General features: G+C 39.8%; 3 protein-coding genes across 4 annotated transcripts; 1 reads left to right on the forward strand and 2 right to left on the reverse strand.

The window, feature by feature from the left end:
* Positions 1-5,187: 5,187 nt before the first annotated feature.
* On the forward strand, positions 5,188-227,285 carry GPM6A (glycoprotein M6A). 2 transcript variants are annotated; one of them, XM_031440358.2, is made up of 7 exons: positions 5,188-5,328; positions 196,536-196,728; positions 206,428-206,584; positions 216,282-216,435; positions 220,053-220,129; positions 220,651-220,716; positions 225,162-227,285. In XM_031440358.2, the coding sequence occupies exons 1-7, from the start codon at positions 5,325-5,327 to the stop codon at positions 225,312-225,314; spliced, it is 804 nt and encodes a 267-aa protein (XP_031296218.1). In that variant the 5' UTR covers positions 5,188-5,324; the 3' UTR covers positions 225,315-227,285. The 2 variants fall into 2 exon arrangements, with proteins under 2 accessions (XP_031296218.1, XP_010972836.1); XM_010974534.3 differs by lacking the exon at positions 5,188-5,328 and adding an exon at positions 109,634-110,285.
* Positions 227,286-253,992: 26,707 nt separating this feature from the next.
* On the reverse strand, positions 253,993-260,912 carry LOC116149214 (beta-defensin 109). Its single transcript, XM_064477363.1, has 2 exons — positions 260,790-260,912; positions 253,993-254,242 (listed from the first exon to the last, which is right to left on the reverse strand). Exons 1-2 carry the CDS (start codon positions 260,878-260,880, stop codon positions 254,037-254,039), a joined length of 297 nt encoding a protein of 98 aa, XP_064333433.1. The 5' UTR covers positions 260,881-260,912; the 3' UTR covers positions 253,993-254,036.
* An 11,805-nt stretch (positions 260,913-272,717) lies between these two features.
* Positions 272,718-276,428, reverse strand: LOC116149257 (beta-defensin 130B-like). The gene is made up of 2 exons (XM_031440422.1): positions 276,371-276,428; positions 272,718-272,899 (listed from the first exon to the last, which is right to left on the reverse strand). The coding sequence occupies exons 1-2, from the start codon at positions 276,426-276,428 to the stop codon at positions 272,718-272,720; spliced, it is 240 nt and encodes a 79-aa protein (XP_031296282.1).
* Between the last annotated feature and the right edge of the window lie 11,930 nt (positions 276,429-288,358).

The following is a 288,358-nucleotide window of genomic DNA, read 5'->3' on the forward strand; positions in this document are numbered from 1 at the left end:
TAGGTGTTTCCAGTTTCTACCAATACATTTTTCTTTAGCTACCGTATTTATTTCATAAGCATACTTTTATGCATGAAGTGGTGGTTGACAACTTACAGGACACCAGCCACAAAACAGCAGCAGCGGCATGAGCGGAATGTTGGAGATGCTGCCTCAATAATCAAGCATTTGTTTTGAAAAATGTATAAGGCTTTTGTTTTCATTAACTTTTGCTAATGCTCTTACATCTTTTCCAATTAGAGATCAGGCTTCTAGAATAGATGTATGAGTAGTGGAGGATCAGAAATTTTTCATTTTAAAAGCAATTGTGGAAACGTCCAAGAGAAATGAATATCGTCAATAAAAATCGTAAGAATTCCATTAACTCAGGGGTGATTTTATTAACACTGTTCAAAGAAGACTACAGACCCCTCTGTAGTCAACATTTATGGCAAATCCAGCAAAAGCACCAATCTGCTTTCACATCTGTATGAGAGTGTCTTTGTAGAAGCCAGGGTTGGAAAATTCTCTTCCCCAGTTGGACGTGTAAGTTCTGAAATTATATGCTTCTTAAGAGGAGCCAGTGTTCTTGAGGAAGACAGAAAGGATTGCCTACAAATCTACTGGCATGTATTTTTGATTGCTGAACACATCTGAAGCTAGTCTTTAACTCAGTTAATTCAATACAAAGCTACTGGTAGAATTATGTTAAAGTCCAAAAATTCGTGTATTTGAGGATGTTTATGATAATCTTGCCAATTGGCAGATATTAATACTAACTCATGAAAGTCCACTTACTAGTTAAGAGAACAGTGAATAAATATTCACTTTCACCATCACAGAAACTTAAATGTGAATGGTTTCTAGCAGAACAACACTTGCATATGCAACTTCAGTGTGGTCTAGTTTAAATTTATAATCATGTTCAGCCCTTAGTCATGAAAACATATTGAATAATAATAAGCATTAAAGTATGAGTCTTAAGCCACAAAATGGGAGAAAATAGTTGCCAAGGTGTATCTGATAAAGAACTGTTATCCATAATATACAATGAACCCTTAAAACTCAACAATAGGAAAACAAACAGCCCGATTTAAAAAATGGGCCAAAGATCTGAACAGACACCTTGCCAAAGAAGATATATAGATGGCACATAAGTATTTGGAAAGATCCTCAACATTACATATCATTAGAGGACTGAAAATTAAAATGAGATACTGTTACAAAACTGTGAGGACAATGAAAAGACAAAACACGGCAATACCAATGCTGGTGAGGATATGGGAAAATGAACTCCCATCTGTTGTTGGTGAATGTGCAAAATGGTATGGCCACTTTGGAAGACAGTTTGGCAGGTTCTTACATAACCAAACATATGCTTACTATTTGATCTAGCAGTCAAACTCCTTGATATTTACCCAGAAAAGTTGAAAACTTATGTGTCATAAAAGTCTGCACAGGGATGTTGATAACAGCTTTATTCACAATTGCCGCAACTTGGAAGCAACCAATATGTCCTTCAGAAGATGGGTGGATAAATAAACACTGGTACATCCTGATGTGTCAAGGTAGGTTTATTGACTGTAACAAGTGTACACTCTGATGGGAGATGTTGGTAGTGGAGAAGGTTGCAAGTGTGTGGGGACAGGGAGTGGAAATGTCTGTAGTTTCCAGTTTTACTCTGAACCTAAAACTGCTGTAGAAAATAAAGTCCATTAAGTGCTGAGAAAGGAAGGAAAAAAGGAAGGAAGGAAGAAAGAGAAGGAAGGAAAGAAGGAAAGGAAGGAAGGAAGGCGGGAAGGGAGGGAGGAAGGAAGGAAGGGAGGAAGAAAGAGGAAAAGAAAGGAAAGGAAGGAAGGAAAGAAGAAAAGAAAGAAAGAGAGAGGGAGGAGGGAGGAAGAAAGGAAGGAAGGACTTGCTTTCTTGACCCACAGCTGCAACCTTTCCCTCTAAAGATACTGAAATGGAGAAAGCGAGGTATCTGGCTCCTGGAAGGAAGGAATCTACTCCAAAGAAACTGCACAAAATTGTAAACAAGAAATGAAAATATGATGAAAGCTATCTTCCCCTCAGCTTTATAGATGTTAATAAGGTACTTTACTGTTTCTTATGCTGTGGAACATTTTCATACAATTATCATGATGCCAGCTAAGTTGTGACATCATTTTGAGGCCAGTCATTCAGGGTTTAAAGAAAAAGGGAAATGAATATTTTAAGGGTACACATTATGAGCTTTTTAAAAGCCACAAATTATGGCTTTTCAATCTGGCAATGAAAAGTCTACTGAAGGATCCTGCAGGTTTTAATTTCTAGTAAGGTAGATATTGATTGCTATAACCCACATAAACAAAAATCTCTTTGCACCTTCCCTCCAGTCTTTTAAAAAGAGTAATGGGTTCTTGAGACCAAAAAGTGAGAAAACCACTGTGGGTTACCCCTCATCCTGGTAGGTCCATGCTATGACTCCGTAAGAAGCCACTCATGGAATTCCAAGTCCCCTCCAAGTCTCTGGCGCCACCTGCGTTTTCATCCCTCTAGCTCAGGAAGCTGTTTTTTGGTGACCTAAGGGATTTGACCAAAACTACCTTTTTTTTCTCTTTGGATTTTTGTTTATTTTGCTTGTTACTCTCCACCCTCCCTTACTATTTTTTTCTTCTCCTTTTTTATGCTTTACTGATTTTTCTTTTTACTTATTTTCTCATTTAATATTTTTTATAATTTTATATTTTTTCTTTTTCTCAACTTTTCTGTTTATTTCATTCTTCTGATTTTTCTTTTAAGTTTTCTCGTTTTTAAATTCTTTTTGTCTTTTTCTCATTTAAAAATTATTTTATTTTTCTCACTTTTTAAAAATTCTTTATTCTTTTTGCTCAGTTTTCTTTCCTCTTTATTCATATTTTCTCATTTTTTCTTTTAAAATTTAGTTTATAGTATTTATATTTGTTTAATTTTTGCCTCTTATTGTGTTTTGATCCCTTTATAATGACCAGTTAATTAGGTGAACTTAGTCAGAGTTCAACAATAGGATATATATGTATTATATATAGTCTGTTATATATTATATATAATATATCCTATATATTATATTTTTGTTAGTGTTGTATAATAATACAATTACATATTTATTATATGTCATATATAATTAAGTATTATAGCAATGTAGTATATATTATATATAGTCATTTACATATGATATACATACATATGTACAGTAAGGAATTGGCTCACACAATTACGGCACCTGAGAAGCCCCATGACCTGCCACCTGCGGGCTGGAGACCAGGAAAGCCAGTGGTGTGATCAGTCCCTCTAAGCAAACTCCTGAGAAGCAGGGGAACTGGAGGTGTACATCCCAGTCTCAGGGCAGAAGACGACGTGAGAGGTCCCAGCTCAACAGCAAGACGAGAAAAGAGGCAGAGAAGATTCCTGCTTCCTCCACTTTCTGTTCTGTTCAGGCCGTCAGTGGACTGGATGCTGCCCACCCGAGCAGGAAGCCACCCTGCTGTCCTGAGCCCGCTGATTCAAATGCTGATCTTATCCAGAAGGACTCTCACAGACACACCCAGAAACAGTGTTTAATCTGGACCCCTCGGCCAGTTAAGTTGACACACAAAATTAACCATCACATGGACTTTGGACCTGGTTTTCTTTTGAGGTGATTTGGACCAGGCTTCTCACCAGCTTTTCCCAATTTTAAACTGACCTTTTAAAAAGCGGAGCTGTCAGCCCAGCGTGCTGCGGGGCCTCCCAGCCACCTCAGGGGAGACCCATGACAGTGCTACCGTCTCCTCAAGACTGTGGGCAAGGGTAACCACCAGGCTGGCTGCACATTCTGACTGGGAAAGCAGTGGCTGTGAAGATCATTAACGAGGTTCTAATTTTTAGAATTATACTATCTGGAATAGCGCCTCAGGAAATAAGTCGTAAGTCGTCTGTGGTGATCCAAAAGCTGTGATTATGAATTAGTCTCCAAACATTCATCCTTTCTCTCTCATGGACCCACATATAAGTTATTCTTTGCTGCAGTCACAGTTCATGTGAGTCAGTTTCCAGAATGATGATGCATTTCTGAATGGCATGTTGAACACTTTTAACTTTTATCGACTACATGCTTTTCCCCGCCCACAAGAACAGCCTTTTATTTCCATTTAACTGAAATGCAATTTACAACATCCCTTCCAGGAGTGAGCCTCTTCCATTGCAAGAGAAATAGCTGCACAAATGTTTCTGCGCCATTTTAGTGATATGCTCAGCATTTCTTCGTGTATTTCTGCCAAATGTGCTCTTAATTATTTTTTATATCATGTCTTCTCCATTAGATAGCGATGTTTCTCAAAGTTAGTAACGATGTCCACTTTATTTGATTCTTCTACTGGTTCATGGAATAGATTTCTGCACTTTAGGGTGTGTTCTGCGTGAAAAAGAAGCTTCAGACACTTTGGGGACCGCCTTACTGAAATAACTTCTCCAGGATGAATCCTGAAAGAACTAGGCCAATAACCCAAAGAATTATATAATTTTTTTTTTAGCTTGAAGGGACCTTAGGGATCATTTTTTCCAGATCTTCCATTTTACAAATTAGGAAACTGAGTCCTGGTGTATTAGTGGGAGAACCAGGATCACAACCTGTTCCTTCCAACTGGCAAGTCTAGTGCTTTCTCAGCAGTATCTACTGCTTCTTGGATTGTCATTTATTTTCCAGGTGACTTCTGCATATTATGGGTGTATGGGTGTGTGTGTGTGTGTGTGTTAGGACTTTATAGCCTTGCCAGTTTACAGAAACAAATATATTTAACATAGAAGAAAGAAGAGAGACGTAAATTCAAGGGAGAATTTTCTCTCCTTGTTTTGATTAATAGCGTTGTTAAGGGAAAAATTAGTACACTGAAGACCAGAGATTTTAAGGAATGTAAAAATGATGCTATCAAACCTGTCTCTGCTGGAATAATCTTTCCTGGTCTCCACGTTAAGGACTATCATCTTGGCCACCGGCTCGCTCGTGGGGCACAGAGGCGGTGCGGGTGTGCAGTGTGTAAGGAACGTACTCCAGGGGGAGGCTTGTGCACGTGGCTCGCGTGGCGGTGAAAGGGGCGGGGAGGGCCCGGGGAGGGCGCGGCGTGGAACCGCGGCCGGGCAGGGAGCCCGGAGCCGCGGGAGGCAGGTGGGAAGAGGGAGGGGTCTGCGCTCCCGCCGAGGTTCCCGGAACCCCGAGAGCTGCCGGGCCGGGAGGGGCGAGGCGGTCACTGCGCGGCGCCAGGAGCGGGAGAGGCGCCCGGAGAACTTGGCCCCGCGCTGCGCCCACCGCTCGCGCTCCTGAGCGGACGCAGGGAAGGGGACGCGGCGACATGGGTGAGTGCGCGGCGCGCGGTCGCGGCGGGCTCGGCCTCGGGAGCGGGGGTTGCGGGAGGAAAGTGGGTGTGGGTCTGCCTCGAAGTGTGCATCCCTCCCCGCCTCCGCCCTGGGCCTCCGGACTTGTCCTGGGAGCGAGGCGGCGCGGATGGGTGGCACCTGAAGGGGGGCTGGGGGAAGGTCTCAGCCCAGGAGTCCCGCGCCTGGGCGGCACGCGGGGAGTGAAGGGGTTCCGGGGACGTGGCCGTCCCCCCGTGTTCCACGTTTCAGCGTGCCGCTCGGGGAGCAAGTTGGGATGGGTTCGAGAAGTGGGAACTTCGTTCGACTTCCATTCGTACAGGTTTGCGTGCAGGAAGGCGCCGGGGCAGGGCGAGACTGGGGACACTTTCTAGTCCCTGTCCGAACGAAGTGCCGCAGTTGCACAAAAGGTCTGAAGTTGAGGCTGGGGCCGACTCTCTCCACAGCGGAGCTGGGCAAACGGCGAGGCAGAAGGGGCGTCCAAGCCGGCCCAGGTGGCCGGGCGCCGGAGTGCGCGCCGCTCAGCTGCGCTCAAGTTTCTAGACGGAGTCCCCGGCTCCGGAGTTGAGCTGCGGCAGCGGGGAAGGGCCTCAGGACTGTGACTGCTGGGGTGGGGGGTGGGGGGCCGGAGGACCGGGTGTGAAACAGGCAATCCCGGCGGAGCCCGAGGAGGTGGCGTCCCGTGAGAAGAGTTGGGACAAGGGCGCGGGAGGGGCCGGAGAGAAGGAATTGCGCATCCTGCAGACGTGGTTTTTGGTTTGTCCCGGGCGTCCCGAGAGTACCCGGCAAGGCTGCTTTTCACGGTTGCTGATTAGCGATCCCCGGGCAGTCCGGGCTTGCTATTCAACGCCAGTGTTCTCGTTTCTTCTCGTCCAAGTCCATTTCGCCCCTCCCCCCCCCGGCCTCTCCCTTGTCCTTTGTTGTGAGGGATTTCTTCCAGAGTGAAGGAGGCCTTTGGGATTGACGTGCTCGGGTGGAAATTCCTAAGTTCCCACAGGCTCAAGGGTTAGGGGATGCTTTGACTGCTAATCGGCGGAGTTTATAGACACAGGCCAACTTGGAAGAAAGGAAAAAAAGAGAAAGCCGAGGACATTTTTGCCTATGAATGTTAATTGTGGTCAAGACATTCATAGTCTCTTCTTGCATGACTCTGGATGAGTTTTAGAAAGACCCATTTTTAGGACCTTTGAATAAAATAGTGTTGCAAATGATCTCCAGAATGAACTGTCTTGAAAAGTTTTCTGAAACCGAAGTATTTTCAAGTTATAAAGGAAAGATCAAACATTTCCCCAAGAATAGCAGAATGATTTTCAGGCCTTCTTTCTTTCCCTCTTTCCCTCTTTCTTTCTTTCTTTCTTTCTTTCTTTCTTTCTTTCTTTCTTTCTTTCTTTCTTTCTTTCTTTCTTTCTTTCTTTTTGTAGTACAAGGGCATATAAACTCTTGTTAGAATAGCACATAGAGGGAAAAAGCTCTCATAAATGGAAAACCAAAATAATTGACTTATGTAATCTATCCACTTTACTAAAAGCATTAAGATGCTGTTTGGATCCAATATAAAACCTCTAAAAAGAGTGACATTGTTTACCTTGAAAACTTAAGCTTTAGTGGACTATCTCTCAAAGGGTAAGGTACTCAAAATCTTGAAGTTAATTATTCCTCTATCTTGCATTTCCAAAGTGTGACGAAAACAGTTGGTCTTGGATTTTACTTCATTGCCCTTAAGTTACACATGATCCCCGGTTGCAGGAAAGTGTTCTCCTGAGGAAGTGGAGTTAACATCTGCTGATCCTGAGAGTGGCCTCCACCTCTTCAGAGTCCCCAGTTCCACCTGTAAAGTGACAGATCCCTAAAATTTGTCTCTTCCTTGTTCTGCCAGGAATGGACTACATTTTCCTGTTGTATGTGAGGTCACTGAAAACTCAAGTAGGTGCCAGATGGCTGGTAGGAGAGAGTGGGTAGAGGAAGCCAGTGAGAAGCCAGAGGTCAGGGAAGTAGAGGAGAGAATAAATAGCAGTGGAGAGTGAAGGCACGGAGGCAGGACTCGGGACAGTGGCCCAGACACACAGTCCAGAAATAGGAAGCGCCAAGGACCGGTGGGGGCCGATGAGAGAAAAAAGGAAGGAAATCTGTCCAGCAACAAGAGAGAAAACACTTGGTCGCTTAAGGCCATCTTTCTCCTCTTCTTTTAACTTACTTGTGAAAAACACAGAAGAACTTCATTACTTAGAACTTCTTTTATTTGGTGGTAGTAGGGGGTGAGGGTTTAGCACTGGAGTCCAAATTGCTAGGATAAAGGGGAAAACAGTGTAGCAGAATGCCTGACTATGCCAGCAAGCTGAATCCATCTTTCCCTGGTGTCATGACAACTGAAATTTATCATTTAGAGAAGGGAAGATGGTGCTGCGGGTGAATATAGAAAGCAATTTTTGCCTGACTCAGAAGAAGAAATACATACTCTAGCACCATGGAAGAATGGGAGTAATTGGTTAGTCAAATATTCTGAATAATTGATAGCCACGTCTTAATACAGAAGGCTAACCCTCAAAAAAAGCTATTTCCATAGTAGGCAAATTGCGATTTTGGCATCTTTTGCCTCCTCCTTTTATTAACTTCCTCAGTGATGCCTGCAGCTTATCTAGGTATGCAGCAAGGTTTTCCCTCTGCCCCCAGGTTTTGCTTTCCAGAAAGGATCTGATGAAATATTTCATACTCAAAAATGCAGGATTAACTCCTTACTAAGAATAGTTATATTTTAACTGCAAGGTTGATTTAAACCTGAAAGGTTTCTAATTGCAGAATTTCATGCTCCAGTATGAGATAAGTCAGGAATATTTTAAGTGCTCCTCTAACTACATCACTTTCTGTTCTTTATTTTATTTAAAAAAAATGATTTTTAGTTCCAGAGATGATATTATGGAAAGTTTCATGGAGGGAGTGGTATTGAACTTGGTGGTATTTGGAGGGATGTGGAGGATCTGGGAAGAATAATGGGCCCCGTCTTAAAGCAGTAAGGCAGTGAATTTGGGGGAGCAGAAAGCCATGGAGCTGGGTTGACAGGATTGGACATGATTTTGGAGAGCCTTGAGAAGCAACCAGAGGAATTTAGAGTTTACTTAATAGGAAATAGGGAGTCATGAAATGTTTCTGAGCAGGGAAGAGTTGTAATGAAATTAGTGTTTAAGGAAGATAAATTGGGCAGTGTTGTTTAAGATAAAGGATAATTTGGAGAGGGTAGAAGCAGCTGTCACAGTAATCCTGAAGTGGTATGGTCCACATCTAGTTTAGTCGTAGTAGAATAGTGGCAATGGTGGAAGTGGAGAGAAAAAGATGGATGAATGATGTTTCTAAGGAAAAGTCTAAAAAATTAGGAAACTGAGCAATAAACAAGAGAATGAGATATTTTCTGGAGAATTGAAACCTTGAGGACTGGGGAACTAGTAGGTCCCTTGATAGAATATTTAAAGGATAAAACGGTTTATTTTCTGGATGCTTTGGACAGAAGATTAATTTCACTTGTGAAATGCTAATTACAAGGTGATGGCTAGACATCTAAACACAAACTTAGTAGGTTGGAAATATATAGTAAATAGAGCCCAAGAACAAGAAGGAAAATAAAGATGAGAGGGTACCAACCTGTGGTGAGAGGTAAAGCCGTATAATGAATTATCTGTTTGATGGCAAGAGTATAAGGTGGGCTGGTTGAGGGAAAGGGGAAAAAAAGATAAACACTGTGTGCAGGAAAAGAACCATCAACCACATAACATGCATAAATGCCCTAAAATTAGAACAGTGGAATGTGACATCTTTAACATTCAGTGTTAGATCTGGGAGTCCATACATTTTGACAAGAAGAAAATCAGGCAGAAATATTTTGCTCTCATTCAATTTCAGTAAAAAGGGACCTGGTTAAGGATCTGTAAAATTATTTGCAAATTTAGGCAAAGAATATTGAGACATGGCGTTGTCTGGGACTCACACTGTTTTCAGGAAATACAAGCCTCCCAGAGGCAGTTATGAACAAGGTACGAAGGGCTGGGATTTGAAGCAGGAGAAACAAATGATGATCATGCATATCTTGGGGATCCTATTAACTCTTTTGTTTGATGAGAAGGTGGAACATAATTCTATACATTTTATGTAGCTCAGATCTTGAACTACATGTATAGAAGATACACTTGAGCTATTTCCATTAAGCAAATCAGGAACATTTTAAGGATGTTAGACTATTAGGTAAAACTTTGAAGTTTGGCCTCAAGTATGTTACATTCCTAAGAAAATTATAATAGTCTGATAGTTTACAAGTGAAAATTTGATATGTTTTCTGAAACACATATGATGGAGGGTTGAAACTAGTGAGAACTATGAAGTCTCGGCAGTCACACGGAAGTTTCACGGCAGAACACTTGAGTGCAGAAATTCATGCCTGGGTGGAAATGTATGAGTAGAATGCTGGGGTAAGCTCTACTCAGAACAACTTCAAATAACATCAGCTAATACTTCTTATATATTTTATTTATTTTAAATTTGAAGTTTCTTAGGCTATTGTAGATTACTATTGATTTTACTTAAATTTGAGTTTGTGCCATAAATTGGAATGTAGGTCAATTAGCATAAATCCTTCGTTCAATATCTTCTTGTTACAATAAACTAAATGTTTTGTAGTGAACTGTTAAGACACTTGCTTTACTTTCCAAGAAGGTGTTAACTGTACAGAAAACATAATTTGAATTGGCATGGTGTCAACTAAAAATACATGTAGTCTTAACCATACTTTTTTTTTGAAAGATATGTTTCTAAATTAAATATGTAAGATTCAATTTATTAAAACTTGCAAGGTAAATCTCATTTTATTATTTTTAACAGGAAAGGGTCAGAGCTGTCATTTATGATTACAGAAATATAGGTCTTTCTCCTAGACAGTTGAAAAACAAATACAAATTAGGGTAAATGAGATGGGTTTAAAGTCAAGGACAGAATTAGTTTCAGCCTAGAAACTTAGAGGCCTTAAAAAAGAATCAGCTTCTGACTGTGTCAACCTGACTGATTTGAGGTCATTCTATTTTCAACCATTTGACAAGAGCTGAGGAAATGAGGATAGATAATGTGAAGCCACCTTCTCCACACTCAGTGCTCCTGACATAGCAGACAAACAAAACCACGTCCCAACCAGCGGTGAAGCTGTATCACCAGCACACCCGGGGTCCTGCACACCGCGTGCAGAAGGCACTGTGACACGGAGCTAACACAGATTCTCCTCTGCAGTTTGTTCAGACAACCTATCAAAGTAGTCACTTACTACTTTCCCTACCACGTGTGAGATCAGCCCAAAGAACATAATGATAGCAAAATAAATATCTCTTGCCATCTCTATAAGACTTCTTGTTCTAGAACCTTTGATTTTATGGTCTAAATAGAATAACTTAGAGAATATGTTAAAAACTAATTTCAGGCTCCCACTGCCAAGACTCAGGGCCAGAGGTTTGGGCTGGAGCCGCGGACCTGCAGCTGGAACGGGCAGTTCAGCCAGTGCTGAGGATGAAGTCTGGGACCCGCTTGGAGAAACAGCTCTGGCATGCCCTCTGTCCTCCATCAGGCGAGCTGGGCTGGCCCTTGTGGCTCTCATTCCTCTACTTGTATCTTGTTGAGACTTAAACCGATTAAGTCTCTGTGTAGTTGCTGTCTCACCTTATGATGGGGTGAGTTTACTGAAACTCCTCCCCTGAAAATTACTAATGATTTCCAGTCTCATTGTTCGAAGTATTATTTCTGTGTGTGTAACTCGGGAACCTGTATCTCTCTCCTTGACTGTCTGCTGTCTCCAGCCAGCCACCCTCCAGTGCTTCATCTTCAGTTTGTGCAAAACTGAAATCCTCCTTCCAGGATCGTACTGGTCCCCGCAGCCCTTTCCTTGCCCTCTTCCTCCTCTTTCTTTTTCTTGATGACTCAGTTACACTTGGCCTGGTTGCACTGCTGTCACAGCACCTCTTAACGTCCACACTGTCTTCTGTGGCATTGCAGCTGCTTCCCACCAGCTCCTCACCCCACTCCAGCCCCGACGCCAAGGTCTTTCCACTGCAGGTTACTTCCCTCTTCAGTCTCCCCTCAAATCATGCCCATATGACGCTCAAAACACCCCATCCAGCACAGGTCTTACGTCTCCAACGTCATTTCCTGCTACCGTCTCTCATGCATTTAATCGCTTAACTGAAAGAAACTACAAACTGATTTCATCTACTCAGCCTTCGCCTTTTCTTCCCTCCAGCTGTTTGACCATGCCTGTTTTTCCTCTGTGGCATGCCCCTTCTGTCTCTCCATGGAAATGCAAAACTACTGAACCTTCATTAGCTCAGCTCAAATATAGCTCCCGTAGGAAAAGTTTCCCTGACCTGCCCAGCTTCGTGTTTTCCAAAGCATGGGATATATACTAGCAAAATGCAAAGTGTTTTTATTTTTTGTATTTAACAAATACTTCTATAGTATTTAATATGTGCCATGAATTATTTTAAATGCTTTATAAGTACTTAGTTATTTAATCTCATAACAGTGCTGTAAGTATTATTATTATCATCTTCATTTTTACACAGAGAGGTTTAAATAATTTGCTAAACAGGTGAACGGGGATTTAAACTCAGGCAGCCTGGCTCCGGGGGTCCATGTTTTACCACCTTTCCATTTTAGGTGGTTCAAGGACATGGCATCAGGTAAAACTGACTGCTACGGTGATAAAGTTTATTCTCATCTCAGCTTTCTCTCAGTTCTTTTGATTAAGTCAAAAAGAAATCCTAATTTGTTGTTAGAAGATACATTTTCACAGCAATTACCTGAACAGATCCCCCTTTACATAACGTGATAAATGCATCCTGGTCTAGGTAAACTGACAGGTAAAGTGATACTCAAGTCAAAAAAAGGTAAAATAAGTAAAAATTACCAATGATACTCCAGATATTTCCCCTTTATAATAAAGAAAGGGCAAGTCCTAGACTTTGAGTCTTTGGTAATCATTGCTTTTAAGATACGAAGCACTGATTTTCTATTTATGATAAGAGATTTAAAGTTTTATTCAAAATACATTTCAGTAAAAATGTAAATTGTGTTTCAAAGTATGAAGTAAGTAAGAGTAACGATGGTCACCCAGTATGGAGCAAACCACACACCCGGGGGCAATTTAGTTCTGTGCAAGTGGGTGAAACGTTAGTGTCTCAATAAATTCTTACCCTAATTTATTCACGAATCAGCCATGGAACTTGGGCACTTTTGTCACTTAACCGTTTGGGCCTCAATGCATACTTGGTAGGAATAAAACCAACAATATTTATCTTACAGGGATGTTTGTAGGAAAAAAGGAGGGTGTTTGAAAACAGCCCTTTGCGTGCAGTAAGCGCTGACCGAAGTGCTCTGTGTCGCACGTGGCGGGGAGAGCGTGCTGAGAACCGCGCGGTGCGCGCGCGCCCGGGGCCTGGGAAGCTCCGCACCGCGTGCCGGTCTGCCTTTCCTCCTTGCGCCCGGCGCCCTGCCTCTGCGTCTGCTGTGCTGCTGAGCTGCGGATGTGTGTTTCCTCCCCCGGGTATCTGAGGTCTTGTCCGGATTCTGAAGGCAGCACCTTCCAGATAATCGGCAAACCCCCCCAGCAGACCGTTACCATCAAGCTTTTTGGCTAACCCCGTTTCCCTCATTAACTTAGTAGAAAGTTACAAAAATACAAAATTTGACTCCTGTTGCTGAAACGTATGTCTAGAATGAGGCGTGGCAGGAGACGGGAAAGGAGTCAGGAGCCTGGAATGAGCGTGTGTTTCCAGGACGGGGTCAGGGATGTGGCGCAGGAGGGAATCAGCACTGGGCCCAAGACCCTGATGAGATGGGAAATGTGGAGGCAAGAAGGACCTAGAAGAATCCTCGGAAACAGACGCCGCAGAGTTAGTGCGACTTCAGCAGTCTCCCAGGAGGACAGCCTTTCGAGACACGGATGACCGGCAGTGTTCAGTGCAACAGGAGGAGGAAGAGGGGTGACATTTCTTTTGCATTAATGGCATTTTTGTTGATCTAAGCCCATTGAAATTAGAGTGTTTTTCATAAAGGGGTGAAGACACAAGCAGATTTCAAGGACTGAAAACAGGAAAGAGGACAGAGAGAAGTAGGGACAAGAGGAAGGAGAGAGAAAGGAAGAAAGAATTTGGAGGGACCCAAGGTCAAGGAAGGTTTTTATCAGGTGGGAAAGAGCACGAACTGCTTCATACTTTAAGAAAAGGCGAATGACCTTGGGGAGAGGCATAAACTGCACACACCATGGAATGACAGGGTCCCTGAGAATGCAGTACAAAATGACAATTAACAAGAACTATTTGTATTACTTAAACAGAGTTTTTAAGGTTAAAAAATATATATATATATATATAGAGAGAGAAAGGCATTTGAGGATTTTTGATGGCATTTGAGGATTTTTTTTTAACATGGACGATGCTTCTTGACTGTTTAAATTGTTACAATACGTCCAGCAAAGATGCCATAGTTTGTCTGTTCTGACATATTGTTTTGATTTTTCTCATGTTTCATTTTTAGATGATAGTTATACCTTTAATACTAAGAATATATAGATAAATATATGATCTATATTCAAACAGTTAAATGAAGCAACAGAGATGAAGCGTAATATGGTTGAATATTCCCCTGGACCAGAAACCGAGAGGGAGTGGTTCTTCTCCGAGCAACACTGCTATAGATCCGCCTTCCCTTTTCCCTCAGGTGTAAAGGGAGGACTTGGATTAAGTGGCCTATAAGGTTCCAGTAAGCCAAAAATGCCCCCCTAAGCTGGTAAACAAACACGCGAAAAAGTAAGCACAACATATTGATGAGGATGGTGTCCTGGCAGGGTCTCTCAAAATGGCAAGCAGCTCTGTCCTTCCAAGTCATTTCTCTGTGGTTTCAACGCACACTTTGTAACAAGGAAGACTCTTGAGGCTTCAGGCAGAAGATTTTGGTATTTTTCTTTCTTCCTGGCCTTAGATGTATATTTTTTATACTTATCAAGTGAGGATTAAAGAAATGACTGAAACAAAACATACAGCATTTCCAGGCATTATCTAAGGCTTCAGTAGCTTACATTGCTCACTTAGAATTCATCACGTATCATTATTAATATCTCACTAATGAGTGAGGGAACTGGTTGACATATTTTGTATTCCTTCTGCTGCTAGGATCCTAAACTTTTGAGGCTATATGTGTGTGGGGGAGTGGGGGCCAGTTTCTTATTTCTGCATTTTCTTTGATTTGTTTAATTTTTATATGTGTGAGTACACAGTGGTATCCTGTGAGGTTTTTGTAATTAAAAAGGAATCATTTTGCAAGTCTTAGAAATAGATTTTTAACCATCAACAATGTTCTCTGCTGGTGAAAAATACCACCATGGTTAATTCCTAGTCTATGAGTCCCAGACAAACATTTGTTAAAAAGAAATATCTTAGGGCATAAAGAAGGAGATGGCATTTGAGAATATAAAATAAAATACAAAACATAAAAATAAAATCTAACTCATGGCTGGCTTATCCCTTCTGGGTGTAATGTTTGGTGTTGGCTATTTCTTTTATTTGAGACAAAAAAAAATATGTAAAAGAAGTGCTGAAATGGAATTGTCGTTTCCAAAAATGCTGAAGACCAAGTACACGGTAAATATATTTACTTTAGCAGGTGTTTGCTATTAGACGTAAGTCAGCTATTGACTTCAATCTAGATTTGAGGCACAGATAAGGAACATTAGATACTAAAGGAGTTTTCTGCCATATCCTGTTTCAGTTTTTCTACTAAATAGTAGACAAAGGGCAATCTCATGATGCAGTGTTAAGTACACAAGACACATGCAACCACATTGTCCATTACCGTCACTGTTGTACACACTCTTTCCTTCCTGAAGGAAGATTTACAAAGAATAATACAGCTTTGTTTGTTGATTGTATATGAGAAAGGAAATTCAGGGTAGCAAGTCTCTAGAGAAGAAAAGTCCAGAGCAACTCTTAATGTACATGCACAATTTGTTAAGTAATTGGCTCCTTAGGTATAAATGAAGTAGCGATGACTAAAAAAGTTAGTGTGATTAATTAGTTTCATTCATTTCACAGCAATTACCTTAGTAAACGTCCCTTTACATAACATGATAAATACATCAATTTAAATAAATTGAGAGATAAAGTCATACTCCACTCAAAGGAAGTTAAAACAATTTTAAATACCAGTGGTAGCTCACATACCTCATTGCAGCATATTAAAATCATCGTTGTGGTGGAATCATTGTACCCAGGGCCACCAACACTTCCACAGCAAAAGAATACTCTGTATTGTATACTAGAAATTATTAGAGAGTAGATCTTAAGCATTCTCACCATTAAAAAGTAACTGTGAGGTGATGGATGTGTTAATTGACATACTATGGTAATCATTTACAATGTATACATAGATCATCCCGTTGTATACTCTAAATATTTGCAATTTTATTTGTCAGTTTTACCTCATAAAAGCAGAAAAAATTGAAGAAAGTGAAAAACTAAATGAAAAAAGAGTACTCCTCCCCCCCAAACAGCTTCTTATATTTACTTTAATATTGATTTGACCAAACAAGAATTTCTTAAGGGTCAGCCACATTGCCGACCCTTCCACACCTAATGACAGCGAAGGACACAGGGTAACTGTAATTTCTGCTCCAGAGGGGTTTGGGTGTTACTCTGGAGGTACACAACACATGCAGGAAACTATCTGAGCATTTGATACAATTAGATAGTGGAGATCAGACTAGTGTAATGCCCCTGAAACCACTGGCCCAGAGCAGAAGAGCGCAATGCCGGCTACAGTCAGCAGGGGCAGTTCTCTGACTGAGGAGCCTTGGAGGGAACCTGGACTTCCCGGCAGAGAGCAGGTGGCAGGAAGGGCAGGCGCAGAGCCGAGGGCGGGGGAGCGCGCTCTGGGCCCCGCCGGAGTCGGCTTCCTTCTAGATGGAGGCTGCAGATTTTTCCACTCCTGTGACCGCTGGGGTGGGGTGGGGGTTCCACCCCGATAGAAGCTGCCTCTTTGATGTCCAGGCTATTTGTCTGCTTAACTTTCTCTTTGACCTCTGCAGTGGACTGACTGCCTGCCCTCTCCCGTTCATTTACACAATACTCCGTCAACTCTTTTGTTTTCTTACTATATTCCCCCAGATCTTACAAACGTTTTTGGCTCACGCGGGCAGCCCTTTCAACATTAGTCATTTCCACCTCTGCTTCCTTCCCTCAACCTTGGCTCCCATAACTCACCCCTGGATTGTGTCACTGTGGGATTTGCTGACTGTGTAAATGAAAACCACCCCTGCTCACACCACCAGTAACATCGCACAACACCAGAGGGCACGATTCATATCACACTGCGCATGCCCCAAGGGGTTCCTACCGGGTGGAACCTGGGGGAGGGTGCCTGGTGGTGAGCAGAGGAGGGTCCACTAGTCACAGCATCTCACCCTTCTGTTCCCTCACTCCTCCTCATTGTCCTCCCAGAGCCCTGGGAGCCTCATCGTTTTGGCTTTCCTTCTGCTCCGGCTGGTCATTACGTCCCTCTGTTCAGTCATGGCCCAGGGCTCCAGCCACTCTTTTGCAAATATTCTTAGCTCCTTTGATCTTTTCTCCAAGAGGGTCTGGATTATTGCTGCAGAGCGGGGAGGAGGGCTTCATGTAAGAACTGAGAAGGTGGTCCTAGTGCGTGATCATGCAATTGTAGCATTTCAGACCCGGAGTGATAGGGAAATTAGCAGATTTTGTCACAAATGTAGCAGAAAGGAAGGAAATACGAGAGATAATGAGAAGAAAAGCTATCTTTTTGTTTCTTAGACTAACAGCCAGAAGTTAATATTCTGTTGAGAGAGAGGAAGGAATTATCAAGAATGAGCACAAACAAACTGAAAATATTCGCAGTTCAGGCAACTGCCAATTAATTCAACTTCATAGATCAAATCCCACATTATTAAATAGGAGGGTGATCTGGTATGACTTCTACCAGCCCAGGGATTTGGGATTGCTGTGTTAATCTTCTTATCCAGAGGGGTGTTCTGTTACTTCCTGCTACCCACGTGGTCCTCCTTGGAAACTGTGCAAGATGACAACCTTTCCGGATGAAACAGTATTTTACTAAGATTATGCAATTGGCTTCATTCCCTATCTGAGTAGAACCTTCAAACAAGCTCTTAAGGTCTAATTTCTGTGATACAATCAGATATAATCAGAAATTTGTGTATGCTGTGACATATTCAGAAATTTATAAAATTTGACTTAAAGATGTAAGGACATCCGCTTATAAGTGAAATAATTTAATTCAACATACTTAATGACAAATTCTGACTTAATGGACAATTACACTATTCAAACTAAGGTAAAAAATGAAAAATTTGAAACTTTAGGTATCAGAGAATTTGATATAGTTAAGCGTTGATAATGATGGAATACCAACAACTTTTTATCCCTAATTATTTATGTATTTGTTTCCTTTTCCATATTTTTAATCCTTAATATGCATGATTTGAGATGAAGGGCAAAGAAGAAAGATCTTTTTTCTTAACACATCTCATTTCACGTTCTTACCTGTCAGTGTCCCTAACGCTGGGACACTCTTCTATTTCCTTTCTTTTTTTGCCACTCTATTTTTTCCCTTTTCTTGCTTTTTCTTAGCTCTTGAAGTTCAAAATGATGAATATTTGAAGAAGGCTATTACCCTTGGGGTTGAAAGACTCATTCAGTTCTCTTTCATCTTCTATGTAAAGGACTGACCCAAAGCAACGTAATTCAGGTAAAACACTATATAATGAAAGTAAAGAGTTCTGCACAGGTGAGTTTTAAAAAACTAAGTGGATATCTGTAATGACGTCTCTTCATTTTCCACCGAAGCTTTCTTAAATTAATACGTGGTGCTCCGCACCGCTGAGTTTCTAGATGCAGGCGTTACAGGGAGTATCTCTCTACCCCGATCGCTGAAGAGCACTGGTGGGCGTGACTGACCTTCCGGTTCCTGCCAGGGCTGCAGAACCGAGGTACAAGGAGCTGGCTGCTCTCAAGTTCAGCCAGTCCTGCTGTTTTCTTGGTCACTGGCTTTCTTCTTCTGTCCCAGTGGCTGTGGCTCTCTGTTTATTTATTGGCTGTTTAGTATGAGAAAGCATCTAGTCTTTGATCATTGACAACAAATTAGAGCAATGAGCATGCTCATCACGGTCCATCGGGTATAATCTTAGGCTGTTAGGCTCTTGGCTGGTTTGCTGCACTTTACTGTCCTGAAAGTTTGAGAAATCTGACTGCTTTGTTGGTTGTTGTTTTTCTATTCTTATTAACACTTGCCAAACCTTTTGTCGTGCATCTTTAGAACCATGACAGCTTCTAGGTCAAATTTCAGTTTTGATCCCTGCATCTTTAGAAGAAAAGCTGAGAACTGAAATAGCCATTTCCTCTCAGTGATTGCAATGGGTGCTGATTAAGCTGCATGCTGGTGGTTGGAGTCATAGCAACAAGTCCTACTTGCTATCTTTCAAGAATCTCAATTAAGTTTCTTTGGTCTTTGAATATCTAACTACAGAAAAAGTTTAATTTCCTAGGGAAAATGAATATGTCCTTTTCTTGGAGAAAAACATCATAGAGTTAATTAAGCATACTTTTCTAAGGTTTATTTCTGAACTAAGCTAGAAATTATTTGTACTCCTTTTTTTTTCTTCCAGTTTTCATAATTAGGCTTTCGATGGGCTTAATCTTTTAATTTTAAAATGATTAATTGCCAAGTTGTTGTGTACCATTGCTTGGGTTACTGAGATAAACATACCCAGCAGTAACAAGGAGAAGTTTGTTGAAGTTGCTACAACGTCAACAAATACTCAAGTTTTATTTTTAACAAAGACTCAGGACAGTTTGCAGTCAACATTGTTATTTTGAGAGGGGCTATAATTGTTTTATTTTTCTAGAGAAAGGTAGATTTGGGGAGGTAATTAAGTTTTTGATACTGAATTCTACTACTATGTAAAACAATTTTTTCTTCCTTTTTTTGCAAGTCATAAATATTTGTAATTTCTCCCTATATGAAGATTTTTTTGGAGGCATAGAACTATAAAGCTTAGACTTCTCCCAGATGGCTTAATGGTGGGAAAAGTTTATATTATTTTACTTTTTAAATCAACTTGAATAGAATTTTATATTCTCCAATCCATTACTTTCTAGGAGAATCTGAACAAATCAACCTTCCCTGGCAAATTCATGGCACTTTCCTTCCATTTTTTGATTTAGAAAGTCAGTTCTCAAATCCTAGATTCACTGGTTTGGAAAGGTGATCTAAACTCCCTAAGCTTTCCTAAATTTCCTAAGTTACGGTATTCTATTTGTTATTTATAAGCCCAATAACAATACTGTGTACTGCCTGGAGTTCTTGAGAAGTGTCAGTGATGGAGTACATTAAACTAGTGTAACAATGTGTCAGACCAAGAGATGGTGCTCAATATATACACGCATACACACACAACACATACACACATGCACACACATGACTATGAAAGTAAGTTTGTCTTACCAAGTCTTTTCTTTTTAAAGATTTATTTATCTATTTTTTATTGAAGTACAGTCAATTACAATGTATCAACTTCTGGTGTACAGCACAATGTCCCAATCTTGCATATACATACATCTATTCGTTTTCACATTTTTTTCCATTTAAGTGTCTTACCAAGTCTTTAGTCTCAATTTTTTAAAGTCTATCATACAGGAAACTGTAGATTTGTGAGTATAAGACAAACTCCAGTCAAATCAGTACTAATTTTTCAAACCCAATGCACAGTGTAGCCGTGTTTTTTTTTTTTTTTTAGGAATAAACTAATGATTGATTTTGTGAATAGAAGATATTATTAGGTATAAACTAGAATTAAGAGCAAGACACCGCTCAAAGGATTTTTAAGGATGTCTTAAAAATCAGAACTTGTAAAGTCTATCTTCATAAACTATTCATGAAACAACTTTTAAATGTGTTATTTGCTAGACAGCATACTTCATGCTGGATATTGCCAGTACAAAGATGAATAAAATATGATACTTGATATAGTGATAAAACAGTTGGAGTTACAAGATATAACAGATGCTGCAGTGGAAGTTTGTATGGTGTGTCTGAGAAGAGAGTAGTTAAATTTCTCCTAAAACATCAGTGATGAATTCCTAGAGACCATCTAGGACTGAGCCATAAACTTGAAAATAGTTTGCCTGACACATGGATCAGGGTAAAGGCATTTTAGCCAGAGGAGTAGTATGAATAAAGCATTGAAGTGACAGAAGCATGAGCTGTTCAACAGATTGTAAGCAGATCAGCTGACTGGAGTGTACAGGTGGAGTGTGCCTTGATCAAGAGGACTGAAGAGGTAAACAGGAGGCAGACTGGGAGGTCTCCATCAACATCCTAAACAGCTGACCTTTGTTGTAGTAAACCTGATGGATTTGTAGTAGGTTGGTAAGACACTTAGATTTTTATTTCATTAAGATTATTCTAGCAGCACTGGAGAAAAAAAATATAATAAGTAGGAGATTAGAAAAAAACAAGAAAGAGTAAGAAAGATAATTTCTCAGAATAGACGTCAAAATATCAAATAAAATACTAAAAGATCTAGTCTAAAAGTGTCTTAAACATAATTATATTCAAGTAACATTTATTGGAATGGAAGGATGGTTAAAGATCCAAAATTTAAGTTTTAATGTTCAAAGTGGAAAAATCATATGATCATTAGTGGATCTGTATTTAATACAATTCAATATTAATTACAAATAATTGCCAATTATGGTAAAAACTGTAAGCAAATTAGGAGCAAAATAGAACATTTATAAACAGATCCAGGCTACCCTACAGAAAGCTACAAGCATCATTATATTTAATTGTGAGACACTAAAAGCATTCCCAATACAGTCAGTAATAGGACAAAGATGCTTATTCTGAAGATTACTATTCAGCACCACCGTAGATGTCCTAACCAACGCAATCGGAAAAGAAAAATTAATTAAAGAGGATGGATTAGAAAGAACGACGAATTTGTTGTTACTCAAGATGATGCATCTGTCTCTGTGGTAACCTGAAAAGACGCTACAAAACAATTAGAGATAATGAGAGATCAGCAGTGGCACTTGGCATAAGGTCACCATATATAATCAGGAGTGTTACTGTATGTCAATAATAACAAAAGAAGGTTAATTAAAATCCAATTAACAATAGCAACACTTCTAAAAGAATCCTATCAATAAACATACCCCCCAAATATGAGATTTTAATGGCAAAAAGTAAATATGAATATATAACAGGATGTATTTGGTTAGTAACTGTGAAGTGGCATTATCGTAAATATTCCAATTCCCTTTTAAATTAATTTATATATTCAGTGTAATTCCAGTTAACAGTCCCAAATAATTTTTCATGGAACTGAGAAACTGATTCTAAAACTCTGTATGGAAAAGTGATGTTCTGCAAATTGTTCACAAAATTCTGAAAAAGAAAAAGGAGATGGGACTACGCCTAACAAATATCTAGATTTATTTCTTAAACTACAAGAATGATAACTGTGGTTTGAGCACTAAATAAACACAAAGGAGAGTGGAACTCAATAAAGCAGATTCATGTTTCTCTGTGTACTTGATATATGATAAGAGAAATTACTAGTCATTGTAGGATTATTCAATGAGCAGTGTTGGGATAACTGGTTTGTATAAAGAAAGTGAAGAAATCATTTTAATGCCTCACACGTTCTGTAATACTTCACTCTGTACATGAAAATAAATTCTATAAGGCTCTAATAAAGGGATCTAGTAATGATCTAGGTGTGGAAAACCATCTTAAAGTCGTAAAGTTCATGGAATTGAAATAGAGGAATGAATATAACAAAACAGAAACAGACTCATAGATACCGTATTCTAAAGTCTAACCTTGATGAATTCTTCTGGTCTCAGATGTGATTTCTGTTGGTCACTAATTATTCAAGCTTTTCTAAAATCTATTTCTTTGATTTGCCTATCAATCACTTATGCACAGAATAAAATATTATTTTAATATTTAAACCTGATTTCGGTGAGTATGCTAGCATATTAGACTGTCAGTTTGCAGAATATTAAGATGATAATTCTAGCGAACCAGATAGTGTCCAGGAGCTTAATTATGTAACTGCCTACACTGCTTATATCCAACCATATTAGGGAATGCAGGATTTCATATTTGTTTTAATTTTCTATATTTATTCACTTCTGGGATTTTGTTTTGTTTAACTCAGGGCAGTTCTTCTCATCAGTCCTGCAGTTTGTATAACGTGGTGGTGGTCTTGAGTGACAGCTCCTCTGGGGCAGTCTGCATTACTCGTAGGGTCACATGATGATCAGAAGCAGTGGATTCTCCATGAAAGCATGGTCCCTGACTCACAGCGGGGGTCCGTCAGTGGAGCTCACTACCGGGTGCCATTCATCTATGCCTGTTACAGACTCAAGCCTCTGTGATAGTCAGCCCTCTTTGTTGTAAATCTTCACTTAATGAGTGCTCGTGGTGCACACCATTGGTTCTGAGTCACAACGTCACACTGTGAAGTTTGGTTTATTTAATTGCCTACAGTGAGCAAAAGCACAGTTTTAACTTAAGAAACTAGTTTGAGAGACAACATATTTTAAACCACAGACAATGAGTTAAAAACTGTGAAGTAAACAAACAAAAAAACTGGGGAAAAACATCAGTGCAAAGTATGTTAAGATGACTTATTAAAATTGGGTAAGACAAGGCTGAATTAGAAGTCTGTCTAACTCACTGAATTTTCAAATATGAATAGCATGTTTTTAATTCCTAGCACACACGAGGGATTCAAAGCAACTGTTACCATGGTTTTGGGAAAGAAAAATCTTCTATTTCTACCTCAGTGAATGGATCAGAATGATTTAAAATTACCTCGGCACCCTTTATATAGGAATTAATTTGGTGTGATTTTAGGATAGTTTGTTTTCCAGATAGATAACTAATAAAGCACTTTTCAAACCTAAGACTGTGATTCTAAGTACATTACTCTATCTTTGATTAAATCTTTTTTGTTGCATAAAAGTAAACGTTAACCTAGGATGGAATAATAAATTAACCAAATTAAAATGATGAATGTTTTAATATACAATATAAGTGTTTAAATGTTTCTAAAGAGTTGGCTAGAAACTGGTGAGAAATGAAACTCTGGAGGTATTAATGCAATGCTGAGGATCTGGGATTGTGCCGCTGTTGTTTGTCCATTAATTTCCTCACTAAATAGACATTGAGTGAATGCCCACTGTGTGCCTGCGGTGAGCCCGCACTCCGCTCGGTGCTGGGAATGTAATGATGATGGAATCTAGGTGGTTGGTGATACCACAGATATTCATAAACTCATGAGGGAGAAACACAAGTAGATAATCGCAACTCCGGCCTCGGTATTTGACAAGATCCAGTGAAAAATAACTCTTATTACTCACCCGAGTTTGGATTGAAGACAAATGCTCTGGCAGATGGAGCTCAGGGTGTTAGCTCTTTTTACTACTGACAGAGATCTTGGGGAACAGGACTTTAGCTAGTCTCTCCACAGGGGCTTTGTAGGACCTAAGCTCTGAGCTGGACAGACTCACCCAGATGCCGGCAGCGTGTACCCACGGCCACCTATCAGAGCTTGCCCCTCCCCTGACCCGCGGCCCGGAGGAGCAGAGGATGCAGGTCAGAGCTGGAGGATTGTAGACGTGGAGACTTTGGGGATCATGGACCTCAGGGAACTCAGCATAGTTCAGAGGGTGTGCAAAGGTCGAGTGTTAGGAGAGACATGTGGAGGGAGAGGTGGGCTCCGTGTGGTAGAGGGGCTTGTGGTCGTGTTGGGCAGCTCCAGCTCTATCCTAGGAGCCACACGGACTGAGGGTTTTAAGCGCATGGCTGACATGGTCACATGATTTTTTAAAATGTCATCTAGAAAGCATTGTTCATGTGGATCTGAAAAGGACAAAACAGACTAAAAGTTCTACTCACCAGGCTCTTTTCATACGACAATGTTGAGGCCATGCAACACAAACAGGGATGATAAGGATTTGAGGGGATAAGTTAGAAGACATTTGTTATTTCATCTTTCTAGCCTCTTTTTAGCCATTTCACTGCTCATTAGCACCTCCACCAAAAGGGAGGACTGAGGAGCTGAGTCAGACCTTTCTAATGTTCTTTCAGAACTGTTCTGAGGAATAAGTAGTAATTTTTTTTTAATTGCAATTAATAGTCACAGTGCGGTTTGGGGTTAACTGACAATTTTGTTTATTCATCCTGTCCTGAGATCTCATTAGCATGTATGATTGAGCCGGAAATGATTTTAATTATTTACTTGACCCTTTTAATTACCTCATTTTTCCTGTGATAGTTTGTAAGCTTTTTGCATATTTTCAATTTGATCACATCAAAGGAGTCGCAGCTTCAGTAAGATGGGCCCTACTGAAAACCCCACCACCACAAGCAGCAAAGCCACGCTCTGAAGTCCTGTGGAGCTCATTTTGGGATTAGATGAGAGGTGAAATCTTTCTTGGGTCATGCTTTTTTTCTTTTTAAAGATAAAACTTTTCCTCGGTGGATAAACTTTGTTGAAATTGGATTGCTTTTGGTTTGAAGACCTAGAGTGAGCATGAAGGCTCAGTGGTCCCAATATTATCCTTCATCTAACTTCAGGAGCTACGGTATCTACAGAGTTCAGTCCTCTCAGTTTTGCCGTGTCGTTTCTTTAACCATCTGGTTCCATGTTTCACCATCTTTTTTGAGATGGGTGTTCACTGTTTTGCACACACTTTGTCTTCACTGACACAGCGTTGTGGTGGTATCAGGAATGGTCACAGGTGCCAGTGACTTGATGTGACTGTCCACTCATTCCGCTGTCACTTAACGCTCACTCCTGCTGTGCCCAGTAGTGTTTGCTGCCCTGTGCACCCAAGGCTAATAATCTCTGGTGATTATACGTGTAACTGCTCATGAGACATATTAACAGAGGTGTCTGCCATCACAGCACAGACAAGGGACCGGCTCCCTTCCCCTTCTTTATCAAAGAAGAGAACTTTGGATAAGGGTTTGAAGAATGGCAAGGAGTGTGTCAAAGCACAAACCATTGAGAATAAGCCAAGTAGAAGTTACTAACATACGTAAGAAAAAGCTCGGAGACAAAGATAATGGAAGTGTCCTAGGTTTTTATTTTCCACTGTGTTATCAAGGAGCTTTCTATCTAAATTTTAGATTTTAGAGTATGTGTATATGTGTATATGTATATATGTGTATATATGTACATATGTGTATATATGTGTGTATGTATATATGTGTATGTGTGTATATGTATATATGTGTATGTGTGTATATGTATGTGTGTATGTGTGTATGTGTGTATATGTGTATGTGTGTATGTGTGTATATGCATATATGTGTATATGTGTATATGTAGAGCCTGCAGCTATGAGAGCTGTACATTATCTTTGGAGAGCCCAGCCCCAAGCTGCATATTTCACGGTGTAGAACTTGAGGCCCAGAAAAGCGAAGACACTGAGCCAAGGCAGAGCAGGGTCTTCCCACTGTCATCAGGCTGCTCGGGCATCCCCATGAAGGCAGGCAAAGCCTCTCTGCTGTTACCTTTGATGCCTTGTTTTCTGTTTCTTATTTGTGAATCCTTAGGAAGGGTTTGGAAGTTTTAAGCCAGACTCTTGTGAGAACCGGGGCGTTATCGGGGTTGGTGTGAGCCACAGTTTTGCGTGGGGTGTCCAGCAGCCACTGTTCACTCTACGGCATATTTGCCACCGAAGGTGATTTTGAGCGGAGGCTGAGCTCTTGAGTGTCCAGGGAAGTGTTAATAGACACCTGAAAATGCTTTTAGTCCCACAGCTCAAGATAAGAGCTCTCTGGAAGATTGATGATCCGTTCTACTATTTTTTTCTAGTGTGGACAAAAATATGTTATGAAGGAAAGAAAATTACAGTGTGAGAGAGGTTTTGAGTCTGTGATTCAGGTCCCTGTAAGACTTGTAATAAATAAAGGAAGGCTGTGAAGAAACATTTGCACTCATCTTTCAGATCCGCAAAGGGAACAGCAGAGGACTCTGTTCTACCCAAGAGGTTTACATCTTCCCAGCCGCCAGCTCGACAGTTGTAGGGCACAGGGATTGTTCTGAGTATCTGCAATGCAGCTGCCGTATTTCTTAGAATATATAAACATATACCAATTCTACTTCCTTGAATTATAGAAGGTTTTGGGGAGCTTTTTTTTTTTCTTTCATTTGCCTTTATTTGCCCAGGCAGTATAGGTTACAAATTTATCTTCAACAGATCCCATGTCATTTTAAAAAAAGATGTCAACTAACAGTTTTCAATAACAAAGATTTCAAAGAAGATTTTAAAGGGTTATTGGTAAAGTAAAACAGTTTGCAAGTGAAAAATGTTCATACTTTAAAACTTCATGTTCAGGATTTTTTGCTGTTGTTGTTTCTATGAGTCTTGCTAGAAATAATTACTGGCATGAATTTAACAATCATCGAAGATTTTGCATTTTAATGCAAATAAAATGATTTTGAGCAAAATGTCTATATGTTTTGTTAGTAGTAGAAGATACACTGGAATATTATATTGTTTTTAAAAATATTTCCAGCACAAGAAAATTTAAAACAAAGTTTCTGGTGCTTAGTAGCTACATCTGATACAAACCTAAAAGCATTTTGCTTTTTTAAAATTAATTTTAGAGCTAAGCTAGGGCTCTTTGAACTGATGAAAAGTAAAGTTTATGCAGAGAATCATAATGTGAAAGCAAAGGAGAATGAATAATAGCGGCCTGGGAGAATTTAGGTCAATTACAGTGCACGTGACTCTCTTCTGACTGGAAATATTTTCCAAGTAGGGAACAAAGTACTCAGCTGCACACCCCAGCAGTGTGGCCGCACTTGCCCAGGAAATAACTGTTGCCACCGCCTGGAGTCCAAAAAACCCATAACTGACTTCCCTGAGATGTAATTTTTATCTCTATTTGTTTCTCCTTCTGAAACCCCAAAGCTACACATTATGTAAACTGTTGCCCAACCGAATTGCTGATTTCAACACCGTCACTATCTCACTTTCAGTTTTTCTGGAAAAATACATCAAATACTCTGTTTCAAAAACTTTTTAAAGGAAAGACAGCATCAATCAGAGACTTCAAGATCGTGTTCTTCCAGCACCATCTCTTCTGTTTTCTTGCCCATCTTCTGCCCTTTTTTGTTTGGTTCTCTTGTTAGTTGCAGCCTGTCTGCTTTCTCTCCCAAGAGAAGGATGTCACAGAGCTGGACAGAAGCATAAAGGGGGAGGAGACAGATCTGGGGAGAGGAGTTATGGGATGTCTTTAAGGACGTTTGGTCCTTGTTTTTATCTGGAAGAGATGATTTGTTTAAAAACTGTATTTACATGCTACTCAGGCATATAAGCACCTACTCTATTTCCCTGTTTGATTCCAGTTTTGAAAATAAATGTGACTCAGAGAATAGGCTCATCGAGGTTTTGATGAGTAGTAACCTAAAGGCCAGTACAGGCTCCTCTCAGGAGCCCATGTTTTCAGTGCAGATAAAGGCAAAGCTTTTCTCAGTGCTGCCCTGAAGGACGGCTTTCGTGGGAGTTGGTGGCAGGGGTGGGTCAGTCTTGATCCAAGTTGCTAAGACAGTAGGGCTGTAGAAAATCTAAGCACATCCTGTATTATAAAATTGGGCTGCAGGGGAGTGTCCGGAGGTGACCGATGCTGCAGGCAAACAGGCTTTTACTAGCAACTGGGCTCTTTCTGGGTTCTGTGTCCTTGCTTTTCCTAACGAAGGCGGTATTGTATTTGCAACTCTTGCTGGATTCCCCCAGGGCTGTGCTGGTCAGGCAGGAGGTGACTGCCGGTGCTGCCGGCTGACTCCTTTGTCCTGCAGCCCATGCTCCTCAGCTGGAAAGCAGCGGGCTGTGAGCATCGCAGGTGCCGACCCTGGAGAGCATGGGGAACTACCATTCAGAAGGCGCCTTCTTCCAACGGTTTACTGATTTGAATGAAGGGGTGACAAAGGACGTAGAATCTTGTTTTTCTTACACTTGCTGTTCCTGCCTTTTAATGTGACCTTTTATTTTCAGCACAAGGGGGTTGTTTGGCTTTGAAGATAAGGCCCTCTTGGATTCCTTTCTCCTTTTTCCTTTTTCGCTTGTGATGGTATTAAGCTCCGTAACCCTGCATATGACCCTTAAATCTAATTTGAATAAGGAAAGAAGTGAGCTTGGAACGAATTTGGTTTTTTCTTTCAAAGAGGGGAAGAACCATGGCCAATTCCCTTTGTGTATATTCCTTATGGCTCCATGTTTAATAAACATTTCTCCATGCATACATGGGTGAAAACACACACACACGCACACACACACACAGACATGCACAGACACACACACATACTCACACACACACAAACCAACCAAGGACTGTATTAAAGAGGTTGTTGTTACTGTTTACTAGTATTTTTTTCTTCATCTTCCTTGATTTCTTTGTTTATTTTTCTTTTCTATTGAGAATCTCTTTATTGTATCTTCAAAACCTGCAGTGCTTTTCGCAGCCAAGCGGCCCATGTGTTTACTGCACCTAGAATGTGACCTTCTGCCTTCAGTTTCCTTCTCTGTTAAAAAGCTCGAGTCCGCCGTGTTTTTGTAAAAGCCCCCAAAGCAGATTTCCGGTGAAAACAAACCCGTTTGTCAAGAGGTGGCGAAGTGCTCGGGCAGAATTATTTCCAGAGAATTTGCCAAATATTTTTTGGTAGGAAAAGTTTTCTTTGATGAAAATGAAAAAAATAAAGGAAGAACACAGTGGAATATTTCAGTATCATTATGTTTTAAAGAACAATAATATCTGAAAGCTACTGCTGAACTGGCCTTGAAAGTAAAAATAATTAGCTTTATCTTTTATACTCAATGATTACTCATCTTCAAAAAAAATCATTGTGGGCTGTTCTGTGGCATTTATTTAAAAATTAATAGGCATTTTCTGAAGCTGACATTGTAACTAACTGTACATCAATTTAAAACTTTAATAGGCATTATTTTTAGAGCAGTTTTAGGATTACAGAAGAACTGAGCAGAAAGTACAGAGTTCCTGTTTATTTCCTCATCCCTCCATGCACACACAGTTTCTGGTAATGGTAATGTTTTGCATCAGTGTAGCACATTTGTTACAATTGATCAGCCAATAATGACACATTATTATCAGCTAAAGTCCATAGTTTAGAGTTCATTCTTTGTGTTGTGCACTATATGGGTTTGGTCAAATGTATAAAGACACGAATCTACCATAACAGTATCATACAGAGTAACTTCACACGGTAAAAATCCCCTGTGCCCCACCAATATGTCTCTCCCTCTGTCACTCCAGTCCCTGACAACCACTGATCTTTTTACTGCATACATGTACGTACACTTTTGCCTTTTCCAGAATGTCATATAATTGAAATCATTCGGCATGAAGCTTTTTCAGATGGGCTTCTTTAACTTAGTAATACACATTCAAGATAAAAACTTCTCCTTGTCTCTTCATGGCTTGAAAACTTGTTGCTTTTAATTGCTGTGTAATATTCCATTGTTTGGATATACCACAATTTGTTTATCTATTCACCTTTCGAAGGACATTTTGGTTGTTCTAACTTTCTTGCAACTATGAATGAAGCTGCCATAAATATTTGTGTGCAGGTTTTTGTGTGGGTACAAGTTTTCAGCTCCTTTGGGTAAATACCAAGGAGTGTGATTGCTGGGTCGTGTGTAAGAGTACAACCATCCCTCGGTATCCTCGGACCTTTGGGTTCCCAAATCCTCGGATGCTCAAGTACCTCACATAAATGGCATAGTATTTACATCCTCCCTTATACGTTAAATCCCCTGTAGATTATGCATAATACCTAGTACAATGTAAATGCCATGTAAGTAGCTCATACCTCTAGCCTGAGAAAAGAGCAAGATTCAAAATTTGAAGTATAGTTTCTGCTGAACGCATAACACTTTCACACCATTGTAAAGCGGAAAAATCGTAAAGTCTAACCATCTTAGGTCACAGACCGTCCACAGTTACTTTTATCCATAATTTTTAATAGAAAAGCAACTAGTCTTACAATTAAACATCATTTTTTCAAAAGTCAAACAACTTTGCAGTTAAAGTAACATGAATTTTGTGCTTTCTAAGTTAGCAGTGTTCTGGGATGTGTCATGACACCACAGACTTTGAGGGGATCTTTAAAATCATTTAGTTTTTTTTAATATAATACAGATCAGAACTATAAAAGTTAAGTGTCTCGTCTAGGGTCAAAAAGCTAGTATGTGGCATGACTTCTTTCATGGACTTTTTAATATGATTTTCAATCTTGATCCTAAGAGAGATTTAGATCACCTTGTTTGTAATTACTAGGTTGGGGGACTGTGGTAGATTTATACTGACACCCCTGAGACCCTGAAAGGTTTCAGAGCAGTATCGGACTCGTCACAAGATGACTCAGTTCTATGCCTAGAATTCTATTCTACTTTTTAAATGTTTATATTTTATCATATTCAGGTTATTTGAAAACTTACCCCAAGTTTGGCAACGTGGTTTAAAAAAAAAAAAAAAGAAGTTTAGTTAGAACACATTGGTGCCAAGGAGTGTGATCTAATAGGAACTTATTTAAGAAAATCAATCAGAATATTTTTGAATTCCAAAGTAGACTGTTGGGCAGTGATTTTGTGGCATTCAGTAGGGGTGCTACCTCTTGGTGCCTCAGGTTTCTCCTCTCTAAAATAGGATGTGGATAATAGTTTCTATCTCATAGTGTTATTATAAGAATCAAAATAAATGTACACATTGCTTAGAACAACGTCTGGCAGTAGTTTTCTAACTAGTGTTACTTATAATTAAAGAAGACAGAGAACCAGACTCTCAGGATTGGCGTTTTGGGTCCTCTTTCACTTAAAACTCGTTCTAAAACCATCCCAAGTGGATGATTGGCCATTTCTATGTTATCTCAAAAATAGTTCCTGTCATTCACTAATGTTGTGTGGATATGGGGTGGGGGGGGACAGTGAGGCAGGACCATGTCCCCTGAATTTTGATAATTGACTCTGCTATCAAAGCTGAGTCTTAAAATGCATCGCACGTAACGACGCATCACTAGGGACTGAGTTAGCCTGACCCCCGAGCCCCCGGCTCACCCAACATGCTGGTGTTCATCTCCGCTGTTACCGCGTTTTTAGATAATTTTAAGTAAACCAGTGTAATTACAGCAGTGACTGAATTGTGTGTGTGACTTGTGTGTGTGTGTGTGTGTGTGTGTGTGTGTGTGTTGAGGATCATCCCTAGGTGCACGGGAGGTTATTAAAGGGCAATCATGCAAAGGCGGTGTGCAGTACATCAGATCCTGAAGGGCGATGCTGGCTGTCCTGTGAGCTCTCGCCATGTAAGAAGCATTAAGCTCGGTGCTATGAAGATGGGGCCATTACTGTTTATGAAGTGTGAATATAGAGTCCCCCTAGGATGTTCAGTCTCCATCTATCCAGAAATTTTGAAAGTAGTGAATTTCACATTTATTTTTATGTGTCATTTCAACATCCTGCAAAGTGTCTGTGTTCTCCGTCCCGATTTCCTGAATGGATTTTGTAGAATGATTTGGTTGTTCCTCCGTCAGCCGTTCCCACCTTGCTCTGCAGCTGTCCGCTCTGTGGACAGTAGGTTAAGTGGATGCATTTTGGGGGACTGAATTCCAAGCAGATTCAGTCTGTTTTCAGACACCAGTGACACTTCATTTCTCTCTCGTGCGGGCCTGTGACAGTGGGCCTCCCTGTGAACACAAGAAATTCTGGGCATTTGTAAATGATGCAGAAAATGGATCAAAATAGCTCTTTGTCCAAAGTGAAGGCCAGAGTGAGGGTCAGCGGTGACTGCAGGGGGAAACCAAGGAGGGTTCCTTTAGTGGCAACCACACTTCCTTTCAGAAAACCTAGCACTCTGGCAAAGCAGACAACATGGATACAGACACATAAGACTGCAGCTCACTTTCAGATATGATCGAGATTCAGGCTTTTAATGGATGGCTAATATATACTCAGTGGGACCAGAGCCAAAGTTCTCCAGAGATCTCCAGAGATCAGTGAAAACTTGTCTTTCTGGTCAGGAAAAAAAAAAAAAAAGGAAAAAGAAAAAGACCAACATCTTTATTGAGAGTACAGTTTCGGCCATTTTTCACACGCTGCCCTCTCACTTAGCAAATGAATTTGGAAACAGGGTCTGGAAGCCGCTTTGTAGTTCTCAGTGGCAGTGGCTTTGCGAATACATTTCAGGTACAACTGCAGTTCCTACACCCGAAACCCCAAACTACAGAGTAGAACAGGAAACTTGCCTCCGAATGAACAATGGTTTCCTAAACTCTGTGGCATTCATTTCTCTAAGTGGCTTCATTCAAAAGGTACTTTGGAGGTGAGTGATGCCATTCAAGTGTTTTGTTTGGCCCAACTAATTTTTTGCAGGAAATAGAAGGACACGCCAGGATCTAGCATGCAGAGTCAGGGAAGGGCCAGGGTCACAGTTTACATTGGTGTACTCAGGGTTTGTGTACTTTGTGTCTTTGGAGTGCAGATCAACCCAGGGCAAATTGTTTTGGCTTTGCAGAAAATTACTACACAGATGTATTCCACTGCTTTCAATTTTATGAATCTGGAAAATTTATCTAACACCATGTAACCATTTTATTATTTTTTTGTTCTCCCCTCTTCCTAAAGGGAACACTATTTGGAGTTGATTTCAGTTTTCATGCAGTGTCAGGGAAAAGGCACTCTGACACATAGAATTTGCTCTGGCTTAGCCATCACCACTGTCAGTATGAGCTGCCTCCTGTACTTCTGGTTGCCCCAAGACCTCACTCCAAAAGGGATTCTCTACTTTTATTCAAGCTCTCTTTGATATTCTGTTCAAAATATCGTTCTGCTCGAGACTGTGTAGTAGAAACTCTATGAAGATTTCTCTTCCCCTTGGTGAAGTTTATTCTATGTTGTGATATTCATAACATTTTGTTTAAATGCAAATAATCACAGAACAGACCTGCTAAACTGAACTCTGCTTCGATCTGGAACTTCAGGTAGGATTTGGCCTCATATTGTACTGTCCTCCTGAAGGCCTTTGAACTTCTGGAATAAGTTCTCCACTGCTTCACGAAAGCACGTGATAACAGGCAGCTGGCTGCCTGGTGGATCCGGGTGACAGTCCTCACTGTGTTTTGGAGACTGTAGGTGTGCTTACCGCGTCCCATGCTAAGTCTGGCATGTGAATTTGGGCTTGTTGGACAAATTCAGAGAAGTGGCCCGAGCTTTATTCCATGTTGCTCTTTTATGTGTTCTTCCAAAATATCATCAGATACATCCAGAAGTTGCCAGGGAACTGTTTTCAGCATAGGTTTGCATTTATTTTATTTCCTGGCCATTTAAAGGCACAACAAATAAAAGTGCTTTTGATATTCGTACCACCATCCATAGAAATCAGGAAAGAGAAGAACAGGTGAAGTTCTTCTTGGCTGCTGCCCTCCTTTAGAAGTCCGGCCCCAGGATCGCCACGCGCCCTTTCCTCTCCCTTCTCAGGGCCCCTTGTACGTGTGGTGTGCACTGACTCAGGACCACCTACCCCCGTCCCAAGTGTGTGCCTTCATCATCACCTCGGGTCTCACCTATGATTTCTCTAGCCTGGAAGTGTAATATTTACAAGTTCATCTATAGAGTGGTTTATAGTTTAAAAGCATGTTCATGTATATTTAGTGATAATACTTCATTGGGGGGATATTAACAATCAGAGATGTTTATTTGCCCAAGGACACAATCACACATTTGTCTAAATGGCACATTAGGGTCACGATCTGGGTCGGGGTCACCAGGTCAGGATGCATGGTCCAGCTGTTGACAGACCACTGACTCGTTCTGCATGAGGGACCTTCATCTCCACTCCGCTTCAGCAGCCTGTCCCCTCGAGCATCCAGCTGGCAGCGCCCAGGGCTGCTCCCCTTCTGAAACAGTAACTCCTGTGACTTCACTCTCTGACACGTCGCCCTCTCTCACTTCCCATCCTCATCTTCTCTCCGGTTCTGCTGGCACAGCCTTAGTTCGTACTTTTATTTCTCACCTTGATTGTAAAGATATCTTACTTTAGGCTTTCCCTCCCCCACCTCCAGGCTTCTCTTCCTTCGACCTACCTTCTACTCATGGCTTTTCTAGAAATACAAAAACTAACCAACCCTCTCCCAAGGTTAAAACCCTTCAGTGAATCTTCACTGACTTTATTTATTTATATTTATTTTTATTATTATGTTTTGATTTTTTTTATTCACATTATTTTATTGTACCACTTATCCAGTCTGACAATAATGCCAAACTTAATTTACTACCTAGGGCAAGGGTAACGAAGAGGAATTTTATGAAGTCCAGTTAATTTTAGTTCTGAGATCTCAAGTGCTTAAAATTTTGGAATTCTTCGGACAAAAAAAAAAATTCTACCAACAACCAAAATACCCAAAAGGTGAGATTAAAAAAACAACTGATTAACCATTAAAAATTATCCAACTCTTTAACAGATTACGATTGGTTGGAATTTTACTTAGTCTGTAGACCAAGGCAACTTTTCTTAAGCAAGACGCTTCTACTTTGATCTCTTAAAAAACAAACAAACAAACAAACAAACAACAGTGGTCTAAAAGCATTCCAGAGCTATCTCTTGGGTCAGAACATTTGTTTATTTATTTTTACTGACATAGAGTTGATTTCCAATGTTGTGTTAGCCTCTGGTGTCCAGCATAGTGATTCAGTTATATATGTACACACACACACACACACACACACACACACACACACACACACACACACACACACACATTCTTTTCCGTTGACTTTAAAACCCCCAGTGAGCTACAGAGGCCCTTCACAATTCTTCCCTCGTGTTCCCTCCTCTCCTTGGACATCCTACGCACAACGCGCACACACACACGCATCTTCACATGACTCTTGGGGTTGTTGAGTCCTGCCGAACGCTGCAAAAGATAGCGGAAGATACCTCTGTCTGCCTTGCCTCGTTCTACCACGAACAGTTCCTGGGGGTCCATGCGTAGTTGGCGTAAAACTTAACTCTGACCGTCATGCCTGATCCAAAGTAAATGACCGCAGAGTAGCTTTGTCATCACGATTATCAGCATTAGGCCAGCCTCCCGCTAACCCCTGCCCTGATTTGGCTTGGTTTTCTTGTCCAGCCTTCTCGTTCCATCTTATCACACAATTTCAGTTTGTTGTTCTTTCATTCAGGTTTTCAACCAGGCTATAGGTTGTTTACGGGCAGGAGCTCAAGTATTTCTTCTAAGCACCTTCACATCTTGTAGAATGTCAGGTACGTAAGTATAAAGTAGGGGCTGATCTATGGATAAGTTCAATTAAAATTAAGACAACTTAGTGAAGTTCCTTGAGAGAAGGTGTCCTGTCGTACGCCTTTGATACCTGCCTCAGCACTTAGCTTATTTGCAAAGCACAGAATCTTTGCTCAGTGATGGTGTAGGTAGGGCTACAGGGTGGAGAAGAGCTAATGGAAACACACGGAGAGACCGGAGGCTCTCGTGACGGGCAAAATGCTTCTGCTCAGTGTGTTCCGTCTTCATTTGTCAGCCTCTCTAAAGCCCGATGGTTCAGGTCTGGGCACTTCAAAGCTGCGTGCTCTGCAGGAGCTTTTTTTTTGAAAGCCTTTCCGGTGGAGAATTTTTTTTTTCTCCAGTTCCCTTGTTCCTATGTTTATATGAACAATTGTTAGATATGTTTTGATAGGCTTTATTTTAGTCTGGACCACTGAGTCATTTCTGTATGTTTTCCCCACTGCAGTATTGTGAAGTAATCCTGACAGTATGCATACATGATTTGTTTTATTCTCAATTTCATATTTATAATAGGGAATAAAAAATACCATCATATTGTTACTTTTACCAAATGGTCCTCATTCCACACTGCCACCTCCATTTAAAATGCATTTTGCTTTCATAAGAAATATGATTGGGATTAAAATTGCATTACATTGCCTAGGAATATGATATTCAGTTGAAATGAATACTTAAAAATTTAAAAACTAGAGTCAGAGGATGAATTGATCAACCTTCCAGCCAAGCTGAATCAGTTGAACACCCCTGTGTTCAGATGAGCTGGGGAGTAGCTTCCCATCTCATAGAATCTGTGCCTGTGAAAATTTTAAAAATTTATTTGAAAAAGAAGTAATTTAGGATCTGATAGTTAAATTATACAGCCTAATTATTTATTTTAAAGTTATATGAAAGTTTATTATTTATATAATTATATAAAAAGTGTTAGCACTTTACAGAGATATATAAATTCCTAAATATAAACAAAGAAATGGAAAGATGAGGTCAAAAAATGGTGAAGGGAATCAGGGCAAAGAGAATTTAATTCAGAAAAGTGAAGTGAGGCTGAGCCCCAGTCGGCTTACTCCTCAGGCTGGCCCTGCTCTCAGAAAACAGGAACGGTGAAGGAAGAGCAGAAGTGATGAATCTTGTCTCTCAAAAGAGGTGAGCACCTGCCTCCTCACCGCGGGTGCGTTAGTCCTCAGCAGAAGAGATGATGTGTGTCTCTCTCAAGAGACGACCACCTGGCTCCTCACCTCGGAGGCACTGGGCCTTAGCCTCCTAGGTTCCACTTGACTCTTTAGGTGAGAAAATAACAGGTACTTCTGGGTATTTACCTGAAGAAAACAAAAACACTGATTTGAGAAGATACATGCACCTCCATGTTCATTGCAGCGTTATTTACAATAGCCCAGATGTGGAAGCAACCTCAGTGTCCATCAAGACGAATGGACAAAAATGTGGTAACTATATATTTATATATATATATATACACTCTGGAATACTATTTCCAGAAATTGTGCCATTTGTGACAACATGGACAGACTTAGAGGGTATTTTGCTAAGTGAAAAAAGTCAAACAGAGAAAGACAAAAACTGTATGGTTTCACTGACGTGTGGAATCTGAAAAACACAGCAAACAAAATGAAAACAGACTCATAGATATAAAGGAAAAGATTAGTGGTTGTCAGAGAGGAAGGGGCAGGGGGTTGGGCGAAGTAAGTGAAGGGTGTAACAGGTACAAGTTTCTGGTTATACATGAGTAAGTGACGGGGAGGGGACGTACAGCAGAAGGAATATGCTCAATAATATGAGAATAACTTTGTGTGGGAACAGACTGATTTACCATGGTGGTGATTTTGGAATGTGTACAAATATTGAATCACCATGTTGTGCACTGAAACTAATATAATATTGTATGTCAACCGTATTTCAGTTAAAATCTGTACATGTAAGTGTAGATAGCCCCGGGTGACCAGAGCCTGCCTTATCAGCGAAGCTGCGGACGACACTGCCTCTCTGGGAGGAGCCCCGCTGCACACGAGGCTGGGAGGAAGAGCCGGGGAATGTCACTGTGCACTCGTCTGTCACCCAGCTTCCATTGCTGCCGTGTTTGTCATGACTGTGAAGAAAAGATGATTTTCCACCACTGGGTTCACATTACTAGTTCCCTTTTAACCGTCACCGTGGAAGTTTACACTTTAGACCTGCCACGTGTCCAGCAAGCTTCAGAGCTGTGTAGTGCATCGCAATAAGGAAAGCCGCAATTCTGTATCAACTGGCAGTGAAGGCGATTGAGGGAAGTAGCAACTAAATTTCTGCCATGCTCCTGCTTTGCAGGCGCTTGGCTGCTTCTCCTGTGGTTTGAAAGTTCTTCCCAGCAGTTTGTGCCTCATATCTTAAAGTGGATATAAATTTAGGTTTCTGAAAATGCTGCTCCCTGAGCCGTTTTCACATCTAGTGCACAGTTATCACTCTCTCAGAATACTTCTCTGTGGAAAACTGTCAGGCCGCGGGCAGAGGTTCCAACGCCGTGTATTTATAGGATTCTCAGCTGCAAAACTTGCAGAATCCTGGGATCCTCTTGGTGCAGGATACAACTTCCCTGCCCTTGACGTCCTTCTCTCAGTGGTAGAATTTAGGACTGTGGGTATTCAGAATGTGTGCCTGGCCCGTGATCGGAGCACCACCCTGCCAGCGTTTAGCTTTGTGCTGAGGGGATTTCTGCTTTCTTCGGGCACTGCTCTACCGCAGGACTGGACTCAGTGGAAAAGACGGATCATCGTCCACATTATCGCATGATTTCATGGGCTCTGGGAAGACACTTGGCGTTAACACTTTTCACAAAAGAGACACTCAAGGATATTTGTGGAAGAGGTGCATGAATCAATGGCCCTTGTAATTATATTTAACTTATAAAGTGATTAAAATGATGTGAATAAAAAATTGAATAACTATAAACATTTATTAAATCTCACTGAAGTTCTATTAGACCCATAGGTGATATAACTTTATTTATTCTTTTCTAATGAAATAGTTAGATGTCTGTGTTTGGGTGGGTGATAGCTCTCTTAAAATATCACAGTACTGTAGAAAGCGAATGGATTAACTTTGTCAAAGTGTATTGAATCTTTTCCTGTCTGGCATTTATTGTAAAATGGATTCCTTTTCTTAATGGTGAACTCTGCTTTTAAGATTTTCTGAGGGAGTTCTGACATTTTTTTTTCTTCATGAAATCATTTGTCATTCAGTGGTGCTTATATATGGTCAGTGACTAATAACTTTATCTCTTTTCACGCATGGATTTTAAAAATTCATTGAAAGTATGAAATGTGAGCTCACAAAGCTACAAGAACTTTTTCTATTTGATTTCATGGATTGTCAACCAGAAAACTTAATGCGGAAAATTAGATAATTTTTAAACAGGCTGTTTGCAAAACCATCTATTCAAGGAATGTGCTAAATGTGCAGAATGGACAGATATGGTGAAAGCTACCAGTTGAACTTTATCTTCTTCGTGCACCGAAAATCAGACTGGGGAAGGACCCTGGAAGGATTGGCCAGGGAAGACGCCCTTGTTTCTTTGCTGGTTCCAAGGAATCTTTACCAAGGTCAGCTCTTGATAAGAAGAAACAGGGAGTACTAGGTACGACTCAGTCTAAGAGCACTTGATTATTTAGCTTAGATTAAACAAGCAAAGAAAAAGCTTAACTTTTTTTTTACCCAAAATAAATAAAGATAAGATAATTTTAAGATCAGATATGAAAGTTATATTACTTGAATTTTTAAAAATTTCCCCCTTATTAAAAAAGTAATTCATTTTTCATTGTAAGCAAATTGAGATATAGAAAAGCACTAAAAAAAAAAATCAGTATCACTTGTAACCACATCACTCATTGACAAATCCCGTTAATATTTCTGGGTATTTCTTTAGAAAATATTTTATAAATGGGGGATTATATGAAACTTCGGGTTAGTTGTTCATTTTAGGAGCTGTTTCTTTTTAAAAACATTTTTTTAATTGAAGTATAGTCAGTTACAACGTTTCAGTTTCTGGTGTACAGCACAACATCCCAGTCATGCATACACATACACATATTCGTTTTCATGGTCTTAGGAGCTGCTTCTTGATTCCTTAGTTGTATGGAGAAGTTTAACAAGGGAGAAGGGGTGGCCCGATTCTTTGCCCCACCCCCACCCCCACATACCACCAAATGCAGCCTTCTTGGTAGAACAGGAAAAGCGTCTGGTCTTTCTCAGGAAATTATCACTTGTTTGCAAGGATCTGTAGTTAATTTCAGCAATTGCCCTTTACCGACTGTAATAGCAATTGATTGGTGGTAATTATTAGCATTAGTAGTAGTAGTGGTATCAGTGTGTTTAAGTTACTGGATGGGGCTTAGGCCCATAGCATAACTTTGTAGCAGATGCTTCAAGATTCCTGCAGAAGGAAATAGTGGAGTCATGATTCTAATTCTCCTCTCTTCCAGTTAATTGTATCTGCTTTCCTCTGAGGTTAACCCATGTGATTTATTTCTATATTAGAGTTATAACAAGGCTTTATATAAGGTTTACTGGAATAATCATAATTTCCTTAAATTTTCTGAAGTCAGACAATATAGAGAAGGTGGAACAGGATGAGGTGTGTTAGTCAGTTTGGGCTGCCGTAACAAAATACCCTAAACTGGGTGGCTTAAAGAACAGGCATTTGTTTCTCGCAGTTCTGCAGGCTGGAGGTCTGAGGTCAGGATGCCAACATGCAGATTTCTTGGTACGGACCCTTCTTGTGATTCCCAGGTGGCCGTCTTCTCTTTGTATCCTCACAGAGCAAAGAGAAACAAATCATCTCTCCTATACCTCTTCTTATAAGGGCACTAATCCGTTTACCAGGGCTCCACCCTCAGGACCAAATCCTCTTCCAAAGGTCCTTCCTTCCAACACCGTCACATTGGGAGGTAGGATTTCTACATAGGAATTTTTTTGTGGCGGACACCATGATATTGAAGAAAGAATTGCAAAGTCCTCTTCTTCTTCACAGGGCTCATTAAGCTGCAAGTAATAGCCTTAGGCAGCCTTGCAGTTAATTACTCTGAAATGGGATGTTGTTGGAAAGTCAGCAGTTTGCACTGTTGCAGAGAAAAATGCAGAACTTCATTCATTCACTCATTTTTTATTTGTATGTTAATTCATCCATACATTCAGTGATTATTTAAGTGTCTGCTATGCTTCCAGTATCTTGCTAAACATCTAGAATATGGTGTGGCAGGGAGAGTAGAGCTCAGTGGTAGAGCAGGTGCTTAGCATGCACGAGGTCCTGGGTTCAATCCCCAGTACCTCCATTAAAATAAACAAATAAGCCCAATTATTCCCCCCCCCCTCCAAAATCTTGAATATGATGAGAAAACAGACTACAAAATTTTGTTTTCCTAAAAAAAAGTGGTGGGGAGAAACTATAATGTACTTGAAAAAAATACTTAGACCTCAATTCTAATGTTGATTGTGCAGTTAAGATCTTGGATGCCTCTGGTTAAATCATTTGCATTTTTAAATGTTAGCTGAGTGGTCACAATGCCTGCTTTCTTAACCATTCATTTGGAGAAGTAAACGAGGTAATGAACATAAAGCCTTTGCAGAAAATATAGCATAGATGTTAATTATTATCAGAACTCATTTGAAAATACATATGAGATTTTTGAGATGCTTTTATAATCTTTCATCTTGGAGGCATCATATTTTTGAGTTCTTCAGGTTCAGGAAACAAATGAAGGTAACATTTTGTAAATGAGTTTCTTCAGTGGAAGTCTTCCCTCTAGTGGTTGCTGTGGAAATCACACGAGGACTTCCTAGTGCTGCCAAGTCCAAATGGAAAAGAAAACAATGGAACTGAAAAGAATTGGAAAACAAAACAGAACGAAACTCTGAATTATTGAGAAGATGTTAGCTATTTTTAAAAGACTATCCAGTTGGATTTGCTACACTGCATGACATTCAGTGTTTGAAAGGGAGGACGAAAATTCTTCGCTCCTTTGCTGGTGTCTAATTGATTTGAATGGTTAAGACATCACAGGTTTGGAAGAAGCCGTAAGGAAGGCAGCGTTCTCTGCCTCATCACATGCACCAAGCACTTTCAAACAGGTTCTGATGGGACTTTGCCCGGTTTCCTGATCTGCTTCCTGGACAGCAGTGATCTCCAACCTCGACTTCCTCACAGGAAGTTGAACAGAATGTTCTGGGTGAGTAAGCCTATTTGGTCTTTCTTACGAGCATCTTTTAAGAAATCATTCCAAAAGGAAAAAAAAGTTAATTTGTTGGGAAGATTGATGCATTAAAAAAATCTACAGCCTAAAAAATCCATGATCTACCGGGTCCCCCACTGTCTCGCTGCTGCCCGCCCCGGCAGCCTTGCGTCCCCGTCCTGACTTGGCCCCCAGAGCTCTGTCTGGGCTCCCGCCTCCTGTCTCTCACACACACTGCACGTCTGGACTTGCCGTTCCCTAATCTTGGGACGCTCATCATTTCATCACTGGCTCCTACAGCCTGAAACTTCAGCCACTCAAGAAGGTCTTCCCTGACCTACACAGCAGAGCAGGCTTTTGACAGTCAATCTCTGTCACACCCCCCAGTTACTCACTCCAGAGCTCTCCCCGCAGTCTGAATGGCCGTGCAATCTATTTATACACCAATTCCCTGTCCTTATCCGTCCCACATGGAAGCCACACGCGGCAGGAGGTTTGACCGTCTTATTAACAGCTGTGTCCCAGAACCGAGAACGGTGCCCCACACGCGGCAGAAGCTCACGATGGGCTGACGCAGTGAATAAGTGGCTGGGGGATGGTATTAACATTAAGACCTTGGTGTCAGCTGCTTAAAGGTGTTTCTGCAACATTAAGTAGACTTTGGTGCCCTGTCTTAGTTTAGCCTCATTTTCCCGTCTTTGAGATGATTTAACTTCCTAATTCACTTCCCATCAGAATAAGGTTTGTGGAAGGTTCGCAACTCTTTATACCGAAGCTCGATTCCATAATCATGAAATCTGAACATGTGGGGAGACTGTTCAGTGAATTCTTGTTGTGCCAAACAAGAACACAGTGTTTTTATTTTTATGCCTTTAAAAAATTAAATCCAGTTTGATTCTAACAGCGTATTAGTGATCTGTTCTTTCTTATATCTGTACAATAAGCAGTTATTTCTTAAATGAAAGTTGTTTTGCTGAAATTCACGTTACTCCATCTTGCTCTGTCTGCTGGAAAGAGGTCATTGCTGTTCACGCTCACATCCTTGGCTTCCTCAGCATCTTTTCTAGCCTCAATAAATGATTGAAAAAAAACACCTCTTCTCAAATGGCTTATTTTTTATACCTGTCATAAGTTTTGACTGATGTTCTCTTTTGAAACTGCCTTAAATATTCCTCGTAAACCTTCCTGGTTTGAGACTAAACAATGTACACTGAAGGCCAAGGGTTCCAAGTCTGGGAGACCAGGGCGTCTGTATCCCTGTCTGTCTCCCAGCCGACTGCCCTGGGGGAGCCTCTGGGACCCGGTGGTTGCCTCACCTCACGTGAGCCCTGCACATGCAACCAAGAAACAGGTAGTTTTGCCATAACTCTGTGACAAAAAGGCTAAGACGCCAGACTATGAACTTCTGACTTGAATTTCCCGCTCTGTCACTGTCCCCCTGCAGCCCTACGTACACGAGGGTGATGAGCAGGGGTTGTGATAGCGCACCCTGGTGATACTTGTGTGTGCGGGTGTGTGTTTACGGAATGATGTGTTTTACTCTACTGTCAGTGAAGGATAGGAATTAGAATAAAGGTAGTATGCATTTTATAGGTAGCTCTGCTTGTTACAAAGGCTCTAAAAATAAACAGATGAAAAGCAGCTTATTCAGCCTCCCTCTTTTTGCACTTATGCTTTCCTGCTTTTGTTGCCATAGTTACTGGTTTAATCACGATGCACAGAACCATTTCTAATTGCAGTATATGCCAGCCCCAAAATGAATCCTTTGCATATCTTAGGCCACAAACAGCTTGTATGTAGCTTGGTTTTTTTTTTTTTTTTGCACTTTATTACCACATATTCTGAAAAAGACATTTGTACGTCATTTTAAATCCGTTATTTTCTGCTATTTGTTAAGATGAAAATAAGTCTCTCAAGTGGATTGGTGTTAAAATAAGTGACTCAAGAGGTTTTTAAGGGGTGAAAGTTTATTACAAATGAGACATCATTAGGATTATCCCTAACATGTTAATTAATAGCAATTAATATATATTTAGCATTCTTTTCCCATCAGAAAATATTACTAAAAGGATGTTCATCGCTTAGAGACCAAAATTATTAGATTGCTGTGACTAAGCCTTGAGCTGGATACCACTATTTGAACATTCATATTTTCTAAAAAATGGGCAATTTACATCAAAGTTCCCATTTTTGAATTTTTAAGGGGCTTTGGAGATTATGTAATATAAACCATTATTTCTTTATGCGTGTCAGACTTTTGCGTACCAAGGACACCAGGTGATTTCTTCCAACATCATGTAGTGAGATGGAAGACTACACAGGCTTAAAGCTAGCTTCTTAGCTCCTCCTCCAGTAACCCTAATTGTATCTGGTTGGAGCAGGTACCAAAAAATGGCATAGGCATTTCTGTTCATTTTCATCATTATTTTGGTCTGAGTAGCGGTTTTAAAATATCAGCAAATTATTGTCAACAGTAGGGATTTTAGAATGTAATTACTCTTACGTACACTTTTATTGTTACTGTAAAAAATGCTATTATTATTATGATTGTTAATTAAAATGTATTACCCTTCTTTCTGCCTTAGTAAAATGTTTGATAAACCAAAAGGGCATTATTATTTTTTGTTTTGTTTTGTTTTTTTAACATGTTTTTATTGAGTTATAGTCATTTTACAATGTTGTGTCAAATTCCAGTGTAGAGCACAATGTTTCAGTTATACATGAACATACATATATTCATTGTCACTTTTTTTTTCACTGTGAGCTACCACAGGATCTTGTATACATTTCCCTGTGCTATGCAGTATAATCTTGTTTATCTATTCTACATTTTGAAATCCCAGTATGTCCCTTCCCACCCCCCACCACCTTGGCAACCACAAGTTTGTATTCTATGTCTATGAGTCTGTTTCTATTTTGTATTTATGGGGTTTTTTGTGGTTTTTTTTTTTTTTTTAGATTCCACATGTGAGCGATCTCATATAGTATTTTTCTTTCTCTTTCTGGCTTACTTCACTTAGAATGACATTCTCCAGGAACATCCATGTTGCTACAAATGGCATTCTGTTGTCGGCTTTTATGGCTGAATAGTATTCCATTGTATAAATATACCACTTCTTCTTTTTCCAGTCATCTGTTGATGGACATTTAGGCTGTTTCCATGTCTTGGCTATTGTAAATAGTGCTCCTATGAACACTGGGGTGCAGGTGTCATCCTGAAGTAGGGTTCCTTCTGGATATATGCCCAGGAGCGGGATTCCTGGGTCATATGGTAAGTCTACTCCTAGTCTTTTGAGGAATCTCCATACTGTTTTCCACAGTGGCTGCACCAAACTGCATTCCCACCAGCAGTGTAGGAGGGTTCCCTTTACTCCACAGCCTCTCCAGCATTTGTCATTTGTGGACTTTTGAATGATGGCCATTCTGACTGGTGTGAGGTGATACCTCATCGTAGCTTTGATTTGCATTTCTCTGATAATTAGTGATATTGAGCACTTTTTCATGTGCCTATTGATCATTTGTATGTCTTCCTTGGAGAATTGCTTGTTTAGGTCTTTTGCCCATTTTTGAATTAGGTTGTTTGTTTCTTTCTTATTAAGTCATATGAGCTGCTTATATATTCTGGAGGTCAAGCCTTTGTTGGTTTCATTTGCAAAAATTTTGTCCCATTCCGTAGGTTGTCGTTTTGTTTTACTTACGGTTTCCTTTGCTGTGCAGAAGCTTGTAAGTTTAATTAGGTCCCATTTGTTTATTCTTGCTTTTATTTCTCGAAAGGGCATTATTTTTTCTCACAGAATTACAACATATCTTTTCCCCGTACCTACAGGTAAATGTTTTCTATTAAATCATACAAAGTAATTTTTAAACAGGCTGTTGTGATTATGCTCCCAAGCATACTTGAATCATATCTACGTGGGTTGATTTATACATTTTCCAACGCAATCAATGCGTGGTGCTTTCATGGCTCCTCTGGTTCTAGGACCTCTTGTGTATTTTGTGAATGCCAGTCCACCAGGCATGTTCAGTTTCACTGATAAAACTGGTCACAGTCACACAAAGGGTATTTCTATTGTAAAGTAATAAACGCGTGGGGACATCACCATTGATCTGACCTTGCTTGGCCATCTTCTGCTGCTGTTCCTACCCTAACTGGCATGGAGGGGTCTTCATGGCATCTGTGCGTTTTCCTGGAAATAACACACGTAGCCTGGAACAAGTCTCTATGGCTCCACTCGTGCTTATGGGAAAACCTGTGACTGCCCAGCTTTGCCTATTTCTCTGCCCATTAAGGTTGAAGCAGAGAAACGTAACCCAAAAACATGAAAACCTCCCTGCTGCAAATGCTAGGTTCTTTTTCTTGTTGCTTCCGTTTAAATCATCATACTGTAGTTCTAGGTCAAGATATGTATTTCACTCACTTGTAGTTTATTACAGAATAAATTTTAACTTTCAGTTGAATTTTTTCTGACTTTTTCCATCTGGCAGAATTCTATTACAGTTAATGAACTCATATAATGAGTATGTTGTGTTATTAACTGAAATAGCTTTAAAATTAGTGCACTATTTAACTGCCATTTAAACGGGTGAGGAATGGCCTCCCTTTAATTGGGGAAGACACATTTATTGGCTTTTTATTTGGTATTTTTAACTTGCCTGGCAGCAAATGTAAATCAGCTGGGTAGGCATAATTCTATTAAATGTAGCTGCACTGATTTAAGAGAGACAAAGCCTCTTAATTTGGATAACAGGTTTTCCATTAGGAAGATCATTCACAAATCTAAATACTCTAGAAATGAAATTATGGACATGATGAAGATGACTACATGAGCTTGTCTTTTTTTTTTTTTTTTTAAGGATTATTTGCTGTCCCTTTGGACAGCAGAGCTGAGTGCCATTAGTTGTTTTTGCTGGAACCATATTGAGTCTTTTCTGAATTTCTTCTGAATCCTAACTGTAATCCATCGATGTGACAGACGTAACTTAGACGTTTCTGCCTGTACTTTCAACTGGCAACCGTAAACAGAGTAGAGCACAATGTTTCAGTTATACATGAACATGTATATATTCATTGTCACATTTTACGTTTAACTTTGTAAGAAGCAACCAAGCTGTTTTCCACGTGTGGACCACTTTACCTTTCCATCAGCTGTGCATGAGACTTAGTGTGGCCCCACGTCCTCTCTGATACCAGGTATTTCAACCTTTCCATTTTAATCATTTAGAAGGCGCATAATAGTTATAGTTTTAGTTGGAATTTCTCTGAAAATTGAAGATGTTGAGAATCTTTTCATGAGCTTATTGATCACTTATATATGTTACTATTTGAAGTGTCCTGTCCTTTGCCCATTTTTAATGGAGTTTGTTGGTTTGCTTGCAATTAGTATTTGCATGGACTATCTTTTCTGATCTTTCACTGTTAACCCTATTTCTTTATATTTATGCTGTATGTCTTATAGAGAACATACAGTTGAGCAATACTATTTGCAGTCTGACAATCCACATTTTATTTGCAGTGTTTAGACCATGAATATTCTTGTGATTGACAGTATAAATGGGTTTAGGGCCTTCTTGTTATTTATTTTCTCTATGTTTCATCTATTCTTTGTTCATTATTTAATTTTTCCTGACTTCTTTTGAGTTAGTTGAGTATTTTTCCTATTCTATTTTTTATTAGCTATATTTCATTTTCAAGTTTTAGGAGTTGCTCCAGGGTTCATAATACACACTTTAACTTACTATGGTCTAACTTCGTATTATATATAATATATATATATATCTTCATATATAATGTAATGACCTTAAAACAGTACCATTTCCACCTCCCTTTCTTGGTATTATTGTTGTCATACATTTTACTTCTGTGTATATTATAAATCCAGAATACTTTACTATTACTTTTGTTTTAAATAATTATCATATCAAGAAGTGATATGAGAAAATGCTTTTAAGATACGCTTACATATTTACTATTTCTCATACTCTTTAGTCCTTTATGTAGACTTCGTATCATTGTCTTTTTGCTGAGGAATTCCCTTTAGTTAGCATTTTATTGTAGCAATCCTACTAGAGATAAATTCTCTAAGATTTTGTTTGAAAAAGTCTTTATTTTACCTTTACTCTTAAAGTATATGCTTCCCTGAACATAGAGTTTGGGGTTGACAACTTTTTCCCCAACACACTGGAAAGTATGTTCCCTTGTCTTTTGGATTGCATAGAATCTGATGAGAATCTGGGATCTCATCTTTGTTCTTTTACAGGAAGTGTTTCTTTTCTCTCTCTCTCTCTGGTCATTTTTAATATTTTCTTTTTATCATCTGTTTTCAACAATTTGATTGTATGCCTTGGTATAGTTTTCTTTGTGTTTGTATATCTTGAGGCTTGTTTTTGGGGATCAGTGGATTTAGAAATTTTATTAAATTTGGGCAAATTTTAGCCATTATTTCTTCAAAATGTTTTTACTGTCTCACGACTCTTTTTCCTTCTCAGACTCCAGTTACACGTGCTTTAAACTGTCACAGAAGTCACTGAGATTCTGATCTTTTTCTTTTTTTAAGTCTCTCTGTACTTTAGTTTTCATGGTTTCTATAGCTATGTTTTCAGTTCTTCATTTCTTCATAATAGACTGGGCTATTAGGCCCATTGTTAAAGATATAATGCTGTTTAGTCCTAGAAGTTCCATTTGTCCCTTTTAAATCCTTCAGCATATTAATAATTGGTGTCATAAATTTTAATTTGCTAACTCCATTGTCTCTGGCACTTATGACTTACACATCTGTTCTCTTTACTGATTTGCCTTCTGGTTTTCATTTTTAGGAATAACTTACTGAATGTCAGAAATTGTGAGTGTTTGCATTTTGTGTTTTTCACTAAGCGTATCAACGTCTGTTTTGGCAGGAAGCTAAGTTACTTGCAGATCAGGCTTCTGGGTTTCTGGGTTTTAAAATTTGTTAAGGCCTATTTGCAGTTGTTTTTATTTTAGGGCTAGTTAAGCCCGTGCCAAGACATGACCTTCCAAGGTGTCTACTGATTGCCTTGAGTCTCAGTGAGGACTGTCTGCTATGGCTGGTTGAAACTCAAGAACTCTCTGCTCTTTGTTCACCGTTTGTCTTGCTGGCTATTATTCTATGTAGAATAGAGATTTAGAGCAAGATCCCTTTAGCTGATTTTCTGGGCTCCAGTCCTGCCACTTGTCATGGGCTTTTGGCCAAAGTATGTAACCCCTCTATCTTAGCCTATTTGGGCTGCTATAGCAAAATGTCACCAACATGGTAGTTTATAAGCAGCAGAAATTTATTTCCCACAGTTCTGGGGTCTGGAAGTCTGAATCAAGGTGCCAGCATGGCTGTGTTCTGGTGAAGGCCACCTTCTGAGTTGTAGATCGCTGCCTTCTCACTGTGTCCTTGCATGGTGGAAGGGTGTGGGCAGCTCTGTGAGTCTCTTTCATAAGGGCATTAATCCCATTCAGGAGGGCTTCACCTTCATGACCTCATCACCTAGCAAGGGCCTTACTTCCTAATACCATCACCTCGAGGGGTAGGATTTCAGCATATAAATTTGGGGGACACACAACCATTCTGACCACAGCACTCTCTGTGCTTAAGTGTCCTCATCTGTAAAAGTCACTGTGGTACCTACATCACAGGGTTGTTGTGGGGATTAAATGCAGTAAGACATGGGAAGTACTTAGAGTACACATGGCACATTGTGAGTACTCAGTTAGCTAATAGTTTGAAAACTATTATCAAAACTTTAATGCTCTATTATTGCATGTGTGTGTGTGTGTGTGTGTGTGTGTGTGTGTGTGTGCCTATATAGTGACTAATGTATGTATATATTATACATATTGGTTATTGAAACCTCATGCATGGAATCTGGGTTGGGAGTAGAAGGAGGTTATAAACTGCTAGTTTAGCTAATAAATAAAAATTGAATTTCAGATACATAACAAATAATTGTTTAGTATAAGTGTGTCTCAAATATTGCATGGGACTTACTTATAACAGAGAATAACTTGCTGTTTACCAACAATTAAAATTTACCTGGGCATCTTGTATTTTATCCAGCATCCCTCACTGTTATCCGTGAACAGAGGAAGGACACAAGCAGTCTTAACCCTCACATCAACCTAAACTCAGGCTTCAACAGTGGTTACATTAGATGACCTTTATTCAGTATTTCTCTCTGCTTCAATTTCCTCCTCTGTAAAATGGGGACAGCATTAGTGGTTACCACACAGGATGGCGTGTGGATTGAGAAAGGAGGAGCAGGCACCTCGAAGTGTCTCAACTCGCCCAGCAAGTACTCACATGAGGTTGCTGGCTGTCACGCTGATTGTTACACCCAGGCCCTGTGATTGCTACCCTTCCTGTTTGTTGTCAGCGTTGTTTTTGATGGTTTTAGATCAGATATGATTTTCTGTTTCAAGAATCTGACTGACAGGTTAGCTAGGAAGAGCTAAACACTGGATGGATAATTAATTTGTAAAATTCTGTGCCGTGTGTGGTTGAAGTTATTTATCAGAGTATCAGCGGTTTAACAACATGCCGTACCAAAATTGCGTAATATTAACTGAGAAGAAAAAGGTCTATGTTTGGGAAGCAGTTGTAGTGCCTTCACTGTTTGGTACGTGGGAGGAATGGAATGTCCATTTTATCTGCAGGAGAAGTGCCAAGATTCTTGATAGAAGTTTTCAAATTACTTGAATAGCTTTTATTTTTAAGAAATCAAAGAGATTAAAATGAAGTTCAGCATTAGAGACTCAAAAGAACTGCACCAAGCAAAAAGAAACAAATATATATATTCTTTTAAAATTTAATTCAGAGTTGAGTATAATTGTCTAAATTTAGCTTGTATAGTGCGTAACGTAAGCTGTGTGATGCCCAGAATGCTCCTTAGGGAGATGGCTTCATGTTGAACCTTTCTTCAAAAATAACAGAAGAAACATTTATAAAGTCTGTGTGTGAGTTTGTGTTTTAACTCCAGGCTTGTGTTACGCTTTTTTGCTGTTGATGCCGTGGGCTCGTTGAAAAAGAAGGCTGTTTGCGTGAAGATAATCTTCACCATGAACTAAACTGCTCTGCTATTTTTGTTTTGAAACTGCTGATGCTGTTTTCAATCAGAGGCCCCCCCAAAAGGGCACAGTTTTTATAGGGTGCTTTTATTAATGAGAGAAGATTGTCTCAGTGGAGAGTGACTGAGTGTTGTCTCTGTGTTCATGACGGGGACACCGTTCATCTCTGGAGAGCATATAGCACGTCCAATAACATAAAACAACAGCTCTTGGGGGTTGTTTGTGTTGAAATCACAAAGAGGAAGGAAGTGGTGATTAAATGACTTTTAGGTTTGCCTTTATCCATAGGGAAGATGTCGGTTCCTTGGGAACAGGGGTGAGATAGAACTAACTCTTCATTTCTAAATACTGTTTGGCTCCAGTCGCCCCGAGACAGGCCCAAGGCCATGACACGTCCCGGAGAGCGGCTCCTCCCTGCCTCAGCTCGTGTCTCCTTCATCCTCCCCACTTGGCGTGTCCACCTCTGGAGCCATGGGTCGTGTTCTGCTTTATGATTTAATGGTCTAAGTATTTTTAGATGTTGCTCTCCCAGTTTTCTTTATATTTACATCTGTTGCATTAACTGATATGGTGGTTTACATGTGTCCAAGGCTCCAGACACATTTTTTGAAAATTGGTGAGTCATGATAGCTGAAAGGGAAAAAAGAACTGTGTTTACTCCCTGAATAATTCTGTGCTCTGGATGTGTGGGCTCACCTCCCACACCAAGTAATTCTGGCACTAACCACCTGGCGTTAATACCATCTCCCACATTCGCCCAAGACTGCCTGCCCCATTATACATACCCCATCAATAAATATGTTTGGGGACAATTTTACAAATGCAGAAGAGTATTTACTTTATTGTATTTCAATGACTGAGCCTATCTCTCTTTATTTAACCTGAAGTCCTACCAGTGGGGTCATGCTTTTCAGAAGATTGCTTTAGAACAGCCCCTCTGCTTCTAAGGACTCCTGGCTTCTTGAAGCATGAGCTAACGAGGTTTCATTAGGAGATTTAGCTTTCAAAATATTTTGACCGAGATAGGTGATCTGAGGAATATAAAAATGTTCTTTTTTGTTTATGAAATTGTTCTAAATGCAGAAAAAAAAATCACTGGTGTTCCAAAATTGAAGCCCACTGTTGTGTTTCATGTCACAGAGCTGTCATCTTTCATTTCTGTGGGCATTTCTGGGAAGTCTGTTGCTTTGAAATTTTGGTTTATTTCTTTTACTTAATCACAGCTCTGAAACTATTGAGAGCGCATGTATGTTTATTTATTCCACATAAGCCTTCAACTTCCAGCATGAGGTGGCTCCACCCACGACTTCCTTCTGCATCGGTCACCTGTTAAAGTAACTGCTCCCAGGAAACCGATGTTGTAGAGATGAAAGGTATTGCCAGACAACTCCATCCACCCACATTAAACACGGACATAGTTAACTAATAATAATTACAGTTTCCCTTAGAGCTTCTATCTCAGGGTCTTTGCAGGCTCTGGGATTGTCATGGAGCTGGACCAACGTCTCGCCAGAGCATCTGAAAGAGGCTTTTAGCAGAAAGATTTGGGGGGAGTGAAAATGCACTACAGGGGGCTGATGTCGGGTCCCCAAGGAGAACATTGTTGAGTGGCATCGCATGTTACTAGACATTCCCTGAATACTGCTGTCAACCCAGGAGGGAAACTGACACTAACTGAGTGTCAATTACGTGCTGGGAGTTTCACACGTGTGGTCGCATGCACTCTTCACGTTAACCCTGGAAGATACGTATCAGTAGCTCTGTTGGACGGTTTACATATTTTTATTCCATCTTATATGAGTCCTATACACATTAGGTAGTGGAGTGGGATCTGGACTCAGCTTTCTTGGTCTTCAAGGTCTGTGTTCAGTTACTACACGACCTGGGTCCTCTGCTGTTCACCCCAGAAACAGGGTTCCTGCTTATTCCACTTCTGGTGCCTGGATGACTGCTGGCGAGAAACCAAGTACTGGAGAAAGGCAGCCAACCCGGGCAGACTTCCTGTATGAGCTGTCTCAGGCCTGCGGGATTCGGGTTGTCATGTCTACTGACTGTTTTGGGAAATACGGTGTATACTCCAAAACGTAATTGCAAAATCCCACTCTAAAAGACAAAACAAAATAAAAGATAAGAAACCTAGTGGAGCAAGCAAGATGATAGGTCATGATCAGATCTGATATGTTCTGTAGAGTAAAATCTGTCCCATTCTACTCTTCCATTAAACAACTGGGTTTCCAAAAGGTGTTAAACTCATTGCAACCCCAAATTGGGCCACATTGAACTTTTCTTGGGGGTTCCTTAATGCTTTAGTTATTTCATGTTTTTCACAGGTTATGGAATATTTAATCTTCTTTGTAGCCTTAATTTTTTTTTTCACTGGGAACAATGGTCCTTGACTTTTTGGTGGAATAAGACATAGACTTCCTTGGAGAATCTGATTGAAATATCAAAATTGTCTAGTCCACATATGAACAAAATTTTGTTTTCAATCTTTGGCAGTTTACAGGTTTTGGAAGGTGTCTGTGAACTCATGGAATGAAGATTAAAGTCTACTCCATTGCCTGACTAGTTAACCACATGAATTTATAATCTACTCGAGCATTTCTTTTTTTCTTTCTTTCTTTCTTTCTTTCTTTCTTTCTTTCTTTCTTTCTTTCTTTCTTTCTTTCTTTCTTTCTTTCTTTCTTTCTTTCTTTCTTTCTTTCTTTTAAGAAAAGGAATTAGTCATGGTTGTGTATTGTTAAGTGTTCTTTTTAAAGGATGGTTTTAATTTAACTATGTTTATGATATAAACTTAGCACAAAGTCTGAATGGAATCTGTGCCTGCATATCTTAGGTGATTTGCAGTTTGTGTTTAATCTTAAAATTTTTTTCTAATGCATAGTTTTGCTATCTCATTGCATTTGCAGGGTAATTTATCTTTTCCAACCCTTGCTTTAGCAATGCCGCAGAATCACTTTTACATAAACCAACTAGTACATCTCAACTAGGAAAGAGACACTCATCTCAGAATTACCAATAATTTCCCATTTATCCGTGCCTTACATTACCATCTTCTCCCAGGATACTCAAGTGGCCCTTAAGAAGAACCTTCTTAGGGATATTTATGGAGAGTGATGATTTTTGATGTAGTAGCCATGAAATATTTTTAGGCATTTCATGATAAACTATCAAAGCTGGTTTGCTGTCGAATTGTGCCGTGCAGCTGAATATATTTTAATTAAGCATGAATAACCATGAGGAACTGCAGAAGGGAAGGCTGACTGAAAAGAAAAGCCAATTGTTCAAGCATAAAAGGTACATACTATTGGTCCATCCTGCCTCTGTTTTATTCAGGTAACATGTTTTGAACCTCATCGTTTACAACAGCTCAACCCAGGACCCTCATTCCAAATAGCAGAAATCTTTCCAAGAAACTCCTTTTCTCAACTTTTCATACTTTGTTCCTTGTCTTTGAAACAAATGCCTTTTGCAAAACTTTTCCGCTCTGCATTTTAGCGATAACTGGTGACAACAAACCTGTCCCAAGGTTATGACCCCTCCTGGCGAATCCTTACTACCTTTGCTGTTTTGGCTAACTGTGGGACAGGGCTCAACCACCCTTCCCTACGCCTTCGCCTGGACACGTGAAGGAATTCCGGAGAGCTCTCCATTATAGGGAACCTCCCAGGTAACAGCAAGGTTCTAGGCTGAACTGGATCTCTGCTCAGCCACTCTTAACAGCTCATCGTCCCTAACTAACTAGTCAGTAACCATAGCCAGTACAACACAGGCTGAGGAATGTGCTGATTCAAAGTGGGAGTTCTCGGAATTTGAGAGTAAAGGAGAGAATGTGTGTTTGGTAGTAATGAACAGTCACGGCCTCATCTATAGACTATATCTTGTTACCAAAAATGAAAACTTTGGGCTAATTCTTCTTTATTTACCCTTGTGTACTGTTCAGTAGAAGCCTGCCCAAAAGTCTCAGGCAAACTTCACCGATGCTTTTAGTTAAGGATGAGTTTTGTTGATGATTGAAAAATAAAAAGACCTGCTGTTTCTAAGTTAGAAACATTTTGGTGAAAGTGTCGACTGTTCTTTAAGCTTATTCTGACCCATCAATCACTATTTTGCCTGAGGATCTTACGCTAACACGAAGGTGAGATCCTGGGTTTAAGGAAGTGGAGTGAGGATCACGCAGACATCATAAGTAACTTTTATGATACACATAATTTTCAGAAGGTCCTCAGCAGAAAGCCATTACATTTAATTAGACTGCCGGAGACCTCGTTCTTACAAGACAGATCACTAGAAGGATTGAGTTTTTAAAATAAGTGGTGGGCAACAGTCCTCAGCAGATAGTTTAATTAACTATACATTTATTTTTAGATATACTAAAAGTCCTAACTGTAAAAGGTAATTCTTCCACTTTCCCTAGTTTTAGATCAGTTTATTAGTGTGCTTAATTTTGTTTCAAAATCTGAGACTATAAAGTCAACCAATATGAAAAAGTTCTTTGCCTTATTATTCTAAGATATTTTATGAAATAATGGCAAATACTAACACCTCAAGTAAAAATGAACAAAGGATATAAACAGACAATTAAGAAAAGAATGGGCGTAAACATGAAATAATTCTTTCTGATTAATATTCAAAGACACACAAGATTAAAAAAATGATGTACTGGCACTTAGCAAGTTGCTGATGACTCAAAAACACACATTTCTGTATATTTCATGTATTGCGCTATAAACTTTTTTTTTAATGAAGAAACATGGTATGCAGCTTTCTTAGTAAACTCTAGGAAGCCAAGTTAAGAACCTTTCAGTCAAGAACTGTAGGTTAAGGAAATGCTATCTTTCATTACAAGCATTCTGTTAACTCTCGCTAAGCTTTCTTCCTTACGGAAATGGTGAACAATAATTTAAGACATTTTTTCAGAATTTGTCCAACATCAGCCTTTTTTGTTAACTATAGGAGCTATGCCTGTACCTACTCAATATACACTGTTTCTTCAGAAACTATTACAATATTATCTCCTTTTTTCCCTATTTAAAGATTTTTCTTCTTGATTCTGTTTTTTCTTCCTAAAGCTTTTTCCATATGTAACTCAACATCTGCTCCCAGAACCAGTTCCATTACCTAAGCAAAACTCTACCTTTCTTAAAAACTGACAAATTCCCAGCTTCCATCTTTATATTTGTCCATTGTTTTTAGAGAAAATTCATAGCTTGCACATGTGGCTATCATCGAGTTTGTCTGAAATACCCCTTTATTATAAAGTTTCTCTTTTTCTCTCATTCTGCTTTCCATTTTCAATGTCAGTGTTTAAAATTATGTATGCAAAATATGCCCCCATAAAGCTCTTCATTGTGGGAATATTATAAGTTAGAAAAGGAATTATTATAATTTACTTTTTTTATATGATGGGATTTATTACTAAAGCCGTTTTTTCAGTGAATGTTTAAAATGGATAATTGTTTTGAGTTTCATGAGACAGGGAACTTGGGAAGAAAGGATCCAGTTATTTAAAAAATTACAGTAACAGTATATAATTACAGTAAGAGTGTATAATTCTATACAGATTACCCACTTGTAAGGCAACTTAACTTTGCTGTCTCTCTGTATCATGTTCTTTAGAAAGCTCTCCTCTCCCTGAGTTGAGATTTCTCGAACCATTTGGTATTATTTTTCCAGTTTTTTTTTCCCCTGTGTTTTTTGTACCAACGCATTCCTCCCACATATTAGTTTTTCACTCTAATATTGTTAGATATAAAGTATAATATAACATTAACTCTAATATAATATTAAGAGCTCACAGTTTTTAACCTGTTTACCCTGAATTACATTATGGGCCCTCCCCCTCCCCCACTGTATAAATTTTGTATCAAGGGGGGATGAATGGAAGAGGATCATCTGTTCGGCAGGTTTTTAATAGCGGCCCACACTACTGTGATGGCACACAGGGCCAGACTGGGTTTCTTTGTTCCTGTTGAAATTACATGCCCCCTTCCTTCGGGAGGGAACCTTTTGCTGTCTCAAGCCCTGACAGTTCACCGTTTTGCTTATTTGTTGTTAGTGTTTCATTCCGTACAACATGCCATCAACAGCGGCCCCTAGCAGGCCCTGCAGTGCAGGCGATGCCGGCGCTAAGGGGAGGAGGTGGCTCTCCTGTAGACTAGTGATATTTACCAGGAGAAACAGACCTTTATCTCTTTAGCAGGAATGCTTTTAGCAGGATGTCCTTGGCTGAAGGATTGCTTGCAGTAAGTAAACCCTGGGTCTGTGGATTTATGAGGCGGGAAACAGTCTGTCAACCACAAAACACTTTGGGGTATAAAATGAAGATGTTCATGACTTAAAAATTCCCTTCTATGTGAGCAATAACCTGTGAACCCCCTCTGCACTCGCCTGTCATTCTGGGCCAGCAAAGCCATGTCCAGTGTGGGAAGGAGCGACCTAAGGAGTCACCTGGGATGCCTCAGGCTTCTTTATCCGAGTCCCTTGATCACTCTTACCCTTGAAACTTGATCCTGTGTAAGAACTCTGATTTCGAGAGTCTGATTTGACAGTTTGCTAGTGTGGGCTGGTTTAGATTATTGCCTTTTCCCCATGATGTGTACACCCTCTGTCTAGGCTACCTTCCTGGCTTATTTTCTGTCTCAGGGCTGCTGTGATGTGATACAGAATGAGGGAAACCAAATAAAATACAAAATCACTCCCAGAATCAGGAACTGATGCTCAGGGATGCTGATTAATACGATCTGTGGCTTTTACAGGCTCCCATAACTTCTCTCTAAAATCCTAGACACAGGAAATAGACCACAGGATTTAAAAGGAAAACAAAATTGTGCCAGAAAAACGGGATAGTTTGGGTTTACCCCCAAAGCTGGTGGAATTAGGTAGCCTGTGTGTGTTACATCCTTGGAGCCACCCCTGGACTGTCTGTTTCGTGGCTGGGAGAGTCAGGGAGTGCACCGAGCAGAAAACGCGGCTTCTGCTTATCTGTGCTGATGTGAGTTGTAAACCCACTCTCCCCACTGTTTCCTGCAGCTCACAGGAAACAGGGAGGAAGTGGCAGGTGCCTTCCTTTCTTCTTTTTATTTACTCGCCAGCACTGGAGGGGTGAGAAAGTGGGTTATCAACCAAAGGAGGAAGGGAAAGAGAGGGCACCTGCCCCCTTGCCCAGCTTTAAATCAGGTTCACAGCTTTTATTATCACACAGCTTTCATCATTTTAAGTATTAAAATCAGACAGTTTTACATTACAACTTAAGGAGATTGTGGAATTTTTATGGTGTTAGAATAACCAGAGAAACATGGAATACCCAAATTTTCATCAAGGGGGTGGGGAAGCCTGTGGCATGCGGGAGCTGGCTCCTGCTGGCTTGTGAGGGTTGGTTGTTCGATATTCAGGAACTCTTTGTGAGCCTGAGGGTAAAGCATTAGTAGCTTGAGATTGGCCACAGCGGGAGTATTTACACCACGGAAATTGGTAAATACTACAAATCAGGACATTTTTCCCCCAGAAAGTCGATTTCCTAGCACACCACTGGATTATAGCAAGCCACTCTGATGACTTCGAAAGTGTGGTAGGAGACGCAATAAGCATGCTTTTTATTCTAGCCTGTGATTTATTCGTGTTTCATGTAATGGTTCTACTTGTTTCCTTCTCCTTCGGCGCACAAACATCTTTTTGTCGTTTTCATTGTTCCCTAAACACACGGTGGCTGCTTCTCATTAAATGTATTGTTTAACCTGTTTTATTTGAATCAGTGTTTCTCTCTCTCCGGTTGTCCCAGCCAAATCCTATCAATTTTTAAGGTTCACCGTGGACTCACCTCTGAAATCTCTCCCAGAGGCTCTATTTGATGTTGAACTTCTCTCTATTGCTTTTCCTCCCCTACCCGTGTTTCGTTGTGTAAACACACAGTGTAATGTGTTGTTGCCTGGCTTTTACACTTGTGTCCTCGTGTTTCTTCTTCCTGCATCTATTCTGTATGCTGATGGAAAGTGGGTATAATGGCCTTTAAAATCCCTGTATCATGTTAATTCCGTGTTCCTAGTTAGCATTATGTAGACTTCTATTACGTCAATAAGCATATTAATAAAATGTTCTCATGGATAGATATATATTAAAATACTCTCTATTTAATTACTTCCACTGTGGTGCTAATGGTAGATTGAGGGTCTTGGAAACTTCACCAGCAGATGGCCGTTAAGTATGTATAAGAAAGAGATCATCACAGTAAAAAATTAGAGGGTTCGTGTTAAACCTCATTCCCTTGTTTCCTTCCGTATCAGCACAGACAGAGCGTCTCCTCTCTGAGCCTCTGTTTTTCTTATCTGTGAGCTGAATTTGACAGTATCTACCTTCCTAGATTGTTCGGATGATCAGATTAGATAATGTGTATGAACTCCTGTGTGATTTGTGCAAATGCGCTAGCTAGATGAGGACTATGAAAACATTCAGGTATTCTTAGCAGCTCCTGGTTTGTACTGAACTATAAAGCTAAATTCCCCTTTTGTGGTCAAGGAGCTTCCTTTCCCACTGGCACATAATCACTGCTGGCTATTAGCTAACTGATTATCTTTTCAGGCCCATCTTTTTGATAATAAAAGAACGTATATTTACAGCATTTCTTCAGTTACTATTTGTGAGTTATAATAAGACTCAATTAATTCGATGGTGAGATATCTTACTCCCTCTGTTTTGTTGTCTGCCTCTGGCAGCATATCGAGTTGCCTGTCAGGATAACACTGAGGATATACTGGTTCAGGAACCATTGGGAACACAAAGTCATTGTTTTAATTTTCTTTTGAAAGGGGTATATAGGTTAGCAAAACCAACCAAGCTGGCTGACTCTTAAACATGCAAAACCCAATATAAGAGAAGCAGTCTCTTGTTTTCTGTGATTTACAGCAAATTTATGTGGATTGTTTTCACATAGTCTGTTTTTGGTTTATATGAGACAATGTTACAATGATAGTTCCATATATAAATACCCTTTTATTTATTTATTTATTTATTTAGTTAGTTAGTTAGTTAGTTAGTTTTGTTGAGCTAGTCTTCTTCCTTGGAAGACTGTTAAGTTTCCCCTTGTTGGAACTAACTGAAGCAGCTTTCCTGTGCAAACTCCTTTGTACAGGAAAGGCCTTTAAAATCCCTGCATCATGTTACAGGGTGTGGTACAAACACCTTCTTCCTCAAAGTTTGTCTTCTTTAAATTAGGTATCTTTTCTTTTAAATGGTCTTTTTTTTTTTTTTTTTAACCTTTGGAAAACTTGAGGATTTTCATTCCATCTTCGGTGGTTTTAATTGATGTGCTCAGACCAAAGCTAGGGGAACGCTTAGCACCAGACTTCTGAGCTCTGCAGGACCTTGGCGGTCATCTAATCAGTTCAGTCTTGCGGACGAGGATACAGAGGACACAGAGACCCAGAGAACCTGGGTGTGTTCGGGGTCGCGATCAGAAGTGGGTGGTCCCGCCCACAGACATGGCATCATTAGTGTGTTGGTGTTTGTGTGTGTTGGGGAGAAAGAATTTTCCTCTACCTTTCAAAGGTTCTTTCAGCCGGTCTGATAATTAAATAGACATAAGAGAGACTAACAGAAGAAAGTCAAATCTAATTTCCTATGTGAGAGAACCCCACAGAGACAGAAAGGTGAAATGAGGTATATATGCCACCCCAAATTGAGGAGTGGGGCGGGGGCCTGGGGCTTCCAAGGACAGGAGGGTCATTCACAGGATGATGAGAAGTCCGGGTGTTGGGTGATTATGTGTTTGCCCTGCCATACAGGTGAGCCACTCAGATAAGTTTTATCTGTGGTAAAACTCTTATTTTGGGAAAGACCCTCAATTTTAGTTCTTCAGAATAGTTAAAGGAGGGGCAAAAGTTCCTCTTGAATGTACAGAATTTCTATTGCTTTTGGCTCAAAATAATCCTCTTGGTGAAGTAGCACATTTGGGGAAGCTCGTTCCGAACCCCTTGGTGGGGAATGGAGTGGTGTCTGTGTCCAAATCATTTAGATTCCCTGGTTTGATTAAAATAGATTGCATGTTAAATATTATCACTAAATAAATGGAGTTTCAACTTATGATTTCATACATATGAAATTTATGGCCGAATAGTTATTTAATTAAAACACTCTTAGTTCTATATTTCCTTTTTCTATTCTCACATTCACTCTTAACATTCACATCTTCCTGTTGACATCATGAAGCCTTTACTGCTCAACAGTTTAGATCTTTGACTCCGAGGATGGGTCTGCCTGTGCATGAATAACTGCATAAATTTAGGATTCATGGACTCTCAGAGGGCATAGATAAAGATGCAGGTTCATTTGGACTATGTCTAGAAGGTGCCAGCTAAAACTTGGCGCTTGCCATCTGCCTTTACAGAGATGAAGTCCCTAGCCACTGAGGTTCCTGACCTTCAACACACCTTGAAAGGAGTTCAGGGTGGAGATCAGGAATGAGGCCCCCTGTGCTCTGGGAAATGCTGGCAGAACAGGCCTTTCAGAGAGTTAGATATTTTCAGGAGAAGATTTTATGAGCCCATATTCTTGCATCTTCTCATATCTAGGAAAGCACTAAAATCGTCACCAGTGGCACCTGCTCCTCGTGACTAGCAGCCAGCCTCTGCCTAAATGTGTGCTTGACTACAAACATTCAGCCCATAGCCAAGTGGTACATAGGTGAGGAAAACCAGAGGTCAGAGGCAGCAGGTGCTCTGCAAAACAGACCAGGAGGACCAGACAGACAGCGAGGAAGCTACCACAGCGACCCAGAGGAGTCAGATCACCCTTGAAGTGCCTGTTGAGCCAGTCAGCTGTCAAGGCTGGGAAGCAAGTTGTGCCTATGACAGTTAAGGAGAAGTGCTGGCTATTTAACTGAAATCATCGCGGGTAATGTGTCCTTGTGGTAGGTGGTGGTTCTGCTATGGCTCTAAAGGTGATTTTACAGACTGACAAGATCTGGAAGATGATCTTTGCTTTCGATGATGCCCTAAATGCCCTTTACTTTGATCTGTTTCCATGGCTGAAAATGTTCCCTCCATCTGTAGGCGCGATTTCGCAACTTAATTTGGTTCTCATCAGAATGAGTTTCCCTCCAAGTCAACTGCAGCTGCTGTGCCTGGAGCCTTGAGAAGGAAAAGGTGTGTTTGATGGTCTCCCCAAGTCAGCAGCATCAAGTTGAACTCATTAGAATTATGAGGGAATGAACGAAGGAAAGATAAAACTGAATTTCAGAGGCGTCTGAGTCTGTGCTGGAGGTGGTGAAAAGCAGATCTGCAGGCTGAGAAGCCGTGCAAGGAACGGAGCTGGGTCTCTGAAGCACCATGGTTACGGTCTACAAAAATAATGAGAAGAGAACAGAAGAATAAGAGCGCTGGAGTTTGAAGATCCCCCCACCCTGGCCAAGATTGGTTTTTATCTACTTGTCTGATCGAATGAAAATTTCCTGCGGTTTGCATGATCTTAACTAAATCAGTAACCAAAAGCAAATTATAAATGTCTCCTTCAGTGCTCACTGCTAAATTTTCAAGGATGTTTGTGCTCTCTCTCCCTCTCTCTAGACGTCATGGATCCTGTGTGTAACAGATCGCTGTGGACTAGCAAGCCTTCCTCCGCCCGACTGCAGAGCTGCAGTCAGAGCTCACCCACGACTTAGGCTCCTTATCCCTGAGGCAGGGGCCCGTTGCTTGAATTGCAATGCTTCTTGCATCCAGCTGTGGCCGTTGATTCCCTCATTGAATCTGATGGTGTTAAGCACAATAAGAGAGATGACTTAATGGGTCTTAAATGTTTACTGTTATTGAAACCATCCTGCAATTTTCATTACCAGCTAGACATCCCTGCTGAAATGTTACTCTTTCTCCTTCCCAAATGCTTCTTGTAAGCAAAGATACGAGGAAATGCAGTCCCCACCAGCTGTTCCAGGCTAATTTAGAGAGAAGTGAAGTGCTCATATTCAGCAACGCTCCACTAAATGCTCTCCTCTTCTTGATGATGAAAGGACAAAAGGGCGTTGCAGTTTCACAATTTAATGTAAGCCTGACAGCTGACATTTTTCTAACATTAGTATTCTTATGTAATATGAAGACCAGTTCTTTTTAGAAGATGATTCCTTAGTGGAAGAGGATATATATTGAAGGAGATCAAAGCACGCCATCCCCAAATATGCCACTTTGGCATAAGGATTATTTTGAGATGAAAGCAGTGGAGAAACAACAGACAGAAAATTCTCTGCCCTTTCATTTGCTGAACAGCAGGGCACGCACTTCCCTTCATATGACCCCAAACCTTCTCTGCCTCTTGTACTAGGAAGGGCAGAATGAAATCAGCCCAGAGACTGCAAGGAGAGGAAGCTGTATAGCAGACCTCACTGAACAACCCTTGTCTTCTATTAGTGTTCCCTATACATTTACCTTCCCACAAATAATCACCCTTAAAAGTCTTCCCTCTTTTTCCTTTGTCTTGTCTCCACAGTTTATTTCTGTTTGTTAAAATGGTATATAAACTCCTGGGACTAACTGCTCTTTGGGGTCTCCAATTTTTTTTTTTTCTGTGAAGGCCTCCATATGCATATGGAATGAACCGTTTCTCCATTTAATCTTTTGTCATGTTAATTTGCAGGACCCCAGGGACAAAACATAATGGGTTAGTGGAAAAGTGTTTCCTCTCCTACAGTGCCCGTTTCTTTGAGTGAAATGAACCAGGAATGCCAAATTTTAATACTGATGTGCCTTCTAAAGAAGCTGGAAGTAAGTTCTTTGGTTACTTCTGGTGTATCTTAAAATAAGAAATTTTAGCAAATATTTAATAAGAATTGGCACAAAACGTAAGACGGGGAAAAAGAACTTAGGAGTAATGAAGTTAAAATATTAATTTTTCTTATGAATTATAGAAACTTTGCTGTCAGATCTTACCTTTTTTCAGTATGTTAATTTAATGCTCAAATTTATAGTAGTCAGCCATAAAGACTGAATGTTCGCCGTTTCAGGGTGACCAGTGTTGAGTGGCAGGGGGGTGATCTATGTTTGACTGTTCAGATTTCCTGCCTGAATGGACCTTTTAAGATGGTCTGAAGACTGAAGATTTTGAAATTCATTTTCAATTATAGCTGAAAAAAATTTCCTAAATTAGAAGGGTGTATACTTGAATATCCACTTTGCCTTTGGGGACTGAAGAAATTTTCCTCCACCCTTAATTACCCTTAATTAGGTTCTTTTGGCTGGTCTAAGAACTAAATTGACAAGTGACGGATTAGCAGGAGGAAAAACATTTAATTATGTACGTACGGGGGCTCCATTAGAATGTGAGTCCCCAGGACAAGTTAGACAGTTGGAGTTTATGCGCCACGTGAGAAGGAGGTGGGATGGACTCCAAGGGGAAGGATGGCAGTTCCCATGGAGATGGAAAAACATATGTTGTGTAAACATGTTTGCTGGGCAGTGCAAAGACAGTGGGACACAGAAAAGCCTTTCGGCTCCAGGCCCCGTCCAGCTCCCCACCCCACATCCAGCCCATATGTTTTGTAGGTGCCTCTAGTGACAGTGCTCTTCCTGGACCAAGCCCTTTGTCTAAAGTCTTTTAGGCAGTTAAGAGGGAGGTAAAAAGAAAGAATTCCTGAGTCTCCTGTTTCTTAAAAATAATCAGCCCAGAATAATCCTGATGCCAAAGAGACACATTTTGGGGTGATAAATTTTGCCCCTACATTGTCATCTTTGGAATTTTTTCCTAAAAAAATCTATTTTGTGTATATATATATATATGTATATATATGCATGTGTTTATATTATGTATATTATGTATATATGTATGTATTTGAGCGTATTTATGTGTATATACAAACATACACACATGTATTCAAATAGAATAGATGTATGTATATATAGAGATAGATGTATCTATACCTGTTTGATATATAATCTACATATATATCAAATATATATATACCTATATATATCAAATATGTGTATGTATATCAAATATACATATATATGCATATATACCTTGCTAGAAATCAAATACCTTTTATATTAGCCCAAATCTAAAAAGAGCTGGACCAGTGAGGCTGGACACTTTACTGAAAGCAGTTATTTTAATGTGAAGTTTTCTCTTTCTTTGTTTTCTTGATAATTGCTAACATCATCAGTTGCCTGCCATAAACTGAAAGATGCATTTTATGGTGGGAGGGGGCAGATTAAGGACCATGGTTGTAAATAGTGTCTCTCATGACAAAGTAATGAAAGAATGAGTTTTTATTATAAATGATATTAAGTTTACTCATAAATGTGGTTGCCATCTTCCCAGGAATTAGATTTGTGGCTGCCATTGGAAACCTTAAGGTGATAGTTTGCTAATCTCCAGCCCCTCTAAACCCCTTTCTTTTATCCCATACACAAAATAGAGTAGAAATATCCTTTTTGTTTTGTTTCATGTTATAATGCCATTGACTCTAATGACAGTGCCTGTCTAGACACACCTTAGAGACTGTGGAAGAGATTCCAGCATGAAAGGAAATGCAGGGTCCCATCCCTACAGTTTCTTCTCTCGGGTCCTCAATCTCAAGCCTCCCTGATCTTAAATATCTTGTATTTCAAAGAAATGTGATATTTCTATTCTATAATATTTTTCCAGTTTAGGTAAGAAGCAAATTCATTAAAAGAATCCAATGGTAGCTAGAAATTTTGTTCAGGATTTGAGTGTAGTTCTGCCCTGCGTGGTACTGGGAGTCCCTAGATTTTCCAGGTTCCGGACTGTTCACCCCCAAGTCCAGTCCCCTCTGTCCAGTGGTCAGTGTGCAGAAGACGCTGACCTGGCAGAAACCGGGGAATTTGTCATCTTCTTTCTCTGCCTCCAGTGGCGTCTCTCACAGCAGCTTCAGCTCCTGCCATTTAAGCCCATTGTGGATTCCCCCACTGACCCTGGACTCCAGGACACCACACCCTCCATCTGACTTAGGCACCACTCAGCCTCCTGCTCTTACTAATCCCAGTCGTGTCTCCCAGTCCTCTGGCTTCTCCGCGGTTCCATCATCTGTGCAACCTCTGCCCTGGATTGATGTCTCTCGTTTAAATATTTAGAGTGGGTTTTGTTTTCCATGTTGAGCCCTGACCGATTCATGAAGCAAACGAGTTCTTTGAGGGCTGGAGTTAATCATCTGGAAATGAACATTTTCCGTAAATATGATCATTATCCCTGATGCACTGTTCAGATGAAGGATGTCACTCCAGGTAGGAGGATTTCTGGGTGATATACACAGACAAACAAAAAAACCAAAAATCTTGTCGAACTTCAACCTTTTTTCATTGGCAAATACTGAACTCCGCCTTGAAAGATAAATACCGTGGCAAGCTGCTTCATTGAAAGATTGTCTTTTGTATGTCTCCTCAGACTTCACTCTGCCCATCACCCCCTCCTGCCACCCGACCCCCACCCGAGAAGATAGGCATGTTCTTTCATGCTCATCCAACTGAGGGTTTTGCAAGGCAGGAAGCAGAAGTCGATAACACTTTTGAATTCTGTTCAGCAGTGATTCCGGGTCCATGACTGGGGGAAAATGAGGACCGGCAGTGGGTGAGAAGGCTTTTGAGGAACTGTAGAAAGCCTGGAGACTTGGAAGAGGGCAGGGAGCTCTGGATCTCAGAGGGAGATGGGACTCATCACTCCTGGGCACCTCCCCGGGCAGGGCGTGGGGCCTCAGAGGATTACTGTCTGGTGCATTTAGGAGGCATTTAAGAAAAAATGATATTCTAACTGTTAAAGGAAAAAATTATTCATGACATTTGTTAAAGGACAGTGAGACAGACTTTATTCAAGGGGGCACTTTCGTGATAGGCTTGGGGACCACTGCAGTGAAGTCTTACACTGGGAGGGAGATTGGGCTCAACTCCAGGACAGAGTGGACAAGTTGGGGTTCATAGCTGGGAACAGAGAGAGGATCAGTGGATGGAAGATTCCTAATCAGGAGTAAGGGGGATTCTGAGTAAACTGACCTAACAGGATTCTTGCTGAAGGCAGACCAGGCTGATCAGACATCCCCTAGGGGAGTGGCCAGGGCAGAGTTCGGCAGGAAGGGAGGTGGGGAGGAACCTGATCAGATATCAAGGATGCCTTAACTGACTTAGCAGGATTCTTGTTAAAACTGAACAATGCAGAGATGAACATAGAAGCCTGAAAGTCAGTTGAAAAAGAGCTCAGAAGAGTCTGAGTAAAATTTGTTCCTCTAATTTTATGACTGGATTTTTGACTAATCAGTTTGACAGGTGAGATCTCAAGATCTCAGAAATATAAAGTTTGGAGTTATCTGGAGTCAAATTTTTATCATTATATTTGGCCTCATTTTGCTAATAAATAAATTCATACTGCTTTTTTACATACCAAGTTTTAACATTTCCAAGTTTCACGAGGTGAGTTAATTAATACATATCAGGGCATCCTGGACTGTAAATTCCCAGGATAGACTTAGATTCTTCAGTGAACTCCTGTCTTTTCTTAGGAGGTCTGAGAAATTTCTTAACTAGATTAGGCAAATCTGACCTAAAGTAAGATTTGAAGCTATAAGAACAATGAGCTTGGTCATCATCACTAACTATGTTATAAAACATCAGGAGGGAACATCAGGCATTGCAAGGGATATGTTTAAAAGGAAAGAGAGCACCGTGAATGTGCTGGAGGAGCAGGAGAAAGAACAGACCAAGGGGAGGAAGATGGCAACTTACAGGCCAGGAAGGAGGCTGATCAGAGTTGGACCAGGAGAGAAGGAGAGAGAGAGAGATGTTTAAGTTTGGCTATTAGGTATTGCGTGTTTCTGTTACTTTTTCTAAGGAGTTCTTAAGAGAAGCAATTTTAAGTTTTAGAGGCCTCTTCATAACAATTAAAAACGTAGTTCATTGAATATTTGGAATTTTTAAATCTTTTTTCCTAAAGCATCACAAAATGATTATTTTATTCATACCGCAAGTTCCACTAGCATGGTCCCTAAAATTCAATAATGTCTGCGATGAAACCCTGCCAAAGTTTAAGAAGCTGGACAACAACCTGCAGGTACATTTAAATGACCAGTCAGTTGGTTGACAATAAGAGAATCTGAGAATCTGACCCTTTGACTCATGGCTCTGCCATCACTGTCCTCCAGTCCCTGTACTGTCCATTTGTCTGACTAAATAGAGTCAAAGTGAAACAGAAGGCCTCTACCAAGGACCATAAAGATGGAAGAATGAAAGTTCAGGCAGTGCTTCCAAGCCAAGGGGGGAGAGCTCTGGTCAGGAGCAGGCCAGGCCATCCCAGCCCCTGGGGCTCCAAGGGCAGCCGCAGGGTGCCTGGCACGTTGCGGGGCCGGGCTGAGCACCAGGAGCACCCCCAGGCCTGCTCTGTGTCTCAGCATCAGAACTGCTGAAGGAAACCAGCCGGCACAAGGATAAAACCGTTATTAGAAATGCCAGGCAGGGATGGCTCAGAGGAGAGAATGCCTTGAATTCCTATCCAGCGGTTTTAATTATTCAAATGCCTGGTGCCTGTGACGTCATCTCTCAGTGGGGAAGATTCTTACTGACAAGATGCCATTTTGTGCATTTTGCTCCCGAGAGTGGAAGTTGTAGTTTGCTCGAGTTACCAAAAGGTGGCAAAGTTACATGCTTGGTGGTTTTCAGCAGTAGACGTCTTCCCAAAGGAGCCCTCGGATTCAGTCCCTGTGGTGGGGCACATGGCGTGCAGTAAAAACGGGGGTCCTGTGTGCTGGTCTCTGCCCTCCGCGGTACTGCAGCATCACAGCTTGCAGTGCGATGAATCAGAGCCTTGCCTTTTCATCTTGATCTGTATTCAGTGCTGTAATTATCTAAATGAGCTTTAAAATTATGATTCGAAGCCTCAGACTCGTCTCTGACTCCGCAATTCCCATCTGCATTTGGTTCAGTACTTTATATTCCTTAAAAAAAAAAAAAAAAAAGAGCGAAGTACTTTTAAGATGTAGTTCAAGTTCTCACCACCTGCCCTGTTCCCTTATTCTCTCCCGAGGGATATCCATTGTCCTGACACTAGAGCGATTTTTCCTTTGTATGCTTCTGTATTAATAACTTACATGGGTCAGTGCCCACCAAAGACCACCAGGAACCCCCTTGTGTTGAATAAGGTGGATGTGTTTCAGTGACGGAGAACGCACGTCGTAGGGAAGTGTGTGGAATATACTACTGGGATTCTACACACTTACAGATTTGGGCTTGGGGTTGGGTGATTTGGGATAGGATGTAAGGAACTGGGGCTTTGCTCTGAATTGTTTACTGTGAGGAAGAAGTAATAATTATATTATTGAGTATCTTAATAAATCTTACCTAAAAGGAGGGAAGAATAGGATGAAACTTTCAGGTGCCATTGATAAACAAGCCACAGTCAACTGTGTTATCCAGGAGAGGCGACATTTGTTCAAAAGTCCTACTTTGCCTTTTTTCAGCATGAATTCGTAGTGGTCTTATTTTTCATCTTGATCCACAATGGTCAGTGTGATCTGACTATCTGATACTGACGTTCTGGGAAATTATTTATGTTCAGTAGAAGTTTCACATGCTGTGAAACTCAGAGAGGTAAGTACCAGGCGTTTCCTAGTCGATAGTACCAGGGCTACAAACATGTCAGGGGCTGCTTTTTTCAGATATTTATATACCTATGTACATATACACATGTGTACACATATCCATATATACAATTTTTGATGTTATAATTTTGATATTTTTCTTTAACTTTTATGCAAATGACATCATGCTATGTGCATGATCTTTAATAATTTGCTTATTAAAATTCTCATTCTTGATGCATCCAGCTCACTGCTTTTAACTGTGTGTGTGGTGTCACATTGTATGAGTAAGCCACGTTGAATCATTCATAGGTGGAGAGTCAGTTTAATTATGTGGGTTTGCTCTTATAAACATTACAGCAGTGCCGCCCCAAACATAAGTATAAACATCTGCTTCATGCATGCGTATGCGTTTTTCTAAGGTGTTTATCCTGAAGCAAAATTACCATTTCAAATGTACTAGGTATTGTCAAGTTGGTCTCTCAAAAATAATTGTACACATTTGTACTTTGTCCTGTATTATATGAAAGTTCCTGTTCCCCTACATCTTTTAACAGCTCTTTTGGTCAAATATAAATTTTGCCAGTTTTCTGGACGTGTGATAAAATCTCATTGCTATTTTAATATGCTTTTCTCTGATTATTTAATGAGCCTGCATATTTTTATGTGCTTTTTGGCCATTTGGCTTTCCAATTTTGTGCATGACATTTATGTTACTTGGTCATTTTCCCATTGAATTTTAGGTCTTTTGTCTATTGATTTGTAGTATATTTTTACATATTTTGGACACTAATCATTTGTATAGTCTGTGACTTATCTTTCCCCTTTATTAATGATATTCTCTCACCCAGAAGTTTTTGATTTTAATGTGATCAAATTGATTAACTTTTCCTTTATGGTTTGTGTTATTCATTCCTTTAAAAATATCCTCCCCTATCTTGATGGCATAAAGTTAATCTCTTTAATTTTCTTCTAAAAGTTTTAGTGTTATTTTTTCCATTAGGTCCGTAGCTCACCCAATGTAGGGGGGAGCATGTAATTTGAAGCAGGTCTCTATATATGTTTTTTCTTTTTTTAACCTTATGATCAGTCTATTATCCAGCACATCTTTCTTTTCTAATTTATGACGTTAACGTCATTTCTGAGTCTAGTTTCCACACATGCAAGAATCTATGCCTGGCCTCTGTATTTTCTTACAGTCTTCAATCTTTCAGTGGCAGCATCACCATGATTTCATTATTCTTTCTTCTTCTCTTTTTCTAAAGCTACTTTACCTATTTCTGGCTCTTGATGTTTCTATATTATTTCAGATTCACCATGTTATGTTCTTGAGGTGCCTTTGGGAATTCATTGTGAATTGCATTAGTTTACAGAATTATGGGGAAAATATTCACTTTTAGAAGTTGAAAGTTTACTGCAGAACATGGTGTAATATCTGTGTGTATTTTACTGTAAGATTTTCTAATATTAAACCATCTTTATATTCGGATGTTAAGCCATCCTTGAATTCTACTTGGTTATTATGTATTATTTTTGCATTTCAAATTAGATTTTAAAAATTTCTGTCCACAAATAAAATCCATCTTAAGTATTCCTTTTCGATGACATCCTTATGTGTTGTTGGCATCGAGATTTATCTGGTATCATAACATTTAATTGCAAAGTTTGCTCTCTTTCTGTTCTGTAAAACAATTTGTTTAAAATAGGAATTATCTTCCATTAAAATTCTCATGGGCTTACATTTAATACTGTCTGACCCTTGCTGTTCATCAGTAGGTGAGTTTTTAACTTCTGATTCATTTTGCCAGCTGTTATAATGATATTCAAGTTCACTGTTTCCTTGGAAACATGTAAAATGTCCATTTCATCAACATTTTTGAATATACTTGAGAAATTGTTTTTAATGTTTTCTTATTTGTTTCAAAAGTTTTATCACAGTTATATTCTATTCCAAATTGCCTTTGCCTTTTGTCTTTTCTTCTTGGTAAAACATACCAGTGGCTTGTCAGCTCTGTTGAGTCCTCATTGAATGTCTACTTTTCAGGGTCTGGCTTCCATCCCCTTGTTTCTGTAACCTAACATTCTTCTTGGGAGACTCTTCCATTTTGTTACATACAGTAGTAGTTCACATTGCTATAAATGTGAAGCATTCTCATTGCTTTATAGTATTTCATTGTATCATTATACCACAAAATTTTTTTCTGTCATTAATTGATATTTGGGTTGTTTCCAGGCTTTGGATACTATGAAAAGAGCTGCTCTGAACACTTCTTATGTATCTTTTTCTGTTCATACATGTATGCATTTCCAAAAGGTATATTCCTGAGAAGTGAAGTTGCTGAGACGTTCTTTAGATATGTTTAGATTTAATGCCTAATGTCAAGGAGTTTTCCAACTTATGTTGTTTTTAGCAGTGTACAAGGGTTCCAGTTGCTCAGTATTCTCACCAGCACTTAGTTTTGCCTGTTTCATTTCATTTTGTCTCAAAGGACTTCCAAATTTACAAAGACATTTGAACTCAATAGTAGATTTTTTTTTAGTAGTTTACATATGTCAAAGAAGCATTTCATCTAGATATGGAAAACAATTCTCTAACAATAAATGGTGCTTCAGGTACATTAAGTCAAATATCAGATTTATTGAAATTTTAAAACAAGAGGCTGACCTCTTTGCCTTACTGCTCTATCCCATTGCACGGTACATTAGGAAAATGTTTGTGCTCAGTTTCCTAAAGCAGACTCCATGAAACAATCATGGATACCGTTGTTAAAATGATTCAGAATATATGTGTAAATGATCTGGATCATCACTAGTGTATGGAAATGTTGAAAGAAGTAGAAGACAATGAATTCAGTACTCTTGTGTTCTTTGCCAATGCTTGCTGGTTGAGTCATGGAAGAATTATAAAATCTGCTCTTCTGTTAACTTCATTCAGGATTTCTTGAAACAGAAGTAATGCTTGCCAAATATTCAATAATCAGAGACAAAAACAGCAATGTGATTTACATTTTGTCATCAATATTACACTGCATACACATCAGCTGAATCTGAAGCTTCAAGGAAAGGGAAACCTTATTTTTGATTTAGCTAGATGGCAATGGAAATTTATTTTGAAATAGAAACTCTACACAATACAAATCAATAATGATTTGTTACATTTTTTCTAATGGAAATCAATGTGTAGAACATTTTAATTGTGAGTAAAAGAATTATATAAGTTGTCTATAAGACCAACGAGAAAAATTTTGAGCAATACTTTTTGATTTTGATAATTTTAGAGTAGCTTTCCAATTCATATGATATCTGAATTTGGCATTAATACTGAGTTGACATAAACATTAGTTAATTTACTTATCTTGGGCAGATGTACTTTTAAAACATAGTTTTGAAACTGATAAGCTTTTGCTTTATAGCCAAATCTATTGTTCTAACAAACATGAGCCAGTTTTGTTAGTGTTATAGCAGGAATCAAAGGAACATGGTTTTTTGATACTCAGTTCAGTTATTAGGAAACTTTTAAGTGTGTCTGGAATAACTTGGAAATATGAATCTACTTTTTCTACTGTAAATTCTATGAAGTATTAATACAGATCAAATATTTCTGATGAAAGTTTAGATGTGCTATAAGTATAAAAATACATAGTGGATTATGAAGGCTTAGTAAAAGAAAAAACAATGTGAAATATCGTCTTAATAATTTCTATATTAATTAGATTTGCAATGATAATATTTGGGTCTTTTGGGTATCTGGTTAAATAACATATATTACTAAAATTAATTGCATCTTTTATTTTATTTAAAATGTGGCTGCTAAAAAAGGTAAAATTGCATATGTAGCTGACATCATATTTCTGTGGTACAGCGATAATTTGGAGTAGTAGTCAGACGTACATATTATCAGAACAAAAAAAATCCCAAGCCGGTATGCTACAGGACAGATTGGGTTAATTATCTCCTGTTTGGATCCTGTGTTTCCATTGGCTTCAGGAAGTAATGTAAGTTCCTAAGGAAAGTCCAGATTCCCTGGTTTGGCTTTGACTCCTGTTTCCCAGATGTGACCTGCTCTCCTCCCCTTGCTCTTCTGTATCCATTAAAAAATGCATCTTTTAAATATCTTTGATCGTGCCATGCAGCCTTATGAGTTTTAAAAGTTTACATAAATTGTTGCTGCCCCTTTATCACCTTGACTGCTTTATGAATTCCTACTAATTTTTTCCAAGACCGGCCTCTTGTTTTTTCCCCTGTTTGATGAGTTCCTTGACTTTTCCCAGCAGAAGATTAGTCTTTAGTGTAACCGCTGTGTCTTCCTCACACCTCTGTCATTACTTTTTATCATAATATTTTTATTTTACAAATCAATTTTCCTACCAGACTGTGAATTCTTTCTAGCCTGTTTCTGACATTTCCTTACATATTCCTTACAGAATGGCATAAATACCTCTCTCATAGTTTGTATATTGATTTTTTTAAAATACATGAAGGAGGAAAAGTTAAAGTAAAACATTTGCTTGCTCTTTACAATGGAAAAAGGAAAAAATTTAAAATTTCAAAGTTTATAAAAATGGTAGGCTGGGTTTCTATGGCAATCTTTTTAAATTTGTGGAAGAATAATTTTAAATACGTGTCAAAACTCTGAGGATAAATAATATGAAAAAAGCTAAAGCTTTTTATTTTTTATTTAATATGAAGTTCACCATTATATAAATTCAAGATACTAATATTGCATCGTTATCATTCTTTGCTGACAGTTTTCTTAACCATCCAGTAGCATGAAATAATTTCAGTGCTCACTCATGCATTAAATAACCAGTTGTCGGCCACTTTTAAATATTTTGATAAGTACATAGCAGACCATGAAATATATTACAGACAAATTATGCCACTAAAAAATAATAATAGGTATTATCAAAGAAGCACACCACCTTAGGCAAAATGGAAAATATATTTTCTCTCTTGCCTTGTATTAACTGGAAATGGATGAAATGAGGCATAGGGTTTCTCATCTTAATTGATTAAAATGATAATAAATTATTAACAAGATTAATGTTATAATATTAAAATGATAATTATATACCTAATTATAAGGATAAATGTATATTTCTTCATAAATGTCTAACAAACTAATAATCTAAAAAATCAGATGTAAATTATTTTCATCAACGATTCCACTAAATAGCTTTTTCACTCTTTGACTCCAAATTATGTGTTGATTGTTGCTTGGCACGGTGGGTGTTCAGAAAAAGCTGTTTCAATTTACTAATTATTATTATCTTGATTATTTTCTCAAGCATTCAATAAATAGCATTCTTGTTTAACCAAAAAATGTTTATAAAAATAAAATCCGTTTCTTTTCCACAGTGTTTAGCGGGGAGAGGAAGCCATTTCCCCCACCATTTTGATGTTCCTCTATAACACTGCTGTCCTTTTTTGTTACAAAGTTTAGAAACTGCACTTCGACTGCTGTCCTGCTAAATCCAGGGTCACTTGTTTTGATCGTTTTGAGTCATTAAAATGACTCTGATATACTGTCCCCCCACCCCTTGGCCTGAGACTGAAGCTGAAAGCAGACTTCTTCCCTCCGGGAGCACAGGGGCTGGTGCCTCACATGGGCCCGCAGACGACTCTGCAGCTGCGCTCACCTCAGGGCAAATGTCACTTCCTGCTGGATTTGCTATTTGACACCCGCTGACTCATTTCCCTGATGGCAGGGACTCATCAAGGTGTGCTCCTTCTAATGAGGCTTCAGAGAGCTGCCAGAGTCGGACCTTGAGGCACACTCCACTGGTGCAGAACCCCATGGGGACAGGGTCATGGGTCTCCCCTGCCTTCCCTACCCCTTAGCTGGAATCTTACCATTTCTGGTCCCTCTCTGTTCTAACGATGGGCTTCAACCCCGAGCACAGCTCCAGGTGAGGTGCAAGCAACAGATGAGGACAGGCAGAAAAAAGAACCCGAGAGCTGGACTGTTGAGAACAGTGGGGGAATTGGTTGCATTGGTACAGTGCATTCCCCTTCCCCATTCTTGGCATCTCATTTTACTAACGCTTGCCACGTTCCCACCTTCCTAAGAAAGCACACCCTTTCCGGTGCCTTCAGTGTGAGCTCAGGTGGCATTTGCAAATGTCTTAAATTGCACATCGGACGGGACAGACTTAAAGGCAAGGATGCAGTTACCATGGTACTCAGAAAACAGCTTTCAGGGAGAAATGTATCTTCTCCATGAAGAGGAGTAAGAACTGAAAATAGATCAGCCTGGTTTCTCACCAGAAATCGAGGACATAAAGTACAGTCTATGCTGGTGAAGTGCAAAGTATAATTTTAGTTTTTAATACATCCTTATTACTTGAAATCTAATCTACTTAGTGAATTTTAACTCTGACGCTGGCCATTGCATGAGTCATGTTTTTACTTCAACAGCTCGTTCTGGTAAGAGAGTCAGGATTCTGGAAATCTATCGGTAGGCACTTCATGAAACAGCTCATCTGAAACTCATGGGACTGTCACCACACTCCTCCTAGGTTTCTTCCCACAGTCATACTATTTTTAGGTCTGTGTACCATATGGGAATCAAACCACATAGAGAAATCACAGCACAGATTCTGGAGCTGAGTGAAAATTTTTGAGAAAAATCTCCATTTACAGATGAAGAAAATAAAAGACAGAAATGGCGTCTGACTTATCTAAGTCAAGCAGGTGATTAGAAATAAAATCAGCCCTTGCTATTAGGTCCCGATTCCTTTGCTGGCACTAGCTGGTAGGTTTCTACCATTTGTTTTTTCGTTACAAGACATCAAGGGTTAGTCGACCACTGGCGGGGGGTCATAACTCTTAAAGACAGGCCACCCTTGAGAACTACTGTGCTATTTCTGCTTCTGAGGCATGCATTCTTAAAAGGCCTTAAGGGACCTTGGAATGATCTTGAATGATCATCTTCCCTTTTCTACAGGTTGCTGAGGCTGGATAAATTCTCCATGTGATAAATCACTTTGCCACATCGGGATATTTCTGCATTTTTATTTGGCCAGAGCAGTGTTGTCTTTAGGGAAGCAATGCGCACTGTTTTTACCAGTAGCCAGCATCTTGACCGGCTAAGTTTTGGAGCATATCACATGATTTGTTATCAAAAACGCAAGGTGTGGAAAATAGGTCATTAGATTTGGCCGTGATAAAACTTTAAGTGTCTGTCCTTCCATCTTAGCTGGGTTTTTGGTGCCACTGGGGATTCTCTTTCTTCCTGAGTTGATTCCCTGTTGATTATCCCATGATCACAATTACAAATGCTTTCTTTCCTCCTTCAGTCTTCACCTCCTGTGCCAGTTACATCTGTGTGTGTGTTGGGGGTGGGGGGTGGTTGCAAGAAGTAAAACTGCTTATGGAGAGCTAAAGCAAAATGAAATTTACTGGTTTGATAGCAGAAGCTCATGGAGTGGCAAGCAGGCTGGAGAAACAGCCTTGGCCAAGACAAGCCCAAGGCAGCTCGGGGAGCCGGGAGCTATGAGAATGGTTGTTTGGCAGGAACATGCCAGGGCACAGCCCCTGGGGGATATGTCCTCCCACCCCTTCTCTGGTCTTGCATCAAGGTTCGAAGTCCCAGGGGTAAATCTGGCTAAGCTTAGGACACATGTCTGCCTCTTGGCTATGTAGGGGCTGGTTACCATGGTACTCATGGTGAGAAGCCGTGATCTGCAACTCCAGCTTTTTAAATAGGAACCCGGCGCCCGATTTCATGTTGCAGCACACCCATACTCGCTGGGGCACAGGCAGTGCCACAAGTCAAAGTGCTGTTAAGAAGTAGGAGAGAATACACAGCATGGCAATGCGTGCTCAGTGAGCCTGTGTCCCTTCCTTCCGATTCTTTACAGTTGATCCTAGGTGGTCCCACTTACGGATTAACGGAAAAGATTAATGCCAACTGCAAAGAGCTATACAAAAATTTCCTCTCCTCCCATTTCCCACTTATTTCAAAGCAGAGGTATTTTATTTTCAATCCCATCTACCTTTTCTGGACGTTTCTGTCGTCTCCTGTACCTTCTTTCTCATATTCAGTCTCATTATCATTGTCTCTTTCCTCTTGACTTTTAAGATATTCACCTTCTCATTTCCACATTATTATTTTAAAAAATGCCTTTGACCTTTTGCTTGCCTTGACATACCATCAAATCTCTCCAATGTCTCAGTGAAAGTCTCAAGTGTAAGCCGTCCCCATTGGCTTTGCCCCTTTGGTGTCTCCTCTTTTGTCTTCTGAAACCCTTGTCTTGAGTCGCCAGAGACCTGACCCAATGCTGAAGGTCTCTTATCCATCCTCACCCCCAATGAACTCTCCCAACACAATTGACTACTTGTCTTTCCTTGAAATCTCTCCTTCTTTGACTTCACAGCAGTTACGTTCTATTTTTTAAAAGTCTCTGACCTCTTGTTTTCTGTCTTTCTCCTGGAACATCCTGTTTCTCTAACAAATTCTAGGTGGGTGTTCGTCAGTGATGCATCCTTACACTTGTCATCACTTCTGTTTCTTGATTCCACAATCTTTGCTGACCTGCAGCAGCGTGAGCTGCATGGCTCGGTGGTGCCCCCTTGTTTCTTGTTATTCACGACAGCTCCTTTAGGAAAGATGTCATTTTTTAGCTTTTTAGACTAGCTACTCATGTTTTCCTCTCTAGTTTTCTACAGATGGTCATTTTATGGAGTTTATGGGACTCTCTCGTTACTTTTTTACTGTACGACAGGTCCTCAATAAATAATTGCTAAATTAATGAAATAAGTTAATACAATGGAAGTAGAAGTCTGGTCTGTAGGAAAACAGTACAGTAGAGACAGATGTTAGGTAATCAAATGTAAGTTAGGACACACACTAAATTTTATGAATGCAAGTACAGTTGTTTACTGAGCTTTTTGAATTACAAATATTTGAATCTGTTTCCATGTTGAGAGTTCATCATAGAAAGGATTAAGAGATGTCACATTTTATTATGTCTTCTAAATATTAAGGATTCATTTTAGAAGTGTTTAGGAAATAATAGGAGAGCGTAAAATTTTTAACAATAATTAAATGCCTTTTTTGGGAAAAAATGAAATTAATTCAGTGGTCTTCAGTGAGAAAAGTCAGTGTTGATCCTTCAAATCTTTGATTTATTATAATTGATTGCTTCATAATTTGGTCGTGTTTTTATTAGATATATTTTTATTAATTCTACTAATATATTTTCTCACTGTGGAAATATTATAACATAACTGAATAACAAACAAGGTCATGATTATTTACATTACCAAGTGTGTATTTAGCCACCAATTATAGCAGAAAGTGAGATTATGTTCTTAACTGTAAGTTAAACAATATTTTATACAAAATGTTTATGGTGATTTTTTTTTTTACTGAACAATTTTCTTTGCAGACTTGATAAATTTTAAGTAGATAAAAAATTACAAATGACAAAGTATTACTTTAATAAAGGAAGATCTTAATGTGACATTTAACTATGAGTAGTAGGTAAACTATTGTCTGAAAAAAAAAAGACCTGCTCTGGTTAACTCATTACGCTGAGGAGGACACATACATTTCGCTTTCATCTGAAAATCAACATATTATGTATCTACAAATAACAAATGTAACTGAAACAGCTAAACCATACATACATGCACAGGAAAATAAGATTTAAAAAAACATACCCTCATATGTTATCCTTCTTCTTCCTCAGAATACCTTAAGGAGACAGTTGGTATCTATTTGTCCAGTAAACATGCCACTTCTTTTTAGCCTTTTATGAGTGTTAATTAGCACTAATTCTAAACCCAGAGGAGTGTAATTTAATCAATCCGAATGAGACTTTAGTTAGAGAGAACTCCAGTGAGCACATTTGGGTTTCACAGAAGTGTAAATTTTAGAATCTTATTTTCACAGGAAGGTTATACCATCTGTCTACATGTAAATTTATTGCTTCAAATGCATTAACTTTTTTTTTGCACCTTTTGTCACATAAATTTTGGCATTGTTTACTTATTAACCCTTGTATTCCTAAAATAGAACTGAAGGACTTTTACTGTACATAATCCAAATAATAAAGCAACTTTAAAGATAAGAATATTAATTAATGCTGTATTCGCTGTGATAGAAGAAATTTATAATGCTTCTTCTAATTCTCAAAGCAAGCCAAGTAGAGAGAGTCCTACTCTATGAATTTTAGAAATATTTTAGTCTCTCTCTTTGCCTCAGCTTTATATGCTTTAATTTGCATGGCAGCTCACCATACCTACCTTCTAGGAATAATCTAATGATTTCTGGGCAAAAACCAAGACGGCTCATGCCTCAACAAGGAAGAAATAAATCAAAGAAGCTCTTGAAACAATTTCAGGAAGTGGCTGGAAATAGAGGAGAGAGTGTAAGCCTGAATTGGAGTGGGGAGGGAGGCAGTGGGGACCAGAGCAGGCGGGGGGCCCCACGGTGCAGAAGAGGGACTGGAGACATTGCAGAGGCGCATGGGACTGAAGGCCACGGGTCCCACCCCTGACGAACGTGCGCACCTGTAATCTGTAAGCATGAGAAGAGAAGAGACTTTTTGAAGTTACTTTTAATATTCATTTAACATATTAGCTTGACTAGTTAACCAGGAGAAAAAGGAAAGGGCAGTTGAGGTGAATGAATGTGTGAAATCTCAAGAGAATGAGATTATAGCAGCAAAAAAGAGAGAGAGAGAGAGAGAGAGATTTTTCTTTGAAAGTCATAATTGTGAGTTCCTAGTGGAATGTCTCAGACATTTTCTCTGAATGCATACGTCAGGGGAAAAAGATGTAGTAGTTGAGCTTTAGTAATGAAACAATCTATGATCTCTTTGGGCATATCTGGAGAGGAAAAAAGAACAAAACTTTTTATTGGTTTGTGCAGCGAAAAATGTGACTCAATCACAGGTACTCACATAGACAACAGTCACCAGTGGTTATATTGGTCCAAGGTTGAAGAGCCATCATGATGTTACACAGTTTACACGAAGACCCTGAACATACAATGTTCTTGTACAAGAGAAATATAAAGACAGGAAATCCTGGGAGGGAGAAGGTCAAAATGAGTCAAACATGGTGGTGTGGATGGGTGTGGAGACTGGTGTCATTACTCACGGATAGAGGTCATGAGGAGAGAGACAAAAATAATGACCAGGATGAAAAAAGAGCTTGCGAAATATTCAGACAGGACAGAAGACAACCACTCTTGTTAGTAAGATTGAGTTCTTCTTTTGAAGATAAAAAGTCCAATACTTTGGTTAAAACTGTTTATCCAAGGCAAAGGGAACGTGAGCAAGACAAATCACACAGAGACCAGGGCAACCCCAGAAGGCTCGTTCGTGGACACATTAAGCAGGAGGTGTGGAGAAAAGAAGATAAATGGTTTTCGATAAACTTTAAAAACATGATATTCACCTCACTAAGGTAGTAAGTAAAATAGTAACTCACATTCATTGAACATTTACAATTTTTTTGGTCAGAATTTTTGTGTCTTGAGTGTATTCGCTTCACCCTTATAAAAACTTTTTAGAATAAGTATCCTTTTAGTCTCCATTTTGTAGACGAAGAAACTGAGGCTTTGAAAGACCAAAGTACTGGTTCAGGATCCAGGCTGGTAGAAACTGGTTCACATCTGAGCTGTCTCACCGTAGGAGCTGGGGGTCTGAGTCACTAGACAGGAGAAAGGAGACAAAACCTGCTGTGGCTGTGTGAGGGTGAACCCAATCCTAGTCTCTCAGCCCCGGCCTCGACCGACAGTCCACCCACCTGTCAGTCATGAGAACTCTCCTCTCTCTTAAGTCCTGGGGTTTTCACCTGCCTGAGCTCTCAGTGGTATCAGATTAACACAGTGCCTTGCGAAACGCCGGCTCCGTCCTCACTCATCGTTAAGTACTGGAGGCTTCAGGCGACTTTCGGGGGACACGCCTTCACTCTGTCCTCGGAGCATTCTCACTTCCTTCCCTTCTGCTCTTGCCTTTTTTGGCTTGCTTTTTAGTTTTTTCTAAGAAACTGATCATCTCAGTATCTTTCTCCTGGAGATAACTTACCTTCTGCTAACTTGCGCGGACACACACGTATGTCCAAAATACGTGCTTCTTTTATAATTGAAATTAGGTTCTCAGAACTTTGTTCAGGATCCTCTCCCGTTGACCTGGCCAGCTCGGAAACACGGTTCCCCTGGATTTTATGCTGTTTTCTTTTCTCGGGAGTCCCCTTTTCCTTCTAACTTGTTGGCTTGTTTAAGTCAATTGGCGGCTTGCGTTTAGTTTCAAGGTAACATGGGTGTCTAGAATTCAGATTAATGTGGACTGGTTATAAAATATATTGCAGAAAGTGAAATAGTTAAGGGTCTTTAGGCTTCTAACAATTGTTTGAACTTGCCAAGGAGGCTTAAGTTCTTATTTTTGGTAACCGAGTGATATTAATATCATAATGTCCTCAGCAAAAGTACTGCTGAGAAATAAAGCCTCAGAGAGTCATGTGAGTTCTCAAGTTGCCACAACTCATATGTGTTGGGTATTGTCCCTTCCCTTTAAAAAGAATTTTCCTTAGAACCTAACCCCTTACATAAAAGCATAGAATGACTCTGCTGGTAATCTTACTAATTCTTTGTAAAGGGCAGTGACGATTTCCCAAGTTCCTTACTTCTTGATCTCATTGTTCCTGAGGCTTTGCAAAGCGAAGAAAAACAAGCAAAAAAGGAACTTGTTTGATTTCCCATTTATTGTCTGATTTGTGCTGCGCTATTATTTAATACTTCCTTAATACTGTGATAAGCTTCAACTCAAGTTTTTAGTTAAATCAGGTAAAAAGGAAAAAAAAGAAAAGCTGCTTTTGTTAATGTGTTCTTGTAAACTTAGCTCCAGGGTTGTTTTTTTCCCTCATTAAATAATCCTTTTTGATATGGTGCCCAAAAAGCCTCCTTTCAGTAATATTTGAGAGTTGAGTTGAAGTAATCACTGTAAATATGTATTAGTTATTAAGGATGAAGTGGTAAATTAGTCTTAAAGTGCTTTAATGCCTCTGAACCAAAATGGTTTGAGAATTTCCTCTTAAATTATAAGTAGTGGGGAAAAATAAGGCAAGTTAACTCTAGCACTAAATTATCTCTATAGTTTTCTATAACCTGACTTTTGTGGGATTCGTGTACCATAGAGAGGTTGTTAGATCTGAGAAGCAATGTGGTGGCAGCAGTAACTGACCCACTTGGGTACAATGTTAACAAAAGGAAAACAGTGTTTACTGAGTGTTAGTTCAGACTCTTTGCTGGGTCTTACATAACCTCTCCCTTGCTTTAAACAAGGCTCTGTATCATTTCTGATTTCCACCTTGCTTTGAGAATATGAAATGCTTTATTCCATTAGTATTTCCACATTTTCATTAAAGCTTCGAGATTTTTTCTTCATGTTTTTCTGGGAGAAAAAGAAAAAAGACTTCTTTTTCTGTGTTAAAGGCAGCAGAATATTAAAACAAGTAGGAGAGAAATTTCACTGTGATATAATTAGTGCTCTGAACTTATTTTCCACACTCCACTCCTTAAGTTTAAAAAAAAAAGTCTAAGTGCGTTTTTGAATTCGGGCATAGAAACACCTTATTAATAGGAACACTGGTAGCGTTCAGACTGGAAGAGTTTGGGATGAAGATACAAGAGGATGTTTCCATTTTTCTTTGTCATCTCCAACAAAGTGCAAATTAGAGCCAAGACGAAGGTGAGTCTGTGCCTGCAAGAACACTTAAATTTTTAAAAAACCGATCTATATTGGGGCTCGTCACGTTGGCCCGTGGTGCCCAGCACTTCCCAGCGGTCCCCCGTCTCTGTGGCTGTCTTCTCCTTCTTCCCCATCTCTTTTCTTAATCTACCTCTTAATAATATAGATCTCCCCAAAGTTTCTTTTATTCCATTACCTCTTCTCTCGATATTTTTGATATTTTCTCCTCGAGGTTCTCATGCATTTCTGCTTATTTATACATTTATTCCAAACTGATTATCTGTTATGTCCCAGGAATAATACCGAATGCTGCGAATACTGATTCTACCTTCTGGTCTCATCTCCTTATTTACCTTCTAATAAGAGGACTGGAAGTCCCTTTCCGGTTATCATGGGGAGGTCGACATCCTCGCCTGGAAGCTGGCGTGCTTGTAGTCCTTGATTCTTACTTTAAGTTCCTGCTCTGACTGATCTTTTAATACCCAGCCACTTCCTGAGGCTGCCTTTTTCCCCAGATTGCTCTACCAGGCGTGTGGCCACTGCCCTCTTTTCTTGCCCGTCAGGGCGCTGCCGACATGTCTGTTGCATGAAACAGATGCTCCTGAAAAAGGGCATAGAGGGGAGAGGTGATAACTCAGTGCAGAACAGGAAGTTGTTCCTACTCATTATTAAACTCAAACCTTTGAATGTGAAGGAAATTTCCACAATGTGCAAGCTGGACCTGCGAATCCCAACTTGTTTGCCCCTTTTCCCACCTGTGGGAAAAAAAACTGGGTCAGTCTGAAAGGAGGGTCTCATGTTTCCTCCTCCGGCTCCCAAACCGCTGCACCCATGGGCCCGTCTTACACTGGACGGAGGACTGGGCGCCGGTCCCTCTTCAGTGTAACCTGCATGGTAAGCCCTCTCAGGTGCATCAAGGGTATTCGTGTGTTAGATTGGAAACTGTAGCCTCTAGAAAACACAGGGGCAGAAAAAAAGGAGAAAATGGGCCGCGATGCTACACGGCATCCTAGGAGGACTATTTCCAGTAAGAGTAACTGTTGAAAGTAGGGCAGGGAGAGAAAGAGCGCCTGTGTGACGGAGACCCTGCTCTGCACAGACGCACGGGGGGTGCTGGGGCCGAGAGCTCCGCCGCACGTCAGAGCTGGCGTGTCCCACAGCAGACTGCCTCACCCAGACCCGCTTCTCGCCTTTCATTTCTAAGTTATTTCTACACTAATGACAGTCTTTAATCATTCACATCTGTGTCTCCTCTCTTCCCATGACCCTCTTGTCCATATTTTTGCTTTCCTGATCTTTTTGAATCTTCATTCCTAAAGAATGTTCCCATTCACCATCTGTCTCGAAGTCCAAGTGTTAGCCCCTTGCTGTTGTAACTTAGTTTCTGGTTATGTCCCAGGCAGAGCCTTGTGATAAACTTCCTCCTCGTCGTCATGTCTCTCTTCTGTCCCTTTGGCCACATAGGATTCTTAAAGTGCAGTGTGGAGCCACACTCCTCTCCTGATGAGGATCCTTCAGGGTTGTCTTTTTTCTCACCCTCTTCCCAGAGGTCTTCTGGTGGGACTGGTATTTCTTTTCTCCAAATTCATTTACCGCGTTGTCTGTGCTTATGTATCTCTCTGATTCTGTCGTTCCATCTCTCTCTTAAGAGCTTTCCTTCAATAGCACCTTAGATTTTCCCTGTTTTTTTGCAGAAGTACATGAAGTGGGTGGTAACTTCTTATTGATTTGCTTGCCTACATCCTTCATTCCTTCCAGACTCAGCCACTCCCTCTCCCTGCTGTCCCCTCCTGGAATGCTGCTCACTGCTCTTCCCATGTTCTGCTCATGCACACGTGCCCCACGGCACCCCATTCTCCCAGACTCAAGCCTCTTGGCATCTCCTCCCAGAAACCTTCTGGTGGGACTCGCATCTCTTCTCTCAGAATTCATGTACCACGTTGTCTGACTTAGGTGTCACTATGATTCTGTGTTTTATTACACATGTATGTGCCTTCTCTTTCCTACCAGACAGTGACTTACATTGGGTAGAAAAGTGCTTACACATAAGCTCCAGTATCTGTTAATTACATGAAAGAGATGATAAAACGGGCAAATATTAAAGATAAAGGCGGCTATCAAGGGTAATTCTTAAGGCCATGCAACTATTGTTTCTGTCTCATTGTCAGTGGAACCATTCTGATATTAACCAGAGCAGCCTAGATTATGCTGCGGTAACAAATTAATCTGCGAATCTTAATGGATTAACATATCAATGGATTATTTTTTGCAGGGACCACGGGTCTGATGTGGATCGTGAACAGAACTCTGTTCCACATAGTGACTCGGGGCATGGGGCTGGTGGACACTCGATGGCTCTAATATTGCATTAACCAAAAAAGTAGGAGCACACTTCTATCTCTCAACTCTGTTGTCTGGGCTTTTGCTTAGAAGTGACACATGTTGGTTTGCTCATAGTCACCTGGGCAGAATTAGTCACAAGGTCCCATCCAGCTGAAGAGAGCGCTGGCGAGCTGGGCGTCAGGGGACTACCTGGTGCGCTGTTCTTACCGCACCTCCCTATCAGATGAGTTAACGCTTACTTTTGCAGAGGAAACGTACCTTCACTTCTGAATAGGAAAAGTCTTTACACTATAACACTATAAATATTCATAAAACTAATTACCAATTTTGAAATTAATGGATGTTTTACATAGAAATAATTATCAAGGAACAATATTTTATACCATTTAACATTATTAGTTTAACAACAACAAAAAAACAAAAATTAAAATTGAATGGCTTATCACTTACCCTAATATGAGTCTGAATTGTATATATTTATTTTCTTATTAGTTTCTTACTTGCTTCAAAATTATTGTAATATCTCCTTAGCTTAATAATAGCAACAATAACAAAAAAAATGTACTAGGTTCTGTGTTTATTAGTTAATATGTTTATTAGTTAATAAACATCAAACCTAGTACATACTGTTATTTTTTTCATATTTACTTCTGTGAACTAGAAACATGTTGCCTAAAATTTTGTGTACAGTATCTCCTGAAATTCTCAGAACATTCCTCTTTGGTAGGTAAATTATTAATATGCTCATTTAAATGTAAGGACATTGAAGCTAAGATAGGATATTTCCAAAAACACCAGTTAGTGCAAATGAAGGCTAGAACTTGATACCCAGTATGTCTGACTTGGTCTCTAAGTTGTGATGTGTTCTCAGGTCAAATAGTAGACTTCCTCATCATAACTTAGTCTGCCTCTTCATCTCCAGAATATTATATAACATACTTTATTTCAAAGTCTGCAAGATAGTTAAACAGTGTTAGAACTTAATTATAAAACAAGAAGGAAGATTTAAGACGTTCCAGTTAAGAACTCATTCATCCAGTGGGTCCTAAAAGGCATCAGATAGTTTTAATTCATTGATTGTCAGAGGTAGAAATGGAAATGCATTCATGTGGGAAAGGGCTTGTCACTAGGGGCTGCTGTCTTTGAAACGAGGCAGGTAAGACAACTCCAAAACAAGCTGTCATCAGCTATTACACATCACTGCAAATGTTCGAGAAAACACTGTTTCAGCACAAGGCTGCCTTGAGTCACTAGATTACAGCCTTGCTGTTTTGACAACTATTCAAGAAAAAGAGATATGAGCTTTCTTGCCAACAAACAACTAAAAAGAGCGAGAAATTGCGGGGTAGGCAGAAGAGGAATGATGATACGATCTTGAGAGAGAATTAGAGAATTTATTATTTCATTTGCAGCATACTCTTCTTGGCAAGGAAACATACCATGAGCCTCTTATGGAAAGACGTAGAAACCTTGTTCATAGGCCCGAAGAAAGGAGGGCCGTCCAGTAGTTTAAATGCAAATCTGAATTCCATTGCAGTATTCTTGAGTTCGTTTATCAGAGTACGTACTGGAGTATTCTCTTCCTTGTCCTCTGTTGGGCCAGTTAACTGCCTCTGGCTTCTGCACTGAGTTCCTGCTTGGTTTTGGTAACTGTCTGTGTTCTCTCTCTTTCTCTATGTTCTAATTTGCTTTAAACTGAAGAGTGAAATTCATTGATTGTGGCTCTTGCTTATATAGCTTATATTGGCAACAAAAATATTCCCTAAATGTTGTTTGTTTTTGAGCTCAAAATGAAGCCATGTGAAACAAGCACATTGAACTCCTCTTCATATTTAGACCCAAGTCTCGCTGAGGCACGTGTCTTACAGCTATGAGGTTGAATAGGCACGTAGAAACTTTGTATGCTTGTATTAAAGTACTTGATGCAACGCTTACATGTCTGAGATGATCTGAATTTAATATTCTGTGCCTCCATTTCTTGATAGTTTGTGTAATATACTGTTTTACAGGCTTTTGAATTGTCGTGTAAAATAGCAGGGGACTTTATGCTTCAATACATACATGTCTTTATTCACTAAGGAAAAAATCATGTTTTTTGAATATTAAAAGTTATACATTTTAACCAGTTATTTGCTATTTAACAGTTTTTTTGGGGGGGAGGAGTTAATGATTGACTTGGCATTTAATTAGTCCAGAGTGCCTCTCAAGTTAAAGGCCTTAGAAGAGCAAAGAGCAAGGTGACTTGGGGTTACAAAGACAAAGCAGCCTCACTGCCTCTGGTTATTGCTCCTTGTACATTCCTTGAGAGAAGAATCAGTGTTTGAATTTTCTTTTCAATATTGCAGGTTTTTAAAAACTGAGGTTTATAGGACTTGAAAGCATGGCTTCATATTGGGCTTCATAAAACGTCAAAAATGTACACAAGACTTGGTAGGTCTTCATAGATACATCTGTAGTGGGGGTGGGATCGAAGGCACAAAGCTTTTATTAAATTGCCAAAAGGCTCATGATGCACGCAAATTTGGGAATCATTGAAATTATAATTCCTTTCGTTTGTTGTTAAATATCGTATAGACTGGAATAAGTGACTTAAAAACAAAGCTGGAAGCAGAGAGGCAGCGCTGTGGAATATTAGGACTTGAAAAGGATGCTTGTTTTAGTCCCTTTGAGCTGCTATGACAAATTACCATAGACTGGGTGCTTCAACAACAGACGATTGTTTCTCACACTTCTGGAGGCTGAGAAGTCTCAAATCAAGGTCCCGGCGGCACACTTGGTGTCTAGTGAGAGACCACTTCCTGGTTCATAGACGGCTGCCCTCTCGCTGCCTCCCCACAGGGTGGATGCAGGGAGTGAGGTCTCAGGGGCCTCTTCTATCAGGGCACAAGCCCCAGTCACCAGGGCCCCCTCCTCATGACCTGATCACCTCCCGAGGACCCCACCTCCAAATGCCATTACTCTGGGGACTGGGTTTTAACATGTGAATCTGAGGGGGCAAAACACAGACACTCAGTCCCCTGCGGCACTTCAATAAATCTTTCATTTAGGAAAGGTGCTGTGAATTTGAAGTTGGCCAATATTTGGAAAAGTAAAGTAGAAAGAAGGCGGTCCAGGCCAAGAGAAGAGCTTGAGCACAGGCAGGGTATATCTGGGGGACAGCAGATTATTTGATCTGTCCCTGCTGTTAGTATAAGAGGGTGCAGTGCAATACACATTTGGGCAGGTAGCTTGGAGCCAGATTCATGAAATCAACCATGTAAATGATGGAGAGAAGCCAAAAGTGTTTTAGAATAAGAATAATATGATAAAAATTCCTGCTATGAGGGTTGTCCTGACATTAGAAAGAGAAGCTTTTGAACCACAGTAATTCGCTAGGATGTTACTGTAATGTTCCAGATAAGGATGAATGAAAGTTGAGATCGTGGGAATAGAAAGGTCTAGATTATTATAGAAATTTTAAGAAAAGGAGTTACCACCAGACTGGATGAGGTAGGAGGAAAGAGCAGTCTCAGCCGGAGCCTGCATATTTAGTTTCAGGCTCTTTGTTTTGAGGGGATTCAATGTAGTTTAACACACCCAGTGGTGAAAAAGAGTTCCCAGTAGAATGGTAACTATGCACACAGAGATGCTTACATTGTAAAGTGGACATTTAGTGTTACTAATCAAGGTATCATTTATTCAAGAATTTAAAATAATTGAATATTGGATTCCATTTCTGTTGGTAAAGCATTGAAGTGAACTCTGGGAATGTCATGTTGTTCCTGAAAGTCAAATATTTACCTTAGAAATGAATAATGTGGTACACCCTCTCCTCTGCAATAGGATAGTCTTACTTCAGTGAGTTTCAGGGGTATAAATGGAAATGTATTCATGTGTATCCTTTACAATAGGAATGTGTGTGTTTATCGTAATTATAAACTCTTCGCTGGGAAGCCCTTGAAGATAGAATCCTCTATCTCATTTGCATAGACCCCCCCAGGAGGTAAGAGCTTTTTAAGGGCACACCCGTATTTTCTGCATAACTAAGAAAATGTTCTTGATAGACTTCTGTCACACACACTCACACACAAATGGCTGTTTCTTTTTTGTGTTGTAATTGAGTTTAAAGGAATAATTCAAGATACCTGGCAAGGTGTTAGTTGACTTCAGACAAAGAAAAGAACTGATTGAAGCTAGCACAGAACAAGAACAAATGCAAATATTGCATAATAAAAGCCTTTTCTCTAGCCAGTCAATCTAGAAAAGATAAAAGGGCTTAAGACTATTTTCTTCTATACCTATCTTCATAAGAAATAGCAATGTGTTGAGAAGTTTTTAAAAAATAAATTCAATGAAAAAATAATGTAATAAAAAGACTCAATACCCTGAGCCCAAGAGTCACTTGTAAAATCTTGACAGTGATAAGAAAATCAGACATAAGTATTTAAAAGAAAATTAAGAGGAGTTTGATGAATCCTTAGTTATTTCAAGATAAGCCAGCTCTTGTGCTAGCTGCAAGACTTCTTTAACCTTTATTTCATGACCTGAATGATCATGGACTCTGATCACTGACACCATCTTGAGTTCTAATAATACTGGGTTTTAAAGACCATGAGAAAGAGCAAACAGGAAATAGGTTGGTGGGTGAAAATGGACATCTGTAGTCTGTGCAGAGAAAGGAAGTTGTCCTGTGTGACCCCACAGATGGTCCATCTTTGAAGCTGCCCTTTGTCCCAGCTTCCGGAGAGGAGGGTCTACCAAAGCCCTGAATAAGTGTGTGTTGAAACAGAGACTTGGCAGGTCTCACTAGTTTTGAGAAAGTCACTCAGCATTTCAGTGATAGAATTAGGATTATAAATGAGATGGTCCAGTCCAGTGGACCTTCCAACTCATCACCCTATATCCTGAAGAAAGGTGAGGGAAGCCTCTGCTCAGTATGGGTCCAGATCCAAATTCGCATTTAGCATTTTCTGTGGTGGGGGAAAAATGTGGAAAGGAAAGACGTGGAGAAACTAAAGTTGTTGTTTGTTAAATCTCTGCTTTTGGGTGAAAGAATTTTATGCTATATATTTTGTTACATGGTTTTCATCTTAGACATTCTGCGTTTCATTTTTGGCACACAAATACTTTACCTAGAATTCATAGAGAGAGAGAGATTGACTTGTTTACTTTGTAGAGTTCAGATTGAAAACTTTCCTACTTAAAGGTTGAGATCTGTCTGTCTGTCTATCTATCTATCTATCTATCTATCTATCTACCTATCTATCGTTTATTTATATCTATAGATGGTATAAAGAATAGGCACATAGCTAATACTTTTGATAAACCTCAAATCAAATTTTGCATCAACTATTAAGTAATTAGCATTCTTATTAAAATTAAGTTAGCAAAGGTTGGAGATTAAGAATGTCCTCTTTTTTTCTTTTTTGCATGAAACTGTTAATTCACATTCTTACCAAAGTATAATTAAATTGAACTATGATGACAATTCTTAATCTTTTAAATTAAGTGTGGGATGTGGCATCACAGAGAAGAATAAAGCTGGGCATAGTAATATAAAGACATATTTATTCCTCTTATGGTCTGTTAGCTTGTAGTGCTTGTGAGCCACAAATACCTTACTGATGGGAAAAAAAAAAGAAGTTGGTAGTATCTGCCCTTTCTGCTTTGCATTGGGTCTCTGTGAAGATCAAACTCAATCACATGATGCCTTTAAAATCCATAAAGTAGTGTATATATATATATAATATATATATATATTATATATATATAATTTTAAATTGCATAGTCGAAATTATCCTACATACTTTAATGTTAAATTTGCCTTTGGAGAATCTTTTTAAATTTAGGAAGCCTTGGAAATATCTTAAAAAGGAATTCTGTACAAAATATTGGTATTATCTTAGACAAACAAAGCTATTTTTTCCAGAATTTTCCCAAATGTTTTATATGGGTAAAACCAAAAATAACTAAACTCTACTTTTCAGAAGCACTGAGTTGAAATGACCACGTATGTCTCATATTATAGAATAATATTGTTTTTTTTTCTGAACACAAAATTATTTTGGCTACTTGTATATTCATAAGCAAACACTCTTTGTGTTATCTTAAAACAATATAGATTAACTGGATGTTTTTAAAACAATAAATCGAATGACAAATATGCAACCCACAAAACTCATATTTTGTGTGTAATGTCAGTTTATATCTTGCATTTTATTTCTACATTTTCCAGAATCAGTAGAGAACCTGCTAATCTGTACATAACTGTTAAGAACATCAGCTTTTTATCTCTATTTCTAAAAAAGGCTGGCATGTTTTCACATGTTCATACACAGTTATAATTTAGCAGCTATGTGAAAGATTGTTTCTTTTCTTGAAAATATTTCATATGATTGAATGTGTTGGCCATGAAGCAATGCAGAGGTGTGCTGGCCCTTTAATGCTCCGTTTCTGTTGTCATGGAAATAAGATTTTCAAGTAGGTTTCTCTGCTGTGCTTTGCTTTTTATAGATTCCCTATCATTTTAAGTTGGTTTTAGACAAGCATCCATATCCTTTAAACAAAAACACCAATCTTTACCAACTTTCAGTGTTTTTCCCAATAAGATTTATTAAAAACCCAGGAGTCGGGGAGTGTTAGATTTTCCAGGAGTGTACATTACATGTCAATGCTTAGCTCCTGGCTCTAAAAACTAGGATTTTCTTTAAAAAAGAATTATAATGGAAAACAAAACAAAAAAAATCAGGATCCAATTCCAATGTCAAGCTTTCAAAATGTGTCACTCTCACAGCATTATTAGTTGTATAGGTACAATTTATACAGGAAAAAATTTGAAACGTGAACAGAATCGTGTAACTACTTCTGTTGTTTATCCAAATTCCTAACCTAGGCCTCCATTTTCCTCCCTGATTCAGCAGCGACTTACCTCCAGAATTCATGACTGCAGAGAGATTTGCTGGGGTTGAATTTAGGTTCTGCTCCTAACTAGCTCTGTGATGTTGCAAGTTATTTCAACGGTCTCTTCCTCGGTTTCTTTCATCTGTAAGATGAGAATTGTAACAGTTACCGTGACAGTTAAATGTCTTAATAAATGAGGAATGCTTAATGATAGTATCTGAGCCAAATCTGAACCCAACTGAGCTCGATGAATGTTGGATCTGCCATTAGTTATCTCTCACTTTTCTCCACCATTCTCCACCTGTTCATTCTTCAAATACCTCAGACCTTTTGCTGCCTTAAGACTTTGGCCTCTGGATTTGTCACTGAATTATCATTGACACCCTGCCTTCTCTCTCACAATTCCTGATACGCTATTTCCTTGCCACTTACAAAACTTGAAAATTACATACTTACTTTATTACCAGTTTACTCTCTATCCTTCCAAATGTAGAAGGGTTCAGTACCTATTTGTTAAAATCATAATTAATCAAGAAAATTCATTTAAACTGCCCAGATAGTTCCTAAATCACTAAGTAGATGTTTTAATGATAGAAATGATTTCTGAATTTCCAAATGAGGCATTTTCCTGTGTTCTGCAGAATTTATCATGGTTTAGGTTCACTGTTAACTTTGAGAAAATCGCTTTAATACGGTAGAGTGAGTTGTAGCTAATTGCTCTTTTCTAATACTTATCAGCAAATCTAACAAAATGTTCTCCCTGTCGTGCTGGAGGCGATTGTTTGCTTCTGCTTGATGAATCGGCAGAATACCACCTATTTAAAAGCCCAGCGTGGGAAGGGGCCTATTAACTTTTACTTTATCTTGAATCGCCTTCAGTGAAATACACTAGCAATATTAAGATAAGAGAATTGTGGGGAAAGGAGGCTCTAATAGCCATTTCTTTCGATTTAGTCCTGAAGGTAGAGTTAGTATCATATATAGATTCACAACCTCCCTCTTAGAAACACCATATCCTTTATGTACATAAAGCTTTCCTCATGGCCAGGAGGGAGTCATTGATTAAACGTGAATGGGGACATATTCGCACAGTTGAATGACACCTGCTTACACTCAGCACTGCTCCTCTGGAGGGGATTGCTGATTCCATCGCCCACAAGGAGCATTTTAGTGCAGGTGAAAGGAAGACAAGTTGCAACTTCCTTGTTGAGGGCAGTAAGTTTTTGGGTGAGCAAGGGTGGGTTTATTTCTATTTTTATTTTTCCTGAGCAAATGGAAATATTGAGTTTTCAATTCCAGAGATAAAGGACAGGAGGAGAAGAGCAGATTTCTTCTGGGTTGGGGGGCACTTCAGGTGAAGGGGAGCAGAAGTGCAGTTTGGAAAGGCTGAGTCCGGGATGCCTGTGGAAGCTAAGTGCGTCTCTCTGGTAGACGGTTGGATCCATGGGGTCGACCTCAGGGAGGTTAGTTCCTCAGCCGCCAAGGGAAACACGTTTCACAATCATGGCAGTCTTGGGGCGAGGTTACAAATTAAGATTTATCTGCAATTAGTGATACCTTTCAAGTCCAAACAACCTTACTGGCTGCAGCTTAGGTGACAATATAATGCTTACTTGTATTTTTCCCATGGGAGAAATGGAATCACTTCAAAATGAATGGTAAATTCTCATAAATAGGTTAAGAATAGCTTTACTTCTTTCTCTCAACTCTCTTTCTTGGAAAACACAAGCAGAAATGATGACTCAATCATGATAATTCACTGGAAGAGCGTGTGTGCGATCTGACCACCAGCAATTGAATGGCTGCCCTTTGCAAGGTGCTGATCTAGTGTCTTCATGGAATCAAACAATGTGGAAGTCTGGCTTTGGGTCCCATGGTGCAGATAATCCTGTAAGAGCAGGTTTTATTTCCAAAATTTGTCCTCTCATCGTGTGTGGTTCATGGGTTAAACAGCGACTTTCCCCTGTGCGTAATTGTGCAGCTAGCAAAGTGGCAAATGCACAGGAGAGGTCCCAGTGCTTGTCACCTGGGCCAGAGGACAGACATGGACACACATGACTCTGTAGTAAGTGCCAGAGACAACGACCGAGTGCTGTATGCGACAGAGAGGAGGGATCACTCATTCTCACCTCCCCCAGCTCCTCCCACCCCACCCCATTTGCTAGCAAACCCCTCCTGGTGCCCAGGCTTCTGTAACTCCTCTTTCACACAGCCATCCTGAGCAAGCTCTAGAAAATTCGGTCAGTGTGACCTTCCAAATATTTCCAGACTTTGACCACGTCTGACTAATGCCACAGGGACTCTGTCGGTTGCATCCGTCCATCTCTCTCCCCTGGGTGACCTCAGTCATCCTGGAAAAGGTGCCCCAGCTTCCACTCTTGCTCCCTGTAGTCTGTCCTCAGCACGGCAGGTGGGTGGATTGGTTCCCTCTGGCTGTTTAACAAATTACCACAAATTTGGGAGCTTAAGACAATACAAATTCATTATCTCACAGCCCTGTGGGTCAGAGGTCTGAAATGAGTTTCACTAGGCTAAAAGCAAGCTGTCAGCTGGGGGGTACCTTCTGGAGGCTTTAGAGGGGAATCTGTTCCTTTGTTTTTTCCAGTTTCTAGAGGTTACCTGCATCCCTTGGCTCGTGGTCCCTTCCTTCATCATCACAAAGGAGTGTAATCTGCCTCTCTCTCTTGTGTCTTTGTTTCTCTCTCATCTCTGTTTCTGTTGTCACATCTGCTCTGCCTCCGACCTTCCCGCCTTCCCCTTACAGAGCCCTTGTGATTACATTGGACCCACCCAGATGTTCCAGGATAATGTCTCCACCTCAGGATCCTTCATGTAATCACATCTGCCGAAGCCCCCTTGTTCTGGGAAGCAGCATTTTCATGGGTCCTGGGGATCAGGACGTGGGCCTCAAGGGGCAGGTCTTATTCATCTTTCTACACCTGGGGACCCTATTAAAAGTAAATACTGTATCACTTCTCAGCTTAAAATCCTCCAATAGCTCTCAACTCATTCTTAGTAAAAGCCAGAACTCTTAAGTGACCCACAAAGCCCAGCACACCACACCCCGCTGTCTGTCTGACATCACATGCGCCCTCCCGTTCATTCACTGCGCCTAAGCTGGCTAGTGTCCTGGCTGTCCCTGGGCGTCTTCAAACACATCCTCACCTTAAAAACCTTGCATTCCTGTCTCAGTCCAGAGTCCTCCCAAATATGGACACGGCTCGATCTGCACGCCTTCAGGGCTTCACCTAAACTCATGGTCTCAGTGTCACCTTCCCTGGTCATCCTATCTAATAATTCAACACATTCCCCTGGAAATTTCATATTTTTTCCTATTGTTTTTTTGTATTCATCTTCTTAGAATATACTACTATGTGTCCTACAATAGGGTCTATTTAATACTTTTTTTTTTTTCATTTGTCTCTTGACCTCTACACCAAGAGGGTAGAGATGTTGTCTTTTTTGTTTGCTTTTGGCTCCCCATTGCCTAAGAGAATTCCTGCCAGGTGGCAGACCTTAAAGAGTACTTGCTGAATGAAAGAATGAACAAAAAAAGGAATGAATGCCTGGGGAGCAGAAGAGAGTGGAACTGAGCTAGAGGAATAAGTGGGCTTGATATAGATCAGGAAGTGTGTTCCTGGTTGAGAGAGGACTATGAGCAAAGGCACAGGGGCTGGAGTGCTCAGGGAACATCCAGGAAAGATTGGAGCATGGCGCGGGGGAGGCGGTTACCTCTCCACCGAAGATTCATGCGCACCCTTTAACCAAGTGGCCTTCTTGCTTCTTTATTCTTCCCTCTCTGTGGGGGAGATTTTGATGTGAAAGACTTATGAGAATGTCAATAAAATGAAGAAGGGATGTGATCTGTTTTATTATGGTCATAATAATTCTAATATTTATTATCATTATTATTATTTTTATGATTAAGGCTCTGGCAGCTCTTGTCAGTGTCAACTTAAGTTGTTTTTCCTTTCTTTTTTTGAAAAATCTTTGTTATGGGAAAAGTGGGCAGGTGAGAGAATGCGATAGTTTAATCCATTCCATTCAGGATTAGGAGTATAATGGAGACACTGTGGACACACTGCAGCGACGTGAGTTCACAACACACATGTGATACAAAAGGAGTAAGGAAGGGGAACCCATCTGTGAAGGTCAGAGAGGCAGCCCACGCTGGGAGCCCGCCAGCAGGCTGCATCCTTGAGTAGGAGGACTGAGAATTCAGCGCCATTTCTCACTGTTTAAAGATTTTGTAACCACCCGAGCAAGCCAACAAGCCAAGAATAAAGCAAACTAAAAAAAGCAGTGGGACAGCTCTAAGGGACGGTGGGGCCTTTTGTCCTTTTGCTGAAGCAGGCACTTCCCCTCCCCCACGCTGGGCTGGGAGCCAGGAGCGAGGCGTGGGGACGTTCCAGAGGAGATTTTGCTTTGCTTTGTGAAAGCCATGCCGTCGTTTTCAGATTAAAGGCCTGACAAATAAATATTTGAGTGAACACTAGCACCTCTCTCTCGGGTGGGTGGTCAGAACCCACTTGGGCAAGGCTGAGTGCCCGCTCGCCTCTCAAGTCGCGGTGTTGGCATCCCCTGTACCTCAGTGGTACCCACCTGGAGCCCGGGACGCTGGCTTTTCCCAGCACACTAGCTTGGAGCCTGCGCACCGCAGCATTTCTCTGGAAGGACTTGGGAAATTTCTAACCCACTTTCTTCACTTATAGTTCAAGAAACAGTGGCCTAAGTTAAGATCTTGCTGGCCCAAGTTAAGATTGACTTTTCTCTCTGTCCTCTCCTCGCTCAGTCCTGGCAACTATGTGTTGGTTTTATGTACCAGGTATTGCCGCCTTGAGGTGTCACTCGGAGTAATTTTGAGGCTGGTGGTTCGAGAGAGATGTTCAGATGGTCACAATGACTCAGTTTCTGCAGTGACTCACTGTACTATCAGAGCACGCTGCTTAAATTCTCTGTCCCTTAATTTCCTTATTTGTTAAATGGGAAAATGATACACCTTAATTTTTCTATTGGGAACAATGTGAAGCTGAATTAGACCCGACTAAAAATATTTATCTGTTTGCATGTTCCTACCTTGCCTTATTCCGAAAAAGATATCTGTGGGCTAGGAAGATATAAACATGAGGGATTAAAGACTGCTTTATGAGCTGGATTAGGGATGTGGTATAGAGACTTAAAAATAAGGCAGCACAAACAGACCAGCATTTTACGGAGTCTCTGCACATCCTCAGAAAGCACAGCGGAGCCAAAACACCAGGAGAGCAAAGACAAGCCGCTGACTGTGAGGACAGGGAAAAGAGCAGTAGGCTGTCCAGGACCTTGATCAAGCACGCGTCTGATCTGGTTTGACTTCCAAGATGGACTGTCACCCTACGCTTGCACGCCCTCTGGCCTTGTTTACCTCAGTGCCAGAGGTACCGTTTGCTTAGTCTTCTCCATGATGCTGAGAACCTCAGTGCAGCCCCGTGCGTTGGTAGAGAGTCCCGAGTCTGCTGCAGCATTGCGTCTTCCTTGATCTTATCCCAGATGAGCGGATCTACTCCCGCCATCCTCGGTTCTGCCTCTGATGGCTTCTTTTTGATACCAGTCTAGTGGCACTAGGTAACAATACGAGGTATTGGACCGTATATGTGACCTATCCTAATGATTAGGTTTTGAGATTGGAATCTGTTTCTCTCTCTCTCTCTTTTTTTTTAATGGAGGTACTGGGGACTGGACCCAGGACCTCACACATGCTGAGCATGTGCTGTACCGCTGAGGTGTACCCGCCCCACGCCCCGTATCTGTTTCTTGGTCAACTTTTTTTTTTTTTCTTTTTTAATCTTTAGCAGTTCCTAGCAGAATGCCTTGTACTGGGTATTTTCTTAATGCTGATGGAAAGGATTTAACTTGTTGTCAATTTTAATGCAGGCCAATGGTCCGTGAGTCTTCCTATGCGGAGACAGAGTTCTGCCGTGGTGGGGAGCAGCGGCGGGGGAGGTCTTCCCTGGACCTGCTGGACACACGTCTTCTCTCACTTCCGCTAATTTTCCCTGCTGACTCTTACCCCTCTGCCCTTCCCACCGGCTCGGATTCTTACTCAGCTTGTCTTGTTTCCTGAACTTCCTCCCCCGGAGTCTTCACCCATTCTAACAGCTTTAACCAGAATTTCTCACTGATGGTATTTTTGCCTTTTGTCCAAAGCCTAATCAGGGAAGACGTGCACCATTGCCTGCCCAGCTCCTCCTGTCTGCTGGGAACAGAATCTTTTCACATTTGGGGGAAATGATCCTCCCAATAAATCCCCCCCCCCCAATTCAGAATGACTCTTCTGTTGTTGCTTTGAGATATGAACATTGCAGATGGGTGTTGTTAACCATGCTCCCTGCTTGGGGGGAAACGTCTGGAACAGAGATGAGGACGTCACATGACAGGAAGAGTAGAGGCTGGAACCTCTTTCCCATCTCTTTGGGTGCAGGCAGGCATTCCTGTGACCAGACGCTCCTCTGCCGTGATCAGTCCACTTTGTAGATGTCCACATGAAACTCCCGTTTGGTCTCAGCTTGCTGGAGATCGGGCTCTATCTCCTGCACCAAAAGAGCCTTGAATGATGTAACAGATAAATATAATATTTATTCTTAATAAATCAAAAAGGTTGTATGGTTTTGGGGAATGGGAAAACAGAGATCAAGATATAAAATCATCTAGCTTCTGTCACCTATGTTAAAATTTTCTAGAAGAATAAAATTATACCCAAATTGATCTTTCCTTCCTATTTTTCCAGCTATTATTGGTTCTTTCTTACAGATCCTAAGTAGATGTAAGTTCTTGGATGGCTGATACACTTAATTTCTGTGTTGTGTGTTCCCTGCACAATTTCTGATACATATGAACTTTGCTAATAATTTTGAGTTGAAATAATATATTTATTAATATTATTAATTATAACATAATATAATAACATATTGTCCTAGAACAAAATCCTTGGAATAGCCAGGATATTTTTCAGATGTTCACTACATTATATACTACACTATCTTGTTTTACATTCCTTGTATTTATAAAGAAAAAAAATTTAACTTCCCCTTTTAAGGTCAATTAATTTATAACAGGGAAAATTACTATCTTATTCAGTGATTTATTAATTTATTAATCAGAATTTATTAACTTATTTGCTTGAGGTTAAGGTTTAAATCTCAATTACTTGTGAGAGGTCCAGATTGAAAATTACTTTTAGAATCAGTCAGCCCGAGAATAATGGTTTTTCGTTTGTTTGTTTGCTGGTTATTGAGTGAATTGCTGGATTCTTTAAGAGATTAGAGAGCCAGAATTTTAAGGAACAAATGAGAAAAGGAGACAGGGACTTGGCGGTCGGGAAAGATCACGGCAGTGGAGCATCAGTGAGGTACGTCCAATGCTAAGAAGTCACCTAGAACTAAGAGGTAAACGGGCCTGTAAACGCAGAAGCCAGAGTTCCATTCGTGACTTCCGAGAGCGACTGTAGGGAGTGGAGTGTTTGGAAATCGAATTGCAGGGGACCTTCTTGGGGGCTGGAGAGGAGTGGGAGAAGCCTGTCAGCTAATCTGACGAAGGCCTGGGTTGGCTTTACGCAGCGGAGAAGGAAGACGGCGTGTTCCTGACAGAGAGCCTGTCGGTGGAATGTTTTCAATTTCACGTTGAGGAAGTTGTATTTGATTCACGGGGGCATCGGTCTGTTCAAAGTGAATTACGCTCTACAGTCAGTCATAAAGATATTTAGACTCTGGGAATGTAAGTCTAGTCCTTTAAGCTTTTGTTTAAAACAACGTGCCAAAGGAGGTGGTGGTGGTACGGTAAACGCCGCAGCCACTCACAGCGCCTTCAGTTTTGACTAACAGTTTTTTCTTGTTCTTTCTTGGTGTCTTCTGGCTTAAATATGTAATCTATCAGAGTCAAATATCATTTTGTTTCTATCAAGTGGGTTTAATTTATCCAGAGTGTAGCTCTACAGGGATTCACAGTAATTAAATAAGGGGCATTTCTCTCAACCACTCTGTTTTGATAAAACTCCAGCTTTAATTACTAGTTGACAATAAAAGGGCAAGTAGAAATAGCTGCTATATTATTTCCAATTAAAAGGAAGTTTTGTCTACGTTTTTAAAAAAATAGATAAATAAATGAGAGAAGTGTATCAAACGTGATCAGCAATTTGGATTTCCTTTTCAGTTCAAGGGATGAGTAAAAACTGCCAAATTAAATATAAAGTTATTCAGTACCCCTCTCTTTTTTTAACGGGACTATTCGCCCCGTTAATCAAGGATCTATATCAGACTACAGGCGAAAATAAGTCAGGAAATATAATGGAGCAATAAATCAGAGCAATGGAGACCACGTAAGAAGCTGAACAAATGCAAGAAGGAAAATAAATCTGCACAGAATGGTGGCCTGCATGGATCACAGACGTAATAAGGGCCCTCTGTTCTATGTGCACATTTATGTCTGTAAAATGGATGGAAAGGTATGGCCTCTGCAGACAGACTGCCTGCTCTGAATCAACTCTGTGCCTCAGTTTTGATATCTCTGCAGTGGGGGTAATAACAGTACCTACCTCATGGAGTGGTTGTGAAGATTAACTGGGAAGATGTTCTTACAACAGCGCCTGGCATATCGAAAGGGCTTCTCCGAGCGTCAGGGCTTATTATTTCTGTTGTGACCATCGTTAGCGATCTTGTTCTGTTTGTAAACAGTAGAACCACCCTGCAAAGAAGAACCGTTCTCTTGAAACAACATGGTGAGATTGTCACGTGCATAATTTTTTATACTTCGGGAACTCTTAAGGTTTTAAAATGAGGTCACGTCAAAATTATGCCCTCTGCCAAGCCTCGGACAGTTTATGGTATGAAATGTCAGACACTCTCAGTTGCATCAGTGCGGTTTATGAGCACTCCCACCCGCCTGGTAACAGTTACAGGACAGTTCTACTCTGTGGTCAGTTGGTTTAGGCAGATCTGTGGCAAGTGCTGAACTGACCCAGGAACTGCTAGACCAGATCAGTCCACAAGTCTATCCAAGGGAACCTACTGACCCCAGAGAAAATCAATGCACACTGTTTTAGGGAGAAAAAAAATCCTATTTATAGATACTCAGGATAACGTTATTTTTGCAGGGCGGATTCCCTGTGACTCAAGATAGTAACAGTTCATTTAAAACCCAACTCTTCATGACCTGAAGCCTGTCTCTCATCTTTTCTAAGCAGTTTAGGGGAGAGTAAATTATTTGAACTGATGTCACATTTGAGGTCGGAGGAAGGAGTCTAATACTTACTGAGGGTCAGCTGTGCCTGCAGCAAGATCGGTGTGGAATGCACTTGATCCTCCAAAACCCCCGATGAACATAGGCTTGCTTTTTCTTCGTTTACAAATGAGAAACAGGACCGTAAGGAGGCGTCGGAGAATCAGAGCTGCCAGCGCTGCCGCTGGAAACTGATTGCTCAACTGAGCCCTGTTCCGGGCACCGTGCTGGCCTCCCTGCACCCAGAGAGGGGCCCAAAGGCTTCTGCGTGGGGAAAAATCATCCTGCCATTCACTCCCTAGGCCTGCCGAAGAAGTAGCTGGTTGGTTTACATCCGTCAGCACCTCCTTCCCAAAAGTAGTTCAGTGTTATGATGAAGAACGCAGGCTTAGGAACCAGCCTGGCTGGTCTCGAATCCCAGCTCTGCCCTTTAGAAACATTTCCCTGGAGCAAGTTCTTTCTGTTTCCACATCTGTAAAATGGGGATAACCAGACTGTGCCTCGGGGTTATTTTGATTATTGAGTAAAACTATGGACAAAGCTGCTAAGAACTGTGACTGGCGTATAGTAAGCCCTAAAGGTTGTGCATTGATCTTCTGAATTGGATCACGTGGACAAATACACTGCTGTCAGTTTGCAATTTCTAGGATGCGCTGGTGCTAACATTTTTCAAACAGCAGGACTGACTTCTCCCCATTTAATTATAACAACGGTTATAATTAGATTTATTTTTGACAGTGGTTATAATTGCATCATTTTTGTACAGCATTTTATATGTTTGAAAGAACTTTTTCATCTCCTTTCACCTGGAGCATTAATTCCCTCATCTCTCAATGGCTTTAATGAATGATGCCTGTCTCGTGAAGATGTCAGAAGGATAAGATGAGATGATGTACAGAATACACGGAGCACGGTCTCTGGTGCTGGGTGCAGTTGCCTTGGGGAGACAGCGGGGTGAGTACTGTTACATTCATTTTGTACTTGAGGAAATGGAGACTGAACGTCCTTGCCTCAAATCGTACAAGGAGTAGTGGGACGTCGGAGCGCACAGCAGGGCGCCTGACGGAATGTCTGCTAGCGAGGAAGTCAGTCACCATCAGGGCTCATTTTTCCCCCGAAGGCTCCCTGTAGTGACATGTTTGGACATGGAGGTTATAACATGGGTTCATTAATAAGAATCTCAGTAAGCTCTATTTTTTGAGACACGAGAAACTTCTTTTTGTTGACTTACAAAAGGTGTTTTAGATTTCACTGCACAAATTGGACGTTTTTGCGTTCCCTCCTCTCTAGACCATCCAGAGACGGCTGCTTGTTACCACTTGCTTCCATGACCCAGTTTTATGTACTATTTTGGTTTTACATATGTCAGTACTTACCTCCTTTTAGTAAATGTAATCAGAAGTCAACGTAGTGTTGAAATTACTGCATTAACAACTTTGAAATGTGGATCGCCGCCTGACCGCTGTACTTGAAAAGCTGTGTTTTATAATGGAAAGTGTGATAGCCTTGGAGTCATGGAGGCTTGCGTGTGCCTCGATCCTGCTCCTACTGCAGGACGTGCACACACACACACAGGGTGGATTTGTGCACTAGATAATATTTTAGTGTCTTTTTAAGCCTCAGGATACAGATTGACAGTGAATGGTTTTAGAGATTGAATGCACAGGCCACTTTTTTTTTTTTTTTGCTTTAAAACTACAGCTTTGATTTCAACCTGACCTGAAACTGTTCCACTTAAAGATGTTATGTTGTACCACACCCAAACAACTACAAAACAGAAAGACAGAAAGACAAAGACAGAAAACATAACATTTAAGACCACTGCTGATTGCTCAAGCTTCTCATTCATTGTTTTCCTTCCTGGCTAATAATTGATAAAATTCTACTGATGACCATTTCATACCAGAGGTTTTTAGACACACATTAATCATTATGACTGTGGATGATACTCAAGAACCTCGTGTATCAGCAGCACAAGCTAAAGGACCCTCTCAAACACTTCAGCGTCAGACTGGATTGTAGGGACGTAGAAGCCCTCTTTCCTCCCTAATGATGCTTCATTCATAAACATTGAGCTGCCTGGGGAGGGGAGGCAGAGAAAAGATCAGTGTCTTTGGTTCTCGTTCTCAACTACGCTGTGGTCTGGTTGGAGCCATGACATGTGCCAACATGATCAAACATTAAGGCTGAAAAGCTATGAGCCAGCAGCAAAGAGGCCCAGGGCAAGGGCTCAAGGGCTGTGGACATTTAGGGAAAGGGGAGGCTGCTGCCATCTGGGAGGCTCAAGAAGGACAAGGCATTGGGAAAGTGGGCAGAATCCAGACGCGCAGAAGTAGGCAAGGAGATGCCGGCCGCAGAAGCAACTGTGTGCTCACGTGTAGAGCTCAGAAAGCTCAGGGCGTTAACGGGGAACAGTCTCACAGTGCCACTGGGCCAAGTGAGGGTTTGTGATGGGCTGTGGAAGACCCTCTGGGTGCAGCCATCTTTTGAATATATTTGTTCATTTAGCCTCTCACCTCCCTCTTCTAGACTGTAAATACCATGAGAACAGGGACCTGGCAGATGTTTGCGTTGAACATGCCCCAGAAGTTAGGTTTGTATCTAGAGGAAGAAAAACACTCAATGTATAGCTGATGAATGAATGAATGAAAAGACTCTCCCTGGACCAGACTGCCTTGAAAATCTTGTATTTTAGGATAACATCTTTTTAAAATTTAAAATTTACGATGCAAAGTATATTGGCGATCCTGCGTGGTCTACACAGGATGTACAATCAGAGGTGCCTGGGAAAATACTTCAGAAATTTATGATGACACCCTACGTATTTAGCTACAAGTGTTAAGACTGTTAACAAGTGAAACAAGGGCGAACTTTTAAATATATTTTATATCACTTATTTTGGGGACTTGATGAGTAAACACTTTTTTGCTTTTTTTTACTAAGTCATTTAATATAACGAAAACTAACATTTTGGGAGATCCTATATTCAAACTAACATTTTGGGAGATCCTATATTCAAATCACTTCTGCAAATTACTTGCTTCTCTAAGTCTCAGTCTCATGACCTCGACGATGGAAACCATTTATTCTCAAATAGTCGCTAAGATAAAAACGTGCCGAGCTTACAGTGGGCACCACACAACTATTTGTTGAAGGTTATGGAATAAGAAGAGTTCAACTTGGTCCCTGGGAATCTCCTCGCTTCAAAGTAGGTCTGTCCTCTTTCGCCTCGTGAATGGTGAGAGAGAAAAAAGTGCAACTTGTGGTTTCTGCTCTCAGCGACAGGCAGAGGAAAGACACACTGAAACAGTATCCATATTGAAACGTTACAGATGAAGAAGATGTATGATACTTGGCAAATACGAGTTGTGCTAGACAAATGAGACTGACATTCGGGCAGTGCGATGGAGGGAGGAAGTAAATGGGTTTCCGCTTAATATTTGCAGTATCAGACCCTGAACAACCTTGCACTCCATCTAGGGCGACTGCAGTGGGGTGCCGTGGGTTACGCGAGCTTCCGAAGAAAACCATACAGCACAGCTGCAAACTGATGGATTGAGTGAGTGTTGCACAACCAGATTGGAACCAAGGGGCGTCCTTCAGGGCTCACTTAACCTAGTACAGTGCCCGTGGAGCAAAGGGACTTTTAGGATGCAAATGCCTTGTGTTGTTTGAAAAGGCTTGAGTGGAGCCATGGTCTGTCATCCACATAGACCCTACATCATTGCCATTAAACCTTTCCTGGGAGAATGTCTTCTGGCTGTTTCTGGTACTTGAAGAACTTGGGGGTATTTGTCCTGTCCTAATTAATGGAGAATAGATCACAAAGACCTCTTACTCAAGACTGATAACCCCCAGATATCTACAAGATACCCAACTCACAAAAAAAGAGACAGTGCCTAGAATCACACACCCTTCTTAGACATAGGAAAGCAAGGGCCTTTCGTCTTGACCGCCCGCTGGGAGAAGCTGCTTACTCCCTGCTGGGTGCATCGGTGAGGGCGTTTTGAGGAGAAGTTGTCAATCTGTGAGTAGTTTCCTTTTGTGACATAAGAAGCGTGCTTAGGTTACCCGAGGTGATCTCTGGAAATGTAAGCGTAGGCTCTGGTATTTCTTTTTTTTTCAGCTGTGAAAGGTCTTGCAATCTAATGTAAAACCAAAAAGACCAGAATGCTTGTTATAAAGCTAAGACTTGAATCTGATTTTTCCTCATCATTTCTTTATGCACCGTGTAGCGTAATCAGCTTTTTCAAAGGATTTTTCCTATCATCTGTGTCTGCAGGAACATTCAAAGCAAGATTTAAAATCAGTATTTCAAAACTCAGAACTTGTGACAAGCTTTGCAAACATTAGATCTGACTCCCTGTCTAGCTTGTTCTGTCTCTCTGTCACTCTGTTCTGATTTGTTTTTTGTTTTTGTTTTTGTTTTTGCAAGCTTGTCTTTTGCAATATCCAGCGTGGTATGTAAGGCTAGGCTTAACTGAGATTTCTAAATTGTTGGCCTTTGATAGGATTCCATTGTATCTCACATCTTCTTCATCCCCTCACCCATTGCTGGGCACTTAGGTTCGTTACTATCTTGCCTGCTATGAATAATGCTGTGATGAATGTAGGGGTGCGTGTATCTTCTTGAATTAGTGTTTTCATCTTCTTCGGGGAGGTACCCAGAAGTAGAATTGCTCAGATCGTATAGTAGTTCTAGTCATAATTGTTTGAGGAATCCTCATACTGTTTTCTATAATGGCTGCACCAATTTACATTCCCACAAACAGTGTATGAGGGTTGCCTTTTCTCCACATCCTCCTCAACACTTATTATTTCTTGCCTTTTTGATGATAGGAGTGAGGTGGTATCTCACTGTGGGTTTGATTTGCATCTCCCTGATGGTTAGTGATGCTGAGCATCTTGTCATGTGCCTGTTGGCCTCTGCATGTCTTCCTTAGAAAAATGTCTATTTAGTGCCTCTGCCTATTTTTTAATTGAATTGTTTGTTTTCTGTTGAGTTGTATAAGGTTTTTAAAATATATTTTGGTTATTAACCTCTTATCTGATATATTACTTCAAATATCTTCTCAAAGGGTTTAGGTTTAGTAAGCAATGTATCTTCTTGTTTACTTAGGAATCAAGTCATATATATCAGAAATATTTCTTAGATGGTATGTGAAAGGGAAATCATATTTAACATTTAGTATCTTATTTTTAAACAACTTATTGATAAAATATATATTTAAAATCAGCGACTGAAAATAGAGTGTGGCAAACATAATATAACCTAATGGAAAGAATATTAGGTTTGGCGTCTCATCTTGAAGGTCTTAAAAGCAAAATCTAGGAAACAGAGCATTGCCAATTCTTAAGGTTCATGTCAGCTTATTTTAAAATTCATAAATTTATCTACAATAATGGCAACCATTTTTCCTTTCTGTTTTTTTAAATTGTTTTCTCCCTTTTCTACTTTTTGGTTTTTCCTTTCAGTTTTTTTTTTTTTTTCTTTTTTAAACATATACATATTTTTCTGTCTTTTTAAAAAAATTTTTGGGGGTGGAGTAATTAGGTTCATTTACGTAAATGGAAGGACTGGGAGTTGAACCCCGGACCTCGTGCATGCTCAGCACGTGCTCTGCTTCTCAGCTATGCCCTCCCTGCTCCACAACCATTTTTCTTTCCTAACTAGTTTCGAATTACTTGGCTGTTAGAGATATTTTTAGTTGAAATGAGATCAAGACTTTAAAAAACAGCTCCAAACACAACAATCAGCCCCAGCAGCTCAGCTGCCCTCAAGCAGCGGGGGAAGTAGACAAGGAATTCATGTTTCATGGGGACAGAGCTTCCCTCCGGGGAGGTGAGAAAGGTCTGGGTGAGAACGGCGGTGATGGTTGTACAACAGTGTGAATGCACCTCGTGCCACAGAGCTGTGCACTGAAACATGGTTAAAGTGGTGCTGTTATGTCGTATCTATTTTACCACAATTAAAAAAAAATTAGTCTGCACTCAGTGAGAATGACTGCCATAAGGAAGCTGTTTCTCCTTGGAAGACTTTCTCCTCTTAGCCTGGATTTGAGGTGGTTCTTTGTATATTTGAAAAATCAGTGTAAGTTGCGATTGTCTTCTTTCAACAATGAATGTGTGAAAAAGTCTATTTTAGACAAAAAAAAAAAAAAAAAAAAACCCAATCTTGATCAATTTGTGGCCCTGCTGCGAGGTTTCCAGGAGAGAAAGAAGTCACACTTACCTTTCCATTCATCCGGCCCACTGAGTTTCCCTTTGCTCCTTCCCTCGGGATACCCAGCGAAGAGGAAGCTGTGACCTGAAGCTGATTTGTGGAGGTGCCACGGACACTCCTGATGGGGTAACGCAGGCAGGGAAAGCAGCCTCCCGATCCAGAGCGTTAGACGAGGAATTGCTGGCGTGGATTCTAAGATGCACTTGGCTGTTTGCTGGCCCCGTCCCTGGGTCTCCCAAGTCTCAGTTTCTTCCTAGCATTAAACAGGGGAAAAACAGCACTCCCCTTATTTGTTTGACAAGTGGGTTAATGCAAGTGAACGTGCCTGCCAGATTGTAAAGGGCTCAAAAACTTAAAGTGGGGTGAATCTCTTGCCTGACATTGCTATTAATGATGGGGTTGAGCCTATAGGTGTGGAGTGATGCCCCACTTTTTTGACTCGACGCCAGGTTATGTCTGCCTAGGGAGAAGTAAGGGGAGTCAGGGGTGCTGCGGTGACTCGGTGATTCCCCTGTGGGTTCCCCTGTCCAGTCCGTGCCTTAAGGAAGCAGCCCTCAGGAACCCTTGAATACAACTGCAACACATTCAGTGGAGATAGCTTTTTGATGTATTTGAATGACATTCACCTTTAGGTTAAGTTCATTTGAATAGAGGAAAATAAATAGCAAATGACTGTAGGAGTGAGAAGGTTAAACAGGCTTTTATGAGACATCATGAGGAAGATAGTAGAATATTGTAAAGAATTCTCTTTCGTCTCAACAGTTGCTTTTGTGATGGTTTTGAGGGTGGCAGGTAACGCGTGCTGACCCACTTTAAAAAGTGTATGTGAAACAGATGCTGTGATGCAAGAAACCGACACTGCGGGTGACTGGGATGCAAATTACTTTTCTTTAAAGGTAAAGAATTACAGCTATGCGTGTGCGCGCGCGTGTGTTGTGTGCGTGTGTGCACATGTGCGTGTGTGTGCACGCGTGTGTGTGTTTCTCTGGTGCTTGCTTGTTTAGAGATGGAGACAGAGACAGGGATGCTTCCTCCCTTTTATACTCGAGGCGAGGTTGATGCCCCTTGAAAGAGACACTGTTTATTTTCTTACTCTACCTTTTGTGAAGTCCTGAGACCCCTGGATGGTGCCCTGTCACTCAGCAGGCTGAAGTACAAATGCTAATTGATCGCCAGACTGCAGCGTTGTGATTTGCATTCCAAATCCGACTGCAGAATCCCATCGTAAATTGCTTCTCCTCTTGTCCCTTCCCTAGAATTTGTTCCTTCTCATTCCCCAATACTGACCCTTGCAACAATTCTCTTTCAAGAGATTCCCGTTTCCAGTTGGCAGTTTCAGTGGGCAAAAATTATAACAAGACATTACAAAGATTCTTTTTACAAAAATGCCAGTGTTCTTCTCCCTTTAAGAGTCTTGTGGCACTGAAGGGAAATGAGTGCTTCAAACATGCCTTTCAGGCTTAAAGGTTTATACTCATTCTTTTGAAAATCAGACCTCTCCATCTTTTTAAATCTGAGAGGTGTGAGCTTACACGTCCTCTCTCGGTGATAACCTTCTAGGGATAAAGCCTGAGGTGGTATAATTGCAGCCTTTCTTGGCACTTTTAAATCACATTAACTGGAGACTTGGGGAGGAGAGAAAAGGAAGACGCGTGTTTGCAAGGTGTCTGACTGGGTGCGGAGCAGCACTGCAGCATAAAGAACCTACGGGAATCTGGGCTTTCCCACTCTGGTGGCAGAGAGGGGGGATTTTGGGTTGGTGGTCTGCTTCCTGTTAGGAAGACACCCCTCCAACTGTTCCCAGCTCAGCCTGCTTCCAATTTAAAGCCCAGATTTCCATACAAACCTCAGTTTCTTTCCCCCATTTGAAATGCAAAGCAAGCCTTGTGAATCCTAGAGCCTCGGCTACTGGGATTCAGACCAAATTTCCCCCCAAAATTCTCAGGCTCTTTGCTTGAATACCTGCTTACAGTGGTACACAATGGGCAGCGTTGAGGAGAAAAATTGATAATCTTCACGGAAGAGTAATTTGAATGAAATTGCACTTGACAGCCTGTCTCCAAGCAAACAAGAGGCGCGAGGGAGCCTTAGCTAAGCTCCGAGGACTTACCCAAGCCACTGCTGGGGGAGCTTCCCAGGGAAAAAAAAGCGCTCGCTTTTCCTACATCCAATTGAGCTTTTGATTAATTCCGGGTACCAGATTCTGCTGAAGAAGGGTCGCCATGGAAGAGAATATGGAAGAGGGACAGACACAAAAAGGTACTGTGCTGGAGAGGGTTTATTTGTCACTAAGTAAGTATTTCGCAGTTTCCTTGTTTGCTTTAGACACTTGCCAGGAAGGCTAATGAATGTTTCTCTCTTGGAAGGCATTTTTTGTCCCCTTTAGTCCAGTTTCCCACTTGCAGTAACGCCTGGCATGAATGTTGTCACTATTTGCAAATCTTTCGGATTTAAGTACCCAGATGCATCGTGGAGTGTTAGTGATAAGAGCGTTGTGGTACTGGGGCGAGCCGTTCTTCAGACCTGTCTTTGTTAACCTTCATTTATTTCATGTTTTCACGCTTGTCGACCTGGGTCAAGGGATTCCTGGTGTGCACCACAATCGCGGTGTTGGGAGCTGGTTGTAGTTAAAAATCTGGTGATGTAACCGTTATCGATACCTCTGAATGGACATCTGATAGAACAAAGACCGAGAGAGTATTTATTCTGTTTTCGTGGGGCACCTTTAAAAAAAATCCTTTTTTAATTCGCGTGGATGCAGTTTAGTGTTAATAGAGATGGAGCAAAGGTCTGTCAGTTTTCAGAGTGTACAACGACGATAAGGGTTTCATTTCTGAAGAGCTGATTTTCATCAGCTTCTGAGGAATAAATGTCAAGGATATTTTCTGATGCATTTTCTAAGCCCGTCAGGCAGACCTGACTGTGCGGGTCAAAGTGCAATTGTCATTTTTTCCCCCATAGGTTGCAAATGGCCAGGTATTGGCAATTTTAAATGAGTCAGACATTCTGGGATTTGTGTGTGTCAAGTGGCAGCTTTGGAGGGAACGGTCCCTTTCACCCCGAGTTGGCAGCGTTTTCTCTCCTGTCCGTTCAGGGCTTATGTAACGTTGCAGAAAACGCTCTTGTGTTCTTCGGAGGGAAACAGAAACTTAAAGGTAATGTTTAAGAGCAATATGGGAAAGGCTCAGCTATCCAGGTTGATTTTGAATGTATGTAAGTGCACTATTTTGGAAAACTGTATTTGACATGATAAAATAGGTAGGTTGGAAATATAGGATAGTTTTTTCATTATTTTGAGCCATTCAGCTTCACTGGGTCTTTTATCTTAACACACACGCACCCCCACACACACTCACGTATATATCATTGGAGACCACTGACATTCAGTAAATACAGGTTTTATATAAGCAATAAAGGAAGGTGATAATAGAAGGCATAAACCGGTGCCCAAATTTTAGTCATTAGCACACTTGTTAATGATACTCTGTAACAGAGACACAATAACCTACACAGATAGAATGTGATCTATTTTTAAATTAAATCCATCAGCTCCCTGTATCATATGGACAAATAGCTGAAGTGTTCATCAGGGATATGAAGTGGCAAATTGCCGGGGTAATTTCCATCCTTAAAAGGCATCTCAATTGACTATGTTACTTTAGAAGTAAAATATCTTATTTTAATATTGTTTATAGCACATAAGAAGATTGCTTCTTGGCCAGGCAGCCTGTTTAAGGAAATATAAGCCGATCATTTTAAACAGAGAAATGATATTCAGTACCCTAAATAAAACCGTGCGATAGATCATGGGTGATGGTAACAGGTGGATTATGTCTGAGCATGCCTTGGCAGGTGCAGGAACTGAGAAAAATGATGTAATTATTTGTGTTTTTTTTTTTTTCCCTCCGGTCACACTGAAAATCTTTCCTTCCTTGGGGTCGGGGTAGCATTGCTGTGATGGAAGAGCCTGTCTCCAGGGGGTTCTTTTTGTCATTGATGTCTATGCTTCGATCAGGGATTGCAGTAGAAAATAATCTTTTAAAAATTAGAAATGGTATAACGATCTACAAGCATCTAAAGATACATAAGTAGAATATCTGTGGTTAAGCTTTTTTTTTCCTTATTGGAAAAAGAGAAAGATTTGATTTTCTTCATTCCTGGTCTTGTCTTCCTTTCAACTATGCCTATGACAGCTTTTCTATATAAGTTTGTTGTTAGAAAGTTATATGTGAAGGTAAATGGCCTCCCTACTTGCGCGGGGGCAGCAATGTACAAGGTGATGGGGTCTAAGTTGGAGGAGTTCCTTGACAAGCAGGTAAAATCCTTAGAGATTTTCCAAGAGTTTAGGTGGACAGACTTAAATGATCCATCCACTTAGAGGAAAGCAACACTTTGCATTAACCCTTATCCTGTTTTTCTGGAATTGCATAAGGTTTTGTGAAATAATAATTCAGATATCACAGAATCCTCTCCCATTTGAAAGATCCTTTCCTGTCCCTTCTTACAATTTAAATCTATTCTTCCCTGTTGCAATTTAAAGGACTTAAATTCACGTCAGTATTCACTCATGTCACCTTCCAAATGCAACTAGCGTGTAAAATGGAAGCCAGTGGCTTCATAAACATTTGAAAAAAATACTGGAGTTGATACTTAAGGGCTTAAGAAGGTCTTCTGTAAGAAATACATTTTTCTTCAAAATGAGATCTTCCTTCCCCACTTATCTGTAAAAGTCAATTGAAAGATGTCCTGTAACATTTACACCAATTTAACTGTATGTGTTCAGCTGGGGAGAGAGAATTAAAACAGGGGTGACTTCACCCGCCATTCTGCTCAGTGAGCCCTTACCTTGGTGTGAAACGGAAATGAGGGTCATTTATCTATTGCTCCATCCATGTCTACCACCCTCCCAAAAGGCAAGTCTCCCATTGTGCTGAGTAAGAGTCCAGTGTTGTAAGGAAATACTGTTGTTGCTTTTTTTTAAAATATGCCCTCTAAATGAAAGCCAGTTACTTTAACTTGTGTTCAACCAAAGCCACAGTGTTCTCGTACTGGAGGAAAAAGAAAAAGAAAGAAAGGAGGCTGTTTTGAACTTGGCTGTAAGGTACAGCCATAATCAACCCAGCATCACTGTCGTCGCGAGTGAGACACCTGGTCACCAAACCCAGCAAGGGCTTCAGTTACTGTAGAGAGTTGAGCAAAGTGCATGAAGAGATTTTTTACAAAGATCTAAGAGATACACATTTATGACTTGTAGATTTGCACCTATGTCTGGAACATTTTGCCCAGTCCTGTGGGAAGAGATGTATGTAGGAGATTTGAAGATGTCTGATCCTTAGTGAATTGGTGACTGTGTTCGCATGGCCAGCCAAATGGGTAATCACGACTTTGTAGATGACCTCAAGTGAGCACGTTACTGGATTAGGAGAGGTCACAGAGGAGGTCACTGACGAAGCAATGATTAGAAGAAGTTATAAAATTATACCGGAAAACAGCAATGAACTGGAAGAGCTAACAAGTTGGAATCCTCATAAATTGGCTGAACTTTTCCTAACAGCCAAAGACCTGATTGATTTAATTTCTGAACAGGAAACAAAGCCTCAAAATTATATGTTATGTACCGGCAACGTTTGATCAGCTGAGAAGATAACAGCCGCGGTGTTACTCATCATGGTTTTTAGCATAACTAACCAGCAGCCTATAAATCTACACTGTCAACTTCTCAAGCTGAACAGAGTCCACCGCTGACTCTCTCTGAGAATTGGTCCTTGGCAACCCTCAAGGGCTGGGTCACTAGAGGATGCAGAAGCTCAAATTTGGTGTGAATTGTCTGGCGTCATCATCTCAGCATCGATCACATGGCCAGTGTTTAATGGTCCTCGTTCATCCTTAGCCCAGCATACGTGTTATGTCAGCATCTTCTTAATGTATTAAAACCAGCGCAAATATCTCAAGGAAAGGACAGTGCACAGATTGATTTTTTTTGCCATTCAATTGTACTAGCTCATAATTAATAACACGATCTAATTATATTTGACATGTCTGCTCATAATTATATACTTTACTTTCTACTTTTATACACCCATATCACTATAAAGGATACACACATATCACAAAAGCATGTGTATCATATTTATAGGCTGACAAAGTCTTTTCAAACATTTTGTTGACTAGGGTTCTCTTTGCCTTGCAAGATGACTTTGGATCCCAACCCTCCGTCAGGCAGGTGTCACCTCTGAAGAGACACTGCTGTAGCACCTGAGAAGAGAGGAGCCTGGCTCTGCTACGGGCGCTATTGCTCACCCGAGTTAGCCTGTGATTTCAGTGCCAGACTGTGGCCAAAGGGCTTTACATAAATTAACTCACTGACTCCTCACGATGACCTCCGGTGGTACTGATGTTGAGAAAACTACAAATCAAATAAGTTAATTAACTTGACCAAAGTCTCACAGTAGCAAATAGTCGAGCCGGGGTTCGATACAGTCAGACGGAGGTCAGGGCCCGACCTGCCACCCGCTGCGCTGCCCTGGGTGTCAGTGTGGCCTGCCTGCTGCACCTGCTTCGACCCCACACGTCTACTGCGCTAGGCAGCTGTGCTCGGTAACTCGTGGCTGTGTTCTTCATCACCAGCTCTGGGTCTTTCTGGCCAGATGTGAACAGCTTCCCCAAGGGCAACCAATCCCTAGCGAGCCAGCAATCTATGATCTGTAAGCCTTGACTCCAAAAAGAGGAGCTGGGCCAATGGGACTCTGTCTTGAGGTTGGGCAGAGATGCTTCTTGGTGTGTTGTTCTGAGGATCTCCTCATCCCTGCATGTATCTCTGTAGTGACTGTCCTGCCCATCCCCCAGCTAATCTGAGTGAATCTCTGTTCTTTGCCATCAAAATGCCTCTAAAGAAAACAAATGTCAAGATCCTTTTAGGAGTCTGATCTGAAAGGACTTAATGTTAACAACTTTTCCCCAAGTTTAACCTGGGAAGTGGCAACTGAACCAAATGTATACTTCGTGTATGCTCAAGTAATTAGCGTAATTAGTTCCCCCTATAGTGTACCAAATAAGCATTGGTAGTAAAATATTTGGAGAGGCATTGTAAGAGAAACAGAAGAACCAGAATGAGTCAAAGTGTCTCCTTTGTGAACTAGAATCTTTAGTAGTAAGCCGTTGAAACCCATAGACCAGGGGCTAGGCAAGTAACGTCTACAACCTTTGAATGATCATGGAAATGGAAGAATTAATTAGCCTCCTTTTGCTTTTTGGGTGTCAGCTACTTATAGACCCATGAGAAGGGAATTTTTCTTGTTTCTCTAGGTCCAAGTGGACAAACTTTATCTCAACAAACATTGTCAGATGCCATCTCAGACATCCTGGACAACAAAGCTAGGAGAAGCTCAGAGATTCATATTTTATAAAACCCATGGGAAGATTCCGTCCTGTGATTTGACAGCCATGCTTTTACTTGTGTTTGCTGCACTTTAAGAAATTAACTTCATGTTGTTATCAAGTGTAGTTCTAAGATACCAGTCAGTGGAGAAAACTAGGTGTATTTTTCATAAAATTTAGTAAATATTCCCAGAACTTCTGCGTCGCCCTGGTTATTATGACTTCTGCAGTTTAGGTTTACTGTTTCAGATTCTTGTCATCTTATATTTCCATCAGACCTGTGGCTAGTTGTGTTTTCTATAACCGAGGTGCTAGCTGTCTCTGAGTCCCAGGGGCTCAATAACACCAGTTACACCGTCCTGTTAGGATAAAGGCTATCTGTTGATTTTTTTTTTTTTACCGTATCATTAGAATGAGCGTATTTACCTTTTAAAATGGAAGTGCTTGACACGGTTAAATTCCTTGCACTGGAACGTAACCTTAAGCATTTAAGGAAACTAGGTGAGAAGAACAGTGTGGAAGACCGAGATACTGATACAGGAGGTACACAAAGTGATGACTTCAGAACGGTTCTTGCAAATTAGTTATTCTTTAGTCTCAGAGGCAGAGGTGCATATGGGATTCATAGAATACAGAAGATGACTTCTGGTTTGTCAGTTTTGGCCTCCATTTTCCTCTACACACCCCCCCCCAACCCCCAGTGCAGAATGTTTGACAGCTTTCTTTTTCATACATCGAAGGCAGACTGCCTGGCTTATTTTCAAAATCCTCCTGGACGGCATCCATCCTGACAGGTGGCACAGCTGTGGATTAGCTGACGTTACAGAACTGATTGGCATCTTCCCATGTGTTCTCTGTTCAAATGGTGACCATTGTCTGCGATAGGCTTCATCTAGAAGAAACTTCCCTTGCTGCTCTGTGGGGAAAAAAAAAAAAGGAGGAAAAACAGAAGATAGCTAACTGTTTCTCTCAATCTGTGAGTGGAAGACTTAACTTTGGTCACAGATGAAAGTCAGCAGCTTTTTGGGGTCTGATTATAGAGTACACTGGGGAATTAAGCTACAATGTGAGCAAATCTGAGATCAGAGAGAAAAGGAAGGAGGCCTGTTGGCTTTTGCATGATGTATGTTCCTAAAATACTGAGATATATCAACGTGTCAGAACGTTACTGCTGTGTGCAATCAGAAGCATTTCCCAAAGAGAGAGAGACATTTGGTACTTTGTTTAAATTGCTTAATGTTTTTGGACTTAAGCTTCCATCATATGAGAAATAATCATCTTTTAGTACACCTCCCCTACAAAAGAGTGATCTGATGGAATCAATCCTGAGGATGATTTTAGGAACACAGAACATATGGGTCACATTGCCTCTTCTTCGGGATCATGTGTGCTTTTATTTTATTCTCAAGTAAAAGTGAGGCAATGAAAAAAAAATTTGCTAATTATAATTTTCCACTAATTAGTAATAGAAACTTCAATGTTTGGGCAAATATTTTCTCTTTTGTAAAGTGTAGTTTATTTTCTCCAGTAGGAAGTTCCTTTGAATGATGAATTAGCTATTCTTTCTTCTTAATAAAATAAAATTATAATTCTTTATATTCTTTTATTGTTATTTGACAAGACAAAGTTCTAGTAAATAATTCAAATAAATAGTACATGATCAAATCCCTTTTCCTGAAAACTTAGCCCTTTTTTTGAATTTTTGAGACATTTCTCCACATTTTCTGTATCAGTGGACATAAATTTTCATTGGTAATGGTCTACACCATATCACTTCAATTTAGTGACTGCACGTCTGAAACAAAGCTAACTGTCTGTACTAACATGATTTTATTTTTCATGGAAAAATACTAAATATAATAGCTAATATTTAAAATTTTAGTACTGCCCTTAGCATTTCATATCAAGTATCTAGTGTCAAAATACATATGTTAATATTAATAAGAAAACTACATTGATCATAGTTTTCTTATCAATTTCACATATTCTTGGATTTTTATGGGCACCATTTTGTCAATGGCTATATTTAGTTCAAACTTAACTCTACAGGGAACTGAAGAAAACCTATACAAATATCCAGAAAATAAAGAAGAGTTCAACTTAATGAGATAGTCTTCATTTCAAAGAAAAAAAAAGTATGTCTAGTTAGAAAATCATTTTTCCCATAATAATAGCATTCAAAGACAAATTCTGGAATTCTAGATTGGAAATTTCTTTTTTGGTGCTAGAAGAGAATTGTCTATATTTTTGATGAAACATACTTCAGTATTTTGCAATTAGAATGAATCAAATTTTTAAAAGATAAGACTGAGCATTGTTTGAACAATGGAAGTCTTAGATATAACATTAAATATGGTTTATCCATTAAAACCAGCCTTAGACTTTGAGAAGTTCTGAAGGTCTTAAGTAAAACCTATGTATTATTAAACCCAGATTCATTTAATACTTCAGGAATTGTATTACAGTTTTCTCATTAATTTTTTAAAAAATCTCATTCTTTTACAGTAAAAGATGGCTTTGCATGCTACTCATAGAATAACTGAACTTAAAACATTTTAAATCTCTTTACTCAACCATCCACAATAGCAGGTTCTCTACCGTAACTCCCTTTCTATATAACTTAGTCTGTACTATTCAATCTTAGTTTTCTCAAAACCCTTTTTTTTTTTTTTTTTTTTTTTTCAGAATTCATTTTCTCTACCATTATCTTTGGGTTTGGTGGGGTTAACGTGAGTGTGAGATGTAGTAGTGAGCAGGTGAATGCACCTGTCATGGAATCTGCAACGTAGTAGGCATGTAGTAAGTTCAGACCCCTCCCCATGCCTCCTTTCCTCTCATAATAACGCACTGAGACCATGTACATGACAACGGAGCAACTTTCCTTCGCGCAGAGAGCCAGAATTGCAAGTTAAAGAATGCTAAGGAGGTCATCATTTTTTGAATTATAACAGTTACTTGCTAAATGTTGTTCAACATTTAATAAAAGACATCTCTTACTGTCTTTTGATATAAATGTTCTGCCCCTTCTCCCTTTTAAAAGTACAAATCTCTTAGGGGTTCAGATCTTATCTTTTGCTCTGAAACCCAGTCTGCAAAGTCTCACTCATACCTTGTGGTGATGATGATGGTGGTGGTGATGATGATGGTGGTGATGATGGTGGTGATGATGATGGTGATGGTGGTGATGGTGGTGATGATGGTGGTGATGATGATGGTGATGATGGAAAGGAAGAGAAAGAGGAGGGTGAAGAGGAAGAAGGAAAAGATGAGGTCAACCATACAAGCTGAAGGAAAGATGAAACACTTTTCTAAGTTAAGGCAGATCTTACAGAGCAGCTAAGCCTAGTTTGGAAAAATGCTGCCATGACTTCATTTTATGCCATTAGATTTGAATTTTTAGAAAGTTCTTTTATCTTTTGATCTGAAATACATTCATAGTTTGATAGCAACCTTCATAAAAAAAAGAATAGATTTTCGTGTTATTATGAAAGAACCCACATATTATTTGCATTCCAATTTTAGCAATTAAGTGAAATTCATTGAACTGTCAAGTTTAGAAGATGGTTACTGAAACTTTGAAGGTGATATAACATTTTATAAGATGGCTGATAAAGAAAATTCAATATAATGGTTTATAAATTTGCTAACACTAGGCTCATGGTGTTCATTAGTAAGTGTTGATCGAAGAAAAAATTGAAAGAAAAAATAAGTTTTAAATTATTGAGGACAATTTAATAAGATGAGGTTTTCTGGAGACTCCATCTAACCAGTTTTCAAGATCATAAATTACAAGACTAGCATGTCAATGAGCAACAGCATTTCCTTTCACTTTCTTGTATGCTTTCAGTTTCCATATTTTTATCAGTATGTAGTCTGTACCAATTGCCCGATATTGTGGTGGTGAACAAGGCACAGTCTGAAAGCAGGACATTTAAGCTCTACTCAGTTGTATGTGAGGAACATTTCCACACAACATTTGAATGTTTATCTCTTTCTCCCTGCAGTTTGGTTACTAATTTTTTTTTAGTATATTATCACTAATGTATGCTGGAAATAAATGTATGATACATTATTTGGTGAAACAGAGAGTGAATTCTTCCTGAACATCTGAAGTTATGTGATGTTTTATATGCCAAGTATCTATAGCGAGGCCAAAAAGTAAAATCTTGGGAAAAGACAAATTTACTTATTTATTTATGTGTTATTTTTGTGCAGTGATTTGTTGCAACCCTAGATAAAAACTTGGTCCTCAAAGAGGTGACAAACCCTTATTACTGGTGTCAAACTCTACTCCACAGAAGAGTGAGGAGACCTGCTAATATATGACATCTGTCATTCTTTCATAATGATGTTTTGTAGTATCATCTGTGTGTTCATTAAAAATGTGGCTACAATTTTATATGAATACTAAAAATATTTTTACCCGTTGTTTCTGATAAATCAGAAGGTGAGTTTGCGTCACATCCACAGTTATATCATCATTACAATATCTGGCCTCAAACCTACTGCTTTATGTATTCTTTCAAATTCTGCAATGATGCAAAAGCAGCATCTTTATAACCTAATGGCTCTGAGGTCTCTTCAGGCAGCTGGATTCCCCATGCCTCTGTCCCAGTAAGCACTGCACAGTTTGAAAAATATTAAAAATACAGAGTATATTTTTAATCTAATATGCTCTATTAAAAAATTCAGATCCACTGGCCACTCCATTCCATCTGTATCAGATTCTTGGCACATATCCTCCTGCATCTTGACACATGTTCATTTTACTTCAGCCTTTAAGTATTAAAAGAGTTATTTTTAAGTGTCTCCTGGGTAATTTGTGACTTATTTGACTAATTATGGATGTATTAGGTTGAACTATGTCAAATTTCTACTGGTAAACAATTTGTTCTACAAAAATGACACTTCGGTATATCTGCACTGTCAGTGTGCTACCTTTCATGAAAAATTTTAATGTGTTCATCACTCCCATATAACGTGATTACGTTTGCACATCATCTTTACACGGAGTGCATAGTAAGATTATCAAATGTCTTTTTCTCCAAAAAAAGTGAGCTCATTAATTTGTTGTGCTATTTTACATTTCTAGCAGAAATTGGCAAAATTTTGGAAACTTGATTGTTTGATATATTGACGTGTAATAACAAAGGTAATAACATTTTTCTCACTTTTGAGGTTGTATGTGTTTGTCCTTTGGGGGCTCATGCAACAGCACTACTGTAGGGTCTGTGATTTACTCTGCCCGCCCCAGAGTAGATGGCATGTCCTCTCGTCCAGAGAGTGGAACATCTGCTTTTCTTTCTGCTTTGTTTTTCCTTGGATAAAATAACACTCCAAGGATTATTTCCCATACCTGTGACATGACTCAGTGGAATCTCATCTCCCACAAGCTGAGAATGCTGTTCTGTTATGAGTGGTTCTTTTCTTACATTATCTAAGGTGTGTTTCCAAGGCTGTTTGTGGTTCTTGAGGGACAAAGAATTATGTACATTTCAATATTCAGTGTAACTCAGACATTAACTTGAATTATTATCTCTGGTTATTTTGAAGTTTTATTGTGCAAGAAACAGAAACCTTCACTGAAAGGGTCTTACAGTCTATGTTTTAGAAATATAATCAAGTAATAATTTAGGCTCCAGGTGCACAATAATGCAAGACAGCAACTGGAGAAAAATGAAATAACCTGTAACCTTTATGTAGATGCATCATTTTATCTGTTAATTTTTAAGTCTGGGTCCGAGAAAAAGTGGGAGTAGATAGGAAAGAATTGGATGCCCCTGTTCCTATAGGATGGACCAAGTTGTTTTAGACCAGTTTTAGCCCAGAGGTTGGAGAATGTCATCCCTAAGCTAGGTGATTTCCATTCAGTACAATTAATTTGATTTTTATATTAAATAGCGTTATGAAATTGGACTTACATACACATGGTGAACATACATTAAGTAAAGCAATTTATTCCTCTCACCCAGGTTTTGGCACATGTATAATTTTATTTTTTTAGTATTTTGTATATTCTTTTTGGATATTTATGTTTCCATTTTGTAAAATCTGAAATAAGGTTCCTCTTCAATCTCTCTGACAATGTTTAATCATTCACCAGAAGTTACACAGTTATTGGAATTATTTAATGATTTTCTGACCACTTAGAAATCCATATAGTTTTTTTTTTTAATTGTGCTCTCAGGATTATAGTGTTTCAAACAAAATTTTAAAAAATTTCTTTAAAACGTATTATCAAAAATCCATCCCACTTTAAAGACCGTAGTAAGTTGAACGAGAAAAAAACTAAACCTGAAAATATATTTGAATCCTATCCTTATGAAAAGAGTTTTGCATCATGCCTTTTGACTACAGGTTGTTTGTGTGATTTGAAAACATGTTCTGTTTCTAGGGTGACAACTAGACGTTTTTGGGAGGTGGCTGTTGTGCCTCGGCCTGTTCCCTCTCTCACTATATTATTTAAATTTTTACTTTTGTATATTAAAATGTTGGTATTATCTCTGTGCCCTACATGCTTTCACTTTGTTGTTCCAATATCATTCTTTATCATAATAAGTTGAGGTTCTAAAGTTGTTTTCATCTGATTCTTAGATTCGTGGAAATTTCTAGTAGTTCATCGGGTGAGCGGAGGAGGTTAAGGACTAGCAGCTCAGTGGCTGTTGTTTTGGAAGAGGTCATTGAATGATACTGCCCAGAAATGACAGTGATTTAGACTCAAAAATTAAAGAAATGGATATATGTTTGGGTCAAAACAGAAATGTTGTGTATCTCAGAAGAGGGCTGGTGCCTGTGAGAGTCTAGAGAGGGGTGCTGGCGGGGGTTCCTGGGAGCTGACGAAAGAGTGGTGTGGGCTCTACCTAAGATATTAGGGGCAAGCTGTGAGCCTGGCAGAGCTATTTAGAGGACACGGATGGGAAAGAATAATGTTGTTTCCCATTTTGCAAAATGAAAATAAAAAAGATGTTACCGCGTATCACGCTGCTGAAATCTTTGAACTCTGTGCTCAAAAGTAGCCTCTGGCAATGATTTCCAATTTCCTTCATTTTTTTTTATGTGAAATACAGCTGAGGGTTTGCCAGACAAAAATTGAAAACCTCTTTTGGAGCAGCACAAAAATTGCCTGTTATATTTCCCTTGGTAGAATTGCTTTCCCGGAGAGATCCACTGATTGTTCAACCCAAGCCGCGTTCCTCACGTTTCCTTTCATCCCACAACCATGAGTGTCTGTTTGGCTCGTTAGCCGCAGCGGCACTGCAAAGAAAATGTTTATCCATCCTGTGTAGCTAGATGACAAATGTCATAAACAGAGTTTTGTTGGCCTTAAAACGGTGAACTGAGCACTATTAGGACATTTGGTTTGAAGATAATGTCAATGTCAAGTTTAAACAACGGAGCTTCCTTGGAAGTTATTAAATGATACAACAGCAGCCTTTGGGAGAGATATGGCAATGAATTTACCTTAAACTATTAGTGATGAATAACTTATAAGAAGAATGATCATTAACTGTGCTTTGCAATGAATGTGCTATTTTTGTGCCTTTGGGATTTGTGTCTTTGTGAGTTACACAAGTGTAGCAGCTCCATAGCTTACCAGTTATTCCCAGTCTTCAGTTTGCTTGATGCTCACCTATTTAGGGATGTGTTAAGACATAGGTTGCTGCCCCTCCTCCCCTCACCTCAAGTTGCAGATTTAGTAAGTGTGGGGTCCAAAGATGTGCATTTCAAACACTTTCCCAAGCAATGGTTTAGTTGCTAATCCCAGGGCCACATACAGAGAACCACTGGTCTAGTATTTTATTGCCCCAGGATAGAACTCGTGATGAATTTCCCAACTGAGATTTATAATTTATGTATGTCCAAAGACGGATATTCTGGATTTGAAATGCCAAAGCCTGAGAGGAAAACGTAGAAATGGCAATCACGTAAAATAAGAACTTTCTGGGTAATAATTCACAACTTTGGCTTTTGAAAATCGAAAGGATTTTTAAAATCTATGATCATGTGCAAAGGTTCTTGATTATTTGAAAAAGTTTTATGAAACGTGCAGTGATATATAGCCTTCCATTAAATTCTTCAGTAGCTCCAGGAGAAGGTTATGATCATGGGGAGATGGGGGAATTGATTGAGATGGGAAACCTACAGCTACTGAAACTGCTAATGTGTGCACCAGTAAAACAGTTATCAGGTATTCAGTATACAGAGGGGCTCAGTTACTTAGGGGGGTTGATTCCACGTCACCCCTGATTGCCGTGAGCTGTTTCTGGTGTTAAAACCATTGTCAAACTCACTAGCTAATTAACAAATATTATAAATAAAGTTTTATGTCAGAAACCATGAAAAGATCCAGTGAAGAGCAGCTCTAAACATAGTTGAAGTAGTTGGTTATCACTATTGATAAATAGATGGTTATGACTAAGATCACAAGGCATCTTTTATTCACAAGTAAAATAAAATGAAAGCAAAAAATATGTAACTGCTGAGATCCCAATTATTACCATATGTTTTTGAGTTTTTTTTTTTTTTGCATTTCCCTGTTAAGTGTACGTATATTATCTAGAAGAAATGGAATAACTGGCGGTTTTTTACATGTTGCTATGAAATATTGTATCAAATTTGCTATTTTTTTCCTGGAGAAGAGAACGCTTAAGAACCTAAGGTAATTGTTTTACTATGAAAAACGAAGACATAGGCTTAACACACACATACACACACAAAAACATAGTTCAGGACTTTATAGAAATTCTTGGTTATTGTTTTGGATCAGGACAACTTTCAGGGTGAGTTCAGTACACTCTGGGGAAGCAAATGCCTGTGGGAACTTACTACGTGTCCATTAACGAAAGAGCCTGAAGACTGTTGTCCAGCAGTACTGCCCCTAGGAATTATATCTCCCTCCTCCCAGAATTCCCAGATGTAAATATCATGACTGAATTATGATCTATCTTTGGTAAACACAATCTAAAAGGTCTGTTAATGCAACAGAATGGGGCAAATGGCTTCTGTTCTAGCTTTTACATATTCATGGTGAAAAACTCTAAACTACTGAGGGAAGGTGGTAGAAATAGCCAAAACCATTCAAACACAGATTTGAATCCTAACTCTGCCATATACGGGCCGTGATTTTGGTCTGAAGCTAAGCTAACTTAGCTTCTGATCGAGAGACTCAATTGTTATCACCCATAAAATAGGAAAAAATAATATCTCTATATTGGGATTGATGCATTATTGACATAATGTTCATAAATTGTCTAAACAATTGGTACTGCTTGGTAAATTGTAGATGATCAAAATGGATTTTTATCAAGCTTTTAGAATATATTATTTTCATTCCTTTATATTATATGGTCTCCCTGTCCATACTGAAAGCCATCTCACACCTGCAGATTTTGTGATAATTATTTTGCTAATTGACTATGTACCAACCACTCTTCTAAATGGCACTGGACCAGGCCGACTAGATTGTGGAGCTTCTGATGTGGAAGACGACAGCTAAAACAACATCCACATATAAATAGATGAATACGAAAATAATCAGAGATACGCTTGTGAGAAAAACACAGTGGTATGTTAGAAAGTGACAGGACTGCAGTCCAGCGGTTGGCCATGGCTGCAGTCTCATCTGAAGGCTCATCTCCTGGGAGCACGTTTGCTCAGTAGCTCCCACACCACCTGGCTGGTAGGCCTCCGTTTCTTACTGCAGGGTTGCCTCATGACATGGTAGCTGGCTTCTTCTGAACTAAGGACCTAAAAGGGATTGCAAGAGAGCATGCAAGATGAGAGCCCCAGTGCTTCTGTAATGTAATCTTGGAAACCAACTTCCATCACGTCTGCCATATTCTATTCATTAGAAGCAAGTCCGAAAATGTAGCCCCTAAATAAATGAATGAGTAAGTTGCAGCCCTTACTCAAGGGGAGGAGATTTCAGAAAGGCACAAACACTCTGAGGCAGGGATCACCAGGTGCCATCTAACAGGCTGCCTCCATAGACAATGCCTCAAATGCAACATGTCCACAATGAAATGTATCAGCTTGCTTCTGAATCTACTCTGCATCCTTTGTCCTTGACTTCCAGCACTTCTGTCGCCATTTATATATGGCGTCTCTAACCCTGAAAGCCCTAAGGGTCATTGCTAATGGCTTCCACGTTTTCATCTACATCTAATTGGTCGCCATATGCTTTTACCTCAGACATGTCTTTTCATTCTGGCGTCTCACCTTCATCTGTTCAGTTGTAACCTTAAGACTTAATCATTTCTCACCTCAAGCTATTTTCTATGCTCCTCTATGTCTAATCTCTGCCTGCTTTAGTTGAGTTATTTTTCTCAAACTAAATAGATTCATGAATTCTGTACCTTAAAGACTTCCTTTATTTTCACCCCCTGTAAAATTAAATCCTTTGTTCTTATTTTGGCACACCAGGTACTTTACAACATGGCTAAAGGGAACTCCCCTCCCCTATTTTCTGATTTTACCGTTCATATAACGTAGACATCCTTGCTCTGTCAGCAAGGCATGCCCTCCTATGCTGTGCACTGGCCCATTCTCATTTCCTCCTCTGTTCTCTTTCTTACCTGCTAATCTCATTTACTACTCAAGCCACAGCTCAACCAACATCTCATCAGGGACGTGTTCCCGGAGTCCCACATCCATCATAAGTCATGAACTTTTTTAAAGTCCAATAAATTTCTATAATGTCACTCAGCTCATTGAGTTATCATTGAATTATACTTCCTAGATGTGTCTTTTAGAATAAAATCCAAGAATTATTAATTTTGAATTACAGTTTTGAAGCACAATGATATAACAATTGATACTCAATAAATATTGATTGAATAAATGAGTCCTCATTTAAGTATTGTGTTTAATTGCATGGTGATTTAAAAAGGAAAATAGTGGAACTATGGAAGTCCCAAAGAAGGGCTATGAGCAAGATAAATGTTTGATTTTAGTTCCTATTAGGGACCTACATAAATCTGAAAGCAATGATAATAATATTTAAAGTTTGTAAAGATCATATTATTTGCTGGGCACTGTTTCCAGTGCTTTACATTTAATTCACCCAGTCCTATCAACTCTATTAATTATGTACTTTTATGATTCTCACTTTACAGATGAGGAGACCAAGGCACAGAGATTTTTAGTAATTTTCCTAAGGTCACCCAGCCAGTACGTGGTGAAGCTGGGTCTTAAACCATGCTAGTCTAGCTCCAAATACTCTTACTCCAGAAAGAAATTTTCAAAGATGTACCCAAATGAGATAACATAAATCAAATAGGGTTAAAAATAAAACAAAAACTAAAAGATGAAAGGCTAATTATGACAAATGAGTGAAAATTGTTAAAAATAGGATAAAGTTTATATTGTCATTTTAAAAAGTATTTTTGAAGTTTTTTGTCTCTAAACTCAGGATTTTAGACATTAGAAGAATTTTAGCATCTCAAGAGAGTTTAAGGAAGAAAAGAACTACCGTCATACACCGTGGGAAATGTCATCAAGGCATCAGGTGCTATAAATAAAGGGCATAAGTAGTTTCTGATGTGAGGATGGATTCATGGTTATTTTGTAGAACATTAGAGCACAGTCTTCATTGTTGCCAGGTAGGAAAAGTGGGCATTCAGGACATTTCTGAGAGTTTACCAGCAGGGTCCTGGGTGTCTTAGAAGAAGAATACTCATACTGTATGGAGTCACAGAACACACTTCAGAATGGCAGTTAGTAAGAGTCTGGGGAGCAGGCTACCCAAAGTCCATAATAGTGATTCATCATTACTAGTTGAAGAATATATCAACATGGATAAGTTTCTAAAACACAATGTTAAGTGAAAACCGTATTTAAAAGCCAGTAAAAGAACTATATAAGCCTATACATCATACTGTTCATAATTGCTTGCTATGTTATTTCTTTTCTGTCTGAAATGTCTCATAATTTAAAAAATTAAAAAGTTAAGATGTTAATATAATAAAATAGAAATACTACATTTACTTTTGTCTTTGATTTCAACTTTCCCCTTGTAATAGGCTTATTTTTATGTTTCATTAAATATAAATATTTATAATATTCTAAATTAAAACTCAATAATTATAAGTTAAACTCCAAGACAGTCTTATATTGTCTTTTAAAACATAAATGAATTAAGCACAGTGGCATTTAACACCCCCAGTTTTATTAATATTCATCATCATTATCAACTGCTGTACTCTTAAGTAAACTTGGTTGCTATTTCAAAAAGTAATGCCCTTTCCAGTTTATAGACTATTTTTTTAATAAGAAAAGTTGTATTTCCCAAATGCATTAAAACTAAATGGATTATAAAAGGAGTAAAAAGGCTATATACAATTGCCTCTTCTTTTGGGTTATTTTCTTCCTTTAATTATTTGTTAGTCTGATTTTTTTTTTTAAATGTGCTTTTAAGAGTGGATGCCAAATATCCCATGTAAAATTCTGGAATAAAAAGAAAATTTGGTATAACCTGTGCTCTGAGGTTAATGTTTCCCACGAGTTTGACTTGGCTTTTTACTGGCAATTGCAACCCAGTGCAAACCCAGGAGAAATAAATGCTCCATATTACTACCAGTAAACACAGACATGGAAAGTGCACATCTGAGCTTTGAAATCCTAAATGGAAATGAAAACGGCTAAGGTGTAGTTTTGTAATAAGGTCAAGTTTCATCCAGAGTCAAGGTTATACTGTAAGCAGAATGAATACAGTCATTTATTTGCAGCATTATTACCTCCCCTAATACATCCTTTTGCTTCTATGCTAATTCTACTGAAGCCTTCTTAGGTCGTGCGAAGACTCCTCGGGTTATACAATTAGTAACTAACTATGATCCCAGGCTCTGGTACCAAGGGCATTCATTTGATGAAAAGATATGCTCCCATAAAGACGTTAATATATTAAGATGTTTTAGAAGGTGTAGGTGGACAGTATGTTAATTTTCAGAAAGATGGTAAAAACCGCAAACATTTGGAAAATAGTTTGATCTGTTCTGGAGGTATATGTATATGTGTGTGAGATACACTACGAATGTGGGGAATATTTCTCCTGTGTGTTTTAGACTAGTGCTTCTGTCTTAATATGCTCATTCCCTGAGTTGTCTCTGTTAGGTAAAGATAACCAATGTCCTTTTCCTTTACATAAAGATGATTGCAGTTAATTCCTGAGTTCAGTGTTACATATGTAAAGTTTGCCTTTTATAAATTAGTTTTCCTTTACAGGTAAGAGCATTTCTAGCAGCACATCCAAGAACTCCACACATTTACATGGAGTAATGAAATGAGCTCCGAATGCTGTGGCTGCCACTAGTTGGCTGGGTAGCATGTGGCAAACCATTTAACCTCCGTGACCTGAATTTTCTGGTTTGCAATATTGAGGAGATGCACTAGAATTCCATCTCTATGCTTTATCAATTTGAGACAGACTCTTTAAACCTGATATTTTCAAAGGTAATATAAGAACATTATTACATTCTTGTCATCTTACTAGAACTCGAATATAGTTTCTATTCATACATTTTATCTTTATTTCTTATAAAATAAGCTCGTTTGTCATCTGATGTTAAATATAGAATAAACTCATTTGAGTGTCAATATTCCGTTAGCCAGTACAGAGCCTACACATAGAATAATTATGTTAAAGTGGAATCTCTAGTCCAAAACACACAGTATTTACCAGAAAATAGGGACATTCATATTTTAATAATTTATTCTCTCTCTTTCTTTTTCTGTCTCTCTCAGACACACACACACACACATATACACAACAAAAGCAAATGATAAATATAATAAAGAAATGGCCGCATGAATGTAAACATTTTATATGTTATATAAAGGATTAGTCTAAATATTTCTTTCAATCTAGGGATGACGTGTGTGCTGGCCTTCTTTTCCTCTACAAGAACTAGCAATATATCTTTTTTCGTGTGATTAATAAGTGACTTCATCAAGTTGCAAAGTCCTGCAACCCTTAGCATTTGTTGTTCTTGCCTTTGAAATAAAGGCCTCCTTAAACAATGAACAACAGGATTATACAACTTGACCCATGCCTTCATAAATTTTCATTTTATGATACAGAATTGAGATAGTCTTGCTATTTTGGTGGTTTCCAATTTGGAGAAGATGCCATCTTTATACTGAGGAGAATGCCCCAAGGCATTTGCTTTTGTGGTAAAAGAGAAGCTAAATCTATCTTGCCTTCAAGCACTTTTTTAATAGGAAATAAACTCATAAAGGCAATAACCAAAGCAAAGGATTAAAAGCATCATACTTGTGATACTTACAGCATTCTGATTGTTTTTTTAAGTGATGACAGTCTTATTGCAAACATCTCTATAATTCACACTCAGGAAATTAATCTTATGAATGTGTTAGTCCCTTTATTTTGCTGGTAAATTTGTTGACAGATAGTAATTAGGTCACTGTATTGCAGTGTCCCACGTAAGCTCAGAATTCTCTGTGTTGGTTGGCATGACAACCATAGTGGTCGATTAAACATGCTCAGAAATTGAAACACTGTGCTCCTCAGATGTTAACTGCACAGGGAATAGAGCGCTGTCCTAGGATGGCAGAATGGACAGAGACTTCTGAGAACTGCCTGGGATGTGCTATTCCATATTTGTGTATGTGGCATTGATGAGATAAACTTACAATACATACAAAAAAACTAGATGTTTAAAAATTCATTTAGATGATTACCAAATACATTTTTGATTTTGAATGGGTTTTAAGAAGAAAAGGTTGCAATAGCCTTAAAACACTAAGTCCTCTGTTAGGGAAAGTGTATATTATCCTTCAGAACAAATGTAATTGCTGTAAGTGATCATTTCTCTCCAGCTCTTTCCTTTCAAGCCATTCTGTGAAGTGCACAGCAGATGACATATACAGATGGTGTGGATTGGCACTGCCTTTGCTGGCCAGCGCTGCCGTAGCCAGATTTAGGCACCAGAAGATGGCGAAAGGATAAATCATTAACAAGAGAGACCGAGCATTGGACACAGACGGGTGGTGTAGCTCACTGATACCTCCTCTTTTTCTCCCCCGCTGTTTTTCAGACCCATCCCTTTGGCTCATGCATAGCTATTAACCCAAGACAAAATTTGGAGGCAGTCAATGAAAGCAAGTTATTATGCTGATAGAACACTTCATATTTTTGCCATGTATTTTCTTCTCTTCGTGATACCTCAGACAATATTTGGGGGGTAGGAAGAGAAGGAATCAACTGTCTAGCAAGATTTTTTAAAAACTAGTTTGCTCTTACCTGGCTTATAAAATAATGCAGACAAGATAAAATGGACATCACCGATTTAAACTGTTTCCAGGGCTCAGTTTAAACAGTTGATTTGGGAGGTAAAGGAAAATGGCATATTTTCATTTGATTTGTTTTTATTAGAATGCCTGTGTGAAAATTCAAGTATGGATGTTTTGATTAATCAATGAACGAAAGACGAATATCAACTAGAAAAACAAGTAATTTTAAATAGGTCAAGATCATTCCAAAAATATATTGTTGAAATAAATTTTAAAAATCAGTATCCATTACAACATTTTTGAGAGGACGAGACATTACAGATCATCAGAAGAAAATTCACTGTGTAGGATTAAGGAGCTAATTAGTGTAGGACTGGGCCTACAGCCCCGCTGGCCTCATTCAGATGCAGGCTATTTTAACAGCTCCGTGAAGCCTGCTAATCCCCTGCCACCACGTTGTGGTCGGACAGGATAACCTCCTAGTTACGAGAGCTGTCCGTTCAGTGCAAGTGAAACCAACGCTGCTTCATTTTGAAATTCCTCATTTTCCTTTTTTTTTGGGGGGGTCATAGTTCCTTTTCTGGAGCTCTGGGCTCTAATTTATTACTTTACGTCTTAGATTTTACTTCTTTTAAATTTCAACAGAGCCATAGTGACAGTTTCACTATATTTAAATGTCTGATTTGTTCATCAGGAATTACTGCAGGATGGGCAGGGTTACATATTTACCTGTTCTTTACTAGTATTTAAATATTAACCGAGGAAAATAAAATCAACTTTTGAAATTACCCTGATAGCTACACACTTCTGTAAAATTTTAATTTTCTGCTATGTAAATGATTGATGATAAAATCTAGCTTCCGTTTGTATGTTTTAGAACTGATTCTTGCATTCTCTAGTTTTCAGGGCAAATGCTTTGTCTTTCATATATGAGCTTCTTGATGTTTTGGTTAAAGCTTTTCAAGTATTGGGACTTAAAAATGTTACATTTAAAAAATCAGTGATCTGTATGTTTCTATTTTATATTTCTATTATTTCTGTAAATAACTTGAACTGAATATTCTTAACCAATTTAAGATATTTCTTTGAGGAAAAACATGGTCATATTTCTTGATATCAGAATTGAAGATAACATGTCTCTTGCCTTTCGTTTTTTTTTTTTTCCTGACATATCAGTTAAAAATGTTTGTTTTCATTCTCCTTTGTCCCTTCTTTTCAGTCTGTGCTCAGACCTTGCTCATGTTCCTTCCTTTTTTAAGTCTCTTCTCTGTCTTGTCCTTCCCTGCTGGGACCCATCCTCATCTGCCCCCTCCTTCCGTTGCTTTGACTGGATCAGCTTGTGCTAATGGTTAATGAGTATCTACAGAAGAACAGAAAGAGTGGGCTGAGGAGGAGGGTGAGACAGAGAAGAGATGTGGTGGGAGTGTAAAAGCAGAAATGAAAGGTGGAAATGGAAAACAATGGGGGAAGACGGGGGGAAAAGGATAAAACAATGGACAGGAAAGTTATTTTGCAAGTTAAAACTCCATAGCATGTATTTATGTTTGTCTCATAAATTGGATGAGATTTGGATGGATTCCTTCATTCATACCTCACTTAATAAATGCGTAATCAGTACCTATTTTTTGCTGGCTCTAATTGAATTGCTCACAGTACAACAGTTAAAACACACACAAGGCACAAAGTCCTAGTCTTCCTGGAGCCTACATTCTAGTGGATAAAAATTTAGTTTAAAAAATAATGTTGCTTTGAATTGTTTATAAATCTTCTGCCAGAAATCTGTCAGAAGTAACAGCAAAAGGAAAAGATTTTTTTTAAAAAAATTATGTCTTCAGTAGGTTGAATTTGTTTGACTGTGAAGAGGGGTGTCCAGTAAACAATTTGATGCAAGAGTTCAGGATTTGGGAGAAAATTCTGCATTGAAATTCTGCCCTTGTAAGTTATCAACAAGTATCTGATCTTTGATGAAAAGTGGCATTGATTAAATCAACCTAAAGGTGTTTGTAGGCCTGGAAGGGACCCACAATAGTGATTTAAAGAAAACATTGTGGAAAGACGCTGAGAATAGGAAAGAGAATGTCTAGTTGCCAGAAAGGATGTGTTGAGTCCTTGAAGGAAGCCAAAGGAAGGTCACAAAGGAAGAAGTGGTCAGCAGTGCCAGACACTGAAGACCAGTAGGTTAGGGTGAAGGGTAACTTCAGTGAGTACAGTGTCCATCCAGCCTCCGAGTAGACCCTTCCTGCTGTATTTCTCGCCCATCCCACATTAAGTACATTTTTAAAGCTTTAAGATATATTTTAACACCTGGTATGTCACATCCTATGAGAGGGAGGTTATTTTTTCCTGTGCTGTCTGATCTTTGCTATGGTAGGGATGTGAATATGCAATTATATGAAGAGCAAAGAATCAGAATAACAGGAGAAGTAGAAAATAAAAGAAGAGAGGGAGCTGAGTTGTGAGAGGTGCTGAAAGCCAGAGAGTGGCTGAAAAGGTTAATAAACACATGGAAAGATGACCAGATTCCCCCCTCCCCCGTTCCTATTAAAAGAATGAAGTTCAGCTTTGCTTCTTGAACAAAAAGAAGGAAGATGTATCCTTCTCATATTTCGTGTGTTTGATCTTAACATATTTTCTGTTGAAAAAGCACAACTGTGGTGAAATTAGCATGTGAGGCGAACATGATAACCATTACACTACGGAAACTCGATTGGTGAAATTAGTTTAAAGCTGTGGTGAAAGGAGTCTGGAATTGTGCAGGATGGATTGGAGGATGACAGACCATAGGCTGGTGATGATACAGTCCAGACCAAGATAAAGGCTTTGCACTGGGAGGATTCAAGGTAATGATATGAGGGAAAATTGTTGACACCTGATGTCACTGGGCCAAAAGAAATACCTAGCGCATTTATCTATTAAATCATTATCTTAATGATCATAGTCCAGCGGTGTCTGTTAGATGTCTCTGTATTTTCAGCTGAAAATTTTAAATATCTGTTGGTATCCTGTGAGTTTGCTCAGCGCTGTGAGATGCCTTAGGTCACAGGCTGGAAACTTCAGGTTGATGCTCCGCTTTCTCAGATCATCTTCTTTTTGTGTCAGCACCTGTATTGCGCCTTACCATAACTGCCTGTGGGGTTTTTCCATCCTTCTTGCTGGACTGAGTCTGCAGGCTACACAAGGAGAGGACCATGTCCATCCTGTTCCTCATTGTACCCTCTGCACCAGCACTGGCTTGTGGCAGTTCTTCAAGAACTGGTTGTTGAATTAATCCAAATTATGTGTAGGTTAATGATATCCAGTGCGAATTTATCTGCATGTATTTGTCAAACCCTAAGTTAATTTCTCGCATACTTCTTTCCACGGAGTTATCTTAATGATCTCTGTGAAATCTGTTGATGGTTTCTGAGTAGAATGAATCTAAGTACCGAAAAAAGAATCCCCCTTTGATTTCTGCATCAGAAAAGGTGAATTCGATAAATAGTCAGTTTGGGGACACTTTTCAGGGAATTGTGGTAGACATGAGACTAATAACGACAGCAATAGTTAAGATTCATATAATGCACTTAACTCATTTAATTCTCCAAACGGCTTCAGGAAGTACAATGCGTAACGAACTACCCACTGAGTTAGTGGTTTAAGACAATACTGATTTTTCCTCTCTCACAGTTATGTGGCTGTCTGATTTATTCTTCTGCTCCACGTGGCATTGGCGGCAAGACACGGGGACATCTGCAGTCATCTGGGGTGTTGGTTGGGCTGGAATGTCCAAGAGGGCTCAGTTGATGTTGGCTGTTGGTAGTGCGCTCAGCTGAGACTCTGTGCCCGTACACCCAGGGGTGGCCTCTGCATGTGGCCTGAACGTTTCACAGCCTGGCTGCTGGATTCTAAGAGGGAGCATCTTGAGAGCAAACACTCTCAGAGACCCAGGCAATAGTCACAAGGATTCTTATGATCTAACCTCAGAAATCTGAGAGCGTCGCCTCTGCCGCAGTGTACTTGTCGAGGCGAGTTACTGAAGCTCCCCCAGATTCAAGGAGAGGGGAATCAGATCCCAGCTGTCAAGGAAAGCGGGAGTGAATTAAGAGTGGCCATCACTGACTGTCTACTACACGTAGGTACTATTATTTTTCTTATTTTAGAAATGAAGAGGTGGATTCATGAGGAGGTTAGTAACTTAGATTCATTGCTTATGAATGTAGCAGCCGGGACTCAAAACTCAGGGAATTTGCTCCCAGAGGCTCTGCTCTTAACCACAGCCTGTTACTACCTCACCTCTAGCAATATTGTCCATTCTCATACATGATTACACACACACACTGCACATTCGATATATTTAGAAATCATGATGATAATGATGCTAATGGCTATAATCATATAATACTTTGTTCTTCCGTAGTTTAGTAGAGTTCACATTGATTATTTTATTTACTTGTGAAATGCATTTTTCTTCAGTGGTTTAATGTTGACATAATTTTAAGCATTGCAAAGAAAGTCCAGAAAGTTCCAGTGTAACTTCCACCACTTTCCCTGAATGCTCACATAACCATGGTACATTTAGCAAAACTTAAAAATTAATATTGATTCAATACCATTGATTCTAACTAATTACATATTTAATTTGTATTTTCGAATCTTATTCACAAATCCCATTTCATGTGCTAGGATCCAATCCAGCATAGTAAGCTGCATTTAGTCCTGTTTCCCGAGTTTCCTCGAATGGGCGAATATTTCTCCATCATTCCTTGTTTTCCACAATGGTTTTGAACAGTACTGGTCAAGTATTTCGAACGATTTCCCTCATTTTATGTTTGTCTGATGTTTTCTCATGGTTGGCTTGGATGATGGATCTTGAGGAAGAAAACCACAGTATTCTTGGTGTGCTTGGTACCGTCAGCCAGGTTGCATCACTGCCCTTTCCATACTGGTTTTGTTAGAAATGAGATTAAGTTCATCCTGCCCTTAAGGGGCTCCACTTAGGCTCCCCCGCTAAGAGGAGGTGCTGTCAAAACACTTGTGAACATGTCAGAACTACCCACCCAACATTCATAAATATCTCAGAGAGATCCTGTGAGTCTGTGCAAACGGGATTGCACTCACTGAATGAATTTGAACCTCTCTAGATTGATCCTGATTTTTCTCCTCAGATTTGAACTTTTAGCCACAAAATTTATTTTTATAATTATTTGATGTCTGTTAATGCTGTGGTATAATGTAACAAAGTGGAGGCTCATAATACATTGCAAATTATTCTTATCAACCCATGTAATTCCTAATATATTTACCAGTTAAAATATAAAATGTATTTAAAATGTATAGTTCACAAAATTTTATCCATATCCATGTATTTCCATGTGCCTTAATGTTCGAAATATGCATACATCTTATGTAATTATATCAAAGCATCTAATTTGGCACAGATACTGAGATTTAATAGTTTGTGCATTGTCTTAAGCCAGTCATTAAATTTTCTTCCCATGTTATCAAATTTGACCTTTTGCAGTTCTTAAAGAATTTATGGAATATTGAAGTCAGAAAAAATTTTTAAATTTTTGATGAAAATAGAGAAATGTGTAACCCTCACTATGAGTAACTCACAATTGTTCAAGTCCTTTATCAATTCTTAAAACAAAATTACCCTGGTGAAATTGACATGATAATCTAAAACAAATTCATAAAGTTTCCTGTGCAGATAAGAATGGGGTGTCAAGGCAGCCTAATTATTTAATAATTCGTGTTTATGTTTTACCTTTATTTTGTATTACCATTATAGCAAAGGGAGGAAATCAAAACACTGCTTTGTAAAGAGACAAAGTTAATTCAAAGCAATTTTCATTTTAGTAAGTAAAAAAGGGCATAAGGAAATTTAATAAACTATTTTTAACTAGGAAAATATTGAAAATAATTTAAAATTAGTATTACATTTTTGAGTTTCGTTTCATTGTTGCTGATAATTTAGGACAGTATATTGTTTTCAAAAGCACATTGCAGACATTGATACTACCAGGTATGCACTGATTTTACTCAGTGTATCCAGTACGAAATAAATGTATATTTTAGAATGATAAACACTGAGCCTTTGTTTCTGAATATACATAGTATTTCAGCACTTCAAAGCATAGCGCCATATCTTACAAGAAGAAAGGAGAATAACGTAATTATTTTCACTACTTAATTTTGAAAATTATCTGTTAATCAACTCTATTCCTTAAGGTATATGCAAATAATGTAATTATACAATTAATGAATACAAATTATTAAATTGTATAATGTAATTTATACAACTCACCTATGATTTCCGTAATTGCAAAGATTTTGGGATAATAAAGTGCTGTTTCTTGTTTGGCTTGTTCTTCTGCTGGTTAATCACACGTAATGAATTTGCGTAGACTGGAGAGTATAAGGGCACTTAGTTGCACTACTTTGCCAGGTTATTTGGCAAAGGATCATCAAGAATACAACAGTAAGCAAAGCATTATTTCCAAATACCTGCAAATATCATGCGTTTTAGTAACGGAGGGAGGCAGAAACATGAACTCGCACCTCGCAAGGCTGGATGTGATTTTTCTGATGTCCTTTCAGTTGGGAGTTTAGGGCGTTTGCATGTAAAGGTGATTGTTTTTTGTGAACCTTTAAGGATGGTTAAGATTTTGACAAGTGGAAATGGGTGAGATGATATTCCATAAAAAGAAGCAGTCTTAAGAAAATCTCAGGGTGGGTAAAGAAACGTGTTCTGATAAACTCAAAATGTCTTCTTTGTTGCTGCAAGGTGTATGGAAGAATGGTCTGTGAAATACAATTGGGGCCAGATGATGGGAAGATTTTAGCCTAAACAGCTGAGACTCGAAACAGCAGAATTTGGTAATAAAAACGATGATGCTCATTAAAGCTGGCACTTCCCGAGCCTTCCTGTTCTGCAGGCCTTGCAGCAACGCAGGGAGCTTGATCCTGATTTTACGCATCAGAGTAGAGAAACGAGGTTTAGAGGTGTGTCGGCACTTGCCCCTCTGCTCACGGTCATGACATGGCCTTTGAGTCTTTATGAGTGGGAGCCATATTGTAAAGCCATGATTTTAGAAAGAAGGATACAGAAACATATACTGGGGAGATCAGAGGTTGGATGAGGAAGTGGTTGCAGCTGTCTACATACCTATTTTAGAACCAAATGTTAACAGGCTGGTAAGGATGTGATGAGATTGGCTAACAGCACTGATGGGACTTGATAGATGACCAATTTGATGTAGAGGAATCAGGAAGGGAAGGACCAAAGTCACGAGATGGTTTTGAGCTTTAATAACTAGGTGAACGACAGGTCTACCATTATAAATTAAAACGTGAGTTTAGTTTTAGGCATAGAGTTGGCCCTGGAGAGTCATCCAGGTGGCCATGTTATTACCACATGGAGAGAGTCCAAAGCATTTAGAAATGTGAAAATGGATCTCACGGGAAAGATCAAGATTCTGAGTGAAGAAATTTGAATAATCTGCCTTGAGACAATAATTAAAGGTTGGTTGGAGGATATTAGAGATGAAGAGAAAGGGACTGAGGTAGGGACAGAATTCCGTTAATACTGGTATTTAGAAGACGAAGTTGGAAAAGAAAGCGCAAAAGTGTCAGAGAATTTTACTGAAGAGTAGTTAGTGCAGTGAGGTAGGAGTTTACAGAGGAAGGTGTTTTAGGAAGCTTGACATGGTTGAGGTTGGGGATGACATATTTCAGATCCAGAAATTAAGATGTCATTAACTCTATTCAAAATGTGTCTCCTGTCCTTGCTTTGTGAATTTTTATCAGCCCTACCACAGAAGACCTGTGGATTTTCTGCCCTCCATCCCCTCTCTTCCTTTTTTTCACGGTTATCTAAAGAGATGACTTGAGTTTTTTTGATGCCTTTTGGTTTCTGATAGAAAATTGTAGGTGCTTATATGATCTAATTTTCCACTGGGAGTGTTGAATGGTGTCATTAAAACTAAATACATTAATGTGATGGTCATTTTACTTCATTTTTTATTACTATGCCTGAGGCTTCATTTATAGGATTTTTTTTTACAACTTAGAGTCATTTCGTGTTGCCAGTGATGAACTATGTCTGTCATTTCCTGTGTCTCTGGACGTCTTGCCCTGGAACTGATTGAACATATATATACACCTACCAAGGTTCCTAGATCCCTCCCCCGCAGGCTCCTTCTCTTGTACATGCCTTACCACTTAACTGTCTAGTCCGAGTAGTCGGAGCTTAAGCTTTGGCTTAGTCCTACCACAGAAAGATATCTATAGCCGTCCAATAAAATGCACCGTTCTCGTGGGTGGATGATTTAAAATTCACTAATTTGGGAGGTAGGGAGTGCACCGGGGACGGATCGTGAAATTGCTTTTCCTGCTTCTCTAAAGCTTTGTAGGATGCAGGTATTCTAGATATTATTCAGAAAGCATCAGCTCATTTGTGTTGAAGAAATTCACATTGTCATAAAGCTTAAGATCATTTTGAAAATCAATTTTATTTCTTATTGAGAAATACTAGATTATTCAGCAAAAACCATAAAAAGTAAAAGCAAGTAAGCACAGGCTCGGATATGCATGGGTTGAATGTGACACTGGAATATATACCTGATTATTTAATCCTCACCATACCTGCATGATAGCTGTGCAGCCATTCAGCAGGTGTTTGCTGAGTGCCTACCCTGGGCCAGACACGTGGGATGGACAAGAGTGACTGAAAGCTCTGCTCTTGCGCAAAGTTACTTCCTTTTGCAGAGTAAGAACCTGAAGGTACTGCAGGTAATCTATCAGAAGTTAGAGCATGGATTAAAATACTGCTCCTTCTGACTTCTTTCCACTAAGCATACCGACACCTCTAAGTTATCGTATATGATTACAGTTTTGTTTTTCAGAATGAATGCATATATTGTCTTCTTCGAAAGAAATCATTTTTCCCATAACTTTGAACTCATAGTTTTGCTCTTATTTCCTTTTAACAATTTCACCCTCGTGTTTCCTTACTAAGAACATGTGTGGTTCTAGCCTGTCGGGTCACATAATCGCATCTCTGCCAGGCTGGTGTGTTTGTTGCCAAAGGCGGGGAATAAAAACCCACAGAGTTGTTCATTTTGATTCTCTTACATAGTAAAGTCTTTTCAGATTTGTTGATTGATCTTCAGTATTTGCTTCTAGAGGTGCGTGGAGCAGACTGTCCTTGGTTTAGCCCAAGATGGTGACTTGTTCTCAAGGGCCAGAAAGCAGAGGCGCGGTGTTGAAACAGCACCTTGGGGCAAAGCCATATTCATGTTGCTCCACATGAAGCCCATCAACTAGACTAGAAACCACCAGAATGCTCTCCAATGTCCCAAGCTCTACCATGGAATATAGGGGGCTTTTGGAAAGAATAAAGTAGATCTGCACAGAGAGACTTGGGAGCGTGTCCAGTAGACATTACTAAACCCGAACAAGGCAGGAATCATCCTCCACATGCATGACAGCTTTAAAATATTTTTATTGTACAGGAGCATTTACAGAGACTTACACATCCAGTGGTTAGCAGTGATCACATCAAGCTTGGTGGGATTAAACTGGCAATATCATGAGTGACAGCAGTGTTCCCAGGGACAAAAACCACAATGGGCAATAGTGTGAAACCCCTCCCATCATTTCAACAAACATTAGTGAGAACTTGATACCTTGCTGGTAACTCTTTTCTTTTTTTTTTGGCTGGAATATCATATTTTAAGACAGATTTTTACCTTAATCACTGACTGATGTTATATATAATAATATATAAATATATTTCTATATTAGATAAATATAGATATGAATAATACACATTTATAAATTAATGAATTTTTTTCTAATCATATAATTAATGTAATAATATTTATGTTATAATTGTATGTATATTTATATTGTAATATATATGCTATTAATATATAACCATTATTGATTCATTATATTAAATGATGTGTTTATTATATATAATTATGCTATATTTTATATATATGATGGATATATATATTAATAATGAGAAAAATGATCAGGTCATTATAGTCACCTATGTCATGTTAAGTGGAAAAAAATGAAAAGCTTTGAGGAGGCTGTAATAAGGAAATCTCTGTGGCTTGATTTTCACCACCTCTGCGGAGTTTTCTTTGTCATCATCTTAAATATTTCATCAGAGAAGCTCAGTTGACCTGGACTATTGGATAAATGTCCGTGACACACACCAAACTTGAATTTTAAATATTACCTCAAGTCTCCTATGATCAGTAATATTTATAGCCTAGATTCAATGCTTCGCGTTACTTTAGGATAATCTTTCCTCCAGGAAACTTTGATCCTGTAAGAAAAGAGAACACTGGTGAGCCTGCCCTGCTGGTCCTCTGACCCTTGTGAGTAAGGGCTAGAGCAGAGTTGGGGTAGGAGGCAGGAAAAGGTAAGCAGGTGAGATGCAGATCTCGGCTCCATCCCCTACTTCAGTGAAATAACGAGATAAATAAGTAACCACTAAAGAGAGTCCTTTACATGGTCCCTGCTCTATAAACACCAAATGGATTAATTAAAGACATTCTTCTAAATGTCAGACTGTCCTTTATGAGGCAGTCCTAGCTGATGTGTAAAATGTATAAAGCAAAAATAACTACTGTGGCACCATATGAAGAACTTTAAAAAAAAAGTGTTTCATTAGTTACTCTTCACAATTTCCCTACCTCAGAATGACATCTAGTTTTCTCTAAGAAAATTGAATAATTTGTATGACCTTTATCATCTCTACATAATCTATTGGACCCATTATTGAATTTTAATAACATTAAAGCAAGGGCTTAAGATGTATAGTTTAACATATTCATTTATGCTAATTTAATATACTGTTAGAAATTAATGATGGTTAAGATTTGCAATATTTTGATGCTTTCTAATTAAAATTTGACTTTGCTATTAATTATAAAACACAAAGTCTAATAACCCTGTAACTTGCAAGATGAGTAAATACAGCTCACTCACTTATGGAGTCTCGTAGAGAAAATTTGTATTATAATTTTTTGTACTAAGTTAATAAGAAAGAGAATGTTCCCTCTCTCATGATTGCATGCTACCTAGAGAAATAACTTCATGTGGAGGGTAACTTAATAAAAAAAATTCTTTGTACAATTTATCGAGTGTCTACTATATGATAGAGACTAAGACACATAATTAATTAATTAATTATGTATTCAGTGTTAGTTGAAATTGCACCCATTTGCAAGGATTCGGAAAGTCTGAGTGCTAGTTTTCTTAAAGATGATAAGTGATATCTATGATTTTCATCATCTCTTGCTAATGTATTAAGCTAGTTATTAAATATGGTCTCACAGTTAGTAATTGCCAGGCCTGGAATTCAAACCGAAGCCTATTTACCTCCAAAGACTATGTTTTCATAACAACAGCCAGTCTCATATCTTGCATTTATTAATCTTCTGCCCTGTCAGTATCTTCTCCCACCCTGCATTCATAAGTGTTTGGAAAGTCTAAAATTGAATTAGGAATTTATACATGCTGTTATTAAAATATATAAAGTCTTTGTTTCTTTGCTTTGGGGAAGAATCCAGTTTCTCTACAGGGCCCTTAGAATTTGAGCTGGGTGCGTAGGCTTGAGGACGCGTGGTTTGTAGACTTGTGTCACCGTTGGCGTCATCATACCAAGGCATGTACTCTTCTTCTCCGTTGGTTCCCAAGACCTCCACTTATTTACATGCCTACTCCTTTATTATTTATATATATATAAATAAATAGATTAGAGGTTTTTAAAAACCGTGGTGGGAGGTGCATACATAATACGTCGTGTGAAATTGAAAGGTCACCTCTGACAGAGAAAATAAAACGTTGTTAGAAGTGCAATATACGTTGAGACTAAGTGGTATTATTTGGGTGGGGGTTCTTCCTCGCTATTCATGAAACTGATTTCCCAGGGCAGCTAACCAAGGCTTAGTCTCCTTGTCATGCTTCCAAGATCAATGTTTGAATATATTAGAGACTGAGTAAGTTAAAAGACGCTCAGAGATCCCTTACACACCTGACTTTCTTGGCAGCAGCTCAGGTTTTGACATCGTGAATCAGCACAGTTTGCTCTTTCAGAGTCTGCGTTTCTGTTACTCCTTCCAGGTTCCCTTCCTCACATCAAGGCTGGCTAGGTCTTTGTTTGGAAGCCAAGTGGAAAGATACATTTGCTCTTACTGTCAGTTACATGAAAAAAGCACATTAACCTAATTCTCCGTAGAATTTACATATAAATTGACTTCACACAGCGGGTAAGTCAGTTCAGAATGGGACACTTTCAGGATAGACACTTAGTGTAATGATTAGTATAATATTGAATGGAGCGTTTTATCTAAGGAAGTTTTATTAAGGCTCTTGCCATAGATCTCTTTTTGAAAAAGTCTTTCTAATCAAAATGTTATAGTTTTATTGTCCTTTTAAAAAAACCTCTTGTTTCAACTTCTTGCAATTTTTGTGGTAATTCTCACACAAATTAATAGTGATGCCAGGCATGCTGTGTCCTTGGTGTTTTAGAATCTGAAGATTTCCTAAAACCAAGTGTCCATTGATTAGTGTCTCTGGACGTTTTTACTTTTTTTCTCAAGGTCTCCTCTGTAGCGCTGTAGTCCAGTGTCAGTCTACGCCGAATAAAACATAACCTCTCTCTTTGTGCTTTCATCCCAATGGGCTGATTTTTAGGTTTATAACTTAGATTTTCACTGCCTGTTGATCCAAGGTGGTATGAAAAAACAGCTCTATTTTCATGGAGTTTTAATTGGCTTTTCTGAACACTGTAGACTGTTCTGGAGTGTATTTCACACATGACTTACTTTTTAATAACTTGTATACTTTTTAATCATCAGAAATTTTCCCGATTTCCCTCTTTTAATTTAATTGCTTTGGATTTCACTAGTCCTTTGCATGTCTTTTAAATGAATATGCAAGCAGGGCATTTGGGAAGGAAGCAGTCATTTATTTCCTCTGCTGTGTGAAACTTTTCCGCTTGATTTTGAAATACAGGATATTTGGTGGTGAGTAGGAGAGGACTGAAAATTACTAGCAGGCTGACATAACATTTGGGTTAATGGAAAAATCTAGAGTTTTTTTTTTTAATGTTTTGAATAAAAATTTAACCATCCTCGTTCCTCACTCTTTTGGGGCTACAGCTTTGGAGAAATGCCATTATAGAAGTGTGTGTTGTTTCACATTTTTAAGTAGGAATTTTAGAAACAGAGAAATCACTATGTCTTTTCCCACTTGTGTGTTTTAGTGGCTATGAGATGTGTACTGTACACCTGACTGGGTATAATTCCTCAACTTTTTGAAATTTTGTGAGGTTAATATTGTGTTTGACACAGAGGTATGACTCTCAACTGCAAATATTTTGGCCATATTACTTTTAGATGGCCTCGTGGGGTTCTACACCAGCTGTAAATACTTCCAAAGGTTTTTGCCTAAGATCTAAGCTGATATGAGTGTGAGCCTTCTCAGCCACGGTAGATTTTAGACACTCAACATACAAGACAGACAATAAAAATGTTAACACAGCATAAAAACACTCACGTTACATCCTGATTTTATTTTATACCCACGTTGGAATATGGTTTGGTCAACAGTTTGGGAATCATCAGGTTAACTTAAAAATAAAAACTATTTTGTAGACATTCTTAATTAAAACAGTGAGTAAGTGAACAAAATTGAACCTATTATTAGGTGTTTGGGAATATAGTTTCTTAATATCATCAGTTTTACAAATTCAGAGATAGAAAATCACTATGTTTTACATATCTTTTTTTTTTCACTGATTTGTCAGTCATTCTTTAAAATGCCCTATATTAGATGGTCATGATTGTAACATGAGATTTTTTTATTTTTACTGATGGATTGTAGTTTGATGATCCAGTGTTGACACAGACAATGTTCTTTGTTGTTCAGTTGTTACAGGATATTATTATTATTTACGATACTCTACATTGTAGAAAAGATTTGTGAAGTTCACCCATGACTTAAATTATTTTACCTAAAAAGCTTAGAGCCTGATTTTTCACCTTCTCTTTGGAATTTATGTATTGTTGGATTTGATGCCAAAGTAAAATATTTTAGGTTTTTTTATTAAGTTAATTAGATTGGCTTTATCATTTGACTGTGTTTATGTCCCCATTTTGTGAACATATACTTCAAATACTTCAGTATTAGTATTATAGATTGGGTGGGGAGGGGAATCCAATGACATATTATTTGAAGCATTTAGATTTTATATGAAAAAAAGAATGTTTACTAATTCTTCTATTTAATTCCCAGGGTGATTTATATCAGACACTATGCTATTAATGCAGTGGTTCATTGCTGATCTTTTTAGGGAGTTGGGGTACAGCAGAAGAGAGAAACAAAAGGTAGACTCAGATGCAGACTTCCTCCTCACTTGTCTTCACACACACTAGTAAGATCATACTTTTGCTAAGCAAATATCTAAACTAAAAACAGTGGTATTGACAGAACTCGGCCTGCCAACGTTGCTGGTCCTTAATGGTTGATTTTGCTGATGGACTTCAAGCCATGTTGGGCAACAGACTTGATAGAACTGGGTTTCATTATTTCGATATGTGGATTAAAGAAAAAAATTTAAGGGAATTTTGTTTACTCCATTCCAGTCAATTTACGTTGAAGGATTTGTTTTTAAAGGTATTTGTGAAATGACACATCATTTTGGTTTTTGACATTTAGCATATTAAAATTTGTCCTTTCTATTTTCAAAGATAAAGGCTTTTTTCTTCGGATTTTGATGCACTGAAATGAAAGCTCAGGCAGGCCTTTTGTCTGGAGATAACTATTGCTTTTACATTAGCCATTGCTGTGTTTCTATGGAAACTGCAGGACTCTGAGGTATAGAGGTTTCAGCCCAACAATGCACAGAGAGAGCCAATCAGAGTTTCTTTCCCTCTTCAATTCATTAACATGTAATTGTGGTGTCAGTTGTTCTATATGGAATCCAAATACAGTTCCGTTAATTTTTCCCACAACTGTCATAATCCGCATATGGCATTTTGTGTCAAATTAGTAGTACTTAGGATTAATGTTACTATAATTTTAAAAGATAATTTGATAAATACTAAATGAGTTTTTAGCTGAAGAGTTGTCCTTTTTTGTATCGGATAAAAATATTTTCTTAAATTTGAATGTTAAAATTTTGTTTCTTTTCTAATTTGCAACCAGTCTATGCCAGACAGGCTCTCCTATTTTCTGTATTTATTGTGAAGATGCACTATTGAGTCTGGTCATAATTTCAGTGCAAGGCTCTGAGTATATATGAAAATAGAGATTTTTTTGTCCACTGATCCTGAATGGCAGCGTGTGCTGATCTTATTCCTTGACGTTGTATAGTGATGGTTGTGATTAATAAGCCCTGAATGTAGAAAACTGGCCTCTTGAAAACCCATTCAACTATTTTTCAATATGTAAGACAGCTGGCAAACGTTTGCTTATATGAGCTGATGGAGGATGTGCAGAGAGATGCATGGAATCTCCACCAAAAGTCGAGGACCTTTGAATGAAGATATACAAACAGAAGGATATTGGTTAATTAAATAATCATATAAAGGGTTTTTAGTATGCTGATTTATTCCAGTGACCTGTTCAAGACCTCCGATAAATTACTGACCAAGGGGCTTCAGAGGAAATTCAAGATGCTCAATCTGTAAGCACATTGCTGGATAGGAATTGGACATTCCCTGCTTCCATCTGTGTTCTGAATCCTAGATAATTATGTTTTCTCCTATATGATGAACATCATTCAATTTCTCTTTTTCTTTCTTTCTCAGTCTGTAACAGTAGGAAAGGAAGATGGGCTAACCCCGAGAGAATGTGGAAAGTGATACTACAGTCTGTTCTTTGTGATTTCTTTTCCCTTTATGTCTTCTTTTCTTTTCCTTTTTTCCCTCTTTCCCCCAGAGGGAGCAGATAGAAGCCAGTTAGGAAGACCCGAGTCTCAAAACTCAGCACAATTATAGGAGGGCAGGGTGGCCAGTCGAAACAGGGGCAGTTTGGATTGGCATAGGGGGAAGTCTCTTCTTCTGCAATCTCCTTGTGGCATTTCCGGATGAAACACTGGTGACAGGAGACAAAGGAACATTTGCCACTGACACTCCGCTGTAAGCACACAACGTTCTTTTGTCATATTGCTCCTACCTCTATGCCCTCTTGGGCTTTAGCCTTTCCTGATGCTTTTATTTCAACCAAAGCCTCCTTCAAAGTGGCTTTCTGTTTGTCATTCATCCCTCTCTTCCCGATCAAAGCCTGGCATTTACTGAGGATGAGCACAAGGCAGTGTCCTGCTTGAAGTAACTGATAAGAAGTTGTGATTGACAGGTATGCTCACCCCGTATAAAGGGGGTCATGTCTGCAGCCCCAGGAAGGTGTGTGGAAATGTCTATGCATTAGAATATCCTGTTCTTTCCGCTCATGGTCGACCCGGGAAGATCAATAAGTGTGTGCTGAACAAAGAATAGCAGGAGAGGTGATTCCCAGGGATGCACAGGAGAACAGGACAGGAGCAAGAATCTGAAATCAGTCTGGTGGCCTCTGACATCAATAAAACCTAATTCAGATTAACGATAAGAAATGAAATTAACTTAAAATTTTAATGCAAGGAATGTAAAGTTTTCATGGAGATTTTGAGTCAGTGGATTGATTAGATTGTGTCAAGGTAAAATCATTCCATGTATTCAGAAGAATAAGAGCAGGGATCCTGTTTGTCTCGTGCATTGTGGGACATCCAGTTCTTTGCTCCATGACTGTTGCACAATAGTAGAAAAAAAAATTTGAATTAATGAATAAAATAATTGATGTGTACAGTCGCAAGATAATCACAGGCATTGTATTTGCTGTATTTGTATTTGCATTTGGTTTTTCTTCCTTTCTTTCTTTCTTTTTTATTATTGAAGTACCATCAGTTACAATGTGTCAACTTCTGGTGCACAGCACAGTGTCCCAGTCATGCATATACGTACATAAATTCATTTTCATATTCTTGCATTTGGTTTTTCCATGCCTTTATTCTCTTATGTCTTACAAAAGCTACGGTGTTTATGGAATCCATTACAGTATTTATGGAAATTCCTAAAACTAAAAGTGGAAGTATTTAAGGCACTGAAAGGCCTTAAGCAGTGAGAGCGACAAATTCAATTTGAATTTGTGAAAGATTACATATTGGTTGTGGGATTGGGTGTGAACAGGAATAAAAAAGCAGAAGTTCAGAGACTGAAGCCATAATCTGGTGATAAAGGTTCGAAAAGATTAAATAGTTCTTAAAAACCACACATACACACAGACATACGTATGCACAACAGTGAACAAAAGGACTTTATGTATTTGTGGGAGGTAACTTACAGGTATATAGATAGATAGATAAAAATCTAGATATTTTTACATTTTTTGACTTTCCTTGCCACCCATTTCATTTTTCAGAAGCAAAGAAGAGCATTTCTCAATACTGGTGACTTAGGGCTGTGCCGTGGATGAAGTCACTTTGGGAGAAATCAGGTTATTATGGATGGTAACTTTCGGGAAGCAGCGTAGACATTCTGAGCAATCCACGCAGGTAACACCTGAGCGTGTGTGGGGACTGTGGCGAGGGGACTGGTAGGGAGAGAAGCGCTGAAGATGCAGGAGCCCCTGGGGCTTGGCAGGGATGTCAAAACTCAGTCTGGAGAGACAGGACCCACACAGCAAGAATCTTGAAGGGGAAGGTTTTCCTGGCATAAATATATAGCACATGTTAAATCCTGATGGAAGAGAATGTAAGGTAATTCAGGATTACAAGAGTAGAGAGTACAAAGAAGAAAGTTTGAGAGATGAGACCAGACAGCTAAGCAAGTGCCCAATCAGAATGGAATTTCTAAGCCATTCTAAGAAGCTTGAGGCTCATTCTGAGGCACGGAAAACCTCTTAGAAAGCATTTTAATAACGTGAGTGATGTGTTAAAGTTAGCATTTTGGAAATGTCACTCTGGCTTCAGAGAGATGAGATTAAGAGCTAAGACATTAAAGGCTGGCAAGACTGCTGGCCACGGGGCTGTGAAAAGGATCTCGGTATCTCTTTTACAAAATCCTGGAAGTCCAGATAATAGGCCAAAGTTGCTAAAATATTATAACATTTACCATTCTGTTCTTTTTTTTTTTTTAATATTCCAGCAGAATGTCACTTTTAAAAATGAAATTCAGCTGTTTTCTGAGACTGCTAATCTATTGAGACAATATAAGATTTTTCTTAACTCTTAATGTATAAATTTTAATTTTTTTCTGGACATTAATTTTGCACTGGAAAAAAAGCTAAAAATATAGAATACAACAGAATAAAATAGTTAGCAGGCAAGTTTAGCATTTACTCTAAGTAAGGTGGTCCCTGGCCTGGCCTTCTTGAGTCCAGTGGAAAAGTATGAAATAGGATAAGGTAAGTGGTGGACCTTCAGGTGCTGTCCTGGCCCTTCGTATATCTAACGGTGTAAAAGTTGGCCAGCACGCACCCTGGGCTCCCCAGGTCTGGCTGAGACTGCACTCTGGGCAGTTTGAATCACTGAGCCTGGAATGAATCTCGGGAGGCACAGAGAGGCACTGGGGGGACGTTTCCATTCATCTGTCACCATGAACTTATCTTTGTCCTTCATACATCCATTTGCTGGCTGGCGTCATCATTCTCTGTCAGCTTCAGACTCAGGCTGGTCTTATGTTTAATTTGAGTAAACATTCCAAGAAGTATTTTTGTGCAGTATCTCATTTAAATCTATAAAGTAAGGAAAATTATAGCCATATTTTAGGTGATGATGTGGTTTATCCAAATTCACCTCATCACTCTTTTGAACACTTTCCTTGGAAAGTCAAATTTTAAACCTAAGATTTTTAAAAATATGTTAACACACAATCCCAGTTAGTAAACTGCATTTCAATTAATATTCTATTATTTAGGAATAGAGTAAATATTTTTAAAAACTACTGCTCAAATAGCACCTTACTTTCTTCTTTGGCATTACGCATAAATGTCTACATTTACCTCTAAATATTTCTGTTCAAGATGGTAAATGAAGCCACACATTTAAACTCAACTTTTGTAATCAGTGTGAAGTACAGTATATTTATTGTATAATAAAAATTAAAAATCTAAAAAAAGTTAAAAAAAGATTGAATCTATAAATAACGAGTTCATACTGTACAGCACAGGGAACTATATTCAATATCTTGTAACTTATGGTGAAACAGAATGTGAAAATGAATATATGTATGTTCACATATGACTGAAGCAGTATGCTGTATACCAGAAACTGATACAACACTGTAAACTGACTATACTTCAATAAAATATATATATATATACAAAAAAATTAAAAATCTACATCCACAAACTGCTTTTATTAGATCACATATTGAGTTTGTGGGCAGTGGATCATTTTCTTCCTTTTTAGTTTGCCTTCACTGTATCTTAATCTTTTTTAAGTTTAGTCACTTTACAGAACTAAATTTTTTTCTTTCCTATTTGCTCTGGCAACTCCTAACTCTCCAAGAAATGTACTAGTCACTTGAATCACCCCAACAGGCTGCCTCTTTTTCATGTATTTTCAGTATGCAGCGTCTAAGCCATCTCCAGACTTTATATGTTCTTCCAGGGGAAGGAATCTCGAAGGCACAATCTGTTTAATCAGTGACACAAAACTGACATGACACTTCCTTTCTAGAACATTTTGTACTTTTTTATACAACATTCACAGTCTAAAAATAGTCTTTTTTTTAACATTTTTTATTGATTTATAATCATTTTACAATGTGTCAAATTCCAGTGTTCAGCACAATTTTTCAGTCATTCATGGACATATACACACTCATTGGCACATTTTTTTCTCTGTGAGTTATCATAACATTTTGTGTATATTTCCCTGTGCTATACAGTGTAATCTTGTTTATCTATTCTACAATTTTGAAATCCCAGTCTATCCCTTCCCACCCTCCACCCCCTGGTAACCACAAGTCTGTATTCTCTGTCTGTGAGTCTATTTCTGTCCTGTATTTACGCTTTGTTTTTGTTTGTTTGTTTTTGTTTTTGTTTTTTAGATTCCACATATGAGCAGTCTCATATGGGATTTTTCTTTCTCTTTCTGGCTTACTTCACTTAGAATGACATTCTCCAGGAGCATCCATGTTGCTGCAAATGGCATTATGTTGTCGGTTTTTATGGCTGAGTAGTATTCCATTGTATAAATATACCACTTCTTCTTTATCCAGTCACCTGTTGATGGACATTTAGGCTGTTTCCATGTTTTGGCTATTGTAAATAGTGCTGCTATGAACATTGGGGTGCAAGTGTCATCCTGAAGTAGATTTCCTTCTGGATACAAGCCCAGGAGTGGGATTCCTGGGTCATATGGTAAGTCTACTCCTAGTCTTTTGAGGAATCGCCACACTGTTTTCCATAGTGGCTGCACCAAACTGCATTCCCACCAGCAGTGTAGGAGGGTTCCCCTTTCTCCACAGCCTCTCCAGCATTTGTCATTTGTGGATTTTTGAATGACGGCCATTCTGACTGGTGTGAGGTGATACCTCATTGTAGTTTTGATTTGCATTTCTCTGATAATTAGTGATATTGAGCATTTTTTCATGTGCTTTTTGATCATTTGTATGTCTTCCTTGGAGAATTGCTTGTTTAGGTCTTCTGCCCATTTTTGGATTGGGTTGTTTATTTTTTTCTTATTGAGTCGTATGAGCTGCTTATATATTCTGGAGAGCAAGCCTTTGTCGGTTTCACTTGCAAAAATTTTCTTCCATTCCGTAGGTTTTCTTCTTGTTTTACTTCTGGTTTCCTTTGCTGTGCAGAAGCTTGTAAGTTTCATTAGGTCCCATTTGTTTATTCTTGCTTTTATTCCTTCTAGGAGAAAATTTTTGAGATGTATGTCAGATAATGTTTTGCCTATGTTTTCCTCTAGGAGGTTTATTGTATCTTGTCTTATGTTTAAGTCTTTAATCCATTTTGAGTTGATTTTTGTATATGGTGTAAGGGAGTGTTCTAGCTTCATTGTTTTACATGCTGCTGTCCAGTTTTCCCAACACCATTTGCTGAAGAGACTGTCTTTATTCCATTGTATATTCTTGCCTCCTTTGTCGAAGATGAGTTGACCAAAAGTTTGTGGGTTCATTTCTGGGCTCTCTATTCTGTTCCATTGGTCTATATGTCTGTTTTGGTACCAATACCATGCTGTCTTGATGACTGTAGCTCTATAGTATTGTCTGAAGTCTGGGAGAGTTATTCCTCCAGCCTCTTTCTTTCTCTTCAGTAATGCTTTGGCAATTCTAGGTCTTTGATGGTTCCATATAAATTTTATTATGATTTGTTCTAGTTCTGTGAAATATGTCCTGGGTAATTGGATAGGGATTGCATTAAATCTGTAGATTGCCTTGGGCAGTGTGACCATTTTAACAATATTGATTCTTCCAATCCAAGAGCATGGAATATCTTTCCATTTTTTAAAGTCTTCTTTAAATTCCTTCATCAATGGTTTATAGTTTTCTGTGTATAATTCTTTCACCTCCTTGGTTAGATTTATTCCCAGATATTTTATTACTTTGGGTGCTATTTTAAAGGGGATTGTTTCCTTACTTTCTTCTTCTGTTGATTTATCGTTAGTGTAAAGAAATGCAACTGATTTTTGAACATTAATTCTGTAACCTGCTACTTTGCTGAATTCTTCAATCAGCTCTAGTAGCTTTTGTGTGGACCTTTTAGGGTTTTCTATATATAGTAACATGTCATCAGCATATAATGACACTTTTACCTCTTTTCCAATTTGGATCCCTTTTATTTCTTTCTCTTGCCTGACTGCTGTGGCTAGGACTTCCAGGACTATGTTGAATAGGAGTGGTGATAGTGGGCATCCTTGTCTTGTCCCAGATTTTAGTGGGAAGCTTTTGAGTTTTTCACCGTTGAGTACTATGCTGGCTGTAGGTTTGTCATATATAGCTTTTATTATGTTGAGATATGTTCCCTCTATACTCACTTTGGCGAGAGTTTTTATCATAAATGGGTGTTGAATTTTATCAAATGCTTTTTCTGCATCGATTGAGATGATCATGTGGTTTTTGTCCTTTCTCTTGTTGATGTGATGTATTACATTGATTGATTTGCATATGTTGAACCAGCCTTGTGTCCCTGGGATGAACCCCACTTGGTCATGATGTATAATCTTTTTTATGTGTTGTTGGATTCTGTTTGCTAAAATTTTGGTGAGGATTTTGGCGTCTATGTTCATCAGTGATATTGGCCTATAATTCTCTTTTTTTGTAGTGTCTTTGCCTGGTTTTGGTATCAGGGTGATGGTGGCTTCATAGAATGAGTTTGGGAGTATTCCCTCCTTTTCAATTTAAAAATAGAGTCTTTTTTTTTAAAAACCACTTTTAAGCATTTCATGTTGTTTCTTATCTTAATCAGGTGAAAGCTTTTTCTTAGAATTATGCTTGTCAAGTTGAGCACCATCGTGTTGTAATCAAGTAGTAATTCAAAATCAGATGATAATTGAAGTAGAAATTCTTTCACTTTCTAGATAAACATGAGGCACACTGTTGCTATTAATGGAAGTTCCTTTTTAGTTGTATTTTTACCTAGGTTGGAGATTTGAATATAAAAGTACTATCCACTTTGGAAGATGCCAAACTAAATGCTGTAACTCTTAAGCTCCTGGAAAATGTGGTATCTCCTTGAGTCTCCCAAGCAGACTCCCCGGTTCTCCTGCCTCTGTGATAGATGGCGCCTCAGATATCACCTACAAGTTGATATTTCTCCTAGTGGGAGAAGCCTGGAGGCCTTGGAATGTTCTAGAGTGAACGAGTCCTTCAGTTATCCTCACCACACATCTGAGTTCTTGGTGCCAAGTCTGTGTCTGGTGAACTCATGTCTCAGCAGACTCCAACTTTCCAGCTAGTCCACGGAGTGAACAAAACAGAGAATTACAGAAACCCTCAAATGCGTTATTCAGTGGCTGAAGTCATAACTACAGCCCCATATTTGATTTGATGGCATACAATATGCAAAATCTCCTATAAAAAAAGAAATTAACAAATGTGAAAAGTATTTCCTCTGGGAAAATCTATTTTCTAAAAGGTGTTTGTTTTCTGGTTTGTAAGACCAGACAGTATATTGGTCAGGAGTCTTTTGAGGTTTAAATGGCCTAGCGGTCCAGTCAGGGGTTTCTGGTTTGGGCAAAGGTTTGCTGCACGTGGTGCAAACACATTTTCTCTGGCTAGAGTACAAGTAGTTTTCATGTATAGAGAAGTCCTCTTCCTGTCCCCCACAGGAGTGTCACCTCGACACGACATATGTGGCTCTTGGCTGCCAAAAAGGGGGCAGATTTTGAATCTTGGCTTTCAAAAAGCTGTTCCATCTGTAGCCCTTGATTATTTCCATAAATTCTCTAACTTCTTTTAGAAGAAAGGTATGTGTCTTCAGGAGACTTGACGTGCCTGCTGAATATTTAAACAGTCCTAATAGACTTTACTTCCAGAAGCTGCGTTAGACTCATTCATTATCAAAAGAAAGAAAAGAATGGCAGCTCTCACCTCTGACTGCATGGTCCCTCCATGCCCTGAAAGGCGATGGCGAAAAGCCAGCTGGTTTGGTTCATTAACTGCAGAGAAAGGTTACGACTAGTGGGGAAAACTCAGAGGTGAAGAGTGAGTGGACACACGGACACTCTAATACGCCATTGGAAATCCTAATGTCAAGTCCAGAACTGCACCAGCAGTGGGTGTATTCGATGAACTTCTGTCTATTCAACTTACAAATCGATACATTAAAGACAGTCAAGTGCAACTGAGTGAGGAAAAAAGAAAAGAAAAAAAGAAAAATGAAGCTAATGACCAAAACTCAACTGATTAGTGTAGATTGAAATTGCTTTCATCGAAATCACTCCTGTAATTTGAATTGACATCCCTTCAGATTTTTTTTCCTCCAGATAGAGGCTTGTTTCACTGAGCACTGTTTTTCTAACAAAGATTGACCTGCTGCTCTACAGAATCCTTACCTTGGCAAGTATTTTATTTTCTTCATCTGTAAAATTCAAAAGGTGAAATGAAGTTAATGAAAACACTATCCCAAATTTCTGACATTTAGAAACATCTTAATTAAATGACCTACTTTAGAGACCAAAGAATAAGATGCACTTAATTGATCTGTAATGGTTTTACTTAAAAGAGGGATTTTTTTTCTTACTATAAAAAGCCCCAATAAATTTACAATCTACCGTGGGAATGGGAGATTAAACAAATAAACAGCCAAATATATGGATAATAATAAGCTACATTAAGTGCTAAGAAAAAAATTAAGTTCATTTAAAAGGAAAAGCACTGGGGCACCTGGAGTGTGACGAGGGGGGTTGACAGGTGGTTTGGAGAACATGACATGTGAGTAGAGGCTGAAAGATGACAGGGAAGTTGTTTAGGTGAAGAGTGATTTGGTGACAGCAGGAGAATTAGAACAGAATTTGGGGAAGTTCTAGAACAGTGTGGTGCAGGGAGGATGCTGACAAAAGCCTGGGGTCGATGGGGCATAACAAGGAAGGGGGCTGTTGGAAGAATCTGTGGAGCAAGTCGGAATTGGGGTGATAGAGACTGAGGGTTGGGATTTTATTTTAGGGATAACAGAAAGTTTCCAAAGGGTTTAAGGCAGGGAGTGGTATAATTTATTTACGTTCTTAAGAGAGTCCCTTCAGTCTTTTTGGTGGAGAATAAATTTGAGATGGTCAAGGCAAGAGGGCACAGCCCAGATAACGGGTGATGGTGACTCAGTCTAGTTGATGGCAGTGGAAATAAAGAAGAGTGGAGGAGCTCAAGCCCTTTGCACATCAAATACTCAGGATTTGGAGGTGGAATTTATAGTGAAAATGAAAGAGAAGAGTGTGTGAAGGATGGCTACGGGGCTTTGGGCTTGAGTCACTAGGTGAATGGATTGCCATTTCATAGAAATGGAGAAGGCTAAAGAAAACGTAATATGGTGTTGGAGATAATTCAGACATCTGAAGTCTGAGATGTATACAAGATATCCTGTTGATACGACAAGTAAGTTCTTGGCTATCAATCCAGGCATTTCATTATATCCTTGAAATTCAGTGAGTTTCTTCCCTGAAGGTATCCATGTTATCTTTACTATGTGAAGGGTGAGCTTTTTAATAGAAAAAAGTTTTTTTTCCTCTTTAGAGAAAAGAAAATTCCCCAAATTTTATATTCTTGTTTTCTCAATTTGTATTTAAGAAACATATCCCATGGCATTTATATATTCTGTAAAAGCAAGCAAAATTAACTGCTAAAATAGTAGCCAAAAGTCTGTAGACTGTTCAATGGACGAAAGAAATATGATATATACACACAGTGGAGTATATGCAGCCATGAAAAGGAATGGAGTACTGACACGCTCCACCTTGGATGCCATCTTGAAAAAATTATGCTAAGTGAAAGAAGCCAGACCCAAAATGACATGTACTGTATGTTTCGTTTATATGAAATGTTCAGAATGGGTGAATCCATAGAGACAGAAAGCAGATGTGTCACTGCCTGGTGCTGGGCAAAAGGAGGAAGTGAACTATTGCTTAATCGGTATGAAGGTTCCTTTAGGGACAATGGAAATGTTCTGGAACCAGATGGTGGTGATGGTTGTGCAGAACATTATGAATACACTAAATACACAGAATTGTCTACTTTAAAATATATACAATGGTGACTTTTATGTTTATGCATTTTACTGCAACCATAAAGAGGTCAAATAAATCATTTATTGACTAAACAGCATTTCCCAATTATGTTCCACATGGCTGCTTGAAAAGCGCTGGGGAATTCTAATATCACTAACTACAGAACTTCACGTGGGCACTGTTTCTATTTGGTTTAAAATCAACAGTAGCTTAGGATTTTCAAAATTAAAAAAATTTCTATTGGAGAAGAAGTTATTTTCTTTGGATATGTAGAAAACTGTTTAGGAAAAAAACTGCCTGTTTTCTGATCATAGAAGATCTGTTTCTATAAGAAGTCAATATTATTACTTAAAGTTTATCATTGAGACCTGGAGAATGGTCGGCTTCACACGGTTAAGTGAAGAGTTTGTAATTAAATAGTCTGGGGTTATTCTACATCATTGCTTTTTATTCCCTGAATAAACTACGTTTAACAAGGCCACACTGCAAGTGTTAAGAATTTGACACGTCATTAAGTGGAAAGTGAAATTAAGTTTCATTGGTCATTAAGTAAGTCATGCTGTATTTAAAACCTAAAAATTTTAATATTAATCAAAATAACATGGTTATTAAAAATAGCATACCATTAAAAGAAAAAATACTTGACAGTAGCAGGAAGGAAACAGATTTTATATGAGCTGATTGATGACCACCCAATGGGAAAGATTCCTTTTTTAAAAAAAAGTAAATTTTTGGAAGTAGAGACATAAATAATGAAATAAATTGCAGAAATATTGCAAAATATATTATCAGGCATTGGATTCTTTATGAAAAAAATTGTAGCAGCATCTATTTTTAACAGATTCATGGAAAATTAATTCACATATCATAACATTCTCCCACTTGAAGTTCGCAATTCATTGGTTTTTAGTGTAGAGGCAGAGTTTTGAAGCCATCAGCACTGTCTCATTTTAGAACTTTTTCGTTACCCCAGAGAGGAGCCTCCCTGCCGTGAGCAGTGCCTACCCCTGTCCCCTTCCAGTTTTCCAGCCCCTTCTGTCTCTGTAGATGGGCAGCTCTGTTTGAAAGCAGTAATCCATTTTGGTTTTGTTTCTGGAGTTCTTAGTATTTGAATTAAGGTCTCACCCTGGAGGTTGCAGGGAAAGAAAAAGCAGTCACCTGCGCCTGCCCGTGACACGGTCGTATTTATTTCTGGAGTCTGTTACCAGCCCATTTAATTATCCAAAATAGACATAAAAAACTGAATAAAAGTGCGTAACTTTTGTGGATCAACATCCACCTGAAATATTGGTAGAGGAACCTTGTATTTTAATACAAATACAATGTAAATTGTAATAACATTAATTTTCATTTCATTCATTCAACACGTGTTTATTGAGATCCTATTGTGTGCAGCAGCGTAGTGCTTACAGTCGTGGGCTCTTAAGTAAGGGCCACCATTTCAGTTTCTAAGGAAGTTCAGGGTGGTTGAATTTTAGAACGTGTCTTCACGTCTGTACATGAGATTCTGTGTCAGTAAATTCAGGATGACAGTAGCATCCTCCACATAAAGGAAATATGAGGCCTTAATACAGGACCCTGGTGTGAAGTAAGCTTTAATGTCTTTAGCTGTTATTCCTGTACCTTTTGATCTTCCATCACTACTACTCACATTTCAGACATACCCGGATGAGCATCTCTCATTTTAAAAGTTCTATTTTTCTATTTTTTTAATTCCCAAGCAAAGATCTTGTTATATATCACTCTCTGTCATTCTCTCTCTTTATGTCTGTCTGCATTTATTTATTGACAATAATTCACTATTCAGGAGCTATGTCGTTTTATCAGTATTCCCCAAGTGTTCAGTTTATATAAACAATATCTATTCTTTTCCTCTAATTTTCCTCTAATTTATAATCTGCATTTAGATCTTGATTTAATCTTAAAGTTCTCAACATATTTCATTAACCTCAGAGTCTTTCGAATAAATTTTTGTAAAATACCCTAGAGTTCTATAACTTGAAAACGTGTAAGAGATAAAAAAATAATTCAAGAAATGTTGTATTAGTTGTTTGGGCTTTTCTCAGATGCCTTCTAGTAGATCTGTCCATTCTGAGCATCATTAACCCACAATTTGATGTCAATAACCTGTTCTTGGGAATTGCTTGGAAACTGTGTAACCACATGGGTCAATTTGATTTGAGGAGACAGTGTTTTAGATTTAGGTGAAAAAAAAAAAAAGAGCATTTTTATATTCTTTGCGTTTGTATTCCAAAGAATAAAATCCCTTCCCTCTGAAAGAGAGAACTGTTATCGCCCCTCATTAAAATAAAATTCCTCATATTTTAGAGATACTAGATTTTTCTTTCACTACAAAGCTGTGTGCAATCATGGTAAACATTAAAATCTATGGGAAGATATAAGACAAAAATTAACAGCCCCATTTAGCCCTCCCCCAAACCCAAGATTCATTTTCAGGATAACAATCATTAATAGATTCATGTATAAATGGTTCTTGTATAAATTTTCAAGGAAAATATAGAGTATCAAATATAAGGTTTATACTCATAATCTGTCAGTAACTAAACCGAGTTGTCTTTTAAGTTGTGTAGGGAGACTGTCAGGATAGTTCTGAAGTCTTTTTCAAGAAAGAGGAAAATACCCTCAAAATTCACAACAAAAATTATTTAGTCAGAAGAGGGGAAAAACGGGCACAGGAAGAGAGCATTTTACACTTTTTATAAAAAGATTCAATTACTTTTTCATCTTGATTTTTTTATCTTTCGTGCTAAGTTGTCTTGAAGAATTATCTACTTGTAAATAAGAACATGATCTTGTCTTCTCATCATCTTAGATTTCTTTACCTTCTGTTTTGTTTGGTTCCATGTATGAAAAGTCACAAAAACCACTTCCTTTTCTGAAGGAAGTCGTCATCATAAAGCAGATAACCACTTACAGAAAATTCACATAGCCACAGCCACAGGTAGCTGGACACTTTCATCGGACATTTCCCCAGAGACTCACAAGCCCTGAAGGGCCCTCAGAGCCACCCACGCCCTGGCTGTGCTGGCCCCTGGGTGGGGGCTTGATGGTTTCTGGTTGGCTGAACATGTGAACTAAAGATTTCATTTTGCATAATATTTTTATAATATAACTGTTTGTTGCTTGTCACACATTACGGTCAAAAGCCAATCCCCACTGCCAAGGAGAGTGGAGTCTAGCAATTTTGTGACTCTGATTTGCTTATAAACAGAAGAGATGGACTGCCTTGTATAAATTCACGTGGATTTGGAAACAAAACCTGATGTCCTGGCAGCTTTTAAAGGGTTAAATAGAAAGCCGACTGCCTCCTGGGCACTGGAGGTAAACTGATGTCTGTGTGCTGAGACTTTGCTTTTCCTGCTGTGCCCAGTGGAGGGCCAGAGAGATGTGCTCATTATCTTGTGTTTATTTTTATACACCAGGACTTTCATACTGTTACAACCCTGGGAGCAATCACCGAAAAACATTCCTTGTTTTTGTAAATCTAAAGAAGTTTTCTCGATGTTCCTTTTAGCATCTACAAAAATGGTCATTTCTAGACTTAATTTGCTATTTACTCCCTGGTGGCTCAGCCTGATGGCCTCTGCCCATTTCTCCCAAGAAACAATTCACATTTATGCAGTGCCGTGCAGTTGGAAAGATTTCTCACATGTAGACTCACGTGCTTGGAATTAAACCGAGGAAGCCAGAAGATTTGACTGATTCTAGCCACGTTGAAGACTTTTTCGTCATATTATTTACTACTCAGTATTGAGTTCTCAAAAGTTGTTGTTCATTTTCAGAAAAACGTTACTGATGAGAAAGCGAAATGCCTCTGTTTTCTTATGTCTGTTCCTAATTTTTCCAATTTTTAAAAAGGAAATGAGGTAAACAAGAGAAAACGCTATTTGCTAAGCTCTTTGTTTTTATGTCTCAGGTCTGTGCTGGGTGTTTTAAAATAACTAATACATATTTTAAACCTCACAGTAGCTCTTTGATATTATCCTGGTCTAACAGTTTAGGAAGCAGAGGCTTGGAGAGGTTAGCTGTGTTGCCTCAGTTCCCTCCACTGGCCTGAAGTGAGGGCAGCCATGATCAGACTGAGGCCTCCCTGCCCCAGGGCAGACCTTCCCCCAACACACTGCACTGGTCACTCTCCCATTCTTTTTCTGTGGTTTGAAATGGAAGGTTCTATAATGTGTTTGCAATTATATAATCAACGTTATATTATTTTATTTATTTTATAATAACATTAGGCTTTTAATCCACTTGTTATTCTGTTGCTTGCTAATCTGTTTAAAGATCTATAATCTGTGATTTTCACTTTTATTTTTGTTCTAGGAGAGTTTTTTTGTTCATCAACCAAGGGTGATCTTTCTTCTTTTTTGGATACAAGTCTGCTCTCCCTTCTTCTTCCTGTAGTAACATTTTCCTATAGGCCTACCTGGTTCTTTTAGATGATTTCTCATTTCATATATATTTTTGGGAGGTTCACTTCTGGTGCTTTTTGTTTCTAAGCCTCAGTTTTTCCATCTGTTAATGGGGAGAGGTCCTTCCTCCTGCTACCTGTCTCGCTGGTGGTATATTGTTCGTGAATTATAAATTTAGGGGTGTAAATTTACCCAGTCTCTGATCTACCCAATCTCTGACTGTGTACCTGATAGACTGTTACTTTCCTTGTAAAGAAATACCATTTATGGTGAGGACTTTGGTATAATGAGCATTCATGTTGGCCCTTACCCTTGCTGGAGGGACCAGAAGAACTGTGTGTACTCCCCACTTGTGTAACTGGGCTGCAGTGTGCATCCTATGTCAGCTATTTATTGCTGAATACCAAACTCTAGCAACATAAAGCAACAATAAACACTTTTTCATACCCTGCTGTTCCTCTGGGAGTAGCTTGGCTCGACAGTCTTAGATCAGGCTTCTCCTGGATCAGTCTTGCAGTAGACTGAAGTCACATGTCCGTGGGGTCTGTGGTCACATGATGGTCTAACGGCTGGAGGGTCCACTTCCGAGGTGACTCACTCACAGGCTGCTCCTGCCCTGTTGTCCTGGCTGTCAGCAGGAAGTCTCAGTTCCTTCCCATGTGAGCCTTTCCACAGGACTGCTTGGGCATCTTCATGGCTTGGCTGGTAGCTTCTCTCAGAGTGATTGAAGCTGCTGTGCCCTTTATAAACTAGCTACAGAAGTGACACAGTGTGACATCTGTCCTACCCTTCGGTTACACAGATAGGACCCAATGCAATGTGGGAAGAATTTCTTAAAGGCATCAATACCCTTAGCATCGCTGGGAACCATCTCAGAGGTTGTACACACCCCAGAGTAAGGCTCCTTTATACTTTCCTAAATCTATTGATTGTCCCATATTTGCCTCCATTGTTTTGCTATGTTTCTTCATCAAATAGATAATATTCTTTTTATACTCAAAGTTGCTATCTATGCTTATAATCTCAATTCACTTTGGGAGGCCAGTGTCTTATCAAAGGAGCAGTTTATTTTACTTGTTCTTTCAGTGCTTATCATGCAGGTCATTTTTCAAGACCAATTCAACAGTGTACAACTATTAATAATGGCATTATTAGGGTATTTCTTCCATTATATACAGATGTTCCATAAATTCATATATCTTAGCTCTGAGATTTTTCCAGATTACATATTCTATTGCCTGTTAGATATCTAGGCTTTTATATCCCAGGGACAACTCAAATTTATGTTTGTCTGTGTTTTCCCTTTTGCTCGCTCCATATTTTATCCTGTCAAATTCAACAAATGGTTCTACCATATCCCAGTAGCTTGTCATCTCTTGACTGGACCATGTCATTAATCTCCTAAATGTTCACTCTTATTTCTTTCTCTCCCTCAGTACTCCATCTTGCAGAGCATCCTTCAGTGACTCCTCATCACCTTGTAACATAACCCTACACTCTGTTCTTTCTTTAACTCTTACTGCCTCCTTCATCACCACCTCTAACTCCTATAACCTTCTAGAACATACTAGACCCCTAATCATCTGAATAGCCTGAAATTCCTGATGCATCAGACCTTAGCTCCTGTGGTGACACGCTCAACCCTTGAAGCCTTTTCTCCTCTTACTCTCTCTCTTACCAACAAAACACCAAGTCATCTTTCAAGGCTCAATGCAATGGTTACCTCTTGTAGGAAAGCTTTCCCTAATCTCACCTTATAACTGATACCTGCCTGACTTCAGTTTTCTTTACTGATAGCCTGCTAACTCACTGATGTCAAGGGTTATGACTAATTCTTTCCAAACCTCCTGAGCTCATTGTAATGACTGATACACAGAAGTCATCAAGCAAAAGGCTAATGAATGAAAACAGAAATTCATTCATGTGACCTGGGTAGATGTATGACTAGACTCCTTGACTCATTCAGGAGTACTACAGAATTACCTACAATACAGTCAGTTGTGTGTGTTAATGGTATTTCCAAGAAATTATTTACTGGGCTTACAGAGAAGTAAGTCCTACTAACATTTGACTGAAAAAGTTTATATATATAATTTTGTATAGAAGCAATTCATAGTTTCTTTATTATTGGATTGAACTTAAGGAAAATATGAGTTAGTTTTGATTATTTCATACTGAAGTGTTTGAAGATAAATGTTTTTAGTTACCCTGAACCTCAGTAATTGAAAATGTTACTGCTGGTTATATAGTTCCAAAGTTTCATTTTAGAACTAAAAAATTACTTTTCTTCTTAAAAACTGTAAGATAAATTTTATGTTTGGTTTTCCTGACTACATTTGAAATCTAAAATTTTGATTGTGACATTCATGTAATTTCAGACAAGAATACAGGAATTTATCTTGGCTATAGCTAAGAATGCAATATATATACTTTTTCATTTAAAACATCTTTCAGTGTGTTTATCAATTGCCAACCAGAAATGCCATGTTGTTTTTTACAGTATTATTATTTTTTCCTCCTATAGCTACAACAAATTATATTTCTCTGAGTCTTTATGCTGTTGTAATATGAGAGAATTATAAATTTAAAAATATTTTCTTTTGCCCTTACAGTATCATAATGTTCAAATTATACAAAAGTGTTTTTTTTTTAAAGATTTTCTCTCTGTGTCTCTATATCTTAAAGACACAATTGAAAAGTGCCTAGGAGGAAAAAAAATGTGTGTGTTTGTGATATATACAAACATATGTATGTTTCTGTGATACAGAGGAACAAGGATACAGAATCAATGACTATTCACTTTGTTGCTGGAATAAAATTCTTGGACGTTGATATCTGAGGTAAATAGTTAAGAAAGTGAAGGCAGAGTAATTAACTGCATGTTTTCTTTATTTTAGTTAAAGAAATAATTTATAGGGAGGAGGTATAGCTCAGTGGTAGAGTATGTGCTTAGCATGCACAAGGTCCTGGGTTCAGTCTCCAGTACCTCCATCAAAAACAAAGAAATAATTTATAATTCTATTCTTGCCTTTTGTCACTGGCATATAAATTCTGTATATGTAGGTAAAATAAATGTGAACATCTTTCTAGATACTAGCCTTGTGCATAATCTCTTCTTAAATTTAAATGTTGTTATTGTGCTTTGAAGTAAACAACCAACACCTTGAAAAGAAGTGCATTTTAAAATGTAGTTACTTAAGAATCTGAGCTCTAAAGTTTAACATTGAGTGTTTTGAGATTGTTTTTATTTCTATTTAGGTTGTTCCTTTGTGTTTAAATTATGAAATAGAAACTTAACGTTAAGCTGCAAGTCTACAGAAAGTCTAAAGTTTGGGGTTGCTTGTCATCTTCAGACGTTTCTTTGTCTTTTTTTGCTTAGAAATTACCTTTGTGGCCGAAAGGATTGCACTTTCCACAGGGCACTTTTCCTGGGGCTAAACTGTACCTTATAGCTTAATTCCTACCTCCTAACCCAAGGATTTTGTAATTATTGTTGTTATGTTAATCGGCTAACTTGAGCACATCACAATCTTCCATGCAGCCCACCAGGCGATGTGCGTGCATCTAGCCAATGTGCAGCATTCTTCGGTACTGGTGTTCTGCTTGGAATTAGCTGTGGGTGGGAAAGGGATCAGGACCACAAGAAGTAGTTGACATACCTGCTCCTTAAGTTACATTGAGAAATAGTGAGTTGGTAATACTTCTAATAGGGATTTTGGAGACATATGGATTTATGGAGTGGAGCCCAGAGCCTTCAAGGTGGAGTAATTGGTGTAATCAAAACACTGAGGAGAAGACATGCTTCTCTGTGAAGGCTGGACCTGCCTGATCCTTTGATACATGTTGGGGCACAGTTGCGTGGCCAAGGGAACGACGGATGAGGGAGGGCCAAAAAGGTGGTGACGAGACTTGATGCAGAAGGCAAAACACGAGTTGGACGTGACATAGGTCATTGCCAAGTAATATATATTTAAGGTGAACCAAACACTGAAAATGGAAATAGTATTTTCAATTTAAAAAAAAAGTTCTCAAAATTGATATGAAGAGAGTTGGAAAGTAGAGAAAAGAGTTTGGAAGACTATCTAGGAAGCTGTTAGTTTAGACATGAGGGGGCAAAGAGTTTCCTGGAAGATAATAAAGAATTGATTTAAATGCCACTTCTTATTTAGTGAAGCGAGTAGGAAAATTGGAGCGTTGAATAAGATAATTTATGAAAGTAAAAACAAATTGTTTCAGGGTTTATTAATTCAGTTAAAACTATTCACTAGAGAGATTTCCTTTTAAAATGACATTCCTATTTTTATCTCTGAAACATAGTTATCTCCAGTCTATTTCACTTTGAGAGTTTTCATTTGAAATCTGAGATAAACAAATTTTTTTTCTGTTCGTTTGTGAATTTTATTAATCCAACTGTGTTGGTTTGTTCATAATCACCTTCTAATCATTTTGAATAACTTTCTCCTAATAAATGTAAAACATCACTAGATATTACTTTTAGCATATGTAGATGTAGATTACATGTTAAAACTAACCTATTTTTATGGTTAATATAACTGAAGGATGCTGACCATAAAGCATCAAATATTAATCTCTGAGATTGTTTCACATAGCATAGCAGCAGGATGCGGTTGTGGACCTAACTCTGGAGATGAGTTCATGTCTGTGGGTTTTAACTTGGTGTTCCATATGGGAAATGTAGACACAAAGTCCGTGGGAACACCAGTGGAACTGATTCAATGATACTTCCCAAAACTGGAGAACTTTCTGTCTTTAGTTGTTAGCACTTCGCCAACCATGATGCCTGCCTTTCTAACCATTGGACTGACAGGCGGCATTTACTCTACACAGATGGAACCGTAACACAGCCTCGTGGAGTAAGCTGTTTCCTTGCCTCGCGGTCTAGATGAGGCACCAAATCCCTTTTAAGAAAATATATATTCCGGCCAAGAGGGAGATGCCGCAGGAAACAGTTTATCATACAGGAAGAGATCTTTGTCCCTTAGGCTGCATTTTCATGTAAGAGAGATAGAAGCTAATTGAGGTGATAGAAATGAGCTGTTTTCCTTAATTATAATGTGTCAAAAGTGGACATTCCCAGCAGTTGAGGGATTGAAGCCAATCTGCAAACTCCAGGAAACGTGTCTTCTGCCAGGTTGCTTCTTGGGCCCCGCCCCTCCTTCTTGGAGCCTGAGGAAGGACACACTATTCTCGAGGAGGACAGGAGGGCCTGGCAGTGACTGGCCTGGAAAGACAAGCAGACATTAATCAGGCAAACACAGGAGAGCTGCAAGTAGAGAGGATAGAGAGGACACGTGTACAAAATCACAGGATTGTAAATAAGCTCATCTAAGTCGGGGGACTGTTCAGTACTCTGTCCACTGAAGAGTTTAGATTCTGAGGAGGCCGGGAAGAACCCTGAAGACCTTCCCAGAGGGCAGGGACTTGATAACATTTGCATTTGAAGCCATCCTCCTGTGCTGTTAGAGGAGAACAACCTGTGCAAGAGAGGAGAACAGACATGCTCTTCCTAAGGAGCAATCTGTGTAAATGGTAACGGGATGGAGAGAGAGACAGGGATGAATGGGCAAGTATCACCAGCTAGAAGGGACGGAACGTGGTCTGTGGGGATGCTCAGAGAAAGGGGGAAAATGGAAGACTCCAAAGACAAAGAAGCTGAAACAGAGAAGTGCAAACTCTTAACACACGTGTACTTCCACAACGTGCTGCGGGGAGCCCTGTGCGCCCTGTCTCCAGCATTTCCCGAGGGTTCCCGCACACGTAAAAGCCGAGGCTGCGGCCAGTCTTCACTCACGTGAACTTCGAGGACCACGCTGTCCTTTAGCGACAGGTCCGCTTTGGGTACGAGTCAGTGGATGTTTTTAACAGGAGTGTAGTCACGGGATCTGGCCTGTCTGCACTGACTGAAATGGCTACTGCCGTGAGAGCGTGGCCTGCCAGCCCAGTGCTAAACGGAAGACGGCAGAGTATAGTCAGACCCGACGGAGGCGGGGGATAAATGATGCTGGAGCAACTCCCTCCTTCTCTGATGACTCGCGCTGGCCCGTTAGTTGGGGGTACATTGTCCTCGACAGTTTTCAGAAGAGTGTCTCAAAAAGAGAAACACACATCCAGAAGACCACGGCATTTTACTTAATATGACAAACAAAACAAAAAACCAAAAGTAAGAGTGGTTTGATGATACCTATGGCTTTTTACGTGCTTGTCCATTTTAAGTAGCCCCATGTAGAACTCCACTATTACGGGAGTCAAGACATCATGTCCTGCCCCATGTTCATCGTTTGAGCAGAGGAACGGAACTTCTTCTAGACACGAGTTATTACAGAAAGGACACTAAAGAACATACTACTATATGTTTGAAAGCCGTTGGCTTAACACCTTGAGCCCCTTTTACTTCATATTCCCTCATTTAGTGATTTAATATTGAATTCAGTCTAATACTTCTTACAAAAGGCAAAAAAAAAGGCACCGAGTTCTAGGTTTCTTTCTTTTTTTTAAAAATAAATTTAAATATTGCCGTCTGCACGACAAGAGATTATCTAGGCCACTTTAATGAATTACACTTTGCCAAATGACTTGCTTGTTATCAGACAAAACAATAAGGTTGACTTTCTGATTTGTTTCAGTTAGTGCATTGATTATATATATAATCTAGATGTATGTTGATAACTTATAGATACAGCCTTATATCAGTTTATTAAAAAGATTCAGCTCCTCTGCTGTCTAACATTTAAGATTTTCAAGAGATACACTTCATCATCATCATCATCTAGCTAATTTTGGAGACTCTACCTTTTAGACCAAATATAATCTGGCAGAGGTTTAGGAATATAAAAATAGAGTCCCTGGGAAAAAAATGAATATATAAAGGGCCCATGTCCTAAATGGTGTCATATTTCTGATATGTCCATTTTGAGCATCAGAAGCTTGATTCTAATTTTGATGGGTTTCACATTTCAGAAACTTGCCTATAAGGGTATAAAATACCATGTTTGCTTCAGATTTAGGTCTTTAATTCTGGTCTTTCAAGAGACCACACAAAGTTGGTTGAGAATGACTGGGTTCATGATACTGTCTGACTTCTATGCAGCTTAAACTGCAGGCAATTTAAGAAGATGTACCCAAGAAACTAACAAAATAACTTGTAATATTTTCTCACTAAGGAATTACAAAAAGCTCCCGGTCAGAGATGGTTGCAGAAAGTGCTTCTGTAATGGTCCTGTTTAGATCCTCTTCCTTGTTTTCCTAGTGGTTCCCCCATCAGATCCTGATTTCCTCTCTTTTACCAATCTACATCGTGTGCTTGTCCCAACCTGGATGAGTGTTTTGTGGAGGGGGAGGGGCTGCTGTTGATGTTTACATTAATTATATGGAAATTGCCGCCTTTCTCTCTGGAACTGCTCAAAATGTGCACTTTGAGTGCAGCAGATGGTGAGTCCACCCCTCTATCTTTATTCTTCCTACTGTTTCTGCTGTCCTAACGAGAACCCTACTCATCTCTCATTTTGCACTATTAAAACTGACACCTGATTTCTTTGCCTCAGGTCTTGTCCCAGCTTAAGTTCATCATCCACACTACAATCAGTGCAATCTCTCTTGAATGCAGATCTGACCACGTCACTCTGAATACATAAAGCTCACTCTGGTTATTAGCATGAAGAAGCCCCCCTGCCCCCAGTGCCCCATGTGACTCCCACTCCTCCAGCCCCGGATCACATCTGTCCTCACTCTGTCTCCAGTGCACACCTGTCATATTGACAGTGATGGCATTTGTCTCCACAAACCATGACGTTTCTTGAGCAGTCTGTATATTTGGTCCTCCTGTACTCTCTGCCAGTCTCATCTTCCTTTACTTGAATGATCCCTACGTATCGTTAACAATAAGAGGAATTTGTGAACTACTCAATCACATCATCGCAGAGGGAAGGCTGGTAGTCTCTCTGCCAGGCACCCTCGCTCCCTCGAGGCAGGGGCTTCCCTTGTGCGTCCTGGGAGTGCTAGCACCTAGCTTGGCACGTGATAGGCAGCAAACGTGTGTGGAACTGAATCAAAGCTCGTGTTCTTGCGCTTTGTCCTTTGCTGACTTGCACATTAAGCACGCTCGGCGCGGCGGCGGCGGCAGCTGGCTCTCAGTGCGGAGGGACACTCCTCATCTGCTTTAATTTTTCAATGAACTTCATTCGCCGACTGGAGAATAATTGCCTTGGGTCTCTAAGATGAACCCGTTGCCTGCAGTCTCAAGTGATGCTGACATTTCAGATACCGGGATAACAGACTCAGCACGTGAAGACCTTGTGTGTGGGGAGAAGAATCTGGGGTTTCGTGCCTTTTCTGATTTTTCATCAACATACGCTCATGAGTGATTTCTTTCTCGTCTTCATCTTTGTAGTGTGGGCGGTAGACCAGAGAGAAAAGCAAAGCTCTTTTGGCTTTACTTTAGAGAAGAGGAATAGTGGAAAGGGAAATTGAGGCCCTGGCAAAATTTCTTATTTTTCTATCTTTTTCTTTTCATTGTGCTGAACAATTCAGAGTTCTCTGCAATAAAAATACACAATCATGGGCTTGAGGTCTTTCCTGTGATAAAACTTACGTATTTGACTTCAATTCCCTGTAACAGAGATTTAGTGCGTACCAGAAGTTTTGCGATATGCCCTCTTTTCATTATTATTTATTTCAAAATATATTCTGATTTCCTTTTTTATTTCTCCTTTGGTCCATGGGTGATTTGGAAATATATTGCTTTAGTTTGACATATTCAAAATTGGAATTTTTCCCTAGCTAAAAAAAAATTATTTGTAACTTAATCCCCCTTTAGTGCAAGAACGTGATAAATTTCAAAATTTTTGACATTTGATGAAACTTTATTGCTTACTCTGTGGCCTGTTTTGATAAATATGCATTTAATAAGGATGTGTATCCAATAGTTCATTCTTAAACGTAAATTATTTTAAATGTCTAATTTTGTATTCATTCCTGAATAATGGATTTTGCAAACATAGCTATTCAATACAGAGGATCAAATAATGTAGAGAAAAGTTGACAGTGTAATCCAGTTTTTGGAAATGAATATTTAAAAAACCATTGATACACCAATGCACTATTGGTGTATTCTGTACATCCGCATATCAGTTTCATAAATGGTTCTGGGTATTTAATTTACATTTTAAGCAAGTAAGACATTGTGCACACTTATCTAATCCATGATACAGTAGAGCATTTGCAACCACTCTGAAACAGGCCAACCTTCCTGAAAGAGTAGAGGGAATTACTTTATATTGTGGATGTACACGGTTCATGCTTCAAAACACAGGTCCTGTCCCACTTCATAGAATGAGCAAAGCACAATCCAAGGATATTGTGATATTTTGGTACTTATTTGGGTAAATAATGATTTAGCCCACTTCAAGGGAACAAAGCTTTATGCATGTTTTGCCCCCACACATTTTATTTTCAAAACATTCAGGGTATTTTTAATCAAGTAAGTCTAAAATATTACATTAACAGCTGGTTCCATGAGACACATGTGGGCTTTAGTTAGAATAATTTACTTCTTGCCTCTAACTTTTTTTTATTCTTACTCTTCCGTAAATGCCATCGCCCTAAATCTAAGTTGCCACTGATTGCCAAGACCCACCATTAATTTAAGTAACAACTTTCCAGGAAAAAATTGAACTTTTGCTTTGAATTATACAATAATTGTAAGACACATCCTAGAAACATTAAAATGTTAAAGAGAGACGTTATGTTACAAGATTGAGAAGTTATGGATTGTATTAATGCCAATTAAATGTTAGCTTCCCTGCTGAGCAGTTAATACAAGTAGATGAGTGAGACATACATTTTAGACTGAAAGAATCCAGAACCCAGGGTAGGCATTGGCAGTGCAGACCCATGATTATACAATCTGTTAAGTCTGTCGGCTTGCATGTCTGACGGTCCCATGGGGGCCTGGTGTCCTGATAGTGAAGGGTCATGCACTTCATGTGGAGAAAGCTAGGGTGGCTTTCGTTAGCGATTTTATCCCCCATTACATACTGCAAAGGCTGAGAGTGGTGGCATATGTGGAAAATAGATCGGAAGAGAACCATACGTTTCATGTTTGAAAGTAATGCAGAAAATTCTTAATAGTCTGACCTAAGATGGTAATGATGAAGAAGCAGAATCGACGTGGTTTTAGACACGATTTAGGAAATTCAAATAGACTGGAGCCCGGTGACCAGAGGGATAGGAGACATAAAGGGACAAAGGGAAACTTCTTATGTTTCTAACGTGTGGATTTAGGATTCTAAATTCAATGGTTTTGAGCCCTAGCAGTTTCATACGAGATAACGCAGAAACAACTTATCATTGATTATGTTGAGGTTAAGGGGGTGCCTGTGGATAACGCTGGGGAGGCAGTTATACAGTTCTGATTCTTAGGAGACAGTTTCTACTACAGAGAGAAATCTGGGGCTTATAAGGAGGTAATTTCCAAAATTTTGATAATGGATGAGATCATGGAGGGAAAGGGTACAGCTTGGGAAGGGGACAGACTCCTGGGGACCAGCAACATTTATAATATGGGACAGGAAAAGGGCTGGGAGGGCAGATGGAGAAGTTGAAGCCAGTGGAGAGCTGGGGAGGAATGGGGAGAAATGGGGAGGAATGGAAGAAGACAGGTAAAGGGGGATTTTCAAGAGTGAAGTTAGTAATGCCGGATGCTGTGGAAATCTTCAAATAAGAGAACTGAAAAGCTTTGTTTGGATCTGGAATGTAAGTGAGTACTAATGGCCTCATTGGGAACCATTTCAAGAGAATGATCAGGTAACCTCAAACTGTAGAGTCAGAATTGCAGAGTCAAATCTGAGGACTGGGGGAAGAAAGGTAGGAGACACGAGAGCAGTATTTCAATAGTATTTATTAAGCAGTTGCACTGCTGAATGATGGAACGAGGATAAACGTGCAGCCTGGGTCTGTATGCATTCATCTGCCCGTCCTTTCCTTCTTTTCACACTTTCATGTTTGCTGGTGACATTTAGAGGGCTGCTTCTAAAATGCCTTTCAGCGGCCTCTGTAGTGCTGCTTAAAATGCCACCCTTTCAGCTTATTTTGGAAGTCCTTTAAATTTGACAGTTTTTTGAAAGAAACATGAACACGAAATAAACTCTTCTAAAAACTAAAACAGTCATATCAATTATGGTAACATAAAAATGAAACATTTGTCCTAATCTAACAGTTGCTTATCTCTCTACCTCGGTAGACACATGAAGCAAAATTCATCCACCTCCAAAATGTTTCCAGGGCTCAAACTGTGTCACTGCTGTGCTATATTAATTTAGTTTTTCTCTTCCTATTTAGAAGCATTCATGGGGGAATTTTTCAAGAAAACAAAATTAGAGATTTTTTCTTTCTGCTAAAGAGGGTTTGCAATGATACTTGCTGGGTTTTGATACTAGGCTCCACCAAGGAATTGATTTTAGTGGTTTTAACTGAAATTTTTAAATTATTTAAATTCTGTCCATGATTTGCACACAGTGCTGATTCTTCACAAATTTAAATAGATACCAGGTACCATCCAAAATTGTGTGGTGACAGAGTGTCGTAAGACTCATTTCCCACATGTGTTCTTTTTATTACACCACTGGTGATTTTGGTAGGATTTCTACCTTAAATTAAATATATTACCCAACATGATATGGTTCCAGCTGCCACTTTATAACTTTTGAGAATTTGGTTAGATCAAGCACAACAAAATATGTTTGATACAGTAATCTAAATTTATTACCCTGTTCCTTCCTGACTCCCTAAAATTTAACTAAATCAACTGGAGAAGAAAAAACAACCTTGTGTTTAAGAGACAATATTTTCTATATACTTATTTTAGCAAGCTGTTGGTCAAATATTATTTTCTACTTTTTAAGTTATTTTTGAAGTACTTAGCTTTATATCTTCTATTTTCTCGAATATTTTTAGATAATTCTCAGATTTGTTTGAGGAATAAAATGATCGGTGACAAAACCCCTCTGACGAGAAAACATATGAGCAGTCTGATAATTTCTGAAAATTCACTTCTTCATATTTAGAAGCGGATTAACATATTAAAAGGAAAGTCTTAAGAAATCATCATAGCTTAGCACACTGGGAGAAACCAAGTGACTCAGACTTCTGATGGTTCATCAAAGTATTTTTAAATTGTCCTTTTTTTACTACCTTAAGAATGAGAGGTTTAATATTATTCAAAATGTGACTCATGAATGGCATTCATTAAGAAAACGATTTCTCTGTGTTTTCAAGACATCTTCGCCATTCTACCGATCTTTGCATTTCGTAGCTAAAGAAGTTCCCCTGTACATGTAGTTAGTAGCTTTCAATAACACTTGGTTCTTAATTATTATTAATTCTCAAACTGGGTATTAAACTACAGGTGCTAGTGATCTGGACGCTTAGAGAAAACACTTGTTTCTGGGAATAAACGGTATTTGTGTGTGTGTAGAAAATATGGCAGATTTTTGTGCCTGAGGCCTTTTGAGGAAAACCTCTGTCCATAGACATTTGACAAAACACAGCTAATTTATTATTATTTATAACTGAATGTGTATTTCCTTGGCAAAAATAAATATCCCAGTTGACTAAATGGCATGACATGAAATTCTGGGAGAAGAGCGAAGTAAATAGAAAAATATATACCAATTTTTAAATTCAGGCCAAGAACTTGGTGAGAATAATTAGGAACTTAAGCTGTCAAATGTAAAATAAAATAAAATATCTTCTATTCAGCACCTTGTCAGCCACAGCTGTGGTTCTCCCTAATGCTTGCTTTAGACTTACACCAAATGCGCTGCAGTTTCTTAGAATAAGATATGACCACCTCCACAAATTATGTCAGTTTTGGAGTTAATTTTTTTTTTCATAAAAGCAAAGGCTACTTAGGCTTCAAAAATAAGCCATGAGTTTTTAAAGTTAAGCTTTTAAAAATCAATCTGATATCTACCGCACCTATAACTCTGTATAACTAAAACAAATAGCAGATGGTGTGTGGGGAGGGGAGGGGTGGAGAGGACATCTGAAATGAAAATTCATGGAATTTCTTTGACTTAATCAAATTATATGCACACAGAATTATTTACAAGTATGAGCACACTGATCCACTTTAAATTCAGAATTACGTTTTATCTTCGCATTTTGTTTATTTACCCAAGTATTTGCGCTCTACTTGTCTAGAGTAGAATGAAAGGTTTTAAAAATTCTGGTTACTGAACATTCCATCTCAGAACCCTCTGTCTTCCCATCTCTTTTGTCCCCATTTTGCCATTTTCACCACTTTCTCAGGAACATCTTCAGAGACACTGCAGATCACGGGAGAGCCGAGGTCTCTGCCTGCTGATTCAGTGTCTGTATTTAGTTTGTTGGGGATGGTTTCAGGAAAAGATGTGGAGGAGATCTTTTCAAGTCAGTGTTACCAACGAAAGCAAGATGGCAGTACCGGCAATAAGACATAGTGACATTTTCAGGAGTTGTCAGTGGCCAATGATGAGCAGTGAACAGGGCAGCTTTATTTTGAGGTTGGGTGACCAAGAGGTGCTTTGGAAAGAGAGAGCACATCGGCAGTGAGCACCTCCCACCTCATGCCATGTTCCTACAACGATGGGTGCCCCGGGGGGCTCTACCAGTGGTCCTACATGCCTAGCATCCTCCAAATATCAGGATGGTTTCAGAGGTTTTAATTCGTGGACCCTCTTCTTCTGAATAGAAATGGAGATGCTAACCCTGTCACAGCAGCCAGCCCTCAGGGGTCAGTATCATCAAATCATATGTTTGTACTCTTATTCAGATTCTTTTATGATACTTTAATTGGCTTTAAAATTTCTTGAACATACCATTTTAAATGCCTTGCACTAAACATCTCCTCTTTTTGCATTCTTCTTGGATCCAAAGTAATTTTGCAGTCATTTTACAGTTGTGAGGGGATAGACAGACAGAGTAGTAGTAACTATTCTTGTTTGCATTTGGCCTTACACAAATTTCAAGGTAATGTTTATTAATAACGTAAGTATGCAAATTGGGGAGATTAATATTAACGCCAAAAGAATACATTACTTTTTTTTTCATTGAGTGACAGGTGTCAATTCTTTCTGGCTGGTATTCTTTATGAAAGGCTGGTTGTCTGTTTCATTGAGTTGTAATCTTTTATTTTTATGAAGTTTTTTTTTATATTGAGATGGCAATGGCTAATATAATATAGCCATCATAAGCCAATAACCCTCCTATAAATGTAGAATTGAGAGTGTACATTAAGATACAGAAATGTAAATAGGAATAAGACAATACTAGGTGACAATCAAAGGTACTATAATTTACTAACTTGATTGCTGAATATGTAGAAGTAAAAGAGTTCATTACTTTGTGGCATAATAGAAATCCAGTATAATTTTAAATAACATGGTAAATGAGTCATGTGTGTTAAAAATTAAAAATTTAGTTACCTATTAGAGATCAACCTTTGGGCTCACAGTGTTATATTTTATTTCCTCTCATTGTTTTCCATTTTTCAGAGGTTAATGTTCACAGTAACTAACCATTAAAGGGATCAGCTAATCTCTTCAATAAACAGTGATACTTTTTATCCTCCTTACTTTTGGATAAAATTACACTGGCAGACATAAAGTACGAAGAGGCATATGTAAAGCTGAAATTAGAAGTCCATCTTCTAATAGGAAATAGTTCTTGCAAAAATTTCTCAATTACAAATTTCCAAATTATTTTTGAAGCCTACCAAAATAGGATGTTTCTCCAGATAAAATTTTTTATTTATATTTTATAGAGAAAGAATGTTATCTTGCTGATCATCAGTGATTGCCTGTTTCGAGCCAGTCTCATCCACTCTTGTAGAGGTTAACACTGATTACCAGCGGCAGAGACTTATAAACTGGTTAGTTCTGAAAGGCTGGCATCGTTAGGAGTGTGATGGGAAAAACACTGCCTTTTACCAGGTTGTAAGATTCCTGAAGATGAAGTAAGTCAGACGTTTGTATCTCCATCACTGTATGTCCTCTGACGTTTTTCCAAGCTGGTTCTCTCCCCCAAGCTCTAGACTCACCTACCTAATGGCCTACCTGACATGTCCACCTGAGTACCTTACAGATCACACAAATTCAAACATGTCTAGAATGGAATTCACGATTTTCCGATGCCTGTCCCATGCATTGGTCATTGACTTTCTATCTCAGCTAATGACAAATACACCCTTCTCCTTGCTCAAAGTAAAATCCCTGGGATCACCTGGAACTCTCCTGTTTCTCTTCCATCCTTTCACCCACTCCGTGATGGAATCCTGTGCCTCTGCCTTCAGAGTGCATTCAGATCTGACCCCTCCCCACCACCACCACCTCCACTACCGCCCCAGTCTGGTCCACCTTCTCAGCAGAGCAGCCGGAGCAATCCTGTTAAAGAGACAGGCAGATGATGTCACCCTTCTGCTCAGGACCTTCCATTCTCTCCCCGTTTCATGCAGAGTAAATGCCAGTGTTCCTGTAGTAGCTGCAAGGTCACAGGCAGTCTGCCCTACAACTCCTCTGACCTCACGTCCTACGACTCTTCCTTCTCGTGATCTTAGGTCTGACAACAGTGGCTGACTTGCTCTTCTTTGAATAAATTACTTAAGGCATCGCTGGAGCCGCTTCCTTGGCCTTGGACATTCTTCTCCAAGTATACACGCAGGACTGACTCTCCCACATCCATCAAGTGTCAAGTTTTTGTTCAACTCGCCCCGTCACTGAAGCCTGCCCTTGGGCCCTGGCCACCCTGTTAATACTGCGCCCTGCCCATCCCTCCACCCCCGGATTACCCCTCGTTCTGCTCTGACTTTTCTTCAGGTCGTTGCCCTTGTCACACGTTAACCTACTTAGTGGTCTTTAAATCATGTTTTCCTGGTGCTTGTCTGTGGTCTCCTGGCCGCACTCCAGGATGTGAGAGCTGTGGGGGCAGGGGTCTTAGTGATGATCACCGGATGTAATCCAGATGATTAGGGAAATGTCGCTTAGTAAATATCTGTTAAATGAGCGAAAGAGTATTATGATGATTTTTTTTTTTTTTTTTTTTTTTTGGCATTAGCAGCAGAATCCCACGGTCGGACTTTTCAGAAAGCAATGTCAGTGATAACCGGAGAGTATTTAGTGGATGTGGTTAAAAATAGTGAGCAGAAGTCTTTTCTAGTTTGCTTTAGGCAGTCTCAGGGGCAGGAAAATAGGTTGAATTCCACATAATTTCCTCCCTAGAAAACATTATCTCGGGCTACCTGCCAGATTGGCTTTCCTCAGAGGCTCAGTTAAAATGTCACCTTCTCTAAAAACCCTCCCTCGCCTTTCACCATGTGTTAGATTTAACTGTTCCGTTTTGTGAACGAGGTACCGCTAGGGGGTGGCCGTGAACAAAGGAGACAAAATCCCTACGTTACTCAGCTTATGTTGTGGTGGAAGGAGACAGGCAAGTGAAAAGGCAGGAGACAATTAAAAAGAGGCCACCTGAAGTTAAAAAGTAATTAAGAATGGAAGGAGGCTAGGTTGTTCCCAGGAGTCAGGGGGCTGATGATTTTAATTGGAGGAGGTGTCAGGGACTGTCCCACTGAGTAGAGCACATGTGCACAAGAACCTGAAGAATGTAGCGGACTGAGCCAGGTAGACAGTGCGATGTTCGAGGTGGAGGAACCCTGGGTGAAAAACCATAAGGTGCAGTGGAATCGCATGCCTCCCGGCCAGGTTGGCTGGAGCCCAGTGAGTGGCAGGATGAGGTCAGTGAGACAGCAGCCAAGGTTCTCAGGGTCTGTTGTGTGGATGTGTGTCTTGCTGGATCAGGAACATCTTGCAAATAGGATAAATCTCACTTATTCAAAACTGAGTACTCGGTACACACTAGGTACTCAGTGCTGTTAAATATTGACTAGAATTTTCCTTCCATGCTTTACTTTTTTTACCTGAAAATTTAAAAATCAAGACAGCATTTGCAATAAATAAAGTTTTAGCAGGCTCATATTTCATCAGCTATCAAAGTAGTCTCCTTAAAACCATACTTTCTCTTTCCATATTCATACAAAAAATGCAAAAGGAGCTAACATGCCTTTAGGTAAATACAAGTAGTAGTAAGTTTTTTAATTTCCTGAAATCAGTTTCTGAATAGTGTCATTTTATTAAATTTTGTAGCTGTTTTTCAGAGAGCTGAGCATTTGTTAATAATTTTATTTTAAAGAAAAAACATTTTCATTTTATGAAAATTCTTTTGACCCTAAAACGCATGAATGTCACAAAAACATCATGCAAATTAACCTTGTAATTAATATAGAGAATTTGCATATCTTTGCTTATTTTTATCTTATGACTACTAGTCTATAACTGTCTTTTAAAAAGTGGTTATATGCAAGTAGGCTAGTAAGCATACTTGCTAAAATAAATCCAAAAGCTATGTTTTGCTAGATTTCACTTGTTAAATTTAGCTGTTTGGGGATATTATTTAAGATTTATTTTTATTTCAACAATATTAAGCCCTTTTTATAGAGAAAAAGATTATCTTCTTTATTAGGACATTTTAGTTATTTTCAAAAAGGAATTTAAAAAAACCCAACTTACTGTTTCTTTGCACTTTGGTGCCCCAGGCAACAATCATTTGGTAGCAAGATGGTCATTCTAAGAAAATGAGCAGGGTGGAGACTCATGTGTCAAGACTTTAAGTTGGTTTATTCACATTTTCTAGATGCCTTCTTTTAAAAGTCCTTTCTCTAAGACAGCGTTCTGTTAGTCTCAGGGAGCTCTCGGGTGAAAATCCACCAGACTGAGTTTAGAAAGGGATGTGATTGCCTTTATATTTTTAATGCAGATCCGTTTTTAAATGACACTGTTTATTTTCCAGACCCATTTGTGCTCTCAGATTCATAAATAGTTCTGATGGTTGTTTGTAATATAGGCCCATAATCTGTATTCTTTGAGTTAATGATTTTTATATGTGAAAAAATTTACAGCGTTATCATATGCATTCATTACATTTACAGCTTGATGAATGTATTTGTCTTCCTGAGAACTAAGAATGGACCACTTTATAACAATAATTAGGAATAACAACTTCTTGTTTCCCAAATCAGACGGAATTTAGGACCAAATCTGAATATAACTATGGTCAATTTTCTCTATATGACTTTCAAGAGTGTAAACTCCTGAAGTCTAGGCCCAGCTGTTTTTGGTTTTGCTATTTAACCACCATATTCACTCTTCATGGTACAAGTTTTTCGAAGATATTTGTCCAGAAGGAGTAAGTATTGCTGTTAATTCTATATTTTAAAAATTCAAAATATACTGAAGCAATGGAAAAATCCAGAAGGATGTACTTTTTTTTTCAGAAGGATGTACTTTGAAAACAATTTACTATAAATTATTCTAAGTGACCCAAACAAAATATAGTATAGAGAGCATTGTTCTGGTCAAAAATAAATATTGCTTCATGGCATTTTTAAAGTAAGCATTCGATAATTGCTTATTGGCTTGTTGGAAAGCATACACTGTATGAAAAAATTCTTATAAATAAATCATTCTCAAAGGTATAATCTGTCTCCAGAAAGAAACATTTTGGCTGCCAAAAAGTTGAGATTTGAAATACAAAAACAGAATAAGGAACAGTTTACATAATATAAATATTAAGGCATTTTTTTAAAGTAAGGGACTGACTACATTTGAAATAATTTAATGTGTGTCTTGAGGAACCTTGAAAACTAGCAAAGAAGATTGACAATTACTTACATAAAACAGAAGACCACTACACATTTTTGAACAAAGAAATGACCAATTGAAGGTGGTGAAGCTTATTAATCGGTGACTATTTAGATGTATATTAGAAAACAGAACAACTAGAAGCCAGGGGACAGAACATGGTTCTGAGCCATAAATTTAAGTAAGAATTGAAGAATTACAAGTTACAGTGGCAACACTGGAAATGGCAAGAAAATGTTAAATTAAAGAAAAAGAAAAAATTGGCAGAAAATAATACAGGCAACCAAAGAGAGGGATTTAATCAAAATACACCTTAATTTTTCTAGCATGGGATAGTGGAAGCCAATCTGAGGGAAATGATGAAAGTTCAGTTTTGGACATTTTGACGGAACATCAAACTTGGCACACTCTACAGGAATTTAGATGTTTAGGATGAAAGATTAAATAAGAATGCCACTAATATTATTATAATGAATGGCAACATTTTCATCTAAGTGATGAAACTAGTTCTCAAATTGGAATTAAAGTGCCATTTTAGAGATGGTATGAGGTTACTTTTTAAGCAAAATAATTAAGTGTCTATGCTGTGTACCCATTATTCTTAAACATGCAATTAGGCAAAAAAAAAAAACTATGCAGATGCAAGACTTGATCCTAAACCTGGGTCTTTGTATCCTGTTCCTCTGGTCTCGGAGAGATAGGATGAATGAGTTTAGGTATCGGGTGAGTAAAGTAAAAAGCCCGTGCTGACTTGTGAGACCCATTTGCTTCATGGAGGAAAGCTATTAAGATTGTTAAATCTCAAATAAAGAGGCATTTCTCCCCAGGTAGCTAAAACAGCAGCAAAGACAAAGGATAACTGTGTTTACTTTTAAAACTAGCTTGAACTCTATAGATAGCTTGATTTCTCAATGTTTTTATGTTTTTCACAAGCAACATATTTTTTCATAAAGAGGTGATGAACAAACCCATGTCATCACCACTGGGCTAAAAGCTTCCAGAGGGAAGGAGCATGTCAGTTCCACTCATCATTTCATTGCCTGAACCTAACGTGGGTCTGACACTCAGTGGATCTGGCTTATAACTTAACTCTGCTCCTGCAATCTGTGTGGCCTTAGGCAGATCAGTTCATAGCTCCATGGCTGAGCTTCCTCAGGTTATAAAATACAGATAATAACAAATTCTTGAGTAACCGTTGGCTTAATAGATGGGAGATCTCTTCAGAATTCAAACTCTTAAATACATGTAAATCCCAGATTTATTTCATAATATTTCTGAGACAAGCTTGCTTATGATCACCAAGTGAAAACCTTGAATTCTCTTGCTTATGACTTGACCGTGGGGCCAGTTCTATCTGCCAAATGTAGGTAAAGATGAAAACAAAACCCACCATCACTGCCATCTCAACCATCGACAGAATTTTCCTAATCGTGGTTAGAGACCTGCTGTGCCCACAATAACGATAACCACGTTTCCTCAATTTGTATTTTCTCTATGCTCCCTCCAACTTCCCATCCATCTCCCAACTCTCAGGAGCTCCCCTTGACTTGCACTTCACTTGGTATCAAGTGATCAATTAAAAGATGATATTCATTCAACAGATGTTAATTGAGCTCCAACTGTGTGTGAGCTTACACTCCAGCGGAGGAGGCAGAAAAATAATAGATAACACAGATGAGTAAACCTTGTATTATGTTGGAAAGTCACGTGGAAATAAGAAAAAGCAGAGCAGGGTAACAGGAATCTGGAGTCTACATTTGTGAATATGGGGAAAGCAAGGCACCATTTGTAAACTGGACAGTCAGAGTAAAAATTGAGTGAGAATTTGAAGGAACGTGAAGAAGTGAATTCCCCAGTATCCAAGGGAAGAACGTGTTTCGGAAAAAGCGTAGCTTCTAGCGATGCGAAGGCTGGGTGTGGGGCACAGCGAGGAGGAGGGTGTGGCCGAGAGCGGGAGGGGGCTGGAGAGATGATGGAGGCGGACCTCGGGCCCTTGTCAGGATTTTAGCCTTGCTCCAAGGAAAACAGAGCCGTGCAGCAGATACCCTCAAGGCCTGTCTGTTTCTGTTCTCACCTGACCCTCAAGCTCTCTCAGTTATAATAGTCATGCATGTGTATTATTCATTAACAAATTGCATATGGACTATGATGCACAGTACATTTTAATATGCTTTTTTCATTATTAGAATCCCAAACGCATTGGTGTTAGCATCTGGATGCGTAAATGTTATTAATTTATCTATTTGTCCAGTAGTAGATTCAACATTTCTTAACTCATATCTTTATAAATGAAAGGTCAGCTCCCTCTTCTTCTTTTTCAAAAGCGACCAGGCGATTAGATGAATGTTTCACATCTTCTCCTAATTTAGGTTATAACTGATGTAAATACAATAAGCCTACCAGTTCAGATTCTGGGACTCTGGTGACAATGGCGTATTCTGGCCAGACTCCTCCAGAAATACCCTTTTTGCTTGTCCGTTAGCACTGCAGCACTGGCTAAATTTTCAAACTGACAGCCTCCTGATTAGTTAGCTACATCTACATTTAAAAATCAAACATGTTTGAAATGGGAGTCACAATACTGCTGAGAAAAGAGGGCGAAAATCCTGACGGGTGGCAATGACTTTGCTTTCATTGAACGTTTGTCTGGGATCAAACGTTAATAGTCCCTCGGGGACATTTGCTTCCTAGTCATGAGATGGTCAAGGTCACTCTTGTAGCATGTTTCCCCTGGATTTTCCTCATTCAGTTCTGGTGCTGAAATACTTCAGGGCTTGCGGTTTCTTAAGTGAAAGAAAAATAATCTTAGACATAGGTGTCATATTTGCATAATTAAACAGCAGCAAATACAGGTCTCATTTAGAATCTCATTATGAGAGTAAACCACTGGAGTTACTGTAAACTCCTCTCCCAGAATCTTACCTACAAATGAAGATAGGATTTTTTTTTAGAACATGCTGTTTTTAACAGTAGTGGCTTTCAGTCCAATTCTTTTCTCTCACTTCCAAACTCAGTCTTACCATGAGCATTGCCAGATGTGCTAGGTAAAAATAATCCTTTCAGTTATTTAAATTTGATCATATATACCAGTGAAAACTGCATAACATGTCAGTAGTTTTTATCACAAATACAAAACACTTTTTTCCATGTTTTAAGGCCAGTGTGTTCATTTAGTAAGTAGTGCCTCTAAGGATTATCCAACTGAGACTTTCCAATGATTCGAGAAAACATTAAGCTAATACACAACAGCTTTAATGGTAAGAAAGCCAATTCTATACTCCACATAATCCTCCAATGGAGGTTTTTTTTTTAATTAGATTTTGTTTTTTCAAAAAGAGAAAAAAAAACAAACACTAAATACATTTAAATACTGCTACTTATTGAAAAAAGCAGAAATGTAACCGTTGTGCTCCTTTTCCAGCACACCCCAGCAGTGGCCGGTCATGGCCAAAGACGGAAATTACCGTTTTTCTTGACATTGTGAAATAGACATCTAAGGTTTCCTCGAGTTAAGCTCCGTCTTTTGATTCTATTGCTGTGACTCTAATTTTTTTTCCAATATAATTTGAGTGGACAGCATGTTGAAGTTGAAGTTGACTTATCCTTCCTATATATAGAAAACTCAAACAAACAAAAAGAAAAAATACCAAACAGAGATGGAAGATAAGTTCTTGGAGTTATTCCAGGCTTCTTGGGTTCGTGAGCCAAACTGTATGAAATCCTGGATGTGTAAAGGTGTATAAATCCCAGCCCCTGATCTCTGAAGCTGATTGTCAAAATTCACACGCAAACCACGATACGGGAGCCCTGTGCCCAAGTGCAGAGTGTCTGCTAGAGAGTACAAACGTCTAATGTTTTACGTGCTGTATCTGCCTTTTCAGTTTTCCACTGGCATTCTTCCATTACTTGTGCAGCAATTCTTACTTTAACTTCACAGCCACTCGAGGTGACTGGCAGGAACTGAAAATGAGCTTTGTGTATATTCATAAAATTCTGGGGATTGGTAACATGAAATAAAAAGATTTATGTGAAGTGCAGGTTTTCATACACAGGCTGAGCTCTCATAAAGATGTGCCCCATGGTGAGCAGAAGGCAGAAACAGCTACCAGGCACACTGTTATCACATGTCCACAGGCTGCTTTGTCGTCTCTCTCTCTCTAAACCTTTATTTTTCAACCGCCACTGTCTAGGAGTCATCTGGGATATGATCAAAAGACGCAAAGGACGTAAAATATGTGGTGTATGGGACAAATTAGTCGAAAGTGAAAATCACTGTAATTAAAAAAACAGTGCATGTATGTTTTGTGATCCCAGTGCTCATTCAGATTGTAATAGAAACAACAAAATGGCAGGCTTATGCTTGGCTCAGAGACAATCAGCATTTCCTCTACGACATGTAAAAAGATGTATTAGGGACTTTGAACTTAGGGAGCAGAGCGCAGGACAATAGCTCCTCTGATCAGGGTGGTGGGGGAGAGGGAGAGAAAAGAAAAGAAAAATTCTGTTCTGTTGATTTAAAAATATCTTTTGGCTTTTTAAAGTCTCTGGTGCTTGAGAAAAGATAGTGCTTGCAGAAGTGACATTTCTACTTTGAAATGTTGCCATTTTGCCTATTTCCAAATGCACATTAGACAATTCAGACACTCTTAACAGTGCTTCAGGACTATGGAAGTTTTCCTCCTAACAAATTATAGCAACTTGTTTGTGACTACTTGTGATAGAACTGGTTGTGAAACTAATTGAAAAAATATACTCATTTTGAAAAATCTAATGTTCATGGTAAAACATCTTAATGTGATTATCAATAGATGTTTTTCTTTGTTCTCTCTTCCATATATATTTTGAAATAACTTATGTTTTGATGTAGGAAATTGCTTCTGAAAATATTCTTGTAATTTTGATGTTTCAGAATATAACTTTACGTTTTGCCTCATACCAAATCTTTGTATATTGTAGTAACTATGAAATAGAAATTTCCAATACCTGCCTTATTGAAAAAAAATTTTTTTAATTAGAATAAATGTGTAAATTCTAAAATACCAGATTGCATTAAAAACCTATCATTATGTTTAGAGAACTATGGCTGTATTGCAAATGCCGTAGGGAATTTCCACGAACTAAATTAAAGAAATAAACCTTCTATGAGTAGTTCTTGCTATCTTTAAAACGAGAACCGTATTTTTTAATTTTCTTTCACAACTTTAATTCATAGTTAGGAATTATTGCTTAGTTATTTTAGTCACTAGCTTTCAAAGTTATATTTTTATTTTCAAGAATGTCTTCAGACTCTTCAAGTATATTTTAAATATGCTCCAATTTTATATAAAATATGTATGTGACCATGCACTTGGAGTGTGCTAGGAGATGACCCCATCTTGCCTTTTTCACTGGGGCTTTAAAGAAAACTGATCAATACTTTTTTTTAATTGCCGTATGGTTCAAACATGGAGTGATTTTTTTTTGACCAATTTAATTTAAATAATGTAAATGTTACTCTTTTTCAAGATTCATTTTTTAAATTCCCTTATTTTGTTATTTTTAAAGTAGCGATATAATAACATACATATCAAGATAATATTTGTTGATGAATTGCATTATGTGTAAGGTAGTCATAAGTAACTCAGATGTTACCCTTAAATGCCTGATAAATCCACTGAATTATAAGAGTAAACTTACACTGCATGTAAATACTAATTTTATTTTTTTAAAATCCACAGTATATCTGGCATAAAAATATAAGAAAACTATTGCTGCTTTTGCTGTTGTTAATTTGGTTATAAAGAATATTTCTCAGTGATCATAAAGATAAAAAGAATATTAAGATACTTGATCTGGAATCCAAACTGCTATACTTAGTTGATGCAGTTTTACAAAGCATTGTATACTATTTAAAGTTCAAAAATCACCTCCTAATGCCATATTGCTTCACTATGTGGCACATAATGCTTGTTTCACAGCACAGAATGCCTTACTACACTGGAAATTCTGGGCAATTATGGCAGCTCCTTTGCGATGTGAAAAAGACATTTTAAAAAATCTTTTATAATACATGGTTTACCATATAAACCAAGAATGAAATATGGGGGCTCAATTGTGTAATTCCCATGAGAACAAAATATTTTCATTTAAAGCAGCATATCCTCAATTTGTCCTAGAGGGTCCATTTCATCACCAGGCTCTTTCTTTTTTCTAGTTGGCTGGAAAAGTTTCTTTATCTAAAGAGACGTACGTAGAGGGAAGAGGAATAGCTCAGTTGCAGAGCGTGTGCTTAGCATGCATGAGGTCCTGGGTTCAATCCCCAGTATCTTCATTAAAAGTAAAGAAACAAACATCAAACCTAACCCCTCCTATAAATAAAAATAAATAAAGAGACATAAGTAATGATTAATTTTTTACTTTATTGCCCATTCAGATGTACCTGTATGCAAATGACAGTCAATACGAGTGCTACTCTATTATAAAATTCCAGCAAAAGCCAAAGTGTTGACAATCTGTGCAGTTTCACATTTGTGATCACACGTGAAGTACTGATGTAGAAAAATGCGTAATTAAAAAATAAATGTCTACTAATAAATGATGAGCTTGAAGATACACTGTGATGAAAGGAACTCTACCTCATCATCGGTGAATACACCGTTTCCACTGGACTTTTTTAATATTGAAAGTAGGTCTTTGATCCATTTTGAGTTTATTTTTGTGTATGGTGTAAGGGAGTGTTCTAGCTTCATTGATTTACATGCTGCTGTCCAGTTTTCCCAACACCATTTGCTGAAGAGACTGTCTTTATTCCATTGTATATTCTTTTTTTAATTTAATTTTATTTTTTAACATTTTTTATTGATTTATAATCATTTTACAATGTTGTGTCAAATTCCAGTGTAGAGCACAATTTTTCAGTTATACATGAACATATATATATTCATTGTCACATTTTTTTCTCTGTGAGCTACTGTAAGATCTTGTGTATATTTCCCTGTGCTATACAGTATAATCTTGTTTATCTGTTCTACATTTTGAAATCCTGTCTCTACCTTCCCATCCCCCACCCCCTTGGCAACCACAAGTCTGTATTCTATGTCTATGAGTCTATTTCTGTTCTGTATTTATGCTTTGTTTGTTTTTTGTTTGTTTGTTTTGTTTTGTTTTTTTAGATTCCACATATAAGTGATCTCATATGGTATTTTTCTTTCTCTTTCTGGCTAACTTCACTTAGAATGACATTCTCCAGGAGCATCCATGTTGCTGCAAATGGCGTTATGTTGTCAATTTTTATGGCTGAATAGTATTCCATTGTATAAATATACCACATCTTCTTTATCCAGTCATCCATTGATGGACATTTAGAGTGTCTCCATGTCTTGGCTATTGTAAATAGTGCTGCTATGAACATTGCTGGAGAGGCTGTGGAGAAAGGGGAACCCTCCTACACTGCTGGTGGGAATGCAGTTTGGTGCAGCCACTGTGGAAAACAGTATGGAGATTCCTCAAAAGACTAGGAATCGACTTACCGTATGACCCAGGAATCCCGCTCCTGGGCATATATCCAGAAGGAACCCTACTTCAAAATGACACCTGCACCCCATTGTATAGTCTTGCCTCCTTTGTTGAAGATTAGTTGACCAGGGAAATATATACAGGATCTTGTGGTAGCTCACAGCGAAAGAGAATGTGACAATGAATGTATGTATGTTCATGTATAACTGAAAAATTGTGCTCTACACTGGAATTTGACACAACAATGTAAAATGACTATAACTCAATAAAAAATGTTTAAAAAAAAATAAAGTAAGTTAAAAACTCAGAAGCAAAAATGACTTCCGGAAAAGGGGTAAGAAATTAAAAAGTACCAGTGAGACACGTATACTTGATTTCTTGTGAGCCAGAAACACATTAGTCACTTCAGAGGATTTATGTAAAAAATTTGGTTCCTGAGGACCAGCAAATTTAAATGTGAATGTCTGTGTATGTGAGTGTGTGAATGAGTGTTTGAGTATTTGTGTGTGTGTGTGTGTGTGTGTGTGTACAAATAAAAAAAAGAAAGAAAGCAGGATCCTTTTTCATGAATACTGAAGAGGATTCTCTGTAAGGAGGAGACAAGTAGACTGGCCGGAGGAAGGCGCCCGTCACAGGAAGAGCATTGGGACCAGACACAGAGGGCGGCATGAGCGCCCAGGCTTGTCTTCAAGGCCCTGGAAGGTGGCCGCGCCGCTGGTGCGCAGTGGGGCCAAGTGGCGCCATGGATCAGAAACAGCGTTCCAGGGAGCAGGCCGTGTATGGACGGCGTGGGGTGAGGGGTGCGACGGAAAGTCAAGGAAGGACTGCAGCGGGAGAGTGACGTATTTCCACTTACGTTTTGAAATAATTCCTCCAGCTTTAGAATTAGTGATGTGTGAGGTCAAAGAATAGACCCATCTAGGAAGGCAAGGTGTTACAAAGGAAATATATCCAGGCACCACACTATTCTGGATCCTTACTTAACAAATGATTTTCAAAATCCTATAAAATTTTACTGAACATAGGTAAGTAACTTACTTGAGGAAAAACACCATTCTCTTTTCCTGAATTAGTTTGCTCATGAGGCTGGTGATTTTTACTTTTACTGTCAATGGCATCAGCTTTTTCTGTTTGGAATTTAATTTTAATCTATTTGAAATGTAAGCAATCAGAATCTTCAGTAGACTCTCTGTTGCTTTTGATCTAGAAGTATGTGTTTTCACTTTGTGTGGTGGAGAACTGTACTGATAACCCTCAGTATGGTGTATGATCAAAGCAAACATATTTTAGAGACAAATCTATCAGCACAGGCCCAAGCACCGGCAGGTGCGTCCTGCATCGTGCTGTGTGAGGGGCGTCTCAACCCCAGGTTTTTCTTCTACAAAATGAAGACAGTACATCACAGGAGGCTTGTCAGCCACCTTCCCAGCGACCTGCATAAACTCTCTCTACCAGTTACTTCGAAAGAAAAATAAGCTAAATTAAAAAAAAAAAAAAAGGACACCAAAAAAAGGGAAATAGTGTTGCAACAAATATCCACCCTCTAGATTTTCACGTTTCTGACATTTGTCTGCAAAGTGGACATGGCGGAAGGTTTGAGGCTAATGACCTCTGTTTGACCTGTCCTAGCTGGTTGTTGCAACAAATGTCCCAATCCATTTATTCAGCAAGTATGAATTAAGCATCTACCACGCATCAGATACTGTGTAGGGATGAGGCATACAAAATGAACAAAACCCAGAAATTTCTGACCTCATAGTTTTTTTTTCATTTTGGTGAAGAGAGTCTATAAACAAAGTCAAAAAGTTAGATTAAAGAAATATAGCAAATGTCGGTGAGAGTCCTGGAGAAAAACAAAGTGATCCTTAGGGTAGAAAGTTCATTTTTAAACTGGATGATCTTGTGGCAGATGAAAGACGGCTACGAATTCTTTACCACCCCTCCCACCCAGGCTTGGGGTCAGCTTCCCCACCCCTGCCTGTGACGACCTTACCTGTAGAACGTGGCCCCTTTCCGCGCTCAGCCTCACCTGGAAACGTTTGCTTTCTGTCGCTCAGAGCTCCACTTTGATAGAAGCCATCCAAGATGTCTCACCAGGCAGTGAGACAGCTTAGACAGCCCCTGGGAGGGGCCACTGCACTGAGACACTCCTAGGAAGCCCGCGGGTGTTGCAGGCCTGCCAGCTGGGCTGCTTCACCACCAGGCAAGTGAAGGAACCGTCTTGGAGACCAGCTCAGTCGAGCAGTCAGAGGACTCCAGGCGCCATTCATCTTTTGGCTACAGCTGCTTGAATGATCCTGAGCGAAAAACTGTCCATTTGAGTCCGGGAAACCCATGCAAATATGAGATATTATAATATATTTTTGTTTTAAGCTAATACATCTTGAGAATGGATACCCAAGCAGCAACGGATAACCCAAAGAACAAACACACAATGGCATTTTGAACGGAGGCCTGACAGTGCTGAGGACACAGCCATGCTGGTATTTATATCCATTATGGGGGAAGATGAGGATTTTTACGGGATCTCTGAACATCGTCTGAACGAGCAAGGTGTGTTCTGCAAAGACCTCACAGGTGTCTGGAGCTCAGACCAGTTTTGGTCCTCCGCATTTTTTCCTTCCGGGGACTGTCTGACTGCACTTTAGAAACCTGTCTCCACCCGCTAGCTCCCTCGCCCTCGGGGCTTGTTATCACAGACAGAAGAGTGCGGTTCTAATCATTACTGAAACAATTAATTTTTCTGCCTTCGGGAAATAAGTTTAATTAATCCAAACATTCTTGCTAAGTCACGGTGACCAGTACATAAGCTCTTCAATTAGTGATATGTTTTTTAACTTTAAGTTGTAAATAACAGTATTACAAAAATTTCCATAATAAAAATATTTTGAAAAGGATAGTTTCATCATCCTTCTGGGAAAATTCGCAATACACAGGCTTTCACATATCCTTTCACAGCCCTCAATAATTATTTGAGAAATCACCCGTATGGAATTATACCTCCCTCACAGGGTTACTCTGGGACCACACCCGTCAGTACATTAAAGCCTTGGCACTGTTTCTGATGCATTGGAACTGTTCAAAAAACTCTTATGGATGTCATTTAGTTATAAACGGAATACTTTGCTTAATAATTTGTTCAAAATTCTTAGAGCAAATCCTTCTTAATCCCTGTATTACATCTGTATCTGGTTTATCAACTCATCTTAAAGTATGTTAGACATTTAATATGATTTTACATAATACTGCATGGTTTCCAGATGTTGCTACATCTGTACCTCAGAATTGGCTGAAGTACTTGATAAAAACAAAGTTTTCAATGGAGGGGATCCCAGAAGCTCTATTTTTGACAAAAATCCCTGGTGATTTTGGTACCCAACCACAAATTGAACAGGGTATAAAGAATATCTCCAAACTCTACATATTCTTTTCCTTTTCCAAGTTGTTCTTTCTTAAAATTAGGAACTAATTTGTTTAAGCACAGTATTATAGCAATGACTAAAATAATTAACATTAAAAGCTGTTGTTTGAGTTTTCTTGATTATGTCACTTTGTCCTGAATTATTCCATTGTTTACCTTAACTCTGTACTTTGTTCAGGCCAGGAATATATTTAAATGAAATGTTAGTAACATTTCAATGATATTTGGGGATTATTTGAGCAATATTCCAGAGTGCTTTAAAACTGTAGAAGATCGTGCCATTAATTAAAGGGTGAGGGTCAGAAACTCTGTTTGCCATCAGCTTTACAGTGTAAATAATTCTTCACAAGCACAAGCACAGTTTTAAACTAGTATCTCACTGCTCATCTTTCAAGGATGCTATGCTTTAGACCAAGGCCATTTTTCAACTATTCTTCAAATAATTCAGAACTCCAAGCCCACTGCCGCTCTTTCTGACTTGATGAATGCCGTGATCCAGGCTGCTCTGATTGGACATACAAAACATCACACCAATACTAAATATTCAGATAGAATATTTTTGGAAATCTTTTGAAAAGGTGCCAGAAATTTCTAATTTTACTTCCCACTCGTTTGTAGGTTTATTTATTCCTCACTGCTAGTAGGTAGACATCATATTTTTTGTCACTCCTGTGGACACAGTGGGCTTACCAGTAGGAGCTTAAATAACCTTCTCTGTATATTGATATAGTGATTCAGGGCTGGCAAGCCATCAAAAAAAGGGATGAGCATGTGCAATACACTGAGTACAGTCGAGTCTTGATTTAATGATGACTATTCTGTTTCTAAATTTTAAGTCTTATATTAAGTTACAAATGCCTACAAAATTGAACTCAACAAACAGACTTAAGTAAAGAAACAGAAGGCTTGATTATTTCTATAACCATTAACCATTAACAAATTAGATCAGTAGTTAAACTTATTCCCATAAAGTACACAAGTGGCCTGGTTGGTTTTCCTGGCTGGTTCAACCAAATATCTCCTGTGCAGCTAAACCTAATGCAAACAACCCCAGGGTGTAGAAAAAGGAGCTCACCTTACAAGGCTAGGATGAACTTGATTCCAAAACAGGAAAGCAGAAAATTCGATGTCAGTCACATTCATTAACATGGACATCCCTGTCCTCACTCATTGCACTTTGAATCTCATCATCTCATCTTGTGTTCTTTTGTTTCAACTTCAATCTATTTTACCACCACTGACTTCTTAGATGTTCCTCAAATACTCCAGGCACACACCTGCCTCAGGACATTAGCATGTACTTTCCCCCTGTTTGAAACTCTCTGCTCCCAAAGAGCCTCTTCTGTGGCCCCTTTACGTCCTTCATATCTTTTTAAAAATGTCATCCCGGTCATTCCTTCCCTAAATTATTCCAGTATTCCCTACCCCTCTTCCATGTTTTACTTTTCTTTGCACTTTTCACATTCTCACATGTATTACTTCTGCATCTTGTTTATTGTCTGTCTCCCACCTCGAGAAGGAAGGCAGAGACTTTTGTCTTCTGGATTTACTTCCACAGCTCCAGCAATTAGTGTAGCAGCTGGCACTGGTGAGGGCCTGCTAATTATGGAATGAATTGATACATGCAAAATTATTGAACAAAATGTTAGCATGACACATTCAGCGATGTATTAAAAAATACAGTACGACTCAGTTGGCGCTTTCTCAGGAATGCAAGTTTAGTTTAAAATTGAAAAAAAAAGTTCAAAATAGCAGATAAAAAGAAAAAACAAAATTATTTCAACAGATGGGGGAAAAGCAAGTGATAGAATCCAAAATGGAAGAGACCTTCTTTAACCAATAAAACAATCATGAACATTACACTTAATGGTAAAACAACAGAGTAAAGTCAAGAGAAAGATCAGTAAAAAGTACAAATAATGAAGGAAAGAAAGCTCAGAATTTTCGTAGGTGGGATGCGTATCAGCACAAACTCAAAATAATTCACAGAATCAAAATAACTCAGAGGATCAAAAAAGAATTAAAAAAAAAAATCCTAGATACAAAATAAGTATAAAAATACCAGTCAGAATCCCAATAAGGTAAATTGTGGAGTCAAAGAGTTTCTAAAATCTACATGTTGATGTAACAGGGCCACGAAAAGCATGAGACACACGCGAAGGGTGAAGAAATCGGGGGAATTTTCTCCACCACAACCCAAGGCAAACACCAAGGCCCGGGGACGCACCAACAGACCGCAGCCCAGTGGAGCAGCATAGACAGTCCCCAGACAGACTCAGACCTCTGTGGGTGCTTGGTAATGACAAAGGTGACACTGTAGGTCCGATGAGAAAGAATCAACTCACTGGAAAATGGTACTGGGAAAACCTCATCAGTGAGTAAGTTGTCAGTCTCTTGCCAGTCTCTCTTCCAGGATCCACCATTGTGTTGACTTCCCTTCTCAGGAACCTCTCGGGCTCTTTTTCTTGTTGGTGTAGGGTCTTTATTTATTTCGGTGCACTTTGTGGAGTGACCAAAAGCCAAGGCTTGTGTTTACTTCACAGAGTTTAAATGAAAGTAAATTACTCACATATCATAGACTATCTCAAGAGCATCTGTCTTTGAAATTTTTGGACAAATGCTCATGTTTCAGAATGCATTGAAAATAGAGTCTCATAATTCCTTTTTTTCTCCCCCATGTGAAAAGCATATCGTTAATTCATTTGAGAAAATACGAATAGGAACTGGGTATGAGAAATGCTTCTTTGCGTACATAGGTATGTCAATAGCATGTCAATTCTGGGTTGAATATTTCAACCATCAGCTCTCTTTGAGAATCAATGGCCCTATTTCCATCATATCTAATGCTGAAAATGTTTCCTGTGCAAAGTAATCTTGATTGTTCTTAATAGTTTTCTCAAGAAAGGTGTTTTCCCCCGTGCCAGCACTCTGCTTCCTGTGCTTTCACTGACACTCATTAATAGAGCGGTTTCTCATTTGAGGTGTGGTGAAAGCCGGGTGATGGGGGGCAGCAGAATCCTCAGCCTTAAAGGATGATTGTTGCGAGCATATCCTGGGCCTCGGAGCACGGTTGCCATGGTGACCCTGCTGCTCTGCTAAGGCTGTTTCTCACTGTGGGAGGAAAGAAGCTCCCCTGCCAGCAGCTACGTGGGATTCTGGCAGCTGGAGAGAATACTAAGACGATGCTCTGCTCCCCCAGATGGGAGTTCTGAGAGCCTTCTTTAAAACCCTACTGGCAATTCAGTCCCCGCGGAAGAGTGGGGGCAGCTAGGATCTAGCCCATTACGAGGGCAGAACGTGCGTGCTGAAGTGCGTGTAGGTTCTTACTCCGAGTGAATGTTATGCAGACGATTAGGACTGAAATGGAAAGATTCTAGCCTGACCTGGTGGTCATGGAGGGTTAAAGGAATGTGTACTTATCCATGGGGGTAATATGATTCTGAGGGATTTAAATGGCAGCATTTAAATAGAAAGTGAAAAAAAAATTTTCTGTTTTATTTAGTGGTCTTAAACTCATTTGGAAGTGCCTGTTAACTCAGGGTTGTCAATTCGGGTTTATTCAGTATTGGGATTTATGTCATGTTTTTCTAAATGTAAAAGGCAGTACTCAGAGCTCTCGTTAGTGGTACAGACCATGACGCGAATAGCAGCCCCTCCCGCCGTGTATCTGTGGGTAACTAGGCACTCGGCTTGCTTGCATGGAGGCTAGTATTGATCCAGCTAAACCACAGTAGCAAAGTTATGAAGTAAGTAGAAACCGACTCTAAATTGGTAATGGAATTAATCAGAAGTCTTCAGTGGCAGTTGGGTGACCATGTATGGGCTTAACACTTCATATGCTCCTAAGACATTCTCATCCTAATTTTATCTTCCTTCTGTTAAAATCTTTAGGTGTAGAAGCCAACAAAAGCCATTCCTATCTATGAATTTGATGCTTGGACTCTTTTCTGTATATTTGACCTCTATTCTTAAGGATTTCATGAATACCTTAATCTAGTTTGACTCCTCAGTGTCTGTGGTGGAAATCTCACACCTATATCGAATTCTTAAGAATAATAGGAAGAGAAATCACAAAGGAATGGGATTTGAGATCATGGGGCTATTTGAGGCAGTTGCCAAAATTAGGGGTAACTCTTCTTTGGGTTGATAACCAATTTTTTTTTCCTTTACTTTTAAATGATCAGTAAGATGAAATTGTTACACCATGGAGAGGCAGAGCCCAGTCCAAAGATTTTACTGCTACCCTGTTAATCTCTGCTCAGAACTGTGTTCAATGACATTCAGATACCACACACACTGGTCTCATCCATCTGCCAGTGAAATTTCTTCCTATCACACAATGTGTCAAGCTGTTCTAACCTTCTCTACTTCCCCACATTGTGTGTGTGTGTGTGTTGTGGAGGAATGTTCAGGAAACGACTTTCCCTGTATAAGCGAGAACATGGAAGTGGGGAGGGGTTCAGACTTCTTTTTTTTCCCCTCCTGAGGCAGATGACATAATCCATAATACTCTTAGGAAGTACTCTAGTTCAATGATCAATATTAAAACAGCAGACTAGCCCACCCTCTGAATAAAGTCACTTCACACAGGCGCTTGGCAAGCACTGCATGTTTCACATGTTGCTGTAAACATACATGCATTATAGATGAAGTACACACAGATCTTCCTATGACTTACGTACAACAAATAACAACCCATTTTCCAGTATCATTTGTTATTTGTTTCTGAAGAAAGCAAAAGTCAATTATGTGGAGAGTTTTTGAGAAGTTTCAGCATTACAGAAGGAAATTTGATCAAAAATTTCCAGAAGAAAAGTAGAAGGAATAGGGTATGTATGGTGAGGGACCTCTGGAGGTGGACAGAGGTGAAACTGAGATCCCCTTAGCTTGTCAGCCCTCTGACTTAAATTTCCCTTTCTCACCAGGGGCTGGCAAATAGTATCTCATCAGTATTTCTCACTGCAAAGCATATATACTTAAGCATTTCTAGTTAATATCTTAGAAGAAGGTATCTAAGAGTTGACAAGAAGATTCTGATACTGACTTCGCATACTAGTAACCGTGGTTAACTGATGTCTTAGGCTAGTGTAAAGCCATCTTCTGGAAATGAAAGGCCAAAGTGGCAGAACTTCAAAAAACAGAAGTAATTACTGTGGGCAAACAATTTTTGGAAACAATGTTACAACACAATAATAGTTAATATTAATAATAGTTAAAATGGCATTCGGTAATGGGAGATGTAACGTTTACTGAGTAGTTACTCTGTGTCATGCACTGCTTTCCATATTAACTCATTTAATACAAGAACCATTTGAGGGAACTTTTTACTGTTGCCTTTTTGTAAATGATGCATTCAAAAGAATAAACTTGCCAAAAACCACACAGCGGAGGAGTCACAATTCTAACCTGCCCAGTTTTCTCTCTCCTGCTGTGCTGGCATCTTCCTCGTGTTTTACTTACCATTCTCCAAGGCAAGAGAGAGATTTTGCATTAAGAGCCACTATAAAAATACTAAATGTAAACCTCTGAACTCAAAACATTCTCAATAATTTGCCTTCCTATATGCAGGGCTCAGATACCATCTAGCCTGTTCTCTTTCATTTTTAAAAATCACTGGGCAAAGTTCACTAAATTGGATTCACACATGACTGACAGTTTTCACTCACTGGGTAGAAAATATGGTCCTAGGGAGTTCCAAAGAATACATGTCATGGAAATAAAAACTTAACCACGTGAAATTTGAAAGCAGTAGAGTCAAGAGAGAATGCTATGCATGCATGTATAGTGAAGATTAATTATTATAGGAAAGCTGGGTTGGGAAGGAAAGGCTTCTCTTGGTTTTGGAGTGACAGAGGAAGCCATCGGCGGCAGAAGTAAGCATTCTGTTGTCCACAGAGGATGGAGTTATGGTTAAGGAAGTTGATTTTTATACCCTCCGGGACACCCCAGGACTTGATTTACATGGGCGATCTGATGTCATCTATACATGCATTTATACTTTCCATAATGCTTAAGTTTGAAAAGTTTAATTAGATTGACAAAAATATGAGCAGCTCACTTTTTCCTGTTGCTGTTTTGCAGGGTGTTTTGAGTGCTGTATTAAATGCCTGGGCGGCATCCCCTACGCCTCTCTGATTGCCACCATCCTGCTCTACGCTGGAGTCGCCCTGTTCTGCGGCTGTGGTCATGAAGCGCTCTCTGGAACTGTCAACATCCTGCAGACCTACTTCGAGATGGCCAGAACTGCCGGGGACACGCTGGACGTCTTCACCATGTAGGTCATTCTAGTATCGCTTCTTATTTTGAGAATGTATGTGCACACTGCTGCATGGTGAACAAACAGGGGTCTAGAGTCAAGAGAGGCAGCAATACATAGAAGGAAAAAGTACTCCTAGGGTATGTACATGAATCCAAAGAACATGGACCATTACTGTGAATACAGGCAGACACACAGCAGAAGATCAGAGGCCAGCTTAATCTGGACTTAATTTGTGTTTTAATTTGACTGTAAAGTTCTATCCAAAATTCAGTGGTTATTTAGTGGAACACTTGCATTTCTCTTGATCTTCTAATTTGAGTGGAGGCTATTCTAATAGAACAGAACAGAGTACAGATAACAGAGCCAGGTATAAGTGTATACTCTGCTGCTGATTCTAGGAAAATCACCCAACCTCTATGGCTACTCCCAACCTTTTAAAACCTTTAATTCAACCACGGGTATGATAGCATCGTTCTCTCCCTGCCTCCTAGAAATGATGTGATTACCTGAGCAAACATTGTGACAGGTGCTCACTGACTTCTGTAAAAGGGTAAAATCTAAGATATTGAATGCCTTTTTGCCAGCACCAATTGCTTAAAATGTCCATTTCACCCAGAAATGTCAACTCCTGGGATCCCTGAATTATGGTGGTGTTAATATTTTTTTAAAAATATAACTCAAGCATAGCCTGGAAGCAGAAAAGAGTTGGCTGTTGAAGTTTCAGTCCCTTACTGCCTAATTTTACAGAGAGCAAAAGTTTAATATTAAATTACAGAATTGTTTTTCAAATAAATTCTCAATTTGGGTCATTTATTTAACAGTTTCTGGCCCACACAAGGAAAATAAATTATGTATTCCCTTTACGTTATAATCCCAGCTGGTGGTAAACTCTCTACTGCAGTAGCCACTGTAGTGTGTGCTACCCCTACTTACTACATTTATTTCACGCTTCTTGCTGCTATGTGATTATGCTTTTCTCATTGTTCTATTTTGTCATTCTCAATAAAGTCAAACTATCTTAATTTACACACACTTCTTTCTGGAGTAAGATGTTTCTAGAGTTACAAATGGTAGTGGTTACATGGCTGGTTAGGATGACTTTGCTTTTGACTCTTACTACTCCACTGAAAAGAGGTTAATCACGATTCTTATTCACCCAGGGCAATCCCGTCTGACCTGGTGTAATTATAACCTAAGACCCTCATCTAAGATAACAGTTGATCAACCTGGACAATGTTCCAGGTAGAAGACAGCTTCTCTCCAACTCCAGTATCAGAAGATATGTCATACTGCTAAATTTTTAGAATAATCCATCAGCCACAATCAGATTGTCTTGAACACAGTATTGCTCACAAATTACATTTGTTCTTTTATTCATTAATGTTGCTGAGTTCCATGAAAATGAAAAGACGTGCACATTTCCATCAAGGAACAGAGCGAGAATTCCCTACTTGGGAGGTGGAGGGCTTGTCCCCTTGGACATGGTGATAGTAAAACTTACAGGAAAAAGAAAGTTGAGACAATTTATGTTTATCTAAGATATATTGCCACTTAAAATTTGAGACAGGTTGGTTGTAAAATAAAAAATATAACACAGTGTGTGGTCGTGGGAACCCTCCGACCGCCACAGACACGTGGTGATCAAGAGGAGGCGGGAGGTGACTGGCCACTCAGATAAGAAGTTAAACTATTTAAACATAGTCTCTGACTCTGAACTGTCAATTTAGAGCTTCATCAATGTCACTAATAAATGGAAGTGAAGAATTAATAGCAAATTTTAAGAATTATCTAAAAAAGGGAGAAGGGAATTTTATCACTTATATTTCCCAATGTAACTTTATTTTACAAATCAGTTCTGAAAATTTAGCATTATCCATTAAATTGAATTTCTTAAACCCATAGTAGACAGTTTATCAATTTCCACTGAATCAGGTATATATCATGAATTGATCCTTGAGAGTTTATAAATGATATTCATCATTTCAAATATAATTAAACTGTCTGAAAATGCTTTGGCTCACTGAAGGTTAGTTTAGAAAGAGCCTTAAGAAAATGATCGCATAGATTATATTTTAATGTGACAATGCTGACATTTTCTTTCTAGTTTTATCTCAGCCTAAACTGGACAAAATATGTTTTCACTGTGCATTATTTTAAGCTACCACAGATGTCCTTAAAATCTACAGATTCTCTGTATTCAGGCTACATCCAAATTGCTAACTTTAGTTACAGAATAGAAGTTTGTAAGAAATCATAAGCCTAATAACTGGTGTGAGATGATTGTGATTCTGGTAGACAAATCTATAAGAAACCAACTGTCAGCAAGTTTATTTGACATTTAGACAGCATATCACAGGGCTTGACGAAAGCTCTGAAGGGTGGGTGGGACGGTGAGGCTTCAGAAGAGAAATCAGAGATCATACGCTTAATTTGGTACTTTTACCTTTGGCCTCATATTAGAAGTTAAATGTGGAGTCAGTAATGCATTTTTGGAATGGGAAGAATACCACTTGGATTGGAATAAAAGCAAGTTTTTTCTCTCTTTTCATATTTCCAAATTCCTTATACCAAGCCTTGCGGAGATAATACTAAATGAATTAAGCTTGTCTCCCTGTCGGCAAACAGCTCATGAAAACACAGAGGGAAGAACCGTACCAGGGACTACCGGGTACGATCAGGGCCGATCGATGCCGTCAAAGCCACATGGAGGTTTAGAGGAGGCAGAGTTTACTCTGTGTGAGGCTGCCTCACGGGGATATTAGAGGACTCAACAAAATGAGGGGCAAACTTAGGACGCAGAAGTGAGTGAGAGATGCGTTTGCAGGTAATACAGTTTGCTTGGAAATAAGCTAAGTTTGGAGAAGAACGTCTAAGAGAATGATCGTGGAGAAAAGACTTGTTTGCCAACTTTAGTAATTTACAGGGTCTATTTTCTCCCCGTAGTTCTCAGGCTTGAGTCAACCAAAGTAAGCCCTCCTACCTCATATACTTATAAAGGAAAAGACACCTGTTCACTGGCTGTGTGAACTAAAAGATAAAACTAGTTGCCCGAGCCCCCAGTCTTCCACCTGTGGTCCTCTGGATCCAAGGAGTTTCTCCCTTCTTTATCTCGGCTTCTCTGTCTCTCCACTGCCTCCTCCTTCTTAAACACACACCAGTGTCCGTGTGCTCAGTATCTCCAAGTCCACAAGGAGACGTGGAAGGGCTAACACACTGAAATATGCCTATTCTGTTTAATCAGTCATCTGTTTAGCATGTAAAACCCACTTCTCATAAATAGGTTTGCAGATAATCTCCATTTTCATGCAGTCTATATTTTAGGCATGTAATTCTAAACACTAACCACCCTCCCCAATAGAAGGTGACCTGGATTGTAGCTGCAGCATCTTCAGCTGATGTCACCTGTTAAATCATGTTGTCATATTCCATTTGAGATGTAGGGACCTCCATGGAGAGAGAAAAGCGTGAATTTCACAAATATTTTGTGACCCCCTTGATATGTTTTTAAGTATTACTTTGTCCCTCCCTGTTGACTTGGTTTCCCAGAAGCTTTTCATCCCTTAATTTGTCAGTGTGGTCCTTCAAGTCCGTGGTCATTTGTTGGCTCCAAATTGTTGTGGCAGTGAGTGTGTAACTTGCCCCACTGCTGCACTCACCTGCAGCTTCTGTCAGCTTGGCGTAGCCATGGGCCCCCTCAGCCCTGGACACAGCTCCCTGCCCTGCCACTCGGTGCAGGGCAGTGAGGAGATCTGTTTTCTGATCTGTGGTTCACTTTCTGCTGTGAGGGCCCCTCAGCAAGCTGTTATTATTGTGCTCAAAGATTTCACTTGATGACTGAACAAGATGTAGGACTGGCATTTTACTTCCACGAAGCAGATTCTTACAGAACAATGAAATGTGGAACCTGTTTAGAAAATTAGATATCAGACCATGCAAACCACTGATTTTTCAAAGGGATTTGACTTCTTGAATAACTCTCCTGAGAACTGAGCAAGGGATAGACTTATGCAAACACACACACACACACACACACACACACACACACACACACACACACACACACACACACACACGGTATCATTTATTAGCCAGGGATTGTATTTTGGTTGCAACAAGTTAGAGTGAGAATCCAAGATCTGAGACCACTGATTTCCAGAGTGAATATGTTGTATTTTCCAAATTTTGTAAGTGTGACCTGAGGGCAGTGCTTCGAAAACTGAATTTATTAGATGAAGAATTCTTTGATATTTAACGCACACATAAAAATTAGTCCCAATTTGCCTAAAACAAAAGCAGGCAGTCAGCTCAGATAAAATAGACATGTTGGGTTTTCTCTCAACTAAATTCATGTGCGTATAAAGCTCTAAGTTTGCTTGTTTTTCATGTTTTTTCCTTGGAAGTTAATGAAATAGGAAAGTTATCAGTATTTTAGTGGATGGAGGCGGGAGGGTGTAGCTCAAGTGGCAGAGAGCATGCGTAGCATACACAAGGTCCTGGGTTCAATCCCCAGTGTCTCCCCTAAAAAAAATAAATAAATATTAACCTAATTATCTCCCCTATAAATAAAAAAAATAATTTTTTAATTTTTTTTTTTGGCAGGGGAAGTAATTAAGTTTACTTTATTTTTGAAGGAGATGCCAGGGATGGAACACAGAACCCCGTGCATGCCAAGCATGTGCTCTGCCACTTGAGCTACACCCTCCCCCCAGCAAAATTGTATTTTTAATTAAAAAAAAGTTTAGTGGATGGGAGTGAGAACGGAAAGAAAGCAAGAATCCATGACGAGACAAAAAGCACCTGACAGAAGTCGCAGCAGTGTGCAGACTGTCTGTTCTGGCATAGAAGGTTGCCAGTCAAACCAGGTTGCTGAAGTCTTCTGCTTGCAGAAGTTTGAAGACCAGACAAATTAGTACTGATGTGAGGTTACTGATTAGTCTTGGGGAGTAAAACTAATTTCAGTCCTAGCTTGAGCTTATAAACAGTGAGCATCTCCTTAGGCAATGTTTCAGCCAGGCTAGTACTCCTCAAATTAAATCCACTGCTATGAAACAACAACAACAAAACCAAATACCTAAATACCATGAAGGATTGGGTAGAGCGGCATCACAGGGTGGTTGGCAAGGGCACTGATTCTGGGGCCAAGCGCTCTGGCTTGTTTCATGTGGTCTCTGCCCCTTTCTGCCTCTTCCCTTAGACAAGTCAAGTAATCTGTCTGCCTCGGTCCCTCATCAGTGAAAGGGGCTTACTAATGCTGCCTACTTCCTGAAGTTGTTACTGGATAAAATGAGCTTGCATTTTAAAACAGTTGTAGGAGGGCTGGCATCTCATAAGCACTGTAGGACTGCTGATGAAGATGATGGTGATGATGATGATGGAGAAGATGGTGATGATCATGACGACGATGGCTCCCCTGAAGCAGTGTCACAATTCTAATGCCCACTGTCCTGCATCCTAAAGTCTGTTCATCCCTGGACACACCCTACTTACCATAACACTCTTACTGATTTACTGTTTGACTAGAGTAGACATTTCAGCCAAGGTAAGCACCTGAGTGGGTTTCAGACTAGATTAGATTTCAGAGATCTCATTTCTATTCTCTTTTCTAAAATCCAGGAAGACAGCAACTCTAGAAAAAAAAATTTACAAACGAGAACGTGATGATTTCATTCAAATAATATTTGAAGGGTTATCAGGCAAGAGGAAACTTGCTTTGTTCTTTGTGGCTCAAAGAAAGAAATTTGGGCCAATGGATTTCAGTTTTGGGGAAATAGTTTTTTGGCTCAGAATAAAGAACCTTTCAAAAAGTCAGAGTTTTCTGAAGAGTACACGGGCTGCCTGGGAATACAGTGATTTGCCTGTCGGTGAAGGTGCTTAGACGAGGCTGACCTCGGTACTGAGTCCCCAGGACCCCCAGGACTGAGATGCCTACAATCTCTAATGCACTTGCTAAGCCGTAGTCTTCTTCATTCAAGAACAGCTACTCTAGGATTCGTGCTTAGTCTGCTATTTGGGTTATTGTGCATATCCAGTATGGAAATACATTTTAAACGCCTAGAACTCATTATATTTCTATAGTGTTCTTGTTTTCAGATATTCAGATATCTCTTTTTCAGGCCAGTCTTCTATCGGGTTTGTCTTTTAATGAATTCACTTACTCAGCAAAAAATACAGGGTTATACTGTGCGCCGCTCACTGCGCTAATCTGGAGGGACGCAAAGTAGAACAAGACAAGCCCTTTTTCCTCTAGTCCTGACGTAGGAAAGTCATGTCAGCAAAGTGCCGTCCACGTCAGACTCAGCAGATAAGAGCGAGCTGATTTCTAGGATACATCAGATTAATGAAACAGAGTGGAGAAGCCACAATAATTAGTTCCACATGGTATTGGCAGAGACATACATGTAAGTATGTATAAGTACATATAATACTAGGTTTCTACTCACACTTTTTATCAAATTTTTTTCAGATGGATTTACAGTTAAAATTCAAGAGTAAACTACTTTGTAAAAGCTAGAAGAAAATATAGATTTAAGATTTCACTGTTAGTATGGGGCAAGAAGAAGTAGGTAAGCAATATAAGAAATCACAAAGGGAAATGTATAGATTTGACAATAAAAATTAAATTTTACTCATCACAGTAGTATTTAAAAACATTAAAAGGTATGCAAAAACTGAGAAAAAAATTTACCTCTTACATGACAGGAGTTCCCAATTTTAGTCAACACAGAATTGAGTCAACAAAAAGATACATATTCCAGTAGGAAAATTGGCAAAAAAGAAAAATACATTTCATTGAAGAATACAAATGATTAATAGCTTACAAATACATGTTCATTCACACTACTGAACTAGGAAAATTAATTAAAATGATCCCGTTACTTTTAAACTTCAATTTATTAGAAAAATTAAATGGCAATACTCAGTATTGGGAAACAGACAATAAGCCCTCTTACTCATTATCAGAGCATCTTTATTTTGGCACAAACTTTCTGGGCACCATTTCCGCAACACATGCCTTAAAATTTTCTAGGAGTTTATCCCAGGGAAATAACCTACACGGCCCAGAGATTTGTCTACAGTGATCATCATTACCATCTTGTTTGTCATAGTGATGCAACAAATTACAACTGAGTGGATTAGAATAACATACATGTATTTTTTTTTAATCATTCTGGAGGTCAGAAGTCTGAAATGGGTCATACTGGGCTTATTGAAATGGGGTGAAATCAAGGTATTGGCAGGGCTGCAGTCCATCTGGAGGCTCTAGGGAAGAATCCATGCTTGTACTTGTTTTAGCTTCCAGAGACCCCCTGCATTCCTTGGCTCGTGGCCCCCTTCCATCTTCAAAGCCAGCAGTGGAGCATCTTCAGATCTCTCTCTGGACCTGACCCTGACTTTCCTGCACCTCTCTTTCACTAATTATCATGACCCTCGTAGTTATATAACACAGGATAAGCTCTGAATCTCAAAATCACTAATTTGATCACATTTGCCAAGTCCCATTCACCAAGGTGACTGGAGATTCGATGTGGATATCATTGCAGGGGCCATTAGCCTTCCTACCACTGAACAAAAGCAGAGAATTGGTAAAAACATGTCATGATCCCTTCATATAGTAGAATCTACTATAATCTTTAAAAAATATCTTGATAAAATTATGTAATAGTGTCACGGAGTTCATTGTAATTTGTATTTTAAAACTGGGAGAATAAACAGTGAATAGTCTGCTTTTCTGGTTTTATTTCTACAGTGAACATAGTTTGCTTTTAAAATCAGTAAAACAGTTGTTTACAGAAACACTGTCAAATTTGAAAGTTTGCATTTAGAAAAGAAGTTAAGTACTTTCATCATCTCCTTTAGAAGCAGGATAACATGAATTGCTACTGTGCAAAGCAAACGGAGTGTACTGCAAGTAAGACTTCTCATGATTCTCTGCTATTTGGTCCCACACTACATAAGCAGTGACTTCATGGCCAGAGAGTTATTAATGCATTTTGTTGACATATCATTGACAGAAAATTCATTTTTATACATAACAAGAGTTTAATTTTCCTAATATATTTGAAGTCCTTTGTTCTGTTAAATTCATATATTGCACATTGATTAAGAAAGAATACTTTTGTGATAAAATAGAGGGATTCAAACCAGTAAGATAATGTCAAGTGTATTGTAATGCGACTTTCTGACTCTGAGGATGGAGAAGGGGTCACTGGCCAAAGATGGCCAGGGTGCAGCTACAGAGCATAAGGAAACTCTGCCCTGGAGTCTCTGGAGGAAGGGAGGCTCTGCCAGCACCTTGACTTTAGCCCAGTGGAACTGATCTCACAATTATGACCTCCAAAGCTATAAAAAAATAAATGTGCGTTAAGCCACCAACCCTGCGGTAATCTGTTAGATTACCCTCAATGCCCTTGGCAAAAAGAATGTGTAGTATGTAGATTTTTCAGACAGTGGAAATCAGTCACTAGACACTTGCTCTGGCGCACTGAACGTTAGCAGCTCTTCCTGCTCTTTTCACGCGCAGCAAGTTCACTTATGCTGTTACATGTATTCTTTTAAAAATATTGTCACGGCGCCCAGAGTTTCTAAGTCTGAATCAGCGGATGCGACCATCCTGTTCCCTCCTTTCCCCCCTTGTATAAAGTCAACAGGATCTCCCCATCATTTCCTCACACCTCATCTATTCCACTCGCAAATTAATGAGAAGAGAGAGTAAAAATCAAGTTTGACAATGTGAAAAAAAGAGCAATTTTCTTACAAGTGGACCTCAGAAACAGAATTACAGCTAATATGTATGCTTCTCCACAAACCATGGCTGCACAACTAGTTTTGTTTCTAGAGGCAGCAAAACTGATTAATTTATAATTTTTTTTCTTTCCAAAGGGCTTTGGGGTGCCCACATGATATCTAAAAGAACAGAGAAATCCATCTGAAATTTACAGACAATACGTGTGTCTCTCCCCCTTAAATACAGGGGCACTCAGTTGTGAGAAAACAGGGACTACCTTCCCATTTCTTTATGGAACCATGCTATAACTCGGCTCAGGCCCAATTAATATTCATTATATAATATCCATTAGTGGTTCTGCCTAAAAAATTTAATTGTCAAAATTGTAACTTATCTGTAAAACTATTTTTTTTTATTTTTGACATTAACAGCAGCAGAAATGATTAATGATGGTTTACATAAGTGTAAAATAAAACACAACTATAATAGACTATAATAAAAATATGAGGTTGTCATTTTACCAAAAATGAATGCATCATTAACCATAAAGCTTTCTCCCTCTTGTAACATAAGTTTTAAAAAACTCAGTTGTATACAGAAATGTTTCTACTTGATATTTTGTCATAAATAGAGCAATTATATGATGATCATCCTACTTACTAAATTCATTTCAGCAAAACCCTTTAGAAATAAGATTCTCTGCTTATCTAGGACTACCTGGTGTGAACTGGGGAAGGCGAGATGATGCCAGGAAAGAGGAGGAAACTTACTAACAGGAAAAACCCTTGTTACCAAACACTAAGGTAGCGGAACAAAACGTACAAACATTAGGCATATAAAGCAAAAAGGTTTTAACATCCAACCTCAGCTATGAACGTACGTATTCCATAGCTCTCCATCCGAAGGAACCCTGAGCACGTGGGAGTCAACTGCTGCAGATCAGCCATGAAGAATTATTGAACTAAACCGCATGGTCTTTTCTCCCCCAGGATCGACATCTTCAAGTACGTGATCTACGGCATCGCAGCTGCGTTCTTCGTGTACGGCATTTTGCTGATGGTGGAGGGTTTCTTCACGACTGGGGCCATCAAGGATCTCTATGGGGATTTCAAAATCACCGCTTGCGGCAGATGTGTGAGCGCCTGGGTACGTTCTCTGTCTCTGCTCAGAGCTGATGGTGGGTTTATTTCGATAGCACACAGGTGTTTGTGTTCATCTGCCAAGAACTGAAGTATTTTTTTTTAACACGGTAACATTCCCTCCTGTGATGGCTGTTTTACATCTTAATAATATTATTTTCTAAATTAAGATTATTCCATGTGAAAATTCAGGTTCAAATTCTCATCTGCAACACAACTCACTTTGCTTCTAGAGGCAGCAAACTGTTGATTGATTTATGATTTTTTTTGTTCCCAAATGGCTCTGGGCTCTGTACACAATATTTAGAATAACAGAAAAACCCATCTGCAATGTATAGACAATACATGCCTCTCCTCCTTAAATCTGTGTTTCTGTATTTTGCTCTAAATTTTAGGAGGAACTGTATTATGTAATTTCTGTTTAATACTGACATAAATGAAGTAAGTCAGACAAAGACAAATACTGCATATCACTTCTATGTGGAATCTAAAAAAATGATATAAATGAACTTATTTATAAAACAGAAACAGACTCTCAGTCACAGAAGGAAAACTGTGGTTACCAAAGGGGAAAGAAGAGGGGAAGGATAAATTTGAGACTAGCAGCTATAAGCTACTATATATAAACTAGATTAAAAAAAAACCAAGTTCCCACTATATAGCACAGGAACTATATTCAGTATCTTGTAACAAACTGTAATGGAAAATTAAAAATAACAATCATGTTAAAACTTTATCATAAATAAACTGTACATAGCAGGATAATACTCTATAAACCTCTATTTTCTTTTTACAGAATACTCAAAACTCTCAATTTCTGATTTGATTAATATAAAGTTGAATCTCAGAATTTGACGCCCACTGAACATTTTTAAAGAAATATCCCATAACTAATGAATTTTTAATTTCTACTTATAAAAGTACTCTAGTTTAAATTAAGTCATTTGCAGGTATTTATTTTTTCAATCAAAATTCATAATAAAGCTAGAAATTCATCTCAAGGATATATTAAAAATGTCCTCAAATGTGTAGATTTTCATGAATCCCAGTGTAACATCCTGAATACATTCACTGGCAGTAACTGCTGCTACTGTGTGTAACCCTGATTTTATATGTTCAGGTGACATTGCAAATAGAAATACAATTTTTAAATTGGTTCAATTGATTTTAATGTGTAGCAGTTATAATTACATGTAATTGTAATTTCCATACATGTAGTAGTTACAGTTAAATACGCCACTAGATTGGAGATGAAATATAACCATGGATTACAAATGGTTTTAAAATATTGATTGGCTAATAGATACACTTCTTTTCCAACAGGAGTTTCATGCCCACTGTACTAGAAATAATCTCAATGCAAAAGGTATTTATTTTCACATTTTCTTTTAGGAAAAAAGCAAGAGCTATATATTTTTTCTGACTTTGCCTTTAAATCAGTAACATTTTACAAAACATCCCAAGCTACATCACATTTTTGAGACTTTCTTTGTCTCTTTTTCCCATTTTGAGATTAACTACTATAGTTTATGTTTTTACATTAGTTTATGGGGAAACTAATTATATTAACGGTATAAAAACTGAAAGCTCACCAAGGAATGACTAAGCCTAGTCGTATTACATTGGGGTCCTTGGTCAAAAGAACATGTCTCAGACGTTTACAACGCAGTTGATAATAAAATAGCATTTACTAAAAGGACGTTTCTTCTATAGTAATATTTGCTGGGATAGATGCCAGTGATGCTTTTATCTTTAATATAATTCGATTTTGTTTGAATTCTGCTTTCATTAGAAAAAAATTAAATCTCTTCGGATCAATTTTCTTGGCATCCGTTACAAAGATTGAGGTACCATCCTGGGCACTGGTGATGTAAAAAGACACAAGACAGTGTCTGTGCCCCTGGGGCGTCCCCAGCCCCCTGGGAGCCGTTAAGAGATGTGTTCATGAGCACATATGTGCTGAGCGTATTGATGAACGTGGGTAACTTACTGTGTTTGCACGGAGAGAAGGTGATTGAAGTCTGTGAGAGAGATACTGTTGACCAGCCCCCATCCAAGGCTGGGTACAGTACACATTGTTGACACATGGGAAACTTTAATTACTAATGAATCAGTGAGTAAGGGACTCTTGGTCTGGGGTTTGGAGGATAGAAAGAAGTTCTGAGTAACCCAGAGGGTGCGCAGAGGGAAACGTTTAGAATACTGCAGTTACCCAGGTGTTAGATGAGGCAGGTCCAAACTCGTGGTGGGTCCTGTATTCTATTCTGAAGTATTTTTATTTGACTTGTTGAATAAATGAAACCAGTACAAAGTAATAAAGAAGAAAGCATTACAACTAGTGTATTTTAAATAGATTTTCTTTTTAGAGCAATTTTAGGTTTACAGCAAAATTAAGCAGAAAGTGTAGAAATTTCCCTGCATGTGTACAGCCTCCCTCACTATCAAAATCCTGCACCAAACGGCACATTTGCTACGATTAATGAACCTCCACTGACATGTGGTAATCACCCAAGGCCCATCTAAGTTTACCTTAGAGTTCACTCTTGGCGTTGTGTGTTCTATGGGTTTGGACAAGTGTAGAATGACATGTACCCGCCATTACAGCATCACACAGAATGGTGTTACTGCCCTGAGAACCCTCTGTGCTCCACCTGTTCATCCCTCCCTCTCCTGCAGCCCCTGGAAACCACTCGTCCTTTTACTGTCTCCATAATTTCACATAGTTGGAATCATACATATGTCATCTTTTCAGACTGGTTTCTTTCACATGTGCATCTAAGGCTCCTCCATGTCTTTCCATGGTTCCACAGCTCATTTATTTTAGTGCTGAATAATATTCCATCATCTGGATGTAGCCGTTTATGTCTCCATTCACCTACTGAAGGACAGTTTAGTTGCTTCCAAGTCTTAGCAATTATGGATAAAGCAACTATAAACATAGAAAATCATCTTTTAAAGCAAGTTTCTGATCACTACTTGTGCTTAGGTAGTTTGGGGCCATAATGTTGACAATGAAGATAATGATGATGATTGCGTATTTTCAAGGAAATTACATAATAACATAAGTGATTTTTTTCTGTAGTGAACTTTGCATTGTATGCTTTTCAGAGCCTACTGAGTTCAGTACGGTGAGTGCTGTTCCACTTTGCATTCTTCGTGATAGTTTTCTTTCTTAGTGATTCTCAGTGATTTGCTTTTCTTTGACTTGGTATTTTCTCATGTTAGAGTTGTGGTTTTCAATCCAGGGCTATTTCCGCTCCCCACCCAGGGGGCACTGAGAAAGTTTGGTTGCACAACTGGCGTCTATTGGGGAGAGGCCAGGGGTGTTGTTAAACATACGGCAATGCACAGGGCATTCCCCATAACATAGGACCTTCTGGCTCAAAACTTCAGTAGGGCTGAATTAGGGAAATCTTGATTCAGAAATTTGGTTCGTGTCCAGTACCTCACTCATCCGTGCATTTGGCTGTTTTGTTGACGTTGGCAGGATTTCTGGCAAATCATCCCCATTGTACTTTTTTTTTCCAACTTCAGGTGTGATACCCTGGAGAGCCTAAGGATAAATAGCAAAGAAGTTTTCACATGTGCTCGTAAGAGCTTTACTGGTTCCAGTAGAGCAGTGGCTCTTCCCTCTGGATCCCTGTTAGGATCACCTGCAGAGATGCTGTAAACATGAGTATAATTGGCAGGGCAACAACTGAGACTCTCAGATTTGCCAGATGATCCTAATATGTGGCCACGGTTGGAAACCACCGTTGGAGGCTGTGCCCTCTTGGCTGATGTCCACCCACTGAGACCTTCTTAATGGCAGGCCCTCTAAGCCCAGAGCTGGTTCTGCCTTTGATGGAATCTAAAGCTGTTTCCCTTGGTCAATGGAGGCATGATTGAATTGATGCTCTAAATCTATCCCAAATGAGGAAATGTCTTTTAAAACATATTATTGCAAAATGAGTGGGCTCTGAGTTAAGATTTAGTTAAGTATTTTTATATCACGTGCCTTGAAACAGTTCATGAGAAAGGGACCTTATAAACAATGACTGGTATGTGTTTGGTTACAAAGAGACTTTGCATATATCAGTAGGTCCCTTTTGTTCATTTCACTGAATTTGGGGTCTGCCTTAGGCCTGAATTTGTTCATCGTATCGTAACATTCCATCCGGTATGGGGCTTATTTCCCAGCGTTTATGTAGTTCATAGATTCAGAGGCTCTTAGAGTCAGAGTCAGCTGGAGTCTCTCATCAGTGCTGCTAACTCTTAAGACGTTATTTTTACCCGGACTGGTGCACATCTGCTCAAGTTGCCACAGAAAATCTATAGCTCAACCAAGTGTGATTTTCTTAGACATCCAGTCTGAGTTCAGATGAAAAACCAATTACCTATTACAAGTCACTCTCAAGTTAAATACACTGTCGTCTCAAAGCTACATCATCAAGGAGCAATCATCTATTTTCGCCTTCTTCCAAAGATTAGGAAAACCTTGTCTCTTGCAGTTCTGTATTTCAACTTCCTTACTGAATTTCTGACAATGATCCAGAATGAGATCAAAACAATAATTACATGGGCTCTTTCTTTCTTTCCTCCTTCCTTTTCTCCTTCCTTTCTTCCTTCTTTCTTTCTTTTCTTTTCTTTTCTTTTCTTTTCTTTTTTCTTTTCTTTCTTTCTTTCTTTCTTTCTTTCTTTCTTTCTTTCTTTCTTTCTTTCTTTCTTTCTTTCTTTCTTTCTTTCCTTCTTTCTTTGTTTTAAGCCACTAAGAATAACTCATAGAAATTTTGTTGAATTTAATGCTAACACATATTAGATTGTCAACAAGTTATTTTGAGTAAAAACAAAAACAAGACAATAACAAGAAGATGCTCATTGTGAAAACCATTTGCACGTCCAGATGAAATGGGACTCAAATAGTGATGTGATAATGAGATTGTTGCATATTAATTACGAATCTGGCACTCAGCCCCTATCACTTGTTGGCAGTTTTTACTATCCAAGGGTCAGTAAGTTAACTAATCTAAACCAAAGCAAGGAAATTCTGCTGCAGTTTTTTTTTTCTTTGTGAATTGAGAGAAAATGGTCAGCATTTTAGTATAAGTGAGTGATAGGTTAAACCATGGCTGAAATAAGAAAAGCCAGTGAGTCCACTTTATGCATGTGACTTCCACAAGACCCATCCCTCCTTCCTTCCCGTAAGCAGGGCCACAGCCACTAGAAATTAAATTTCATTGTGTTCCAAGGCAGTAAATAGCAAATGCAAGATAAGTAAGTTATTTCTGTCCGTACCTAAACTTTAGAAATGAAGGACAGTTAATTTTTTGCTGACCCAAACATCTTCTTCTCTTGGGGTTTATTTTCAAAGTAAAATTTATTGGGGACCGTGTTTACTGTTAAGTGATTTCATGGCTGAGCCCTGTGAGAGAGGTCTGCTAATTTCCAATTCATGAGTGAGGAAGGGACTCCGAGCAGATAAGTGCGATGCCCAACTCACGTATGAATGGGCCGGTCCTTGGACTTCAACTCCACGGGTATTTTGTTTCTTCCAGTTTTTATTTGTTAGTTTGTTTTCACTGTACTCCCCAAACAGATATAGCAGAGTTAAGTTTCAGAAAGTATTTCATCTGAATAGACGTTAAAATAAAGGCAAAAAAAGATTTTCAAAATCAGAGGAATTATTCAGATTCTCAGAGATTGTTCTAATAAGTTGAAAGTTGCTAAGAGAGTAGATCTTAAAAATTTTCGTCATGCACAAAAAAATATTTCCTAACTAAGTGTGGTCATGGATGTTAACCAGACTTACTATGGGGATCATTTCATAATATGTACAAATATCAAATCATCTTGTTGTACATCTGAAATCAATGTAATGTTATAGATCAATTATACCTCAATTAAAAAAAGAGTGGCTTATTTACTTATGTAATACTCAGACAACAAAATACACATCACATTACTAGCAGTGGAAAACTAAAAATAAACTTACGATAATTATGAGGTGTTTTATTACATATAGAGAATTTCTATCTAGAATCACACTTGATCAATTTAAATAATTCTTCAACCTTAGTCATTATCAGATTCTGCATGAAAACATAAACTAGGAAGATAGAATTATATTTGTAGCATGTATAATTTGGATACTTCAGTGACTATGAGCTTCTTCTCCCTGAAATGTAACTGGTTTGTATGCCAAGTTCAAAAGCATAAAGTCTTTTGTATCTTAGAACAAACCTTCTGCACTAGAAGTAAAGCAAACACTTCCTCACAGCAAAGGTTTACTCTAGAACATTCAGCTAATTACTGAGCAGTAACGTTATAGCAAGTAGGAGTCAGGGCTGCGGTTTCAGAAGCCGTTTCTTTCATTGCCTGTAAAGCAGCAGCAGCAGCTGCTACTTTGAGTCTAAACCTATTGAATTATTGTTTTTTTTGTGTGTTTTTTTTAAACCTATTGAATTGTAAGTCCCACTCTGTAGTGAACAGCACCTTCAAAAGGAGCTTTGGAAAAATCCCCTGGGACAGAAAGAAAAACAAGCCAGGAGCCCGCTGCTCACTGTCCGTGGCCCCGAGTTGCTGCTCGCGCGCCGGAACGCTGTGCCTGGAGCGCCAGGGCCACGTTCCTTGTTCCTGAGACTGTCAGCGTGGAGGTGTACAACTGCGAATAACCAAAATGTGAATAAACAGGGCTTTTTCCTCCCAGGAGTTCCGTTAACGAGATTTCTTCAGTTTGGGTTCGTTTCCAAACTTTCTAGAGCCTTTCTCCTTGAGTGGGAGCCCTCTCTGAACAACTTGCCCCGACTCGAGAACTTCTCACTCTTTATTTTCTACAAACGTGAAATGAAACCGAATTCCCTTATTCTGTATAGTCCTGTCATTCAAGCAAAACACAGGTTTTGGTTGGTAGAAGTACGTAATCACAGTAATGCGATCTAGAATAGAAAAGAGCTCATGTTTTGTCTGGGCTGCTTCTGCGCCGGGTTTGACACTAAATGCTTCTCCCATATTATCTCATTCCAGCCTCTCTGCCATCATGCGGTGATTGTAATTGTACATTACAGTTGTAACTGCAGATCAGCCTAGCAGGCATTCTCTTACAGAGGCGTAGAGAGCAGCCTAACTCAACCCAGCACTGAGTCTTTGCCTTCAGTCCCTGTGCACCAAGGCCCCCTTTATGACTAAATAAATGTGACATTTCGACTGGGGACACAGTCAGTGAGTGGTATGTCAGTGTCTGTAAATCAATTGATCAATCCATCAGTCTCTATCCCCTTACAGATTAGAATCAAATGGCAAAGAATGGAAATGACTTGCCTCATATCATACAGAATAATGACATTAGAGGTGAGTGGTACTGAGGCTTGAATGCTTGTCAACACGTTGAGGCTTAGTGATCCTTCCTGCCTAGTCTGGGTGTGTTAAGAGAAAGGATGAATTCCGAGCAGGCAGCCACCCTGCCCGGTCAGCTTCATCGGTGGGTTTGCTTCCATCCACATTCCAGATAAGAGAAAGAATAAAGACCATCCAAGAAATAGTGTCCTTTCTGTCTGGTAGAGTCAAAAATAATACAATCACCAGGAAATATCTCAGAAGATGTAACTTTTAAAAGAATTCATACTATAAGATGCATGAACTCAGGACACACAATATACACAGACAAAAAGGAAAGGAGGGGTAACATTCTCTCAGGACGCCAGTCCGATCAGCCAGCGTGTGCAGAAATGCTCGGACAGGCAGATCACATCTCTTTCCAGCTTCTGGTTTGGTTTTGGAGACGTGGTTAAGGATAGTCGGACTGCGAGAGAGAAAGGGAAGTAAAGTTCTGTTCCTTTGAGGGACATGCACAAAACACAAATGTTAAAAAAAAAACCTGAAGATTGAGTGAGCATGTTGCTACGAGAGTTACCTGGGAGGATGTCTCACGTGGTCTCATGAGTGTGATGCCTACAACGCTGGATGTTCCTCGCAGGCAGGAATCTGAGTTCTTCACCTCTGTACCCCCAGGGCGTAGAGCAGTAACTAGTACCCGGTTGTTACTAACACAGTGTTTGTGGGTTGATGGAGTGAGTACATGAATGAATCAGTCAGTCAGTGAAACAACGGACAGGAATGTGGCCCTGAACATTCTCCGCTGGCTTCTCCCTCCCTTGACGTTGTGTTTTGCCGGCAGACGATTGCTGATCCTAAGTCTGGCACACAAATGATGGCAGAGAAGGCTGCGCTCTTACTTACTGATGCAGGATTCAGATGAGAAAAACCATTCAAGTGTTATGGTAGTTTATTTTTTTAATTTGGCTACTTTTCAGGGATCATCTAGACTTTAATATGATGAATGAATACCTCATGACAGAATTGTGGCAACTCCTATGAGGCTATTTGCTAACTTTCTCTACTTCTGGTTAGTGTTTACCTACGTGGACACTTAATATAAATGATTTACTCCTATGATCGTGGGAAATATGCTAATAAGTCCAGTGACGCATAACTTGCATTAATAAATACAATCAATTTGTATCAATATGTGAATTCAAGCTGCATTTAAACATCAGGGCATTGTGACTTACAATTATTTTTCAGTTATTTCTGGATACAGTTTTTAATACAAATTTTGCTGAGACAATTAAGGGGGTATTTTATATAGATGTAGATGGTATAGACTAAGTAATATTTGAAGCAATATTAATACATCTCTATTCTTTTATCAAGTGTTCGTCTACGAGTACATTCGTCTGTCTTTTTATCCAGCATCTGAGCCATGCTTGAACTAAAAATCCATTTAACCCACCCTGAGACTAAGTCTTATTCAACTCTACATAGGATACATGAACAACATTTTACCACATTTTATAAATATTAAACATATTTGTGAAATAAACAAAAAAAACCTCTGTTTTCAAATTTAAATCATTTTTCACTATGTTTCTATAGCAAAAGTAAAATTAATATGCCTGAAAGAAGACCTAGATTTAAAATTTACAGAAATCATTAAAAAGGAGGAGTAGAAATAGACACTAATATCATTATATACTAAAATGACTTGAAAGTCACCATGTTTAGAATGTTAAATGTAAACATGATTAAGTAGCTTAAATATTTATGGTATGAAATCTTGCCCATTTAATTGTTATTTTTCTTTTTTTATTGAAGTATCCTTGGTTTATAGTGTGTCAATTTCTGGTGCACAGCATAACAGTTCAGTCATGCATACACATACATATATTCATTTTCATTTCCATTATAGGTTACTACAAGATACTAGATACTGCATACAGTTCCCTGTGCTCTACAGTGTAAACCTGTTGTTCATCGATTCTATACACAGTAGTTAGTACCTGCAAATCTCAAACTAAATGTATTGACAAAGTTTTAACTCACTTTGCGCAATCCCCTCTCAATTTACCAGTTAATGTTTCCTAAAGTTTAAAAATCTTGTGGTGAGATTTTTAAGATAAATAGCATGAACGAAACACGCACTAAGATGCTGACCTCTTCCTTTGTACATCAGAGCCTCTACGATGCGGTTTTCTGGCAGGTTTAATCACCTGACCCATTATATTCACCATCTCTCCGCTTCCCAAGCCACAGTGCCTCCCGGGGGTCTCACAACGATCCGTGAACCGTAGCACTTGGAACCTTCGCCATCAAGCTGTGTAGACGCAGCACGGGAGCCTTCTCTTCCAGCAGATGACGTGTTTTCTGTCTCGTCTTTCTCTCCGCTGCAGTTTATCATGCTGACGTACCTCTTCATGCTGGCCTGGCTGGGAGTCACAGCTTTCACCTCACTGCCAGTTTACATGTACTTCAACCTGTGGACCATCTGCCGGAACACCACCTTGGTGGAGGGAGCGAATCTCTGCTTGGACCTCCGTCAGTTCGGTGGGTGGCTCTCTCGCTGTGAAACTACACCTCACATTGTCTCACCTAAACAAGTTCCTCCAAAATACTGTAAATCACTTTGGAGCCATCATTCCTTCCACCAGAGAGACAGATGCAGCAGAGTATTCAAGTGTAGGTCATTCTCTTCAGACTGAAGTAAGTAGGAATTTAAGCGTGATGGGAAGTTAACCTCACAGCATGGGCACACAGACAGGGACATGTGCACAGGACGTCAGGTTGTGTTCCCTGACGTGGGCAAGTTTGTTAGAATTGTGATTCCCCTGTCCTGCTTTCTTTGCACTCTTCCTGACTCAGTGTGGTTTCACAGCATCCTGTCTTCGTTCTCCCATGATAAACTGTACAGTTTGTGAAATCTGGTATGAAGATCGCCTAAGAAATAGGTATTTCATTGTTTTCTGAAATAGGGCAAAAAACACCCTTAGCATTTCATAATAACAAAACTCAAAAAAATGTTAAAGGAATCAATAGTCCTCTTTGGTTATTTTTATTCGGGGCTAAAACCTCATGCAATAATAATAGTTCCTTATGTATATAGGGGCTTACAATGTACAGACCCTCTTCTGAATGGTTTATATATGTTGACAGTTTAATTCTCACAATAATTCTACACGGTGGACACTGTTACACGCTCTTTATAAATGACGAAACTGAGGCACCAGGAGGTTAAGTCACTTGCCCAAGGTTATATAGCCAGCAAGTGACAGAGCCAGGATTCAGCCTCGGGCGTCCAGCTTCAGAGTCCGTTCTTAGAAGTTAGCTGCCTCTCCTGTTGAAACAAGCAGCAGGCTGTGAATGTGGAAAGTTGAACCTAATCTCACCTAACCTATGTGGAATTCTGTCCCAGCATTTGTAAAAACATGGGGGCTACAGAGTTTATAAACAACATGCACACCCATGTGTTCGTGTGGATTTTTTCCCGCAACACAGCTCTTAAAGTCTAATGGAACCTATATGTGTTCTCCTCTAATGAGGCTCCCTCATAACTTCTGTAAAGTGGGAAAGAATTCAGTAGGTGGCGTCTGCAAGCCTGTGGTTTAAGGTTGTACTACACCTGGACCATTCTAGCACCGCCCAGCGGTGTGTCGCAGAACTGTGGCCCACGCGCCGTCCTGTCCGAAGGGGTCTCCAACCCCCACACCCCCTTGTTCGATCCAGATGAAGAGCAGGATGTCCTGCTCTGTGCGTGAAGAACTCCGCAAGAAGACGGTGGTGGGAATGCGGACGGCTCTCCCACTGGGGAAGTTTTAACGCGGGAGGCACGTCCCGTGTGAACACGGAAAGGGAAGCTTCAGCCCTGCTGCTGGAGGCCACTGGGAAGTAGCTGCTTGGAAAACAACCATCGTGACTTCAGTACCCGCCCCCCGACAATGTCTTCCGTTTATGCTGCTGATCTGAACAATTAAAATTGGAGAAGATGTAACTAGTCTCGCAGGGCTTCCAGGTGAAAATACAGAACACCCAGTTAAGTTTGAATTTCAGATAAACAGGGAACTTTTTTTTTTTCAGTCCAGTATGTCCCAAATAGTGTACAGGCCATGTTTATGGTAAGTGCGAAGCGTGGCTGTGACCCTCAGCCCCACTTACAGCATGGTTATGGGGGTTTATGCAAGTTCAGCTTTCCTCTGTGACCTGTAAGAGGAGGCACTTTTCAGGTGTCCTGCAACCTTTGGCATCAACTATAAAGGCTTTCTGCTTGTTCTTCACCACACAGAATCTACTGCCTGGGTAGCATTTATTTGACCTCCAGATGATATGTCCTTAATGAGAGTCCTGAGTGTTCGTACACGATCAAGTCATCACCAAGGGGCATCAGAATAGAAAAGCACCACTCCCCAAAATGTAGATTATGACGGGGTGGATATTTACTAATGTAACCCAAAAGCATACGACAAAGAAATGTCCCCTGTTTTGCAAAGTTGTCTCATTAGCATCTAGATGGTGTCATTTCTCTTAGAAGGCCAAGGTCATTAAAGACGGAACAGGAACCCTCGCCACGGAATGCGTGTGACACCTGCTAAGTCTGTGCTGTGCGGCTCCCTGGAATAAGCATACATGTTCCAGACAGATCTGACAGGAAGCAGGGGCATTCCTTCACACGGCTGAGGAATTTAAAGATGGTTTGTCACACTAGGGTTTGCTGTATTTGGAAACTGCTGATTGAGAATGAGTCATGAAATAATTTCACGGGCAGTTTAACCTTTGTAACGTTCTCTGTTTCCACTGTCCTTCAATTATATGTACAGTGACGTCGTGATGTTGGATGTATTAGGTAGTTATCCTAGTAAATTTGTCTCATCAGATGTTAAAACTGGATCTAGATCTGGGATTTAAAACTGTGCTCTGTTAAAACCTGGAGATTTGACGAAGCTACCTCGGCGCCCACCGTAGGGGGAAAGTGGGTGGGGCGTCCTTCACCTGTTAGGCAGCCCTGCCTCGTGTTCAGCACGTCCGCACATTCTAGCAGGAGGAGCTGGCTTTGACCCGATTTCCACGAAACCCTTCTCCGTGATCAGCGTGGAGGAAGAACGGCCTTCACCAGGAAGCTTTCTCACTAGTGATGGTTTATGAGACAAATCGTACGGAGGCTCTTTCTTCCCCACTCTTGGCGCTATCTTGGCAAAAAGGAAAGGTCGCAGAGAAGTCTCTGCATTCGATGTACTGCCAGTAGACTGTTGAACTGAAATAATGGCAAAGTAGGATGGCAGCGGCTCCGTAGAGATGGAGCACCTCCTTGCTAAGACTGGGTGCATTTGTGCGCTTATTAAAGCTAGACTGAGAGCAGGAAGGGCTCGAAGCTCAGGTGTTAGTTTGCCCAGAACTTGGGAATGTTCCTCCCATGTAGACTTGTGCTTAACGCTTCAGGAGTTCACAAAACAAAATCAAAACCTGTTCTAAAAACTTGCTCACTTCTCCCCTCTCAAATGAGGTCTGGGGCGGTGAGCGCCTCACCTGTGTGCTTGTTAAAGACACAGTGCTCCTGGCAGACATTCTCCGATCCTGATTTAACAGTGCTGTGGTGCAGTCCAGAAAGACGTGTTTGTGACCATCCCCCAGGAGATTCTGATGCAGTTGGTCCATAAACCAACTGGAGCAAGGGTAAATATGAGTGAAATTGCAGCTTTTTATTCCCCCTTACTAATAGCACTGTTTTCAGTATTAGCAGAGAAGAAATTGTTCCTTTGGGCCATATGCTTTCACGGAGTGACAGAGGCTTTGTCGCAGCAGAGTACATTTAGATCCTGACTTCATCATAGTCTGGGGCACAGTTACCAAAATAATTCTGATGCCTCTACCATTGCGTTAATGGACTGAACCAACAAACCAGCTACAACTGAAGCTGAGGATTCTGGTGGCTAGATTCCACTGAATTCAGATTGACAGTGTTTTAAATTCCTTAAGGCCTAGATAATCTCAATCCTCCATTCATAATTCTGTTCATAATTATGATCAAGCAGTGGAAGCTGAGGAAGAATTTTTCCATTCCAGTATAACATAAAAGGAAATCGCTTAGGTTTTATCAGCTAATGTGTCTTTTTCTCTCTCTGGAATCTTGAAGCCGTTTATCATGTTAAACTGTAATTTTCTCTGTGTTGCAGGGATTGTGACAATTGGAGAGGAAAAGAAAATTTGCACCGTCTCTGAGAATTTCCTGAGGATGTGTGAATCCACCGAGGTGAGTGTTTTTACAGCCTTTAATTTGGCCAGAATTTTAGCTTCATTTTGTTATTTGAAGAATATATAATTAAACCTACATTGAATTTTCCCCTTGATGTTATGCAGGGGGGACTAGGAAATAAGTATGAATGAGATGCTATGCATATTTCAATAAAAATTATGATAATTTTTTTTCTAGAAACTACCATTTTAATGAAAGTTGAAAAATTATCAGGTTATATTTTAGAAGATATCACATAGCTTTCTGGGGTTATAATATTACTAGAATCCGTCATTATTAATCATGATCTCATCTTTAAAATGAAATTATAGTAAAATGATGCAGTTGCAAAGATTTAAGTAACTTGCAGGAGAAAAGATGTTGTAATAATGTTTTTGGTTGAGGAAGTGATTTTTCATACACAGGAGCACGTCTGTGAAGGAGGCACCGAGTTCTTACTCGTAAGACAGCAGGCGTTCTTAACCCTCTTCTGTTGTGACCCTGACACATGTTTTGATTCTCTGTGGTTTCCTTCGCAGCTGAACATGACCTTCCACTTGTTCATTGTGGCACTTGCTGGAGCTGGGGCAGCCGTCATTGCTATGGTAAGGCCTCAAAGCTCTGAGGCTTGGTTTTTCAATTTGCTGTAGAGATGACAATTTACCTCTAATGTCTGAAGTCTGTACAAATCATATTTATTTTAATACTAGTAAAAGAACAAATAGGAAGGGGAAAGAATGGGCAGATAAATAAGTGAAAAACAAGGCTTAACCTAAAGAAATATCATTACAATAGAGATAATATTTGGTAATCAGCTGAAGGAGTCAAACTCAATAATATCGGTAACATTAATAAAAAAGAAGTATGTTCATTAGCATTTTAGATGTTAGATTATTATTAACATAAAAAATTATCTCTGTAACATATATGCATGTGTCAGTGGGATATTGTAAGTAATCTAATCAACTCCTTGACTTTCGTTATCCTTTTTTCCTCCTTAAATAAGAACATAAAAAAAGCCATACTGAGTCACTTAGGAAGAAAGGACTAACTTATTTTTCTTCACATAAACCTTGGTAGTTTCATGTCATGTCTTCTATATCTGACTTTAATCATAAATATTAAGAGGGTAGGATATAGCTTAAGTGGTAGAGTGCCTGCTTAGCATGCACGAGGTCCTGGGTTCAATTCCCAGTGCCTCCATTGTAAATCAATCAATCAATCAATCTAATTACCTTCCCTCCTACCCCCCAAAGAAAGAAAGAAAGAAAATTAAGATCGAGTCCTGAAAGTCGGGCTTTGACCGAGTTTTGAGGACCTACAATGTGCCAGACCCTGTCTCTTCTTTGTAACTCACCATGACCTCCAGCTTGCTCAGTGAAACGTAAGATGGTAATCTGTTCAATGAACAGGTGCTCTGAGCATCAGTAAGACCGTTTGCAGCCAAGGTCTTCAGTCCTGATTTTCGTGTCCTAGAATAGGGTAGTATAGAACTCCAGAAGGTGCCCAGGAACCTCACCCTTGGTGCAGCCAATTTGATACGCAAAAAAAAAAATATTTTTGGTGGGGAGGGTAATTAGGTTTATTTATTTACGTATTTATTTTAATGGAGGCACTGGGATTGAGCCCAGGACCTCGTGCACGCTAGGCACGTGCTCTAGCACTGAACGATAGCCTCCCCCGATATGCAGAAATGTTGAATTAATTTGGATTTATTTAACTCCTTTCCTTATGGAATACATTGTCCAAGGTGTTGGTGAAAGGAACACTTAAAAAAAAAAAATGAGTGTTTTTCTCTTGTCAAAGACTAAAACTAGGAGACAGCGCTGACGTGCTAGTGAGCCCTTCAGACCAGTATTTTCAGTGACTCCATAAACGCCTGTGCTAAGACCTGATTCTGTTTTCTTAAAAATGATTTTCAAAAATATCCAACCAAGATAGCTGCGTCGGGACTAAAGTGGATATTTAGATATTTTGTTAACTTACTGTCATGTTAATTGCTCAACACTTGAGATTTGGCGTATGAACCTCTACACAGGAAGGCCATGTCCGAACATGGCTGCTTCGTAAGAGCACGCTGCCGGATTGGTCGGAGGGGTCACAGTAGAACAATAAGCAGCGGCCTTGTATTCGTAACACAAAATCAGGGCTGGAGTGTTCTCTGGGGACTCACCCGTATGTTCTGGGCAGTGATGTTCCGAACCTCACGGCCCCAAGCAGCACCCAGCCTGGCTGAGAGAGACAAGGGAACATCTGGATCCATTTGTGGGTACATTTGTGTCCACACACAGTCCTACGCGACAGATGATTTTTAGGGACGTGCCTGTTTGAACGATATACATCTGTGGTTAAGGGGTCAAAGTATTTTCTGAAAAGAGGTACATGAGAAAGCATTTGTGTACATTTGCACCATATATGTGTGTGTAAAATTCTGTATAAGAACACATGCCGTCAGGCACACATCAGCGAAGCGTACCTGTCTAAACAAATAATGTTTAAATGACTCTAAAAATGCTTACTCTGAAGTGGTTCTATTATCAAAAGATTTTAAGATAATCGAAATTTAGACGTTATGTATTAGGGAATCTATGCTTGGCGTAAATTTAGAAATTAAGTTATAAATAAATTCTATTTTAAACAGCGAGAGTTGAGAAGATTTTTTTCTTAAGTACTAAGTATCTTTTTAAATATCTAAATAGATGCAAAGCATAAATTCCTTAAAAAATAAATAACATCTAAATAATGTTGACATCTCAAATTTAGACCTTGGGAGACAGGGCTAATGTAGCTACTGCTACCGTTCCCAGCACTAACACTGCCGCCATAGTACTGCTATTAGCTAATATTTCCTTAGAACATACTTTGTTGAAAGCACTGTCAAAAGCTTTATCTACATGAATGTATTCAATACTCATAATACAGCAACTGTCATTAACCTCATCACCATCTCATTCGACACTCACAATATAGCTACCATCCTTATTTCCGTACTAGAGGCCAGAACACTGAGATGAATTCTACTCTACCAAAATATTTAAAACATCATCTGTAATTTAAGGCAAGGGTTAGAAGAATTTGGACTAAAATGAACATGTGCTCTGCTCCTTTATTTTTTATTATGTTAGGGAGTTCTATATGCTGACAACAGTAATCAGCTTGTATCACCAGATACTCAGTAACAATTTAGGGGTCATATTTTCTCAGACTTCAAAGGGAAAGTTTCTGAATATCTAAAAATAAATACATTCCTGTGGCAAGTACTTTGAGTAGCAACTTGCTAAGCACTCTGCACAGCATTGGTATCTTGATAGCAAAACAGTGACAAAATATCACATGGATTTACTGATGTGTGTAAACCACGTACGTGCAGTGATGAAGCTTTCACCATGAAAATGCCGTGGATGCAAGAACGTAACTCTCAGCTCCCGCTTCCGTGCGCTCATAACTTCCAAACACACTAAACAAAATGGAGAATTTCCCAGGAAACAGAACATTCTGAAAATTTTTATTGGTATTCTTATTGGTGCACATCTTTTTCTTGTATCGTTGTGTCAAAATTGTTTTCATAGTTTCCTGCTGTCTGTTGACTGCCTCAGTGTCCTGCAGCAGTCACCGTTTAGAATTGAGCTTGCATTCTTTATGTCCATCCCTACTCTTCTAGAACCAGCCCACCTGCTGTCTGTCAGTGTGTTCTTGACTCATCAAAATTTTAATATTCTTCAAAAAACTAAAACTAGAACTACCTTATGACCCAGCAACTCCACTCCTGGGTGTATATCCAAAAACAAAACCAAAAACACTAGTTCAAAAAGGTACATGCACTCCAGTGTTCGTAGCAGCTTTATTTACAGTTGCCAAGATATGGAAGCAATCTGAGAGTCGACCAACTGATGAATGGATAAAGAAGATGTGCCATAGATGTACCATGGACAGTACTCAGCCGTAGAAGAGAAGGGAAGTTCGCTATTTGCAATGGCATGGATGGACTTGGAGGGCATTATGCTAAGTCAGATAAGTCAGACAGGTAAAGACAAATACTGTATGATATCACTTATATGTGCAATCTAAAAAATGCCACAAACTGATGAATACAACCTTTAAAATTGTGAGCCACTCTGCTGTACACCTGTAATATATAATATTGTACACCAATTATACTTCAGTAAAAAATAGTGTTCTGTTTTACTACATTACAGATAAAAACACTGCCTACCCAAACTCAGAGAAAGTACAGACCTGACAACTTAGTTCTCTTTTCTATTCATTCATCAAAATCTGTCGTTTGGAAAACTGCTTTTTCTCTGTCATGGACTACCAGGGACAGAAAGAAAGAAAATCAAATACGTGATCTCATCGTTAAGTCGATTCAAGTAAAATCAGGAGCTTCACTACTTGAGTAACTTTATTACTCAAGACAAATCAGGAGCTTCCTTTTTGACCAGAGCCCTCGTCTCACTATTGTGAATGCACATAAATACACAAAATCCGTATGACACACTGCTTGCTCTCCTGTAAAGGAGAGTGCAAAATTCATTGCAGGGAAAATTAACTTGATTATTAAGTCCACGGGTTTATTTTGGAGTTTCCATCATCCCTCTTTCCACTGCACGGTGGGCAATATATCATTTCATTAAGTCAAGTTAACTGACTCCAACTGTGTGTGAGACTATTTCTCATAGTGGACTAGAACACGTAAATACATAAACATGAAAATATAGTCTTATGGTTTGGGCAAATGAGGACAGAATGGACAGGAAACATCATATAAAGATGAAAAACATTGTATCAAGACTCTTGGGTACTTCAGAGTTGAAAGAGAAGAAAGAGATATTGAAAAATAGTGAGCTGAAAAGGTGGTGTCATAGTTGGAGGAATGAGGAAAGACTGCATTTTATTCCATTTCTTCACCTTACAACAGAAATTTTCATTCCATCTTATTAATGAACATATCCTATATAAGTATATAATTTGAATGTTTCTTTCCTGATAGCACAGTGTAATGAAGACGGAGAACAGACGTCCAGTATAAATTATCTTTGTCTTTGATTAGGTCCACTACCTTATGGTTCTGTCTGCCAACTGGGCTTATGTGAAGGATGCTTGCCGGATGCAGAAGTATGAGGACATCAAGTCGAAGGAGGAGCAGGAGCTTCACGACATCCACTCCACTCGCTCCAAAGAGCGACTCAACGCCTACACATAAGCACCACCTTCCCGTCCCGTCTACCGTTCAAACGCATTGGTGTTTAACTAAGGGCCATCCAACCATCCAACCTTTTGAAAATGAAAATGGAAGTGCTTCTCATCAATGATACGGAGGGTGACTTAGGAATCACCTGAACCCGGCTCTTTGTTGTTTAGCACTTAATTTCCTAATTTGTGAAATTGGTGTAATCAGATCTCTTCTACAAGCTCCTATCCAGCCTTTTTTTCCTTTTTTAAATTTCTCAAACTCATTTAATAATTCTGTGAGATCAAAGAGACTAACATTGGCAAATGCAGAGATTTATTTGATTTTTAACCACTTCCATGTCTTATACGTTACACCTTTTGCATTATTTCTTATGTTTTGAAAAGAAAAATAGCTTTTTATACTTTTTAGTTTTCATTTCGGTAACTAGTTCAACTACAGGTAGCCTTCAAAGGGACCACTGTACATTATGAACAATAGACAGAGATGCTATCATGATGACTCGAAATACAAAAATCTTGTCTGAAGATCAGAGGCCACATTGCTACAGGCCCTGGTTAACATGTTCATCAATCCAAGGTGCAATTTCTAAATTTGTAAGAGTAGGTTAAAAAAAAAAGTGCTTCTTATCTTTGTTAACATTGTATTTTTTCTTGATGTACTTAAAAGGCATTTCTCTGTGATGGCTCATGTTTATGTTGTGAGCATGTAGAAACAGCACCGCTCATGCATGGCTAGTTACCTTTTCAAGACTGTGACACCAAGCTTACCTTTTGAAGTTTAGTACAGAGACAATTTTAAAGGAAGTAACTACTGTGGACTATTGGCGAATGATCTCTTTGTGATTTAAACAGTGGCTGGATTGGAACTTTTAATATGCTAATGTGAAACACGAATTACCTTTATGAAGGTGATGTATTAAAAATAAGCACACTAACCCCTGAGACGTTGTTTTGCCTACCTTAAAAAGTTTTAATGGATTGCACCTCTGTAAACTATCCCTCAGATGTGTATGATATATTTGAAAAGGCTTCCATTACTGTAACAGCTTTGCTTGCAGCATTCCAATCTGTGTTGGTTTACCTGTAGTGCTTTTTGAAGTGTGATCGGAGGCCACTGTACTATGTAGCCTCTCGAAGCGTAGTGATATATTTGTGTTTTTATTTCAAGTCAGTCATTTTAACGAAATGTTCATTTGTATTCATTTATAAGACGTACCTATATCAAAGGAATTAAAAAAAGCAATCAGTATTATCGGACCAAATTTGGTGTTTGTTTTAACCTTAACTCTTCTTTCGGTTATTTCTAATGCTACAAGAATGCTCTGAAGTGTCTTTTAAAATGATGTAGCCTGACATTCTTGTCAGTGTATAAAGTATAAAAACTAGGTAGTATTGTGCACTGATCTGACCATTGTGAAACCTTTTCTCAGTGTAAGTGCATTTCTAATAAAACTTTATGGAGTGAAACAATCTTTGTACAATGACCAGTCATGCATCACCCATAATTTTACAAGTTCTTGTATTAGGTAGGGGGGTAATACTAGGGTTATCTGTGGCATGATAATGCATTCTGTAGTCTTATTTAATTAATTTGGGGTTTCGCTTCTTTTTTTATTTTCACACTTAGATTGTCTTACTGGTTCAGCATTTTCCTGATATATGCAGTATTACAGATATTCAGCAAAAGTATTAATGGGCCTCTTTAAATTCCATATAATAGTGTTTCGGTTCTGTGTCTTAACAGTTTGTGATGATTTTTAAAACTGTCTTTCAAACTTATGTAATGATGTTGATGTTTTTGGCTTTTTTTTTTCTCCTGGTATTAGAGTTTGTATTTTCACAAAGAGTGCTTTGTAGCAGGCATTACAATTAATCTGTTTTGTACATAAATGTGCCAACAGCTTGATGGTGGCGTTTTTGAAATGTAGAACAAAGTGCTTGCAAAATGTAATAAATACTCTTGTGTACTTTGTGTACTTATTATTCGTTTCTGCCGTGTTTTTTGTTGTTGTTTTCTTTTCTTTCTCGTTTTGTTCATTCCTTTCTCCTATGTGTGTCCATTCTTTCCAATGCAGCTGACGCTGTTTTCTTAGGATGCTGATTGCCTCAGTTGAGCTGACCTAACACTTCAAAATTCAGTGAAAATTCTGTGCATGAACTACAGTGTGGAGCTGCTGGGAAGCGGGGAGAGGGCGGAGGGCAGACTAGAGGTCATTTCCTTTAGAAAATGGCGATTCCCAGTGGATGCTCCTTCCTCACCTAATGTTTATTGTTTTGTGTTTTCTTTAGTGCTTCACAAACTAACAGAGAAACAAAAAAGACTAATGCAATTCAGAAAGAAAAATGATTTCTTGGTTCACTTCAAAATATCAAGGTGAGAGCAATGAAATGAAAAATATATGTATTTTCCAGACTTTTTGTTTGTTTTGGATGTAATTTCTTCTGGCCAAACTAGAAGTAATGGTAATTTTAAAATAATAAGAAAGTTACCCAAAAAATTTTTTAATTTATGTAAGGCCTAAGGAGTTGTATTAGTTTTCAGTTATTTATGTATTATTTTGAATGACCACTTGGAAATTTCATAGACTTAGGTTCCTGATGTCTACAACAATTGTAAGCATATCTGGGAAAACGTCTTAGATTCTAAAAAGTCACTTTTCAGACAGTAAGAAAATTAGCCCCTATCCAGGTCTTACAAAATGATAATTCTTGTTTCCAGTATTTATCAAATTCTTAGCATACCAACAAGATAATAAAGAGCTCTATGTAAAGAATAGCAATACAAGCAAAAATTTCACAATATGTGCTTTTCAAAAAACTGATTGTTATAAAAAAAATTCTATTCTTTGAAAACTTAAAAGTCCATATGTCTTTGTAAAAATATAGTTATCTTTAAAGTGAGTAATTCCCTTTTGGGAATTTTCCCCTAGTTTATTGGGATATAATTGAAATATAATCCTTTCAGGAACTAAAAAGCTAATGTTGAGACTAAGGAAATTGCTTGTTTTGAGAATAAATGTGTGTCGACCAGCTGGGACTTGCTGTAGTCAGTTTACTCCTTCATGTTAAAACTTAGGTACAGTCGATTCTGATTGATTCACTCAAAGATCAGGTAAACTTAACTTCTTGTTTCGTTTGTTTTATTTTTGCCTTTTGGACAAAACAAACAATCATTTTAAAGTGTATTTTATTTAAATTACCTGATAGCTGAAATACGCTGAATATGATAAAATTTGAATTAAACTATCCTCCTAAAAGAAACACTCTATTGTGCTTCCTGCAAGGTTTTTTACATGACAGATCGTTTGAAGTCAGTGGAGGCAGGTCTGTGTAAAATGCTACTGGCTCAAATGGAACCATCTTTCTACTGGCTTCCATAAGCCCGGGACCTTGAGTTTCTTCTCTCAAAAGTGAATTTCGTCTGTTTGATCATTTTAGGTTCTTTTGCACTTTTCCATAAAATTCCATCAGGCTTAGAAACTGAAATGACCTTAGAAAATGAAATAAGTTGTGTTATTTAATTTATTAATAAATGAATTAATGAAATATAGAAAATATTAAATGAAATAATATTAAAATGAAGTAAAATTTTTCTTGGCTATTTCTAACCTGTGGAAACTCTTATAAGTGGAAATACCAAACAAAATGAAACAAATAAACGAACAGGGGGAATGAAAAAACAGGAAAGAGAAGCGATTTTGTAATTTTGCTGTTATCGTTTCAGTAAGCAGAAGAAAGAAAGGAGCAGTGTTATTGGGGGATAATTTTAAACTGAAGGGGGGATAATTTTAAAAAGAAAGTCAGAAATACAAAAATCAAAAAGTAGACCAAGAAGTAACAGCCTACCAGATGAAAAAAAGTGCAAAAACCAATGAGACCACGGGTATTATTTCCTTCAGCCTTTTTGCCCTCTACTCCAGGTGTTTGCAAAAACACCCAACTTCCAGGTCTTACAGAATAGAGCACCTTTTGTCCCCTACATAGTGGGGTCGGGGGGGTAGACAAGTTGTCTCTGCTTAGTTGCCCAGCATTGCTGCTCTGACTGGAAAGTGGGAACAGTTTTTGACTTTGAGAGAGGTGTTGCAGTCTATTTGCTTTTTTAAAATTTGTTTCAGCAACTATTTCTGTCTCTTGGGGGCCACCTTGATGGGAATGGGACTTCCCCCTACAGATCCAACCCTGTGAGTCAGCCCCTTTGAACCATGTCATGCAGACTGAAAGGGGAAATAATCAAAGGAATGCACCAAACAATGGAGCAGAGGCGCTGCTTTGTGTGTTATTAAGGACACTGATTAAGTGTCTGTAAACACCAGATTTGTTTTGTTAATTTTTCGGTATGTCTTTTCTTGAAAAGATTTACACAAGTTGTCATAAATAAATTAGCATTCCCATTTTGACTGATTTGTTTGTTAGGTGGACATTCCAGTGAAGGTTCATCTGTATGAGCTGATAAAAATATACGTGACAGTGTAATATTAACTCAAGATGGAATGTAATACATTAATAAGTGTGCATATTGTAACTGGTAGAGCAACTTAAAAAAATACGAAGAATAGCTTAAAAGTCCATAGAAATGTAGAAGTAATTACTAAAAATACTAGGCTTAAACAGAAAGAAATAAGGAATATTAGATCAAAGAACCTAAAATATCAATAGGAACCACATTGTAAGATGGTAGACTTAAACCCAAGCAGATTATTACATTAAAAGTAAATTAATTTTCAATTCTAATAAAAAAGCAGAGGTTGTTAGGCTATGAAGAGGAAAGCCCAGTTTTTTGTAACATGTACCTTTTTATAAGAGACCCACATTAACGTAAAGAAAACTTCAGGTGAATAGTGAAACGTGGGGAAAGATATACAACGCAAGCATAAAGCATAAGCAAGCTAGTGCTACCATATCAATATCAGAAAATAGACTTAAAATCAGGAAGCATGACCAGTGGCATAGAGAAATATTTCATGGTGATAAAAGTCATTTTTTAAGCATACGAAAACCCTAAATTTGTATGCATCTAATAACAGAGCTTCAAATACATGAAACAAAATTGACAGAATGAAAGAGAATGATAGACAAATCACAAACATAGCCAGACAGTATAGCACCCTATCCTCAGCAGTTGATAGAGAAGGTAGAAATCATTTAGCCTGTGGAAGATTACGTATCAACCAAGTTGACTTAATTGACATTTATAAGACATGACTCTAAATTATCATCTAATACATATTCTTTTCAAATGCTCATGGAACTTTCTCCTCGAGAGACTATACACTGGAAATAAGCTTAAGATGTCACTAGTTCTCACTAACTCTATTCAACATTATACTTGATAGAGTCCTAGTCGGTTTCAATATGGCAAGAAAAAGAAAGAAAAGACGCACAGATCAGAAAGGAAGAAATAAAACATCTTTTATTCCTATGTGACATAATACTTAACCTAGAAAATCTGTAGAAGTCTACAGAAAACCTCAACTACAACGAAAAAGTGAGTTTATCAAGGTCATAGGTTATCAGTTATATTTCTATATACTTATTACAAACGTTAGAAGTGAAATTTAAATAGTAACACCATAGCATCATAAAATATGAAATACTTAGGAATACATTTAATAAAAATATAATAAAAATAAATAAAATTAAAATTAAAAAATATAATAAAAGCTACAAAACATTGTAGGAAGAAATTTAAGAAGAACTATAAAGAAAGGATATGCCATGTTTGGGGACAAGAAGACTCAGTGTTCTTATCATGTTTCTGAGCAGAAATTTAAAACCAATTCTAAAATTAATATGGAAATACAATAGATCTATAATTGCCAATATTATTATGGAAATACAATAGATCTATAATTGCCAATACACTTAAAACAGAAAATAAAGTTGGAGCATTTACACTACTTGCTTTCAAGATTTATTTGAAAGCTCTTATAATAAAAACATGATTTTGGAGTAACAACGGACAACTATCCCAATGGAACGAGATTTGGGATCTTAGAGTAAATTTGTATGTATTTATATAGATCATTGAGGGATTGTTGCCAAAGGTGCCAGAGCAACCCGATGGCAACAATCACGCATGAAAAGTAATCTGAAGTGGATCATAGACTTAGTCATAGAAGCTAAACTTACAAAGCTTCTAGAAGAAAATATAGGTGAACATCTTCCTGGTTTTTGGATAGGCAAAATTTTTTAGACAAAGTATGAAAGTCAAACTACAAGAGGAGCCATTAATGGATTAGATTCTATCAACATTAAAAACTTCAGCTTCTCAAAGGACAAGGAAATGGAAACAAAAGATATGAACTGGAAAAAAGTACTCATTATGCATATATTTGACAAAAGACAAAGGAAATGTATTCAACAGCTTCTACAAATCAATAAGGAAAGGAAAATCCAATAAAATTCGGCAAAGGACTTGAGCAGAAACTTGACAAAGATGTACAGATGGCCAATAAGCACCGGAAAAGATGCCTGTATCATTAATCATCAGGGAATTTAAATCAAACCTTAAATGTGACACTACACTTACTGGAATAGCTAAAATTAAAATTTTCTAAACACTGTTTTGAAAAGGTGGTGCATCTGCAGTTCTCACAGATTACTGATTAGGTTGTAGTTGCAGTCCCTTATGAAGTTGTACATGTGCCTAGACGGTGAACACTCCACTGCTAGATGTTATTTAAGCGAGATGAACTCGTGGGTCCACAAAGAGCCTTGTACGAGATTGTCCGTAGCACATTCATGGATTGAGAGAGAAACAGCCCCAACTGCTGCCAGCGGGGAGGTAGCTGGTCTGACTATTAGAGATTTTTCTCCAGGCGCACATAGACAATTTCAAAGAACAGCAAATCAGAAACAGTCAATCTGTGACCATGAAGGAAGAAGACAAAACCAAGACCATTCCAGAACTGTCTGGGCACAGACAAAAGCAAGAGCTGTCCAAACCAACCCCACAGACAGCCTACTTCTCCCTCTCATGGCTAATTTAAATGGCTGTTGCGTCTTTGCCACCAGACCGCTAATGTCACCATGTCCCCGCTGCCTTGTAGATAAACATTATGAAGGTGCTCAGTCATAGAACTGTCCTCCCTTTCTGACAGCCTCCAATACAGCACTGCGCCAAATGTCCCAAACCGAAGGGAGGGGACGTCCTGAGGCGACAGAGTACTCTGGCTCTTTATTGGGATGGTGCTTATACGGGTGCACACGTATGTCAAATGTCATGAACCTCTGCACTTAAATCTATGAGCTTCATTTTACGCACATGATACGTAATGATTCACCTCCCTTCAGAATCAGCTTAAGACGAATGAAAGGTAAAAGAAGAAAAATGCAGACTTCTAAGAACATCCCCCTGGGGTCACATCCCGTCTCTGCCATTGTGATCTTGGAAAAGGTATTCCTCTCTTGTTGTCTCAGTGTCCACACCCGTGAAGCTGAAATCAGAATGAAACAGTGTCTACTTCATAAAGCTTTGCCAAATACTCTATGTGAAGTAGCTGGCAGATGGTGAAACCAAGATATTACTATGTCTTAGTTAATTGTGTCCCTGTAATCATTGGAATTGGGGCTGAGAAGAACTGTAGAGATCATTTTTAAATTTCTGATTTTTAAATTTTAAAGTGAGCTGCCCAAGAGAATATAATAATTTATTAAACAACCTTGTTTACAGCTCAGACTTTCTGTCATCATGATTCACAGGAGTTGAGGGCTGGCTGAAGTGGGTAACATCAAACTGTATCTTCTCTTTGCCTCTGTGACTTCTCCAAGACTTGGGGCTGAGTATTTCACAGTGAGTATGAAGCCCTCTGTAAAAATAAAACTAAAGGCACAACACTACTAAATATATCAAACTGATGACAGCTTGTTCCTTAATTACAACTATTTCACGGACATCTGCCCAAATGACAATTTTAGCAATTTACCATTTTCCCATCTTATTCATGCAAAAAGGGGAATTTATGTGTTTATAATTTATAATCTTATACTAAAATGCAAAAGAGACTCCCATTGCAGTCTTCTTTGTAAAATCAGTGTTTCATATTTCAAACGGCAATTATGTTACATAAAAAATAGGATATCAGTTTTTGAAGGAAAGAATTCCTTCGTCACGTGGCCCTTTCAACAATAATATTCTGTGAAGGAGTTTGCAAGTGATCACAATCAGTAGTGGTTGATCAGTCTACACATGATTGTATACCAAAGAGCATGTCTTTAGTTTTACCTTTTATAACTAGTATCTTGTATTTAGCCCTTAGTTTCAAGAACATCACAAAGGCATTGGGGAAGTCCCATGTCTTGGACTGAAAACCCTTGTGTACTTAGTGGCCTCCTGATTTCAGATTTTTCATGATAAAGAAATAGCTTAAACCTCAAAACAAAGATTTCCAGTGATGAGTGAATTAAGGTGTGAAGATGAATTAATATGTAATCTGATGTCAGTGTGAGCTCATTTTAAATGGAAGCTTATTTTTTAACCTTTTTAAAATTTTTCACACTTTAAGATGCTGCTAAAAAAACCACTGTTGGAACCCACTGGCAGAGCAGGTCTGCAACCGCCTGTGCTTTGACGTAAACTGATGCCCACTTCTGGTCATTTTAGTCCCGTGGCTCAGCCTCTGCGATCAATGATGTATGTGTGTTTGTGTACTGCCCGCATACTAATACTTTTGGAACCCTTTCAGTTTAAAGGTACTTAGACATTCTTCGCCACTTTGCCGTGGAGGAGAATTCATAGAGTTTTGTAGGAATCTGTAGAATTTATATTCTCAGAAACTGACATCAGTGGCTTTAAACGACCTGCTCTAGGACAGACTTGTAACTGATGTGGGGGTGCAAACCTGAGGTGCCAAGTTACTACATTGCTTTATTATATTTTGATTTTTGTCTCATTGTTTTCAGTTAAAATTGTGCTTGAGAGAATGCTTACTGTGGCTTGTTAATTTTCTTTAGTGGACTTCATAGCACTTGAAGGATGAGACCCAACTCGGATGTCATGCAGTCAGGGTAAGCTCACCCTCTGATATAAAGTGTCCATCCCTGGGCCGGTAACTGAACTGCCTAAGGAAGTGACTAGGTCTGTGGTGCATAACAAGAGAGAGATTTTCATGTGTCTGCTGTTTGGCAGAGCTTTGTTTTGGCCGAGAAAACAGCGGGCTATGAGGGAGTATCTGTCTCCTAGCTTCCGGAAAGTGTGTTGGCTCTCCAATTTCGCTTTAAAACGTGTTAACAGTTTGCTTGTTTGATGAGAGATGTGGTCTATAAAAACCGTTGTACGGTTTATGTATGTCTTGATTTTTGTTTTATAAGTTTTCTGACTAGAAGAATTCAGCAACAACTTTCAGCTTTCATTATGTTAATGCAAATCTTTGCGAAGAGGAGAGGGTCCTCTGATGTAGGCATACATACACATACAGAAGGAGAGAGAGTAAAAACATTCAGTGACTGGCGGGCTGGGTCGGGGAGGGATGAGCAGGCGGAGAGGATTTTTAGGGCAGTGAAACTATCCCATGTGATATTAAAATGGCAGGTACATATCACTTTAAATTTATCCAAACCTCAGAATGTACAGCACCGAAAGTGAACTCTGGAATTTGGGTGACAACGGTGTGTCAGCGGAAGTGCATCGGCTGTAACAAATGCACCATCTGGCGAGGACAGTGGGGGAGATGGTGTGCGTGCTGGGGGTGGTATATGGGGACCTCTACCTTCTACTCAATACTGCTGTGAACCTAAACTGCTCTGAAAATAAAGTCTGTTTTTTACAAAAGTAAAGAGTAATGTAATAGACTGATTAGGGGAGTAACCAGGATTTGAAGTACCCCTAGATTAGTGGTGGTTTTACCTGATTTTTTTCACTCATAATCCTCAGCCTAAGCTCAGTGCAGCCCCAGATTTGGAAGTGGCATCAGCTCCAGGAGGAGACCTCCGGCTCTGGTTTGAGGGGCACGAAAGGGATCTCCTAACACTGTTCATTTTCATTTTCTCTGCGTTCTCATGCCCCAGCTCCCTAGCGAGCCTAGGGTGGGCACAGTGACAGCCGTGACAGTGGCGTCCCTTGTTTGGAGTGAAGGAACTGCTGTCTCAGGAGGATGGTGTGATTGTTTTTTGCATTTTTAACAATATCCTGTACTCCTGTCACTTGGCCTCAGATGCAGATGCAATGACAGAAAAATGTGGGACAAAGTGAGGTAAAGAAATCCCCAGCTTTCTGGCTGGAGGACCAAAAGGAGAGCCTCAGGGAAACTGGTGAGCATCGTGCAGAGAGAGAAGGAGCACCTGCAGAAGGTGACCCAGCACGTTGTCATGAGCATCTAGGCTCATCCCGAGGTGCACGTGTGTGGGTCTCATCATAAAGAGGTTTGCGGTAAATCACCGTGGTTTCCAAAACCCGGCGTGGGACGGACTCAGGTCCCAGCTGGTCCCAAGTCTGGGTGGGTGGTTTGGAATGCTGCCTCCTCACAATAAAACCAGAAACATCTTGAAACACAGTATATAAATATCTCTTCACCCAAAATTCATTTTACATTTATGAGGGGTGCTGTTTTTATTTTGGAACTACATTTAGTGATATGCATTTAAAAGGCTGTTGAAACATTACAAACGAACAAATTAACTCATGAAATTGGATTATACAAGGATTACACAAGGATTAAATAGGCACAAAATATTTAACAAGAGATTAAATATTCAAGCCTTTTTAAAAAGATGAAAATCTTGGTTTTGGCTCTGGGTTACATACATGCAGAGGCTAAATGTTCCACATTCAACCAAACATCTTGGCTTGTTTTCTTATCTTAAATAATATTATGTCAAAATGACTATATAGTTTAGTTTTGAAATGATGGAATCCCCTCTAATGAATGGAAAACAACAAAGGTGAAGACTTCAGGCTTTGTCAAAGTGCATAATCCTGAAATGTTTATCCTCTAGTTACAAGCAAGAGCTAATATGAATCCAATGCTATTTTAAGAAGATGAACTAAAGAAGAAATGTCAACACTGATGGTAATATTCATTAATAGTGGACAAAAATAGTTATCGAACACTCCTGTGGCAGATTAGACACCTCGTGAAATTGGTGATAAAATGTAAAATGAGGTGTGCATTCAATCGAGCCCTGAAACGAGCCATGAGGGCCTTGGAGTTCTTCCCCTTCCTTACCACTAATTTTAGTAGTGAGAGAAGCAACACAGAATATGTAAAAAGTACTAATGTAGGGCCAGTTATGGGAGTACTGAGTTTTGAAATCATCATCTTTATCATCCTAATTGTAACTATATATATGGGGGGGGTGCTCACTACCATGAGGCACTGCTGAGAGCTTTTGTTTTTGTTTCCCCTTCGCATATGAGAAAACAGACTTAGAGATATTAACTTGTTCTAGGTCCTATAAAATGACGATACTGTATCCAAAACCACAACTGTCTGCTTCCAAATTTTTAATAAGAACTAGGGCTGAAGAGACTCGGGGGATGGCGGAAGAGTGGGGGACAGCCTGACAGGAAGAAAGTGTTATGTTCTAGCGCATTTACTGATCTCTCCAAACTCTATTTTTCCTTCTGTAAAATAGGAAAGTGAATCATCCTTTCGAAAATGAAGCATAACTGTGAGAAATGCGAACTCAAAACAAATGTAATTCAAAAACAGAGTTACAAATAGATTGAACGCCATGATGGAGTAAATGGGACTGGAATTCTTGTCCTGCCGTTAACAACTGGGAAAGCAGACAGAGTGTGAAACGATAGTGTCTCAGCGTTGAGCCACAGGCAGCAGAGCACTGTGATCCCTGACATGAAGGAAACAAGTCAGGTCCACCGTATATTTGCCTCTGCCCACTGTCCGGAAGCCGTGGCACAGGCTCGGGAGAGCCAAGACCGGTTATTCAGTTGAGGAGACAGAGATCGGCGCTTGAGTTAACCAAGGTGGCGTCAGTCTGTGAGGCAGGTTATCTGAGAGGAGCAAAGCTTCACAGAAGAAAAGCTCTATCGAGCTGCAGAGGGATGGATGGACGGCTTCCAGTACTGATCTGCAAATGTGTAAGAGGGCACCCCCTGAAGAGGGGGAAACACCAGAAAGCAATGGGACAGGCATTTCCTGAAGCACATGCAGGTCTTAGAATCATCTGTGTTTCCACCTGCCAAAGTAGGAAGACTTTATAATAAACAAGCATTGGGTACGGTCCTCAGCAATGCTTCACCCCCGTAGCAGGCATCAACTAGCCCTGGACCAAAGGCTGCTTTGGATCAACCTTAAACAAAGCTTAAAAACAAGCCTGATTCAACAGCACAATGTACTACCCTTATCGAGATCATGCAGATCATTCACAGGGGCAGACTATATTATGGGCCATAAAACACATTGCTGTAAATGTAAAAGCAGTGAAATAAATCAAAAAGTGATCTGTGACCACAACAAACTGACCGAGGACTCAATAATAGATATCTGACAAGGTTTCAAAATTTGGAAATAAGATAGCATACTGCTGTGTAACTCCTAGGTCAAAACATATCAAAAATTGGACATATTTTGAACTGAATGCAAATAAAAATATAGCATATCAAAACTTGTGGGATACAGGTGAAACAGGGTTTATAGCATTAAATCCTCATATTAGAAGACATGAAAAGTCTTCAAGATAAAACTTCTCTGTTGAGAAACTATGAAGAGAAGAAAAAACTCAAACCTTAAGGAAGCAGAAGAAGGCAATAATAACGCAGAGATCAGTGAAATAGAAGAAGAGAGCAAAACAACAGAGAAAAGTCAATGAACTTGGCTCTTTGAATAGATCAGTAAAATTGACATTTATCCAGAAAAACCCCAAAAGAAAAGGGTACAAATTACCAAGATCAGGAAGGAAAATGAGGCCAGTGTGATAGACCCCAGAGGCAAAGTGATAGAAGGATAATGTTTTTTAAAACTCCATGTAAATGAATTTGATAACTGAGATGAAGTGTACATATTCCTTGAAAGACACAGTCTACTAAGAAGTTACTGATAAACTACTTAAGAGGAAGTAGGCAGCCTAAAGAGCCCTATGTCAATTGAGGCAATTAAATTTGTGGTTGCAATCCGTTCCACAAAGCAAACTGAAGACGGCAATTGTTGTAAGAAATAGGTAATGCCAATTTTGCGCAAACTTTTCCCGTTAACGGAAGAGGAGGCCAGCATTGCTCTGGTATCACACTCAATTGCAAACAAAACAGAACAGAACCAAGCAAACATCTCTCATGAAATATAGACGGAAAAATACTGGACACAATTTTAGCAAAGTTGTATCCAGCAATATGTAAAAAACAGTAAAAATTATGACTAAGTCTGGTTTAGCCCAGGAGCACAAGGTTTGTTTCACATTTGAAAAATCAAGCATTTCAATTCACCACATTAACATACACACAAAAAAAGAAACATGTAATTACCTTAATTGTTACAGAACAGGCAGTTAACAAAATGCAACACCCATTTGTGATCAAAACACTAAGAAAACCAAGAATAAAGGGGAACTTTGTAAGTAGATAAAGAGGATTTGCAAAAACCCCATAGCAATGATCACACTTCATAGTGAAAAATAAATGTTTTGCACAAAGATCAGGGAAAAGGCAAGAATGTCCTTTATTACCATTTCTTTTCAACATTTTAGTAGAGGCCCTACCCAGTGTACCTTAGTTTATTTTTTTTAAGGCAGTTTTGGGTTCACAGCAAAATTGAGAGTAAGGTACAGAGGTGTCCCATAGACCTCTTGTTCCCACAGCAAAATTGAGAGTAAGGTACAGAGGTGTCCCATAGACCTCTTGTTCCCACACACGCCCGGGCTCCACGTCTCCCACCAGACGGTACATTTGCTACAAATGATGCACCTGCCTGGATACATTATATACAGTTCAGCTTAGAGTTTACTCTTCCTGTTGTAGGCTCTGCGGGTTTGGACAAATGCATAATGACGTGTCTCCATGGTTGTGGTGTCAAATAGAGTATTTTCACTGTCCTAAAATTCTCTGTCCCTGCCCATTTATCCCCCTCCCCCTTCCCCCTGGCAACCACTAATCTTTTTTTTTTTTAACTGTCTTCATAGTTTTGCCTTTTCCAAAATGACATAGAGTTGGAATCATACAGTATGTAGATTCTTCAAATTGGCTCTGTTCACTTAGTAATATGCATTTAAGTTTCCTCGGTGTCTTTTCATGACTTGATGGCTCATTTATTTCTCGCAGTGAATAATATCCCACTGCCTGCATGTACCACAGCCGCCTTGAAAAACAGCTTGGCACGTCCTCAGAAGGTCAAACACAGACTTCCTCTAAGGTCAACAGTTCCACTGCCGAGTGCGTACCCAAGAGAAAGCGAAGCATCTGCTCACACCATCGTATGAATATGAATGTTTATAGCAGCTTTATTCATTATGGTCAAAAATGAGAAACAACCCGGGGAGGGTGCAGCTCAGTGGTAGAGAATGTGCTTAGCATGCACAGGGGCCTGGGTGCAATGCCCAGTGCCTCCGTTAAAATAATAATAATGATAATAAATAAACAAATAAACCTAATTAGATCCTTTCCCTCCTCCCCCCCCCCCAAAATTGAAACAACCAAAATGCCCCTTAATTGATGACTGGATAAATAACTGGGGTCCATTCACTCAATGGAATGCAACTCAGCCAGAAAAAGAGCAAACGACTAATTAATACAGCAACGTGGATGAATCTCAAAAAGCAGTATGTTAAGCCAAAGAAGTTAGTAACAGAAAGATACATTCGATATGAGTCTATTTAGAAGACATTCTAGGACAGGCCAAACTGTAGTGACAGAAACAGACCCATGTTCTGCAGGGCCAGAGATGGGAACATAGTAACTGACTGCAAAGAAGACCTAGAACTTTCTTTCCTTTTGTCACACCTGCCTTGGTCACTGTTTACAAATAAAATTTTATGAGGCGCCTCGTGGCTGGATTGGTTGAAACAGAATGGGCACTGGAATTCGTTTCCCAAGGCTGTTCTTACAACTTGCCACACACTTGGTGGCTTAAAACAGTCTCATGATTCTGGAAGCCAGAAGTCTGAAATCAAGGTATTTGCAGGGTTGGTTCCTTCTAGAGACTGAGGGAGTATCCCTTCCGTGCCCTTGGTGGCTGCCAGCATCCTCGGTGTTGGTAGAGGCATCTGTCTCCGCCTTTATTGTCACCTTCCCCTCTGGGTGTCCTCCCCTCTTCTCTCCGAAGGACACTTGCCATTGGATTTAGGGCCCGCTCTAACCCCAGGCTTATCTCCCCTCTAGATCCTTACCTTAATTACATTGGCCAAGATGCCATTTCCAAGTAAGATCACATTCACAGGTCCTGGGAAGACATATCTTTCAGGACGTATTTGTCTGCTCAGGCGGCCATAAAAAAAAAAAAAAAAAATACCATAGCCTGAGTGCTTAAAAAACAGAAATGCATTTTCTCACAGTTCTGGAGGTCAGAAGATCTTCCAAGGTCAAGGTGCCAAGACGGCCAGATTCTGAAGAGGGCTTTCTTCCTGGCAGTGGAGATGGCCCCTACAGCCGGGTGCCTGCACATGGCAGACGGAGTGCTCTGCTGGCCCTTCTTATAAGGGCACCGTTCGGTCAGGTCAGGGCTCCACCCTGACGGCCTTGTTTAACCTTAATCACTTCCTTAAAGGCCTCATCGCCAGTATAGTCACACGCGGCATTAGGACTTCAAATATGAATTTGGGGTGGACACAGTTTGGTGTGTAGCGGGACCCCGAGGCAACTCACCACACTACTGCTCCTTCATTCTTCCTCTGCGGTCACAGGCAGAGCCTAGACAATTCCCTGGGAAAAGGGAACAGACAGTATCAACCAACAAAGAGGTCAGTTCCCCCTTTTCCTTCCATGTGTTGTAAAAAATCAATGAACAGAAACCTCAATTAAATAGAATTAGGGCACCAGAAGGGGGAGCTCTCATGCCCTGTGAGTTGCTGACCAGGAAGAAGAAAGACTTCTTTCCTGACAAGGACTCTTCCAAGGAAGAGCCGTGGACTCCCTCCCAACTTCCTTTCCTCCCCGGAAAGGGGGTCTCCTCCCCTTGCTGTGCAGGGCCTTGCCTGTGGCTGGCCACGGTCGCAGACCCCAAATTGCAGTTCTCTGTTGACCCCAAATAAACCATCTTGGCTGGAGAAATATCTGGTCATCTATTTGCTACAAGCCAGCCATCTAATTTCCGACGATTTCCTTTAGACAGAAGGCAGGAATCATCAGGTGCACATTATAAAGATGAAATATAGTAGCTCTGGACATTCTTTTTGTTTGTTTTATTTGTTTGTTTGTTTGCTTTATTCTCCGGGAGAGCCATCTGTGACACAGCATTACAGCAGTCAGTTCCTACCTGTGGTGCACTGACGGCCCGACCCCTTTGCATGGTGCCCTGGCTCTGCCGGAGCCCTGTAGGCGCGATAAAACTGGGTATCCCTGGGCTCGTTAAACTGGGATATGAAGTGTTTTTCCTTTCAGTGGATAACCAACTTAAAAAAAATCACACTACATATACCTCTCAAAGCGTTTTCCCAGCAAATAAAAGTTATCAGTTCTTCCTTGAAACGCCTTTTCTTTCAACCGCGTGAGACTGTTTGAAGCGCACAGCCACCTTCAAATGAGCCCCTTGCTCCGTGTGGCCGGTTACGCAGGCCCAGGCACTAACTGGTTAGTTACTTATCTTCACATTGATAGCTGGTTATTTTTCCAAACATTTTCTTTTGCTCAGTTTCACCAGTCTTTGGTCTCTGTTTTATTACACGGTGGCTACGCACACTTGTCATTATACCAGCACTAATGGGCCTTACGCAGCATCTTGTCAATAACATATTCAAAAATATTCGTAACCAAAGAATAAAATACAAGCTGCAAGTCTATTTTAGGCTTCCATGTACCAACCCCGGGAGTCTGTGGCTTTTTCTCCTTATGGTACAGGAAGAGTTATTGTTTGGTTACGGTGAGCGTTTGTGAGGTAATTCAATTCAGCCTTCAGTGAAAGAAACTAGACATTTTTCACAAAATCATAAACACAATGTGAAGGCAGATTGAAAATTAAATGACTGTGGCGTCTGTTCTCTGCTCGGCTCCGCGGAGCTGCATGTGGAAATGTCCTCGCCCCATCTGCTCCCTCGGCCTGAGTGTCAGATCTGTGCCCGCCAGCGCTCCGTTCACCAGCAAGAGGGAGAAGACGCCTCAGGTGCCAGTGGACACACCCGGTCTCCTCCTGCACCAGCAAAAAGTGCATAGATTAAACGAGGAAACAGCTAGTGTTGGGGAAATGCTTCCGTTTCATCGATTTAAAGTAAAAGGAGAGGTAACTCCTACATATCCTTCTGAGATAAACTGAAATAAATTCTCTTCCAGCAAATATTTGGTGCCCAGGAGCCAAACTACAGCATCATGATATTAACATTTTTTCTTGTACCTATTGCTGAACAAACTGTTTTCAGTCAAGATTTTATAGCGGTTAGAACAGACCACCAGCAAGCAGCCAGCTCGTGAGAATGGTTATGTAATCTCGGCTCACTCCCACAGCCTGGAGCAAGCCATTTTCTTCTAAAAATTTCAATTTCTGTATCTAAGAAAGTCAGCTGGTTAGATTTAATTTCTCTATATGTTAAAGTTACAAATGAGCATTTTGTGCGAGACAATTCAGTGTCCTCTGCCTAACTGTGCTATGTGAGTTTCCAGTATTACTAAATTATGGAACATTAAGACTATAATATGTTGTAGTTTAGTTAGATGATTCCTTTTAAGCTTCTTGGAACAAGGGCTGTTTTGAATACAGCTCTGTGTCCCCTCCATGGAACCCAGCACAGTGCTTCAGAGAAAAGTGGGCTGAATGGACCCTCGCTAAATGCATAGGTTTTACAGTCGCAGTCGGTAGCTACAGCTTCTCAGAAAAAAAGAGGGACCTTGTTCTAGAACTGGGATTGAAAGAATGATCTCACCCAATGAACTGAAGGATAAATACGCCCAAACTGTAGCCAGTTCACAGCAAAGGAGCCTTGCACATCTAATCTTTAGGACTTTGGTGTGTGTCAAAATCCCCCAATTCTCTGTGGGCCCCTCTTTTCCCTCAAACTGCTGCCTGCACAGATACAGATTTTGTGACGTTCCTTTGTCGACTGCGAGCAGAGGCCTTCGGTCAGTCTCACTTGATGGCATCTTTCGTAGTTGGGATGAAGGCAGAAACGCTGCTCTCCGAAGCTAGGTGTTGGGAGCAAATGTTAGCAAGGAAAAGGTGAACCGCCATCCCTTAGTTGTTATCTGAAGATTCATAACATTTGCAGTCCCAGGAGATATAATGACGTGGATTCACCAACATGCCTTCTTCAAAACGCACTGTCTGCCTTAAGAGACATGACTTGCTCTTGAAATTTCTTTCCCTGTGATGAACTAATTAATCCATACATTGATGCATCCACAAATTCACTGATTTTACCTTGTACATGTGATGGGCAAGACAGTACAGTTCTGCAGAAGAGTCGAGAGATCCAAAAATAGCCACAAAAGAGATAGAAAGGGCTGAATTTACAGTAGACTGAAAACAGGAAAGAAATCCTCAGATGTCTTCATTCTTCCCGTGATGCCGCAGATGGGAAGCCCTTGAGAGCTTACGATGGTAAGAATGTTTCAAGCAGTTTCTTCCCTTACCTCAGCAATATGCCTTACACCCCCACACATAAATATGCTGATATTTTTAATAACATCTCTGCCTAAAATCATAAAACTTATGGCTGGACAAGTGGTCACATCCAATGAATTGCTGCCCTTCTTACATTTTTCTGTATGTATTATTTTAAATGACATACAATTTCTCAATCACCCTACGGACGGGGAAAATGGCGGAACAGAAAGTCTGTCGCAGAACAAAATTTAAAAGGCAGCGTGAACTTTTTCAGAGACTTATCGTGTGCTGACATCTAGTGGTTCTGGGAACCATCACTCTGGGACACTTAAATAATACACAGCTTTCCCTGCGCATGCCCTGTGCCTCCAAGTTCAAACACCTCCCTGTGACACGTGGACATGTCTTATTTCTGTGGCCTATTGTGGTCCCTTATACATTAAACGTCTGCTGGTATTTAAACAGAATGAAAAACTGAAGTGACACGGACATTTGGAATCAGTTTTACTCCATGTGCTGCCTAAAGCTGGAGAAGGCTCCCCTTTTCCTTCATCACGTTAGTTAACGTGTAGGAGAACACCCTTATAAATGGCCTTGCTTCTCCCTGGTTTAGACCTTTTGTAATCTGAAATAAGCCTCTTGTGAATTAAATTCTTCTGACTCTTTTGAGTGCTCCCCTAAATTTCTCATCTCTGCCTGTCCCCCTACCCCCACGACAGTGGGTGTGTTATACATGCAGAAGGATGGCCTTGTGACAGTTCTCATGACCTTTTTGCTTCGAGTATTTGGCATTTTTCATCTGCTAGAGAGTTTGTGTTTCTGAGGACATACACTGTGTATGCAGCTCTTTTGTCAAATGCATTTTAACTTGATTTCCTTCCCTCCTTCCTTTTCTGTACCTTATAATTTTAGTTCAATACTTGTTCCTAGTACATTTCTCCAAGCCGTATGTATTTTTTTCCCATTGATCAGTATACATAGTAAAAACCTTATTCTGGAAAGAAGACTGCATTGAATGCTTTGGCTTTTTTCTCCCAACCATGTCTTCTCTTCCCGACCCCTCCCTAAAAGCCACTGGTTTAATGAGCTTGCAAAGAGTGTCCTCCACACAGCCCTCCTCCTTTGTGCAATTCACATGCAATTTTTTTTCCCCAAGAGACTGCACAGATGACACTTCTGTGCCAGGAAAATGCAAAATAATCAGCACGGTGCTCTTAATTCATGAGTTCTGCCAAGTTAAGCTGTCAGATGCCCAGAGATGTGGGGGGATGGGGCTAGGGGACTGTTGCTGCCGTGGCACTAGAGAGTTTGGTCCCCAGTTTAACACGTAATGGTCTGTAAGATTTGGATGAGAGGCTGGCTTGGATATCTGAGCTCAGAGATAGGACAGCTTGGTAACTTGAGTGAACTGGGATTTGCTAGACCCCTTTAAAGGCAACCATTTCCCGAAAATTATCAAAGCCTTTTGGGAGATGGTTTCAACTGAATCTTACCCAGAGATTCCATAGACTGGAGTCCTCTGTATTGTTTTCAAAACACTTTTACTCGTCTTTAGTTTTTTGTTTTCTGGTTTTTTTTTTTTTTTTTCAAGAAAATTGCTCCTATCATGTTTATATCTTGTCAGTGAAACTCTTTTGCTTTTATAGACTTTGTATAAAATCCAGGAGAAATCAACAGATAGTTTTCTCTGAAGGTTTGTGTTTTAGGCTTCTACCCCAAACCTTGGACTCTAGCTTTGCTGGGGTAGGAGTCACTGTCCCCTTCTTAGCTATTAATGCGGCTCACTTCTGGAAAGCTAAAAATGTCAAGTGCCATCCCAGGCAGCCCCCTTTCTGTCTCTTTCTCAATACGGGGTTTCTCCGTCGGGGTGCCTTGGAGGTGGTGGCTTCTCCAGGGCGCCCAGGGCAAGTCGGAACACCTGCGAGTGGCATTCGCTCTTGCATGTGGGTGGAGGCCCGGGGCCGTTCTCCTGCACATGGGGCTCTTCCTCCCCTGCCACCTCCTCAGTCTCCTCTCAGAATGCAGCGGTCTGGTGCTACTGGAACCCAGTCTCCTAACGCTCAACTCTTCTGGGGCTTAAAATGGGCCTCACGTGTGCTCTACCAACCCTGCTGGAAAGATGCCCCCAAAATGGTGTTACCTCCATGACTCAGGGACTTTCCTCAATTTAATGAGACGACAGCTCACTTGTTTCCTCTGGGAGAGAGGTTATTTCAGTTTTTAGATGTATTATTTTAATTTTGTGTATTATGCTTACTTTCATGTACATTAAAATAGAGAGACAGTCATAACTAACTCTGTCAAACACACGTCCTCATCATCCAGATTTGTCAAAGCAAACGTGCCATCTTTCGTCATCTTTGAAGAAATAAAATGGGAAATGCCCTGTCCTGATCAGAATTAACTCTTTACCCTCTTTCTCTCCGCAGAATTAACTGCTACCATGAAAAGAATGGCACCATTCCTACACATGGTTACATTTTACTAGGTACTTAATACATATTCATGTTTATAACACGGTACATAAGTTTATACAGTTTGCTTTTTTCCCCCTCTCAACACTGTTTTAAATATATAGCCATGGTAATAGACAGCTTTATGTAATTAACCGTAAGTATTTTTAACCAGGTTGTTACAAAGCTTTTGTTCATCCTAATCACTGGCACATAAAATTCTTTGTGGGAAATGCTTCCACAGACAAATAACTGCTTATCAAGATTCAGAATGGATTTCATCTTTAGGTACAAAAGAATTGCAAAATATTGTCAAGAAATATTGGGAAGAACCTGGCGTAGCTCTAACAGTAAAAGCGAGATGGCACGATATTTGGCCTGAAAAGGAAAGGATCGTGATTTTTATCACACAAACATGTTTGCATTAATTTCAAATTTTCCCGAAGTGTATTGCCATGATACCATGATACTGTACCCTGTGTTCCCTGTGAAACACGTTTGTGCTACTTAGATGAAACTTCTCTTCAGTGACCCCTATTTGTTTTAATTCCAGGGTGTGGCCTAAGGTTACTATTTAATTAACGTTTTCCTAGTCACTCAACTTGTAAAAGGCGATTCTAGATTTAAACTCAAGCAGCTTGGCCCCCAAATGTGCGCTGTTATTCGTACATCATCGTGAAAGGTGACAGGTCACTGTGTCACTCGCTGACGGCGCCAGATGGGCTTGTCCCCTCTTGCTGGGGTCACCTGTGGTCCTGTTGCTGAGCTGTCTGACTCTGGGTGAGCTATATTCTGAGGTCGTGAAAGAGCCCGTGGCCTCTTGGGGCGGGGAAGGACCGCCAGGCCCTGTCAGACCAGCCACTGCGGCACTGACAGGCAGGCGGAGGACCGTCCTTCCGCGTCACTACCGGTAGGGGGAGAACGCCTGTCCTCATTCAGTTTGTTACGTCTTTGGTAACAGCCGTCAAGAGCCTTTTCTGCTGTTGTCTTTTATCATTATTACTATTTTCTCCCAGGATCTCTCCATGATGGTATCACAACAGAAGACGAGGCAGGGTGTGACTGCACGGAGATGTGATGGAAAGTGTGGGACCTGCCACCTGGTGTGAAATTAATATTTTGTAAGGATATAGGTTACATTTATCATTCGATAAACGGTAAGTTTGTTTTGTCATACTAAGTGAAGTCAGCCAGAAAGAGAAAGAAAAATACCGTATGATATCACTTATGTGTGGAATCATTAAAAAGGGCACAAATGAGCTTATTTACAAAACAGAAACACACTCACAGACCTAGAAAACAAACTTATGGTTACCGAGGAGAAAGTGGGTGGGAAGGGATAAATTGGGAGTTCGAGATTTGCAAATATTAACTACTACATATAAAACAGGAAGTTTCCACTGTATAGCACAGGGAACTATATTCAGTATCCTGTAGTAACCCATAATGAAAAAGAATATGAAAATGAAGATATGTATGCATATGTATGACTGAACTATTATGACATACACCTGTGCTATACAGAAGAAACTCATCAAAAATCTGTCAGACATGAAAATCACAGAGCTCCTAAAGAATTCGTAAGATCACATGAATCCCCCCTAAATACTCTCTCGTGTAATAAACTTGGGCCTCTTTCTGTTGAGTTTGCTAGCCAGATTATGCATATGTCTATGTAGAAACACAAAGTTTACATTAAAAATGGTGGAGCATTTTAGTTATGATTTTCATTTTTGATACTTACACTTTTCCCTCTTATCTCTGGGGTAGCCCAGGTGATTTAACAGCGTTCAGGCACAGGAATCAAAAGAAACGCCTTTTCCAGAACAGTGTCTTTAGTGTGGTGAAGGCAAAAGGCAGATTTCCAGGAGGAGGAAGACGACGGAGGCAGGACCGGGAAAACACTCCGTTCAGGTCTCCTCTGAGCTCCTGTAACAGTGCCTTAAAACAGCTCTGTAGATATTCTTGGAGTTAGGGATCAAGCCAACATTTTCTTTCTCGAGTTCCCTTACCACAAAAGGTTTTGAAATGCCAGCCTAAACTTCTTTTTATTATATCTTGAAATCTACCTTCGGAAACTAGCAGAACCCTTCACTCCTAAAGGTCATGGTCTCTCACTTTTCCAATGCAGTGGCAAGCGCCCCCCAACGTGACTCTGTAGACTTGCTCGTTTTGCACAGCCCACTGTCACCACCCCTCCCCGCATCCACGGTGACGCTCCAAATGATGGCGTATGCTCCAACTCTGGCATTTTCTTTCTATTTCTCAGTGCCTGAGCACGGACATTTCACCATGCTACCCGTTGTTCGGTATTGTTATGGTCTGAAAGGCTGTGTGCCCCCAGATCCATACACTGCAATCTAACCCCTCATGCGACGGTATCTGGAGGTGGGGCTTTCGGGAAGTAGTTGGTTCATGAGAGGTGAGCTCACCCTTTTTGCACCAGGTAAGGATACAATGAGAAGACCGCCATTCGCGAACCAGGAGGTGGGCTCTCAGTGGACACGAGATCCGCCCGTACCTTCATCGCGGACTTAGCCTCCAGAACTGTGAGAAATACATGCATGTTGGGTTGTTTTAAGTCACCTTGGTTTTTTTTTTTTTCCTTTTCCGTTTCCTTTTCCTCTTTCTGCTCTTCTTTCCTCTTCCTTCTTCGCCTTCTGACAAGCCATGTCGTTTTAGTCGCCACAGTTACCACTGGGCTGGGCAGATGAGGGGGAAAGGGCAGAGTGCGGTGGGTTCTGGCCGGAGGGTCCAAGGATCGCCAGGTGCTGGAGGTGCAGCTCCGGGCACGGCCGCCAGGCGGCGCCGCCGCACGGCCGCTCCGAAGCGCAGGGGCCGCTGGGAGCGTGGCCGCCGGCGGCTCCCGGGGCTCCAGCCCCGCCCCCCCACCTCAGGGCGGGCGCGCCCGCGAAGCCCGGACCTCGGCCTCAGAGGGCTTCGCTCCGTCCGGGCAGCCCACGTCTGCCGGGGGCACCGAGGACTGGCCCAGCGCCGCCCGCCCGGCCCGGGGTCACCCGAGGTGGGCGTCCAGCTGCCCCGCGGGACCGACGGGGGACGTGAGTGCCGCCGCCCGGCCCCCCAGGTAGGCCGCGCCGCCCCGGCCCGCGCCCGTCCGGGGCCCTGCGGCGGGGACTCGCCTCCGGGGACCCGGGGACCCGGGGGAAGGGGCCTCGGAGCCCCGCGGGCGGGGACGCGGGAGCGGACGGCAGGGTCGGGCTCAGTGTCCGCAGCCCGCAGTGTCCCCTTGTGCGAGCGAGGCCAGGCCCGCGGTGTCCCCTTGTGTGGGCGAGGCCTGGCATGTGGTGTCCCTGAGTGCGTGAGGCCAGGCCCGCGGTGTCCCCGTGTGCGTGAGGCCGGCCCGCGGTGTCCCCGTGTGCATCTGAGGCCTGGCCTGCGGTGTCCCCGTGTGCAGACGAGACCTGGCCTGCCATGCAGGTGCGTTCTGAGCCCCCTGCATGGAGAGACGGGTGCATCCCTTGGGGAGGGAGGGGGGCGGGTGGGAAGAGGGGAGTCCCTCCTCGACCTTTGATCGACTTCACAGGGAGGAGGGGAGGAGGGAGGGGGCCCCCGCCGCCGCCGCCGCCGACTGTCCAGATGCCTGTTCTTTGTAAGCGTGGAGCACGTGTCATTGCATACATCCCCGAATCCCTGATGCCAGTATATTTGGGCAGAATATATGACATATTATATGCACACATATGAACATCATTATGCATATATATTAATTTATATGAAAATATCCAATATAGTAATATAGTGTATAATAATATACGTACCTACACATATATAGTATATAATTATGTATACACATAATTACTAACTATATATAAATTAAGTTATATATAAATTATAATTTATAAGATTAATGTTCAATATCAATACATTATAATGTATAATGTGTATATATAATACACATTAATAAACTTTATATTTAATATCAGTCTCATTAACACCATCACCATACTGATACCTGCCATCCATGTATTACCACTATTTACATAGTATATGTAAAATCTCATAGGTACAAATATATATTTATAATTTTATATTACCTTGTATAATATATTTAAAGTACTATTGTATACCTATATATGTATTACATTTATATGTTTGATATATTTTATATTTGTATAATTTACATACAGTAATTATATATTTAAATATAATTATACATGACATACATTATTAGTCTTACTGTTCACATGTGACAGTTTTATTCAGTCTTTCAGAGAACTAATAATTACTTTATTATGAATTCCAAAATCTCTTCTAGCATACTGCTGATACGGAATTCAGAAAAGCATTTAACTACCTTAAGACACACTTGCCTTATTTCTCAAGAGAATCATATCTCATTCATAATGTTAAGGACTCAATGGAACAATAGATACAAGACACAGTGCATAGTGCCTGATAGACAGTGAGAGGTAAAATTTAACCCTAAGTATTATTGCATTTATGATGAAAATTCTTATTTGTATTCTTTTAGTTGTATTGCTTAGTTTTGTTTTGGCAAAATTGAAGCAATTTCTACTTCTGCTAGCAGTGTATGAGGATGCCAGCCTTTTGGTATTTCAATAGGGGATGACAAAATCAGAATGTTTCTTATCGTGTGTGTCCTCCTGGTTGGAGAAAACGACATGAGAAGCCCTCACCATGCTTCCACATGGATCTCACTGGCCAGACTGTGTGGCTGTCCCGTGCCTGAACCACCTGCAGCTCAGGGAGCAGGACAGGCACGATTACCTATGTAGGATCCTTCCTGCCTCTCTCTTCCTGTCCAGATGAGGTTGAGGTTCTGAGGTCTCTCCTTGTAGGGCATATGAGCATTCTGAAGAAGGTGAAGGAACTGCAGTGGTCACACCTGTACCTAGGGAGGGCTCTTGAGCTGTTTTCATGGTCCAGGTGAGAGAGAAGACAGGGTCCTGCCAGTGGAAGTGATGGTTAAAGAATCCCTGCAGAGTGTGGACTTGGAGTCACAGAGTTTGGGGACCACTTGGATGTGGGGAGAGGCCAGAAGAGAAGGAAGCCAGATGAGGGCCAGATCTCTGTTTCTGACATTGAGGAAGGTCATGGTGACATTCAGCTACATGAAAAAGAGTAGTTTTGGGAGAATGAGGTTAGCTTAGTTTGGACCATATAAAGTTTGAATTGTCTTTGGATGTCCAAATGGAGGTATCCAACACATGGTGTGCCCGTGAGCTACCACACCAGAGCCCAGTCTGGGCTTGTGACACAGGTATTTGGTAGTCATTGTCCATAAAAAGTAGGTGAAACCATTCAAGTGGATGAGATTGTTCAGGAAAATACCACATAGGAAGCAATAAATACAGTGACATAAATTGTAAAAATATATAAAGCCATGACCACTCTTCTTTTTTTAATAACTCTAGATATTTTTAGAGATTTGATAGATTGAACAGGTTAAACATTATGTGTTCCTCTCAAAACGTTCGTAATTCAACCTCTCTATAAAATGTAATATTTTGTTTTTTCCGTTTTCCTAAATATAGCTCATCATGGTTCCTGAGCAGAGTGGGGCATATTTTTTCTGTTTATGCTTTTCTGTGACTGTTTCCCTGTCCTCGGGTTTTCACTTATTTTGATTAAATAATATCATAGGTTTTAGCCTTCTTGTTGTATCTAGAATGTGCCAACCTTATCCTGTCTTCGAGATTTTGAAGTGGTTTCTGATGTAGAGACTTTTCCTCTAGAGATTTGTGGAGTTAATTCTCTTTCCTCCTTTAGGTCTTCACTCAAGTAACACCTTCTCAATCAGGTCTCCTCTGATTACCTTTTTTAAAATTGCAGCCCTGCCCAGGATTTCCAAATAATCCTTCGCCAGCTATAGTATTTTCATCTTTCCTTCCCAAAGCCCTTGGCAGCTTATAGCAAATGGGCACATTTACCTTTATTATTTGTATTCACTATGTCCTATCTCATCCTCCTACATTATGAGCTCCAACAAGGCAGGGAGTTTGTCTGTTTTATTTACTGATATATTCCAAGGACTCTCAGCTCCCCCTGACATATATCAGGCACTCAAGACATCATCACAATGAATGAATAAGTAAAATATCTCAGAATGTACAGCACATCACCTGGAACCAGACTGGCTTGAAGGAAATATTTGTCAAAAGCCCTGAAACAAAGCAAACAAAGCATGTGGCAAAATCGTTAATGAGATCGTCCAGTGGCGGGATGGCTGGGGTCTGACAGGGCATCTGATGGTACTGAGGAATCACTGTGAAAGTTTCAGTGTGACAACAGGATTGTGGTGGTGTTTGATAAAAGAATGCTTACCTTTTAGAAAAAATATACTGAAATATTTATCAATGGAATCACAGTCTTTGTGAGTTGCCTCACAGTATTGTCGGGGGAAAGATAGCAGGTGAGATCTTGGCTGAGACACATGGGCCACAAGTTGGTGCTGGTTGTCACTGATGATGGGTACATGGGGCTTCATTGTGCTGTTGCCTCTACTTTTGTGAATGTTGGGTGCTTTTCAAAATAAAAAATAATAAAAGGCTAAAAATATTAAATAAATCACCTACCTTCTGATAGGATAAAGAGATGTTCTTGGGAATGTAAATTGTGGTCTTTCTTTGACTACTCAGAAACTTCATACCTCAGAGTGATTGTGAACCCTAGTTTGACTCTGTATAAATGTAGATTAACAGTTCTGTCTGAGGGGGTGGGTGTAGCATCATAGGAAGAGAGGAGTCTTCACTAGCAAACCACAGTTCCTTAATCGTCAAAGTTTTGTACGTGACTGAAAACTAAAAGCCCTTCTGAGAACTCCCTGGAGGTGTGCAGTTGAGCTCAAGCCCTCGTGGCCTTCAGGAAAGGGCAGTGAGGCGTTACAGCCCTGGGAAGGAGGGTGACGTTGCAGTCAGAAGTCACGGAGCATCAAAAACCTACCTGAAATGGGCACTGAAGGAACACTCTCGAAAGAGGTCACTCTATTTTTTACAATAAAATGTTTAGGTTTTATAAAGGGGAGTTATTTGTCGAGAAGAGTATTGAGAATCACTAAATGGTCACAGTGTTTCTTCACAGCAGTAAACCAGCAAAATATTCTTTTTGTTAATTGATGCTTTCTCTGTTCAGGTACTTACACATTCCTGCTGGTCTTCAGCCCCTCACTCTGCCTCCCTTTCATTTTCGTCTCTTTGCAGTGGTCTGCCGTGCAGTTACAGCCCTGACGGATCATCCCAAATTATTTCCTCTTGTCAGATTCCAATTTTCTACCTTCCCCTCCTTACATCTCCTCCCACCCCTGACATGTTCTGTATTTCCTCTGTGTTTTGCCTTTGCATTTCCTTTGTACTGTCTGTGTGTCTATTAACTTATGTTGGGCATAATTATATCTTCATTTTTGCAGCTATGGCTAATTTTTTAATCTTTCTGTGACGAATGTAAAAAATGGGCTTATTACATAAATGGGCTTTCTTACTCTTAGAGAGACTGTTTGGATCTCAAAATAAGTCACAAAAAAATAGTATCAGGGTAGATTTGAAATCAATTATTTATTTATATTGACAATGGATAGTAGAAACTGATAATAATGCTGTCAATGTTTAAAATATATTGTAATGTTTTTAAATGCAAAGAAGTTTCCTTCTGATGCTTTTCCTAGTTTTATTTTATTTTATTCTTAAGGGGCTCTTGATATTCCGAGTAGACAACAGGCGTTGGAATTGGCAGCATGATCCACCATTGGCGACAGCATTTCCACCTTCTTTTGCAGCTGCCAAGTATATCCTCGGTTGGTTTGCAGTTGTTTCTTCTGCATGTTCCAGACAGATTGAGACAGTGGTTTACGGCAGAAGACAGACCACTTCTTACTGCAGAAGAAGAGCCAGGAAGACCTTTAGTCCCTGAGTAGAATGTACATCTGCAAACTGAAGTGTGAGGAGGGGAGGGTTCTAGGACGCACGTTTCTACCTGGAGGAAAGAAGCTGGAGGACAGGTCTGGGCGTTGCTCCTTCACATGCACTGACTTGCCTTTTCGCCCAGTGGCCCAGCTGCCGTCAGACCTCTCCCTCCTTTTCTTACATGTTTTTGACATTGCTCATTTAAGCAAAATAACTTTGGTAAGCCTCAAAGTGAAACAGCAAGGGGACGGACAAAGTGTGTGTTCTACATGCACCAATGTCTTTATTATTTTACTCCTTTATATGGATCTTCAGCTTACACTTGTCAAGTGTCTTCTATTCCACCAGGCATTTTCCTTTGTACTAGTAATAGAGCAGTGAAACGGGAGAAGTGATTCTTGTTCTCACATCACTTGTATTCAGTGAGGAAAATCTGACCATACAAAAATAAATGATAAGGTGGTTTCAGAAAGTGGTAAGTGTTTAAAACAGAATAAAACAATAATGGACCACAATAATGGATTGCCTGGAGGTTGGAGTTGATAAAATGGACCCAGAAAGGCATTCTGAGGGTGTAGCATTTGAATGATGAGAAAGAAATAGAAAAGCACGTTTCCGTGTGAGGGAATTATAGGCATTAGAATAGCAGGAGCAAGGTCCCTTGCTTAGTTTATTTGAAGAAGAGAAAGACGTGTGGGGCTGGAGCATATTGGGGAAAAATAATTTTCATAAGAAATGAGGTGACATTACTTAAGCAGGATGAAGGTCATTTTCAGCTTGCAGGTCATAGTAAGCGTTCAGATTCATGTATCTAATGATGCAGTTGCCATATGTCAGCTCCCTTCAGAATCTATATGCTCGTCTTCTTTTAAAATGCTTAGCATTTCACTTTTTCACCTCCTCTTTCCTCTTATCCATTTAGGTAAGGGATCGGGGGAGGGTTCAGGGGAAAGACCCTGTGGATACTCAGTTGTAGTGTTAGTTCATTACAAAGTAATAGAGAAATCTCTCCATTTCTTCACTGCTCAGTCAGCTCAGAAAGAAAGAGAAGTTATTTTTTCTTCCCAAATTTAGATAATGACCCACCCAACTCAGTGGACAAAGAAGCCTTCCTTCATCAAGGGCTGTGTCAGTCAGAGGAGAAATCACTCTGGAGACATTCTAAATGGTCATTTCAGTTGTGTCTAAAATGCAAAGTGGATTAGAGAGCTGAAAAGTAGCCATTGTGTCCAGACCATTATTTCCTCCAGATAACTTACATTATAGCAAAGTTAATTTAATAGGACACTCTCTGATGGTAGAGCTGACGCTCAAAATAAAATGTTCCTCCAGTAGAAAAGCCACCTAAACCAGGAGTTAGGAAGCAGACAGTTAATAGCTTCCCTTTGGACTTATCTGTGTGTTGAGAGTTTGCATAGTGTCAAGGTTTTACCACTCAAAAATAATTCAACTCTGCTTAATAATGGATGGATTCTATTAAATAAGATAGTTTTTTAATGTCATCACATTACATTTATTTATATTTGCCTGTTGAGGCCATTCCTAGCTAAGAATGATGTCAATATTTTTAGATTAAAATTTGGTGATCATGTTCCTGTTTACTGCAACAGAATGACATAGACAATATACCCTCTTGATCAAGTAGCTTAAATATGTTATTTGAAGGGGAGAATGGAAAAGAAAATCAGCATTGACACCGGATGAACATTATTTTTTAAGTAGGAAGAGAAGAGACGAGTATTCACTTAACCAAGTTAAAGTTTGTCTGAACTCAAAAGTCCATGTGGTATTTCCTAGTAAAGCACTAAGCCTCAATCCCATGAAAATCAGAAGGAAAAGAAGCATGTCTCCAGTCAGTACGACACCAACAGAGCTGTGAGCTTTTTGAGCTGTGAGTCATGAGAAGGAAAGTCAGTGAGGACTTGAGCCTACTGTTTTCATCTCCTTCTTATCTCCCCAGATGCCATTGGGATGATGTAAGTAGCATTTTAGAAAACTCTCCAGGGGTGCCAGCCATCCCAGGGTACCGTCAATGCATCAGAAACTGAGAAATAACTGAGAGATACAACCAAATGTGATCAGATTGAAGGAATGATTTAGGCTTTGGGCAAGATTACAGATGACTGCGGTTATGGAACAAAGGGATTCTAGAGAAAAATCTTTGAAATATTTCTATTTTTGAAAAGGGTAAGGCAGTTTCCTAAAATACCCCCGTTTTCAAGGAAAAAAGTCTGTAAACTGAAGCTTGGGCAGTGGGCCCTCTGCGTTGGTCGGCTGGGTGGGTGCAGGGTTTCCCGGAGGTCAGTGCTGTTACATCAGTCCTAACAGGGTACTGACTCTTGGGTTTGCCACAATATCAGTTTGTTAAGGCTGAAACGGAGCACTAAGATGAAGAAGGGAGGGGTTTTCACAGCTGTAGCTTTGGATGGTAGCAGAGACATGTTCTCAATTGAGATGGTAGGAAAACGGCAGAAGATGGTCAAGAAGGGAAGACACCACGAGTACAAGGTAATGGAATCAGTAACATTATTTGGACCCTCAAGGACTGAAGGGATTGGAATTGCCCATGTGAACAAAGAATTATTTTCTTGCCTTGTCAAAGAGAACAATCTGGATAATTTATAAATCATAGTTTTTAAAAACCCTCAGAGATCTGAGTTCTCAATGAAAGTTAATTAAAATGTAAAGTCATAAGGACCTCCTAAAAGGGAGGGGGAGTGACCTCACCAAGATGGATGTAGATTGTTTGTCTTACAGTCTTTCAGGCACCCCTCAGAGGTCCTACGTTTATTCTTAGAAGAACATGCTGACTTCAGTTTCCAGGCTACCTTCAGTTTCTTCTGAAGTTTTACAGACCCTTCTTTTTAAAGGCCTGGAAAATGACAAAATGAGTCACACTTCTTGTTATCCTCCTGTGAAATAACACAAATGAAGAAAAGGAGCAACTTCCACTCTTTTGTGCTACAAATTACTGACTGAGCCTACATACATTTCACCAGAAGCTGTGTCACTGGGTCAGGGAAGGACAACATCGCCTGTGAGCAGGAACCACATTTTCTTCCGGGTGAGAATTCATTTACTCACCAATAATTTTGACCTTCAAAATAATGGTTTGGGGTTACTCCAGCACACTGTCACACATGGGGCGCAGGTGCTTGTAGGCAGTGGACATGATAAATCCAGTGAAGTTTCCTGGGAGATACATTTCCATGGACAGATTATATATGTCTCCACGAAAACTTAGGACCACCCCATTGCCCTTACTCCCCTCTGCCCCGGCTCTTAATAGCCACAATTCTACTCAATATTTCTGTGAGTTTGACTTTTTTAGAGTTCACACACGAGTGAAATCTTGCAGTCTCTCTTTCTCTAGCTGACGTATTTCACTTAGCGTGACGTCCCCACATTCATTCATGTTGCTGCAAATACGGATGTGTATCAGATCACATTGTGCGCCCCAAAGATATGTGCATTTTGTCAGCCACACCTCAGTAAAGCTGGAAGAAAAAAGTTGTTTAAAAAAGCCTTATGCCCTTATTTCAGTTACAGCATTACCGTCTCTGATGGCATGTGGCTTCTTGAAAGTTGTGCTGCTGTTAGTTCGCTTGGTTTGACGTTAATCAGTCCAATGCTTTTCTGAATTCTCTGACAGATTTTAGTCATTTTTCTCCACTTGCTCAGTACGTGTGGCGTTTTTGGATGGTCTGTCACTTGCCTTCTCTTCTTTTTTTCTTCTTTTATTCGCTCTTATTCTCTCATCTGCGTTTTTCCATTTTCTCAATTTTGTCTTCTGTTTTCATACTGTTTGCTCCCCCCACTTACTCCTGAAGATTTAGACACTTCGAGGATGATGATATGACCCCTGCAACAATTTCTCATCTGATTCTCAGGCCCCTATTTTTAATATTACCCATCCACCTGAGAGATAGCGTAGGTTCCTAAAACTCAAAATTTTGAACGTGGACCTAATTTTGTTCCTGTCTGAACCTCAAAAACAAAGATAGATGAATTCAAACATTCTCCTTACCATGTTTCCTCTCTCGGTAAATGTCCTTTTCCTTTATTCAGAAACCCAGTGCATTCATTTATCCATCAGATACGGTTAGTTAATTGTAGCTCCTCCATGTTCCTTTCACATGTCACCATCTCTACAACCAGAGTTACTGTCCAGTTGTAATACGTCGCAGGTGAATTCCAAGGGTCATTTGCTTCTAGGCTGCCCCTTCAAGTCTGTCTTCTTCATTGCCTAAAGAGATGTTTCTAAACTCAAAAAAGTTTGTCTATTCCATTATGAGAACCAGACACTGCATAATGTTCCCCCTACCTTAGCCTGTGCCACTGGGGCCCCCCACGGGCTCACTTCTAGATCACAGGCGTGGTCACGTCACCTGACATCACTCTGTGCTGAACACGTGGTCTGCCGCGGTACACCATGCTCGTGACCTCTTGGCTTCTTTACTCATGTTGTTTCATTTGTCCGAAGTTCCCTCCACTCTCTTCTCTACCCTCACATTCACTTTGCAAATTGTTTTTCATTTATAAACATAGAATCATGATTTCTTTCATAAAATCTGTATTGTGTTGTAGGGTTTTTTGTTGTTGTTTAAACTTTAACTACTCTCACAAAAAGAATTAATTCTCTTTCTCTGTAACCTCATGTTTCCAAATAGCCATGCTTTAATTTTTCACTTATTTTGATATAATCTTTTGTTCCATTTTGTCTCATCCCATAAAATGTTAGGACCCTTGTGAGCAGTCACATGGCTTACTTGTGCTTTAGATCTAGAGCTCTGGACAAGTGCCTGGAAGATGACGTATGTCGGATAGAAGATGACTAATAACTTTATTTAAAACAGAATAAACAGATATTTTCAAATGACCATTCAGGGTTGAGAAGTTAGAGGCAAAACTACAAACTGGCAGCCTATTCCACAGATAACTCAGAACAAGGGATCAAAGTGAAAGACGAGGACATTGAAGCAAAGAAAGGAACAGGTGGGCTGTGAGAGCTGGAGCCACCAGAGGGGAAGAAGCATGTGGACCACCCGAGTCTCAGAGCTCCTCCCTGGCCAGGGGGCGTGATGACTGGAGCCCCCCATGGGAGCCTGACTGTTGTCAGTGGCCACTCCCATCAGGAGGAAGTGAATCCACACCGCTTGGCTCAGCCTGTGCTTAGAGCTGTCAGTGAATTTAGTAGAGGATAAAAAACAGCAACACATCAGCAACGTAGAGGCTTCATATTGGAAGCGCCATTAAAGCAGGAGATTCTTCTTCTCTGTTTTAGTCCGAGTCTTAGACAGTCTTAGTTGAGACCACACTGCCCAGTGTGAAGTTTAGAGCAGAGCCTGACAGCTAGCATATTCTCAACAAATCCTTCTTTAATGAAGAAAGAGAATATTTCCAAGTGCACACATCAAGATGGTTTTGTCTAATATGTGTCTTCTTAATGTGTTTGGTCCCACTGATACCAGCTAGTCCAGCATGACCTGCAAACTGTTTGAACTCTTTCTACGTGATTGACGGTGAGCCTCTGCAGCCCCGACTTGTGACCTCCACACACAGGCATGAATCCTTAATTGTGGAATGTGAAGTGATTCTGTGGACCTCTGACATCTCGTCTAAAAACAATGACTTTGAACCTGGTAACTTTTCATGACAGTCATAGTAGCACTAAGGGTTTATGATCATAGAGTGTCACCTTGTGTGCTGCTGTCTCTCTTTCCCAGCCCAGTTGTCCCCTTCCTATAGAAGCCATGCGTTACTGTTCCAGCGTGGGATTGCCTCCCAGCATCCTCACCTGGTGGGATGCGGTTTCTGTCGGGGCACCTGTTCTCCGTGACTGCTGTTCAGCACGAGGATCCCTTCCTGGAATGTGGGCCAGCCCTTGGTTTTCTCAGTCACGCCTCCCTGGGGGCCGTGATTCTCTTTCTGAAACCCTGTTCTGGGTCTGTGTCGTTCACACAGAGCGGCCCAGAGGCCAGTTTGGATGAGGCCTCAGTTCCGGTACAGTTATGACTGCTTCTTTCCCCTTCCACGAGTGTCTCGTTTGGATAAAAGCAGATGCTCACCCTGCTTCTACAACTGTGGGCAGGCCTCTCCTGTAATGAGAGTTGTGCTCATTATGCTGATTTCTCAACCCGTTCGGGAGACAAATGCCCGTGTGACCGAGTTCCCCAAGTCACACCCTTGGTGCTGATTCCTCTCTGCTGACCTGCTGAGTAGCTGTAGTGACAGATGCTGGCGTAACCCAGCCCTTCCATCTCCATCTGCCTGCAGGTGAGTCGCTGGCCTCACTCGGGCGTCGCAACGTGCACAGTAAGGGTGAAGCAGAACGTGACCTCGGCGGAGGCGGTTTGGCTAACGGCAGAGGAATGTTCTTTCCTGTCTTCCCTCATTGCAATCCTACTGCAGCTCTTGGTATTCGGTTTATGAATCCATGAGACTGATTCTAGGGTCCTGTCTGAGCTGCCCGACAGCCTTGTGAACTGCAGACCCACATAATCAGCCACCACCTTACCTGGGGATAAGAGAGTCATCAAGAGGAGAGCGGAGAGCAGCACGTGGAGTCTCGTGGATGAGCAGCAGGTGAACGGGAGAGGCATCAGCATGACTGCAGCCCGGGGTCTCCGAGCATGGCTGGTCCGTGGCCTTTTATGATGCTCCCTGGGCCTGCGGTTTGTTCATGGTTAGTAGAGCCTAACAAAAGAGTATAACTCAGCCTTCCACAGGAAATCTCCAGGGACAAAGTACACAGTGCGGTGGCAACTCACTGGATGAGAAAGCAGAAGTCAGTGCCATGCATTTCCCACAGGTTCAGGACATCCTCGTTATCAGCTGTGTTCCCTGATGGAAAGACCCGTGTGACAGGGGACTGATGACTGGAGCAGTTAGCCAGTGAACACCTGAAGCCTGTGCTCAAGTGCATGTGTGAGCCAGTGAGCTCGGAAGCGGATTCCTCCCACCCCCCCACAGCCCCGCCTTCAGATGAATCTGTCTGTCTGTCTGCCTGTCTATCCCTACTGGTAATAAACATAATGAGGAATTGAGCAGAAGCAATGACAGGGTTTCATTACAGATCCTCCCTCAAGTCATCAGGAGCTACACAATCACAAGGGGAGAAAGCAAACAGATACCCATGTAGGGTTTTTGTTCATTTATTTGTTTCATCTCATTCTTTATCCAAAGCTTCAGATAATGGTTTACGGCCATCTGATTGTGAGATACGAGTTCAGGAAGAGAAGCCAGCCCACCACTTGTTTGGATGTGAACATAAATGAATCTGCTGCATCTGCTGATTCACTTGCGAGCGTGCCCTGTCACTTTTGGTTAATGCCCCCCTCCCCTAAGCCAAGGGTGACCTGCCTCATTGCCCTCCTGGCAACAGCAGCCTTCGCTCTGGCAACGGTACCACTAGCCATTTAAAACTATTGCCTGCTGTTTTAAAACTTTTTTTTCCTAATTGTTATTGTAATTCATTTTATACCATTACTGTGCTATTTATTTTTCACATTGGTTGCAATGTAAAAAGAAATATAATCCCCCCTGAGATATTTTGCATACGGTTACATATATATACATACCAGTGTGTTATATGTTAATTAGGAAATTGGCATTTAAAGTACTTGATACCATATTAAAATCTTTGGTGATACTGAAATAGATATCTAAAAGGATCTTGGTGGTATTTGGTGGAATTTGTTAGGGTTATTTGAATATTCTGGTAACTCAATTTTTTATTTGTAATAATAAAATATAGGCCCAGTTACATAAAAATATACATTTTATCGTATTTTTAGAAACACTTTTAAGTTCTGATAAGGAAGAATTTCTGTATTTCCCTGTGTGTTATTAGGTCTCATTTTTTCGCTTAACATTTTTGTGGAAGGTTTTCCCTTTTCCCTCCATCCCCCTTCTCTTAGTTAGGTCACGGATGCATCACGTGTTCTGCCTGGTGATGGTTCGATTTTCAGTGCTAATTTTAAATTAATTATCTTCCTCAATTCTGTTGTTTATTAGTTGCCAATTGCTGCTTAACAAATTACCATGTAACAAATTACCACAAAACGGAGGCCTAAGGTAGCAAAACAGCTCCTAATTGTCTTGGTGTGTCTGTGGGTCAGAGTCCTGCTGCCCTGGGTCTGTCCACGGCCGCAGGCGTCCCGAGGGTCAGGGCCAAATGGCGTGCTTCCTGATTCACTCCCGTGACTGCGGCAGGATTCTGCTCCTCGGGCTGGTGGACACTCAGCTCTTATCCGTGTGGGCCTTCCCCAGGGCGTCTCACAATGTGGCAGTGGGTTCTGTCAGAGCAAATGAGGGAAAGGGCAAGAGAAGGGTGAGCAGGATGGGAATCATAGCCACTGAAAGTCTAATGCCAGCTAGTGACAGCCCATGTCCGGTTCCCATGTTATGTCCGTGAGAAGCAGCCACCCAAGGCGAGCGGAGTGCCAGGGCCTGAGTCCAGGGGGAGGGCTTCCTGGGCACCGGACCAGAAGCTACCACAAGTTGGGTTCATAGCTTTTCAGTGGATTTTTTTCTCCTTATTAAAAAATATCATGATCGAATACCAAAAAAAGATTCATGTTTAAACTTGACTAATTTAGGGGCTAGAATTTCCAGAACAATTGTAAGTAATAGTAGCTAACAGAAAATCCTTATTTTAAAACTAGCTTTTTAAAAATTATGCTTTAAAAAAAGCATCAGCTGTTTACAATGTGCTGACTTCTGGTGTATAGCATAGTGATTCAGATATATGTGTGTATATATATATATATTCTTTTCATACTCTTTTTCCTCATAGGCCATTACAAGATATTGAATATAGTTCACTGTGCTGTACAGTAGGATCTTGTTATTTATCTATTCTATGTTTAGTAGTTAGTATTGGCAAATCTTGAACTCCCAATTTAACCCTCCACACCCCCTCCTTCCACCCTGGCAACCGTAAGTTTGTATTCTATGTCTGTGAGTCTATTTCTGTTTTGAAAATAAGTTCATTTGTCTCATTTTTTGAGATTCCACATATGAGTGATACCATATGGTATTTTTCTTTCTCTTTGTGGCTTACTTCACTTAGAGTGTCAATCTCCAGGTCCATCTATGTTGGTGCAAATGGCATTATTTAATTCTTTTTTATGGCTGAGTAATATTTCATTGTATAAATATCCAGTCCTTCAAGCTTCTTTATCCAGTCATCTTATCGAAAGACGTTTAGGTTGCTTCCATGTCATGGCCATTGTAAATAGTGCTGCTATGAACATTGGGGTATATGTATCTTTTTGAAGCAGAGTTCCCTCTGGATATATGCCCAGCAGTGGGATTGCTAGATCATAGGATAAGTCTATTTTGAATTTTTGAAGAAATCTCCATACTGTTTTTGATAATGACTGCACCAAATTACATTCCCACCAGCAGTGTAGGAGAGTTCCCTTTTCTCCACACCCTCTCCACCATTTATGGTTTGTGGATTTTCAATGATGGCCATTCTGACTGGTGATCCCTCATTCTAGTTTTGATTTGCATTTCTCTGTAATTAGCCATATTGATCATCTTTTCATGTGCCTATTGGCCATGTTTATGTCCTCATTGCAAAAATGTTTGTTTAGGTCTTCTGCCCATTTGGGGATTTGGGTTGTTTGTTTTTTTGTTATTAAGTTTGTATGACTTGTTTGTATTTTCTGGAAATTAAGCCCTTGTCAGTAGCAACATTTGCAAATATTTTCTCCCATTCTGTAGGTTGCCTTTTAATTTTAATTGTGGTTTCCTTTGCTGTGCAAAAGCTTATAAGTTTAATTAGGCCCCATTTGGTTATTGTTGCTTTTATTTCTGTTTGTCTCAGTACTGCCCTGGGAGAACATTGCTAAGATTTATGTCAGAGAATATTTTGCCTATGTTTTCTTCTAGGAGGTTTATGGTGTCTTGTCTTATGTTTAAGTCTATAAGCCATTTTGAGTTTATTTTTGTTTATGGTGTGAGGGACTGATCCAACTTCATTGATTTACATGTGACTGTCCAGCTTTCCCAATGCAATTTTCTGAAGAGGCTGTCTCTTCTCCATTGTATGTTTTTCCTCCTTTGTCAAAGATTAATTGACTAAATGACTGTAGGTTTATTTCTGGACTCTCTATTCATTCCATTGATCCATATGTCTTTTTTTTCCCCCCCAGTACAATGCTGTTTTGAATACTGTAGCTCTGTAGTATTGTCTGAAGTCTGGGAGGGTTATTTCTCCAGCTTCATGCTTTTTCTTCAGTGTTGCTTGGGCAATTCTGAGTCTTTTGTGATTCCATATAAATTTTAGGATTATTTGTTCTAGTTCTGTGAAAAAGGGGTATAGTGGGAAAATATATCAACATAATAAAAACTATTCATGACAAACCCACAGCCGACATAATACTCATGGGTGAAACATTGAACGCCTACCACTAAAATCTGGAACAAGACAAGGATGTCCATTCTCACCGTTTCTATTCAACATAGAATTGGAAGTCCTAGCCATAGCAATCAGACAAGAAAAAGAAAGGAGATCCAAATTGGAAGAGAAGAGGTAAAACTGTCACTATATACAGATGACATGATACTGTATATAGAAAACCCTAAAGACTCCACACAAAAACCGCTAGAGCAGATAAACAAATTTGGCAAGGTAGCAGGATACAAGATTAGTATACAGAAATCTGTTGCATTTCTTCACACTGACAATGAAATATCAGAAAGGAAAGTAAGAAAACAATCCCTTTTATAATCACATCAAAAAATAAAATCCTTAGGAATAAACTTGACCAAGGAGGTGAAAGACTTACAGGCAGAGAACTATAAAATATTGATTAAGGGAATTAAAGATGATTTTAAGAAATGGAAAGCTGTCCCAACCTCCGGGATTAGAAGAATTAATATTGTTAAAATGGCCACACTACTTAAAGCAATTCACAGACTTGATGTGATCCACAGTAAAACTACTTGTTTATTTCAGCATTGTGCATGGTGCTGATAGTTGCTTTAAAGTATATTTTCAGCAAGGCATATGCACACATATTATTTATTCATATGCATAAATGGAAAATCTTACATCTCAGTCTTTTGTTGTTGTTGTTAAAACAGTTTCTTTTGCATTTCAGTCTCTCTTAGATTAATACTCCGTCTTTAAGAGTTCTTGCCCTGCCCCTGCTGTTCCCCAGAATTGTAACTTCTCTTTGCGAGTGGAGGGGCGTGGTGATGATCTTTTGTTATTGGAAGCGAGGAAAACATGGAAATTACATTTATGTTGATACACTATATAACACAATCATTTTCAGAATTATCATACAATTTAGTCAAATAAAATTTTACATTTTACATTGTCTTATGTAATAATGTTTTTGACATGCAGGTGTTTCATGTGATCTTGTTGTAAACTCTTTTATAATTTCTTTGACACATTTTAAATCATCTAAGGAAACAGTGTTCCATGGAAAAATACACAGAGCAGTGTGGAACTGGCAATGAACTAAGATTCCTTTGGGCAACGGGATCTGATGCTAAAGGGGCCAGAAGTTGGTTAGGCACTGAAAAAGATGGAGAAGCAAAAACTGGAGGGAAATGATATGGAAGAATGAAAAAGGTTAACAAGTACGCTGGAGTGTCGAAGAAGTACTTTCCTAGGCTGCGTGCCCGTGAAGTTAAAGCACACCATTCTAAAGGGCAGTTCTGGGAGTGGGCAGATGGCTCAGACCTGTTCGGGGTTTTCCTGGGAGAGCTGTAACGCTCTTGAGGCATTTGTCCTCTTCTGCTCCTTCTGGTTCTCATCACTGTGTCAGAACCTGCAGCAGAGTTTTTCAGCCTGAGCACTGTTGACACTTAGGGCCAGATAATTCTCCGTCTTGAATGTCATTCCTGTCCATTGTCTGAATAAACCCAGGGGACAGTTTGAGTTGTCTGGACGTGTCTGGAACAGAGCCAGACAGGATTCCTTGTCAGTCAGTAGCAGGGCCCATGTTTTACACTTTGGACCCTAAGAGGGGATGATGCAGACTTTTCTGCACGGCTGGACCTCCTCCAGATTTTTATCTGCCCCTGTGTTGGTGCCAAGGCCTCAGAGGTACAGGAAAGTTGTGGGGGTGGAAACTGTGGTTACTCTGGAAGGCCATGTTCTGGGTGGAGAAATCTAGCAAATTCTTGTAAGTGAATTCGATCATGACCTTCAAGCTTGATGAAAAGAACACACAGGCTATTAGAAGGCAGATAAAGGGAGCAGTACAAGCAGAAGACAGCAACAGAATTGATATTTGGGTTTTAAAATTTTTATTTTAAGTCAGACTTACACACAGTAGAATTTTATTCAGTAAAATGTAGTGTACATTTCTGAGTTTTGAAAAATGCATGTAGTTGTATAATCAGTGCCGCAATCCCTGTGCAGAGCAGCTCTGTTACCTGCAGGTTCCCCCCCAACCCTTTTGCCGTCAGCGTCTCCCATTCCCAGCCCCTCATCACCGCTTACCTTTCTGTCCCTATAGTTTGCCTTTCCTTCTTCCTTATCTGTTGCTTCTTAAGTCAGCTTTGGTGCTTTGTTGCTTTCAAAGAATTCGCCCATTTTCATTGACCTGCTGAATTTATGGACATAAAGTTATCCCTAATAATGCCTGGTTGTTCACCTGATATCTATGGGATCTGATATGTGACTGAATTAAGCCAAACTTCAACTAAAACCAAACACAACTGGGCCGTCAGTTAAAATGCCAAAAGTCAGTTTATTATTATTCTCAATTAACAGAGAAAATATAACACTGATGTTAATTTGTTTTTAATAAGTTCAATGTAAACGGAAAATTGGTATTGTTTGAATTTTCTCAGGGAACTACAAACCATTTTCAACTTGAAAGTTAAGAATGGTTTTTACATTTTTTTTAGTGTGATAAATCAAACAAACAAAAAAAACCCCAAAAAACATTCAAGATTCATGACAGAGGGTGTATATGACTGACAAAGCCTAAAATATTTATCAACTGACTTTTTACAGGAAAAATTTTCCAAGCCCAGCACCCATTAAGCATTCAACAATAATTTACTGTAATCATAATGTTTATTATATATATTTTGTATATATTAAAGTATATCAAAAGGTTTGAGAAATCTTGAATTAATTCAATTCCAGGCTTTTAATAAGCTGATTTTTATAGTGAATGTCCAAGAGTTTGGATTTTGGCATCATGGATTCTCAAATGTGTATAACCGTAATCTATGTTTTATGGCCTGCTGATTAACTCTCCTGCAGCAGTAATACTTCTCAGAAAAAACTTAGGAAATTCTGTTGAAAACTTTAGCCAGGAATGTAAACAGTACAGTAAGAGTGATCAACCATGAAGATAATTCACCAAAACTCTCCCAGCAACTATCAGGACACCTAATGGTGAGGGCCCGGCAGGCCCCTGGGCCGAGGATCCCAGCCCCGCCGCACTCAGCATTCGCTGGAGAACTTCACTCTGTGCAAAACACATGGTGTTGCTTGTGAAATTTTCTCTGCCAGTGAGAGCACAGTTCTTAACAGTGTCAGAGAGAGTCTCCTTTCTGTCCAGGCCAAAGCCGGTAGGAAGTGACCATGAGACTCAGTCTCCAGTGGTCTTCTGTTATTCTCCAGTCAGTCACTGGGAGACTCCCTCTGCTGGCTTGGGCCACCTTCCTACGGGGTCTGCTTCCAGCCTCATTTTCCTGCAGCAAATCAGTAAGAGCCTTCTCTGAGTCATTAGTGAGGTGCAGATGGAAAGTTCTCATGGAGCATCGACAGCAGTGGGACAACCCGAAAATCATGGCCTTATCCATCGAGACAGCAGTTTGTAATAGCTCACAGGATGGCAAGCTGCAGATAGAAGCTGCCAGTAAGCCCCGATTCCTGTCCTCAAGAGGCTCATAATCTGGGGTGAATAGCAGACATTTTAATAAGTACCTGAAGTTCTGGTTTGGAAACCGTGTGACCAGGTCCCCATGGGCTCCTTAGTCATTTCCAAGGGTGCCATGAAATATTTAAAAATTCAAAGGACAGGCAGATGTTGAACATTTCTATAGACTCAGCAAAAACTACTAGCTCAACGTGCTTTGCCGTTTCACCATTAGACCTGCTACCTTCCTTCCAGGGACATCAGACCTTGCTCAGCTGAGATAAATCAAGAACCACCAAGGAAATCAGTGCAGAGCAGAAAATGAGGGTGGCAGTGTCCAACCTGATTCCAAGATTTGAGAAGTCATTCAGTGCCAAGTAAGCACACACCTGCCATTAGTCAGTAATTGGATTATTTAAAAGTTGAAAAGTGTTAATTTTTCTTTTGATTTGTGTGTATTATTTTTCACATGGTTACTCTGTTGTCATAGGGCTCAGGTACTTAAGTTACTTAGACCTAGTAACCAAAACTGTGAGGCATTTCTTTCGGTCCGGGTGCCATGAAAATAATTATGAGGCACTAGAGCTCCGTGAATTGAGACATTTCTGAACTGCAGCAGAATGAGTGAATATTTCCGTGGAGGGATAGTCACGTCTGTTAGAGTCACAAAGGAGAGAGGGATTGATCTGGCTGGTGAGATGGGTTTGGAGGGCCCCGGGGGAGGCTAAGGAGAGGTGAGACAACTGGACGATCCGGTGAGGGACGTGTGGGGTCTCACCAGGTGGAAAGTTAAGGAGTGGTAAGAGAAGGTGACTCACTACACTCTGTTGGCAATCATGCCACTTTTGGCCTTTAGTTGGTTTTACCAAAGCATCATTTCTTTGATTCAGTTATTCTCTGAATGTGATGCTTCATTTCCAAGTGTGGCTGACCCTTTCCAGAGTCATCATCCCCCACTCTCCCCAGATGCCTCCCGATACCACGCACCAGCACTAAGATGGACAAGTGTCTTCATTCCCTTGAAAGGCACCCCCAGCCAAATTATTTTTGAGTCTTTTGACTGGTCCCCACAAACCTTCCGTTGTCTTGGTGGCTTGATGGCAGGTGGGGCTGAGAAGCAGTGTCATGAACCTGATTCACAGCCAAAGAGGAGTTATTTAAAGGTCCTCTTGCCTCCCAGAGCTATTCAGATTCTAAAACACAGCTGAATTTCTAATCTATGGTATTTCATTCTCTGCGGAGAAAGCCAGGCTGAGAGGAGGGTTCGTTTTTGTCGGAGATTGTTCAGCTTACTCCCACAGAGGGTCACCTCTGCCCTGGACACTGTATCCTTTTAACCAGCAGAGTTGGGTGAGAGTGACCCTCGTCGCCGTCTTCAAAAGGTATCCTACAGGCAGCCAAGGAGTAAAACGTCTCCAGAGGACTCACAGGGAGCTTGTAGCTTGTGATTCTTCTAACTCTAAAACGTTTCCTCAGTGTGTGATAGCATACTTACCCTGAGTGAGTTTGGTTGTGGAAACCCACATGCTACATTGTGATTCTCGGGGCCTGTTCCTAAGGAGCTCTTCTATTCCGAAGAAGAATGAAGTAACAGCCGCAGGGATTGAACGGCGGGTTCTAGGATGACACTGGCAAGTGACCAGAGTTCTTGCTTGGCGTTCCCACAGTGCCCTCTCCCTCTTTCCTCTCCACTCCCGAGGATGGTGGGGGGCTGAGTATCGCTCTTGGGATAAATGCAAACACTTGCCCGAGGGCTTGTCATACACAAATTCATTTCATCCTCGCAGCGATCGGTGAAGTGAATACTATGGTCATCCTCATTTTCCAGACTGGGATACTGAGGCACGAAAGGGTCACACCCCTGGCAGGTCTAACAGAGCTGAAATTCGAACATGGGCTGTCTGGTCTGAAGCCCACATATGTCGTCACCTTGTCTCTCTGCCCCCGCCCAGAACCTGAAAGCTACGCTGTGCTGTATAAGCCACTAGTCGCATGTGGCTGTTTAAATTAAAATTAATTAAAAATAAAATGAAACTTCCTTTTCTCAGGCGTACTAGCCACATTTTAAATGTTCGATACCAGACGTGGCCAGTGGCTAGCATGATGGGCGACGCGTAAGTAGGGACTCTCCACTGCTGTAGAAGGCTTTATGGGACGTTGTTGCTCCAGAGTCTACAGTCGAGGCCTTCCCATTTAAACTGGCTGTTATTCTGTAATACTCCTTCCAACACTTACTAAATAACGCATAAGATAACTGCCAGCTTAAAATAGACCAACGTATTCGTGAAGGGTAATTACCTATTATGTTCCTTCTTCCAGAAAACATACCTGAGTTGTGATGCAAATTTTAATGCCCTCCCCTAGTGTAACTAATGGAGATTGCCTCCTGCTCTGCTTGTGTACCTGGCCAGGCCTGCAGGTGGACCGTGTTGTGGTGGTCTGTTACTGCTCAGGGGGGCAATCCGACATTTCAAGTGATGGCCCGGCTAGGTCTCACCTAGACAAAGACACACACCTTCATGTCAGTGCTTTTGAATTGAAAAATAAGAGACACTTTGAAGTGTTATCAATGTTCCAGTTAATATTTTATGGATAAAACACACTAGCTTCACTTATGGCTTATTTCATTGCAGTTATATTTTTCTATGGTTAATTATTTCAAATTGTATTTTGCATATGTGTCTAGGTTTGAAACCAATAGTTCTTATGTGCATTGGTGTGTCTATGTCTAGAACAGCTTAAGTAATAAATTTAGAAGCCTAATGGAAGACTGAAATCTCTATACAATCTCAAAGTCAGAAAGAAGGGAAAAGAACTGAGGCTTTGGGAGAAATCGTTTCTCAGAGATGCTAACCAAACTTCACACTTATTAATAAATTAATTGTTATTAATAAATAACAATTCCAACTCTCTCTATCACTCTAAAAAAGTCCTTCCCTTGATATCATTATTTTAATATATCATTAGAAGAGATTGTCTAATGCTAATGAAACATCGGTATTTAAGCTTCATTATCAATCCTGATGAAAATTTCTTTTAAATATTTTCCTAATTTGCTTATTTAATTTCAGCTTTCATAGGAAGTCATGAGACATACTTATTAAACAAACAAAGCTTTCAGTGTCAGAAAACAATGGTATTCATAGTAAAAATGTAAACTTTTACTAGAATTGGCTGTGGTTTCTTCTGAAATACCAAGCAGTTGTCTTCCCACACATTCTTTTAATACAAAAATCTATTTTGTTCCATTTTATTTATTTTAAACTGGTAATCTGCACATCTTATAATAAGGTTATCTGACCAAGTACAATGATTTATTTCCTTATGGTATTTTAGCAACAAGCGAACAGTAATAATATCAGTGGCCACCTTTTCTGGGCTTCAGCATGTGTGTACCAGGTGCTTTGTGTACACGATCTCATTCGGTCCTTACAACAAGCCCAGTAGTTAGTTTTTTTATTTCACTCATTTATTGGAGAATTTTAAGGCAAATGAAGGTAAATAAATAGTTCAAAGTCACATGACTGGTAAGCAAAGCAACTACAGTTTGACCTTAACCATGACTCCCTCAGGAGCTGCACTCATGAACACCGTTGCGAGACTGTGTGATGTACTGGATGTGCAGATATGAACAGAGGTGGTTTTTGTCCTCAAGACGTGTATTGTCTTGTGGACAGCTGATACCCATATCAACACCAGGAGCATGAATCCTACGAGTATTAGAAGGTGGGATAACCTGCCTTCTTCTGATTCATTGACCGTAGGCTTTATAGTTGAGGAAACAAATACCTTGAATTTTGTTTATGGGCCAATTTGGCCTCCTTCAAAAGATTTTTTCCATCCTTGTGGAAGTCATGCCATATGACTTTCTTGCCCTTTAATTTTCTTGGCCATAAAGTAGATATTACCCAGAATTATTATTCTGGTGGAAATTATTCCAGCTAGAAAGTGGAATTATCTCATGGTGAATTTGGAAAGAACTACCAGAGCATGTTGAGTCCTTGGCTCTCTGTCTTCCACCAGTGAGCCTCCTTGCAGGAAGCCATCCCGCCAGGGCTAAGGTGGAATAGAGCAAGGCAAGCCTCAGCTAGTGTCGGCAGGACTGGGTGGGGAGTGAGCCTCGTGCTCAGGTGCAGTGGTAGCAGAACCACGGGAGGAGCAGACCTTAACTCGTGTCTCCCAAGTAGGTTTCTCTTACTAATGAAAGTGCCTTTTGTTCAGAGGCAGTTGAGGAAGAAGGTTGATATTCCCCTTTAAATAGTCAAACACTGCTTACTGCCATTTCATGCCCTTATTATTATTCTCATATTTTAAAATTTTATCCTTATCTTTTTTTAAGAAAGGCATTTTATTTAAACATCTTAGGGTCATCTGTTACTTAATTTAGTCTTGTGGTTCTTAGGAGGCTGGCATGTGCATCAAGAAGAAAACTCCCAGGGATGAGGATGTGAGGACATTTATTTCCAGCTGAGGGGGAAAAACAAGCTGAAGAGGGGTCAGTATAATTTACCCACAGGCTCTGGAGTTCTGAGGTGAACAAGAGTCTGTGAAATTCATCCGTGTGTTCTGGAGTTTGTATGGCTTACAGTTTGCTGTCATCAAGGAGATTTTGATTTGGGAACTGGCGTTGGGTAGGGAAAAAATGTCCACCACTTTCTGCAACACTTTTTTTCATCATTACATATACCAAGGGTGTCTTCTGTGGTGTCACATCCTCCATCACTGCAAAACCCTCTCAAAAAAAGACATTGTTTCTCCCCTGGAATAAGGCCAGTCCTTGCTGCACAGAAAGAGATTGGAAAACATCATTAATTCACCATCGAATTATTAGTAATGTACATAAAGCAATAAATTTACAGAAGAATGGCTTTGAGATAGAATAAATGAATCACTTATGCAAAAGAAGCAGCTTTTTGGAGGAGAGGTGCTAAGAGTGTGGGACTATGCACATCTTAGGGAGGGCAGGCTGATTTCTAGAAGCTTTTAGAGAGTTGTCCTTATTGGAGGCACTGCCTGTTGAAACGTGTGGGGCGGTCTGTTGTCACCATGACTGGGGAGATGTCCTTGGTATTCGTGGGTAAGGCTCAGGGTTGTTAAATTTCTCACCTGGTGAATTGTCTTGGCCCAAATGCCAATAACACCTTCACTAAGAAAGACTTGCAAAGGAAGCATCCATCCTTCTGTCCCCTGATCTCTGTTTCTAGGGGTTTGACTGTTTCAGGTACTCAAGTAAGTGGAGTCACGCAGCCTTTACCTTCTTTGACTGGCTTGTTTCACTTAACATCACGTCCTCCAGACTCATCCTCCAGGTTAGCGCTGAAGCAGTTTGTTGTGCACACTGTCTACCTGTCCCACATCTGTCATCGTGGACCCTGGTGCTTTCTGCCTGTGAATTACGCATCCTTCCAACGTTCGGCGATACCTTTTCCTCACCACCTTTGCTGGCCCTGTCTCGCACTTTGGTATCCTGCTTTAATGGAGTGTGAGTCATGGTGCCTAGAGTAGGAACTCCCTTTGGGACGCTAATGCAGAGGATGGCAGAGACTTGGGACAGGACACATTTTCAAGTCCAAGCATGATTATGACTTAGTTCACGTAGAGCCAAATCCGACTTAGCTATGACCTTTGGATCACAGAAATGACCAGATTGAAAAGTTAGGCACTTTGACTTCCTCATTTCTCATGATCGTTATTTCTGCCCTCCATCTGTTTCCACACGGTTGCTGGTGGCTTCTCGGGCTTAATTCCATGCGTTTACCTCAAAAGATGATTATTTCCAGATTAGAAAAGAAAGAAGCTACTCTAAACTTGAAACTCCTTCTCTGGTGGAACCAGGAAGAGAGACTCTGAAGGAAAAATAGTAGAAGTAGTGAAACAAAGGGAAAGACCTGTCAGGCTCGTAGGCTGCCTAGAACCTACAGAGAATCCTGCTTTCAGCACAAACCAAACCCCACTGGGTGCTCAAGATCCTAGTCGTTACCACTTTCCAGTGTAAAGTCTGCTAGCCTTGCCCCCTGCAGACTTAGCATTGGTGCCAAACAATTTACTTTGGCATAATTCCCTGAAATGCATGGCACATTTTCTCGTATAAACTACTGCTCTCACATGGTAGCCTTCTTGCAGTTCCTTCAGCACACTGGTTTCTTTTGAATCAGGAACATTGCGTTGGCTGCTTCCTTTGCCAGGAGTGTTGAGGGCTACTTGCAAGGGATTCACTGAGTAACACTTAGCTTTCAGTTTTTGGCTCAGAAGGCATACCTCAAGGAACTCTTCTCTGATGTTGCAAACTGACAATGACCACATGCTTTGGACACTCATAATAATCTGTTCCTTTTCACTGTACTCATTAAAATTCATAATTATATACTGATTTGTAGTCATTTGACTAACGTCCGTCTTCGACACTGTGGGAAGACCCTCCTTTTATTTCCCGTTATATCTTGGGCATCTCATGCAGTCCATGTAAAGTAGCAGGTACTCAGTAAGCATTTGTCACCATTGAACGCAGTGAAGTATCCATTGACCCCACACACATTTTCTGTCTCTTATTCCTTCTAAACTTCACTGGCTTCAGCCTGTTTTTGACTATCTGGCCCCCGCTCTTGGATGTGCCATTGCATTCGTGGGAGTCCAGTCTTGTCGTTCCTGTGTTAACGTCTCTTACTCTTCAGCCTAGGTCTCCGGGACTCCTGTTTTCCCATCAGTTGTTTCTGGCCTTCGCTCTGGGACAACCTTTCTTCTCAAATTGTTTCCAACCCTAAGACTGAACCGCGGCTCCATCACTTCCCCCACCATAATGCTGGGTTTCAGCTAGGTCCTTACTTCCAGGAGAACAGTCCCCCCTTAGCCTTGAACAAAAACAAAACAAAACAAAACAGGCCCGTAACCTGGGGTATGACTTCCAGTGGAGATAGTCATTTATGTTGAGTTGAATTTAGCATAGGTGTTGGAGGGCAAGCATGAGCAAAAAGAAAAATTCACTCATCAACTGTGCAGACATAGTTATCTTGAGGCAAGTGCTGTCAGCTGTCTGAGAAGTCATGGCAATTACCAGGTTTTAAGGAACACAGATCAGAAAAATTTAAAGGCTAGCATCAGTAGTAATGCCAGAATATGAGGCTGATTTGACATGCCTACCTGAAACACTGAGGAAGGACAGTGCAGAGGTAAGTGAATTAACATGTTTCAAGGACAATGTAACTTCCCAAAGAAGAAACTTAAAAAATCTCCTAGGGATCTTCAATGTCAAATTAGGGTATTTTGAGGTATAAAGCCTGACAGAAATCAGGGTTACCGTTCTATGGGCACACTCACACCTGTAGATCAGTGGAGATAACACTGACCCAGATTCAAAATACTTGGTTCTACCTACAGTGTTGGCACCACCTGTGTGACCCTAGGGAAGTCATATTCTTTCTGTGGACATGGATTCTCTTATCTGTAAAAAAATGAAAGAATTAACCTTTAAGTTGCCTTCTAATTTTTAGTCACTAAAATCATATAATTTTACATTAGCTGTCACTGCAGTTGTGTCCCCCCAGGGCTGTGTCTTCTTCTGACAGAACTGACAGCCAAATGAGAATTACATGAACTCCTTCAAGAGGGACAACTACAAGTCAGGCATATCTCAAGGTATCCATAGATTAGACAAAGATCAAGCAAGTGAGTGTGTTGGATTGTATTTGAAAGAATCTTGTAGATGAATCAAAGAAGAGAGTTACTCAGACTTAATCTATGTTCAATGAACACATTATGCCTTCCCCAAATTTCCTGCTGCCTACTGGTTTTTAATAACTTGATACAATCGGTTTTTGTTGAGCTCCATTTTATGAGCCTAACTTCTATCCTTCACAAATATTTAGCACCAAATGACTCTACATTGCTCCCTTCCGCTAACCGGGTGTGCCACGGTAGCGGCCGCTATCGCTCTCCTTTTCGGAGACTGGGGCCCTCGTGGAAGCTACTTGCCTCATACCCTGAGCTGCAAGTCACATGTCAGAGCTTCTCCACTTCCACCTCTACCTGAGCTCCTTTTTCTAATCGTGGAGCTCTTGGATCTCATTTTCCGTTGATGGAAATCCTTGTCCTGCGTCACAGTTTTGGCCTCATCAGTTCTGAGACGGATGATCATGTTGGATTTCTGTGTCCCTAAGGGTGTGCACTAGACCCTGAGTTAAGGTGGCCACAGTATAATTGAGCATCCCAGGAGGTCTCCTGAGAAACCTGTCTCTACAGTCGTTCATCATCTTACCTTCTGGGATTATAATGAAAGAGAGGAGGAGAACAGAAAGGAGTGAGCGGAGTCTCATGGTTGAACGCCCAGTACAGAAGTGCGTGATGAGGAGCAGCAGGACACAGGGCCTTTTATTTACTTCTAGGGACTGAGGTTCCTTGTGGTCAGTGAAGCTTAACGAGGAAGAAAATAAAACAGCTTCCGCTGGAATATGTCCAAAGCCTAGAGTCTTTAAATTTGATGACAAATTAACCTAGTCATTGGAAACCAAATGGCTAATCCTTTACTTTTTCTATGGGCTCTCAAAGTTCCCAGACGTCAGTATCTTTGGCCAATCTTTTGAAGGAGCCAAGAAGTGAGGTCACTGAGGGCAAAGTTCTACTTACCCAAGTCCTCTGGATTACAAGGGAACTCGTCCACATGAGGGGTAAAATAACTGCCCAAGGACCATTTCTAAAAGAAAAAACAAGATGTTATATTTTAAGTTATTCCTTAAAAAGAGAGGCTAGCATCACATATGGACTATGTTCTTAATAGCCTCTGTAAGGTTAAATACACTTAGTTCACTGAAATACACTGAAAACTAAAAGTTCCTCATCTGTTCTCAATCCTTTGTACAACTGTCCCATATGACCAGTTTGGTGAGATTAGAAGAGTTAAATAAAGAGCACACTGTTTCCCCAATAGCCGTCCATTGTCAAAAGGCTATGTATGTCTACAGCTTAGAGAGACCCCTCGCCTTTCCCCTACCCTCCCGTATAGAAGCAAAGCTCTGAATGCCTAAGAATATGCCATTGGCCAAGAATCACTTGACCCAAACCAATTTATCTAAAACTAACTCAGCCACTGATCAATGGCTTAACGACACATTTATCTAAATTCGTTTGTCTTTTTCATTTATAAACGTTCATCTACGTGGTATCAGCTTTTGGGGGGAAACGCTTTAGATACTTTTATGTTTTCTATGATGATGACTTTTGATCATTTACATGTTTATTATCTGATGTGTTTGTTTATTTTATCTATTTTATAGAATTGAGATACAGTTGACAAATAACACTGTGTAACTGCAAGGTGCACAACATGTTGATTTGATACATTTGTGTATTGCAATACAATTGCCACCACAGGGTTAGCTAACACTTCTGTTAGGTCACATGATTTAATTTCTTTCTAATGGTGGGAGCAATTAAGATCTAATTTCTTAGGACTTTAACATTTGTAATACAGTGTTGTTGACTGTAATTGCTGCCGTGCGTTAGATCTCCAGAACTTACTTAGCTACTAGCTGTGGTTTGTACTCTTAAGAACATCTCTTCAACTGATTACCCCAGCCTGTGGTAATCACCATTCTACTCTCTATTCTTACGAGTTTGGCTTTTTTACATTCCACATAAAAGTGATACACAATATTTGTTTTTCTCTGTCTGACTTACCTCATTTGGCATAATGCCCCCAAGGTATATCCATGTTGTTGTAAATGGCAGGATTTCGGTTTTTTCGTGGCTGAGTAATAGTTCATTATATGTATATATTATATGTGTGTTTATTTATATGCCATATCTTCTTTATCCATTACTCCATTGATTGATGGACACTTGGGTTGTTGTGTCTTGACTATTGTCAATAATGCTGGAGTGGACATGCCGATTTGCCTTTGTGATTCTGATTTCATTTCCTTTGTATATATACCCAGAAGTGAGATTGCTGGATCATATAGTAGTTCTATTTTTCCTTTTTTGAGGAACCTCCACACTGTTTTCTGTAATGGCTGAACCATTTTACATTCTACCAGCAGTACACAAAGGTTCCTTTTTCTCCACATCCTTGTCGACATTTGTCATCTCTTGTCTTCTTTTAAAAAAAAATTTTTTTTTAATTGAAGTATTGTCAGTTTACAATGTGTCAATTTCTGGTGTACAGAATAATGGTTCAGTCATACATATACATACGTTCTTCTTCATTATAGGTTACTTCAAGGTATTGAATATAGTTCCCTGTGCTGTACAGAACTTGTTGTGTATGCATTTTATACATAGTAGTTAGTACCTATAAATCTTAAACTCCCAATTTATCCCTTTCCACCCCCTTTCCTCCCTGGTAACCATAAGTTTGTTTTCTATGTCTCTGAGTCTGTTTCTGTTTTATAAATAAGTTCATTTGTGTCTTTTTTTTTTTTAGCTTCCACATATGAATGATATCATATGGTATTTTTCTTTCTCTTTCTGGCTGATTTCACTTAGAATGACGATCTCCAGATCCACCCATGTTGCTGCAAATAGCATTATTTTGTTCTTTTTATGGCTGAGTAGTATTCCATTGTATAAAAATATCACATCTTCTTTATCCAGTCATCTGATGATGGACATTTAGGTTGTTTCCATGTCTTGGCTATTTTAAATAATGCTGCTATGAACACTGGAGTGCATGTATCTTTTCAAATTAGAGCTCCCTCCTGGTATATGTATGCCCAGCAGTGGGATTGCTGGATCATATGGAAAGTCTATTTTTAGTTTTTTGAGAACTCTCCATACTGTTTTCTGTAATGGCTGCACCGAACTGCATTCCCACCAACAGTGTAAGAGGTTCCCTTTCCCCCACAGCCTTTCCAGCAGTAATCGCTTGTGGGCTTTTTAAGGATAGCCATTCTGAAAATAAACTCAAAATGGCTTAAAGACTTAAATGTAAGATGAGATGCTATAAACCTCCTAGAAGAAATCAGAGACAAAACATTCTCTGACAGAAATCTTAGCGATGTTCTGCTAGGGCAGTCTAACCAGGCAATAGAAATAAAAGCAAAAATAAACAAATGGGACCTAATTAAACTTATAAGCTTTTGCACAGCAAAGGAAAGCATAAGCAAAACAGAAAAAACAACCACTGGAGAACCGTATGTCCATGAGGCTCTCTTGGTCTGGAGCTGAGATGGCGTGGGGCAATAAGGTCAAAGTGTAACAATTCCTTTACCCGTCTAATGCCATCCTTCTCAGTGTTTGCAGTCCAGAGAATTTCTTCAGACTCAACCCCTGTTCTAGGATTTTTCACAATGGTGTCTTATCTATGGATAGTTGCTAGTTTGTTTCCTTGTGAGGGAGACTGAAGTCAGGAACAACTGACTTGATGACCAAAAATAGGATATTGAAGTCAGCCCTCCAAAGAGAAAGCAGGACTAACTGTCCAGTGGAAAAATGGCTCCTGAAGGCATTTCAGAAACCGTAGGCCATCCCTCCAATCACTTTGCATCCCGGAGTGCAGAGGCCTGGGGGCAGGATGATTTCAAGAGAAAGGCTGCCTGCTGCCTGGTTCCAGCTCAGATTACGGGCTGTCTCCCCGCACATGTGCTCCTCAGCAGCAGCAGGTGCCACTCCAGCAGGCCTTGCGGCGGTGAAAGCTGTGCCCAGCAGCGTGGTGGGCGCGTGGCTGTCTCCGCCTAGACCTCGTGCATGCCCTGCAGAGCCACGGTCCCAGGCAGAGAACTACTGCTGCCACCACCGACAGCTCCCCTAGGGCAGTGCCTAGCGGAGGTGTGGGAGCAGGGTGCCCTCAGACTCCAGGCCAGTGGAGCCCCTGGCGTGGAATTATAGGTCAAGAGAACCACAGGTGTGCCACCACAATCCATAGGAACCTGGCCTGGGCTACACCCAGGAAATTGGGGGGTGGGCGGTGCCAAGGCTGCTTGGAGCCTTGAGGGCATCATCCCTGCCCAGAGTGTGTCTGGAATGTAACACCGGCGCCCCAGCCTCTGGACCAGACTCCAGACTTTCATAAAGGTCTCTTCATCCGTGGGTGGTTGTTAAATCAGCCTTTGCGTGAGAAGAGGAGGTCTGAGACCTTCTGTTGTGCAGTTTCACTTCCAGGAATATTCATAATGGTTCCCTCTATTCAGATACTCCTATTCTGGCATTTAAAGTCTGAAGAAAAGAATTGGAAGCATGAAACACACACAGATACACAGTCTCTCCCATGGACGTTAGTCAGCATGTTGAATTACTAAACCAAGTGTGGCGTGTCCAACTGTCAGAATATGCAGGCAGAAAGTCAAAGCCTTGTGTAGATTAAGTATCAGAAGGATATTTTGGTTAAAAAAAGATGTTTAAAAAGGGAAGAGACAAGACTTTATTTCTGTACATGATGAACTAAAAGATAGTTGTAGGGAGACAGACAGAAGTAAGGAGATCATCTTACAGCGGGAAAGAGAAAAACGAGAAAAACTATGAAGAATACAGCAGTGTTCCCAGAGGCTTTTGGGACACACCATGAGGTTACTTCTTCTAGGCACCGTGGGGTCTGCTCCTCTGGTTTGGATGTCACTTTGTGATGTGGCCAAAGCCTGCTGTTCTTTCAGGCTTTTACGATCTTTCCTATGTATCTGCAAGGGTTTTGCCTTTCTCTTACAGTCCTCCTCCCACCCCAGAACTATGATTTCCATCTCATTAGGATAACAGTCAGAGTTCTTTCCTTAGTTATTTAAGACATCGCGGTTCCAGGATAAATCAGGAAAACAGGTAGAACCACCGGCTAATTCCAAATTGCAGAGAACAGGTACAGTGCTGTCTTAACTGAATTAAGCCAGACTGAGGGCCTCTTCTGAACTGTTAGACTGAGGAGCAGTCACAGGGAGTCAGCTTAAGCCAAGGTGCAAGTGTTGTGCATGCAAGTTTTGCAGAATCCAGGTGTAGATCAGCAGTATAGGGCTAGATTAACTTAGTAGAAAGTCTCAGTTCATCACCTGTGTCTAAAAAGGACATAGTCTTTGTAAACTAAATGACACCCAGGAGTGGCACTCACCCACATTCTCCCCAGAATGTGAAGAGGGAGTAGGGAAAGAGAAATTAAGGCAAGCCCCCAGTCTCCCTCATCATCCCCACACTTGGCTCTGGCCTACGGTCACCTCCACTGTTTTAAGGTCACTTTTGCCCCGAATCTAGTAAAGACTGTGCCATTTATTGTGGAAAATCTTCATACTCTGAGAATTAAACAAATAAAAGACTTCATAAACATTGCATCATAGGAAGAAAGGAGTCTTAACTAGCAAACCACAGTTCCTTAATCGTCAAAGTTTTGTACGTGACTGAAAACTAAAAGCCCTTCTGAGAACTCCCTGGAGGTGTGCAGTTGAGCTCAAGCCCTCGTGGCCTTCAGGAAAGGGCAGTGAGGCGTTACAGCCCTGGGAAGGAGGGTGACGTTGCAGTCAGAAGTCACGGAGCATCAAAAACCTACCTGAAATGGGCACTGAAGGAACACTCTCGAAAGAGGTCACTCTATTTTTTACAATAAAATGTTTAGGTTTTATAAAGGGGAGTTATTTGTCGAGAAGAGTATTGAGAATCACTAAATGGTCACAGTGTTTCTTCACAGCAGTAAACCAGCAAAATATTCTTTTTGTTAATTGATGCTTTCTCTGTTCAGGTACTTACACATTCCTGCTGGTCTTCAGCCCCTCACTCTGCCTCCCTTTCATTTTCATCTCTTTGCAGTGGTCCGCCGTACAGTTACAGCCCTGACGGATCATCCCAAATTATTTCCTCTTGTCAGATTCCAATTTTCTACCTTCCCCTCCTTACATCTCCTCCCACCCCTGACATGCTCTATATTTCCTCTGTGTTTTGCGTTTGCATTTCCTTTGTACTGTCTGTGTGTCTATTAACTTATGTTGGGCATAATTATATCTTCATTTTTGCAGCTATGGCTAATTTTTTAATCTTTCTGTGACAAATGTAAAAAATGGGCTTATTACATAAATGGGCTTTCTTACTTTTAAAGAGACTGTTTGGATCTCAAAATGAATCACCAAGAAGTAGTATCTGGGTAGAATTAAAATCAGTATTTATTTATTCTTATTGACAAGGGATAATAGAAGTTGATGACACTGGCAGTGTTTAACATGTATAATCTAATGTTTTTAGATACAAAGAACTTCCCTTTTGATGCATTGCCTAGTTTTATTTTATTTTATGCTTGGTTTCTTCATATTCTGAATAGATAGCGGGTGTTGGAATTGACAAAAGAATCCTCTGCACGTGACAGCATCTCCACCTTCTTTTGCAGCCACCAATTATACCCTCTGTTGTTTTGCAGAGGTCTCTTCTGCAAATTCCACCCAGCTGGACACAGTGGAATCATACCACTCCTTGCTGCAGAAGAGTCAGTAAAATCATTAGTGCATGAAGGGAATGCAAATATGTAGATTTAAGTGTGAGGATAGGGGGGTGCTAGGATGAGCATTTCTGCGTGGAGGAAAGTAGCTGGAAAATGGGTCTATTCAGTTGCTCCATCATTTTCACTGACTTTCCTTTTCCCCAACAGCCCAAATGTTATCAAACTTTCTCCTTCCTTTTCTTACATCTTTTTGGCATTTCTAATTTAAGCTTCAAAAATAACTGGTAAAAATTAAAAGAAACAAGAAACAAGAAATCAAATTAAAAAAATAAGTTTAATAAACATCAAAGTGAAACAACAAGGGGACGGAAAAAATACAAGTTCTACGTGCACCAGTGTCTTTATTATTTTATTCCTTGTATGGATCTTCAACTAATATTTGCCAAGTGTCTTCTATTCCACCAGGCACTTTTCTTTGTACTAGTAACAAAGCAGTGAAATGGGAGAAATGATTCTTATTCTCCCAGAACTTATATTCAGTGAGGAAAATAGCCATGCTTTAGTTTTTCACTTATTTTGATATAATCTTTTGTCCTATGTTTGTCTCATCCCATAAAATGTTAGGACCCTTGTGAGCAGTCACATGGCTTACTTGTGCTTTAGATCTAGAGCTCTGGACAAGTGCCTGGAAGATGACGTATGTCGGATAGAAGATGACTAATAACTTTATTTAAAACAGAATAAACAGATATTTTCAAATGACCATTCAGGGTTGAGAAGTTAGAGGCAAAACTACAAACTGGCAGCCTATTCCACAGATAACTCAGAACAAGGGATCAAAGTGGAAGACGAGGACATTGAAGCAAAGAAAGGAACAGGTGGGCTGTGAGAGCTGGAGCCACCAGAGGGGAAGAAGCATGTGGACCACCCGAGTCTCAGAGCTCCTCCCTGGCCAGGGGGCGTGATGACTGGAGCCCCCCATGGGAGCCTGACTGTTGTCAGTGGCCACTCCCATCAGGAGGAAGTGAATCCACACCGCTTGGCTCAGCCTGTGCTTAGAGCTGTCAGTGAATTTAGTAGAGGATAAAAAACAGCAACACATCAGCAACGTAGAGGCTTCATATTGGAAGCGCCATTAAAGCAGGAGATTCTTCTTCTCTGTTTTAGTCCGAGTCTTAGACAGTCTTAGTTGAGACCACACTGCCCAGTGTGAAGTTTAGAGCAGAGCCTGACAGCTAGCATATTCTCAACAAATCCTTCTTTAATGAAGAAAGAGAATATTTCCAAGTGCACACATCAAGATGGTTTTGTCTAATATGTGTCTTCTTAATGTGTTTGGTCCCACTGATACCAGCTAGTCCAGCATGACCTGCAAACTGTTTGAACTCTTTCTACGTGATTGACGGTGAGCCTCTGCAGCCCCGACTTGTGACCTCCACACACAGGCATGAATCCTTAATTGTGGAATGTGAAGTGATTCTGTGGACCTCTGACATCTCGTCTAAAAACAATGACTTTGAACCTGGTAACTTTTCATGACAGTCATAGTAGCACTAAGGGTTTATGATCATAGAGTGTCACCTTGTGTGCTGCTGTCTCTCTTTCCCAGCCCAGTTGTCCCCTTCCTACAGAAGCCGTGCGTTACTGTTCCAGTGTGGGATTGCCTCCCAGCATCCTCACCTGGTGGGACGCGGTTTCTGTCGGGGCACCTGTTCTCCGTGACTGCTGTTCAGCACGAGGATCCCTTCCTGGAATGTGGGCCAGCCCTTGGTTTTCTCAGTCACGCCTCCCTGGGGGCCGTGATTCTCTTTCTGAAACCCTGTTCTGGGTCTGTGTCGTTCACACAGAGCGGCCCAGAGGCCAGTTTGGATGAGGCCTCAGTTCCGATACAGTTATGACTGCTTCTTTCCCCTTCCACGAGTGTCTCGTTTGGATAAAAGCAGATGCTCACCCTGCTTCTACAACTGTGGGCAGGCCTCTCCTGTAATGAGAGTTGTGCTCATTATGCTGATTTCTCAACCCGTTCGGGAGACAAATGCCCGTGTGACCGAGTTCCCCAAGTCACACCCTTGGCGCTGATTCCTCTCTGCTGACCTGCTGAGTAGCTGTAGTGACAGGTGCTGGCGTAACCCAGCCCTTCCAGCTCCATCTGCCTGCAGGTGAGTCGCTGGCCTCACTCGGGCGTCGCAACGTGCACAGTAAGGGTGAAGCAGAACGTGACCTCGGCGGAGGCGGTTTGGCTAACGGCAGAGGAATGTTCTTTCCTGTCTTCCCTCGTTGCAATCCTACTGCAGCTCTTGGTATTCGGCTTATGAATCCATGAGACTGATTCTAGGGTCCTGTCTGAGCTGCCCGACAGCCTTGTGAACTGCAGACCCACATAATCAGCCACCACCTTACCTGGGGATAAGAGAGTCATCAAGAGGAGAGCGGAGAGCAGCACGTGGAGTCTCGTGGATGAGCAGCAGGTGAACGGGAGAGGCATCAGCATGACTGCAGCCCGGGGTCTCCGAGCATGGCTGGTCCGTGGCCTTTTATGATGCTCCCTGGGCCTGCGGTTTGTTCATGGTTAGTAGAGCCTAACAAAAGAGTATAACTCAGCCTTCCACAGGAAATCTCCAGGGACAAAGTACACAGTGTGGTGGCAACTCACTGGATGAGAAAGCAGAAGTCAGTGCCATGCATTTCCCACAGGTTCAGGACATCCTCGTTATCAGCTGTGTTCCCTAATGGAAAGACCCGTGTGACAGGGGACTGATGACTGGAGCAGTTAGCCAGTGAACACCTGAAGCCTGTGCTCAAGTGCATGCGTGAGCCAGTGAGCTCGGAAGCGGATTCCTCCCACCCCCCCACAGCCCCGCCTTCAGATGAATCTGTCTGTCTGTCTGCCTGTCTATCCCTACTGGTAATAAACATAATGAGGAATTGAGCAGAAGCAATGACAGGGTTTCATTACAGATCCTCCCTCAAGTCATCAGGAGCTACACAATCACAAGGGGAGAAAGCAAACAGATACCCATGTAGGGTTTTTGTTCATTTATTTGTTTCATCTCATTCTTTATCCAAAGCTTCAGATAATGGTTTACGGCCATCTGATTGTGAGATACGAGTTCAGAAGGAGAAGCCAGCCCACCACTTGTTTGGATGTGAACATAGATGAGTCTGCTGCATCTGCTGATTCACTTGCAGGTGTGCCCTGTCACTTTTGGTTAATGCCTCCCTCCCCCAAGCCAAGGGTGGCCTGCCTCATTGCCCTCCTGGCAACAGCAACCTTCACTCGGAGGGGCAGGGGGGCTCGGCCAAGACGGTGGAGTAGCAGGACTCCTAGTTCACCCTCTCCCACGAACAGAGCAAAATCTGCACCCATATTCAGAGAAAATCACAGAATATCTACTGAACTTTGGCAGAATATCTGTTACATCAGTAATACTTCACTAAATTGGTGAGAAAAAGAAAAGAAAAAGGAAATCATTGGGGGACCTGTCCCCCAGGGAGGGGGCAACTAAGGATGACAAGTGCCCTCGCTCTGGGAGGCCCCGTCTCCAGCAGGGAGGTCAGCTGGGGCCAAAAGGGAGCTTCAGAGGCTTGGAGGAGAAGTGGTAGCCACCTGGCAGACAGAATTGAGAAGAACCAGCACAGAGGGTCCCTGCCGTACCTCACCCGCGATGGGAGCCAGCAGGGCGGCCCGGGACTGCCTGCCGGAGCTCATGCTTTGCAGCAGAGCCTGGGGAGAGGACAAGGGCCGCCTGTATAGAGACAGCCTCCAGTGGCTGGAGTGTGGTGCAGCCTGAGGCTCGGAGAAAGCACAGATCAGCCTGGGTTCCTCTACGGAGAGCAGCCCTGCTGGTACGGGTGGGAGGAGTGGCTCAGCACAGCGAGGCCAGAGCAGCTGCGTCCACCAGCCCAGAGAGCGCTGCTCGTTACCGTTGTCGGCTCATGTTCTCGGGAGAGGAGAGGCAGGGCTCTGACAGCCTGCTCTCGTGGGACGCAGTCACCGGTGCAGAGCTCCCAGACGGAGGTGCGGCTGACACCTGAATCCATACCCAGGGGTCCCTCATCCTCGCCAGTGGAACTAAGATTTGATTATAGCCGCAGGCAGCAGGGGTGGATTTGCTCCACTGGTGCCTTGTTGACCTGCACCTCAGGTCCCGCATTAACAGCAAGCCCGTGTACCATACGCAGACGTGGGGCTGCGGTCTGGGCTGACCCTGTGCAGGTGGTGGATCCAGCTGTGTGACTGCTTGCACACTGCAGTGGGTCCTAGTGCCTGACATCGGCACATCTGCACTGGTGGCCCTGCGGGCACAGACCCTGGGGACACCAGAGCAGGTTACCGACATTCCCAAGGGCAGCGTCAACAAAGTGTGCTTGGCTGCCCACATAACAAGTGACAGACAGCACCCCAGAGGGCACTTCCCGGTGGACGTCTGCTGTGGAGGAGTGCTCAGCGCTCCCCATCCAGGGAAGCGGTCCTGTCCCACCTACCACACCCTGCAGCTCAGAAACGGGTCTGGAAGCATCTGTTCCAACAACAGGGGAGCAGGTCCGGCACCTGCCCAGCCTGTGACAGCAACAGCACAAAGAGGAAGTGCTGCCCAGCAGCCAGGGCAGCCTGTTCACTGCACCAAGCACCCCGCGTCGGGGTGGCAGCCAGCACACAGGGAGGGAGGGCGTGGCACCCACCCATGCTAAAGACAGCCCTCGACACAAAATTATTAGACATGCACAGTCTGCACGGGCACGCTCCCACTTGACAAGAGGGAAATTGGAACAAAGTGATGTTGGGAAAAGTGATGCTGCAGTGGACACAATGTTTTAAAGTTTGAATAGTCAAATGTTTTTGACATGCAGGTGTTTCATGTGATCTTGTTGTAAACTCTTTTATAATTTCTTTGACACATTTTAAATCATCTAAGGAAACAGTGTTCCATGGAAAAATACACAGAGCAGTGTGGAACTGGCAATGAACTAAGATTCCTTTGGGCAACGGGATCTGATGCTAATGGGGCCAGAAGTTGGTTAGGCACTGAAAAAGATGGAGAAGCAAAAACTGGAGGGAAATGATATGGAAGAATGAAAAAGGTTAACAAGTACGCTGGAGTGTCGAAGAAGTACTTTCCTAGGCTGCGTGCCCGTGAAGTTAAAGCACACCATTCTAAAGGGCAGTTCTGGGAGTGGGCAGATGGCTCAGACCTGTTCGGGGTTTTCCTGGGAGAGCTGTAACGCTCTTGAGGCATTTGTCCTCTTCTGCTCCTTCTGGTTCTCATCACTGTGTCAGAACCTGCAGCAGAGTTTTTCAGCCTGAGCACTGTTGACACTTAGGGCCAGATAATTCTCCGTCTTGAATGTCATTCCTGTCCATTGTCTGAATAAACCCAGGGGACAGTTTGAGTTGTCTGGACGTGTCTGGAACAGAGCCAGACAGGATTCCTTGTCAGTCAGTAGCAGGGCCCATGTTTTACACTTTGGACCCTAAGAGGGGATGATGCAGACTTTTCTGCACGGCTGGACCTCCTCCAGATTTTTATCTGCCCCTGTGTTGGTGCCAAGGCCTCAGAGGTACAGGAAAGTTGTGGGGGTGGAAACTGTGGTTACTCTGGAAGGCCATGTTCTGGGTGGAGAAATCTAGCAAATTCTTGTAAGTGAATTCGATCATGACCTTCAAGCTTGATGAAAAGAACACACAGGCTATTAGAAGGCAGATAAAGGGAGCAGTACAAGCAGAAGACAGCAACAGAATTGATATTTGGGTTTTAAAATTTTTATTTTAAGTCAGACTTACACACAGTAGAATTTTATTCAGTAAAATGTAGTGTACATTTCTGAGTTTTGAAAAATGCATGTAGTTGTATAATCAGTGCCGCAATCCCTGTGCAGAGCAGCTCTGTTACCTGCAGGTTCCCCCCC

This window comes from Camelus dromedarius, chromosome 22 (genome assembly GCF_036321535.1).
Source record: "Camelus dromedarius isolate mCamDro1 chromosome 22, mCamDro1.pat, whole genome shotgun sequence".
In the NCBI taxonomy this organism is placed as follows: domain Eukaryota; kingdom Metazoa; phylum Chordata; class Mammalia; order Artiodactyla; family Camelidae; genus Camelus; species Camelus dromedarius.

Excerpts from the sequence above, each read along its gene's own strand:
- LOC116149257 (XM_031440422.1), bottom strand. The coding sequence starts at position 276,428 with ATGAGACTCCGCTCACTCCTTTCTGTTCTCCTCCTCTCTTTCATTATA. Across the intron at positions 272,900-276,370 it reads TTTCATTATAATCCCAGAAG|CAAGGACTGGCCTTATTCCA; the intron begins GTAAGATGATGA and ends CTTTCTGTGCAG.
- LOC116149214 (XM_064477363.1), bottom strand. The coding sequence starts at position 260,880 with ATGCTGATGCCTCTCCCGTTCACCTGCTGCTCATCCACGAGACTCCAC. Across the intron at positions 254,243-260,789 it reads GATGACTCTCTTATCCCCAG|TAAGAAGTGGTCTGTCTTCT; the intron begins GTAAGGTGGTGG and ends CTTCTTCTGCAG.
- GPM6A (XM_010974534.3), top strand. The coding sequence starts at position 110,249 with ATGGAAGAGAATATGGAAGAGGGACAGACACAAAAAG. Across the intron at positions 206,585-216,281 it reads GCAGATGTGTGAGCGCCTGG|TTTATCATGCTGACGTACCT; the intron begins GTACGTTCTCTG and ends TCTCCGCTGCAG. Across the intron at positions 220,717-225,161 it reads GGGCAGCCGTCATTGCTATG|GTCCACTACCTTATGGTTCT; the intron begins GTAAGGCCTCAA and ends GTCTTTGATTAG.